This window comes from Prionailurus viverrinus, chromosome C2 (genome assembly GCF_022837055.1).
Source record: "Prionailurus viverrinus isolate Anna chromosome C2, UM_Priviv_1.0, whole genome shotgun sequence".
In the NCBI taxonomy this organism is placed as follows: domain Eukaryota; kingdom Metazoa; phylum Chordata; class Mammalia; order Carnivora; family Felidae; genus Prionailurus; species Prionailurus viverrinus.
The window spans coordinates 6,333,761-6,580,022 of record NC_062569.1 but is presented as its reverse complement, the minus strand read 5'-3'; the positions used below and the strand labels follow the sequence as shown (position 1 = coordinate 6,580,022).

At 48.4% G+C, this 246,262-nt stretch overlaps 6 protein-coding genes and 1 pseudogene across 20 annotated transcripts; 2 read left to right on the top strand and 5 right to left on the bottom strand.

The window, feature by feature from the left end:
* Positions 1-20,950: 20,950 nt before the first annotated feature.
* Positions 20,951-47,467, bottom strand: EXOG (exo/endonuclease G). The gene is made up of 6 exons (XM_047875161.1): positions 47,286-47,467; positions 44,893-45,042; positions 41,529-41,668; positions 39,701-39,777; positions 37,093-37,207; positions 20,951-21,772 (listed from the first exon to the last, which is right to left on the bottom strand). Exons 1-6 carry the CDS (start codon positions 47,446-47,448, stop codon positions 21,311-21,313), a joined length of 1,107 nt encoding a protein of 368 aa, XP_047731117.1. The 5' UTR covers positions 47,449-47,467; the 3' UTR covers positions 20,951-21,310.
* Positions 47,468-50,651: 3,184 nt separating this feature from the next.
* Positions 50,652-91,445, bottom strand: ACVR2B (activin A receptor type 2B). Of its 4 annotated transcripts, none has more exons than XM_047874635.1 (11): positions 91,163-91,445; positions 67,790-67,997; positions 67,265-67,374; positions 66,952-67,103; positions 66,725-66,868; positions 66,041-66,184; positions 65,545-65,693; positions 63,405-63,519; positions 62,552-62,690; positions 62,326-62,456; positions 50,652-60,725 (listed from the first exon to the last, which is right to left on the bottom strand). In XM_047874635.1, the coding sequence occupies exons 1-11, from the start codon at positions 91,212-91,214 to the stop codon at positions 60,531-60,533; spliced, it is 1,539 nt and encodes a 512-aa protein (XP_047730591.1). In that variant the 5' UTR covers positions 91,215-91,445; the 3' UTR covers positions 50,652-60,530. The 4 variants fall into 4 exon arrangements, with proteins under 4 accessions (XP_047730591.1, XP_047730592.1, XP_047730593.1 ...); XM_047874636.1 differs by having other exon boundaries at positions 66,041-66,175; XM_047874637.1 differs by having other exon boundaries at positions 66,952-67,079.
* A 3,068-nt stretch (positions 91,446-94,513) lies between these two features.
* XYLB (xylulokinase) lies at positions 94,514-164,680 on the bottom strand. 4 transcript variants are annotated; one of them, XR_007155571.1, is made up of 21 exons: positions 164,554-164,680; positions 163,761-163,843; positions 152,532-152,601; positions 150,690-150,770; positions 147,508-147,594; positions 146,760-146,888; positions 145,930-145,995; positions 144,286-144,358; positions 142,366-142,484; positions 138,557-138,638; positions 135,018-135,058; positions 134,366-134,481; positions 133,493-133,608; positions 132,764-132,837; positions 131,181-131,277; positions 116,910-116,968; positions 115,356-115,443; positions 112,422-112,516; positions 106,207-108,103; positions 98,848-99,110; positions 94,514-95,162 (listed from the first exon to the last, which is right to left on the bottom strand). XR_007155571.1 is itself a non-coding variant. In XM_047874632.1 (19 exons), exons 1-19 carry the CDS (start codon positions 164,608-164,610, stop codon positions 107,975-107,977), a joined length of 1,662 nt encoding a protein of 553 aa, XP_047730588.1. In that variant the 5' UTR covers positions 164,611-164,680; the 3' UTR covers positions 105,342-107,974. The 4 variants fall into 4 exon arrangements, 2 of the variants coding, with proteins under 2 accessions (XP_047730588.1, XP_047730589.1); XR_007155572.1 differs by lacking the exons at positions 94,514-95,162; positions 98,848-99,110 and adding an exon at positions 105,342-106,065; XM_047874632.1 differs by lacking the exons at positions 94,514-95,162; positions 98,848-99,110 and having other exon boundaries at positions 105,342-108,103.
* An 8,129-nt stretch (positions 164,681-172,809) lies between these two features.
* Positions 172,810-184,928, top strand: LOC125175110 (deleted in lung and esophageal cancer protein 1-like). Its single transcript, XM_047875414.1, has 4 exons — positions 172,810-172,980; positions 179,065-179,436; positions 180,200-180,328; positions 184,893-184,928. Exons 1-4 carry the CDS (start codon positions 172,810-172,812, stop codon positions 184,926-184,928), a joined length of 708 nt encoding a protein of 235 aa, XP_047731370.1.
* A 227-nt stretch (positions 184,929-185,155) lies between these two features.
* SLC22A14 (solute carrier family 22 member 14) lies at positions 185,156-215,387 on the bottom strand. Of its 9 annotated transcripts, none has more exons than XM_047876565.1 (14): positions 215,134-215,255; positions 211,624-211,769; positions 207,836-208,029; positions 198,400-198,523; positions 197,206-197,721; positions 196,358-196,461; positions 196,062-196,216; positions 194,892-195,060; positions 191,261-191,381; positions 190,882-190,979; positions 190,207-190,421; positions 187,912-188,020; positions 187,108-187,311; positions 185,156-185,529 (listed from the first exon to the last, which is right to left on the bottom strand). In XM_047876565.1, the coding sequence occupies exons 5-14, from the start codon at positions 197,719-197,721 to the stop codon at positions 185,361-185,363; spliced, it is 1,860 nt and encodes a 619-aa protein (XP_047732521.1). In that variant the 5' UTR covers positions 198,400-198,523; positions 207,836-208,029; positions 211,624-211,769; positions 215,134-215,255; the 3' UTR covers positions 185,156-185,360. The 9 variants fall into 9 exon arrangements, with proteins under 9 accessions (XP_047732521.1, XP_047732522.1, XP_047732523.1 ...); XM_047876566.1 differs by having other exon boundaries at positions 215,146-215,255; XM_047876567.1 differs by lacking the exon at positions 215,134-215,255 and adding an exon at positions 214,221-214,273.
* Positions 210,606-210,982, top strand: LOC125175109 (small integral membrane protein 19-like; annotated as a pseudogene).
* Positions 215,388-222,027: 6,640 nt separating the features above from the next.
* Positions 222,028-230,704, bottom strand: SLC22A13 (solute carrier family 22 member 13). The gene is made up of 10 exons (XM_047876139.1): positions 230,327-230,704; positions 225,167-225,270; positions 224,789-224,943; positions 224,363-224,531; positions 224,017-224,137; positions 223,831-223,925; positions 223,381-223,595; positions 223,080-223,188; positions 222,325-222,540; positions 222,028-222,121 (listed from the first exon to the last, which is right to left on the bottom strand). Exons 1-10 carry the CDS (start codon positions 230,702-230,704, stop codon positions 222,028-222,030), a joined length of 1,656 nt encoding a protein of 551 aa, XP_047732095.1.
* Between the last annotated feature and the right edge of the window lie 15,558 nt (positions 230,705-246,262).

Below are 246,262 nucleotides of genomic sequence, written 5' to 3'. Positions count from 1 at the left end.
CACCCCACCCACCCGAGGGACTTCTCTTCTCCCGTGTCCCCCTTGAGTCCAGTGTGGGACGTGCTTTGACCGTCCCAGGCATACTTCTCCGAGTGGAAACCTTATTTTCGTAGCTCCCTGTGCTTTGCTCCGGGCTCCGAGCGGCGTGTGCCCCTCCCCGGCACTCAGTGCCCACTGCAGGGCAGGAATGTGGGTTTGGAGGCAGGCCGGCTGGCCGCCCAGCTGGCCGGAAGGGGCTGTGGTTTCATGTGTCTGCGGACGGCCCGGGAGCCCTGAGACAGGTGCCCGGGCTGTGGCCGAGGCAGGGTGAGCTAGGCCCGACTCCTTAGCTTTTAGCGTGGCTCTCTCTCTCTCTTTTTTTTTTCTTTTTTTTTTCCAGAACTGCACGATGACCAGCAGGAGGGGAGAGGAGGGTAGGAAGAGGAGGGAGCGTCAAGTGCCAGCTGTTGTCTGAGCTAATCGAGCACTTCTCACCAAACTCCGTGTACAAATAAGATACATATTTTTAAAACAAACCAATAAATGGCTTACATGACCTGGCCTGGGCTCTGTTCTTGTGTTTTGATGAGGGTGGCAACCCGGGACAGCGGTGGCGGTACAGGGGGGACGGGATGAGATCCCGAGAATCACGCGGGACTTCCCGTTGCTTTCCCGGGAAAACAGCTGGCAGAGTGGCCGGTCCAGGAAAAGTGGGGTCACCCCGGTCCTGCCTTCCAGGACCCCCAGTCTGGGGCACTGCAGAGAAGCAGGGCCGGGATCTGGGGCTCCCACGATGGGAAGGGTCGGGAAGAGGGAGGTCATGGAGAACAGCCAGATGGTCTTCGTGTCAAGCCAGGCTTGGACCCAGGACACCGGACCCTGGCTTCCTCGCCCTCACCTCCCCCTGGCTCCTCACCACCGCCCCTGCACCCTACCAAGTGCGATCTGCGGCCAGCAGAGGCCTCCTTGTGGCTGGGTCTCTGTCCCATCTTGCGGGTCCCCTCCACAGCACCTAACTCAGACAGCAGCCCCTGCTCTTCCCGGGCCTTCTGTGGCGCCAGCCCCTCCCGGCTCCCCTCCGGTCTCTGGGTTCGCCTCCCTTGGGGGCACGGCCTCCAGCATCCGCCTGAATGACCGAGGGCGTTAGGCCCTGGGCCCACTTGCAGGAAGAGGGCAGGAAACCCCCTCTGCCCCAACCCCGGCCAAGCTTTGAGTCCTGTCTTTATCTGGAGCCCAGTTTTCTCCACTGAGCCCCAGGCCGGCATATCCGGCTGCCTCCTGGGACATCCGCAAAGCCTTCAAGCCCAACCGTCCAACCTGGACTCTTCTGTCTCATCCGGAGCCCCACAGGTGCCATCTTCGACTGCAGTCTCTTCCACGCCCCGTCGGCACTGCCTTCTCCGTGTCCTGCACTGGCCGCTGCCGGGGTTGAAACCAGGGCAGCTCCTCAGGGGCCTCCCCCCCCTCCGTCCTTGTCTATTCCCAACCGCTCAGCTACCAGAGTGTTTTAATCCAAGATCATTCCCTCCAGGATAAAACCCTTCGCTGGCTTCCTGTTGCCTCAGGGCCCAGGCAAGCCACGGCCGGCCCCCCGGCCCCCGCCAACTTCCGTGATGTCCTCTCTCCCCAACCCCCAGGGACCCAGGCTCTTCCCCCTCACGGCCTTGCCAGCTTCTGGTTCCCTCCACCCAGAACCCTGGCCTCCTCTCCACTCAGCCCTTAGGCCTCGTCCTAACGTCACCTCCTCTGGGAGCCTTCCCTGACCATCACTTGTCCCCACTCTGGTACTCCATACCCCTCGTTGCAAACACCTGCAGAGCCCATGTGGGAACAAACATGACGCCCGTGTCATCACACCCAGCCTTTATTTTTGTCTCTCCCTGTCCCTCTCGGTTTTATTCAGTGGAGACAATCGCCGGGGCCCCGGATGAAAACAGGGCCGATCCTGGGGCCGTTCGGCTCAGTCTGGGATAAAACAGCAGCCTCCGGCCGTGCTGTGAATGTGATAGCCTGGTCCTGAGACCACCCGATCCCACGAACAGTCGATATGGGGTGGCCGCGCTGCTCCTCTTCCGCACGCCACACAGGCAGCTGAAGGGCACTCTCCTGGGGGCTTCTGGGGGATTTTCGGAGACTCCTTGCTGGGCCATCTCCCTGCAGTTTCCTCAGCCCAGGAGGTGCACTCTCTTCCAGGGGCCCCTGTGACCCCGACCTTTGCCCGCGGGCACCTGTGAGTCCATCCATGGCCTCCTCCTGCCAAGCCCCTCCCTCGACCCCTCAGGCGGCCCTGCTGGGGTGGCGCCCCCAGGCCTCTCTGCCGCCCGTCACCTCTGGTTCTGGAAGAAGCACTCAGAGCACCTGCTTCCTGCCCCACACACACTCTGGGGTGCGGCCATGGCCAGCCGCAGCCTGCTCCACAGCTGTCACCGGAGCAGCCGGCCCGTGACCCCACCCCCCGCCCCACCCCCCGCCTCTGTCCCAGGCAGAGTCAGGCCCCGTCACCTGTCCACCTGTGCTTTCTCAGACCCCGAGCTTTGTCAGCGAGGCCCCGTCCTCCGTGTCTCCCACATGCTAAAACTCTCCAAGAGACCCGCTGCAGACCCAGGGAAGAAGTCGGCACACCCCACCGGGCCTTTTTATACCCGCGATGGGACTGTGGGGTCCCAGCGTCCGGCATCATTTCCCTCGACAACCACCTGCGTACGAGACGGGGCTTGGTGTCCCGACACCCTCGGTGTGCGTCCCCTGGTCACAAGCGGGGCAGAAGCAGGCCACCCTAACCTCCCGTGGCACTTGTTTAATCGTCTTTCCCCAACGGGACGGAGGCTTTCCAGGGGGCCGGCCACATCCCCGTGGCGTGGGCCACCACCAGCTGTTTTGAGAATAAAGGCAGATTTTGAAACAGCAGCGTCTCCTCTGCGGTGAGGATGAGTGTGGCCGTGTGCGACCGGCGGGTGGGCGCCCGCGGGGACAGCGGGCAGGGGTGGAGGGGCGGCGCCTCCCAGAAACCCCCGTGGGAACGGTGAGAACGGCCCGAGGACACGGCTCGTGGCCGGTCTGCTCCCCGTGCAGCCGGGACCTCGCGCAGCCGCCGGCCTGGCCGGAGTCCAGCCAGTGCCGGTGGAGGGAGAGAGGCTGGGACACCCACCCTGCACCGTGAAGCCTCGGCCTCGTCTCTGGCAGCCCCGGGGACACGGCCGCGTGGTCTGGGCCCGCGCAGCGGCTCTCCCCTCATTCTCAAAGCCCAGGCCTGGCATCTGGGCCTCCCGGGGGCCCCCCGTGTGGGGCCTCCCCCGGCTGCCCGAGGCGGCCCTTCGCCTGGCGTGGCAGGGGGCAGGCTCCCCCGGAGGGAGGTGCGAGCGGGGCCACGGCTGTCACGCGCCGTGCTGGGGTGAGGCCGGGGTCCAGGCGGCGGGCGGCTCTGAGGGACGGACGCCGGCTTCTGTGTCACGGCGAAGGCATGCGGCTCAGAGAGCTCGACCCTTGGCAGGCAGACAGATGCTCCTGGGCAGACGTCAGCTCTCACCCCGGGGCCACGGCTTCGGCAGACGCCCTGCCCCGTGCCAGCGGCGTCTCCGCCCGCGGCCCCGGCGGCCACGAGACCCGAGCCCTGGTGCCCGGAGGGAGGGAGGGCAGGAGGGACAGCGACAGAGCGGGGACAGAACGGGCGCAGCCGCTGCTGGCTCGGGGAGGCCACAACGGGGTCCGCTGGCACAAGGCGTCCACACCGCTGTGCAGGGCCCTGCGCGCACGCACACGCCTGCTGCGAGCAGGTCAGCGGGAGGGTCTGCCGCACCCACCGGGCCCCTCTTCTCCCCCCGAGTCCTTCCTGTCCTCGGCGCTCCCTGCCCCTTCCTCACAGGCAGTCCCACCCGCCACTCTGTGTTCCCCTGGAAGGTCAGTCACGGGGCCATCTGACTCCTCACCTACATGGGGACACATGCGGATCCACACACGTGCACACTCGAGGCACCGTAATCTGGGTCTCCACTCTGGGAGCAGCAGCGTGACACCAGGGAGATGCCTGAAATCCCACAGATGAGCCTCAGGCTTCCTGTCGCCACCCCTCCCCCTGCCCCCCCCCCCCCCCCCCCCCCCCCCCCCCGCCCAGGGGCCTCAGGACATTCCCAGGACAGAGGCAGGCAGACAGGCCAGAGGGGTTGGCCGAGGGCCTTTGTTCAGATATTACTCTCAAAGGTTGGTGCTGCCGAGTTCTGTCTGGGGAACCCCAGGGGGGACCATGGGGACACTGCCCGAGGCACCCCTCTCTTGCAGGTGTCCCAAGTCAGTCTGAACGGCAGGGGTGGGGGCTGGGCCAGTTCAAGCCTAGCACGGATGACGATCCCCCGGACAAGCACTTCCTCCCGTGCCAGCTCACGGGGCTGGCATCCCCGGGCGGCTGCCAGGCACCTGCTGCCGGAGAGAAAAGCCCCATCATCCCAGCCTTTGTGGAGAGACGGACTGGCTCAGATTCCAGAGAGGCGTGCGAGTGACACGGAGCCCCCCTCCCCGGATGTGGGCTGGCCGGGCAGGCGGTATGTCCTGTCCTCCTATCCTACCCTGCTCCGTGCCCAGCCTCTGTGGGCAGAGCCTCGGAGAGCGGGAGCTGGGATCTTAGGTGCAACCAGCCAGGGGGCCGAGCTTGCTGTTCCAGCACTGGCTCCTGGAGCTGCATCTCCTGGGGGACCATCTGTCGGCCACTCACCCTCCCAGGCTGCCCCCCCTCTTCCTGGAATGCCAGGCACCAGGCCGGCTCTGCGTGCCCGGCTGCGGGAAGAGCCGCAGAACCGCTGAGGGCCGGGAGGGCTTGAGCAAGAAGAGAGGCCGGCTTCACAGAGATAATTGGGCCTCCTGTATCCTGTATCAATCCATCACATTTATAGTCTTCTCTCCAGACAGGAGGCAATGAGGAAATGACAGAAGCCAATAAGGCTAATAAATAAAGAGTAATAGAATAACCAGCATGTGCAGCCCATCCCCTGAACCCCAGAGCCAGGAGCAGGGCCGAGCCACTCCCCTCTGTCTCTGTCTTGACTTCAGCCACAGGACCTAGGGGACAGTGAAACCGGTCCCCACGGCGTGGAGGATGGGGGTGGGGGACGGCCGGATTCCCAGCCGCTCAGGCCAAAACGCTTGGCGTCCTCCCTGCCTCCCCTCTCCCTCACACACACCCCACATCCAACCCAGTAGGAAATCTTGTTGGCCCTACCTTTGAACTATATCCCAATCCAAACACTTCTCAACACTGCCACCGCCACCATGCTGGTCTGAGCTCTGCCTGGACTGGTACAAGGGCCTCCCAGCTGGTCCTGGCCCCAGATCACTCCTGACACAACAGCCATTCGGATCGCAAATGCTCAGCACAGAGCCCCCAGGGACCCCTTGCGCTCAGACCACAAACAGCCTGAGCCCTAGGCAGCCCTCCATAACACACCCCTGCCCCCCAGTGCCTGTCTGAGCCATCCACAGCCGTGTCTCTTACTCCGAGTCAGCCACACGGCTCCTTCCTAGTTCCTCCAGCAAGGCTGAGTGCTCCTCGCCTGGGGACTTCAGCATGGACTGTCCCCTGCCTGTCACCCTCTTCTCCCAGAGAGCAGCGTGGCCCTCCCTTCCCTCACGTCTCTTCTGTCTCTTTTGCAATGAAGCAGCCAAGATCATCCTATTTTCTACCCTCTGCGGCCCACCATTTTTATACTTGAATCAGGTTCGGGGAGGTATGATTTACACACGATAAAATTCACCCACTGAAATGCACGGTCTGATGAGTTTGACAAATGCATAAGCAGGAGAGTCACCACCAAAATCACTCTATCCAACATTTCCCTCGTTCCAAGGAGGTCCCCCCACCCTTGTCTCTGGCAACCGCTGAGCTCTTTTCTGTTCCTACACATCTGCTTTTTCTGGAGAGTTCGTACAAAAAGAATAATACTGCACATACCCCGTCGTGTCCGGCTGCTGCCACCCAGCACAGGGCATGTGAGCCTCGGCCATGCTGTTCGCGTCGTCAGCTCCTTTCCAGCGAACGGTGTTCCGTTACATGGATGTGCCACGGCTTATTTTGCGTTCAGTAGCTGGTGTAAACGTTTGGGGTGTTTACAAGGTTTGTCGTCGTGACTGAAGTTGCTCTGAACCTTCGTATACGGGTGTTTGCGTGGACACATTTCTTTAACCTCTTGGGTAGATCCCTAGAAATTGAGTCCCAGGGTCCCACGATCAGCGTAGGTTTGACTCTGCATGTTAGCAAACGCTTTCCAAAGCGCATGCGCGGGTTTTCATCCCTCCCGGCAACTGAGAGCTCCTGGTGCCCCGACTCCATATCCACGCCACCGTTTGGTATTGTCAGTCTTCTTATTCTTTTCTTTAATTTTGGCCCTTGGAGTGGGTGTAGCTTGTAATTTTAATTTGCCTTTCCCTGATGACTGATGACGTGGAATATCCCTTCATGGCTGATTGGTCCTTGTCCCTTCTTTGGTGGAATGTCTGCCACCGTAGGTAAGGAGCTCTCAACAAACGCTCTACTTATCGACATCATTATCTGAAGGAGCAAAGCCCCCGGGCGCCGTGGCCACATCCTGTTGCTCTGCCTGGGCAGAAGCAGGAATGTGTGGTCCAGAGTCTGGTCTCCCGTTTCCTCATCCATGAGATGGGCAGAACAGGAACGTGAAGGGTGGGGTAAGTTAGGATGTGCAGAGGCTTACAGCGATCTCAGGTACAGAGTCAGCGCCTCATAAAAGTCTAGCGTGGTGATGACAGGTATTATCCCTAAGCCACCCCCAGACAACTTGCTCCTGTCAATGCCATCGCCCTCCCCAGAACCCTAGGTTTTCTCTGCGAGGGGTTGGGACCATCCCTAAGGCCCTTCTGCGATTCCGAGCTGTTCTCTACTGACACACCTCTCTCAGGTCCCTTCCTCCACTCAGGGGCACCCTCCAACGGCCACGCACCCCCGGGACCCTCATCACACACACAACACCGCAGAACGGCCTGGGGCCAGCTTCTTGGTCACCAGTGAGAGGGACTGCAAGAAACGGGAAGGAGTCTAAGGAAGAGCCAGACGACAGATGACGCCAGACAGGACAACAGGCCCTGGGAGGCCGAGGAAAGTGGTATGGCCTTGCAGGGATGCCACCCCTGCCCCACAGGGGCTCAGCATGCTCTCCCCCCTGCCCCCCTCTTGCCCCAGCCCTCTCCTTGGCTCAGTTCCAGAGCCGGGCCACCAGGCCTCCCCATGAGCCCGCCCTCACCCCAAGTGACCTCTGGAGGAGAGCTGGGCCCCCTTCCCCAGACAGGAGCAGGACAAGAGTGACCGGGAAAGCAGACCACCCAGGTCTGGGGCCCGAGCCAGGGCGCCATGGGGAGTGAGGAGGAGGGGCTGAGAGAAGGCCCAGCAGGCCAGGTCCTGCCTGCCAGGCCGGTGGCTGGCAAAGCTTCGAAGGCTTAGGGGCCGGCGGCCAGAGCAGGGAGGATACGAGGCAGTGAGGGGCAGGGGTGCAGGAGGGGAATCTCTGCCGTGCCCCCGCCCCGCCCAGTCACTTGCACCGGGCAAGCTCTTCAGGCTCATTGTCACCGCAATTGTGGGTAGCCCCGCCCAGCCACCAGCCCCCGCCAAGACCGCCCTGGTACCCTGCTCATGCCCTCCTCCCCCCAGGATGACTCATCACCTCAGAGCTGTGCCCTCACCACAAGCCTGCTGTCAGGCCCCAGCCACATGGCCCCCCGAGCCAATTTCTTGGCTCCCAGGCCCCAGCTGAAGACCACCCAGCCCCAAGGAAAGCCTCACCATGAAGCCTTGTGCCAACCCTACGGGGGTATGACCGAGCCATCCCCGCTTTCTCCTGTGGAGACCACCATGTGTGCAAGATAAACAAAAGCTGAGCAGTGGCCAAGGCCCAGCCAGCAGGGCGGACGCCAGGAGCGAGTGTCAGTAGGCCTCAGAGCCAAAGGCGGTCTCCCCTTCCTCACTCACTCCCACTGAATGATGTCGGCCGACACACAGGACCAGCTGGGGAAGCTGTGACATCTGTCCAGTCCTCCTTTCGCAAACACGCACTGAGCATCTTACAGATTCTGGAGTCCTAATAACAAGCAGAAGCAGACAAGGCCTCTGTCCTCATGTAACTCACAATTGAGCTGGGAAGACAGATGTTAACCTCAAAAGCCACAAACGAGGGCCATTCAATAGTGACAAAACTGGGTGTTGCTGGGAGGCAGCGGGGAGAGTACTAATTATGTCCGGGCGGTGGAGTCGGGGAAGACCCCTAGTGAAGGCATGGCATTTTTGTTTTCCCAAGATGGGTACTTGCAGGCAGAGGGAGGAGCGAATGTGAAGGTCTGGATGTAGAAGGAATGTGGCCCCTTCCAGAAGGGAAGATGGCCCCTGTGGCTGGACCCAGAGAGTGAGAGGCAGTCCCTCCCAGGAAAGGAGTCAGACGTGCCCCGGGGGCACTATGGAGCTGTCCGAGAGGTTTTCGGTCTGTTCTTTGTATTATTTGGGGAAGAGCCTGACTGCTAAATGGGTTGAACTTCGGTAAGGCTCACTTTAATAAGACTCCGCCTCCTGCCCTGAGGGAAAGTTTTGTGGGAGGCAAGAGCGAATGGCGAAAATAGGTCAGGGGGGCCTCTGTCAGGAGAGACCATGGTAGCTTGAACCGCGATGAGCACTGTGGAGAGTGAGAGATTCGGGAGCTGTTGAGGATGCAACATGGTGAGACAGAGCACCCAAGAGTGGGTGAGGAGGCTTCCTTGGGGAAGGTGCCACGGGAGCCTCCTCAGGTCCCCTCCTGAGCTGGCTCTCAGGCCTCCTCCATCTGCCCCAGGGAGCACTTGGCAAGTAGCATGGATAATTCATCGGGGGCTTATTCTATTTAGGAATCAGTTCTAGGCCCCATCTTCCCTAATTCTGTCCCATATCCACCATAAGCAGCATGAGCTCAAAAAGACAGCATGTTCCCGGCACCTGCTTGAGGCAGTCACACATCGCCAGTGACGGGAAAAATGTTGGCTTCCCAGGGACTGTGAAGGCACCTGTATGAACTGCCCCCCCCTGCCCCGCCAGCCCCCTGCCTGAACTGCCCCAAGAGCACAGTGCAAAGGTGGCCTCGGGCTGCTTTCAACTTTTTCTATTAACCAATCAAGGATTTACATGACATATCCCCCCTTGAGGGAACTTTGCCTTCAGCTTGAATTGTTTAAAAAACACAATAGGATTTGGGGTCTCCAGCACTGCCACATCACTATCAAGGACACTCAGGCACCTCACAGGGTCCAGCCCAGGATACCAGAAGATAGTACCATTCCTCAAAGTCAAGGGGAGCTGGGTGGGGGCCCCTACTTTAACTCCCCTCTAGGCGATGGTCCTGTGGATAAATAACCCCAGTCCCTAGTTGAGAGCACAGGCAGAATCTCAGCATGGCGGGGCCTCTAGAACTCCCGACAGAAGCTTCACTCCATGCCGAAGTCAGCCCTACCCCACGAAACACAGGCAGGGCCTTGCTGTAAACCTCAGCCACCACCCCAGACTCCCGCTGTCCTCGGGATAATTTCATTTCCGAAGGCTGTGGCCCCAGGTCTTTACGGTGGGCACCCCGCTTCTACCCCAGCAGATCGCCTTCGCTTCTCATCTCAAGAAGGAGCAGCTGGATATTTTCTTCCCTTCTGGAAGCTTGGACTTCTTCTGTAAATTGACGCATTTCCTCCAGGGGCCAGCGTTGCATACCAGCGCTCCCAGGGAGGGGAAGACTCGGATCTAGTCTCAAAACAGTTAACTAACTCAAGTGGGGGACCACGGCTACCCCGCTCACCCTACATTTGTGTCACGGAGAAAGCCAGTCAAGTGGCCTTCACTGGACTCCAGGCATTTTCCTTTAAATTCTACGGGTACCTGCTACCTATGGACACAGCAAGTGGGCTGTACTGGGCAGTTAATCTTCCCTGCTGGCCCCAGAACCCTGAGGAGGCTTATTAGAGAGCACACCTCCAACAGTACCCCCTCCCAGCCTCAACACAGGCTTTGGTCTAAGTGTTTTTCATGCAGGAAAAAGGAAAGTTTCCAGGTGGAAATCTTCCAAATGTGTCTTCCCCAATCACCTTGTCACTGGACTGTTCTAAGCAAAAACTTTCTCATAAATTATCTTTGCCTTTGGCTGTTCACACACAAAGGTCACATAGTTGTCTGTCTCTGATATCACACACGTAGCTGGGGAAATGGTTTCAGAGGTTCCCACAGCTGGAATCTCCAGAGGAATTCTGACCAAGAAAGGGGAGATGAGGTCACGATGAAGAGGGACAGAAGGAAAAAGAAGGCGGGCAAGACTCAGACAGTCAGAGAGGGAGAGGGGACTCCCTCCCTCTCTGGGTCGTCTCACTCCTTTCCCCCTTCCATCTCTGATTTGCAGCTTCCTCAGCGCTCCCCCCACCAGCCCATCCAAGTGAACAGATGATAAAAGCAGTTAACCAGAAGCAATAATACACCAGCGTCGCCGAGCACACGCAGCACCCAAATCTTGGTTTGCAAATACTATTCGCCATTAAAAAACAGGACTCCTTGGTGGAGCGGCTGATTCATTGTTAGACCAGAGAAAATAGAAGATGCTCCTGGAGCATCTAGTGTCAGAAGATACGTTGGGGCACCTGGGTGGCTCAGTTGGTTGAGCATCTGACTCTTGATTTTGGCTCGGGTCATGATCCCAGGGTTGTGGGATCGAGCCCCATGTCAGGCTCTGGGCTGATCGTGGAGACTGCTTGGGATTCTCTCTCTCTCTCTCTCTCTCTCTCTCTCTCACTCACACAAATTAAAAAAGAAAAAAAAAAGGTAAGAGAGTGCTCAAAGACTGGCCAAATGCCAAAAGACACAGGAACCAGTTTGAATGGGCTGATTAGTGAATTTGGAAGGAATGATGGAGATTGAAATCACCAATGGATGGAAACTAGTGGGTAAAAGTATTTCTCACGGTTACTGTTTAATTGTGAAGAGAAAACAGCAGTTGTACTCAGGGAGAATTTGGTGCATACCACATAAACCGAATGACCAAAGGCAACACCTCTAACAAATGGGCAATTGGACACTGGGAGCCTCCCCATGTGGTACTCTGAGAAAGACAGTGTCACCTTCATGGCGATCTTGCCAAAATGCATAACCTAAAACTAACAATGAGGAAAGAGCAAAACAGAATTTGAGCAACACCATTCCACAAAATAACCGGCATGAACTCTTCAAAAATTTCAAGTTTACGAAACACAGAGAGGCTGAAGAATTTACCCAGATTAAAGCAGGCTACAGAAACAGGACAACTAAATGCAGTGGGTGACCCTGGAACAGGAAAAAAAAACAGACATAAAGGAGATGTGATTGAGATAACGGATGAAATTTGAATATAGACTGTGGATTAGTAACAGAATTATAGCAGTATTAAATTTTCTGTTTTTGATAACTGTATTGTGGTTTTGTAAACAATACACACTGAGTTATTTCAGGCTAAAAAGACATGGTGTCTTCAACTTACTCTCAGGTGATTCAGAAAAAAAAAAGTGTGTGTGTGTATGTGTCGAATGTAGAGTGTATTATATGCACACAAATGCACAGAGAGAATAAAATAAATGGGCAAAATATGAATAATATACGAATGACATATGGGAATGGCCTGCAACTCTTCTGTAAATTTGAAATTATGTTAAAATGAAATTTACATAAATCATAACAATGGCCAACAATTACATGTCGCTTACTCTGCCCTGGGCACTGTTCAAACGCTTTATGTGGATCAACTCAATACTTAGAGTCCTACAAGGCGTGCTATGCAGTTTGCCCAAGCTCCCTACCTGGTAAGACAGCAGAGCAGGGATCCTACACCAGGCCAATCCGCCTGGCTCCAGAGTCTGTGCTCTCAGCCAGTGTTAGAGAACAAGCACCCTTTACACACTCACACACACACACACACACACACACACACACGGGCTGCCTGGCACAGAATGGTTACAACCTGAGAATCAAAATAACCTTCAGGTGTGAACTCAGAAGAGAGCCTTTGAGAAAGTAGAAGGCAGTTTAGCGCCTTGGGTTTGGGGCGTGCACAAAGACCCTCCTCGGGGGTCCAGGGAGTGCCCTGGACTTTCTGTGGCCCCTCCTCAGTCCTATTTGCCTTTCTGTCCCCTTTCCCAGAGCCCCAAGCCCTGCGTCTCTTCCCTTAGCCTTCCCTGCTCCCCCAGCCCCGATGCCCACCAATGCAGAAATTAGGGGTTTCTGGCCTTGGCCTTCTGAACATTGGCTGGGGCCAGACGGAGCAGTGACCCCAAAGCCAAGGTGGAGGGAGCACGACTGAAAGCTGATGGCCACAGGGACTGGAGGAGACGGGACGAGAAGACACGGGAGGAGTAGCCTTGAGGCGTGCCCCGCGATAAATGGGGGTTGCCAGGCCTCAGCACCACGGTCACTGCAGGAGCAGGCTTGGCTGGGGGTGGCCATCGTCCTCGGCACTTAGCCACAAGATAGAGGGAGGTCTGTCCCCTACCACCCTGAGGAGGCTGAGGCCTCACGGGCAGGGACAGAGTCACAAAGCCCAAAGGGGGCCGATCGTCAGGAGGACGCTCAGGAGTTGGGCCTGTCCGGTCCGGCAGGGAAATGGTGGCGGGGGCGGGGGGGGGGATGAGATGCTGACGTCTGAATTCAGAAGTGGAGTGGACCCCGCCATCCCCTCCCTGCTGAAGGGCCTGTCACAAGGCTGCCGTGGCTCACACCTGCTTATCAGGGCCGGGGTGTGGAGAGGGTGTCGGGGACGGGAGATAGGGCTGGGACAGGGCTGTCCTCACCGGCCTGCTCTGCCTCCCTCATTCACACCTCCTCAGAGGCCCCTCAGTGCACTTATCCGCCGCAGCCTCCAGCCTCCAGCCTCCGTCAGCATGCCTCCCACAAGCTGCCGCTGCAGGCTGCCTTTCTTGAAGGAGTACTCCACCCTGGACAGTTCAGACACCAAACAGGGAGGGACCCCGGAGACCATCTAGGGAGGAGATGCCGCTCACCTAAAACCCTACTGCAAGCACACATAGGAGCCAGAGTTAGGCTCTGACCCTAGACCAGAGCGCAGAAGGGTCTAAGCCTTAGCCTGGAGCCCTGTGAGGCAGGGATCCAGGGCCACGGTGAAGGGGGAGTGAGAGGGACAGTCATTCGGAGGAGCGCCATGCCTCATGTACATTGCCCCCGGCACACTGCCCTGGAGCCCGCCGCCTGGACGGACGGCAGTGGATGGCAAGGGATTAAAGTCTCCTTCTGAAGTGAGGGGCAGAGAGGGGCAGAGAGATGGGGGCACAAAGCACATGAAGCGGGAGGCCGGTGGGGGAAGTCAGGGGCCCGGTGTAGGTGGTAGGAAAGGAAAACATCCGTTCTGCCTGGTGGCCTTGGGCCCCAGCTGTGCCCTGGCCTCGGAGGAGGTGGGGAAGCTCAGCAAAGTCAAAGCCACTGCCTGCCCCTTCCCCTCGCTCCGCTCATAGCCTTAGAGATCATTTGGGTGGAAAGGCCCATGACCAGAGAGGCGGGACAGTTCAACTCATGCCTGCGGAGGAACCAGGACTGAGTGGGGAGGGAGGGAGGAAATGGAAATAATTCCAAGATCCTGGTTCGGGGGAGGGGACAGGGCGGGATTCCACACCTGCACACAGCTGGAAGACCTAATTTTAGCTCTGCTTCCCCAGGCCCAAACACACAAAAGCCCCTGCTCATACTCTGACTGCCACCCCCTTTCTCCCATCTTTGCAGCAGGGAGGGCTGCCTCAGACCAGACACCAGGCCCTGCAGAGCCTGAAGAAGGGTGCTGTGGGGAGTGCCCCGGACACCCAACCTCCTGGAAGCAGTGCTCGGCACCCGGGGTGTTATGTTATCAGAGACACAGGCCCCTGCTCTGCTCTGCTCACTCTGGCCGGGCAAGCACAGAACCAGGGCCTTGGCGGGAGACTGGTACATGTACCTTCCTGCCTCCTCTGAGCCACCTTCCCCACAGCCGTCCTCACTGTCCTCATCTGGTCTAACTGGTCCCCAATGGGACCAGCCGCACCCTAGTCCCTACCTTTCCTGGGTCCCCCCACAGAGACAACGAGCACATGGGACTCAAGCAGGATTGTCTCAACTTTGCAGTTTCGGTAACTGCAAAACCTCTTTCGAGCATGTGCTATTTGCAGAACCCTCTGGAGGCCCCAGAAAGGAGCCGACTGCATCATTTGTCTGCTTCTAGGAAGTTAGCAGGGCCTCATAGTGCTAAGATGAGTAAATGCATGAATGACTGACTTACAAAGCAAATTAAAAGAACTCCAACAGCTTTGTGGGGTGGAGGGCACACTATCAGATTGAGAGCCAGAAAACCTTCGTAAGTCATACGCTCCTGGAGCCTGTTTCCTCATTTGTGAAATGGGATGAAGAGTAGCTATTCGAATGGCGCCCTGAGTAAGTTCCGATGTGAAAGCACTTGGGAGACTGCAAAGCAGTGACATAGTCAAAGAGCTGCTAGCAACACATTACACAGTCTCAGGATTGGGGAGAGACAGAATTGCTTCCACCTGGTCCAGAGCTTAACGCCATATTAAGGTCAGGCTCTGCCCTTCACCTTCTCAGGACAGGATGACCTTCATCAGTTACGGTCTTGGTCGGTTCCGGCTGCGATAACAGCATCCTTAAGACTGGGTGGTTTACAAACGCATTTTTCTCACAGTTCTGGAGGCTAGGAAGTCCAAGATCAAGGTGCTGGCAGATTCAGTGTCTGGTGAGAGCCCACTTTCTGCTTTGGCATTCATCTGTGGTGTTCTCACATGACCGAGGGGCAAATGAGCTCTCTGGAGTCATTAATCCCATTCGTGAGGGCGGAGCTATCCACCCTCCAAAGGCTCCACCTCCTAATACCATTGCACTTGGGGATAAGATTTCAAGAATGAGTTTTGGGGGGGGGGACACAAACATGGTCTATGGTCACTGATAACAGGAACTCATAGTAACTGGCTACCATTTATTGAGGGCTTGCCAAGGTACATATTAGCTTATTCAGTCCTCAAACAATCCTGCCAGTCATCCTCCACCTGTTCTCGGATCAGGAACCTGGTTTAGAAGGATAAATGAGGGCAGTTGCAGAAGGCTGCCCAGTCGGTAGGTGGGAAGGTGGGATGAGGACCCAAGTGTGCCTCGCCTCCCTACACACAGCAGGTGTCCCGAGTGCTGGCCCAGCCGTGCCGTGTGCAGCATGAAGATTCAGTGGGCACTCTTACTGTCCTGCAGTGACAGCATTGTGCGACTTAGTGTTGCTTTCCCTTTTAAAGAATTAGAAGAGAACTGAACTTAGAAAACATCAGAACACATTATTATCATCCGAATCCTACTGGGGGAGTGTGTGACGGTTGCCATATAAAATGTTTACCAAAGGGATCTTCCCTGGCTCTGTCTCCTTCAATGTTTTCAACAGGCCCGTTGAAGGCTTGTTTATCCAATCTGCAATCTCAAAGCTGGGAGGCAGAGCTAACGTGTCAGATGGCCAAATCAGCATCATCAGGAATGTGAACTCACTCAAGATGGGTAGAAACTACACTAAAACGAAATCTTTTTTTAAATTTTTTTTTCAACGTTTATTTATTTTTGGGACAGAGAGAGACAGAGCATGAACGGGGGAGGGGCAGAGAGAGAGGGAGACACAGAATGGGAAACAGGCTCCAGGCTCCGAGCCATCAGCCCAGAGCCCGACGCGGGGCTCGAACTCACGAACCGCGAGATCGTGACCTGGCTGAAGTCGGACGCTTAACCGACTGCGCCACCCAGGCGCCCCAAACGAAATCTTAACAGTACGGCATGCACACAACCCCACATTTGTGTTCCAAAACTTGACTGAGTGCATGATGGGAAAGTGACGTGACAGTAGACCACGTGAAAAAGACCTGAAGCAGGTGGCTGGAGCGAGTTCCATACGGACCGATGGTACAGGAAGAGGAGTGTCCCTAACAAGGGAGCACTGAATTCAGCACTGCTATCACCGCATCCGATGCTTTGCCCAGACGTGGCTGCCACACCGTAAGGCCATGTAACATGATGGTGGCGGGTCTGAAATCCACAAATGCCTGAGCATTATGGGCTTGCTATCTCTAAAGGACCATCAGCTGAAAGCAGATGCCAGCCAGCTCTGTGTAGCCTGGGATGGCCACTGGGGCCTGTCACTGATCAGTGAGTTACAGGGACAGTTTCAGCTTAATGTTATGAAGCTCAATAATAAAGGAAATTGGGTACTTGAGGACCCAAAGCGATAGAAGAAAGTTCTCCCTTGATACTCATGAGCTCGTAGACCACCTTTCAGAGGATTCCTATCTAGGGAACATGTTTGTTGGGGGAGAGTGACAGCAAAATGGGGCATGGTCTGGTTCCAAATCTTGGGAGAATCATCAGAATTACCACTGTTGCTTCTTTAAAAAATATAGACTCCAGGGGCGCCTGGGTGGCTCAGTCGGTTAAGCATTTGACTCTTGATTCCAGCTCAGGTCATGATCCCAGGGTTGTGGGATCCATGCTGAGTGTGGAGCCTGCTTAAGATTCTCCTTCTCTCTCTCTCTCCCCACCCCAACCCCTCTCTCCCATTCACAGTCTTTTAAAAGAACTTAATCTTCAGGGTAGCTTGTGAAGCAGCCATCAAGTGCACCATTCTACATACTGGGAGTTTTGGGCCAAGCTCCTGGCTAAGTACAAAGGCTTGAAATGGGATAAAATACTGCAGCTAGAGGAGGTATAGGCCAAACTAAGGGTGAGTCTCGAAGAAATACTGAGGATCACAGAAGATGTTCTTCACCTGAACCCTATAGCCCTGAAGAGGTCTACAGGTGTCTGGGAATTAGCCTGCAGGAGCTTTGAACCCAAATTCTAAGCCCGAACACTCAAGACGTGCTCATCTTCAAACTCCACCAGCGGGCAAAGCACGTGTACAGCAAGGCTGCACGGGTGCTCCAGTTTAAGATTTGTGAAGAAGCACCTGACAACATGGTCCAGCTCCTGGCGGTTAATGAACTGGAGCCACGTGAGCTGCCGGGACATGTCCGAGTGCAGTTGCCCTGAGCTGGACCAGCTGGTGGACATCTGTTGGAAGTCTGGGGCTCAAGGGTCACGACTCACTGGAGCACTCTCTCTCGAAGCTCTCTCTTTGAAGCTCACTGGGAAGAATGTTCTAGATTAACAAAGACTACACATGACAACAAAATACAATAATCAAATCTTGACTGAGACATGGATATTCAAAACAGAAGTGTAAGACTTTTGGGGAAAACCCAAATGTCTTAACATAGGCGAATGTTAAGACACTGTTCATTAGATGATACTGAATTCTTGATAATTTTCTTACAGATATGATAACAGTATTCTGAAAATATGGGGGAAAGTCTTTATTCTTAGGTAATACCGTGCAAAGTATTAAAGAATAAAGTGTCATGTCTACAACTTTTTTTAACCAATTACTTTTATTTTTTTTTAATGTTTTTTTTATTTTTTTTTTATTTTTGAGAGAGCAAGAGACAGAGAGCAAGCAGGGGAGGGGGCAGAGAAAGGGGGAGACACAGAATCCGAAGCAGGCTCCAGGCTCAAAGCTGTCAGCACAGAGCCTGACCCGGGGCTCGAACTCACCAACTGCGAGATCATCACCTAAGCCGAAGTTGGGACACTTAACTGACTGAGCCACCCAGGTACTCCCCCCAGAGAACTACTTTTAAATGGTTCGAGAAAAAGAGAAAGCAAATGGGACAAAATATCAAGGGAGAGAGCATTCTTTACTCTCCCCTCAACTTGTAAGGACATTTTTCAAAATAAAGTTGGGGGAAAAACTCACATTCTGATGAGTCAAACATGAGGCCTACTGGACAAGACGGCCTGTTTCATCTGGCCTGAGAGCCTGGAGCCTGACGTCTGAAGCTGACTGCACCCTTCGTGGCTTACAGAGCTAGAGGTAAGTTCTTTGTCAGACACAGTCCCAACAGACTCTTGAGTCTTGCAGTGTGGCATGAGGCCACAGTGACCCCTAGAGGCACTCTGCACTCAGGGGCTGACCAGCCCCTAGGCCATGACGGCATGTTCGGGAACACTAAAGAGAAGTCCATTCACCACATCCCCACTGCACACCCCAAATCACACAGGCTCCGCACTGAGGTCCAGTTCCTGCACTTGGTCTTCTCCAGTGACCTGCGGGTTGGTCCCTGGACGTGAGGCTGGACTGAGAGGTGGGGCGTGGAGGCAGGCAGGAGCAGGAGTTCCGGGCCAGATGAGAGGCCCCCTTGACCACTTCCAGCAGAATGAACTGAAGGATCAAGGGGGAAGGCGGAGTGTGCCCAGGACACGTAAGGGCACACTGGGGGAGGCTGTGCAGGAGTGAGCAGGGACAGCTTCAGGGACGGGCTGCTGATGTAAGTGACACTTACATGCTCCCAGGGATGAGACAGAGAGCACAGGTGACGGCAGCACTCGGTCATTCCGAGAGTGGGGCTGCTCCGGGCTGAGCCCAGCCCTGCAGGCGTGCTCCCTCAAGATCACACTGTCTCTCCTCTGTGTGCTTCAGAGGCCTGACGGAGGGGCAGAGGTTTGCAGTTGTTTGAAGGTCAAGGTACAAGGCAGAAATGCTAGCCCGCAGTAAGGAGCTGGCACACCCATCCTACCTCTGCCGCATACAACACTGGTCAAATATTCTCAATCCGGAGACCAAAGAGCCTGGAGTCTCAAATAAAGATGTCCCCGGGGGTGGGGACATTAGGGAGTGCTCCTCACCTACAGATGGGGTTGCTGGCAGCAGAGCCCGTGCAGACGGCTGTTCTTCCACAGCAGCCTCCCCCTTGGCCAGGGTACTCCCCTAAGCATCAGCGGACAGAAGGCAGAGGCCCAGACCCAGCCTGAGAACTCAGCAGACCCCAAGGAGGGACCAAGAGGGTGGTTCCTTGCTAAGGTGGGTAATATGAGCTTATTTGGTCAGAGGGGACAGACCTGGTGCTGGGAGTGGCTTACGGATCTCCTGCAGCTGCGTCCAAATAATCAGCAGGCCTACCAGGGGCGTCCCACCTTCTCTGCCCCGCATGCCTCCTACCTCTGTGAGTTACTTCTTTGGAAAGGTGAAGCCTGGACAAAACACTTAAGCTCCCTAATAAGCTCCCTAAGCCTTAATTTCCTCGCGTGTAAAACGAAGACAGTGGGATTTACCTCGGAGAGTCGCTGAAAGATAACACGTGTAAAGCATCGATCTGATCCAGGGGAAAATTCTAAGCTCTATCTAGTACTCACATTTCAGTTTGTTTTGGAGGGACTCTTAATGGACGTGTTCAGACAATTCAAGCTTCACTCCTGTAGACCAACACAACTTCTCCACGTTAAAATGAAGACTGGGAGACTGCATTTTTCGTTATAAGCATTTCTACTTTTCACAACGACCAGGTAGCACTTTTCAGACTAAAAACCTAAGGCACCTAAATTTACTGATCTAAAAATCAAGATTCTCCACCATCTAGGCGGAGAGTTAGGAGGGAGAAGAGCATGGGAAGGAAGTCCAAGGCTGAAGGAAATTCAGGCTAGAACAAGAGCACAGTGCCAGACGTGGGGGAAGAAGATGGGAGCTCACCTCCAGAGATGCATGCTAAGCGCCCGGGACTTCTCCCACAGAGCCGCCCCCTCATGCCGAGAGAAGCACCGCACTGGGAGGCCCCACCATCACCTCTCCAGTGAGGAGAGAAAGCAACAGATTTTGTGGTCACAGTGACATTTTGGCTCTTCATCCCTGAGAAGAGAGGACTGGCATAAGCTAATGGCAAACAGTGTGATAAAACACACTGGATTCGTCAGGCTACTGTGTTCTGACCCTCCCAACTTCTTTGTTTTTTGCCCAAATAAAGGAGAACAAGGTCAATCACTACCATCTTACCTTTAGCTTAAAGCCTTGCGTTTCTGTTAGAGACAAACACACCAAACACCACAAAAACTGTTCTCGTAATACCGCACGGAACAGCACTGGTAGGACACATTTAGACGCTCCTGTGCCCTATTTTGAGGTATTTTGCGGCCTATACTTACGGTAGTCCCTGAAAGGATTCCATGTAAACCCGAATCTAGAGATCTGGCTCAGAAAAACAGCCGTCGTTTCCCCTAGAGATAATTAGAATGGTCTCTGAGCCTTTGGCCCAAAGCAGCCCCTGTCGTCTCCTGCCCAGGTAGACGAGCAGGCACAAGGGGAACAAATCATGAGCTGGCGACTCTGGGCACAGACCCTCGTTAGGTCGCTTAATCTTTGGAACAAATTGCTCACCTGGAAAGCAGAGAACGTATCAATTTGGTACCATTTGGTCACTAAAAGAACTGCATCCCTGGAGGCAAGTAGGGGCTCTGATAGACTCCAGAAAAGCAATGCCCCCTAACTTTCAAATATCTGTGATTATTTCTTCCCAAAGAGCTAAGGAGGGTTTAAGTCAGAGGATTCAAGATTTGGTTCGACGGCAGACAAGCAATCTCTTCGCAAGCAGGCCCAGGATCACCAATCCCCATGTGTATATATATATTTCTGAGTCAAAAGCCTCTGTGTGAGGATTATTTGAACCTACCTCACGCCGTCCTTTCTTCTCTGCCCCGCATGCCTCCTACCTCTGTGAGTTACTTCTTTGGAAAGGTGAAGCCTGGACAAAACACTTAAGCTCCCTAATAAGCTCCCTAATAAGCCTTAATTTCCTCGTGTGTAAAACGAAGACAGTGGGATTTACCTCGGAGAGTCGCTGAAAGATAACACGTGTAAAGCGCTGAGCTTAGTACACAGAACATACTAAGCGCACAGAAAACGTAGCCGAGTGCTTCTGGATGACACCCGTGGAGGACCAGCAGGTCCGTGAGAAGAAGAAACAAATCTATGCCACTATAACACGCGTCGACAGGACAGCGCACAGAGGATGTCTAAAAGCCACCTCAAAGAGCAAGTCGGGTCCTGGGGAAAGAAAACACACAACACTGGACTTGAAGAAAGCTGAGCAGATACATCACACACAGTGCGCGACCTGGAGGCACAAAAACAAAATGCGTTCACGCGCTAACATCCAGAGGGACACAAAAACAATGTCATCTTGTGGTCAGAGTCCTGTGAACCTGACACGAGATCAGCACACAACCTGCAGACCTCACAGTTTCCTTAATCAGTTCCCACATGAAATAAAATACTGATCTCTCATCTTTTGGATCTTTTATCTCTGGAGAGAAATTTAGTCTTAAGTTTAGGATTTCATAACTTCTTTAAAGCCAAGCCACGAACATACATTAGCCTGGAGAGGACACACCTGCTTCATTAGAGATGCTCTCGCACGTCTTCTGAGATGGCAACTAAGGTGGCTTTCTCTCCAGGATTCCTGACTGCTCCTTAGCTTTGAGTTCTTCTAGTTTCTTCTTATAGCGGTTCATGAAGTAATCATCTGGTTCAATCCCTGCGTTCTTCAAATTTCCCATGACCTTTTCCAGTCTGGATACTGATCGGGCTCCCTCAATCTTTCTCGTGCTCAGGTACAGGGTGAACTCCTGGAAATCCAGGAGTTTACAGGTGTCCACAGAGCAGATATTCCTGATACCGCTAGTTCTATCCAAATGAGGAAAAAACACCAGTCCTGATAACTTCTCCAGGTCCTGAAGACTCACTTGGAATTCACTTAACTGGCGTTGGAAGCCAATGGCTTCATTGGGCACCACGAAGGCCCCTAGTGCCAGTGGTTCAGCGGACACTGGGCTTCTGCGAGCCAGGATCACCTTATAAAGGTGCGAGGGGACCGCCACATTATCCTCACCGATCACCTAAAAACAAAGCAGTCATGTGAGCAATGCTACCTTGTGCTAGCAGTTCCCAAATTTTTCCTGAAAAGATTTTTAATGCGTTTCTGAAAAGGCATTTGTAAGCTACCTTACCAACGGATTTAAATTCAACTGCCAAAGGTAAGAATAAACCAAAATTGAGATTTGCAGAGAAGATGAGCATCTAACAGGTCGATTCTGATCACATTCTTTAAAATAATGTCATCCCAAAGAGTAGAGGTCACATCCTCTGCTCTGTTTGTAGGACAAAGGGCAAAGGAATGTCATGAGTGAGTCCTGGGTTTTTAACGGGCAAGAAAAGCTGTCATTTTTCTCTTCATCACATAATCAGAACTTCTGGTGCTCTCTAAACATCCAAAGGTCAAAACCCAGCTTGGCAACTCCCGGCTCTAGAAATAAAAATATGGCTTTAGTTTATCAAATTCACTAGGGAGCTCAACAAATAGCCCTCAGAAAAGCAGCCAGACGTACCACGTCGGTATTACTATCTCCAGTTACGCCTTGACTGTGGCTCATTTTTTAAATTCAATTAAGTAAATGTAAATGCCGTTAGCTCAGAGTTTTGCACACTCTTGGGCCTATTATCAAACACAGAACTTCAGAATGTCATCAAACCAAGCACTATAGAAAGGTATCCATACAACAGAAGAGCCAGAGCCAGGGTCAGGCCTGCAAACAACTTGGTTGCCTATGTAGGTTTGCTCTAATAATGAAATAACATTATTATGGAGCCTTTTCAAATTTCCTTCCAACTGGCTTAAAAGCCATATCCGTTTTCTGAAAAAGGAAAACTGAACATCCATTTCCTTAATGGCCTCCAATAAAATGATACGATCCAACTACAATATGCAAGTGTACTACTGGCCCCCCCAGCTCCTTCCTTTGTACAAGTAGGCATTTTGCTCCTGATCAAAGCTGCTTGCTACAGGAGCCCCTGCTGGGAGCCCAGCTAAGGCAGAGGGATGAGAGCTACAAGGATTCTTTTCTGGTTTCCTCTAGCTTCTACCTACATGGCACACAGCCTGAAAATGCCATGGCTATCTGCTGTCTGGCACGCACAGAGGTTCCACTGCCAAGACCAACGGCAGGGCTACAGGGAAGCCCCATCTACAGGATCGCTTTCTGCAACTACTGTCTCTGGAGTTAGTGACAGTGGCTGATCAGGGTTCACTTTAAAGTTTATGAAAGTACACAATCTATAGGCACAAAACCCTACACCCCTCCAACGTATCATTTATGAAGCTGAGGAAATGAACGTACTCTTCAAGGCAAAAACCATACTGAAGGTGAACTCTACAGAGATCCACAATGAGCCTACACATCACCAACAGATGTCAACTCAACAGAGCAACTCAGTGGCGCTATGGCTGCCGCTGCTGGAAACACAGAAAGGGGCAAGCTTTACAATGAATGCAGCTGGTGTCTGTTTTCAAGAAGCTTCCCATCTAGAGGAAGAGTCAACCTCACTGCTTTCACCAGAGGCAAAATGTGGTCAGATGCCAATACGGAGCACAAACAGCACTAAGGGAGTGGCGGCTAGGGAAGCCAGGGACCGGAACTGAGGGCACAGCTGCAGCTGAGCCATAGTTCACAAGGGCAGAAGTTTAAATGGGCTTCAAGTGTTAGCTGGGGAGCCAACAGTGAAGCAAACCCTTGATGCCACCTGGTGGACATTCTCCACCACTGCAGCACAGCCTCAGACCAGCTACGAGGCGCCTTCGAGCCCATTCGCTTGATGGTGTTCTCTCTCCATGGACTCTTGGTCTACAAACAAATAGCAAATTTCAAGAATGATTAAATGGTCATGCCCATCTAGTGCCAACCAGGGCTTCTAATCAGAGTGTTTAAATTCCAGCCAAAAGTAAAGAAGTTTGACGTTTTAAGATTTATAAAAATAAACCATTTCTATTAGGTTTTCAAAAACACACAATAGCCAGAGGACCTCCAATACTACTATTAAGAATCCTCATGGACACAAAAATTCCTACTAAGAACCACGTCACGTGATTATTTCACCCATGACCTTCTCACAATAGGTCAACAAGGAGGGGCAAAATACTACCCCTAGAAATAAAGAGAAAAATGAAAACTTAGTCACTATCTTCTCTGATTTAGTCTGCTTTGTTCTTAGGAAGTAAACATCTGTAACCTGTTTAAAATAGGAACCAGCAACATTTGGAAATTCTGAAAATCCACTCTTTCTTCCTTGAATTTAAGACTTTTTAAAAAATCGTAAAATATTTTAGAGCTATCATCTTTGTAGACAACTCAACCTACACAATAAAATTATCCCAATTCTGGGACAACTGGAAGTCTTTCACAAAATGTTTGTAGAAACTGCTAGGGACCGAAACCCCAGGGACTTGGTCAAGTCCTGGCTTCGCCACTAGGCTGCAAGTCATGTCCACTGGTACCTTCTTTCCCCCTTCATAAAATAAGTAGTAACTATCTTCATGCTGCCCATCCCACAGAACGGTTATGAAGATACAAAGATATGTTACTTAAAAAAAAAAAAAAAAGTTTCAAAATCTGCAAGACCTATGTAAAAAGTAATTTTTGTAGTGGAGGTCATTCAAAAGATGAGATGTAATTTCATTTGGTACAAAAAACAGTTCTGCTGAGGGACTGTGGGTAAATATGGGATCGAGCAAGATTAGATCAGTTAAAGGTGAACAATAGGGTTTCAGAAGGAAGCAGGATGGACACAAATGAGACCCTCGACAAAAGGCTCGGGGCTTAACAGGACCTAAGTCTTCAGTAACAGTAAATCAGCACAAATCCTTGTCGTAGAACATTTAGGTGTAAAAATACCCTACAAAGGAAACCCTCACTGCTGTTAAACCAAAGAGCATGGAACTCTTGTCAAGACTGTAGCAAAAACTGGAAATCAATTGGGTGTGACTAGGAAACAAAACATAGACAACAGCCATAAAGCTGGCACTCACTCGCGACCTAAAGTTAGTTTTTGTACCTGCTGGCCTGAGGTGTCCTTCCGTCCAAGAGACAGAAACGACAATTTGCTCTCGCTGCCCCAGCTCCACACACACACAACTGGAGTGCCAGAAGAGACAGGCAACACACAATACTCGGGCTAAGGCTGCCATTTGTCAGGTCACAAACATACACCTACTGGGCCTTAAATAAAATTCAGCAGCAGCATGAAGAAAACACAGGTACCTGGTAGAACCAGTAGATATACGATATCTGGTTACATTCCCCTGGTAAGACAAAAAAAAGAAAATCTAAAGGTAAATCTGTTAGACCCATCAAGAGACCAAGCCCTTAAAAAATCAAGACAATTGGGGTGCCTGGGTGGTCAGTCGCTTGAAGGTCTGACTCTTGATCTCGGCCCAAGTCATGATCCCAGGTTCGTGGGATGGAGCCCTGCGATGGGCTGCGCACTAAGTGTGAAGCCTGCTTGAGATTTTCCCTCTCTCTCTCTCTCTCCCCCCACCCCGCCCCCACTCTGCCCCTCTTCCCTGCTCACACTCTCTAAAATAAAATAAAATAAATTAAATACATAAAATAAAATAAAATAAAATAAAATAAAATAAAATAAAATAAAATAAAAATAAAATTAAAAAGTCAAGCCAATCAAGTGAAAGAAAGAAACCATGTCAGTGTGATCAATAGGGACTCCATACCTTTGAGGACAGAGGAAGAAGGAAAGGAGGGAGTCAGAACATGTGGCAAAATCAACAGGCAGACAGCCAACCCTTGTGTTAGTGTTAAGCCCGTGCAGGAGCTCGGGCAGCAGCACAAAGCCCGGGAGACAGTGCTGCGCAGGCTGGGCACCTGCTCCGGGTAAGGATGGGGAACCGCCAAGTCTCAGTCCAACCAGCACCACCTTCCCACTGTCCATTCTACTGGGGAGATTTAGGGTGGGAGGAAGGAGATACTTCACCAGTAAAATAATTTATTTTTGAATTAAAACAGATACGGACATGAATAAAAGCTCTGCCTAAAGATCAAACAGGAAATTCAAAAGAAAAAAAGAATTACTCCCTGATCACTTCAGGTGATGCCTCAAGATTCCTGAAAGCAGGTTTCCCCTTTCCTCCCCCTCTAGGAATCGGTTTGGAATGAGTCTGGAAAGTAATGCTGTAGAATGAAAACGCGGACTGTTGAGTACTTCCAACATTACCACCACCACCACCGAGGTGACAAATCTGAAGCTCACTTTCTTGTCAGGTCAACTATAATGTTCAGGCCAGAATCTTCAGGTATGTTTCACTTGTCTGGAATCAATCTCTTCTTGAAACAGGCACATCAGAGAAAGCACATGGATGACCTCAGCTATAATAAAGGGGGTGATTCTGATTAGAGCTGTCAGATGACTCACTTCTGATAAAATCACTGCGACTAATCCTCCCTTGGGCCCACATTCACTCAAGTCCTATGACGCTCTGATCCTTTCCTGCATATTCTACCAGACATTTCCGCCTGGCTAGCAGGGATCCTCCCCTTGGCCCATTTTCTGTTATTTTTGCATGCTAGCAGATATCACTTGCAACTGCTCTCCATTTTCACCATCCTTTACCTCCTGGCCTTAAGCTGCTGTGCAGGAAGAGCACAGCAGTCCCTTGACTGTAGACTTTTGAGAGCTTCAAAGAACAATGCTATGAACGACTGGCAGTTCTCATACACGTAGGCAGACCCATGTTTGGATCTCCCCTTTGACAACTACTAGCTATGTGACTTGGACTTGACCCCTTAAAACCTCAATTCCCTTGCCTATAAAAAAAGACAACCACTACTTCCTTGTAAGAACTGCTTATGAGGACTGAATGAGATAGAAGGTCTAAAACTGCTTATATACCGTGTGGTAGGTCCGGCCCTCAACTAATACTAGTTCATTTGCTTCACTTCCTGTACAGTATACACATACATGCCTCATTGCCTAGAAAGAAAACTAAATAAACACCATTTTTATTAGCTATATGCTCCTAAAATAAGGTTCAGAACATAGTTGTAAACAAGCAATATTAAATGGCTGGGTCTGAGAAAACAAAACACTTTCCAGGCATTCTGAACTGCCATACATAATTGCAAGATATTCTCTTGAAAACAGGAGTTCACAACTCAAATATTTACCCTGAGGAGAACAAACCAGTCCCTAGGGCTGGGCAGTGCTGCACGCCCTTTCTCAGCATCACCAAACGACGTGGTTTTATCCACAACTGTTTTCTCATGAATTGCTAGAGAACAGCCCGAATGTTTTTTAGCTGGGCATTTAAGGCTTCAAACACCTGGCTCCAACCTTTCCTGTTATTTTTGTCTCCTTCCCTGTCTGAGCGCTTTATCCCAACTGTCTGCAGAACTTACTGTTTTCCAGCACATATCCTACCTTCTCCTATCTCTTCCCCTTGCTGGCTTTGCCTTCCACGTCTCCTTTCTTTAACCAAATTCTCCCAAGTTTACATGTGTGTGTATATATGTGTATGCATACGTATAAAATTTTGGCCCAACTAAATTCTTGAAATGGCAAGCTGAAACATTTTTTCCTAAATAATTTACTAAAGGATCATATTTTGCTTTCATGATAATAGATACACTACGGGCTTCTAACTTTAAAATTCCACCTGAAGTCGTTTGATCTGAAAAAATAATGCCATGTGTAACAAAAGCTGTATTACTACAGAGAAAATGTTAGTGAAAATACAAATATAAAAAAGTAAATCACTTCGATATGATTCTTAAAAAAATGAAAACCTATATCCCTCCCCAGGGATATAGATTCCTATCAACATTCACCTGTACATACACATACATAATACACAGAGTTAAGTGCTTTATTTATAAGCAGGGTGTATAAATCTCCACACACACACACACACACAAAAAATACAAAGGAGCAATGAGGATGGAGAAAGAAGGTCTTCTGAACAGTGAGCCACTAAAGGCATTAGAATTTGTATACTATGTTCTTCGGGGCTCTCTCCACCCACTTTAAGCTAAAAATAAATGTGGTGAACACACATGACAAGCCAACAGCAGACGAGCACTCAAGAATCAACTTGCCACCCAGATCCTGGTTTCTAAATACCAATCCCCATTAAAAGGAACCGGGGCTCTGTGGAGAGATGGCTGATCCCAGAGTCTGGCCAAGATGAGCCTTGGAATATCACATTATTCCAGAAAGCAGAAGCACTAAAAATACAATGAGGATGTGTCAAAGCACACGGGAGACAGTCTAAAGGGGCTCCCACTGGCCAAATCAAAGACAATTTGAGCATCAAAATGAATACACAGCAGATCGATTAAAACTCACTGAATAAGATAAGAACCCATCAATTCGCACTGATAATAAATAAGAAGGAAGAGCTCTTCATTACAGCAGAACATCAACTAATAAAAGTAGAAGGAAGAAGAATAGAAAATCATTACTTGGCAACAATTATAGCATTAATTGATTTAGGCCAGAATCTTCAATGGATCTAAGACTAGCAGGTGACAGTTTGAAGAGGAAAAGAATACTTAACACGGCCTCAAAGGACTTCCACAGATAGCTGATTAGATTCAAAGGAGCAATGATAACTTAGCAGTGAAGAAATCTCGAGAGAACCACCTTATCAAGTGATCTAAGGTAATATCACCAATGACAGGACAACCCGACAGCACGTGCATCCTGCTATGATGCACCGAGGTGCACACAAGCTCACCTCTGAAGTGCTCTGCCAGAAACAGAACTGAATTTAATCAGAGGAAACAAGAGATAAACTCAATTTGAAGAACATACTACAAAACAACTGGCCTATATTCGTCAATGTCAACATCGTTAAAGACAAAAAGGCTGAGGAACTAACTGTTTAAGATTAAAGAAGGCTAAAGAGACATGACAGCTAAATGCAATGCATGATCCTAGACTTCATTCCCTATCAGGGAGAAGAGGCTGCGTGACGAACATTATTGAGGCAACCGGCAAGATGTGAACATGGACTGTACTGGGGATACTATTCTTAGATGCCGAATTTCATGAATTTGATCATTGTACTGTGGTTATGTGAAAGAATGGAGTACTTAGGGGGAAAGGGACAAGATATCTGCAATGACCTCTCCAATGGCTGAGAAAATCCTAAGAATAGGTGCATGCATACATAGAGAAGAGGGTGCAAACACTGCAGAGAGCGAACAAGTCCAGGTGAAACAGGTAGTGGAGTTCTCTGTTCTTGCAACTTTTCTACAAATTTGAAATTACTTCAAAATGAAATGTTACAAAATACCAACGTGCTCCGCCAAAGGCTGTGCAAGAAACTAATGAATAAGGATTAAAGGAGGTTTCCAGTTCAAAATGGCAACCTGGGCTGAAGCCTTTGCTCCTCTCTCCCCCAATTAAAAAAATATACATATATTGGGGCATATATATATGCCACCGGGGGCTCAGTCAGTTAAGCGTCCGACTCTTGATTTCAGCTCAGGTCATGATCTCACGGTTCATGGGATTGAGCCCCACGTCCAGCTCCATGCACACACTGCAGAGCCTGCTTGGGATTCTCTGTCCCTCTCTCTCTCTCTCTCTCTCTCTGCCCCTTCCCTGCACTCACTCACACTCTCTCAAAATTAAACATTAAAGAAAAAAAAAATCTAAACCAGCTTATGTCACTATCCTGATCAAATAGCATCGTCGCACCTCCCTGAATTCGATCCGGACCTCTCCCCATTGCCTCCCTCTAACTGCCCTCCTCTTCAGTGCTCACTCTGCTCTAGCCACGTTGGCATTCTTGCAGCCCCCCGAATACGCCAAGCTAATCTCACCCCCATGTCTCTGCACTTGCTGGAAAACTCCCCATGGGTTACTCTCTTACTTCACTTAGGTTTCTGCCCAGTCTCATTTCCCCTTAGCAGCCAATCCTTTCCTTTCCAACTCCGTGTTTTCTTTTGCCATATGGCACTTTGTTTATTGTGTATCTCCTCTCTACTATAAACTTGTTTACAGCTGTTATCAGAAATACCTAGAATAGTGCCAGGTACACAGTAGGAGCTTAATAAATATTTGCTGAATAAAGGGAAGGAAAGAGGGGCGGGTGGGAGAGAAGGGTTAGAAGGCAGGAAACAAGCAGTTCGTGTTACAACAGAAGTCAGAGGGCTCCAAGAATGATGTCTTCAAGAAGAAACTGATAAACCTTTTTAAAAAATAGCACGATGGTAAGGCTAAATGGTCTGAAATAGAAAGTAAAAGCACCGTATTCCATTATTTAAATGGAATACATTTATTTGTTTTTACATTTATTTATTTTTGCGAGACAGAGAGAGAGAGCGTGAGCAGGGGAGGGGCAGAGAGCGAGGGAGACACAGAATCTGAAGAAGGCTCCATCCAGGCTCCGAGCTGTCAGCACAGAGCCTGACACGGGGCTCGAACCCATGAACCCACGAAACGCGAGATCGTGACCTGAGCTGACGTCAGACGCTTAACCGACTGAGCCACCCAGGTGCTTCATTCAAGTGGAATAAATTTAAACGGTAGCAATTATAATACTCTGCCATCTTTATACCCCACTTCTCAGATTTTTGTTGTTTATGGAAAACCTCGCTCAAGTGGCACAACTTAATAATACAGGATTATATCTACTTCTCCACAGAGCCAAACATTCTACTTAAACATTCAGAGTACTATACATGCTGCTTTTATACTTTCAACGGAGTCAGGATTCTAAAACTCAGAGACCAACGAGGGCGAGACAGGAAATGTAAGTGGATGAAATGGACCAGGGGAGGACTACGGTGAATGGAAAAAGATGTGTTCCATTGAGAGAGAAAGCTGCTACTACATATGCCCTACGGGAATATGTGCCAAGTGTTTGAGTCATCTGATTTTTTTTAAGAGAAGCTAATACCTGGATTTTTAAAAAAAACTTTTTTAAAGTTTATTTATTTTTGAGAGAGAGAGAGGGAGTGAGAGAGTGCACACGAGCAGGGGAAGAGCAGAGAGAGAGGAGAGAGAATCCTACACAGGCTCTGAGCTGTCAAGCATGGAGCCCAACATGGGGCTCGGACTCACGAACCGTGAGATCATGACCTGAGCCGAAATCAAGAGTCAGATGTTTAACCAACTAAGCCACCCAGGTGCCCCTAATACCTGGATTTTTTTGTGAAACCTCCCAATTATGAAAAATTAGCAACTAATTCAAAAACAACACACTGTGTTAACCAAATCAAATAATCTACACGCTGGATGTGCCACAGAAGGCCTGTGTCTAGAATCTCTGCTATAGGCGAAGCTCAGACCAAATTATAGCCAGCAAACGCAAAAATAAATGCCATAAACCTTGACAATACACAAGTAATAGATTAAGAAGTAAAGATTTAAGTATATTACATAAAGTTTATGGTGCAAAGTTTAAACAGAAGAACTAAAAATAACATGAATGACATAATGGGACAGTGTGTGAAGTGAACCAAAGAAAATTCATGCATTTCATAGTGAAAGCATCAACAGAGACCATTTAAATTGGGCAAATCAAAATTAAGAAATACAGTTTAGCACCCATTATTCTCAGACAGGTAGATAAACAGCAGAAGAACTAGGAAACTGGACAGTGGGGCTGGGACGGGAAACTGTCCCTCTCATACCTCTTATACTATCTGATTTTCATTACTACGCACATAGAGTTCCATAACAATAAATTTTTAAAGTATGGATTTAAGGCTCATTAAAAGATGGTTTGGCAACTATGGCTTCAACATGAGGGGGGAGAAAAAGCATCAAGATTAAACTACGTTTAATATAAGCATCTAACTTCACAACTTCTAACATAATACATAATTTATGAAAAATAGATTCAAAAGTTGTTTGGTTTTTTAGGTTTTCTTTTTTTTTTTTTTTTTTTGAGGTAGAGTGAACGAGCATGCATGTGAGCGGGGAAGGGGCACAGTGGGAGAGAGTGCAGAGTCCAACACAGGGCTTGACCCCACAACCCTGGGATCATGACCTGAGGCCGAAATCAACAGTCAGATGCTCAACCAACCGAGCCACCCAGGCACCCCCGTCAAAAGCTTTAAAATTAACAGAAAGGCATCTGCTCTCTAAGGTTCTGTGGATGAGAAAAAGGAAAAAAGAAAAAAAAAAAAAAAAAAGAAATTCTGCCTTACTAAAAACTTCCTGACTAATTCCAGGACCGTGCCCCATGCTTTGATACACATCAAATTAACACACATGTCAAAATAATAACCTTGTATAATTCAGTCCAAGTGTACTGTATCTTTCAGATATTATTTGAAGTTCTTGATATGACTATGGGCATTTCCTGATTTCAGTACAAATGAAGTTTACTTTTCTGTTCTTTTGGTATTATTGATTTCTGATGGTTGTAGGGATGAGAAAAGTCATGACTTCTGGACTCCAGACGGACTGGCACCAACAGAACCGGAGGCAAAGAGCGTCACTGGAGGACTCTGCCACATTGCAGGTGTTCAGAGCTTCAGCAAAATCTGATTAAAAGTTATTAAGAAAGTTGTTGACTCAAAGAAATGGAGAGAGAGGACTCACAGGATGCGAAATCCAGGAAAGAAGGGAGAAAGCAATCAAAAGTGTAGTTTGAGGCATGTCATTTACAATTCTGTATACATCCTCCTCCCACATGACAGGTACTTGAAGGCTTGCTAGATTAAAGATTTGCCAGTGAGCATGCATAGATCCTATAAATTAATACGGATATGGAAAACTAACAGGACAGGTCCAGAAGCCCAGAACTTGAAAAAAAGACCTAAGACCAATAGGGCTTTAATACAAAAACAAGAAAACAAGACTATTGCTCAAAGTATACCCTTCAGGAAGCTGATCGTGGCTGCTCTCATACATTTCATCACCATGACACTAATTTGGGTGAAGACAGATGACAGGTCTCTTTTGAAACTCTCTTTAAGGACTGGATAGCAGTCACTATTTAGGAGAAGCAAGGTAAGTCTTTTTAGTGGTTAGTTTTATATATTCCAGTGTAATGAAGAATTCTGGTATAGAAAAGATATATTAAAATATACGTACATATACATGTTTCATCCTAATTTCAAATTTAGAATTTGCAAGATTAGCACAAAGAACACCTGTGTGTCCTTCACAGCTTCATCAACTGTTAACATTTTGCCCACTTTGCTTTATTACGTTTTTCCCCTCTGTATTTTTCTTTTCCCTAAACCCTTTGAAAATAAATCACAGAACCATCCTTCAGGATGCATTTCCTAAGAGCAAAGACATTCACTTACATAATCACAGTACAACTATCAAAATCAGAAAATTAAACACTGACAAAATACAATTATCTAATCTACAGGCCTCAAATGTTGCCAACTGTCTCAATAATGTCCTTTGTAGCATCATCTGTTTTCTGATCTAGGATCTGATCTGAAATCACACAATGCATTCTGTTTTCATGACCGATGAAGCTCCATTAATCTGTAATATTTAGTTGCTCAAGCTTTGTCTTTTACAACGCTAACATTTTTGAAGAGTACAAGACAGCTGTTCCACAGAATGACCCTCAAAGGAGTTTGCCTGATGTTTCTGCACAGTGAGACTCAATGCTGTGCTTTTTGGCCGAAATATCACAGAAGTAACATTGCATTCTTCTCAGTGCATCACACCAGGAAATACAGCTTATCAGTAATCCCATTATTGACAATATTAACCTTGATCACTCGGTTAAATTTCTCCACTGTACAGTTACCACTTCTTGCTTTGTTACTAATAAGTAATTTGTGGCGAAATTCTTTTAACTATATAAACTTCCTACTTCCCTTCCCATAAAACTTTCACTCACTAGTTTTAGCATCTACTGACGATTCTTGTCTGCATCACTTATTACCATGATGGTGGCAAAATGATTTTTCAAACTCATTCTTATAAATTTATTAATTGACATTCTACAGTCAGCAGAAGTTTTTCCTTACACTCATGTATTTACTTATTTATTAGAAGTAAAAACTCTCCTCCAATTCAATAGATGTGCAGGCCATTATATTTTGATATCAAAGAGCCCCAGACACAGTAAGGTGGAAGGCCTGCAAGCGGATTTCTATGTCCTTTTGACGTGTCCTTACAAGCACTTCTTGCTTTCTGGCACAAGATGTTCCATTTTGTACTTTCCCTGTACCAGGCCTGGAATCAGCCACCTTTCCACATGCCAAGTTCTCCCAGTAGAAGACGGTTTTTTATTTTTTATTTAAGGATTATTTTAGGCTAGCTTTTTTTTTTTTTTTTAAGTTTATTCATTTATTTAGAAGAGAGAGACCACACGCAAGCAGGGAAGGGGCAGAGAGAGAGAGAGAGAGAGAGAGAGAAGGAGAGAATCCCAAACGGGCTCTGAGCTGATAACTGATTACTGATAGCTGACATCATGGAGCCTGACACAGGGCTCAAACTCATGAACCATGAGATGGTGACCTGAACCAAAATCAAGAGATGCTTAACTGACTGAGCCACCCAAGTGCCCCATTAAGTTTTTATTTTGAGAGAGAGAGAGAGAAAGCAAGCACGGGTTGGGAAGAGGGGGAGAGAGAGGGAGAGAGAGAATTCCCAGCAGGCTCTGTGCTGTCAGTGTGGAGCTAGACATGGAGCTTGTTCTCATGAACCATGAGATCACGATCTGAGCCAAAATCAAGAGTTGGACACTTAACCCACAGAGCCCACCCAGGTGCCCTGAAGATGGTTCTTTAGAAACAAGATCTGGTCTCAAGGTATGCTCACTGCTGATATCACTGCTTTTAGGCCCGTTCAGCAAAAAGAGCTGGCAGATATTTTAATAAGCTATATTTTTAAAAATTATACCCAATTTAAGGACAAAAATATACTTTCAGCGAAAAATATACTACAGCATTTGGCAAACCCGTATTTAACAAATATCCAGCCAAAAAAAAAACTAAAAAAAAAAAAAAACCAAAAAACAAAAAACCCAACTGTTAGTAAATGCTATTACTGGGTTAATTTTCCTTTCATACTTTGCATAAATTCTTCTACTACATAGTAAGCTAGTCATATAAATCTTCCGATTTTATGAAAACAAAGCACACATAAAACTAACTTCATCACTTAAGGTTTGAAAGTCAAAGTTAGGAGAACCTCTTTTCCAACGGCAAGAGTAAAGAGGATTTAACAAAGCTCAAGAATAATTAATATTTTCGGGGCGCCTGGGTGGCTCAGTCGGTTAAGCGTCCAACTTCAGCCAGGTCACGATCTCACGGTCCGTGAGTTCGAGCCCCGTGTCGGGCTCTGGGCTGATGGCTCGGAGCCTGGAGCCTGTTTCTGATTCTGTGTCTCCCTCTCTCTCTGCCCCTCCCCTGTTCATGCTCTGTCTCTCTCTGTCCCAAAAATAAATAAACGTTGAAAAAAAAATTTTAAATAGGTAATTATTTAAAAAATGAAATGAAAAATAAAAAAGGGACGCTTGTGTGGCTCGGTTGAGCGTCTGACTTCAGCTCAGGTCATGATCTCACGGTCCATGAGTTTGAGCCCCATGTCGGGCTCTGGGCTGATGGCTCAGAGCCTGGAGCCTGCTTCCGATTCTGTGTCTCCCTCTCTCTCTGCCCCTCTCCCATTCATGCTCTGTCTCTCTCTGTCTCAAAAATAAATAAACATAAAAAAAAAATTAAAAAAAAAAAGAATAATTAATATTTAAAAAATAAGAGAATACAGGGAGCCCATTTTTTTCTTCTACCGAAAGAAAAAATACTAAAATCAAATTAGCAAACTGATCGGAGGAGAGAGATTAACCTGTTTAATATACGAACTCCTGTGCCAGTCCTTCCCTCCCATAAGAACTGCTGGAATACTGAGGGCGTGAGCACCTAGGTGAACACTCTGGATACTTATACATCACTACGCGGCTGATCCAGACAGGCAGATAATAAGCAAGTGCGACAGGACATGCCCTAAAGTTACTTTTGTTATCCTAAACCTGTTTCTCAGGTCATTCAACTCTATCACAGACTTTCTAACCAAACCAGCATTTACTAAATGTCTGCTTTCTTCCTAGAGCTGAGCTGGGTGTTCCCTCCAAATACATCTCTTGGACCTCCAGGGAAGTCCCTCAATCCCTCTTTGCTCACTCGATCACCTCTTCCTCTTCAGCCCACCCGGTTCCCTGCCCTGGACGCATCTCACAGTGTGTCACTGTAGGAATTCAGCCGCCCCCTGGCCGCAATCCCCACACCGCTCACTCTCATGCCACACGCAGGCCCTCACGCCACTTATTCTACTCTTACGGTTTAACCTCTCTTTCCGTCAGTCCGTACAGTTTTAAGTATCTTGCATGTAAAAAAACTTCACCTTTTTTAAAAACTCTAGCATCTACAAGAAAAGCCGTTCCTCCCACTTACTCTGCTCACTGCCCCCTAAATATCATTTGGACTTTTTCCTCTCCTCACCAAAAAATGAGTTCAGGGTTACTCTTTCCCATATTCCTCTATCGTCCTCCCTCCAGCTGCTTGTGTGGCGCCGTGTCTGTGTGTCTGTTCTCATATGGACGGACCACTGCAGTAATGCCCCATTTGCCTCGCCTCTGACTTCTCTTTCAAACAGCCCTTCCTCCCTACTTTCTACCTAGTGCTGCCAGAATACTCTTTAGAAAACCCAAAACAAACCAAATGTCTCCCACACTTAAAACAAACCTAGGACTTCTCACTATCTAAATATTAAAATCTAAGCCTTCATGGAGTACAAAGCCCTCTACTTACTATCTGGCCCCTGTCTCACCCGTACTTGTAGAAATCATCCCCTCTGAGCCACCCATACCTGTGTTGAGCCCTAAGCTGCAATCTTTATCAATGATACCAGAATTGCAGACCTCTGCTGTTAATCCCAAATGTCCCGTGCTTGCACTGCTCCATCTTTTGAACTCCCAGGCTCCCTTCCTGACTCAGTTTATTCTTTTTCTCTCCCATCTTAAAAAATGTTAATTCCAGTAGAGTTAAGATACAGCGTTATATTAGTTTCAGGTGTACGATACAGGGATTCACTGACTCAGTTTACTCTTACTCATCTGTCAAGATCTAGCTCACAAAGCACTTCCTCTGTTAAGTCTTCCCAACCCACACAGATAGAGTTGGTCAGTCCTCTTGTGATGGCCCTTCACCATGTATTTATCTCTGCTGCAGCATATCACACTCTAATGTGATTAACTTATAACACGTCTGTCTCCCTTTCTAAACTGTGGGCTCCCTGAAGTCAGTGGTTGCTTTTCAATCCATCATTATATCCCCGATGCCTATGATTCCAACAGGTGTTCAATAAAGGAAATTAGAAAGTAGAATACAGAATGAAATTATAATCTCATACAAATAACATAAGCCTGAATGTTAAAACATACCCCTACCTGGTAACTAACTGTTTTCTTTCCATCACTTCCAGTCTGAGGTAAAGTCAACGGTCCAGATACGATCCAAACATCTTCAAACCTCTCTGTCAGTTCTCGACAGTACATTTCCATTCTGAAAAACAAAGCAAAAAAAAAAAAGGTGTGATACTCTCACAGACAAAAATACAGAAGAGAAGCAAACCATTATCAAATCCCTAGGAAAGACATCAGGAAAACTCAATTTCACAGATGAATGTGAACAAGACAATATTGCACAAAACATCATACGCATATAAGCAATAATTGTCCCAGTTCTTCACTGCACAAAACTTAAAAATTAAACACATTCATACGACTATCTACATTTTCCTGTCTGTGCACTGAGTATATATTTCAGAACTGAAATTGTCTTCTCCCTTATCTTTCTGTGTTGTAATTCTCAATCATTTTTCAAGAGTTATATATCATTTCATCAAGTTGATACACCTTATTTATTTAACCATTCCTCCTGTGGGCCAAATGGGTTCATCCTAACATTTCTTACATAACACAACATTCCTTAGGATAAACTTCAAGGGCCAGAATTACTTTACTGAATACATATTTTAATAACACTTGATTATATGCAGCAGCAGTATTTTTAATGGTATTGTACCAATTTACTCTATATACTCCAAAATACGACCCTGCAGTTTCACAACAATCCTTACCACTGGGATTTATCATTTAAAAATGGCTGCTAATTTACTCGATAAAAATGGCGAGTTTAATATGCATTCTTACACTGCAGTTGGCAGACATTTATGAGAAATTACAATGTATGTCATCATCCCTCAGCTTCCATATCTAAAAAATAAAATCAACGGTATTGCACCTCACAGCATATATGCGTAATTATCAGGCAAATTTTCCCCCCAAAAATATATTCCTTGGGAAAGGAAAATGTTAAATGCTTCTACAGGTATGCAACCAGCCAAAACAAAAAGGAAACTATAAGACAAATATCCCAGGTCTTCAACAAATAATTGGTAAGGATTAAAAAAAAAAAAAAAGGATTAGAAAGCAAACCTACCCAAACCAATCAACCAGAAAAAAAAATTAAAGACGGAGAAACTTGAACACTAATTGTAAAATTGGTAATAAGGAATTACTGCTAAATTTTTAGGGGTAATAACTTTGCTTCCATTTTTTAAAAAATCCTTATCTTCTAGGGGCACCTGAGTGTCTCAGTTGGTTAAGCATCCGACTCTTGATTTCGGCTCAGATCATGATTCTCACAGTTCATGAGTTTGAGCCCCACATCAGGCTCCTAACAGCATGGAGCTCACTTGGGACTCTCTCGCTCTCCCTTTCTCTCTAAAAAAACTTATTTTAAAAACCCTTATCTCTGGGGCGCCTGGGTGGCGCAGTCGGTTAAATGTACGACTTTGGCTCAGGTCATCATCTCGCAGGCCATGGGTTCAAACCTCGCGTCAGGCTCTGTGCTGACAGCTCAGAGCCTGGAGCCTGCTTCAGATTCTGTGTCTTGCTCGCTCTCTGCCCCTCCCCCGCTCGTGCTCTAGGAATGAATGAATGAATGAATGAATGAATAAATAAATAAATAAACGTTACAAAAAAATTTTTTTAGTAAGAAACAAAAAATAAAAATCCTTATCTTCTAAAAATATATGGGAAAACAATTATAGATAAAATATAGCTGTCACCTGCTTAAAATCATGAGTGGGGGAAGGGAGGGTATGTAGAGAAAACAAGTGTGGAGCTATGACTGTAACTGCTGAAGTCTTTCAAGTGTGGGGTGCTCTCCCAATTATTTTAAACCACAAGTACTGTTTGAGAAAAATGCAATAGCCTGGAACAACCTCAGCCAGTGGTAGTTTTTGATGCTTAAAGAGATCCCCTGGTAGAACTGGTTAAGTGTCAAAAAACTGCAGAAGGCCCAGATTTTTTCTTTTTTTTTTTAAGTTTATTTATCTTGAGAGAGCATGCATGTGTGCACAATCACGGAAGGAGCAGAGAAAGAGGGAGAGAGAGAGAATCCCAAGCTGACAGCCTGTAGCCTGACATGGGGCTAGATCTCACCAACCGTGAGATCATGACCTGAGCTGAAATCAGGATGCTCAACCAACTGAGCCACACAGGTACTGCTCCAAATTCGATGATTTAATAGTTAGGTTCTATCTATCTATCTATCTATCTATCTATCTATCTATCTATCTATCAAAAACTGGTTAACAGTTATGTTTAACTGTACCAAAACTTTAAAAAAAAAAAAAGAAAAGAAAAGCAAAGCAAGCTCAGCAACTCTTGAAATACACGTAGAAAAAAGTACAGTGTCCTCTGGACATACTGAAAAATTTCTTAATGCTCCAGTAATATTCTGAGTAGTTTCTTCCAAAATTTGGCTTTTGACCAGTGACTTTTGCCACTTCAAAATGGCTGGCTGCTTTGAAGTCTGTACTCCCACAGATAACTGTACTCCCAAGACCACCACGAGTCCAAAGTACTTACCTTCAGTGGCGTTAGCCTTTGAGAAAGAAAGAGAAACAGTTGATGGGCGCACTAGTACATTTTCCTGGCACATCATTCATCTCCCACAGAATCACATTTTAAAACCCTCACCCCTCACCTGTTCCAATATCCAGCATTATTATCAAAATTCTGAGGCACAATATTAGAAAGGTAAAAGGTTTCAGCCATGGCTTGCTGTGAAAAGAAATAAAAATAGTAACCTGCACAGAAATGCCTTCCCCTTTGAGATTTTACAAAGAGACACAAAAAGCAGTTCCTTATACGTTAGCTCTAGGCAATTACAGTGACTACTTGTTTAAATAAATGAGAGCCACAGTTATTTCAGGTCAGAAAGCCCAACACAGATTATTCAAAATAAGGACTGTAACAAAATAAGTAGTTTGGTATGCTAGCTTTCTTTATAATTCTTACAATTCAAACCTGTTACATAGACTCTAAGAACTAAGTTTCCAATGTAAGCTAAAGGGTAAGTTTTCAGCCTCTGGCAAAGAATTTCTACATAAAGGTCAACTTTCAGAAGCTTTATTTAAGTAATACAATACAACATTTTAGTAAAAAGTGGCAGAGAAGGATTCTTTGCTCTTCTGAATTTCGGGCCACTAGGTGTGCATTCATTTCACATTTCTGACCCTAAACACAAGGCTGTCGTCGTATCTCCTTCCACTGATCTATATTACCATCAATTACCTTCTCTGCAAGTAGTGGTTCTCAACCTTGAATGCACACTGGAATAAGCCAGAGAGCTTTAAAAATATTGGTGCCGAGTTCCACCCCCTAGAGTTTCTGACTTAACTGCTCTGGGTCTGGGCATCAGGATTTTTTTTAAAACATCCCTAGGTGATTATGAGTATCTTAAGGTTAAAAACGACCACCTTAATGACAATAATCACCAAAGTTGATGCAATACATGTCCATGTCATAAAAGACATTTGTCTCCTTTTTTTTTTAATTTTTTTTTTCAACGTTTTATTTTATTTTGGGGACAGAGAGAGACAGAGCATGAATGGGGGAGGGGCAGAGAGAGAGGGAGACACAGAATCAGAAACAGGCTCCAGGCTCCGAGCCATCAGCCCAGAGCCTGACGCGGGGCTCGAACTCACGGACCGCGAGATCGTGACCTGGCTGAAGACGGACGCTTAACCGACTGCGCCACCCAGGCGCCCCAACATTTGTCTCCTTTTTTTCGCAGAGGACTTATTTTACTTAAAGGACACTAGGAAGACATGATAACTAAGTGTGATAGGCGATTCATGACTGAATACGGATCAAAGAAAGTCGTAAAGAATGCAACTGCAACAATTTGGCAAATCTGAGCATGAACTGTACATTAGAGAATATTATTGTACAAATACTCAAAAAATACATGTACATACACTTCTTGGTATGATGATACTCTTGTCATATATACATATATCCTCATTTCTTACATGATACAATCTCCTGAGCAATATCTATTTAGGGATAAAGTGTTATGCTGTCTGCAACTTACTGCTGATGGTGAAAAAAGAATTGTATATACATATATATGTATGCACACATAAAGAAAACATATCAAAATGTATTGGCTATACTATCTTTTTAATTTTTCTACAGGTAAAAATGTTTTTGCTGTATTCTCAACTTTTCTACAGGTCTGAAATCTTTCAAAATAAAAGTAAATAAATAATAAATAAATAGCTCCTAGTGGCTCTCCAGTTCTTTTACATAGTAATTAGTTTGACTTTTCAACCTATTTAAGAATGTTTTACCATCTAAGCAAAAAAAAAAAAAAAAAAAACGAATTAAAGTCAGGAAGAAAAATGCAAAATAAGAGTACAGAAATTCTCAAATACTAAGGTTTGACTCCTATGTTCTTAAAGTCCAAGTCCATTGGTATATAGACCACCAGCCCTGTATTCCCATCCCTCCCAAAAAAATATGCCTACAGATGAAAATTTGTTATTTCCTGCTGGAGCCATGTGTCCTCGTGACCACCCACTCCCAACATAGTCTTCATTGAAGGCACTGAAGGCTGGAGGGATGTTGGGATCAGGCTTAAATTTACAATGTTTTCTGTCGGCATCACCTACAGAAAAACACACAAAATGGGCAAGTTATCAGTGGATAAATATTCCTCAAGATTCTCTAACCAAGGCAAGCTGTTTGCTGCTGGCTAGTATCTCTCTCAGTAGCTAGTACTTAGTGATTGCGTGCATGTCTCAAGTTCCTGGGATAGTTCAGATACCTCATCTGAATTTAGCAAGGACTAGTCTAGGAAAGAATGCTTTTTGTACAGTGTAGCTATCTCATATTCTTTTGTTTCTAGCCTTTCAAATTAAAGGAGAAAAATCCTCTGGATAGTATTTAAGTAAAAACAACGACCAAATAGCTGAACTATATAAAAAGCTTACTACTAAATAAACTCTTGCTTTTCAAAAGACCCTCACGCATTGTATTTTGTGCAACTGTATTTGATAAGTTTACACGTACTGAAATAATGGATATATATAGACACAAAACAATTTGTCCTGGGCAGGCACAGTCTAGGGGAGGGTGAAAAGTGTCTCTGATATCTTGCTTGTCGCTGCTTAAGCCATGACAAAACAAACATTTAGGTTATGAGTTCAACCCAGAAATTTCTGAAACAAAGTATCTGAGTACCACATGAGAGAAAAAAATCTCAATTTATTTCTATTCTAACACTGCCAGGATAGTTTGCCACAACAGACAACAGCAAATCCTAACAGTACATTTTCCACTGTCATTAGGCCAGATCTTGTTAAACTACAAAAATAATGGGGATAAACGGAACATACTCAGGCTGCTATTCAAACAAGTTTAAAACGGAGACCAATGAAGTTACTGATTCTAATGTCATTTCATTCAGCCAGAAAAATTTTAAATGATCCCAAGACTCAGAATAAATTACCTACTACCTAGCTTTTTAGAGCCATGTCGTAAAGAAAAAAATAACTGAAGAACTGATAGTAAACTTCTAAGTGTCATTACCACTGGAATCACTTTGCATGCCTGGTTGTCTCGAAAATTCATTTGTGGGAATTTCCAAAGGCCTAGGATGAAGATGCCTTCCTTGAGATGGATATAAACCTGCTCCAATCAGGTATCTGGAGGCACTGCCAGAGGAAGACCAGCTGAACCAAGTTCAGGACTTAAGGACTTAATCCATCCAGGCTACGTGGCTTTGGGCTGTAAGTGTGCAAGATAGCCAGCGTGTGGCCTCAACTTCTCTGGAACAGGTTTTTTATTTTCCTTTTGACCCTTTCCTGCTCAGTGCCAAGACAATCTCCCATACAGTCCCTGAAGGTGAGCAGGCAGGTTTGTTCTGGTTCACCCTTCCTCCCCCACGGTGTAGCCCTCTGGGGTTCCAGGCTAATGTGGGAGGGTCTCCTATAAGACAATCTACCTTGGGTGAGCCCCAGGTCTTGCCTTTAGTCCCCTTCTCCCTACTACAAAGGTGTGGCATCAGAAGCAATGTGGCTTTGGTGTACCAGGATTGCCCTTACCTCTCTGGATTCTAGCTCTCCCCCAAATACTGGCTTGGCAATTCACTATCATGCTGACTCGTGTGTGTGTGTGTGTGTGTGTGTGTGTGTGTGTGTGCGTGCGTGTGCACGCGCGTGTGACTTTTTCCTACATACTTCTTACATACTACTACTAACATTTCCTGTCATTTTTTAGCAGAGAGTTAATGGGAATAATTTGGTGTGTCATTACTGAAAACAGAAGACTCTTTAGACTAAAATCAAATAAATCACAGGTATCCTGTTTCCTGTTCTCAAATATTATTTTGCTTCCTCAAATCACACAGCTCACAGGATTTACAACGTGAAATGCCTTGCTTTTCTTATATGCTTCTGAAAATGGTAACAGGAGGATAAAATTAGCACAAATGAAATTCCTTACATCTTGGGAAAAGTCTTGTATTTAAAGGAAATTCATTAGGCTTGAGACTAACTAAACCAAATGAGTTTCCCTCGATGTAAATTTCTAATCAACTCTCAACTGCTATCATAAAGTTTCCAACTACCTCATTTCCTTCTAACAGCAAGCAGTCCAAGACTGCTGCTAGTGTGCTGGCTGGTTGCACTCTAGACAGGCATGCACTCATATGAGTATCAGCATTTTAATACATGTAAACATAACACGCACTGTAAAGCAAAGGAGAAATAATGTGTGGGCCTTACAGCAAATTAACAGCCAAATGAAATATGAGTAAACAACTATGACAAAAGGTGATACCTTATTACATAAAAGAATTCCCACAAATCAATTCAAAACATCACATCTCAACTGAAAATGGTAACAGTAACTGACAAAGAATAATTCACAAAATACTGACTTTCACTGGTAACCCCTAAATGGAAATAAAATCAGCTATTAAATTGGTAAAGCTCAATAATGCTCATTATGGGTGAGAAAGATAGGACAAGTAGTTAACGGTAGATACTGTAAACTGGAATAATCTCCACAGAAACCAATTTAACATTCAATATCATCTTAATTACAGGAGTGCACCAAGACTTAAAAAACACACAAACATACTTATACACCTGCCTACCTCTCTAGTCTCATTTCACACACTCTCCCTTGTTCTGGCCACTCTGGCCTTCTTTTAGTTCCCTAAAGGAACAAAACTCTTCACATTGGGGCCTTCGAAGATGCAACTGTGCTTTTCTTTCTGTCTGGAATGCTCTTGTCCACACCCATGGCCCACCCAACTCCTCTGCCTAGGTAACAGCCATCCACCCTCCAGACCATTTTCTGGGGAGAACCCTTGCTAATCAAGATCAGGTTCTCCTATTATCATCTCTCATCACATTCTTTACTGTTCCTTACTTACACTAACCTAACTTTCAAGCACTTGTCCTTTGGAACAGTTATTACTAAAAGCAATTATACATACATGTTTGTGGTTTGATAGGTCAACCATGTGCCATGAACATAGAGACCATCTGCTCTGGTCCCAAGGCTCAGCATAATGCCAGACACATGGCAGGCACTTTAAAAATATTTGCGGAGACAATGAATGAATGGTGCTAGTTGTAGCAATATTTAAGACAGAGCTTCCAACTCCTATGTCAGGATATGGATCCTTCCTCTCAGCCTCCAAGAAAGCTGGGAGGAGTCTGGGGCTCCTCGGCTACCAGGTAGGTCCATTTATCTAAGTGAGTCTTACAAACATCATCATTTTCTAAGTGTGATATAATGTGGAAGAGGTTGAATCAATAATCTTCCTTGTTCTAAATTTAGAAACATCTTTCATCAATGCCATTACTTCTAACCACCTACCCATTATCTTGCTTTTGGATATATGTTCAAGTACCCATCTAGGCACCCGCTTCGACTGATCATAAGACAAGGCATGATTAGTGTAACGCCTAGTCTCTGTTCCAGTTAAAGGGACTCCAAATTGTTCCAAGAGAGCCTTTTCTGCACAACCTAAAGACGAAAAGGGGGGTGGGGGGACAAAAACAAACAGTTAGTGATTCTTACTAGGAACAAAAAATTATAAGTCGAGGGAGAGGGGTGAGACTTACCAAGGACTGGCTCAAAAGTCTAATCAACCAGATACCATTTTGTAATTCATTCTGGAAACATACTTATAGTCCAAAGCATTTGTGTACCAAAGTGAATTTCAAGAACCACTGGCTCAGTTGTGATCATGTGACATTCGGCGTCACCTACTCCTCGTATTGCGAGACATCGCTCGTTTCTCAAGTTAAAATTTACTACAAATGTTTGCTCATCTTGCAGAACATTCGCAGGACAAGTTACTCGCGACCCAAGGTTTTACTGTACTCCCGAGGCAGAGGAGACAGCAGACTTTGCCAGTAATCAGTTGTGTGGTTTTATCAAGGTAAACTGCAGCTATCTCATTAAAAGTTTTTCTTAATGTTTATTTATTTTTGAGAGAGACAGAGCACGAGCGGGGGAGGGGCAGAGAGAGAGGGAGACACAGAATCCGAAGCAGGTGCCAGGCTCTGAGCTGTCAGCACAGAGCCCGACGCGGGGCTCGAACTCACAGACCACGAGATCATGACCTGAGCCGAAGTCGGACGCCCAACCAACTGAGCCACCCAGGCGCCCCGTAAATAAAGACCTGATCTTACTGGTCTTTCACACCAAATGTCCAAATAGGTGCCCCATAAAGTACTGTGTATACAAAAGCAGCAAAGGAAAAACACGTCATTACTGGTCACTGATACGACTGAGTGGGAAAGAGCCTACCTCCTCATTACACTTTAAGAGTTAGCGTGGGGACAAAAGCACCGCCTTTTATAAGTATTTTAGAAGACCGCCATCCACTGACAGTCGTCTTCAACATTGTGGAACTGAAGCAGAGATGTGCGCTGCTGCAAAAACAGTGGTAAAACCGGTATCATTCCTCCCAGTGGGAGAAACCAAGTGCACATTTAACACGGACTCGCTGAAACTAATCCTCTCCTGATGCCTCCTCCAGGTCTTCAACCTACCAGAGCCAGCCATTCTCTTGCTAACTGCCAAATATCAGAAGGAACCAGTTAGTTAAATCGGCAGGTCAGGGAAAGCGTGAACAATGAGCATGAGCTCAGTTTCCCTGTTAAACATAAGGGAGCCCTGGCAGCTGCAGGATTTACATACTTTGGAGAACAGCGAGCAGGTGTGAAAATTAATAAACGGAAACCTCACTAAAGGGGGCTCTGGATGCTCGGAAGGGGAGGCTGGAAGGGGAAGCCACACCACTCCGTGTCAGTTACAGGAAAAACCGCCAAGCGGGGAGAATCCTCAACGCCAGGCCCCCGGGAGGGAAAAGACGTACAGGGCAACTCCTACAGGAAGAAGCTGACCACCCACGCGACTCGGCCAATGAGAAACTCCTCACCCTGCACTTTTCTCCAACGGACTTCTCAAAACAAACCCTCCCAACTTCCTCGGTCGCCTCCATGAAGTTCCTCCCCCACTTTGGGTGCTGGACTTGCCTATGGTTTTGCCATAGCTTGCTTGTCCTCAATCGTTAATTCTCTGCTCTTTCCGAATGAGCCCATTTTTTTCTGCTGACAAAATAACGTGACAGTTTGTTGGGTTAAGGCGGGTCCTCTTCGTTTGAACGATGACAAAATGAGGACAGTTAACTAACTCATCTGCTAACACTGTGTGCGGAGTGAACGACCTAATGGAGGCCACAGACATTAAAACAAGCATACATGTGATAAATACTTCGGTGGTAGATGATGAGAAAACGAACATGGAGAAGTATGCGAAGGAGGCAGGCGACAGTCCAGGTGGAGCGGGGAGGCCGGGCGGGAAGACTGGGAAGGCGGAGAACCCAGGACCCCCGGGCTCGGGGACGGCAAAGGGAGAAGAGCCGCGGGTCGAAAATTAACGATTCATTGGGGCGCCTGGGTGGCACAGTCGGTTAAGCGTACGACTTCAGCCAGGTCACGATCTCACGGTCCGTGAGTTCGAGCCCCGCATCGGGCTCTGGGCTGATGATGGCTCGGAGCCTGGAGCCTGTTTCCGATTCTGTGTCTCCCTCTCTCTCTGCCCCTCCCCCGTTCATGCTCTGTCTCTCTCTGTCCCAAAAATAAAAATAAAAATGTTTAAAAAAAAAAAAAAGAAAAGAAAATTAACGATCCACGCCCGAGGTGGGAATCCGGCCCGAAAGCCGGGCCAGGGAAGGAAGAGCAGGCCGACAGACTTACCGTCGGGCTCCCTCACCGCCAACGCTGCCTCAGCGCCCTGACTCCGGAGCACCTGCAGGGCCGTGAACCCGCCTCCCGCGGCGCCCACCACAGCTCCGGCCACGAAGACACTCAGAAAGCGCCGGGAGCCCCTGAGGCGGGAAGCAAAACTTCCCGCGGCCATCTTATTCTAAGGGCCTGCCTTCTACAGCAGCGCATGCGCACACCTGCACGGTCGCCTGAAAGCCAATCGCAACCGCAGGAGCGACACACGCATGCGCAACCCGGCGTCGCCCGGTACAAGCCCCTCTGGAGGCGCCAGAGGAGAGGGCGCAGGCGCACACCCTCCGCGCTGAGAGTCTCGGGAGCCCCCTGGTGACAAAACTGGTGGCCCGGGTGTATCCCCGCTCCGCCCCTGGTCCCTTTGATCGGGTGATAGGTGGGAGGCATGACATCTGGAGGGCGCAGTGGTGTGCACAGAGAGTCCTGAGAAGAAAATACCTTTAGTGCCACTTAATAGGTGACGAAACCACCTGCACATGGTTACAGTGAAGGCTTCAGAGCCACGATCCCAACTCCGGTCTCATTGCAAAACCTGTGCCACATTGGATGGCTGCGAGGTCACAGTATAGGAGTCCTAACTTCTCAAAACAGCTTTGTACATCCTAAGGAGCCTCTTGACGAGACAGTACTCCGTGGTGGCTTAGGGCCGTGAATCAGAGCGCAGGGGTTTGGATGCGCGACCATTTTCCACTTCGGGTGTGTTAACTTCACCTTTCAGGGCTTCTGGTTCCTCTTTCTCAGATGGGAATAATAGCAATAAATTCCATATATTAAATGATATTTAATAAATATATATTTATTAAATATATATAGAAATTCCATATATTAAATGAAATTTATTTGTATATATAAACAATAAAATAAGTATGATGAAGGTGATTAGACCATAGGCTTCTGGTGAGGATTAAAGATGACCATGCAGAGGGTCACCTGGGTGGCTCAGACAGTCAAGCATCCGACTTCGGCTCAGGTCACGATCCTGCTGTCAGGAGTTCGAGCCCCACCTCGGGCCCTGTGCTGACGGCTTGGAGCCTGGAGCCTGCTTCGGATTCTGTGTCTCCCTCTCTCTCTGCTCCTCCCCTGCTCACGCTCTGTCTCTGTCTCCCTCTCAAGAATAAATACAAATTAAAAAATAAAATAAAATAAAGATTGCCATGTGGAGTTTAGGGAAGAACCTGGGGTATGTCACTAAGTGCTCTGTAAACGTCAGCGATTTTTACATAGTCCTCTTTTGTCTTGATAGAACACAAAATCCAGACTGCTGAATGACGGCTAAGTAAGGAGATGTTCTATGCACTCCCAGTCAAAATACATTTCGCAGTGCAATCGACAGCACTCCACGTGGACTTAGGCAGGAGGCCTTCCGGACATCCAGCTAAGGAAGGAAGTACAGATGTTGTTTTGACAGCTTCCGGATTCCATGTCCCCTCCCCAGGAATACCTATTATAAAGCGGTTCCGTATCATCAGTCCCCTACCTCTGACCCTAATTGGCTGAGCTAGGTCAACCAGAATGTTTCCAGGGATTGTGGATCTGCAAGACTCTCCAGGTAGCAGAGCTGTGACATTTGAAACTCTGGCACCATCTGAGCCTTGTTTCCCGCTAAGTGGACAAAGCAGATGCATCTGGTTTTGCGCTAAGCAACCCAGGAGGAAACGGAGGGCTGCCGTGCTGTGATCCCAGCTTCCAAGACGCCTGAAGCCCGGTCGCATCTTGCCTTTACCAAAGCTTGCCTGGCCCTTTGCCCCAGGATCCTTCGTGTAACGACGCCCCCCCCCCGCCTTTTTTTGTTTAATGGCTTCCGTCATTTGCAATCAAGAGTCCCGACAAATACAACCAGACAGCACTGGTGTTGACCGTAGGTTTCAAAGCTACCTCAGCAACTTGTACCAGAATTTACGACGTACATTCAAGAGGTGTTTGTTGCTCAAGGCCTTCCTAAGTGCCGTGTGCTGTGATAGACACCGGAGATAAATGGGAGGGGACGGTTCCTCATCCAGACCCTGTATGTGGAAACAACAGTGAACCCCTCACTTGGCCCCCAGAGGTCAAGAGCTGGAAGTAAGGGCTGCCTGACTTAGGGTAGGGTATCTCCCTCTGGGCCAGTTTGCCCCCCTTTAAAATGAAGGAATTGGAGCTGTGGTTTTTGAACTGTAACTAGGGGACTGTAACTAGGAGACTTCAGGGAAGGAGAGGAAGGGCAGGCTTGGTGGCCCCTGCACCCTCTTGTACTTGCTCACTTGAGCAAGCCTGTTTTTAGAAATCAGCTTCTGCGTCCAGTTCCTTCTGGTGAGAGAACTCCTTTGCTGAAGGAGAAGTGTGACCGGATGACCTCTCGGGTCCAACCTTCCGGTAGTTCTAGCTTTAAGGTCCTCATTCTACAAGGTCAGCCTTTCTTTCCTTCTCTGCACTTATCATTGGAGACATTCACTAGTAAAAGGTGAACTATCTAAATCTGAAAGAGCTGAATGGACCAAGAGCTGGGCAGTTGGTCCCAAAATAAAGGGTCCCTTCATTGAAAATGGCTAAGAGTTCCAAACAGGTTGTTTAATCCTTTTAAAGCATGAATAGAAGGGCATTAACCCTACCGGGAGGAGGATCCAAAGCTGGCATTTCCCCACTTAGCAATTATTAGTCACGGGCCTAAAAAAACCTATGTTACTGAGGAAAGCAGTGATTTCTGGGGCTTTCCCGGTTTCTTTGTAAGACAATAGAGACTATCGTTGTTTTATTAACAGGGAACCATGTTTTCATCTAGTGAGGGAAGTCAAGAACTCCAAAACGTGAGACCTGGCTTACTGACTCAGATCTGGGGTGGTGCCCCATAACTATATTTTTTTATTTTACAGGGACCCTGATACTCAGCTGTGTTTAGAAATGGCAGAGCCAGTATTCCGCAGTAATCCGGAATAACACTTATATCCTAGGCTTCTCTGCTCCACTTACAAAAATATTGCCCAGAGTTGTCTGCAAAGTATAGAACTAGGGGGAGTGGGTAAAAGTTGGAAATTTGGTAAATATACCCCTACCCTGCAGGAACTTACCCCGAGTCCCAGGACAGTCCATTTAGAAGCCCACAGTGTCTCCAACTAGGTCCTGAGCTTCTGAAGGGCAGAAATGAAGACCCGTGCCGAGCTCCAGTACCACAGGACCATGGTAGACTACGTACTCAACCATTAACAACTGTACGTGTACCACACAGGAACTCACAGGGGTGTTTCTGAGTCAGCTCTGTAAGTGGAAAACACCATTATATTTATTTCTAACCCCCATGAAAAGAAACCTCAATCCCCTGCCACGTGATTAAGAGAGACAACAGGATAGTTTAATTGTTATTATTTTATTTTCATATACAAAAAGATAAAACTTGAAATAGCTCTAGATTTTTCCTCCTATTCTGTTGGGGTGTGGCTGCTTCTTCACACAGGGGGGAAGAACTACATTCACATCGGTTTATTTGAGGACCCAGTGCAGAGGTCAAGCAGCAAAACCCCAACTTAGCAGATCTAATTTCAAACTTGACACTCATTTCTAAAATTACCACAGTAAAAAGGAACAAAGATCCACTGCAAATGAATGAACTATGATACAATGTTCTTTCCAAAATGTCTTCATTTTGCAACTGTAATTACATGGATGTCTGCTTTAGGCCATTTTAGATGTGTGCATGTATAGAATATATATACGTGTGTATATGCGTGTGTGTTATATATATATGTGTGTGTATATATATAAGTCCGCACACTTTTCAAATCCAGACAGGGTAACAGCAACAAGCTTAACTCTGTGTGTGTGTGTGTGTGTGTGTGTGTGTGTGTGTGTATTTTAAACATGATACTTTAGTATAACTTTTTGTTAATTCAGTAGTACAAGCTATTTCTGTTCTACAAATTTTTTATTTTATAGCTACAAGGGTGAAAGTGACCTATTACATTTACATCTCACATATCCTGGTATACAAACAGTACTTACTGAATTTGAGCCAAAAACTAGAAATCTTTATTTTTAGCACTTGAAGAGCTTCCTCACTTCTACAGCCTTAAGTTGTATACTAGTCACATTTCCAGAGTTTGTAATTGTTCATTGTTTTAAACTGCAAGAAACAGGTGAATCCAAACTTTTAATTACAATTGTTATATACAAGTTAGATAACACAGCTCAGTAAGACTTTGCTATCCATCCTAAACCCAACACACACATTCTCCACTAAGTTAGACAAGTCCTTAGGATTTTCCTTCTTTTCCTTACAAATAATGTACAAATTTAGAAGTAGCTGGTAAAACTGATACATAAGATGGCAAATGAGAGGTGACATTTTCTGTCGGTTCCAAAACTGGTCCTGCAAATCTTGTATTCTGCTGTGTTCTTTAACTGTGTGTCTGTTACATGCAGAAGCTCTTTTCACAAGAATTGACATCAAACTCAATGTAGGTTAAATTTACAGTACTGTGAAGTTATCAGATTCAAGGACAAATGTGAAAAAATATTAACAGGTGAAAAATTCGGCCCTTTGATGCTACTGTTAAGATCATGTCAAATTCATAAGCAGATTCTTTTGTACAGTTGAAAAATGGCATTGTGTGGATTTGTGGCATGGAACTGAAATCTAGAAGTATGCTTCTATTCTGCGGTAACCCTCACCCTCAATTCTTAAGTACCACTCAATTTTCTTTGCATTTTTACAGACTTCTAGGGGAAAAAACGGGGGGAAAAAGCTGCTGGCGTTTTAACAATCCCTCCACTCACAGGAGGTCTGAACACTTCCAGGTGGGGTCTCCTAAGCATCTCTCTGTATGATCACTGGCTCTCAGCCAGCCTTCGACAGGGACTTGGACACTTTCCAAATCGAAACCCAGATGTTGTCTAATCTTTCCTACTCTCACTTCTGTCATCGCTGGTAACGTTTGAATGAGCGCATTTTTCCCTTATGGAGAAATTATTTGGCTAAACGTACACTTAGCTTGTGGCAGTGCTCTGAGAAAACCCCACTTGGGCTAAAGTAAAGCACTTGCAGGGACTGAAGTCAACAGTCCGCTGACCAGGGCAGAGACCAAACACTTCGAGGGCTGATCAGAACCCGCCGGGAACACACTGACCTTGGCATCCCACGGTCAGCAGGACAGCCCAGGCAGGCAGCCCACGCTCGTATGGCTGAATTACCACTTTTAATCTTGGTCTGCCATCTATGCCCCAGAGACAAAAATTCAGATGTGGTGACTGCTGGTTAATTAAACTTTTTGAACTGGTAAAAAAGGCTCTTTAAAAATATATATATATATATTTATTTAAAATACATCAAAATGACAAACAGCCATATCCCGCAAGGCCTAATTTCACAGCAACATATGCTACAGACATCTTCCCAAAATGCACAGTGGTGGATGGTGGGTTTTTTAATCCTGCCATTTAAAGGAATGTTCTACATTTGAGTTTTAATGACTGGAAATGTGTTACAAAGAGCTCATCTTTGGAACTAATTTGTGTGCAAGACCAGCCAATTGAATCACTTTGCCTATGCAGACACAAGAATACTGAAAATGGCAGAATTCAAAGAGGAACCCAGGAAGCACCGTTCAGATGACACTCTAGACCCATCCCACCACAGTGCAGTGAAGAGCTTGCCAGAAGCCCCTCTTTCAGTCCTTGGGAAGAGTTTAACTTCAAAACAAGTAAGTGCCCATACTTGGCAGGGTTCCTGCGTGCGTTGTTACAAGCCTGCAGTACCGAGAGGACCCAGATGGTGACACTGTTCAACATGAGGTCTGAGGTAACTGGTTCTTACAATACCTGGAGCACAGAACTGCATCCAGAAATTACAGCTGGGAAAAAGGAAAAAGGTGGGGTTTCGGGCTAGAAAAGACAAGTAGAAAAAAGCTTACAGCAGTTGCTTTTGGGGGGAGGCAGGTGACAAAAACAAAGGCACAACAGAATTACATTCCGAGACGCGTGGCTGGAGAACAGAGAAACGTTCTTTCATGGGGAACAGGGAAAGGAACGATGGGTTAGTTCCTGGAGCGCTACTGGACCTGCTGAAACTAAACTTATTCCGAGTAGAAAAGGGGTAGAGTGTAAAACTTCACTCTGAACCAGACTGAATAAAAACACAGCCGGTTTAAAATGACACGTTAGGGATGCTCCTGACAAAACTGTCCCAATCCATGTACTTCTGAGCACAGCGGCGTGGGTCTGGGGAGCAGGCCTTCAGCTGAGCCTCAGAAGTGGCAGTGACGATACAAAGATTAGCGTCATTGTTCACCTTCCCTGTATCCCCATCAAAAGCCTCACCCAAATAACCACCCGCATTCTACCCCAAAATAAAAAGGCTAACATGAAGACCACCATCCATAACCATGGCAGTCGTGCTGACCTTTGCAGGAAGAGCAGAAGGGCTAAGTGACAGCTAGAAGGTGCCCTCTGGTACGGGGCTCTGAGCTTCCTCGGAGGGCTCCTGGCTGTGACTCGCTTGATGAAAGCAGGGAGCTGCCCCAAGCACTCTCACGTCCAGGAGGCCCCGACCAGAGAGGACACAATGTGCCTGGCAACTCCCCATTTAACTTGATCGCTGCATCCACACAACACCCTCCTTTTCTGAGTAGTTACTAAACTGGAAATTCTGTCTTAAAAACTGGGTAATTTGGTCCTGCGTAATTCAGTGTTGTGGATTACTCAAATCCCCAAACTCTCATTTCAAATGTTTATAGCCTGAACCTTATTCGTCCCAACCCGCCCCAATCTGCACTCCCATATAATTTCTGTCCCTCAAAACACCCTCATACGACTACATCCGACGGCAGGAACGCACAAACTAATTTCTAATCCCAGAACCTTTTGTTCAGAAGGTATCTCAGGAGGAAGCACAAATGTAAAACATACCACAGGCTCTCGCCTCCCAATCTGCAGGGAGCTGAGCCAAAGCATCACCGTCCCACACAGCCCCAACCGGGGTTTTAGCCAAACAAGACCCAGCGAATGGCCTCCCATCTGCCAGTGTATCACGAGAGTCCATACAAGCACTAGGTAAAAGCCCCGCACCACCCACACTCCAGTGTATATTTATCCTGAAAGGTAAAGCTCATTACTCTGATTACAAAACCATTCGCATCACACTCACTAGACTTTATAAAAATAATCTGTGGTATAAAACAATCTCCACACTGTGCAGAAGAATCTGTCAGGTGATATAACTAAATATATATGTAGAGCTATAGATCTTTTAAAGTAAAATTTCAAGTGTCATATCTCTATCATATAACCTATTCTTTTATTTACAACGCTACCTAACAACATTCCGATGCAAATGTGATTGGGAGAAACAGAGAATGATCCCATGCCCAACCAACAGCAGAAGTTCCCAGAACTCGAGACAGAACTCATCCATCTGTAAAAACAAAAACAAAAACAAAAACACGCACACAAAAACCCAAAAACCAAACACAAACCCATCCTCACCTGCCTAAAAAGCATTAGCTAATAATGGGTCATGTTCCTCCTAACTGTGAGCTCAAAAATGTAAACTTTGCAAATAAATGTAACACTTTCCCACAGATGTGCAGAAGGGCCCACGTCTGGATAATCCGCTGCATACACACATATGCTTCTCTAGGGTCCTGTGGTTGGCATGCAGTGGTTCTCAGAATTGCGTAGGCCCCAGACAGTCCACAGACACTCCCGGAGAGGAAGGGCAGCACAGGGCCCTTCACCACACACTGGCATTTAGAGACTATGCACTTTAATTTGTGAGGAAAAACCACTTGTATTTATCTCTGCAAGCTGCCACAGGAGCAAATAAAGTATCACTGGTTTTGGCACTACAGGGATACGTGGAGGACCACAGTCAAAAGGTCCTGCTTCATTCACACCTGGAAGATACAGTCACAAAAATGTAAAAGCTTGGTAAAATTTAAACAGTGGTAAATCCTTTAAATTCAAAATCTTGTCCAAACCAAAGTTTACAATGGACCCAAAATGAGTATAAAATAGGAAGATTCAAAATATCCCTCTAGATAATTTGGAATTTTATTTGCTGAGTTTATGGGTCTCTTGGACCCACTGTTTTCAAAAGGAAGCTGAGTCAACTGAATTAATTTCCAGGTGGGGGCGGGGGGGGGGGGTGCATCTTAAACTTCAGTTTCTTTTTGCTACAAAACTAAATCGTTATCTTAAAAAACTATTCCAAGCCTTCTAAAGGTTTGGGATACATTCATAGGTGGATTGCTGGTTACAAATCAACTATCAGGAATCTTACTGAAACAACCATGCATATAACCCTGAATTTATTATATCTAGACTGAGAAGATAAATAGTTCATCAGCTGCGTTACTGGGCCCGTTTCTTGACCTAAAACATCACTGTTGATAAACACTTAAACTCGTCATTACTAGGCTGAACACGGATTAGCTACTATTTTATTAGTTCAGCTTTTACAAACAGCCATTAACCAAGGAATTCATGGCACCCAAATGAGAAGAAAAACCACTTTGCCCTCTTTCCTTTCTCAATGCTCACCCTGGATGGGGGGTGGGGTAGGGGTGTCGACGAGTAAATTGACTGTGCTTCTTGGAAAGATGTGGTCTAGGAGGCCCTTGAAATGTGAACTGGGTCTGGCCAGCTTTCCAAAGATGAGCCATTAAGAACCCAGCAGGCTACTGAAATAGTTGAGACGGAGGATCAAACGAAGTTAACTCCTGGGAAATGGTTTCCAATTCAGATACTCATCTAGTGAGCCAAGTTCTGAGGAATAACACTTGGCTGTTCGACTTCTAGTACCCATTCTAAAACCTTATATAACTTAACACATGCTTACTGTATTGCTAAAACCACCAAATCCTTATATTACCAATGTACTGAGAACTTTACACTGCATCCTAAGAAAGGCAGAATTCCATTTGCAAGAGGGCCACACGGTCCTCCTGTTCCAGATGGCACAGCCGCCTCCCTACCCTCATGGCTCAGAGCACAGGGACCACGTGACAGGCTTTCTGAGCTGTACACACAGCAAGTATGCACACACGCACACGCACACGCACACACACACACAGAGCTGGGCTTCCCACCAAAGAAACCCCCCACACACAGCCCAAGCGCTCAGTGCAGAGTGTAGGGATAGCAAGGAGCAAGAACATGGCAACTGGAGAGAAAGGTAACCTCGCAGAACTGCAGGAACACCTGCTTTGCTTTCTAAAACATGACATTTTCTAAAGCTTGACAAAAGAATGGCCTGGCCCCTAGGGGCAGTGGAGGGAACTAGCTCAGTGGCCTGGAGGGGACAGATCCTTCACTGGGCTGAGAATACATCAGCAGGAGGCTCAAGCCACCTGAAGATGTTCTGAGCTGAACAAGACCTCTATTGTCCTACACACATGCCCAAGTCTAGACAGGAGGAATTCTGGGTCAGACACAGCCAGCACACGCGGGGATCCCCTCCCCAGGCAGCATTGATCGCTCCAGGCACTACACCTACAGAACCAATTAGACAAGAAAGCAATGCTAAACAACGAAGGCCAGAGATGCTCACCACTTGCCTTGACAGCCCGCCTCCCTTCCTCCCGAGAAGGTTCCACCTACAGCCCTCACAGAGTAGCTCCCTCGAAGGACTCCTGTGAGGGACCAATGGTCCCAGGAGAAAACCTGGATGATGCTAGTCCCTAAGGACTGTGTCCAGGGCCTCTCCTGGCCCATCATTAAGAGTTCTTTGCAGGACACTGTGACACAGTGGCTTCTGTCCCCCCCCCCCCCAACCCCACCCCTTGCTTCCTCCTCCTCTTGCTCATTCCCGTATTTCTCTGGCTCAGGATGTCTTCCCAGTGATCATGTGTGCTTTCGAATAATACACTCTCCCCCAAAGAGCAGCCTACAGCCAGGAGCCTGTGTGGATGGAAGAACACCAGAAAGGAAGGAGCAAGGATCTTTGGCCACTTCTCTCCCCTGACTTGGCCACCCTCCCACCCTAGATGGGGCAGCCTCTCCCACAGACAGGGAAAATGATGCCAGACTCCATTCCCACCAGTCTCCACAAGAGCTCGGGGGGTGAGGGGGAGTGGTTCTCTGAGCTCCCCAGAAGTGGACATTGCGTGACATCTTTGTGGAAAAGAGCACAGGCAGAGGCCCTGCAACCCGATAAACACAAACCAGAGCTCTAAGTGGTTCGCGCCGCAAAGGATACATGACAGCAGACACTTTATCTGAGGCAAAAGACCCACCCAGGCTCCGAGGGGCGTGCCCCGGAAAAAGATCTTTTTTCTTCTTCTGCCATCGGCAGCAGTCAGGGATACTGCCTGATGGGTACGTTTTACGACGCAGCACGAGGGAAAGGCAGCCTGAAGCCCGAAGAACTGGTCCCCCGAGACCCCCCCCCCCCCACCACCACACAGGAACCATCTCGACACTTCGCTCTGGTGCCAGGACCCCAAAGCCACCACAGCAGCGGAGCCCAGGGTCAGCAAAGAGGGGGCCCACCCAGATAAAAGGCCTGTAGGCCAACAGGAAGGCCTGCCCTGTCTGTACTGCGTCCTGACCAGCAGGTCCCACGCCTGGCCACGGCCCAACCCTTCACGGCCAGGCCCAAACTGGTTCTTACAAGGATCAAGCCGGGACACGAAAGAAAACTCACCCAGACAAAATCTGAAAACAAATGGAGAGGCAGGGGTTTCGTGTCCCACACTGGCCAGAATGAGTGAATCAGCTACATACGTTAGCGGTTTGTTGGTTTCTGAGGGTGAAAAGCAGATGCCGGAAAAGTAGAGACGCACTGCCTGAGGTGAAAGCTAAAGAAATTAGATATGGCACTTTTCAATAAATATTTTAAAGCTTTTTAAAGAAATAAGTGGAAAAGAAAAGCAACTGCTGTAAGGCCGGTTTTGCTGTTAAAAATTATTCCGAGGGAAGAAAAATACCACAGCACAAAATAGTTTTTAAAGAAAAAAAAGAAAGAAAAAGAAAATAAGAAGAAAAAAAAAAAACACAGCTTACCAAAAAAAAAAAAAAAAACCCAACAGCAACAACGACGACAAAAGACCTGTCCCTGTAACCACCTTGGCCAGCTCACAGCCTGGCCCATGAAGCAAAAACAGAGCTCTGGGAGGGCCACAAAGTCACCTCCCACAGCACCCTGTGCCCAAACACGCAGAGCAAAGGACACGGCCAAGTGGCAGGCCCCAGAGGCACACGGCGTGCGGAGTGGGGAGCGTGTGCTCTCAGACCGCGACCCCAGGCCGCAGCGAGGACTCACCACTCTGGACACGCTGCTCCGTCACAGGCTGCCCCGAGTCGCCGCGGTGCTGCCCGCCCCCTCCGCTATCACTGCCGCCCAAGGAAAATGACCTCGAGCGGGTCTAAGGGCCACGGTCTGACCAAGTGAAAGTGGGGTTACCTGCCATTCTGAACACTGACCAATCGGGTCGAGGGAAAGACGTGAACCTCCAAGTCAGTCAAGAGGAGGCACCCCTCTCCCATTCTCACCCCAGTCAACCTCTCCCCAAAACCTCATCAACTCGCCTACCCTCAGGATGAAAAAGATCCAGTTTTTAAATAAAAGTCTCAAGAAAGCAGAGGGAAAAGCCTTCGCAAACAAGAGTGACGAATGCCCACACGGCCCAGACGGCCAACCGACAGTTGATGACAATTATTTACAAGAGGGCGTTATCAAACAAAAATGGTAGCACTCCCTAGAAGACTCAAACTTTTTTCTTTTTCTCTATTTCTTTCAAACTTCCTTGTCATAAAAGCCAACTTACATTAAAATATACTTACTACGAGACAACACAACTAATAAAATATATAATAAAACTTACACAAGTAGAAAATTCTGAGGTATTTCTGGTTTGAGGTGGTCTGTGGTCGTGAAGTTTTCATTCTTTTTACTTTTCAAAATTTAAACCTCGGAAGCCACATAACAAAGCATGTGTGTATATGCGGACGTGTGTTTCGTTTTTTAAAAAATTTGCATGTTTCATAAATTAAAAAAATTCAAACGTTGAAACAGCAGCATTAGGAACATTCACTGACTAGAGCAAGGTTATGGCATAATAGAGAAACGGTTCTTAGAATATGCACCTCTTCGAGGGGTCTGGAGAAAGCCGTGCGCACGAGCCACGTAAAGGGACAGCAGTGTCACCACACAGGGCAGAGCCAGCGCCGCAGGACTCTCAGGTGGCAGCCCCACCCAGGGAATCTTCTTGCCCTGGCTGTGCGGGGCGCCCCATGGGCATTTCCCTGAACTGTTCCGGGAGGAAGCCATGTGTTTTAACTTCTTCCTCCATTACACGTATTTACAGCATCGTCTTAAGAAGAACGTAGTCACTGAAGCATGAGGATTTCTACCCTCACCTAACCTTAAAATTAGGGCAGAGAAAATGTTTTGTCCAGAGCCCCAGCCCGAGGCAGGGGGAGAAAACGGGTCAGAGCCGCACCCGCTCTCAGGCTTTCTCCAGACCCCGCTCTGGCCGTGAGCGTGCGGCCTCCACACGGTCCTTCCCCTCGATTCCTGGTTACCTGAGAAGCAGCCTCCTAGCAAAGGATGTTGCTCCGGGTGTGCCCGAGTCCAGTGTCGCTCTGCTCCAAACCCCATCCCCAGCTCTGCCCTCCCCTTCCAACTCCGGTCCAAACCATCCGCATCCTCAGCCCAGCTCCGCCTCGGTCAGGGCAACACCCGTTAATCCGTGAAAGACACGTCTGCTGTTTCTTAAACTCACTGTCTAAAAAGGGAGAGAAACAATAAAAGGGAGCGGAGAAGGGGGTGAGGGCAGGGGGAGAGTCCTCCTCGGAGGAAGGTGTGTTCTTATGTAACAGTCTTCAAAGGTTCCTCCAGGTAGAGTTTGCAGCATTAAGTTTCCTAAGACAGGAGATGGGTTTCTTTGTGTCACAGATTCTGAGACAACAGACAAAGAGAAAGCGGGAAAAATGAACCCCAAGGGACAGGAGGTGGCTGAGGCTCTTCAGCATGGCGCTGGTTCTGCATTCACAGCTCAGCACCTCAACGCCTGCTGACGTGCCCGCTGTTTGCGATACAGTAGAGCAATGTGCTGGTAAAAACTGATCCAATCCCAAAAATAATATTAATAATAATAATTATAATAATTATAATAATAATAAAAAGTCAAGGTAAAATAGCAGCTGCATTTTATGTGTTTGTTGGTGTTACGGGATTTCCAAAACAAAACACAACTTTTTTTTCCTTTCCTCTTCAGATCCACTCGTGTCCTGGGCTTAGATGCTCGACTCCTTAGGGGGCAGGTCCACATTGGTGACGGAGGTCACCAGGGAGACAAGACAGTCCGAGGTAGTGCCGTTGACCGACCTCCGGATCAGGGACACACGCTCCTCCACGCAGCCTGCAGACAGGCGAGCCTCCGCGTCGTGGTCCCAGCACTCCTCGATGGTTACACAGAGCTGGGCCAGGCCCTGCACGTCGGCAGGGAGAGGGAGAGGACAGCCTTGTTACTGACGGTGCCCTTCAGTGAGGGCAAGCATGGGGGACAGGCAAACTTGAGATGTGACCGAGGGTCAGGCAGAGCCCCCTGGTCCCAGCCCCAGCAGCAGGTCGACTAGCAGAGGCCCGGGGGAGACCGCAGGAATCAGGATGCCTTCCCACCCAGCAGCCGCCATCCTGACCCTACTGGCCTCCCTCCACAGCCTCAACATAGGAAGGGATGGCGGGGGGGTGGGGGGGGGGTGCGGAACCCAGGCCCCTCTTGGGACAGACACAGCTGCTTGCCTTAAGGCAGTGATATTCAAACAAAATCCATGTGAATCCCAAATCATGTAAGGACCCACAGTGCAGCCTCAGTCACAGTGGGGACCACAGGATGGCTTCATCCCGCCCAACTTCCTACAACCCCTGGACCCCTCCTGAGAGTCCGGGGCATGTAGCGTGACACCCTATGCTGGCTCACACTGAGTGGTGCCAGGAAAGGCAAATGCCCACATCCAGGGACTCTGGCCCACCCAGCACCAGGCCACCCCGAAACCTCTCTGGGCCTCGGGCTCCTCATCAGGGAACTGGACCGGCCACCCCAGCATGTCTGCCCTGGGAGACTGAGGCAGAAGGCATGGGCTCTGGCCCAGCCTACATCTCCCCATGTCTCAGTTTTCTCCGTCTCTAGCCCCCGGTTCCAGGAGGCAGCACTGCAGCTGAACTTGGCCTCAACAGCCTGACCGCTGATGGTATGTAGGGTAGGGTGCTAGCCTCCAATGGCCTCGAGGCTATCCTGTTTCTAAATTAACCCTGAGGTGAGCAGAGGGAGGGGCTCAAAGGAGCTGAAGGCAAACATCCTTCCAAGAGGGAAATGGCTTACATTGCTGGGGTCTTTTGTACAGTATCCCCAGACTGGAGGAGCCAAGACTCACGGCTCAGCCCGTGCCCAGAAAATAATGAAGGCAGAGAACAGAGAATATTTAATTAGAGCTAGTCCATATTAAGCATTTACGCGACAAGTATCCTGCCAAGCCATTTACGGTAACCAGTTAAATCTACTACTACCCTAAGAAGGCAAAGGCTCAGAGAAATAAAGCAATAAATAAATAAATGATAAATAATAAGTAATAAGTAATAAATAAATACATACATAATAAACAAATAATAAATAATAATAAGTAATAAATAACAAAGAAAGAAAGAAAGCTGCCAGAAGTCACCCAGCTACTGATTGGCAGATCCAGGATTGAAACCCACACCGCGTCAGGGCGAGGGCCAGTCGGCTCCCCTGCACAAATGGTCCACGTGGGGGCGCCCTGACGGACCGGTCAGGCCCCCTTACTCTGGGCCCAAACCCAGAGCCACCTCCCCGGCCAGCACGAAACCTCCCCAGATACTTTCCCGTGGAAGGGAGGCAGGGCACTAAGTGGCCTCTGACCAGGCAGGGGAGGAGAGGACTGTCCGGCTGCCTGTGAGGCATCCCCTCTCTCTCTATCCCATGCTCCCTCGACCTCAGGTTCCTGTCACACATGGAGGGGCTCCCCTCTCTGTGCCCCTGCAGAGTCACCTGCCACCCAGGCCCCTCACCGGGTGCTTCAGCCAGTGATCCTTAATGGCGGGCCGCATCTTCTTGTGCACGACCACCTCCTGCAGCTCCTCCAGTGACGGGTGCTGGCCGATCTCTTCCTCAAAGGGCAGCATGTACTCGTCCACGGGTCCTGGGGGGGGCGAGAGAGAGCCCAGCAGGGTCACCCCAAGGACTCGCTGCTCCCCGTCCCACGCCCTGCATGCCCGGGGCTCCCGTCCCACTCACCGTCCGCGGCCCTGCAGCGGGACACAAGCTCCCACAGCACCAGCCCCATGGCATACATGTCGATGCGCAGGAAGGCATCTCTCTGGAAGTTGATGGCTCCCTCAAGCACCTCAGGGGCCATGTAACGCCGCGTGCCCACCTAGAGGAAGACAGGAGAGGGTGCCAGTGGCCACACACAAACGTACTCACAGCTGGACACGAGAGCTACCTCCTGAGTGCACCAGACGGGGCCAGGATGGCAGCATTCAGACCATACCACGAGGGAGGACAATCCGTGACTCGCCACATTCACGGGGAGGTCACAAGAAGTCATGGTGTCTATCATACCTCAGGAATCACTTAAAAATATCACACTCGAGACAACAGTAATCTAATTTGGAACTGCTGCCTCTTTACTCCGCCAGCACAAGGGGCTGCCTAGACGGCCTAAATCTCTGCTTTACTGAGATTAAGATCAAAAACCAAGACGGCAAAGATTACAGATATTTACAGCACTTGTTTTAGGATGATTTCCTCAGGCTTAACTGTTAGCTACTTTTTCCAGGTTTTTGGATTCTTAGTAGTGTTCCTTCTACTTTACACTGCTTAGTAATTCCGCTGACAGAGACAGAGACCGAGGCTACAAGGCTGAGAGCTGACCCCAATGGGGCAGCTATGTTTGGCAAAGCAGCCCCCGAGGCGAGGCCGCCCTCCAGGCCTTGCTTTCCCCGCTGGTAAAACGAGCGTTGTTCCTGGAGTTCTCGGGCAGCTCTGAGCTCAGTGCCCTTGCCCCGTGTCTCGCCAGCTGGGCACGAGAAGGGCAGGGTCCGCTCCTGTGCCAGCCCCCATCCTGCACCCCCCTGAGGCTTATTACCTGCCCGTGAGTGTCCCCCGGCGGTTTCCCTGGCTCAAACCGAACAGCCAGACCAAAGTCAGCCAGCACGGCTGTGAGGTCGCTCTTGAGCAATACATTCTTGCTTTTAAAGTCCCTGTGGAGACAAGTAGACCGAGATGAAGGTGAACACCGTGGTCCAAGCTACCTTGACCCTGGATCCCCACCGTGACCCCCGAGATACCGGAGGCTAAGCTCTAGAGCCCCCACACCAGGGCACCCCACCCTGTTTGGGGATCAGGGTGTGCACCAGGGTGGAGTTTTATGAAGCCGCACAGGCGGGCAGCTCTAGGACATCCTCCCACCCTTCACCCCCCTCAGCGTGAGCATCTCTAACCGCACTTCTGCCACACCTGTCAAAGCAACACCTCCCGCAACGGCGGGGCAGACCCCATTCCAGTCCCCACGGTATCAAAAGCTGGCCCTTACGTTCTCAGAGTGGCCGAGGTCAGGCATACCGGCCCGGGATTAAGTCTTCTGGGAAGAATGTACGTTATGCGGGATGTGAGTGACGAGGTTAATGAACTTGCCCGGGTTTCTGTGCAGGCCCCTGAAGGGCTCAGGCCCGCCACCAGGCCGTGAAGAGCAGGGTGCCGGCATGTGAGTTCAGCGCCACCTCTCACTAGCAGAGACACTTCCGGTCCTCAGTCTCCCCTGTACCTGTCTCAGTCTTGCTGTGACGATTAAACTCAGGGAGTGGGAGATACACACACTTAGGGCCACCCCGGCACACTTACTGGGTACTATCGTTAGGTTGAACCATACGGAAGAGTCAGCATTCAACCATTTTTGACCTACAAAAACTGCAGTTTCATACTGTCAACCTTAAATGTCACTGATGTTACTACCACCAGGGACCCTTGAGCTTGGATTCCCGGACTCCAAGGCTCGTTCCCGTCCCTTGTAGGTCTGATGACAAAATACCCAATTTCCCTGCCCTACTGTTGTTTCCTCTGTACAATGGGGCTGGGAAAACAACACCTATCTCACAGACGACAAGTGGCTCATGGACACTCTCCTCAGGTAACGAGACCGATGTGGCCTGGTATTTGGAACAGTGCCTACATTTAGCAAGGACTACGATGATGAGTCAACACGGTGGTGTCAAGGTGTAGCCCCAGGACCTCAAAGAGTCCCTGCCACTGTTTCCGGGGAACCGCAAGATCAAAATTTTTCGCATTCATAACCCATCGTTTGTCTTCTTGTGAGTTCATTCTCTCAGGAGAAGAGTTTTCCAGAGGCTGCATACCTGTGATGTCATCACCAACACTTAATGGAATGTGTGTGCTCCGCTACAGCAAATACCAATACCCATAACCCACATATACACACGTTCTTCTTTGGAACGTAAAGAGGGGCACCTGGGTGGCTCAGTCGGTTGGGCACCCAACTCTTACTTTCAGCTCAGGTCATAAGCTCACAGTTCGTGGGTTCAAGCCCCAGGGATTTCTCTCTCCCTCTCTCTCTGCCCCTCCCCAGCTTACTGTCTGTCTCTCTCTCTTTCTCTCCCTCAAAAAAATAAACACACACACACAGAGTTTTTTTTTTTTAAGAATATAAAGAGATCCTAGGGCTGCCTGTGTGGCTCAGTCGGTTAAGTATCCGACTTTTGATTTCAGCTCAGGTCATGATCTCACAGGTCATGAGATCGAGCCCCATGTCAGGCTCTGCACTAATAGTGAGAAGCCTGCTTGGGATTCCCTCCCTCTGTTTCTCTCTCTCTCTCTCTCTCTCTCTCTCTCTCTCTCTCTCTGCTACTCTCCCGCTTGCGCTCTCTCAAGAGAAATAAATCAACATTTAAAAAAGAAAAAAAAAGGACATAAAGATATCCGAACCAAAAAGTCTGAGAACTGCTGAACCAACCCTCCAACCAAAGTAACGGAGTCAGCATTCCCTCATGTGGCCACCAGAGGGCAAGAGAAAACCACCCTCAAGGCCACGCCAGGCCCAGGACACGGGTGGAAGGCAGGGGAAGGAAGGGGCAAGTGGGCCCATCACAGAGCAGCTAAGCACCTTTATGAAACTGAGACTCCCCACCCCAACCCCAGGCCCTGCTTTCACCCTCCAGCCCTCTCTGCAGCTCCAGACCAAGCACAGGAAAGGCAACTGCTGACCCAGGTACCTGTGGGCAATAGACGGCTTGTGGCCCTCGCCACGGCACCAGGGCACATCCTCATGAAGGTATGAGAGGCCTCTTGACATGGTCTCTGCCACGTGACACAGTTCGTTCCACGTGATGATGTTCCCCTTGAGGTAATCCGTGAGGGAGCCCTAGAGGAGACAGCACAGAACTGGGGCACAGGTTCTGGGTATAGAACAGGACCCGACCCGGCCCGGCCCAGGCCAGCCCAGCCCTGGGAGGAGGGTCTCAGTGGACCAGCAGCAGCAGGCTGCTCTCCTTGGGAGGCTGGGACTGACACGGAAGGTGTGTGAGGCCAAGAGGGGTTGGGGGGGGGGGGGCGGGAGGGGTGTCAGCGGCTGTTAACCATGAAGGCGCTATGCTTCTTCATAAGAATTCATCCCAGAGTTAGGAGTTCTTATGTCTGCACTTACGAAGGGTCACCTTACGGCGGAAGGCCACCTCATCTCGGGAGCCCCCGTCCGCAGGCATGACTCACCTTGTCATGGAAAGCTGTGATGAGCCACAGCTCCACCTCAAGGCTGGAGCCTCGCTTCTCAGCGGCGATGAACTGCAGCAGGTTCTCATGCTTCATGCCGGGTGTGCTAAAGATCTCCCGTTCGCTCTGCCATGACTGCTTGTCCTAAGGCAGGGATGCAGCTGAACTCCACTGCGGCCACACCACCCTGCGGCAGAACTGCCACCCCCACGCCATCCGCGTACCCACCCACCCTCCCTCCCTCCCTGCCTCGGCTCCGTAAAGGAGGTGGGCAGAAGACCAGGACCGGGCTGGGCCCCAGAGCACCGGCCAACAGTGATCCCTGAGATCGCTCGGGGCTAGCACCTCATTTACAAACACGGCCACCGAAGCCCAGGGAGGGGAGCGAGTGGCCCAGTGTCACCCACCACACGAGATGCAGAGCCAGGCCTCACTTTGCTAAGTGTCCTGGGCAACTGCTGGGGTAGCCTGGTGTCCAACGCCTCTAAGCAGAACCTGATGTCAAGAACAAACCCCTGCAAACCAGAACGGATCGAGGTTTTGCAAAGCTCTACCCTGACCCCGCGAGAACATTTCAGTGGGGCCCACCTGTCTCTCGTCCCACCTGCACGGGCCCGGACGGCCCTGGGGCGGGGTAGCTCAAGCCACAGCAGTGGATGATTTGGGAGTCCCTCAAACACTCACCTGGAGCGGGAAGATCTTGACAGCCACAAAGTCATTCATGAGTTGTGCCTTCCAGACACAACCAAAGCGCCCCCGGGCCTTGATCTCCAACAGCTGCAGTGGCTTCAGGCCCACCAGAGGGGACGGAGGTGGAGGCCCAGGGTCCTGGGGGAGATGGAGGATTTAACAGGGTCTGGCCTGCCACCCCACCTCTACCCCTGCCCTGCCCTGCGCCAGCCCCGTCTCACCTCGTGGATGTCCACGTGGCCGTAGGGGGGCTTGCGATGTCGGTACATCCAGAAGGCCAGCAAGACGATGAGGGAGAGGCCCCCAATGGGCAGCAGTGAGTAGGCCAGCACCGTGAGCAGGGTGGGGGCTGTCGGGGGTGGCTCGTACGTGACTGGGGGACACACGGAGCCCTGTGTCACACAGCCCGCCCACCCACACGCCTCGGGGGCCAGACCAGAGAGCCCCGCGGTCGCTCCCCCACCGAACTCGGGAGCTGAGACGAGAGCTCCAGGGCCAAGGAGAGGCCCCAGCCTGCCCTCCCGCGGCCCTCACCTTCTGGGCCCCCAGCCTCTGGCAAGTGGGTGAAGTGCTCGTTGCAGAAGTTGCCTTCACAGCAGCAGAAGTACACCTGGGGGTTCTCCTCGGTGGCCACACACTCCTGCCTGGAGGCACACAGTTTCCCAGAGACCCCTCAGAGGAGGGACACGCAGCTCACCGGGGCCCACGCAGCCGACCCCTCCCCACAGACAGAAAAGCTCACGGAGAACCATCAGGGGACAGCGTGAACCCACCTGCCCTAAAGTGGGGCCCAAAGTCGAGCAGGAATAGCCAAGGGGCCACAGCGAAGAGCCCTCCTTCAGACGGAGGCAGGCAAAACAGCCGCGGGAAAGCGAGGACCCAGGCGGCATCCCTACGTGCCCACGCTGTCTGGAGGGGCCCTCGTCTCCCCCTACCCTTAAATGCCAGGCTTGCCTTCACAGACGTCCCGAGGCCCAGTGAGCACTGCAGCAACAGGAGGGCTCCGGCGGGACTGGGGGGCGGGGGGCGGGGGGTAGGGGAGGCCGGGCTCCAGCGCACCTGTCATAGCAGTTGAAGTCGTCCAGCCAGCAGCCCTTCTTGACGAGCTCGATGGTGCCCGAGCTGTTGCGCCAGGAGGCGTAGCAGTGCAGCCGCTTGTCCTGCTCGCCCTCGCAGCGCTCCAGGCCGCTCTGGTTGGTGCGCTCCAGCTCCCAGTTGGCGTTGTAGTAAATGCACTCCCGGGTCTCGGCCTCCCCACGCCCGGAACCTGTGCCCCGAAGGCGAGAGGTGAGAGAACGGCCGCGCGGTCCACACGCCCCTGCACCGGTCCTGGGCCCCGGGCCACCCGGAGGGAGGCTGGGTGGTGAGCGGGTGTCAGCCGGATGCCCCCCCCCCCCCCACACACACACGCACACACACCAACCAGACTGAATGGAAAGTAAGGACCCTCCAGTCCGGTGTCCCTCCTGCACCCAGCAACAACAGCTGGTGCTCAACAGGGCAGGAGAAGATCCTAAGAATGAGGCCAGCGTGCTCAGGGTAAGGCTCCCAGAGTCACCACAAGCAGAAGAAGGGCTGGCTCCCAGCTGGGCTTGGCCCCTGAAGACCCCTGTGAGCACCCCCAGCATTCCATGCCCTCTTCCACCCCTGGCATGAGTGCCAGCCGGGTGGCCAGGCACTTCCACCCCCAACTGCCCCTTCAAATACTTCTTTCCTTCAAACATGGCCTCAAACATTCACCCAATCTACCTTTCTCACCATCCCTCCCCCAAGCAAGCCCATTCCAGTCCTCAAATCTGCCCCACTGCCCCCAGGCCCTGTAATGGGAAGGAGGAAGGAGGAAGGAGGAAAGGGATTATGGCCCCTAGACCTGACACCTGAGCTGAAGAGCTCTCCAGAACTCCGTTTGGGAGTGCCTTTACGGGGCACCCATGATCAACCTCACTGTCAAAAACCACACAGACGTCCGAGAGGAAACCAGCACCAAGCATCCACTAACCTCTCCACTCTTCTTGGGCTTACTGTGGGCCAGGGACCTGATGATGCCACCCCTAACTGGTATTCCCACCCCAGGAAGGAGGAAGGAACGGTCAGAGTCACCCCCATGGAAGGACAGTCAGCCAGCCCACCAGCAGCCAGGAGCCCTTTTCACCATCAGCCTGAAAGGCTGGCTGGAAGGGCCAAGGAGAGAAGACCCCACCCCAACCCCAACTTAGCTGAAGAGCTAAGTGCCCCGAGTCCAAAAGCCCGAAGCCTCCCTCACACCCCTATACTGGCCATCGTGAGCAAATAGTGCACCCAGGGAGGACAATGACTGGCTGTCAGACAGTAAGGGACACCCCCTCCCCACCGCAGGAGTGGTCATTCTCTAGTCACCCTGCCCCTTCTGCATCTCTCTGCAGGGACAAGAGTCTCCTTCTAGAGGCCAGGGGCAAGCGGCAAATCTCGAAGCTCCAGGTAGGAGGACCCAAGGGCTCGGAATGTCATCCTATCAGAAAGCCAATGTCTAGCCATGGCTCTGGGCACCCAAGGACACTTAGCCTTTTTATTTTTATTTTTAATTTATGTTTTTTGTTGTGTTTTATATGTATATTTATTGAGAGAGAGAGAGAGAGAGAGAGAGAGAGCGCGCGCGCGCAGGGGAGGGGCAGAAAGAGAGGGAGAGTCCCAACCAAGTAGGCTCCGTGCTCAGTGTGAGCTGCATGCACAGCTCATGAACGTGAGCTCATGACCTGAGCTGAAACCAAGAGTCGGAAGCTGAACCGACTGAGCCACCCACGCACCCCTGAGCATCCAAGGACACTTGTAAGAAGGAAAAGAGTGGTCTCCCAACTACCCAGGCAGCTGAGACCCAGCATGGTCCATAGGAAAGGCCTCGGGGTCTACAAAGGGGCTTCTGTGGGGGTGCACGCTGGTTTCCCCCAGCCAAGCCCTTCATCGAGCGTATAAGGTTTAAGGGGAGACGCTGAAAGGATGGAGTGAGCTGCAGATAGGGGTGCCAGCCACCCCTCAATCTTGCTTCCCCCACTGCCGGCACACCGCTCTGCCAGCCTCCTAAATACGCTCAGCTTCTAGGCTTAGCACGAGGGCTACCTCTGGCTGCAAGATCCTCCTCACCTTCTTTAAATTCTGGCTCTTCTCAGGGCGCCTGCGTGGCTCAGTCGCTTGATCATCCGACTCTTGATTTGGGCTCAGGTCATGATCCCAGGGTCGTGGGATGGAGCCCTGCATCTGGCTTCGTGCTGAGCATGCAGTCTGCTGAAGATTCTCTCTCTCACCCTCTGCCCCACCCCACCCCCCACTCATGTGCACGCACACACACTCTCATGTAAAATCAAATAAGACACTACAAATGTACTTGACAATTGCTTTTTAAACGTCAGCTTTCCCCCATGAGACTGCAAGGCTGATGAAAGCAGAAGGCTTGACCACCTTCAGCACAAGAACTAGTTCCGGACACATGATGGATGGATGGAAGGACCAACGAACAGACAGAAGGACACAGCTGTCACCTGGCCAGGGCAGGATTTCGAAGGGCAGGGACAACAGGAGGCATGGCCTCAGCCCGCAGCCCAAGCCCTAGAGTCCTCACGGGAGTTACCATCTCCACGCAGACAATCGCACCAAGCCCCTCTGCAAGCCTAGGAGCCAAAACACTGACAATGGCCTAAGGCTGGCCCAGCTCCTCTCTTCAAGGCCACTCACCAAGTAGGGACTCCTCCGGCCTTTACCATGGGCAGGACCCAAGTGGACAGGGCTGGGAACTCCAAATCTTAAGGCTCAGGGGTTCAGGATATAACTGGACCCTCATCTGACCAGCTCCTCCTACAGACAACTGAGAATAAGGCAGCCTCGAGCTGGCCGACTTTGTCCAAATCCTAGCTCGGATACTTCCGGGCTGTGTGACCCTGGGTAAGTTACCAATCTACCCCTATGCCTCTGTTTCCTCATGTGTGAAAAGGGGATGATAAGCCCACCTAATTCCCAGGGCTATTCCAGAGTCAAACGAGTTAATACATTTTAAAGGTAGTTAAGATCATGCCTGGCACATTGGCTGTTGTATTAGCAGCGACAGCCCTTCCTGCTGCCTGTGACAATCCTTCACAGCACAAGTCCCCCAGAGGGCTCACACGCCTACACCTCTAGGAGCTCTGCGTTCAGAGCCCAAGGAAGACCTGGGGAGGCTGGGAGACTCCGTGCCCCTCCCATACCACACCCAAGCTCGCTGCCAGCTGGAAACCCAGGGCCTCCCCCTTCCTCCCTGCTGCTCTGCTTCTGCACACACTCAGCTATTTATAGCCTCTGGCAACGCTCCAAACACAAGGCAGCCTCTGCCTTTTAACAGACACAGAGTTCCTGCCCGCGCTTGCTCACAGGGCCAGGGCACCCGTGCACAGGAGGCTCCCCTGACCCCCACCCACTCACCCATCCCAGCAGGAGAGGAAGCCGTGCTCCCAAGATGGGGCGTCTGCAGTACCCCCATACCCAGGGGCCCTGAGGGCAGCCTACCTCCGAGATACCAAGGCAAGTGGTTCGTCCCATCCCTGAGCCCCAGCCAAACCGACTTCTGGCCCCCAAAGGCACCACGTATGCAAGTAGCAGTGTCCCCCAACAAGCATTCCCTAGGTTCCCTCCCAGGGGCCTCCACCTTGTTGGAAAGATCACGGTCCTCCCCAAGTTCTCAGTCCAGGTGGGCAGAGAAACCCCACCCCTGGACACACGCCACCACTGAGAAAAACAAAAAAACAACAAAACACAGATTCCATTCCTACATTCCGGGAGCTTAACCTAAACAGACCAGTTTTGACACTCGAGGACAAGCACCGAAGGTGTTTCCCAGTCCAGCTGGCCTTGCACACAGCCCAGTATGTGCTGAGGGGAAGCAGGGGAAATCCTACCAGGATCCTGCCTATGAGGACTCGAAGCACTACAGAGAAGGAAGAATGACAGAAGGACAGACAAAAGAGGGCGATTTAGGCAGAGTCTCAGTGGGAGGCTGTGAAGCTAAAGTGGCCATGCCTCGCCTGGGGTTCCCTGAGCTCTGGGCTTGGGGTACATCCGGCCCAGCCAACATCTCCCAGGGAACTTCAAACCCCAGCAACCAACAACCTGCTGAGCTCCACCCTTGGCTCCTGCAGCCCTTCCGCAGCACCCCACCCTCCCCAGGGAGTAGGTGCCCAGCCCCGATCACGTGGGCATTACAGACCAGAGAGAAAGGGGTGTCACCCACCACGTCCACTTCGGACCCCAGCTGGCCGTCAACATGCCAAGGTGCACCCTCCTCCCAGAAGCCCGCGTGCCTGACAGGTGGCCAAGTGAGGCATGCCCGGTGCCCTCCCTCACGGCCCAGACTCCAGGTCCGTCCAGAGAGAAGAGGCAGCCTTCCCCTAGCCAGCGGCCAGGCTCCCTTCCCGGGAGGCTCCTGTCTTGGGCTCCCCTAGCCCTGCCCTCCTCAGAAGGCAACCCTGCAGTTAGCTGAGCACTTGCTGCCCCAACAGGTTCTTCCAGAGGAGCCACTTGCTGCCCCAACAGGTTCTTCCAGGGGAGCCAAGAAGGGCCCAGACACCTGAAGGTTAGGTGACCTTATCTGGTATCCAAGTTCATCACTCCACCTCCCCCACAACCAGAGTAAGAATGGCCAGGGTGTGGAGACTAAGAACCTAGAAGGGAGGACAGGGAGGTGCAAGGAGGGAGGCTGGAGCGTGAGAGACACACGGACACACACACACACACACACACACACACACACGCGCGCTGGAGGTGTGCACCCACCGTGGAGTGGCACATACGCAGAGTGGGACAGAAAAGAATCCAAAATGTGTGTACCTTTTATCTTTGAACTTTTACACGAGAAGAACTCTTGAGTGGGTTTCCAGCAGCCAAACAATTTCTGATTCATTTGCTTTTTTGCCCTGACCCATTTATTTGTGAGCCATCCACATCGATACACATTTATTTAACAAACACGCAGCAGGCACTACACCAAGCATTTTACAAACAGTAATTTAACGCTGAACTGAGGCACCAAGAGGTGAAGCACCTTACCCAAGTTATTACCGAGGGCCAAAACCAGGTTTTGAACCCAGGCAGCCTGGCTCAACGGTACATGCCCTGTGGCCTCCCCCGTAGCTCCGCAATGCATGTGTTCCCGGCGCATACAGTCCACCGTATGACGTCACCACAACTTACGTACCCATCCTCTTGATGAACTTCTAGGTTATTTATAAGAGGTGCTGATTTGATTACCGCCACCATGAAGCCTCTTGACTCCTCTTCTGTGTTTTCTTGTGCTCATGTGAGGGAGGCATTTAGGGTGTATGTCAGAGATGCTGGGTCACAGGGTATGATCATCTTCAACTCATTAGATACTGTCAAACTGTTCTCCAAAGTACCAATCTGGATGTGCCAATTTATGTTCCCAGGAGACTACAGCCCCACTGAGCTACACCCTCACCCCATGATATTTGCTCACACGGTCAGTATGAAATGGTGTATTACAGTTTTGATCCCCATTTCCTGATTATTTATGAAACCAATCATCTTTTTGTTTCTACTTCTGAGAAATGCCTGTTCACATCCTTTCCCATTTTTCTGTTGGGGTGCTTTTCCTAGGAGTTGTATAAGTTCTTTATACACTCTTGGTAATAAAACTTTTCGAACTATATAGTAACCCTCTTCATTTGTTCGTTTGCTCTTTACCAAAAATGCTATTTGATCTCATGCTAACTAACATAGCTATACGACATTTCCTGTGGTTACTATTTTCTGAATTTATCTTTTTCTTTTATTTTAAATCTTCCTGTATCTTTTTTTTTCCAGTTAAATTTAACACTGTCTTTGACCTAGATTTGAGTACCATTACAGTCATGATTACTGCTATGTCTACATGTTTTTTCTCTACTGCTACCCCCTTTGGATTATCTTTTTTAATTCCGTATCTCAGCCACTTCTGGTCTGAGAGTAATGCTCTATTCTATTACAAGCCAGGCTTTAAACTTTACTGTATACTGTTTATGCTAAAAACCTGAAGTTAATCAACATCTCTACCATCCCTCGTAAGAACTTAACTGTTCTAACCCCAACTACCTCCTTCCAATTACACTTAGTTTAACATAACATTTGTATTAAATATTTAATCTATCGTTGTTCTTCTTATCTGCTTCCCAAAGCAGATATTATCTGTGTTTTATACACTCAGTATTTTCTTATCTGTCCATACATTTGTCAGCTTGTCTGCTCAGCCAACCCTCCTCCTTCTCTGCTCTTCCTTCTGGGACCACTGTCCTTCCAAAAAAACATCCTTCTTCAGTAAAGATCTTTTGGTAGAGAAGCCTTTGTATGCTTTTCTGAAAATGTTATTTTGCCCCTTTTCCTAACTGACGGTTTAGAAGAACATAAACCTTTAGGTTGAGTTGAAAATATTATTCAACTGTCTTCTGATTTATACTATTGTTGCTGAAAAGTCTGCTATTAATTTAACTTTGTAGATACTCTGTCTTTTCCCTCTGGCTACTTTCTTAGATCTTCTCTTTGCGGTTTCGTTGAGATATGTGTCTGTGTTTATTACACTGCTTGGAAAAACATGCTTTTACTCTGATGATTCTCCTCTATTTTCAATTCTGAAAAATCCTTGACTTTTATCAATTTGAGTACTGAATCTCCCTACTCTATGACTCTGAAATTCCTATTAAAGTGTATCAGACTTTCCTTTTCTACCCATTATTTTAACCCTGCCTTCGTATTTTCCAATTGTGTCTAGACACCATTATAGAGAATTCCAATTTATTTTTTTTTTAATTTGTTTTTTCAACATTTATTTATTTTTGGGACAGAGAGAGACAGAGCATGAACGGGGGAGGGGCAGAGAGAGAGGGAGACACAGAATCGGAAACAAGCTCCAGGCTCTGAGCCATCAGCCCAGAGCCTGACGCGGGGCTCGAACTCACGGACCGCGAGATCGTGACCTGGCTGAAGTCGGATGCCCAACCGACTGCGCCACCCAGGCGCCCCAAGAATTCCAATTTATTAATTCTCTCATTAGTTGTGTCTAATTTGCTATTTAGCTCTTCTACTTAATTTATAAATTCAATTAACCCATTTTTTCACTTCTAGAATTTCTACTTTCAAGAAATCTCTTGGGTTGATTTTGACACTTCTGTTCTTTGTCATGCTTCCAAATCCCTGTTTTATAATTCTGTAATTGAATTTCTTGAACATTTATTTCTGCCACTTGTCATTCTGATGATTTTCACTCACGGCATCTTGTTTCCTTGCATGTCTGGAATCTGGGATTCTCGGAATTTTGGATTCCGTTTTCGGGCACAGAGCTTACTCTGTCCATCGGGCCTTTTCTGTGAGAATACCGTAAGGCCAAGTTAGAGGGGGCGACCTTCCCGAGATAATTTATGTTTTTGCTTATGCCAAACTTTCTAGGACATGATCAATCTGGAATCACTTTAATTTCGCGACTTCGCGCTTCCCAGAGAACGCTAGTTGCTATCAATTTCAACTCCAAGCTCACGTAAGCACAGGCCTACGGTTGTAAATTCTCAAGGGAAACTACCTGCCTCCCTATCCACCCAGGTCAAGACAATTTTCTTATATACTCCCTGTGTCAGCAAAAGGATCTTTCTTCTAGTCCGTACTTTCACTGAAGGTACAACCCTAAGGATGTTTTACCACCTGAGGGCCTCAGTCTCCATTTCGTACCTCGTCTCTCGTGCCTTACACACTGCTACCAAACCCACATCTCTAAATTAGGCAGAGATGCAAAGTCCCACCGGCTAAAGGCGGAGGTGCACAGCTCTAGTTTCCAGCCTCCTCTTGCTCCTCTCTTCCTTTCTCACAGATGCAGCTATGCGTATCCATTTCAAAAGGATATTTATTATACCCTGCCCGGCATTTCTGCGTCTCGTAAGAGGACATTCTCCGGCCGTTTTGCTATTTCGCTACCATTGCCAGAAATGTAAGTCCAGGAGCACCTTCTAAGGGTGACAAGAGAAGCTCTACATGCCTTCACGAGCCCGGCCTAGGAACAAGGAATCGAGCCAGGTCACCTGAATTCGCTTCCAGCTTTAACTCTGTAAACAGGTCCCTGGCACCACCCTCCCACAGAACAAACCGTGGGTCCCGGGCCATCCTCTGGAATACTTGCTTTTATCTAGGCCCCATCATTTCTGAGGAACACTGGAGAGAGAGCTTCCAGATAAAGGTGAGGGACTGGACACAAACACTACTTTTACTCGCTCCCGTAATGCCATGAAAACCACAGCACAGAGGTTTTTTTGAAGGCATAAACCCACGAGGACAAAGAGAACAGGAAAGGACCACAGAAATGAAATTTTGAATGGAAAACAGATACACAGTGGGTCAATAACCACAGAGACTCCTGGGCTGGCTGTGGAGAAAGCTGCAAAGGACCCTCCAACACTCAGGAATTTGTGGCCCCCGATGTCTCTTAAGTCTGGGGTAAAGATGAGTCCAAAGACAGTATAAGGGGCGGCCAGACCCTCAGAGCTCACCACCACTCGCCATGGCGGGGGGCTGCCTCCCCCAACCCAGCAGAAAGTAGGTTATTTTCCAAAGAAGATAAAATAAAGAACCTCTGGACAGGGAGGAGGAGGAAAATTTGAGGGCACAGGCACCATACTGAAACAAGAGGAATACAGGCTAACACAGCCAATGAAGAAATTCCAGCTCTCCTCTCCCTGTGGCTCCTAGGATGTTGGCGGCCGGGCCTCTACCTACTCTCCCCCACCAGTCCCCAAGCAGAAAGCAGAAGGTACTTCTCAGGAGAACGTGACCAGCTTCAAAAACAGCCCGGTCAGATCATCCTACAGTTGGCAGATTCTACTCAGGAGCTCACAGTTTTTAAATTTTTTTTTTTCAACGTTTATTTATTTTTGGGACAGAGAGAGACAGAGCATGAACGGGGGAGGGGCAGAGAGAGAGGGAGACACAGAATCGGAAACAGGCTCCAGGCTCCGAGCCATCAGCCCAGAGCCCGACGCGGGGCTCGAACTCACGAACCGCGAGATCGTGACCTGGCTGAAGTCGGACGCTTAACCAACTGAGCCACCCAGGCGCCCCAGGAGCTCACAGTTTTTAATCAGTACTGAGGTCCATCCTTAAATATGAACAGGTCTAGGAAAGCCAAAGCCACTTACCTGAGAGATAAACACAGGCGGGGTTTAACCAACTTACAGAAAACATATCATGTAGAGAGAAGATAACTTCAAAAATTCTATCAATACCCTCAGAGAGCTCAAAAATCAATACATCCATGAAAAATAAATAGGATGTCATTGTTAAAAAAAAAAAAACAGAATGAAAGAGCTCTCAGGAATTAAAAATGCATATATATGATGGCAGAAATGAAAATCAACGGAAGGATTAAAAGATAAAATTGAAGAAATCTCACAAAGTAAACACACAAAGATACAGAAAATAAGAGGAAAAGGAGAAAAGACCAGGAATCTAGAGGCCCAGTCCAGGAAGTTCAACACCTAAATTACAGGAGTTCTAGAAACAGAAAACAAAAGGGAAGAAATCAAAGACCAGCACAGTGGAGGAAAACAGGCCCCCCAACAAGGCCCAGAAAAGGTCCCACAACAAATGTCTACCAAGAAAGGTCACCTGGGGCACCTGGGTGGCTCAGTCGGTTGAGGGTACAACTTCAGCTCAGGTTGGGCGCCTGGGGTGGCTCAGTCGGTTAAGCCTCCGACTTCAGCTCAGGTCACGATCTCACAGTCTGTGAGTTCGAGCCCCGCGTCGGGCTCTGGCCTGATGGCTCAGAGCCTGGAGCCTGCTTCCAGTTCTGTGTCTCCCTCTCTCTCTGCCCCTCCCCCGTTCATGCTCTGTCTCTCTCTGTCTCAAAAATAAAAAATTAAAAAAAAATTAAAAAAAAAAAAAAAAACTTCAGCTCAGGTCATGATCTCACGGTTCGTGGGTTTGAGCCCCGCGTCAGGTTCTGTGCTGACAGCTCACAGCATGGAGCCTGCTTTGGATTCTGTGTCTCTCTCTCCCTCTCTGCCCTCCCTACTCTCTCTCTCAAAAATAAATGTTTAAAAAAAAAAATTTTTTTTTAAAGAACCAGATGAAAATTCTAAAACTGAATAATCTGAAACCAAAAATTCACCAATACAGGTTGAAAGTAAACAAATGGAAATAAATATACCATGTCAACATAGCTCGAGGGTTACAAGATGAAATTTTCTAACATTAAGACACCAAAAGGGATGACTTCTTCTCCTGTTGAAGCCCCATCAACTGGTACTAATAACCAATATTGAAACAATTTCTCACCTCTATGAAATAGCACTTCAAAAGAACTGAAATGCTTTGACTTTTACTGGAAAAGCTTCCATTTTCCAATTTCTGTGTTGTTCCTTCTTTGCTTAAAGAAGTCCAGATTTCTGGACTTTCTATTCTCTCCCACTGTCTATTTAACTATCTAGCACCAAAAGCTTCCCATTTTAATTACTTTACCTCTACCACGAATCCTGAAATCCAACAGGTGCACCTCGTTCTTTTTCTTCAAGATAGACTTGGCTCTTCTGGGTCCTTTGCATTTCCAAATTGGTTTACTCTGATTAACGATTATACCCTACAGGCCTTTTCTGCATCTACTGAGATAATCCTGTGGGCTCTTTTGCTCTGTTAACATGGATTTGCAACTGTTAAATCAATTATGCACTTCTAAGATTAAAACACTTGGTCATGATATAATTTCTTTACATACTGCTGGATTCTATTTGTGAATGTTTTAAAGATTTTTGCATCTTATATTCATCAGGGATTAGTTCTGTTTATCTCTTACTCTTTGTTCCCTTAATCTGCTTTCTTTTTGAGAATTCTCTATTCCGTTTGTCCCCTGTATTAGCTTGAAAGTTATCTTTCTTTCTTTTTTTTTTAAACATTTTTATTTATTTTTGAGAGACAGAAAGAGACAGAGTGTGAGCAGGGGAGGGGCAGAGAGAGAGAGGAAGACACAGAATCTGAAGCAGGCTCCAGGCTCTGAGCTGTCAGCATAGAGCCCAACATGGGCTTGAACCCACCAACTGTGAGATCATGACCTGAGCTGAAGTCGGATGCTCAACTGACTGAGCCACCCAGGCGCCCCGAGAATCATCTTTCTATCCTTTAGTGATTATCCTAGAGATTACAGCATCCCTCCTTGATTTATCAAAACCTAACATTCATAGATAGTTTCATCCTCTTGGTGGCCAATCAAAGAACTTTTAGAACATCCAAATATTATCATTTTCAGTGTTCTTCCTTCTCTTCTGTATCTCTTGACCTCCCCTCTAGATCATTTGCCTTCTGCCTGAAGAACACCCTCTTTACTTGAAACCTTCATTCTTTTTTTTTTTAATTTTTTTTTTAACGTTTATTTTATTTTTGAGACAGAGAAAGACAGAGCATGAACAGGGGAGGGTCAGAGAGAGGGAGACACAGAATCTGAAAAAGGCTCCAGGCTCTGAGCTGTCAGCACAGAGCCCGACACGGGGCTCGAACTCACGGACCGCAAGATCATGACGTGAGCTCAAGTCGGCCACTTAACCGACTGAGCCACCCAGGCGCCCCTGAAACCTTCGTTCTTGAAAGAGTTTCACTTGTCAAGTTTAGGTTGACAATTATTTCCTTTCACATTTAAAGTTATCATTCCACTGTCTTCTGGCATCCACTGTTTTTAAGAAGTTAGTTGTCAATATAACTATTACTCTTGTGATCGTAATGCCTTGTTTCCTCTGGCTGCTTTTTAAGGTTCTCTCCTAGGTGTTCAGAAATTTGGCTGGCAAAAGAACAGGTGCGGAATTTTTATTTATCTTATCTAGGTTCATAGGGCTTCCTGAATCTGTGGCTTAATGTCTTTCATTCATTTTGCAAAGTTCTTTTCTACTTCTACCTTTTATTTCTCTGCCCTTTATTACTGTGGCCCTGACTGTGGATCTTAGGCCATCTCACTCCGGCCCCTCTGCATCTTTCCCTCTCTTCCGTATTATTGTTGTGTCTTTCCAGGGGTTTAGTCTGTGTATTATCTTCTGATCTATCTTCCAGTTCACTACTTCTCTCTCCACTTTCACTTCATCTCTTGATAAAATCATCCATTGAGTTCTTAACTTCTGTTAGTGTGCAACACAGATCTGTAACAGACTTTTCATTCGGTTCTTATATATTTTTACAGCTCTCGACTGAAATTCCCACTTCCTTGATCATAGCAAGCACTATTATTCAATATGCATACGATAATGCATATGATATGCATATGATAACAATATGCCAATTTGGAGCTCACCCAAGTTTGCCTCAACTGTTGATGTTTCTGCTGGCTACTTATTTTCAATGATCAGCCAGTCATGATACATACAAAACTGTAAAACAATTTGAGGGAAGGGACGCCTGGGTGGCTTAGTCGGTTAAGTGTCCGACTTTGGCTCAGGTCATGATCTCGCGGCCTGTGGGTTCAAGCCCCGTGTTGGGCTCTGTGCTGACAGCTCAGAGCCTGGAGCCTGTTTCAGATTCTGTGTCTCCCTCTCTCTCTGCCCCTCCCCTGCTCATGCTCCGTCTCTGTCTCAAAATAAAAAACATTTAAAAAATTTTTTTTTAAAATAATAATTTGGGGCGCCTGGGTGGCGCAGTCGGTTAAGCGTCCGACTTCAGCCAGGTCACGATCTCGCGGTCCGTGAGTTCGAGCCCCGAGTCGGGCTCTGGGCTGATGGCTCAGAGCCTGGAGCCTGTTTCGGATTCTGTGTCTCCCTCTCTCTCTGCCCCTCCCCCGTTCATGCTCTGTCTCTCTCTGTCCCAAAAATAAAAAAAAAATAAATAAATAAAAATTAAAAAAAATAATAATAATTTGAGGGAAAGTAATTTGAGGTGCTATACTCCTGTAATGATGTTACATGTGCTTCCAGCAGGCAGCTGAGGGCACCATTAATTCTAGAACATCTTAATCCTACTTTAAAGTTTATCTTCTTTTGGGGCACCTGGGTGGCTCAGTCAGTTCAGCGACCGACTTCGGCTCAGGTCATGATCTCACGGTTTGTGGGTTCGAGCCCCGCGTCCAGCTCTGTGCTGACAGCTCAGAACCTGGGGCCTGCTTCAGATTCTGTGTCTCCCTCTCTCTCTCTGCCCCTCCCCCACTCATGCTCTGTCTCTGTCTCAGAAATAAATGAATATTTTTAAAAAGTTTTTTTTAAGTTTATCTTCTTTTGGTTCCCCCTTGCCCTCATGTCTTTGGGGTTCCAACTCAAAAGGAGGGGTTCACTACCCTCTGTTTAAAGCCCCACAAGGCTATCAAATGAAAATGCAACCCTATGGAAGAACTAAAAAGGACTCAAATGTCAAAGTCACTACCCTGGGCCTCTGTTCTTACACAGATCCTGACTTGGTAGGTCTTCCCTATATTCTTAGCTGTACGATGCTTTCAGCCAGAGATATTTCCCAAGTTTGTCCATCTTTTCCAGGTGCCTTCAGAAAGAGGGTTGGTCCTGGTCATCAACAGAGGAAGCCTCCATGTCTACCTTTTACCCAGGTTTTAGACTATTTTCAGGAACACATAATACCAAAAGGGGAGACTTCTCCTCTACACATACACAGAAACTACAATCACCTGTCTAGATCAGACTGTCCGTGGAAAGTGTTTAACCAAGACCCTAAGGGCAGAGGTCTGAAAAACAGTAATTTCTACTCCAAAGTGTAACCCAAGAGGGAAACAGAATTCTCTTTCAACCGATTTTATTGTTTCAGATTGTTAGGGACCAAACTATATCCCTCCTCCCCCCCAAAAAAAACCTCTTAAGTCCCAATGTGACTGGAGAGATAAAGCCTTTAAAGAGGTAACTAAGGTCAAATGAGGTTATAAGGGTGGGGCCCTAATCCAATAGAACTGGTGTCCTTATAGGAAAGGGAAGGGCACCTGCTGTATGTGCACCCACACGGAGAAAAGACGACGGGAGAACACAGGAAGCACGCAGCTATCTGCAAGCTCACCAGAAACCACTCCTGCTGGCCCCCTGAGGAAGACTTCCAGCTGCCAGAACTGTGAGAAAATAAGCCTCCGTTATGGAAGCCACAGTGTCTGTGGTATTTCAAAGCCATCCGTTCTATGGCAGCCCTAACAGTCTAATACACCGTGCACATCACCTGTACGATGTGGGACAGGCGACGGAGACCATCACTCATTCTAGAAACAGTACCATAAATCCACTGGCCCCTAAATCCATAGGCAGAGACTGACAAGTGGGCTTACACAAGGAACCCCAGTGGAACAGCAGCGGAACAGCAGGCAGCATGCTGAGGGAGAACAGGAACGCAGACGCTCCGGAGAACAAGTCATTTCAAACTGATCGCGGCCGAAAGTTAAACAAGGGCACACCGCACACACTCAGCCAGGAAGCGAAGCTCATCTGAGCCCCCTTCCGTCATGAGAAGCTTTGGACCAGATTCTAAAAGAATTCTGCAAATGTCTCCTACACCACCACCTCCCCCCCTCCACCGTCATCACCGCATGTGAAATCAGGATCCTGCCATGCCATGATCTTGGCAAATGCACCGGGTTCACAAGGGGTGCCCTATTACCCACAGCCCCTCACAACCTTCAGCAAGTGCTTCCCTCGCTCTGGAGGACGGAGGCAGCATAAAACGCGGCCAGTGAGCTCACGAAGACGCACACATCCACATCCATCCCAAAGCCAGACCAGCATATACTGGCTAGTCCACTGTACCTCTCCTCTATCAACACAGTAAGCAGGAGACTCAGACACAGGAAGCCGCCTCTCTGGCTCTCCTCAGACACTAGATCTTGCCCGGGCACCCTTCACGAAGTGGGCTATTTCCCACTCCCCCCGAAAGCTCTGCAATCGAGCATTTCTAGAGGGGGAGGAGAGGCTCACATACTCTGCAGAGGGTCACCTGCCATCTCACCCAGCTTCTGCTCCCACTGCCGTCACCTGGGTGGCCGGGGGGCGGGGTGGAGAACAGTATAGCCACCACTCAATATCAATTAAAACTTAAAATACATATGTCCTGGGGTACCTGGCTGGCTCAGTCGGCACAGTATGCAACTCCTGATCTCAGGGTTGTGAGTTCAAGACCCAGGTTCAGAGTAAAGATGACTTAAATAAATAAATCTTAAAAAAAAAACAAACCCAAAATATACATGTTCTATGAAGCAGAGATTCCTCTTATCATCTATCCTCGAGAACCAATCTGCATAAACTATATACAATCAGAAAGTCCATCAATAGGAAACTCGATAAAATGTGGTCTACATACAAACTTTGAAATATTAAACAGCTATTAAAAAGATCCGGGTTGATCCATATGTATGAGAAAGGCTGTCAAAACATATCTCTGACTTTAAAAGCCATGAACATGCAACAATACAGATGTAAGTCGCAAACATGGTGAACAAAAAATGGACACAAACTAGTTCACTCTGTTAGATTCCACTCATATAAAGCACAAAAACAGGCAAAACTGACGTGTCCTGGGAGAAGTCAACCTAGTCGTTACCCTTAAGGATATAGGGGTAGAGACTACAATGGAGCAAAAAAGGGCTGGTGGGGAGAGGAGCTGGTAAATTTCTGATTCTCAATCTAGATGCTGATTACCTGGGCATATTCAGTTTGTAAAAATTCATCAAGCTGTCACTTCTGATAATTACATTATTCTACCTGTATTTTATACTCCAGTTAAATGTTTGAAAAGGTACAATACCATTTTAGGTTAAAAACTCTATTTCTTTAAGTACTCTCACAGATGCACAGATAAAATGTGTAGGACTCTTGGGGCGCCTGGGTGGCGCAGTCGGTGAAGCGTCCGACTTCAGCCAGGTCACGATCTCGCGGTCCGTGAGTTCGAGCCCCGCGTCGGGCTCTGGGCTGATGGCTCGGAGCCTGGAGCCTGTTTACGATTCTGTGTCTCCCTCTCTCTCTGCCCCTCCCCCGTTCATGCTCTGTCTCTCTCTGTCCCAAAAATAAGTAAACGTTGAAAAAAAAAATTAAAAAAAAAAAAATGTGTAGGACTCAGATGGGGGCCAGGGGTGGTAAAGGTCCCTGGTTTACCTGTAATGTTTAATTTTCTGCAATTGAATGTATGTGCATTATCTGTAAGACTAAAAATTAATAAAACTTAAAATGGGAAAAGAAGTTTGGCCACAGTGACCTCTACTCCTCCAACTACACCCAGGGTGGCTAACCAGGAGAGTCCTGGGTAAGAGGAGGTTTGGAAATGGTTTTTCAGGTCAGGAAAGGCAGGATTGCATTGCCCTGGCTCTCCTTCCCCTGAGTGGCCCTGCAGGACCCACTCTCAGGTGGAGGGTTCACAGGAGGGGACAGCCAGGTGGAAAGGAAAATCAGAAGTCACCTCTGTAACTTTTCCACCCCTCCATTTCTGACCCCCAGGTCCTCAGGGCACAGAGAAGCTAGACCTCCTTACGAGGCCTGAGCCACAGGGCTCCTCTCTAACCCAGTCCCCGCCCAAACCAGCGGTCTAAGGTAGGCCCTGGTCTGCCTGGCTTATGAGCACCTGAAGGGAAGGTCAAAACTTGGGTGACAAGGAAATTCCCCAAAAAACCACAATCAAATAAATAAATAATCTTAACCAATGGCTGTCAGCCCAGGGTTCTGAGAACTCATGCATGCTTTCTGAATTGATGGGGGGGGGGGGGGGGGGTTAAGAAGGAGGGTTGTCAGCGACATTAGACATTACATTAAAGGCACTGTCCTCATACCTGAAAACACTGTGCACCACTACACAAGCCAGAAGGAAAAAACATCCTGACATTAACATTCAAGAGAGTCAGCTTCCAAGTCAGCCTCCTGTTACCATTGGCTCAGGTCTAGGTGGCAAGCAGAGGCCCCGCCCTCTCCTCGGATGGACAGACAACAGCTGGTCTGGTCACATCTTCCGAAACGCTTGACCACAAACTCCGGGAAGCAGCCTTCTCCAACCTCCAGCCAAGGGCTTGGGTTTCCAACCAGCCTTCCTTTTCCTTCTCCGGAACTAATTTTAGCCTCCTTGGTTGTCAGAGTGGAACTGAAATAGTCCGCAGAGGAACATTTGCAAACGAGAACACAAGCTCACCTCACAAAACACCTCTGCTCCAGCCCAAAAGCTGACCAGAGAAGTCCCTTTGTGTGGCAGGCCAGGCCCCTAGAGAAGGTCCCCTGGGGGGGAGGGCCACACATCTGCCCAGAGAGGCAGGCTTCCTTTCCAACACCTGCTCCCAATAACCACATGTCCATGAATGAGAACACCCAGCTAGGGCTGCCAATCCCCCAGAGAGTCTGAATAAAAGCACACGTATGTGTACAGCAAGACTGGAAAAACCAGGGCGAAGCACGGCGCTGTCCAGAGGCAGGAGGCTGTGATTGATCTTGGGCCAGGAGGAGGCACGGCTGACCCCCAGCCCAATCATCACCTGGTTTCCAGTACCTCGGACAAAGACATCACTGGGCAATTTAAAACACAGAGACTCAGAAAAGGCAGCAGCGTCTCCTCTCCCCCATTTCGGCCCCCACTCCCAACTTGGGCATCCAGGAGTGGCACCACCAGGTCCTCAAGAAACAAGCACCTCCGGGCTATGCTGGGCCCGAGTCTGGCGAAGAAAGACCAAAGAGGAAGCCCCAAGGGGGTGGGTATCTATTCTAGAGCAAAGAATTGGTGACTGAATGGGAGAAAAGAAAAAGAGTTCTGAGAAGGCAACAGGATGGAATGTAGTCTCAAACCCAGTACGAAGCCCTTTAAAATAAACCCTGGACACACCAGTGAGTGGAGAAGTTGGAAACCCAAGCATTTGGGGCTGCATCTTCTAAGAGCCCAGTGTGCAATCTGATGCCCGGGCAAGCTGTGTCTTGTAGAGCCTGAGATCAGAGAAGAGCCCCCAGAAAGCCCTCCCTCGCAGAGCTCCGAACAGGTCAGGAGAGGCGTGGAGAACAGACACGGGGGCCTACCTGCCAAGCCCAACACACAGGCGCCCGGAGAGACCAAGCCCTTGGGTCGGGCCGTCAGGGCTGGCCACGGTGCTGCCCACCCCACCTCCCAGGGCCTGCCCGCCCACTCCCCGAGGCCAGGGTGGAGGCCCGCGCCCGTACCTCGGAGGAGAGGCTGCCCCCCTGCGCTGGAGTCCCCAGGCTCGGCGGGGCGCCAGGTGGCCAGCCTGCTCGAGGGCAGGGGCATGCCCGCGTCCTGCTGCAGCCCCAGAGTTGCTGCGGCCCGCCGCCAGCCTCAGCTCCCAGCCGCTGCGCGGGCGGCTCCCTGGCCCGCGGCCCCCGGGTTCCAGGCGGCACCGCGGCCCGGGCAACACGCACTGCCTGACATTCTGCGCGAGTGGGAGGGCGAGGCCCCAGTGCAAAGCTCAAGGCGGCAGGCAGAGGCGGGTGGGCGGGTGCGGGCAGGCGGGCAGGCAGGCTGCCTGGCCACCCACGGCCGCCGCCTCCCTGAAACCCGAACCGCTTTTGGGAAAACTCAAGGACGCCAGGATTCTCCTTGCTGGCTGGCTGAAGTACTCCCGAACCGCTCATTTCCAACAAACTCTCAAAGCCGAGCAGGCTGAACAAACAGGGATCTCCCTGGCTTTGAGAAGAAGCCAACCTCCCATCCCGAATGCAGGAAGGGGGAGAGGAGGGGTGCCGTAGGCATTAGCCATAACCCCACCTCCCACAACTGTCTCTTTAAAAGCATGGGAACATTCCAGATCAGACGTTTTCAACCTCAGGTGATTGGCAACCCCTCCGTTTAGGACATTTTTGTTGTCACAATTAGAAGGGCTATTAGCATTGGGGTGCCTGGGTAGCTCAGTCCCTTAAGCGTCCAACTCTTGATTTCGGCTCAGGTCATGATCTCAGGGTTCTGGAGAGTGCGCTCCTCCTGGGGCACTGCGCTGACAGTGCGGAGCCTGCTTGGGATTCTCTCCCTCCCTCTCCTTCTGCTCCTCTTCCACTCTCTTTCTCAAAATAAATAAAAATGAACATTCAAAAATAAACAAAAAGAAGGGGTCCAGATCAACAATAGTGTTGAGAATTCAGAAACTCTGTTCTAGTCTACCCAGCCAGGACCATGCCTGAGAGCTGTCTATACAGTCTCATTCTCAAAAGTATTCCCCAGACCAACTCCCCCTGAGCCCCCAGATCTCAGTCCACAGTAACAAGCCAGTATCTACAAGTGAATCTAAGCTCTAACTTGACGTCCCTTGGTCCCTTCTTGCACCACCCTAAGCTCCTAGGAAGGGGGTGAATGCACTGGCACTCAAGGGGGGGTGGTGTGCCTGGGGAAGGAAGAGAAGGCAGAGACCAGGGGCTAGCATGGAAACACTATACAGGGATCACAAAAGGCAGAAGCAAAGAAGTCATGTCCAGTGGTTAGAACAAGGAAAGTGGAGGAAGCGATGTGGGAACAAGCCCAGTGCACCCCCGAAGACAATGAATTGTCCCTAAGGACCGGTAGAGTGGCTATGTGCAGGACAGCCAGGACTTCACGGAGCCCAACCCAGGGGGCTCCAGGTTCCTGGTATCCATGCAAAACAGCAAGTGCGTATGCACAATGCATGTACCGACCGTCACATGCACATGCTTTTTCTCTTATTTGTATTTTCCCGGGGGGAGAGTCCACAGCTTTCATCAGAGTCTCAGAGGGGACTCATGATACAAAGGTCCGTGCTATAAGATGGGCACTCTTCACTGGGCTCCCTGAAAAGGTAATTTCGTGGGGTGCCTGGGTGGCTCAGTCCAATTCTTGATTTCGGCTCAGGTCATGATCCCACAGTTTGTGAGATCGAGCCCTGCATCGGGCTCATCACTGACAGCGTGGAGCCTGATTAGGATTCCCTCTCTCCTCTCTCTCTGCCCCTCCTCACCCCCATGCGCATGCACTCTCTCTCAAAAGTAATAAATAAACATTAAAAAAAAAAAGAAAGAAAAGGCAATTCCTTAGACGAAGTGCCAGGGGAAGTCCGGGTGCTATTTGGTGATTCTCGATGCCCAGAAAGCCCTGCAGGGTAGTACACCCAAGCTGTGGGAGACTCGGGGTTCCAGGACTTGTGTGTGCACACAGCTACAGAGCCTGGGAGGCTGGGTGAGTTTCTCTTATCATCTACCTCGGAAGAGCCTCTAAGAGATTAAGGGTGCCCACTCCTCCCAAAGGGCAGCCCATCCAGCCAGCGACTGGCCTAGAGTACCCAGCAGGTGCGAGGATGGGGAGCAAAGGACACTTTTCCCTGAGGAATGGCACCAGCACCCAGTGGCTCTGTAGTCTGTGTCCTTAACAGTCACCACTAGACCAAGCCTGAGGGTCCCTACACTCACCACACACACACACACACACACACACACACACACACACAACACACACTTCTCCCCTGTGGAAACACACATCTTTGGGTCAGAGAGTAGCCAGCCTATGAGGACAAAGCGGGCAGTCAAAGCGGGCAGTTCCTGATAGGACAGACAAGGGTCAGGTCCTCCTCCCCTAGTGGCTCCTGACATTTCACTCAGAACATTCTCCACCCTACCCTCATTTGAACCGGAAATACAGAGATAGATGTCAAGAGTTCTTAAAAGATATACAGACATGTGTCCAGAATCTCCATTGCAAGACAAGAACCAAATAACTTACTTTGTTGCAAGGACACTAGGCCAGGCCCAGAACCCAAAAAACTTGCAGAACTAACTGAACAGTGATCTTGTAACAAGCACCATGAGCCATTATGATAGCATAACAGAAGTTCTGCCTTTTCTTCCAGGCCTGCGCCATCCAATATGGTAAACCACTGGCTAAATGGGACTACTGAGCATTTGGGGAATTGGGGGAAGTTTAAGTTGAGATGTTCTAAAACACACGCTGGATTTTGATGATAGTACCAAAAAAAAAAAAAAAGAATGTAAAATATCTCATTAGGTGATTTAATACTTATTACATGGTGAAACGATTGCTTTGTATATATTAGGTTAAATAAATATACCATTAAAGTTAACTTCATCTTGTTATAGACTGTTTGTGTCCCCTCGAAATTCGTATGTTGAAACCCTAACCCCCAATATGACGGTATTTGGAGCTGGAGCCTTTGGGAGGTAACCAGGGTTAGACTGGTTCATGAGGGTGGGGCCCTCAATTTGGGATTAGCGGAAGAGGAAGAATGATCCCTCTCTACCTGGCCCTCCAAACACGAGGAGAGGCCACATGAGGACGTGAGGACACAGTGAGAAGGCAGCAATCTGTAAGCCAGGAGAAGGGCCCTCGCCACACCCCTACCATGCTGGCACACTGATCTCGGACTTCCAGACACTAGAACTATGAGAAATAAATTGTTTTTTTAGGTCACCCGCCTATAGTATTTAATACAGCAAGTGGTCCAAGCAGACTAAGCCACCTGTTTCTTTTCCCATTTATTGACACAACTACTAGAACATTTTAAGGTATGTATGTTGTTGATGCTACGTTTCTGTGGGACAGTGCTGTTCTTGACCCTCCTACTGCGTGCTGCAGAGGACGGGGGTAATTCTAAACAGCAAGCCAGGAGCTGGAAGGAAGGGCATCCATGAACTCAAAGAACAGGAGAGCCAGCTCTCCCCTACCTGCGCCTGAGGCAGCTCTTCCCATAGCTGTTCACAGATCAGGGCAGTGGCCACCAGAAACGTCTAGCGACCCCACCTTCCTCCTAGGGCAGGACCACAGGTCCTTGGATTCCAGTCTAAGTCTAGCTGTCCCTCTCTGCAAGGAACACTGCTCAGCACTACCCAGGCTGGGTGGGGGGAGCAGAGGGAAGGAGGGAAACGCAGTCCTTCCAGGGGCCCCATTCCACCCTGCCGAGTCTCATCAAGGAGGGAAGTGAGACTGGCGAGACCAGAGTGAGACAAATTAGGATGACGGTTCCAGGTCTGAGGCTGTCCTGTTCTAGGAGGAGGCCCTCTGGGCAGGCAGGGAGAGGAATGAAAGAGCCCGGGACCTTCGAGAGGGATCTAGAGACAGCCAGGCAGGCTGCCTGCCGCGTGCCTATTAAGTCAGAAGCCGGGTCCTCTGGAAGGCAATGCCTTTCTTTCTCTTCAGAAGCATCTCAAAGCAGCACTTAAAAGGCAGAGTTCAACACCATCACTTTGCTTCTACCACACAAGAAATGGCTCCAAAAGAGCCGCGACGCCCCATCCCACACTGGACCCAGGGACCAATAAGGGGGTCCCCGTCCTCTTGCTCCTGCACTCAGGCTACGCAGCTCCAAACTCCACAAAAACTCACCTGCTTCGAGTGCAGACCACTAAGCTGTGATACATTCAAAGGAGGCGGGAGAGTGGGGGTGGGATGGGACGGAGATTCCCCCATCCCCACCCCCGCAGCAGCGCGGGGATCCCTGCCCCGCCCCTGCAGGCCAGGCCCCGCCCTTCACGGGTTTCCCAGACTCCGCGCTGCTGCCACCGCGGGCGGCAGGGGACCCGCGCTGCATGTGTAATGGGGGCTGGGAACAAAGACTCGCAGGACCCGACGCCCCGGCTGCCGCGCACCAGCCGCCCCGACCTCTCGGGGCTTCTCCCTGGAGCTTCAACGCGCGGCTCTCCACGCTGCTCAAGGCTGCCTGGAGCCACCCGAACTGGAGCGCGCAGCCCGAGTTGGGCGCGCCCGGGCACCGCTCGAAGAGGAAAATCACGGTTTCGGCCTTGGGGAAAAGCGCTTTTCCCGGCGGAATTCCCACTGTATGCACCCGCACCCACACACCCTCCTCCACAGGCACGCGAGCCGAACGCTAGCCCCGCCGGTCACCCGCCCCCGCCACGTGCTTCCCAGAGGCACAAACAGGGACCTGTTAGTGTTTCATCGCACCCCACCTCTCTTCCCAGGAGCCTCAAACAAAGCGGTCCGTGGGGCGACCGCACCTCGCGTCCTGGGGCCGCCGCAGGGAAAGCGGGCGTAGGTGGGAGCTGGCGCCAACTGCCCGCCTCTCGGGGAACCACGACGCAGACGCCGGTGGGATGGGGTGCAGGGGACTCCTCCAGGATGTGTGAAGCAGCCCCCTTCGTTTGGCTACACCTAGTGGCTCTGAGGGTCGCGCAGTCCTGCCCCCAGCCCCTTCTGCGCCTACGATCCCGCCACCTCCGGGTTAGATCTGCCTACCCCGCCTGGCCACTTTCCCCACGCTCCGGTTTCCCTCTCGCTCTCCCCGGGTTCCACGCGCCCGAGTAGCCTGAACCCCGACCCTGAGGCACTGGACCCCGGCCCCGATCATGGGGTCGCCAGGCCGCCGCACCAACAAGACCGTCCCCCCAAGGTTGGCGAGCGCGGCGCCCAGCGCGCCCCCAGTCCCCGCCCCGGGAGGTGCAAGCTGGGTGCAGGTGGCGCGGCGAGGAGGCCACGGGCCCGCCCTTTGTTGGTAAACACCGCGCGGCGCCCGAGACCAGCCCCGCGCGCCCTCCCCGCGCCCCCCACGCCGCGCTCAGTCCTTACCCGCGCACAGCGATCCCCAGAGGAGGGCGAGGGCGGCCCAGGGCGCCGTCATGTTCCGCGGCGCCGCCCCGCGGACACCCGGAGCCCGCGGGCAGGGCCGCGCGGCGCTCCCGGGGCGCGCAGGGCCCAGCGGCGGCTGCGCTCTTCTTCCCGCTTCTTCCTTCGGTCTCGTTCCCCGCGCGTTTCCTGCGCCTTCGTCCCCGGGCAGCGTGCAGGCTCCAAGGGCCGGGCGGCGGGGCCGGGCTCAGGGCCGCTGCGGGCGGCGCAGGTTGCGGCCCGGGCTCCGGGGCGACGCGGGGGCCGGGGGGCGGCGGCGGGGCGCGGGTCGGGGCGCGCCCGACTCAGGCATAGCGCGGCGGGGCTGGGCCCGGGCCCCGGGCGCAGGGGCCGAGTCCGGAGGGGCCATGAACGGGGGGAGGGGTGGGGGGAGGGGAGCTGAACCGAGTCCAAAATGGCTCCTGAGCCGCGGCCGCGGAGCCGAGCCAGCGGGGAAACCCGGATGTTGGATACAAAGAGGCGGGCGAGCTGGGCGGGGAGGGGGAGGGGAGGCGGGCCCTCCGGCCGCGTGGTCCGCGCCCCCCTCAGGGGCGGTGCCCTGGAGAAACAACAACAAGGAGGCTCCGCCCCCAACCCGCGCCCTCCGCCCCCCGGGAGGTCGCGAACCACCTCCGGACTGGAGGGCGAGGCCGGGCGAGCAGGCAGAGGTGGCGGCGATGGGCCAGGGACCCCGTGGCCGCCGCACCTGGGATCTTGCTCCGCGCTAGAGCCCACGCTCCCGAGCGCACGCTGCCCTGCGATGCGGGAGTGGGTGGACAGCACCTGGACTCGCCTGGATTCCCCTCCGCGCCTCCGTTTCCCCACCTTTGAAGTGTGGGTCAGTGTGAACCCTGGGAGAGTCGTGTCGGCAGAAAAGGCTATCTTCTCTGAAATGACAGGAGTCCCCACGTCTGCAACCCCACCACACACACACACACACACACACGCACACAGGCACACAGGCACACAGGCACACACAGGCACAGTTGGGCATCCTGGAGTTGGATCCATCAGTGTGAGAGAAAGCGCCGAGCCCCTCCCCGCAGAGCCGCAGCAGGTGGAAAAGGACCAATGGCAACTGCCTTCCCCAGCCTTACCCTTGTCCTTGGCGCCCCCACCCCTCCCCAACCCCGCTTCAGTCTGCACCTTCAAAACTGTTCTCAGTTGCCTCCAGTCCCCCAGTTAAAGATACTGTCTAGCGAATGATTCTGCTGTCCTCTTCACCTGCCACGTTCCTCCTCGGGACCCCTTGTTTTTCACCTCACATCCTACTCTCCTGTCACACACCAGAGCTTGGGAGGGTCATGATAGGACTCCCAGCTGAAGAGGGAAAGAAAGCCCATCACAACTCAGAGATGAGGTGCAGGATCCTTGGATACAGAAATTGTCCTCTGGCTTCTCCCGGCTTGCCACAGCCTTTCTAGGAGCAGGGCGAGAGCAGCCAAGAAGGAGGTAGTGCCTGGGGGTCTTGAGTTATTTCTCTTCTCTAAGCCTCGGTTTTCTTACTCAGAAAGTGAAGAGGTTAGATTTCTGTGCTTTGCATTTTTCGAAAAGCAGAAACCCTATTCAGACAAAATAGGAGCAAGTCGGGGACCACACTTTGAAGTCAGTGCCCAGAAAGATTGGAGTCTCCAAGTCCCTTCCAGTTCTGGAAAATCCTGTGGAAAATGACAGCACCTCCTTGCCGCGATCTCTATATGGGCCTTTTAGCACCGAATTGAACGCTGCTATGAGCTGAGCAAGAAGCAGTGTAGTGTGGGATACCCTCTGGGTATAAGGTATTCGGTAATCCTACAGGTGCTACATCTAGAGACACATGATGGCAGGGGAAGGAACTCCATATTCAGAATAAGTGTCTTTTCTAGGAACGATAAACCACTGCCTCCTCCCTACTGGAAGGTATCAACTATAACCCATTGTGCCAGCAATTGAATTTGGCTGGTTCTTCTCTTCTACTCCATGCCACGTTAGATATCACAATAAGGGCTCCGGGTGGCCCACGTTGCCAAGACATCTGTGTCTTCCACCTTGATGTCTCTGGAAACTCCAAATTTGTGTATCTAACTGCCTACTTGACATCTCCATTTGGCAGCCTATCAGGCGTCTCCAACCTGACCTAGCCAGATCAGAATTACCCGTTTTCACCACAAATCTACTTCTCCAGTTGTCCCTGTCTGAATCGATGGCATAACCAACCAACCAATCGCTCAGATCAAAACCTTATGAGCCACTCTTGATTTCTCCGGTGTGCAGTCCCTCAGCAAGTTGGCTTCAAAAACACATCAACCGTCAAGCCACTTTTTCCATTTATACCATTGCCTCCCAACCTCTCACATCTGGACCACTGCAATAGCAGTGAGCTGGAAGGGGTTGTAACTAGTCACCTGCTTCCCTTCTTGCCTGTAACAATACATCTTCTATATAGCACCTGAAATGATCTTTTAAACATGGACCTAGTATCACGTCACTCCCTTCCTTAATATCCTCCCATGGCTTCCTGTTACAATGACTAACAAAGCTTTCCATAATCAGCCCTTCTTCCTCTCCAGCTCATCATGATAAGCCAGACACACTGGCTTGCGTTCTGTTCCTCGAACACATTAAGGATGTTTCTACCTTAAAGCCCCCACGATCTCCACTGCCACTGCTGGATACTCTTGCCCTGACTCTCTTGGAGAGCTGAAATCCATGTTGTTGAGCTCATGAGATTAGCCTCTATCTCTCCTACCATTTTGTTCGTGAACCCATACTAGGCTGGGAGGGAAAGGTGATGTAGGTATCTGAAAATCAAGTCTGGTTTGGGTTTTCTGTTCTTTTGAAACTACAAGAGCGCTAAATACCCCCTTTGGTATTAGACATGAGGTAACTGGCAGCTGAAAGGCAAAGCAAACAAACAAACAAACAAACAAACAAAGTAGCAAATGTCTATGATAGAACTTATGGCTGGGAGTTCTGCCATTCAGGAATTCTGTGTTTAGGACCACTATCCCCCTGCTCTCCCCTCGCCCCTTCTCAATGATCATAGTCAGAAACCAAGGAATTAGGAAGAAACAATTGAGCATGGCATCCTTCAGTATCAGGCTAATAATGTAGGATGGAAAATTATAGCATTATAATATGACATGGTATCCGGATAGTTCTAAGGCATTTTATTGTGAGGGTTACATGCATTCATTTGTCAAGATAAACTCTTAAAATAACCACAATTTTTGTAATTGGATTTGAAGAACTCTTCACTTTAAAGAAAAGTCAAGTGGCCCCAGCCTCTTTCAACTTCTGAGAGTCACTGGTTAGAGAGATGCTATAGTGGGTAATTATGAGAGATATAGGGTAATATATACTAGAACATATTAGTGGGTAATTTAGTTACAGCAGTACCACATTAAAAGATTTCAGAGGGTACTATTCACTCTATATAATGGGGGTGAACCCCACTCTATATAATGGGGGTGAACCAAACCTTAGTAAGCCATCTGTTTATTTCCAATCTATCCTATGTGCCATCAACATTAAAAGTGACTTCGACAACTCTCCAACTGTTTTTATTTCTTTTCCCCCTTCTCTTCATACTTCTCCCCATTCTCTCTTTCTTAACTTATGGTGGCCATCTTGAAAGCAACTAAATTCATTGGGTTGGGTAGAAAGGTCTCTCAAAATAGATTTGATTATGCAGCGGTAACGGAAAATGTCCAAATCTCGATGGCTTAAAACAACCAAATTTATTTTTCGCTCGTGCTACCTGTCCATGGTGAGTCACCAAGCAAATTCTACTCATTGTAATAACTCAGGGACACGAGCTAATGTAGGCTACATTTTGACACATGCTTCTATTATTGCAGAGACAGAAGGCAAGAGCATGGTAAATTATATTCAGGCTCTTAAAACTTCTACCAGATTCCAGGAAAGTGGTGGCTAGGCTGGTGGTGGTATAGTTTTCGAATCTTCCAAAATCCTCACAGAGCAACTACATGGGAACAAAAACAGAATATCCATATACATTTGCAACAAAACTAGGTGACAAAGTTTCCCCCAAAACACCAAAAATACAAGCAAACAGAGGCAACCTACAAACTACCAACAGCAATGAAAGCTTCACGGACCAGCATGTGCGCAAGGGGGACCTGAGGAAAACAACAGGGTGGATGAGATTCCCAAGAACAATAGAATCCGAAATAGCTAGGAGGTATTCCTCGGAAAGCGTGGTTCAATAACTTAAGAACAGTAGGTGAAACTGGGAGGGGTTTCCCCAATCTGACAGCAAGTGAATGCAAGGAGATTGTGGTAAAAATAGGAAGAGCTGGAAGAGTTTGTCTCTGTGAACTCTTAAGACTGATTAGCCAGGGCTCTGTTTTATCTATCTATCTATCTATCTATCTATCTATCTATCTATCTATTGAGGGAGAGAGAGAAAGGGAGTGTGTGCACTTGCAAGTGGGAGAGGGGCAGGCGGAGAGGGTGAGATGGAGAGAGAGAATCCCAAGCAAATTCCATGCCCAGCACAGAGCCCTTTGTGGGGCTCGATCCCATGACCCCGAGATCATGACCTGAGCCAAAGTCAACAGCTGGATACTTAACTGACAGAGCCCCTCAGGCATCCCCAGTGCTCCGATTTGGGTCAGATTCCTACATTGAGAAACTGCTGGAAGTGGAATCAAAATTGAGCTGGGTAACAATTTTCCTCAGGCCATCGCAGAGTAACTGGAATGGCATTTGTCATATGTTATATCTACCATAACCAGAAAAATGGACAAGATATAGGAGGCAATTATTTTTGGACATTATACAAGCTGTAATCCCTGAAAAAAGAAAAAAAAAATGAAGGGAGCCTTATGATTGCCCCTACTTTCTGCCTGGAGACAAATTCCAGTCCACAGTGCAGGAAGTGTATCCCAAGCAGAGCCTGGCAACCTTGCAGAGTTGACAACAGAATGAGACTAAAAATCAAGAAGACTATAGCAAACTTAACTTAAAAATCAAGAAGACTATAGCCTGGGGGGCTCAGTCAGTTAAGCATCCGACTTTGGCTCCGGTCATGATCTCATGGCTCATGAGTTCGAGCCCTGCATTGGGCTCTGTGCTGACAGCTCAAAGCCCGAAGCCTGCTTCGGATTCTCTCTCTCTCTCTCTCTCTCTCTCTCTCTCTCTCTGCCCTTCTCTGCTCATGCTCTGTCTCTCTCTCTCTCTCTCTCTCCCTCTCAAAAAGAAATAAACATTAAAAAAAAAAAAGTTTTGCCTAAAAAAAAAAAAAAAAGGCTATAGCAAATTTAAGAGCAAACTTTACTCTGGTAGAGTACCAGAGAGAGGGGAACTACATAAAGAAAGCTGGACATCTGCAAAGGAGTCTCCTTGGGTCTTTTCCTGAATCCTGAGTTGCACATACACATAATGAAACTCCATGGGGTGAGAGAAAAAAACAACAACAGAAGAGCTATAAGCTATGAGCTCCAAGAACTCACACAGGAAAGGGAAGTTTTTAGCTCTTACCATCCAGAGTGGAAAGTCCTCATTAAATACCCAGCACACTCAGAGTGGAGATACAAAGGGTCACTCTGCCATAGCGGAAGTAAACTAGCCAAGAATAAAGGCTACCGTAAGCCCACCATGCCAAGCCTTGAAATGATGAAGCTGATACATAAGTGACTTAAGTACTTACCAGACAAAAGTTCAACACTTTTTTAAAGGAATTCAACAAATTCTGACTCTCTACAATAAAAAATGTACAATGCCCAACATTTAAAAAACTTTACCAGACATGTGAAAAGGCAAGAAAATGTGACCCACAAGAAGGAGAAAGAATGGTCAATGGAAACAGAAAAGAGATGATGAAATGACAAGTCAAGGATTTTTGTTCAATTGTTATTTTTAATTTTTTTTTTTAGTATTTGGTTTTGACAGAGACAGAGCACGAGCTGGGGAAAAGACGGGGGGAGGGGACAGGGACACAGAATCCAAAGCAGGCTCCAGGCTCTTAGCTGTCAGCACAGAGCCTGCCTCGGGGCTCGACCTCAGGAACCGTGAGATCCTGACCTGAGCCAAAGTCAGACTTTTGACTGAGCCACCCAGGGACTCTATTTTTATTTTTTTTTAATGTTTATTTTTGAGAGAGAGAGAGAGGGACAGAGAATCTGAAGTGTGCTCTGTGCTGACAGCAGACAGCCCGATGTGGGGCTTGAACCCACCAACCACAAGATCGTGACCTGAGCCCCAACTTTCTTTTTTTAAATCAGGAATGAGTGTTAAGTTTTGTCAGAGGACTTTTCAGCAACCATAATCAAATTGCTTTTTAGATCTATTAAAATGGGGAATTGTATTCACTGATTTTCTAATACTCAGCCACTAAGCTGCACTTGAGTCATGATCGATCATCTTCAATGCCCTGTTGCTTTCTGTTTGCTGATATTTTCTCTTGGGGATTTTCTTATTGATATTAATCCAATGATATTTGACAAATGTATCATTTATAAATATGATCTTTTTAAAATGTTTAATGTTTTTTTTTTGAGAGGGGTGGGAGTGGGGGAGGGGCAGAGAGAGAGAGGGGGACACAGAATCCGAAGCAGGCTCCAGGCTCTGAGCTGTCAGCACAGAGCCCCAAGCAGGGCTTGAACCCACGAACCTGAGCCGAAGTCGGACACTTAACTGACTGAGCCACCCAGACGTCCCTATACCTATGATTTACACTAAATCATTACAAATTGGCAAAATTGGCAATAACTTCATTGCTATGAATAATAGATTGATATGTAGTTTCTTATTTTGTTTTATCTTTATGAGGTTGGGTATTGTAGCTGTTAACTACTGTTGAAATCACGCTGCCTAACAAGCAACCAGAAAGCCTGAGGCTTACAGCACTAAAAGGTTTATTGCTCATGTGACTGAGGTGCTTCCAACATCGGCTGGGCTAACTTACACATCTGCAGTTCAACCAGTTGTTGGCTGGGAGCACGTGGAAGAACCAGGCTCTGGTCCCATGTGCTCGTCACCTTCTTATCACAGTAACGCTGCTCTTACAAGAAAGAGAAGGCTCACTCAGGCAAGTCATTTCGAGCCTCAGCTTGCATCCCATTTACTGATGAGGCCAAGGCCAAGTTACACAACCAATCCTACTCAGAATGGTAGAGCGTGGCAAAGCCGTGCAACAAAGTATGCGGACACGCATGAGGCACGTGGGGCCATTTCGGCAGCTGTCTCAGTTTGTCCTCCTGGCCGCAGTTAAACACATCATTTCCACATGCAAAGTACGCACACTCCCATCCCAAAGCCCTCGAAAATCTCCGTCGGGTTTAGGATTTCACCATCTAAGTAAGGTCTGCTTGCGCCTACGCTTGAGCCAAGGACATATGAACCAGATATAGGAGAGGCTAAGCTTTTCACATAGCCAACATAAGTGGGTGAAAACAGAGACAAGATAAGAGCAAAAGAGCTATCATTTGGGAAGTGTCAGGATGGAAGCAGATAGCAGTCACTGGCCCATAGCAATTGCCAAATCCCACTGGGAGTGTATGAGCAGGTCCCTCTGCTCTATAGATGGGGAATGCTTTGAATTTCTATTGCTGCATAACAGTAAATAACTACTGTTATCACCACAAACTAAAACAACGCCCATTTATTATGAGTTTTTGTGGGTTCAGAAACTGGGCACGGTTTACCTGAGTCCTCTGGTCCTCTGCGTCAGAACCTCTCACAAGGCTATAATCAAGATGTTGGCCAGAGTTGGGGGTCTCATTTGAGGCTTGACTAGGGAAGTCATGTGGTTGTTAGCAGGATCCAGCTCCTTGTTAATTGCTGGACTGAGGGCCTCAACTATTGAATGGTTATTGGCCAGAAACTGCCCTCACTTCCCTGCCATGTGGGTCTCTCCATAGGACAGCTTACTTCATCCAAGTCAGCAAGGGAGAGTCATTAGAGTCCGCTAGAAAGATAGAAATTAGAATCATATGTTAACATAATTACAGAAGTGACATACCATCACTTTAGCCAGATTCTATTAGAAGCACCTTACAATAGCTTCTCGGCCTTTTGGCTAAGATCTAGTGTAGAAGCACCTTACAGGTTCTGCTCACACCCAGGAGGAGGGAGTTACACAAGGGTGTGACTACTAGGAGGCAGGGATCATTGCAGGCCATATTGGAGTTTATCTGCCACACTGGAAGTGACATCCCTGTCCATTGTTTCCCAAGGCTCTTGGCTTCACCGTCTACATCTTTCACTTTGCATTGCCCTCCTTGAGCACTTCTGAAGAGAGCACTGGAAAACACGCCTCTGAACAACATCCTCAGCCTGTGTCCTGGCCAAAGAAAGCTGGGGGCCCAGAGTCTTTTTTACATTTAGTCCCTTTTAATCTAGGCTGATGCCACTTTTTATTAGTATAGCTCCCTAAAAAGTTCTTTGGATCTTCTGTGCCTGATTTAAATCCACTCTCTACACCAAAAGCCATACCCCATCATTTTTGAAATCTTGCTTGCTCTCTGGGTTTAATCACTGATACTTTAAGGTATCAATCAAGCTGCTGAGGGACAGGAGTCTCATGTTTCCTCAAAGTCATCTTAATCAACTGGAAAAGTCTATTAGATAATGCCTTGATTCTTTCTCAATGCCTTGATGATGCCTTGATTCTTTCAGAGGTCTTGGCAAGGGGTCTTTCAGTCCTTGACTTTGTTTTTACTTAAAGCTATATCTTAAGTCAGATCTTTTAATGGCTTAAAGGGATGAAGATGAGAGTTATTATTCTAGCACCTTTACATTCCCTCTAAATTCTACTTTAAACCTGGCTAATTCTCTTCCGAGTGATAGTTGACATTTTCAACATCCTGCCTAGGAATGTCTTTTCTCAAGCCCAAATGTTCAGTAGATAAATCTTCCACCTTCCAAGTTACTACAAGGTGCTAGGTTTCCTTGCATCTTTCAGCCTCCCAAAATAATTTTCTCATCATTTTTCCAAGTTCCACCCACAGCCCAGCTTCAATGTCACATATATTAGTTTTTTGATTCGGCACCAATTTCTGTATCAGTTGTCCATTAAAAAAAATTTTTTTTAAATGTTTATTTATTTTTGAGAGATAGAGACAGAGTGTGAACAGGCAAGGAGCGGAAAGAGGGAGACATGGAATCTGAAGCAAGCTCCAGGCTCCGAGCTGTCAGCACAAAGCCCAATGCGGGGCTCGAACTCATGAACCACGAGAGCTCAACCGACTGAGCCACCCAGGCGCCCCTGTATCAGTTGTCTGTTACTGTGAATAAATCATTTTAAATATCAATGCCTTAAGATAATAAGTATGTGTTTAGCTCACAAATCCATAGGCTGGTGATTTAGGTTGGACTTGGCTGGGCAGCATTTCTGGTCTCACGTGGACCCACTCACCTGTCTGGGACAGTCAGATACCTTGATTGATCCAGGATGGCTTGGTCAGGCTAGGTTAGACACAAAATTTTCATAATAAAGGCAGAGAGCAAAATGAGAGAAATCCTCAATTGCATAAGGTATTTTCTTTTTTTTTTAAATATTCTTTTTTTTTTTTTTTCAACGTTTATTTATTTTTGGGACAGAGAGAGACAGAGCATGAACAGGGGAGGGGCAGAGAGAGAGGGAGACACAGAATCGGAAACAGGCTCCAGGCTCTGAGCCATCAGCCCAGAGCCTGACGCGGGGCTCGAACTCACGGACCGCGAGATCGTGACCTGGCTGAAGTCGGACACTTAACCGACTGCGCCACCCAGGCGCCCTGCATAAGGTATTTTCAAAGCCACGCTTGCATCTTGTTTGTGAAAACCCCACTGGCCAAACTTACATGGCCGAGCTGAGTCAGGGAGGGGGGGGCACAACAAAACTCCATTGCGAAGTGTGTGGATGTAGGGATAAATGAAGAATTGGGGTTTATTTTGCAATCTAGTATAGGGATCAATGTTGGATTTGCTTCACACAAATAATCTGGAAGTGTTTCTTCTTTTCCAGTGCCCTGGAATACATTATGTAGCAAAGGGATTAACTATGAAAGTTTGGCAGAATTATCCTGTGAAACCATCTGACCTAGAGTCCTGTTCATAGTATAGCTCTTCGACAATCTTTTCCATTTCCTTTATGAAAATTAGTCTGCTTAAACTTATCTCTACTGGAGTCACTTTAAATATTATGTTTTCCTAGGCCATTACCATTTCATCTAGGTTTCTAAACTTCTTTGTAGGATTGTACAAAATAGTCCTTAAAGTTAAAAGTTATTTTTATTTTTTCACCATTTTACTTTTTTATATTTTTACTTCCTTGCCCTTTTACTTAAGTTTGCTAGTGACTATTTTTTTTTCCCAACTAATCAAAATACTCCTAATTATATTTTCCTGTTTTCCAACGTGTGATTTTATCGTTACTTCTAACACCCCCCTCTTTTGTTCACTGTTCTTTTTTTTGGAGTTGTATTTTTTTCCATTTTATTTATTTTTTAAATTTACATCCAGGTTAGTTAGCATATAGTGCAACAATGATTTCAGGAGTAGATTCCTTAATGCCCCTGACCCATGTAGCCCATCCCTCCTCCCACAACCCCTCCAGTAACCCTGTTTTTTCTCCATATTGAAGAGTCTCTTCTGTTTTGTCCCCCTCCCTGTTTTTATATTATTTTTGCTCCCTTCCCTTATGTTCATCTGTTTTGTATCTTAAAGTCCTCATTTGAGTGAAGTCATATTTGTCTTTCTCTAATTTCGCTTAGCGAAATTCCATCTGCATAGTTGCAAATGGTAAGATTTCATTCTTTTTGATTGTGGAGTAATACTCCATTGTATATATACACCACATCTTCTTTATCCATTCATCCATTGATGGGACATTTGGGCTCTTTCCATACTTCGGCTATTGTTGATAGTGCTGCTATAAACATTGGGTGCATGTGCCTTCGAAACAGCATACCTGTATCCCTTGGATGAACACCTAGTAGTGCAATTGCTAGGTTGTAGGGTAGTTTGATTTTTAATTTTTTGAGGAACCTCCATTTTGTTTCCCAGAGTGGCTGCACCAGTCTGCATTCCCACCAGCAGTGCAAAAGAGATCCTCTTTCTCCGCATCCTTGCCAACATGTTATTGCCTGACTGAGTTGTATTTTTAATTCATTTATGTTTTAGTCTCTCATCATTGTTACAGTACTTAAAATTTTTTGAGTATAGTTGACACATTGTGTTGCAGTATTAAGTTATATTTCACCTATCACTGCTTTAAATAGATCTCACAGATTTCATTATCATTTTTTAAAAGCTCTAAATTTTTGGTTTATGTGTCCCCTTTGCTCCAAGAACTATTCATAGAAGTCTTTTTCCAGGTGGGACTAAGGAATATATTTCATTGAGGTGCCTGGGTGGCTCAGTTAAGCATCCGACTTAGCTCAGGTCATGATCTCATGGTCCATGGGTTCGAGCCCCGCATGGGGCTCTGTGCTTCGGGTTCTGTCTCCCTCCCTCTCTCTGCCCCTCCCCAGCTCATGCTCTGTCTCTCTCAAAAGTAATTATTAAAAATACATATATTTTATCCTCATTTTATTGCGTTGTGATTAAAGAAGATTGTATTCTCCCTATTTTGCGGCAATTATAGATGTCTTTGTGATATAATAAATTACCAGTTTTTGTGAGAATATATTCTCTATTATTTATTATTATTCCTTATTAGGTGCAAAGTTCAATATATATTCAGAAGACATATAGATTGTTGGAATCTATAGGTGAAATCAAAGAAAATCATTTAACATTGACAAAAGAAATAGCTGAGGCTGTAACATTCATAACATACCTTCATTGTGAACTGTGGCCTTTAGCATTATAGTGCCCTTCTTTGTCTAATTTTCTCCTGGCTTCTACCTTTGTCAAATAGCAATATTGCAATCTTGCTTTTTATGATTTGTATCTGCCTGGTATATTTTTGCCCAGCTCTCTAATTTTTAGCCTTTGTGGATCAATTGTTTTAAGTGTGTCTCTTGTAAATAAGATATGATGTTGGTTTGTGAGCTAATCTGAAACTTTTTGAAAAAAGCGAGGCCTCAAGTTTAAATAAACTTTTGAGCAAGAGAGAGGGGCAGAGAGAGAGGAAGAGAAAATCCCAAGCAGGCTCCACACTGTCAGCACAGAGCCCTACTCGGGGCCTGAACCCACAAACCATGAGGTCATGACCTGAGCCAAACTCGAGTTGGATGCTTAACTGACCGAGCCACGCAGGTGCCCCCCAACCTGAACTTTTCTCAAAGTTTTTGTTTAAATGTGTTAACATACAGTGTAATATTAATTTCGGATGTACAATATAGTGTTCGACACTTCCATGCATCACCCAGTGCTCATCACAAGGGCCCTCCTTAATCCCCATCACCTACTTCACCCATCTCCCCATCCAACTCCCCTCTGGTCACCTCATTTATTCTCTATAGTATTTCTTGGTTTACCTCTTTTTTTTTCCCCTTTGCCCATTTTTGAACTTTTAATACATGACTTGAGTCCTTTACTAATTTGACTCTGTGCTTGTTATAGTACTGGGTGTATATACTGTATTCACTGTATGTTTTTCACTATGTGATTTATTGTTTTTACTATTGTTTCTTCGGACATTGAGGGAGATTTCCATTTTTATTCTGGTGATTATCTTCATAATACACTATTACCTTTATATAATTTTTCGTCTTTTTCTTACTTAAGCCCCAACTATCTGCTTTGTCAACTTTAAATGATACTTTGCCCTGTACGTTGCCTTTGCAACACAGACGTCTTTGTATTGTCCTTTCTCCCTTCTTTTTATTTCATTGTTTTTTGTTTTAACCTTTATTTATTTTTGAGACAGAGAGAGACAGAGCATGAACAGGGGGAGGAGCAGAGAGAGAGGGAGACACAGAATCGGAAACAGGCTCCAGGATCTGAGGTGTCAGCACAGAGCCCGACGCGGGGCTCGAACTCACGGACCACGAGATCATGACCTGAGCCGAAGTCGGACGCTTAACCGACCAAGCCACCCAGGCGCCCCTATTTCATTGTTATTTCTACCTTGTCAAAGCATATACCACTTGATACTATTCTTCTACTCTTATCTCCACTTTTATTTTGGTCTTAGATCTGAAACTAAAGACACTCAAGGCTCACCATCAGTCATTTTGCTGAAGTCCCCCAATCATCTCGTAGTTGGTTGAAGCATGTCTTTTAGTAAGGTCCTTCAGGGTTACAAGTACACTATTTCTTGAGCTCTCACATGATTCTAACTTCGATATATCCTTGATACTTAAAGGACAGCTTAGCTTGATACAAAACACTTATTCTTAGTTCAGTTTTTTTTCTTTAAACTTCTTGAAAATGTTGCTCCCCTGTACTTTCTTTTTTTGAGAAATCTGATGCCAACCTGACCTTTCCTTTGTAAGAAACTAGCTCTTTTGGACTAGATGGGTTTTTTCTTCACCTTCAAAGTGTAAGAGTTTGCTAGGACTATGTCTCAGTTGATCATTCTGGGTCAATTTTCCATGTAACAAAAAGGGGCCCTTTCAAGATAAAGATTCACATCTTTTGCTTTTCAGAAACTTCCAGGGGCAGTTTAAGTATTAGCCAATTCCACTATCTTGAGAAACTTAACAGAAGACCATGGGGAAAGGAAGGGGAAAAAATAGTTACAGAGGGAGGGAGGCAAACCATAAGAGACTCCTAAATATAGAGAACAAACTGAGGGTTGATGGGGGGTCAGGGAGAGGGGAAAATGGGGGATGGGCATTGAGGAGGGCACTTGTTGGGATGAGCACTGGGTGTTGTATGGAAGTGATGAACCATGGGAATCTACCCCAAAACCAAGAGCGCCTTGTACACACTGTATGTTAGCCAATTTGACAATTATACTAAAAAATAATCAAAAAATTAAAAAAAAATAACCAATGCCACTGTCTTCCCTTTTGGTAGCTTCCAGAAGCTCCCATTTTACCTGTTACCTTACGGATCCTTTTCCTTCTGGACTTTGTCAGCTCTTCCTCTCTATCGTTTGCTGTCTTAGCTTTCATCATTCCCATCTTCTATTTGTTCTACTATACTTGAAGACATCTCGATTTTTATTTGAATATGTTGTAATTTAGTCTTCATTCCTATGACGCTTTTAATTTTTTGTTCAAATCCTTTCCCAAGCTTCATCAGTTCTCTCTTCACACACATGCCTGTTGAACCTTCATTTTTATTCTGAGTTTTACATGCTCTGACCTGTGATATTCTTTCACATCTGCAATTGCACTGAAACTTTTATTTTAAAGCTCACGCCGGAGGGTTGTTACCATTTACCCTATTTGTCCTTTACTCTCTTTCTTTCTATTTTGGAGTATTTCATCGGCTTGAAAAATCGATTCTCACTTTGTTTTCTTCCTACATGTGTCTATGTGGTAAGTTCCCTTTTCTATTTATGTTGACATGCTTGCAATGACAGACAACTCTATGGGGGCAGAGGTAAAACGGGAAATAGATTGACGGCCTTTCTCTGTTTCTTGGTCTAAGAGAGCCTTTCTCTTGGTCAATGTTGTAAAATTTCTTTAATAAGTCTAGGTAGCAGGGGTGGGGAAGTTGCCCGTTTTCCTCTGAATTGACTTGCTGTTGACAGGCTGTCAACCCTCAGCTTTCTTCTTCCTCTCATCCACCAAGCTTGCTAAGGACACCACTTCCTTTCGAGATGACTTCAGAGAGAGATGATCTCTCTCAGAAATGCTGCTGGCCCCATTCATTTTGCAAACCTCTTCCTTTTGACTCCCCCCCATCCACTGCTCTAACCCACCGGGTCTCAGACCTGCTCTGCAGCATTTTTCCACTCTGGGTGAGACCACAAGGAGCCTGGTTGCACTGAAGGCCCAATTTAGGTGAGGGCCTGCAGCAGAGGCAATCTCTGGGGGATTCTGTAGAAGCAGATCACAGAGGATTTTCTATGTAGGCTTTTGTCATAATTTGAGCAAGGTATAAAGGGGTCCAAGGTAAAACAGGGGGGATGGAGAGAAAGGAACTGCTTTAGGAGTTACCAGAGGAATAACCAAACTCACCTGGTGACTCATCTGACGTGGGAAAGAGAGAGGATATCTGCATTTGGGGGTTGGGTTCCTGAATGCATGGGTGCATGGTGATTCCAGTTCACTGAAACAGCAACATGAGAGGAGGAGGTTGGGGGAAGGGCAAGGGAAGACAAGTGGAGTCTGAAGTACCCCTGTGAGAATGCTGGTAGACTCCAAGCAGAGTTCTGGATGGAAACAGATCTGGATGTTCCTGGTATGGAAACGGTGGTTGAAACCCAAGAATAGATGAAATCATCTAACCAGAGGACAGAATGGGTGAGAAAGAAGGATGAGGACAGAGATTTGGGGCCCGGCAGGAATGAAGGGGTAAACAGAGCAGAAGTATCAGTAAGGAAAGAAGGAATGAAACGTCAGGAAAGCAGAAGAGCTGGAGAGAATGGCTAACAACAGAAGGCAAGGACAGAAATAATTACCCCAATGGATTAAGACACATAAAATATGCTAAATGCATCAGATTGACACTGAAAAAAATACCTAGCTGCTGTTAGAGGATGCCTGGGGATTAACCCATTATTTTGAACACTAGTGAACACCGGGAAGAATCTATTCATTCGGCCTCTCCTATATAAACACCACCACGGGGCACCTGGATGGGAAATGTCTCACATAGAAGAATGCCAGGTCATAAATGAAGAGGACTACCAAAACTAGTGAGCTGATCCCTAGTGAGCTGATGGAGGTGGGGATGAACATCACGACAGTGAGAGAAAACCAGACATTACGTGCCTCCTGATGGAAGAACACCGTCTTGGTTGTCTGACACAAAAAGGAAAATTGCATCGTGTCTGATCGAGTCTCTTAAGTCAGTGGTTACGAACGAGGGGCAATTTGGCCTCCCCATCCCCACCGGGAGGTATCTGGCCACGTCTGGAGACATTCTGGATTGTCACGGCTCGGGGAGAGGGTGACACTGGCATCTGGCGGGCAGACGCCAGGGATACTGCTGCCCCCCACACCCAAAACTTATCCAGTCCCAAATGTCAATAGTACTGAGGGTGAGGAACTCTGTATCGGATCCAACCACCAATCTTTAGGAAATATAGAAGATAGAGAACATGTCAAACGACACTACAGAAATAGAATAAAAAAATCCAGAATCTGAGAAATTCTCCCCGAAGGAAGGGACGGAGGGAGGGAGGTGCTACCCTGTACTACCTGGAAGAGGGGCCCTCCAAGTGGTCTGGTGTGCCAGGGAGTCAGGCAACCAGTGGGGAGAGCTGATGGGAGGGGACAGGAAGCACGGTCATCAGGTCCGTCAAACTCTTTGGGTGGGAGGTAGTGAGTTTCAGCAGGTAGGCATGGGGAGGAAGAAGAGATCACGTAGGATGAGGGGCAGATGCTGGAAGGACAGAAGGGAGAAACCTTGAAGGAGGAGTGAGCAAGGGGAAGACAAGAAAGCAAGAAACTAGGAGGCCATTCAGACACTGAAAGAAGGGAGTCAGGGTTGGGGGGGTGGTGAAATGGGATAGCGGGGTCACGATACGGGGTGGGGGTGGCTGTGGGTTGCAGTTTGGGGAGGAGTGGCCAAAGAGTCCGAGTTGGAGAAGGGGGTGCTGGGGTCAAGGGATGAGGGATGGCTTTGTTTTCCCCCGTTCTGCTGATTTAAGTCCCTGTACATAAAAGTCCCCTGGGTTTAGGTGGTCCGGGGCAGGACTGGAGCAGTGCAAGGTGGGCAGGCACAGTCACTTAGAACAAGGAGGAGGATCCCTGCTGTCCAGGAGCACGTCTCGAGGCGGGATCAGTGAGTCTGAGCAGGCAGGGTTAACAGGGGTGCCTGGGCCTGAGGAATTCTCTCAGGAGGCCCCTGGGTCTGCGACAGGATTCTCTGCTCAAGCTTGGCGTATCGAGGAAGGAGGGCCTCGTAGACCTGGAGGGGCGGAAAGAGCGGGTTAGACTGGGGAGGGGGAGGTGCCTCTTACATCTCTCTGCAACTTACAGTTTTAAAACTTAATACCCCATTTACTTGTAATTGAGGCTCTTGTGCAGGGCAAAAGAAAGGAAGCATCAATTCGCAAAAGAGGAAAAAGCTAGTAGTACTCAAACCTACAGCCCAAGGTTTTTTAAAAAGGCAAATTAGGACGAACCAAGAATTTCCGTTACCAGGTTTACAACATTTTTAAAAATTCTAGGTCCCTGGTAATGCTGTCTCGCGGTCTCTTCCCAGAGCTGGTGAAGTCGGTCGTGCAGCCCTTCCGGAAACCAACTTGACCGCACGCTGGTATCAAAGGGCATAAAAATGCCCACAGCCTTTGACCCAGTTACTCTACTTCTGCAAAGTTCTCCTAAGGAAATCCTACGTGTGGGGGGCCAGGCCTACTGAGGGTCTTCTTAGACACCACTAAACAGCCAGTCCCCTAAGAATACCACAGGCCACACCCTGGCCCTCAAAAGGATACACTGGAGAAACGTACCTGTCGGCACAGTGACTGCAGGTGGATCTCTTCAACGAAAGACCATGCAGCGGTCCTTACAGCAGTCTGCACAAGTGTCCAGGAAGGGGTCTCCCTGCCGTCTCTCCTCCCTGACCCCCATGTTACAGCTCAGGCGCAAGGAGATGGAATCCACACCATACAGGTGCACGAACCACCCTGGCTCTGGAACCTCCTACCACAGGAGTCTCTCTTTTAACAACTCCATAGGCAAGAGACATGCCCCTGAGAGGTCACTGTACTGAGGGAAGTCCTACGAACGACTTCCTGTCAGGTGTATATGGTTTTCCCACCCCAGGTGCAGTGCCTTAATTGAAGGTCACTTTTAACATAAGCAATGTGTGGCCTAGTAATGCTGTTGACATTCCATTTTTATTGTCTCAAAGGAAACAGAGGTAGAAAGTTAACCGAAGTTCAAACTTTCATGCAGAATAGAAGGTTTTGTTAACCTTTTACTCGCATAATTTCAATTATAATAATTGAAAACCTAGGAGCAACTGTTCTAAGACATATTAAATGCTCAAGTAGATTACTGGGGGGCACCGGGGTGGCTCAGGAGGTTCAGTGTCCGACTCTTGATTTCAGCTCAGGTCAGGCTCTCACAGTTGGAGCCACTTGTGGGTTCTGTGCTGATAGCACGGAGCCTACTTGGGATTCTCTATCTCCCTCTCACTCTCTGCCCCTCCCCTCTGTGTGTTTTCTCTCTCAAAATAAATAACCTTAAAAGAAACTATTGGTTCAATCGCCACATAGAATATCATGCAGTCGTTAACAATAATGTGTATGCTCAGGTTTTTTTTGTTTTTGTTTTTTTTTACATTATTTTTGTGTGAGAGAGAGAGAGACAGAGACAGAGCATGAGTGGGGGAGGGCAGAGAGAGAGGGAGACAGAATCCAAAGCAGGCTCCAGGCTCCAAGTTGTCAGCACAGAGCCTGATGTGGGGCTTGAACCCACAAACAGCGAGATCACGACCTGAGCTGAAGTCGGACACTTAACGGACTGAGCCACCCAGGTGCCCTGTGTATGCTCAGTTTTAAGAATACAAATACTCATGTTGTGCTGTAGTGTTTTTTTTTTTTTAAGTGGGCTACAAAATTACATATACAGTATGCTGTGTAATAAACCAAAACGAAAAGCCAACACGGGAAAAAGAACCAGAAACACAAACCCACATTCTTAACCTTCATTCCTTTTTTTCTTCAAGGTGTTTTCACCCATGGCTCTTTAAACCTCACCTGAGAAGGGCAGGTGCATTTCAGGTGAGCACATGTTGTCTTCCAGACAAGCAACACTTACAATCAAGGGACCCAGAGTTGCTTGAGACTCACAAACACCACCACTAGCTTATGCCAACCACACCTCTTCACTTGGCTTAATTAGCTCCAAAGTCCGGTATTTTAGTAATTGATTATGCAACCACGGCCCACTCTCGGTGCATCGGGAGCAGCTCTGTGAAGTTGACAGAGAACTCAAGGGGAGCTTCAACCTCCTCTTGGAAGAGGAAACTGCAATATCCAGCTGAGCTGAGAAAACAGTTACAGTTTTGCGTTTCCACTGGAGAACAACCAAGTAGGTGCCATAGAGCACCTCCCGCTCCCAGCGAGTTTACTAACCGGTCCTCCAATAGGTCATGACACCAACAATCACGGACTGTTGCTGCTTGCGACACCTGGTGTTATGAAGGATTCTGAGGTTACACTTGGGTGTAAGAGTAAAGGGTTCCTTGGGCCCCCAGGTAGCTCAGTCAGTTAAGCACCTGACTTCGGCTCAGGTCATGATCTCAAGGTTCATGAGTTCGAGCTCCACGTCGGGCTCTGTGCTGGTAGCTCTGGGCCTGGAGCCTGCCTCGGGTTCTGTGTCTCCCTCTCTCTCTGCCCCTCCCCTGGTTGCATACTCTGTCTGACATTGCTGAACCACTAAATCAACCCTGGCAACTACCTTCAGACTTCTTGTTATATAATCAAGCCATTATAGTCAAGGACTCTTTTTAAGCCTCACAATTAGTAGATTAAAAGTAGGCAACCCAGGGGTGCCTGGGTGGCTCAGTTGGTTGAGCCTCCAGATGTTGATTTCGGATCAGGTCACGATCCCTGGGTCCTGGGATTGAGCCCCTCATCAGCCTCCACACTCAGCTTAAGATTCTCTCTCTTTCGGGGCGCCTGGGTGGCGCAGTCGGTTGAGCGTCCGACTTCAGCCAGGTCACGATCTTGCGGTCCGTGAGTTCGAGCCCCGCGTCGGGCTCTGGGCTGATGGCTCAGAGCCTGGAGCCTGTTTCCGATTCTGTGTCTCCCTCTCTCTCTGCCCTTCCCCCGTTCATGCTCTGTCTCTCTCTGTCCCAAAAATAAATAAACGTTGAAAAAAAAAAAAATTAAAAAAAAAAAAAAAAGATTCTCTCTCTTTCTCTAAAATAATAATAATAAAAAAAAGTAGGGAGGACAGATATTGTCCCCACTCCACAGACCAAGAAACAGGTTCAGAGATGAGAAGTGCTGTTCAAGGTTACACAGTGAGGGGAATTCAGGATAAGACTCAGAACCCAAAGGCCCTTTATATCAGTTTAGGGTCTTTTTATTGCACTGAGCTGGCTCTTAAGGGCACACAACCTAAGGACAAAGTAATAGAAGCATGGGCACATCTATATGTGTGGGTTCTCTGTCACCTGTAAACTGTGAGCTTCTGCTCCCAGATATGCTGGGAGACAATTCTCCATGGCGTTTCTATATGTCTGGAGACAGCTTTTCTCTTTCTTTTTTTAAATTTTTAAAAAATGTTTATTTATTTTTGACAGGGAGAAAGAGACAGAGCATGAGTGGGGGAGGAGCAGAGAGAGGGAGACACAGAATCTGAAGGGGGCTCCAGGCTCCAAGCTGCCAGCACAGAGCCCGACGTGGGGCCCGAGCTCACGGACTGCGAGATCATGACCTGAGCCGAAGTCAGACGCTCAACTGACTGAGCCACCCCGGCGCCCCAAGGAGACAGCTTTTTTTGCAGACTATCTTTTTGGTATTTACACAGCAAACAGCCTTGGAAGACAGAGACAGAGTCACCCTCTAGAGAAGAGGAAAAACTTACTTGCTGACCAGGATAGTACAGATAATGTCTCCCTTGGGGTCAAAGGTTGGGCAGATATGCTTTCAGCTCCTTTGTAACTTACGAGTTTCCTAACCTTGGGGTCACTCAGTTGTGACACAGACACAGCATGTGCTCTGGATGCTCCTGGGCCCACCCCACATCATCCCGTGGCACTTCAGGGCCAAGGAAATCTGATGCAAGCAAGAAGCTCACGCTGCCTGCTAGATGAGAAATAACGCCCCGTCTGCTCGGCCCTGCTCCTAGGCTGCAGGAACCTTCTGCAAGCAGGAACACAGGTGTCACAGATGGCCTGGCATACCACACAGACTGCCCTTCAGGAATGAAGAACTTATTCTCCCAGCCCTCAGCTGACAGTCCCCACTGGGGTTTGCTTTGGCTACAGAGAGCTGCCTTACCCCATCCTGGGGTGGCCTGCATGCAGAGATCGATCAACGTGAGGTATTAAAGGCCCGGCCCCCTCACCCCAACTGGGTTAAACTCCAAAGAGTAATCTCAGCCTCACAGATTAGTGGTTAAATTTTGGGGGAGTCAAAAGTTATATGTGCATTTTCATCTCTGCCAGAGGACTGGCGCCCCTCAACCTGTGTTGTTCAGGACTAACTGGATTAACCAGTCGGTTTTCACGACGCAAAGGCTCTGACCAAATTCTGATGGTGTCTCACCTGAGAAGCTCCTGGGGTTGGGGTAGCAGCTAATCTGGGAGGTGGGGCTAACTTCACAACCTCTGAAAAGGGCACGTCTGTTCCAGCTGCAAGGCCTGGAAGAAAAGCTCATTTCACATCAGTGCATGTTGCAAATGAAGACATTAACTGAAAATAGCATTGTATCTCTGGGGTGATACAATATTTTAAAACTGCATTATGGTGACGGTAGCACAACTCAATCAACTGACTAAAAAATCACTGAGCTGTGCACTTAAAGTTGGGTGACTTTCATGTCATATAAATTGTGCTTCAACAAAACTGTTTTAAAAAAAGGGAGAAGAGATGTGCTTAGGTGGCTCAGTTGGTTAAGCGTCCAACTTCGGGCTCAGGTCAGGATCTCACGGTTTGTGAGTTCAAGCCCCGTGTCAGGCTCTGTGCTGACAGCTTGGAGCCTGGAGCCTGCTTCAGATTCTGTGTCTCTGTCTCTCTCTGCCCCTCCCCTGCTCGTGCTCTGTCTCTGTCTCTCTCAAAAATAATTAAACATTAAAAAAAATAAATAAATAAAAATAAAATAAAATAAAATAAAATAAAATAAAATAAAATAAAATAAAATAAAAAGAGATAAGGGAAGGGGTGCCTGGGTGGCTCAGTCGGTTAAGCCTCCAAATTCAGCTCAGGTCATGATTGCGTGCTTTGTGAGTTTGAGCCCTGTGTCAGGCTCTGTGCTGACAACTCAGAGCTTGGAGCCTGCTTTGGATTCTGTGTCTCCCTCTCTCTGTGTCCCTCCCCTGCTTGACTCTGTCTCTCTCTCTCTCTCTCTCAAAAATAAATAAACATTTAAAAAAGAGAGAGAGAGAGAAAGGAGAAATTTCACATGCAGACCTCTCCCCAACAGGGCCTGGTTTGTCTTGCTCACTGTGACAGCACGTGTCACCGCAGGGCAGCTAACACCTGGCACCTGACAGAAGAGGAGGGCTTGCCTGCCCCTCCTCCCTCACGAGCCTCCACTCTCATGACTGACCGCATTGAAGCCATCCCCGGCTCAAGCTGCAGCTAAAAATGTCACCTGTTTGGAGGCTCCCTAACCCTCCACCCCTAAGTACCATCTGCTGTCCACGGAGCACTTCTTACCATTTCTGGCTACAGATTCAAGGTCCCTCCTTTGCTGAGCCCGAGCTCTGCGAGGCCAGGGACTGGGTCTCCACAAGAGCCCTGGTGCCTAGCACACACCTGCATACCCGAAGCACTCAATAAATGCTCACCAAGTAAATGAGTGCAGGCCTGGAGAAGAGGAAAGGCTGCCATAGGTGGACAAGAAAAGTGAGGACTTTCCAGGCAATTTAAGAAGTAGAATCAGATTGACAGGGAAACTCAGGACCACCATGAGTGAGGGAGGGTCCAGTGAAGACATGTGGCCCAGTTTCCAACCAGATGCTGGGATATCCCAGCTCAGAGCTGCAGGGGAACAGGGAATGGGATGAGTGGTGGGGAGGCCAGCACGGAGACCAATCAAAAGACACTGGTCCCCTCTCCACTCACCCAGAGACTGACTATGTGTGAGGTTCATCCCGGATGCAGCTGGGGAAAATAGACATGAAGTGGCTGATATACCTCAGGGTGAGGACTGGTGTGCTAGGACTTAGCTCAGGCTCTGATTTTGGAGGGCAGAGTGAGGCAGTACCCCAGGTGACCTCTGGCAACAAAATAGGCAAAGAAAAGGAAAAATAAGAAAGAAACGAAGTAGGCAGCTCCTTTCCTGCTTCAGCAGCAGGAGGAGCAGGAAGTAGGCCCCAGGCTCCTCATGGGCAACGCTAAATGCCGAAAGATTATGGAACAGTATTTTCAAGATGCTAAGGAGAAGTATTTTGAAGTTGGGGTCCTTTGCCTAGCCAAGGTAGCATTCTTTTGGAGAGGGAAATAAAGTCCATGCTGGACATGTAAGGCTTCCAAAATGATCACCTACTGAATTTCTTCTTAAACTTATCTAGGTGGTATATTCCAACAAAACTATCAAAGAAGAGAAGAAGAAGAAGAAATTACAAGGAATTAAAAGAGAGAGAAAGAGAAGTTCATAGGGAGGTGCAAATAAAAGCCAACATGAAAAGAGGTTTAATTAAAAAAATAACCTGGAAGTAAACTGCCCAGTGATCTTGACACAGGAGGTGGTATGATGTGGGCTGAGGTGGGCAGGGCGGAGAGGGAAGGGACAAAGGAGGAAGCGGTTAATTATTAAGAGAAGGATCTAGTCCCTGATTAATTCTCGATGTTGACAGAAAAACGTAAGTTTAAACAGGCGTGTTAAAAAGTTCAGAGTAAATGCCCGAAGAATGGAACCGCTAGAGGGAAGAGAGCCCTTGAGGTAAATGGGCAGCTGGAAGAGCAGTCCGAGCAGGCAGAGGACCGGACAAACTGACTAAATGGGGCCACTGTGGGCATGGGCTGCTCCCACAAGAACCCGCCTAGATGAGGGAGATTCTTTCATTATCTCGAGTTTCAGAGAGGCCGCCATCGCATAGATGGCCCCCTGTGGAGCTGTCCAGGGTACTGGACTGCTTGGCTCTGAATTTCATCTTTGTCTCCACTTCCTGCATTTGCTGAAAATAATGGCTCTGGACTTCATCCACCTCTCCTGCCCACCAGCCGTCTAGACCCCTGCCCATGCACTCTCAAGCACGTCCTGTGTCCCTTCCCAATGTCCCTGTGCTGAACCTGACTGTGACCAAGCCTCGTTCAGTTAGAAACCTACTTTTCTTTCCCTACTTTTTAAGAACAGAATAAAGGAACAAAAGGTTTGGGTTAGTTCTCACCTGCTAGGAGGGAGAAAAATGAAACTAAAGCCCAAGACTCTAATGTCCTTAAGACTGGGATTGCCCATCACCCCTTTCTATCTTCCTCAGCCCAGCCAGTGCCCCAACTCTTCCAGAAGCCTCTGTTCCCCATCCATCGACTTACCATGGAAAGCTCGGTACGCAGAGCCCACACAGGCAGAGTTGGCAGTGTCTATGACATACACTGGGGCGCCAAACACATCCGCAAGTACCTGGAAATGACAGAGGTTCTTACTGTCGTAAGTTGTTCCTCAGAGGGAATACGAACACTTTGGTATGCATTTTTCCTTTTTTCCTTCCTTCCTTCCTTCCTTTTTAATTTTTGACAGAGAGAAAGAGAGAGAGAGAGAGAGAGAGAGAGAGAGAGAGAGATGGAACATGAACAGGAGAGGGGCAGAAGACACAGAATCACAAGTAGGTTCCAGGTTCTGAGCTGTCAGCACAGGGCCCAAGGCGGGGCTCAAACTCACAAACCACAAGATCATGACCTTGGCCAAACTCAGATGTTTAACCAAAGGAATCACGCAGGCGCCACCCCCCTTTTAAAGTTTATTTACTTGAGAGCGAGCACAAGCGAGGGAGGGGCAGAGAGAGGGAGATCCAAAATCCAAAGCCACCCAGGCACCCCAATGACATGCATTTTCTAGGCTCTCTTTCCTCATGTGTCTTCTGATGCCTTCCAGTCCACCTCTACTGCCTTAAAGAAGTATAGTTGGCCATACCACCCTGGTAATAATAGAGTCAGGATGACCTGGGGGGGGCATCTCTAGTGGAGAGCCACAGCTCTCCAGGTTGTCCCTGCACTATTTAACCATTTTATCAAAGACAAGAAGGAAGATTTAGGAAGTATGCTTAGCCAATGGCCAAGGTGGAGATGGCTGGGTATCAGACTAATATCAACAAGACCAAACAAACCCAAACTAACAAAGGCATGTTTTATAGGGAAAAGGGTAAAATTTCCCATTTAGGTCCCCAAAATAAATTTTATAAATTTAAAACGGAGGACCTATACTAAGAGAAGTTCACATGGAAAAGACTTGGGAGTCTTAGTTGACCAGAGATGATATAGTGAATGCCACTGATGCCCCATCTGAATCCCGTTACTGGACTGGTGTGCATCCTTCCCCCAGATGCTGTATCAGCTGCTAATGACTCACAGCTGCCCCTCCTCAAAGGAATTGTTCTCAGCTGAACAGAGGCTGCCCCTCATAGGAGGGTTGTTCTCACCTCTCTCCAGGGTAGCCACTTGGCCCCTTACCCAAGGTGGAACCATGTCTGCCATACAGATCATGTTTCAGATCTTTCCTATGGGATAGAGCTAAAGCCAAAACCAGATTCTTGCTTATCTTTTCCGCCTGCCCTACCTGCACCCCTCACTCTCTTTCTTCTGGGAGCACCTTCTCAACAACCCACTTAGAGAGAATTCCCATTTCAGGCTCTTCTTCAAGAGAACCTTACCTAAGACAGGTATATTACAAGTCAATAGTTGATACAGCTTCAGGCTATATCAAAAAATGCTCAATGTCCCAGTAAGATACTGGCAGCCTTAAGATGTGATAGCCTGATGGTCAGACATCTGCAAGAGTGGGAAGAGGCAGTCCTTACTAGACAGTGTCTGGGTCTTAGAAATAACTGACATGGAAGAGGCCCTTCTGTTTAGCCTGCTACCAGCACATACCTGTAAGATGTCTCTGTTGTGAGATGCCCCTCCAGTGGCCAAAATCTTTGTCTTGGGCACTGCAAGGAAAAAGAAACACCTGAATGGATGCAACAATCTCCCCAAGGCAAAAAATACTGTTTTCCAGAGTTCTTTAGCCAAGAAAGGCTTGTGTTCGACCAATGCCTCTTGTTCATCACACAGGACTCAAGGAGAGATCCAAAGCTGGCTCTGTCCATGCAGGCTTGTCACAACTAAACTTTTTTTCCCTTAATTTTTAGAGAGAGAGCGAGAGTGAGAGTGAGAGAGAGAGAGAGAGAGAGCGCGCGCGGGGGAGAGGGGCAGAGGGAGAGAGAAAGAGAATCTTAAGTAGGCTCCATGCTCAGCATGGAGCCCAACTTGGGGCTCAATCCCATGACCCAGGGATCACGACAGGAGCCAAAATCAAGAGTCAGACGATCAACTGACTGAGCCACCGAGGTGCCCCACAGGTTTGTCAGAAGTAATTTGCTTGTCAGGCTGCTGTCCCACTGACCTCTGTCTTCATTTTTTATCATTAAAGAACAGAATCTCTCAACAAACCAGGAAGAGAAGGGAACATACTTAATAAAAGCCATATATCCAAAATTTACAACAATCATCACTCTTAACAAACCAGAAGTATTTTCTTTAAGACTGCTTTGCCTCTCAGACCCCCGAAAATGGATTCCAAATGACCCCTGCCTCCAGATATTTTTACTGTCATGTCATTCCCTCTCACATTCAATAAGGCTGACTCATGTGGCCAGTGGGATATTGTGTAAAATGTGGAGTATGAGTTCCAAGTCTAGGTCATAAAGGACACTGAGGCTTCTATTATAGATTAGTCTCTTGGATCCCTCACTTTGGGTGCTAATTGCCATGTCATGAAGACACTCAAGAAGTCCCCTGGAGATGTCTACAGGGTGAGGAACTGCAGCTTCCTGTCAATAACAATGTGAGCTGGTCACCTGGGAAGGAGATCCTACCCAGTCAAGCCTTCAGATGACTGCAGCCCCAGATGACATACTGACTTCAACCTTATAAGAGACCTCAGCCAGAACTACTAAGTTATGCGAATCCCAAATTCTTGATCCACAGAAACCATGCAAGATAATAAATGCTCATTGTTTTTTGAAGCTGCTAAGTCTTTTAAAAAATATTTTCTTTAATGTTTATTTATTTTTGACAGAGAGAGAGCGAGTGAGCAGGGGAGGGGTAGAGAGGGAAACAGAGGATCCGAAGCAGGCTCTGAGCTGACAGCAGAGAGCCTGATGTGGGGCTTGAACTCACAAACTATGAGATCATGACCTGAGCCAAAGTCAGACGCTCAACTGACTGAGCCACCCAAGCACCCCTAAGTTTCTAAGTCTTGAGGTAATTTGTTACACAGCAATAGATAACTAATAGTAGGAACAAAACAGAGACTCATACTATCCAGTACACTGTTACATAGTACTAGTGATGTTGTCATACCTATAAAACAAATAAATACATCAATAAATAAATATTTAAGGATTGAAAAAACAGAAAAAAACTACCATTATTTACAGACAATATACTATATAATTGGAAGAATTTTAAATAAGCAAACTAATTAAAGTTTAATAAGGCTGCCATATACAATAATCAACTTATAATAATCAATGGCATTTTTAGCAATAATCAATTAGTAAATGTGATAGAAAATAAATTACCATTCACATTGGCAACCAGATGTAATCTAGTGAGGATATACTTTAGCAAAAAATTCAAAAGTCTCTATGAGGAAAGAAATTGAAACTGTTATTAAAGTACAAAAAGGAGGGGTGCCTGGGGGGGCTCAGTGGGTTAAGCCTCCAACTTCAGCTCAGGTCATGATCTCACAGTTTGTGAGTTCGAGCCTGATGTCGGGCTGTGCTGACACCTGGGAGCCTGGAGCATGCTTCGGATTCTGCATCTCCCTTTCTCTGCCCCACCCCTGCTCATGCTCTTTCTCTCTCTCTCAAAAATAAATAAACATTAAAAAAATAATAAAGTACAAAAACGAATATCTAAGTAAATTAAAAGATATTCCATGGTCTTGGATGGGTTTGAATTAATATCATAGAAGTGTTATTTTTTTTTGCAAATTAATCTATAAATTCATTGCAACCTAAATAAAAATTCCAATTGGACTTTTCTTAATTTTTGTTATTTATTTTTGAGAGAGACAGACAAAACACGAGCAAGGGAGGGGCAGAGAGAAAGGGAGACACAGAACTTGAAGCAGGCTCTAGGTTCTGAGCTGTCAGCACAGAGCCTGACGTGAGGCCCAAACCTACGAACTGTGAGATCATGACCTGAGCTGAAGTCGGTTGCTTAACCAACTGAGCCACCCAGGCACCCCTTATTTTCTGTTTTTATAAAAAAGATTTTTCTCTACTACATTTTTTACTTCTTTGTAAATTTTTTAATTCTATTTTTACCTTCATCATTTCATTTTATTCTATTTTATTGTATTTTTTTAAATTTTCAAAAGCTTTGTCCCCCCCCCCCTTTTTTTCCTTTTCTTATCTTTCCCTTTTTTCTCTAATCTATCAAGCTTTCAACAACCAGACCAAAACACACCTAGGATCTAGCATCATTTATTAGTTTTTTATGTGTTTTTAAAATTTTTTTTTTTACTTCATTAATTCCTTTTCTTCCTTCAAAATGATGAAACAGAGGAATTAACCCCAAAAGAAAAAACAGGAAAAAATGACAGCCAGGGACTTAATCAACAGATACAAGCAAGAGGCTTGAACCAGAATTTAGAATCACAATAATAAGAATAGTAGCTGGGGTTGAAAAAAGCACAGAGTCCCTTTCTGGGGAGACAAAAGGAGTAAACTCTAGTCAGGATGAAATTAAAAATGCTATAACTAAGATGAAATCTCAAATCGATGCCATGGTGGCAAGGATGGATGAAGCAGAGCAATGAATCAGCAATATAAAAGACAAACTTATGAAGAATAATGAAGCAGAAAAAAAGAGGGAAACTGAGGCAAAAGAGCACGATATAAGAATTAGTGAACTCAGTGACTCATTAAAAAGGAGTAACATCTGACTCATAGGGGTCCCAGAAGATGAAGAAAGAGAAAAAAGGGTAGAAGGTTTATGTGAGCAAACCATAGCAGAAAACTTTCCAATCTGGGGAAACACACAGACATCAAAATCCAGGAAGCACAGAGAACTCCCATTAGATTCAACAAAATCCAACTATCAACAAGGCATATCATAGTCAAACTCACAAAATACTTAGGCAAGGAAAGAATCATGAAAGCAGAAAGAGAAAAAAGTCCTTAATCTACAAGGGAAGACAGACCAGGTTCACAGCAGACCTATCCACAGCAACTTGGCAGACCAGAAAGGAGTGGCAGGATATATTGCCACTGTGCAATGTGCTGAATCAGAAAAATATGGAATCAAGAATTCTTTTTAAAATAATTTTTTTAACGTTTATTCATTTTTGAGAGATGGAGTGAGACAGAGCATGAGGAGGGATGGGAGGGATGAAACCCAGAGATGGGAGGTCGGAGAGAAAGGGAGACACAGAATCCAAATCAGGCTCCAGGCTCTGCGCTGTCAGCACAGAGCCCAATGCGAGGCTCGAACCCACAGACAATGAGATCACGACCTGAGCCAAAGTTGGACACTCAACCAACTGAGCCACCCAGGTGCCCCTGCAACCAAGAATTCTTTATACAGCAAGGCTGTCATTCAAAATAGAAGGAGAGATAAAAAGTCTCCCAGACAAACAAGAACTAAAGGAGTTTGTGACCATTAAAACAGCCCTGCAAGAAATTTTAAGGGGGACTCTCTGAGGGGAGAAAAGATGAAAAAAAGAAAAAAAAAAGGAAAAAAAAAGACCAAAAGCAACAAAGGCTAGAAAGGACCAGAGAACACCACCAGAAACACCAACTCCACAGGCAACATAATGGTAATAAATTCATATCTTTCAGTACTCACTCTAAATTTCAATGGACTAAGCACTCCAATCAGAAGACATAGGGTAACAGAATGGGTAAGAAAACAAGATCCATCTATATGTAATTTACAAGAGACCCATTTTAGACCTAAAGACACCTTCAGATTGAAAGTAAGGGAATGGAGAACCATATATCATGCTAATGGTCACCAAAAGAAAGCCAGAGTAGCCATACTTATATCACACAACCTAGATTTTAAAGTAAAGCCTGTAACAAAAGATGAAGAAGGGCATTATATCATAATTAAGGGGTCTATCCACCAAGAAGATCTAACAATTGTAAACAAAGATGTTCCAAATATGGGAATACCCAAATATATAAATCAATCACAAACCTACAGAAACTCATTGATAATAATACCATAATAGTAGGGGACTTTGACACTCCACTTACAACAATGAACAGATCACCTAAACAGAAAATCAACAAGGAAACAATGGCTTTGAATGACACACTGGACCAGATGGACTTAACAGATATATTCAGAACATTTCATCCTATAGCAGCAGAATACACATTCTTCTTGAGTGCACAAGGAACATTCTCCAGAATAGATCACATACTGGGACACAAATCAACCCTCAAATCAACCCTCAAAAAGATCAAGATCATATCGTGCCTATTTTCAGACCACAATACTATGAAACTCAAAATCAACCACAAGAGAAAACTTAAGGCAACAAATACTTGGAGACTAAAGAACATCCTACTAAACACTGAATGGGTTAACCAGGAAGTTAAAGAAATTAAAAAGTAATAGAAGCCAATGAAAATGATAACACCACAACCCAAAACATCTGGGATGCAGCAAAGGCAGTCATAAGAGGAAAGTATATAGCAATCCAAACCTTACTAAAGAAGGAAGAAAGGTCTCGGATACACAACCTAACTATACACCTGAAAGAGCTGGAAAAAGAACAGCAAATAAAACCCAAAACTAGGAGAAGACAGGAAATAATAAGGATTAGAGCAGAAATCAATGCTATCGAAACCCAAAAAACAGTAGAACAGAACAATGAAACCAGTTTCCAAGAACCATGTTTAAAAGAATTAACAAGATTGATAAATCCCTAGCCAGTTTGATCAAAAAGAAAAAAAAAAAAGGACCCAAATAAATAAAATCATGAAGGAAAGAGGAGAGATCACAACCAACACTGCAGAGATACAAACAATAATAAGAGAATATTATGAGCATTATACGCCAATAAAATGGGCAATCTGGAAGAAATGGACAAATTATTAGAAACATATAAACTACCAAAACTGAAACAAGAAGAAATAGAAAATTTGAAGACCCATAACCAGTAAAGAAGTTGAATTAGTAATCAAAAACCTCCCAAAAAAAGAAGAGTCCAGGGATGGATGGCTTTCCAGGGGAATGCTACCAAACATTTATTTTATTTATTTATTTTTATTTTTATTTTTTTAACGTTTATTTATTTTTGAGACAGAGAGAGACAGAGCATGAATGGGGGAGGGGCAGAGAGAGAGGGAGACACAGAATCGGAAGCAGGCTCTGGCTCTGAGCCATCAGCACAGAGCCCGATGCGGAGCTCGAACTCACAGACCGCGAGATCGTGACCTGAGCTGAAGTCGGACGCTTAACCAACTGAGCCACCCAGGCGTCCCTCTACCAAACATTTAAAGATGAGTTAATACCTATTCTTTTGAAGCTCTTCCAAAAAATAGAAACGGAAGGAAAACTCCCAAACTCATTCTATGAAGCCAGCATTACCTGTTTTCCAAAACCAAAAACCCCACTAAAAAGGAGAACTACAGACCAACTTCCCTGATGAACATGGATGCAAAAATCCTCAACAAGATACTAGCCAACCAGATCTAAAAATACATTAAAAGAATTATTCACCACGATCAAGTGGGATTTATTCCTGGGCTGCAAGGGTGGTTCAATACCTGCAAATCAATCAACATGATACATCACATTAACAAAAGAAAGGATAAGAACCACATGATCCTCTTGATAGATGCAGAAAAAGCATTTGGCAAAATGCAGCATCCTTTCTTGATAAAAACCCTCAAGACAGTAAGGATAGAAGGATCATACTTCAAGATCTTAAAAGCCATATGAAAGACCTACCAGGAATATCATCCTCAATGGGGACAAACTGAGAGCTTTCCATCTAAGGTCAGGAACATGACAGGGATGTCCACTCTTGCCACTGTTATTCAACATAGTACTTAAGTCCTAGCCTCAGTGATCAGACAACACAAAGTAATAAAAGGCATCCAAATCGGCAAGAAGGAAGTCAAACTTTCACTCTTTGCAGATGACATGATACTCTATATGGAAAACCCAAAAGATTCCACCAAAAAACTGCTAGAACTGGTCCATGAATTCAGCAAAGTTGCAGGATATACAGTGAATGCACAGAAATTGGTTGCATTTGTATATGCCAATAACGAAGCAACAGAAAGAGAAATCAAGGAATCGACCCCATTTACAATTGCACCAAAAACCATAAAATACCTAGGAATAAACCTAACCAAGGAGGTGAAAAATCTATACACTGAAAACTATAGAAAGCTTATGAAAGAAATTGAAGAAGACACACACAAAAAATAGAAAAATGCTCCATGCTTATGGATTGGAAGAACAAATATTGTTAAAATGTTGATACTACCCAAAGCAATCTACATATTCAATGCAATCCCTATCAAAATAACACCAGCATTCTTCACAGGGCTAGAACAAACAATCCTAAAATTTGTATGGAACCAGAAAAGACCCTGAATAGCCAAAGCAATCCTGAAAAAGAAAATTAAAGCTGGAGGCATCACAATCCCAGAGTTCAAGCTGTATTACAAAGCTGTACTCATCAAGACAGTACGGTACTGGCACCAAAACAGACACTCAGATCAACGGAACAGAGAACCTAGAAATGGACCCACAAACATATGGCCAACTAATCTTTGACAAAGCAGGAAAGAACATCCAATGGAATAAAGACAGTCTCTTCAGCAAATGGTGCTGGGAAAACTGGGCAGAGGCGTGCAGAAGAATGAACCTGGACCACTTTCTTACACCATATCCAAAAATAAATTCAAAATGGATGAAAGACCTAAATGTAAGACAGGAAGCCATCAAAATCCTCAAGGAGAAAGAAGGAAAAACCTCTTTGACCTTGGCCGCAGCAACTTCTTACTCAACACATCTCCGGAGGCAAGGGAAACAAAAGCAAAAATGAACTATTGGGACCTCATCAAAATAAAAAGCTTCTGCACAACAAAGGAAACAATCAGCAAAACTGAAAGGCAACCGATGGTATGGGAGAAAATATTTGCAAACAACATAGCAGATAAAGGGTTAGTATCCAAAATCTATAAAGAACTTATCAAACTCAACACCCAAAAAACAAATAATCCAGTGAAGAAATGGGCAAAAGACATGAATAGACACTTCTCCAAGGAAGACATCCAGATGGCCAACCGACACATGAAAAAATGCTCAACATCACTCATCATCAGGGAAATACAAATCAGAACCACAATGATACCACCTCACACCAGTCAGAATGGCTAAAATTAACAACTCAGGCAACAACAGACATGGGCAAGAATGCAGAGAAAGAAGATCTCTTTTGCATGGCTGGCAGTAATGCAAACTGGTGCAGCCACTCTGGAAAATAGTGTGGAGGTTCCTCAAAAAATTAAAAATAGACCTACCTTATGACCCAGCAACTGCACAACTAGATATTTATCCAAGGGATACAGGTGTGCTGTTTCAAAGGGGTACATGCACCTTAGTGCTTATAGCAGTGCTATTGACAATAGCCAAAATATGGAAAGAGCCCAAACATCCATAGATGGATGAATGGATAGAGAAGATGTGGTATATATACAATGGAGTATTACTTAGCAATCTAAAAGAATGAAATCTTATCATTTACAACTATGTGGATGGAACTAGAGAGTATTATGCTAAGAGAAATTCATCAGAGAAAGACAGATATTACATGATTTCACTGATATGAGGAATTTAAGACACAGATGAACATAAGGGAAGGGAGCAAAAATAATATAAAACAAGGAGGGGGACAAAACATAAGAGACTCTTAAATACAGAGAACAAACAGGGTTGCTGGAAGAGTTGTGGGAGGGGGATGGGCTAAATGGGTGATGGGCATTAAGGAGGTCACTTACTAAGGGATGAGCACTGGGTGTTATAGGGTATGAATCACTGGAATCTACTCCTGAAATCATTATTGCACTATACGTTAACTTGGATGTAAATTTAAAAAAACAAATAAATAAAATGAGGCCACTAGGTTGGGCTTTAATCCAACATGGCTACTGTCCTTATGTGAAGGACACACAGAGGAAACCATGTGAAGTCACGGGCATCTATAAGCCGAGGAGAGAGACCTCAGGAAAACCAACCCTGCTGACACCTTGACCTCAGATTTTTAGCCTCCAGGATTCTGAGAAAATAAATATTTTTTCCAGTCTGTGTTATGCAGCTCTGGACAACTAATACAACTACAAAACCGCAATACATAATAGTTTGTCCCAAGAACAGACCAATAAGCCAATGGAGTGGAAAAGGGGGTGTGGAGAGAGACCCATGTAGAAAGGTTTCTTTCTTTCTTTCTTTTTTTTTTTTTGCTGTTTATTTATTTATTTTGAGCAAGTTAGAGAGTACTAGGGGAGAGAGGGGCAGAGAAAGAGGGAGAGAGAATCTTAAGAAGGCTCCATGCTCAGTGCCAAGCTCGATGTGGGGCTTAATCCCACAACTGTGAGATCATGACCTGAGTCGGTATAAGAGTCAGACATGTAACTGACTGAGCCACGCAGCTGCCCTGAGAGACTCATGTATATATAAAAACCTGATAAATGATAAAGAGGGCACTACAGATAATACAGGAAAAGAGAACTGAGTCACCATATGAAAAAAAATTAAGCCAGGACCCAATTTACACCATTCATAAAGGTGAGCTCCAGATGGATCAGAGTCCTAAATGTGGAAGTTACACTAACAGTACAAAATGTAAAAAAAACATTTCTGTGGCAATGGTAAAACGTCTTAAACAATATCTCAAAAGCATAAAATTTAAGATGAAAAATTGGTGGGTTTCATTTAATCGAAATTTTGTTCAGTTGCCGACACTATAAATAAGGTTAACAGACAAATGACAGGAGATGTTTGCAACACAGAAAGCAGACAAGGATCTAAGTGTTTGAAGCATCCGACTTCGGCTCAGGTCATGATCTCACAGTTCATGGGTTCGAGCCCTGTGTTGGGCTCTGAGCTGACAGCTCAGAGCCTGGAGCCTGCTTTGGATTTCGTGTCTTCCTCTCTCTGCCTTCCCCTGCTCACGCTCTGTCTCTGTCTCGCAAAATAAATAAATCGTTAAAAAAACTAATTAAAAAAAAAAGAATAAGAAGGGAAATACAATACGGGGAAAATGATGAAGGATATAACCAGCCAATTCACAGAGAGAAAAACCAAAGTTACAAAAGCTGTTCAAACTCGTTATTAATGAAGAAAAACACAAATTAAACCAACACTGGGATACTAGTTTCCATCCATCAGATTACGAAAGATTCAAAGGTGCTTAATGCTAAGTGTTGGTGGGGATGCACTGAGAGTAGACCAATGATTTCAGAAATGTGAGACTCAGCCTCTCTGTCTACCCACTTCCAATGAGCAGCAGCAGCACCTGACCTCAAGCTAAAGACCTGCCCTCCAGAGGTGGTACCTGCAGAGGGTGCCTGGAGGGCCTGAGGAAAAGCTGAACTTGAGTAACACTGAGCTGCCAGGGCAGACGTGAAAAGGGACAGACATGCACCCATCAGAGAAAGACCCTACATTCACCTTCTAAGCAGAATAAAAAATCCTGCTGATTGTGGCATGTGGAGAGCCTTTGTAGAGAGGACTCCAGCTTCTAAGCTTGTACAATGCTTAGAAGATTCAACTTAAATCTGCCTGTGGTCAGGGAGCCTGTGGTCAGGTTCAGTCGGTTAAGTGTCGGACTCTTGGTTTCTGCTCAGGTCGTGATCCCGTGGTTTTGTGAGTTCGAGCCCTGCATCGAGCTCTGCACTGACTGTGGAGTCTGCTTGGGATTCTCTCTCTCCCTCTCTCTCTGCCCCTCCCCGATTCGCACTGTCTCTGTCTCTCTCAAAATAAATAAATAAAAACTTAAAAAAAAAAAATCTGGTGTCCGTTGTCACCCCATCTACTGTCACAGCCTCTCTAGGCTGCCCTCCTGCTGGGGTAGGTGGGGTGTGGGTGGGGGGGGCACGGGGCTAAGAAGGGATCTTGCACTTGAACAGGAACCCAGGCTTGCTGTCGAGACTGAGACCCAATTATTCATTCAGTACTGTGAACCCACAGCCAAGACAGTTGAGAAAAGTATCCTTTTAGTTATTAATTCTACAAATATTTAGGGAGAGCCCAGTTACCACCGGGGAGTGGTTTAAGAGGTGGGAACAGGTGGTCTAACAAGACAGAGGAGACCCTTCCTCTCAGGGGGCTCACATTCTAGTTGAGGAAGGACAGACCATAAACAGGTAGATAAATTAGAAAATAGAGCATGATAGTGACAAGTTCTGTGATGAAACAAAGCAAAGCGAAATTAGGGCCAGAGGGCCAACAGCTGGTCCAGTACAGGGTGTCTCAACCTCGGCACAGGTGGCATTTGGACTGGATAATTCTTTGCTGTGGAGGGCTGGCATGTGCACTGTGGAATGGGCAGTGGCACCCCGGCCTCTGCCCACGAGAGCAGCACTCCCCATCTGCGACACCAAAAAGGTCTCCAGATATTGTCAAATATCCTCTGGGGGGCAAAACTGCCTCTGCTGAAAACCACCAGTCAATATGAATTCTAGTAAAAAGAACAGAGAAAATGAAGGGAAAGAAATCATCAGAGAAATAATGTGATAAATTTCCTCAAGCTAGAAAATGTCAGATATATTCTAATGAAATGAGCACTCACCACAATGAAGGAAGAAGGCTGAGACCTAAACTTTAACTGAGAGATTTCAAAACCCTAAGATTCTAGAAGATTCTGCAGAGACAAAAATACCATTCAGATGGGCCTCTCACTGGCAACACTAAAAGTCAGAAGAGGACAAAACATTGTTTTGTTTTAAAGTTTATTTATTTTGAGACAGGGGCACTTGGGTGGCTCAGTCAGTTAAGTATTATTTAAGTGTGAAAGCAAAATTGAAGTATTTTATTACAGTCTGAGAGCATCCCCCACACTCCCACATCTACATGAACGAAGGGTCAAGGATGTCCTGAAGCAAAGAGGAAATACAAATACAAAACCACTTAGATGTGTGATCTAATAGTGGCAATCAAAGAAAGCAACCAAGTGTATAATTTAAGTAATTATTGATGCATAATGCACACTGAACAGTAACATTTCTGGAACTGGAAAATGGGAGGTAAAGACAGGAGAGTAGAGAGGGAACATAATGTCTTTCGGTGGAGACCATCATCACCGAGTAGAATATAAATTCTAAACACTGATCAAAAGCAATAAATGTATCTGTTTCGAGAAATTTTTTAAACGTTTGTTAATTTTTGAGAGAGAAAGAGAGCACATGTGCAAGCGCACATGATGGGGAGAGAGAGACGGAGACAGAGGACCTGAAGTGGGCCCTGCGCTGACAGCAGCATGCCCCGTGCGGGGCTGGAACTCACAAACTGTGTCATCATGGTCTGAGCTTAGCTGACTGAGCCACCCAGGCGCCCCCTATGTTGGAATTTTAAACATTAATTACTAGAAAAAGAGGTAGAGCCTATAGGCTCAGGGGCCAACGGTGGAAATGCCTGCAGGGCCAGAAGGGGCGCATGAGGCCAGAGTAAGGCAGCACCGGCACCCGCTCGGGCAGAGGTATTTGACTGAATAACTAAACGCTGTGCTAGCCAAACACAACAGGCTCTAGAAACAAAATCCGTACTCAGGTTGTCACTTTACTACCAACACCTGTTACACAGAAGAGACGAAATAAGGAACAATCAGTCATGGACATTTACAAGACTGAGAGCAGCCCACGGTTCCTAATACTGAACCGGCAAGAGCAAACCTACACCACAGAAGACCAGAGAAGTCGATCGCAGCACAAGCACGTGATGGAATACTCCAGTGCAGTGAGAACGAACGAACGGCTAATAGCCACGCTAATTCACACGGATGAATTCATGAAGGTCACAGAGTTACAGAAGCAAGTCCCCTAAGAACACGAGTCACTCCACACCACAGCTGGGGGAGAATGATGCCTCGTGTTTGTACAGCCCTTTCTGGTTGCAAGCATGTTCGTTTACGTAATCTTATTTGGAAGGAGCCCAGCAGAGCTGGCAAGACAGGTTTGATAGCTGCTCTTAAGCTTTTGCTAAGAGGGTAAGTAACTCTATGTGGTTTTGCACCAAAAATTCTTTAAAGGCTGGGAATGATGACATTATCCCATCAGCCCTCCGGTGCCCGGAAGGACTTCTCTGCTCTCACGGCTGCTTCCTGCACACTGTTGGGGACAGCCCCCCACAACGTGTCCCCTCCTGATGGCTGGAGGACCCTCCGTGCCAGGCACTGGGTGCCAACCTCAGCACCATCCCCGCCCTGTTCACCGATCTCTCTTTTCTGGGGATTCTGGAAGCTTTGGAGACCTTCAGGGAATTTCTTTTTACGCTTTGAGGGATGCAATGGAAAGAAATGGGAATGTGTATAATGCTTATTTTATTTATTTGAAAATCTGTGATGAGGGCGCCTGGGTGGTTCAGTCAGTTAAGTGTCCAACTCTTGGTTTCAGCTCAGGTCATGATCTCACAGTTTGGGGGTTCGAGCCCCACGTTGGGCACCATGCTGACCACACGGAGCCTACTTTGGATTCTCTCTCTCTCTCTCTCTCTCTCTCTCTCTCTCTCTCTCTCTGTCCCTCCCTGGCTCACACACGCTCTCTAAATAAATAAATAAATAAATAAATAAATAAATAAATAAATAAATAAAATTTGTGGTGAACACACATACATCCTGAAAAATGTACGTAACCCCTCATAAGCCGACAGCCTGACATATTCTCACACACTCAACACACCTCGTGTAACTCAGGAAAGACAGCACCATCAGCACCCCAGAGGCCCTCTCCTGCCTTCTCCTGAAAGGTAGCTGCTAACTGTCCTGGCTTCCAGTGACTGCAAATCGTGTTGTCTGGTTTTGAACTTGATGTACATGGACTCCCGCCGCATGCACTTTTGTGTCTGGCTTCTTTTGTTCCACCGAGTTACATTGATGAGATTCGCCCCTTTTGCTGCAGCTAGTGGGGGCTGCTTGATTTTCGTTTCTGTGTAGTATCACACTGCATGAATACCCCCCACACACTTATCCTGCCTGCTATCGATGGGCGTTGGGTTCCAGTGCAGGGCTATTAAGCACCGTGCCACGATGAATGTTCTCTTGGACGTCTTCAGAGAACACGTGTACACATTTCTGTTATGCATTCGCCAAGAGGCGAGGCTGCTGGAAGGTGTGTGTGCGGCTTTAGTAGATGCTGCACGACAGCTTCTCAAAAAAGCTTCCCTAATGCTTACTGCTATAGTATCCTCGGACTTGGTTGGTTCAAAGACATAAAACATACGACACAGAACTCAGATTGTCCATAAAAGTATCATGAGTTGGAGCTCAAGCCAAGAGGCTTCAGGTGCCCAGAGGGACAAATACACCCTCCCGGCAGAAGCCCCGCCCTAGGCCACTCCAGTGCCAGCAGTTAAGGGGAAGTTCAAGGACCTAAAGCTGCCAATTCCGGAGCTCAGGTTCTTAGAAATCCCTTTCTCCCCACAGGTGCCCCTCTCCCCAACCCACCCCGCTCTGCCTTTCCATTCCAGACCTCTGGTTTCAATAGTGGTTCTGTATCCCCATTCGTCCCCGATGGAGCCGCGGTGCTGGACAGGGCCCCCCCAGGGCAGATGGACCCCACGTAGGCCTTTCCCACCTGCACTGCCCATGTCCTCAGGGTCCAGAGCTTGGGGCATCTTGGAGGTTCAGGTTACAAAAGGTCTCCAAGTGCTACAGCTACTCACCAGGAGGCCAGGCTCATGGGGACAGAGCAGAGAAGCAGAATAGCCTGCCTCCTAGTCCCTGTCTGCCCACAGGCGCTCCTGACTCACCTCCCCACGCCACGGGGGCCAGGCTCCATGTCCCTCCTGCCCTTATGATGAAGCCACAACAAATCTGTGAGGCCTGGCCTGGACATTGGGAAGGGTCTCAGGCACCTCAGGGTATGAGGGTCCGTGCCCCAGAACACAGCCCACGAGCAGCTCACTTACTGACTCGGTAGCCCAAGCCCTCGGCATGAATCCTCTTGGCCATGAACTGCCCTTCAATCAGTGCTCGGATCTCCACATCCCTGGGGAATGCTGGGACCTGTCCCCAAGAGAAAGCAGGCACAGAGTGAAGATTCCTTGTTTTCCCTTCATTGTGTGTGTGTGTGTGTGTGTGTGTGTGTGTGTGTGTGTGTGGTCTTTTTAAATGACAGCCCAGATTCAGAAACCGTGATTCAGACCTCCGGTGCGGCTCAACCAACTAAGCACCTGTCACACAAACACATCACTCACACACACACACTCCCAGCCTCATGCATGTTCGCTCTGGAGAAACAGAGCATCAGAGGGCTAGTCTCAGGCCGCCAAGGGTCCAGCTCTGTGACCTCAAGTAAGTTACGCAGACCTTGCTGGGGTCTTAACAACACTGAGGTAATATCGGTACCTGTGTCTCAGGGTGGTTACAATGACCCAATTAGACGGCAGAGTCTGGTCTGGGTGTTTGATACTAAGTGACAGCCTGCAGCTGACGCTGACGACCCACAGCTGCTGATGGGTGTCAACCCAAGCTCTGCCCATGCCTGAGCCCCTGTGACCAGCATAGACCCTGCCTTCTCCCTGTTAGCCCTCGATGGGTTTATGGAAAAGGGAACAGGCATACCTTCTCTGTATCTTCTCTGATCCTTCCTCAGAAAACCGAGATGAACTCCTTCCTTCTACAGTTTATATAAAGCTTCCCACTTATAACCCAATACAGAATGGCTTCATAAGCTACAAATCCAATGCCTACTCTAACTGTAACAGTTGCCAGACAGAGTGACTTACTGACCCCACCTAGGGAAGGCTGCAGGGTGGAGAAACAAAACAGCAGCTTCAGGGCCAGGGAGGACTGGGGTTGGAGGCCCCCCTCCACCACCCAGGCCCTGGTGACTTGGGCACATGATTTAGCCTCTCTGGACCTCAAGAGGCTATGAGCAGTAAATGAGGGACATAGGAAACCATCAGCACAGTGCTTGGAGCTAAACAGCCCTCAATAAATGTTAGTGCCCCCCGTCCCAGAAGCCTTCCATCAGGAAGGAATTCCTGATCTGGAGACAGTGTCAGTCCTCGGGGGTGCAGGGTTAAGTCGGCCAAGTCAACAGTCTCTATGACTCTCAGTGATAGTCAGCGTGGACACAGGTGATTTGCACTCTGTTTTCTAGGCATGTCTGCCTTAGATCCTGCTGATTCCCCAGCACTAAAATGCACTCTGGCACATCAAAAACATTTGCTCTAGGGGCACCTGGGTGGCTCAGTCGGTTAAGCGTCCGACTTTGGCTCAGGTCATGATCTCACAGTTCGTGGGTTTGAACCCTGTGTCGGGTTCCATGCTGCCGGTGCAAAACCTGCTTGGGAATCCCCCTCTCTCTACCCCTCCCCTGCCTGCTTTCTCTCTCTCTCTCAAAATAAATAAACTTAAAAAGAAACTGCTCTAATAATAGATGAGCAAATGCATGACGTCCCTAAAGCAGCAGAATCTGATAGGCGATTGTTAAATTTAGTACTCAAAAATGGAGCCAATTTCTCTCCAATACCAATACCACACGTACCTTGCGGTTTTCTGCACTAAACCTATGGCGCCCAATAATTTCAGGGGTGATCTCCATTACGTCAAAATAAAAACCTGAAACAAGACCGGGAAGAGATTCACTGTCGGGAATCAAAAGATAAGCTTCTCAAAGACTTATTAAAGAACAGGGTGAAATGACCCTACATCTGGGTCTGCCAGAAGAGTCAGGGGAATACCCTTGGTTCCCGCTCTCCAGCAGGACAGGAAGAAAGGCCCTGAGCTACACTTTCTTAGAGACGGTTTTTCCTACTCTCACCTGCAGCCCGGGCCAGAGGCGGCTGCCCAACCAGCCCTGAAATACCAGCGCAGGTTTGATCAAGGGAGACACGTCTCCTCCCCGCTCAGAAGGCCGGCCACCATTCCTAACAGAACGCTGCATCTGGGACAGAAAGCTACATGTGGAGGACACAATGGGATAGAGCAGGAGCCGTGGCTGCCATCCCTGATGTTGTCACCAGGGCCTCTGAGAGGGACAGAGATGAAGTTATGGCCTGACTTCCACTCAAAGCATGGAGAACGGCCCAACCTTACTCAGATCATGGGGTCTCACACTAGTCTGGAAGGCCCATGGGGCAGAAGGATAGACAGGTAGGGCTCCCCTTGGCTGCTCCATGGCCCTCACCTCCCCATACCCCTGAGGCCCTAGGCCCTGTCCCTTCTGCCAGCAACCGCTGCCCTTGACAGGCCCAGGCATCACCAAATAGCCTACCCAGGTTCCCGCCGTTCCCCATCTCCGTGGACCGCAGTGCCTCAGAGAACTCACTCCAGGAACAGGCAGCTGACTCATCACGGATCTTCTCTCTCATGAGGGAGCCATTTTTAAAGCTGCAGAAGCACACACACCTCTGAGGGAGGGACCCAGTGCTTGCTGACTGCACCCACATATTTTGGTGAAGAATCCGAGGGAGAAGGGCTGCAGGTCAGGCTGGACCGCAAGGTATCGGGCCCAGCAAAGGCCCCTCGGAATTGCGGGGAAATGCACTGGTCTTGGGCTCTTGTGCGGTTGCCACAACCAGCCCTGAAATACCAGCGAGAGACAGGGAGAAATACCAGGGAGAGACAGGGAGCTGTGGCTTCTATACATCATACCACCCGGATGATGGAACAGAGCTGGTAAACTTAATAGACCTATATATTCTCCAATGGTTCCTGGGGCCTAGAGGCTCAGAAACTTCCCTGAGTAGCTTCCAGTGGGTTTCCAAAGGCCTGTGATCAGGGTACAGAGCACACCTCCTCCATGACGACTGTCAGGAGGCAGGATGTGCTTCTTACCATTTGTTGAAGGCCTACCATGTGCTAGGCACGTCATAACAACGCTACAAAGTAAACCTTTTATTCTTCCCATTTCATGAGCAAAGTGTGACTCACATGTGCTGTGGCATCTGCACACAAGATATAGGTGTTGAGGATGGGACTGCAATCTGGGTCTGGGGAGGACTCCAGATGCCGGGTTCTTCCCCACCCAGCTCTGCTGTCAGAAGGACCCAACGAGTCCCGGGGTCTCAGCTGCTGAGCACAATGACTTGAGGGCTCCAGATGGTACCAGACCTGCCCACACCACCCTCCTCCCCATCAAGCCTACCAGAGGAGTGCCATGTAGTGCTGGGAGCCAACGGGGTTGCAGAAGATGTGCCCTTCCAGGGCGGGCATGGGCTCCTGGAGCCAGAGAAATAGGGTGTCGCTGGTGCCCAGGCTGACCTGGGAAGAAACGGGCAGAGGTGAGGCGCCTCTCTGCTCAGCTGTACCAGCCCTGACCCCCATCATGTCACTCCTGATGCCGTTGACCGCTGATTAAATGTCCCTTCCTCGGAGAAACCTCCTTCTGACCCTCCCACATCGGGTTAAGTCCAAAGTTAGCAACCAGATTTAGGATCTCATGGAAACTGTAGGCCAATTTCTTAGAATTTAACCACAATTGCATCTAACTAATGGTTTGGGTAACAACTGATTCCCCAATGACTTTCCCACTAGACCCAGAAGGGTCAGACCCTTCTGTCACTGCACCAAGCAAGACTGGCCACTGTTAAGGGGACCTGCCAGCAAAGGCCATGACCTTCTACCAGAGGAGATACGAATAGATCCTGGGGCCTAGGTCTTCCTATCCCCTCCTTCAGCTGCCTTTTGGGGCCAGCAGACCCTCTAATAGACAACAAAGATGCTACTGGGGCCCAGAACCCCTGTCCCCTAGGGCAGGAAGAGTTAGCTCCGCCTGTAGGTGTGAGAAGTCACCTTACCGCAATGTCACCTTCCTCCAGCCTCATGCCTGCCAGCGACGCTGAGAATAGGAGGGGAGCCTCTGGTTAGCTGGAGGTCACATGGAGCCACAAAGCAAACCACACTCACCCCCAGGTGGGAGCCAGCCCCTACCTCCCGCCCCAATCCACATGCTAGGGTAGAGGAAGGAACAGGGTGAGTTGAGGGCTCAGGATGGCCCAAGGGAAGGTCCCAGGGGTCAGGGGGTAGAGTCCCTGTGGTCATGCTTCCCAGCTTCTTCTAAAGGGGCCCAAACTCCCCACCATCAGGTGCTCACAAGAGTGCCAAGAACCAAGGGGCCCAAGTCAAGACATCAGGATACACACGGCAGAGTGTGTCACAAGGTGAGGCAGGAGTTGGGGCTTCCTTCCACCCAAGCAGAAGGTAAAGGGGACTGTCCGTCCCCCTTAGACATGAGGCCCCTAAGAGCAATTCTTGTCTGCCTTGCTGACTGATGTACTCTGGAGCTGAAAGGTCTGGCATGCAGTAGGTACTCACTAAATGTCGAGAGACTGAATGAATGAGTGAAAGGAAATGTGGGAAGGACAGATGTACTCAATCACTTCTGCTGAGTACAACCAGCCATGGGTACTGCTGAGTACAAACACATCCAGTGTTTGGATGTGTCCCCAAACACTGGAAGCCCCATCAGCCTCCACTGTCAGGGACTGGGGAAATAAAGCGGGACGACTGGACCGCAGGCAACCATTAAAATGATACTGCACAAAAAGATTGCCCAGGTTAGTTGAAATAAGATATGTTTACTTATGAGCATAGGAAGAAAGTTGGAAGGATAGCCATCAAAACTGTAGCTGTAGCTAGCTATCTCAGGGTTAAGAGCTTATGGATGATTTTTGCATCCTTCCTTTGGTTCGTCAGTATTAAACAAATTTTTTTCCCTGCAGTGAAGAGGTATCCCTTGTAAGAAAAAGAGCACAAGCGTCTGTTAGTCTGTTTGCTTGTTACCCCTGCTGTTTTAATGAGGGAGCAGCTAATACATTATTTAAAACACCAGCAGAGCAGGGCGCCTGGGTGGCTCAGTCAGTTGAGCCACTGACTTCGGTTCAGGTCACGATCTCACGGCTCGTGAGTTCGAGCCCCACGTCGGGCTCTGTGCTGACAGCTCGGAGCCTGCTTCAGATTCTGTGTCTCCCTCTCTCTCTCTGCCCCTCCCCAACTCATGTTCTGTCTCTCTCTGTCTCAGAAATAAATAAACATTAAATAAATAAATAAATAAATAAATAAATAAATAAATAAAACACCAGCAGACTAAAGGCCAGACTTGGGGAGGAACCGACTAAAGGGCTACCTGCCTGGGATCTCTAACATTCAGCCTGAAACCGAGGTCCAAGAGAAGGATCGGAAAGCTGCTTTTTTGTCATTCCTGCTCAAACATGCCCAGAAGCTCACTGCAGTGGTTAAAAAGGCCCCTTCTTCCTCCTGACATGCTTCTAGTTGATAGAGGAGATACGAGTATATACACTGTCTAACGAGACTCAGTGAGGTTATTTTCATTCCGAAAGGAAAATAGACGTGGCCCACAAAAGTGTAGAATTTTCCTAAATTGGTGCTCATAAACCAACTGTTCTCTGCTCTTCTCTGACCTCCCAACTTTTAGGGCTGATGGGAACTGGCCCTGAGTGGGCCCTGGGAGCCTGGGGCACCAGAACATGCACACTGCAGGCTGGAGATGCCTCTCGACCCAGGGACAGAGCATGGGGCTTCATGCCTCGCCACCGTGGAAATCAGGCCACTGTCTACCAGCGTCTACCTCCCTCCCCTTCACCTTTGGACCAGGAACACTGGGATCCTTCCTCCAAAACCTGGTCTGTTTGGTTCTGTGCTCTGACAACAGGGTTCCGCACGATCGTCTACAGAAATTGCTCAGGGACAGGAAGGGCCCTTGTCTGGCTCCTGGGGATCCCCCCAGATACCAGAGCCACAGCTGTCCCGGGAGAGACAGGTCACAGATGCAGCCACAAGCGTGGCGGGGACGTGCTAGCTGTCCCCTCAGCTCCAGAGCAGACAGGCCGGAAGCAGACTGAGGAACACCATGAGTGGTATTTGTAGTAGTGGCTGAACAGCAGTGACTTAAATGTTTTTCCCTCATCACGAAAATATACATAGACACTGCAGAAAATATGGAATCGAATACTACTGCTAATAATATAGCCACTGTTATTAAGAATGAATTTTAACCAGGGCCATCAGCTCTATTTCGAGGCATACAACTACACTCCTAGGCACACATGCCTCTATTTATTTTTGATGCTCATATCCTGCTCGTCTACACAGCCAACAGAAGGAAAGTACAGGGAGGCTAGTGGGTGTTGAAACCGGGAGAAGGGCTGAAGTCTGAAAATAGAAAGAAATGTATTTCAAAGGAGAGTGAAATAGAACAGACAGCCACGGGGTGCCGGGGTGGCTCAGTCGGTTAAGTGTTCGACTTTGGCTCAGGTCATGATCTCAGAGTCGGTGGGTTTGAGTCCCGCCCTCAGGCTCTGTGCTGACGGCTGGGACCCTGGAGCCTGCTTTGGATTCTGTGTCTCCCTCTCTCTGCCCCTCCCCTGCTCACTCTCTCTTGTCTCCCTCTCTCAAAAATAAACATTAAAAAAGTTAAAAAAAGAAAGAAAGCACAGAGAGCCACGCATGTTCCCTGACCATGGAGGAAAGCAGGAGAGGCTCTACGAAGGGAAGTCAGCCTCCCTCGGACAGCAGACCCTGGTCCTCGGCCACGTTACTTGACCCTCACTTCCTTAGAGCAGGAGCCTAGGAGGGTGATTTAGGGTCGAGTTGCCAGACAAAGTGGAGGACACTCAGTTAAACTGAATTTCAGAGAAACATGCTTTGGGACATACTTACACTAAAAAATCATTTGTGGTTATGTGAAATACAGATATCGCAAGGGATGCGCTTATATTACATTATTATTTGTTGTTCCTCTGAAATGGGAGTTACGCTGGGTGTCCTGTACCTGTATTTGTATTTACCTGGCAATCCTAATTTGGTGGCTCGTTAGGGAAAGGGCTGCCGGGGGTGGGGCTGAGGGGCAGCGGTCTGGTGGTACAGTGTGGCCATCTGGCCTTTCTTCAGAGACCTGATGACCCCTCCTGGAGTGGCAGGGGGAGGGAAAGGTGTTCGGATGAGGAATAATTCATATCCATAGTGCAAATGATGGGGAGGAGACCCAAGACCATGTCCCAGAGGAAGGGCTGGAGGAACTGAGATGTTTAGCTTGGAACAGAAAAGGCAGTTGCAAGGGGGGTGGTGGGCAGGACTACCCTCCTTAACCACTGATCAGTTCTCACCTGGGGCGGAGGGGGCAGCCCTCAGCGGCTCCAGAAGGCAGAGGCAGAAGCAGAGGCAGAACCAAGGTGGGGCAGGTACAAGGAGGCAGATTACAGGCCAGCAGTGTGGCAGGTGGCCAGGGAGGAAGGGTTTCAAGAGGCTGGACTGGCTGACATTCTCAAATGGACCCAGTCAGGCTACTTGGGAGAGTGAAATCCTGCGAGGTACTCACCAGGGTTGTCCCCAGTAAAGGCCACCACTTGGCATCCTGGAGGAAATCCATAGCGCTGGACGTAGTAGGAAGAAATGACTCCCTGAGGAGGAGAAGCAAGTACGCCCTACTGAGGCAAATCCCACCTGTTCACAGCCGTCCAAACCGCAGGTTGCAAGAATGCTACAAGCCCCAGGTCACTGGGCCTGCACTCACATCACTCCCAAGGGATGTCGCAACAGGATGTCCCCTCCTGTTCACAAAAAGCCAGAGGAACCCAGCACAGGGTTGAAACTATACATTTAAGGTCATCCCACTGCCTTGAACACCACTGGATTTTGAGAGGCAGCTAGAACAAACCAATCCCCATCTTGTACTTTTTTCGTAAGCTCCACATTCTGGTATAGCATTAACGGTAAGTACATAACCAGTGGCCACACAGTAAGCAAATTCACGGAAAGACATAATGCCTTACATACTCATTCTATCAGCCCAGCAATCTGATTAAGAATGACCAAACATGCGGGGCGCCTGGGTGGCTCAGTCAGGTAAGCCGCCGACTTCAGCTCAGTTCATGATCTCACGGTTCTGAGCTCAAGCCCCACATAGAGTTCTGTGCTGGCCTGCTTCTGATCCTCTGTCTCCCTCTCTCTCTGCCCCTCTCCTGCTTGTGCGCTCTCTCTCTCTCTCTCTCCAAATAAACATTAAAAAAAAAAGAAGAATCAACATGCAAATGCAGAGGTCAACTTTCTAGAGAAAATAAACCAAAAAAATGGCAGTGTGGGGGAGGGAACTCCCCTGAGAAGCATGGCCCCCAAGGCTCCTCCAAGGGCAGCTGTGGGACCAGAGATCAGGGACACCCGCTGGACAGACCCATAGAAAACACAGCTATAAAAGAGACACTCCCCCCCCCCCCCTTTCCCTGACTTTACCTTAGTTCCAAAAGTTTGAAATAAATGATGGGCTTTCCTGGGGCCTAGAAAGAAATTTTGGTCCTTATAGCAAAATTTCAGTCTTACATTAGAATAAGCCATCTCCTGGGAGAGAAATGTCTCAGACCCCGTTGCCTCCAAAAACAGAGCCAGAGTCAGAGTTCGTGTGCAGGTGGCTTATTTGGGAAAGTGACCCCAGAAAACAAAAGGGGACCTGGGGAGGAGGGAGAGGCCACCCAAGGGTACATTGTCAAGCTGGTCGCCACTGTGGGCAGCGTCCGAGCAGCCGTGTAAAGGATCTGGGGGTTGTCCACCTGGGAACGGGGCGAGGGGCGCATCTCCACAGGCCCCCGCTACTGAAGGGTGTCCCCTGGGATGTTAACTCCCTGGACCTCCAGGTTTGCAGAGCACAAACACGGAGTCACAGAAGCCCTGGGCGGAGAGGGAGGGAAATGAGATCCCACCACGGCAGGCTGCGGCCAGGTGACACTGAAAAGCCCCAGCAGCTGGTCAAACAGATGGGTTAGGAGGCTGCAAGGCAGGGCTGGAGAAGCGTCCAATACCATCCATCTCCAGCTATCTTCCTGCAAAAAACGTGAAAGCTGCCTGGGCACCACCTTCCGAAGAAGGGATGATGGGAAACACCGGTTCCGCTTGTCCCCGTCCCCCGACCCCCCCATCACGTGGGTGCATCTGTTACAAATGAAAACATGCTTTTAGAGTCGGTTCTTTTTGGTTCCTCAAGCTGCTAGTCTGTGCACGAGCTCCCTCCTGGAGGCATGTGTTCCCGGCATAAGGAAAACAAAGCCTGTTGCCGTGGACAAAACATTGCTTCCCATCTCACACAAAACCAGAAGCCGTGCATGGAATACCAATCCCAGAGGCTGGGCTGTTTCCTGTTGGCCCTTCCTTATTCCTTCTGCTGTGCTTCAGCAAGGCTGGGTCCTGAACTGTCCCCCTTCCGAGGCGGGGGACACCCCTCCCTAAGCTCTGTGCATCGGTGCTGATCTCAGAAAAGTGCTTTTGTGGCTGGGACTCTGAACGGGCAGCACAGTGGCAGCCTGATCCTTCTCATCACCCTCCTCAGGCCTCAGGGACCGTTCTCCTTCCTTCCTACTGACATCCTCAACCACCCAGCCGTTCTGTGTGTGGCACATGTTCCTGCCAAAGGGCCCCTGAGGGCAGGGCCTAGCTGTCTACTCCATTCTCCCCACAGAGCAGCCTAGAACTAAAGTCAGTTAACTGGGGGAAACCAAGGCAAATACACCCAGCCAGTGTGCATTCTGAATGGGGTGTCGTGCTAATGGTTAAATGTTCTTCATCTTTTCGCTACAGAGTTGTGTGAGTTCTTTAGATATTTTGGATGCTAACTCCTTATCAGATACATGATTTTGAAAAAATTTTTTTAATGTTTATTTTTTGAGAGAGAGAGAGAGAGCAAGAGAGAGTGAGCATGAGTGGGGGGGGGGGGGCAGAGAGAGAGGGAGACACAGAATCTGAAGCAGGTTCCAGGCTCTGAGCTGTCAGCACAGAGCCCGCCGTGAGGCTCCAACTCATGAACCATGAGATCATGACCTAAACCAAAGTCGGATGCCCAACCGAGTGAATCACCCAGGTGCCCCCAGATACATGATTTTTATGTATATTCTCCCATCCCATAGGTTGCATTTTTGGTTTTCTGAAGTTTATTTGAGAGAGAGAGAAAGAGAGAGAAAGCACAGGGGAGGCGCAAAAAGAGAATCCCAAGCAGGCTGTGTATCTCCAACACAGAGCCCCACGAGGGGCTCAAAATCACGAATGGAACCGTGAGATCATGACCTCAGCCGAAATCAAGAGTCAGAGGCTCAACCGAGCGACCCAGGCCCCCGGCCTCTCAGTCTTGTCGATGGTTTCCCTTTGCTGTGCGGAAGCTTCTAAGTTTGATATAGTCCCACTTGCTCTTCTTGCCTTTGCTCTTGGTATCAAATCCCCAAAATCATCACCAACACCTGTTTTTCTCTAGGAGTTCCATGCTTTCAGGTCTAACATTCAAGTCTTTCATCCATTTTGAGCTCATTTTTGTGTGTGGTGTAAGAGTGGTCCCGCTTCATCCTTTCCCGTGTGGCTGCCCTGAATGTTTTTCATATTGCCCTTGGGACTGAGAACTATCCTGAGCACTTTAAATGCATCAGCTCACTTACAGCGCACCTGGGTGGCTCAGTTGGCTGAGCGCACAGCTCTTGATTTCGGCTCAGGCCATGATCTCGCGGTTCGTGGGTTCAAGCCCTGCATCCATGCTAACGACGTGGAGCTTGCTTGGAATTCTCTCTCCCTCTCTCGCCACTCCTCCCCTATTTGTGCTCTCTCTCTCTCTCTCTCTTTCGAAATAAATAAATAAACTTTAAATGCATCGACCTGTTTATTCTGCACATCAGTCTGACAACATAGAAAGTATCATTATTCCTTCAGGAACAATAGAAATGAGGAAACAGAGGCACAGACTAAAGTCACAAAGCTGGCAAATGGCAGAGACGACATTCCAGCCTGGGCAATACGGTGCCAGGGACTGCGTTCTCTGTAGCTTCCTGGCACCTCTTTGTATTTACTCCTACTCTCTGCCTCCTTCAAGCTTCAGAGGTGGTTCCTACCCCAAGAATTTCAGCATTCTGTGTATTTTTTCCTAACGTATGCAATCACCCACAACTTATCCCTTCAACTTTTCTTCCTATCCTAATAAATTTCTAGCAGAATTTTCCTAAGTCCCCCTACCCCACACCTCACCACCACGAGGCAGTCATATATACCTGCACCTGAGTACCTGCTAAATGCAAGGCACTGATCAAGACGTTCAGCTTTGACATGCTTTCCCCAGTAGCTGCCAGCTCTTAAAGGAGCCACGCCGCCAGAAAGAGGACCTACCACAACTGAGCAGGACGGTACCGGTGAACCAAGCTTCTCCTCTAAATGAGGAGCACAGGCAGCAAGGCAGACCCGCGACCAGACTTTGTCCTTGATCTGCAACAAATTCATTCCAGAACCTAAGGGAATGAAGGAAACAAGAAACAGAAACATCTTTAGAAAGGACCTTTTGGGAAAATGTACCAGTGGGGCAGAAAGCCAATCATCCTCTTGCAGCAAACTTACACTTGGACCTCTTCCCACCGGAACGTATACGGTGCGCCTGGGTCATTACGGAGCTGGCAAACATGAGGTCCACAGGGGCCCTTGGAAACACACGGCCCCGCCTCCTCCGCATATCCCTCACGGGCTCGAGCTCCACCATTAGCCTGCAAATCTGCAGCCCTAAGACCCGACAATACGTAGACCAGGCACTGTTCTTTGTGGCCCCTGGGTTCAAGGTGTCTGCTTGGAGGCAGCCCTGTGCTGATGTGGGTCAGCCCTCAGGATTTCCCAATCACATCTAACTTATCGAGGGAAGCTAAGCCTGTCTGAAAACAATCTACTGCTCCCGAGGCTTTCCTGAGGACGGCGAGGGGGAGACGAGCCAGAGCACAGGGGGAGGCCTCCCATCTTCCTCCTCCCCTGGGTCCAGGTGGAGTCACATAGACGTTGGCCAGGATGCTAATGGAGTCATGCACCCAGGTGAGGAGGTCAGACCACAGGTAAATCAGGGGGTGACCTCTCAGGGGGGTGAGGACAGCGGCGTGGAGGGTCCGGCTGAGGCTGAAAAACGTGAACCTCTGGACCGCCCCGGGAGTGGGGCTGTGACTTTCCCCCCATCAGCACAAACAGCCCCAGGGGAGGTGTGGCGAACACAAGTGGACACATGCTGTTCCAGGCTCAGTGTTCTGCTGGTCTCACTTCTCCAGAGCTACCTGTGGGAACCTTCTCTTCTCCAGATTGTAAGTGAAGCTGGGGGACCGGCTTCCTCTCCCCGAACACTAGAATAACAGCTGGCACACGACAGCACTCAAACACTCCAGATGGAGTCCCAGGAGGCTCTGAGCATTCCAAGACTCCTCTGAAGCCACGTTCATAGGCCTGGGCTCTTGCTCTGCGTTCTGGTCCCCTCTTCTGTTGGCAGGCCTTGCAGCCCGGCCTCATGCAAAAGTGCCTTCGGCAGCCTTGTCCCAGCTTTTCTTCCTCACTGGTATCACCCGCAGTTATTTCGGGCAAGGTTTTGGACTCCAGAAGCTCACCACTCTCTTGCGTTCCCCAAGAAACAACTCCTTGGGGGAGCCAGGCTCCAAGATGGCTCATGCTCATCCCTGAGCCCTGGTGTTCACACCTTGTGAGGTCCCTGTCTTCCTATACCTGGGGAGGTCTGTTGTGACCAACAGGGTGGGGCAGCAGGGACGGTACGACACTTCCAAGACTAAGGTGTAAAAGATTCTGCAGCTTCTGCTTGACTGCACTCTCCTCTCATCCCTCACCCGGGGGGGAGGAGGGGGATCCAGCTCCAGTGTCGTGAGTGGTCCTATGGGAGGGCCACATGGAGAGGAACACAGGCCTCAAACCAGTTCTGTCTGGAGCCCTGGAAGTGGATCCTCCAGCCCCAGTCAAGCCTTTACATGACTGGTCCTGGTTGCCAGCTTGAAGGCCACCCCATGAGAGCTCCTGAGCCACACAAGCCAGCCAAGCTGCTCCAAGATTACAGACCTGCGGAAATTCTGCGAGATCATCAACACTTGTGGTCTTCGGCTGCTAAGCACCGGGGACATTCATTACACAGCAGAAGACAATATGCTCCCTTCTCGGCAACAGACGACAGGGCTAAAAGACTAGCACCCAGCCGGGTGGGCAGGGCTCACGCTGCCCACAGCCCCACATGTGCACGTGCATACGGAACAGACCAGCGCCAGGACTCTGAAGGCTTACCATCACTGCAGTCGATAGGAGAGTAAGACCCAAGGAACAGGGAGGCAGCAAAGCTACTGACCAAAGAAATTCTCTGTAAAAGGAAGAAACAGTCAGCTAGGACTCATTTCCATAAGCCACCGAATCCTCTGATGCGCACAACATGAGAAGAGCTTTCAATTGAGGAGGGAAGTGGAAACTTGGAGCAAGGTGCCCAGTAATGGCAGTGACTGAATATCTTGGGTACTAGAACATCCGAGTATCTGGATCACCAAGACTCCTTGGGAGAGCACCTCACGCTGCCGTTTCTGTTGGGCCATAGAACTCAAGTCCGACAAAGCAAAAAAGCAACAAGCCCTATGAAAAAGCCGTGCTTAGGGAAGTGGCTTTTCTTTTTTTTTTTTTTTTAATTTTTTTTTCAACGTTTATTTATTTTTGGGACAGAGAGAGACAGAGCATGAACGGGGGAGGGGCAGAGAGAGAGGGAGACACAGAATCGGAAACAGGCTCCAGGCTCTGAGCCATCAGCCCAGAGCCTGACACGGGGCTCGAACTCCCGGACCGCGAGATCGTGACCTGGCTGAAGTCGGACGCTTAACTGACTGCGCCACCCAGGCGCCCCGGGGAAGTGGCTTTTCTACCCAGAATCCAGGAGGTGGGATGCCTGATCTCCTTCCTCCATCCCTGTGGTCTTTATATCTAAATCACAAGGGAAGAGGGTGTGTGTGGCCACAGGACTCAGAACCAACAAAGACACCCTCGGGGGTCCAGAGCAACTCAAGCGAAAACCAGTCCCTCAGGAGCTGGAGGACTGATAATGGATTTCAAATGTTGGCCTGGGGGTCTGTGCTTCCACGTGGGAATCACCGGCCCTTGGACCACTGCAGAGAATGCCAGCACCTCCTGTCCCCTGTCCCCCCTCAGGCCACCTTGGTTCCACACGGAATTTGGAGAGGGTTTTACATCTCTGCCCTTCCCCTCCTCCCCAAAACCTACACAGCACATGCTGCAGAGTAATCTGGAACCCTGAGTCATTAAATAACAAACCGGATGCTGTTAACTCCCAAGATTAAAAAGGCACTTTGGTTGAACATGAGCTGATCGTTTTCTAATTATTCAGAGACGAAAATCACTAGCCAAGGTGTCAGGCTGCTTCTCAGGCGGCATTAAGTGCCAGCTCTCGGCGACCGTGGTCCAAGGAATGAATCTGAGTTCCTGGGACACAGGCTCCGGTTGAAGGGCCACAGCTAGGGACACAGGGGTTCAGCTTTCCACATTTCTGGAGAAAACACTGAGCCCACACCAATCAAGTGCCTGGTAGCCATTTCCATGCAGGAAACTGAGAAGACGGAGACTAAAGGGCACCTGGAACTCCTACTACTCTGGTGGCCGGAGAAGACACCAGTCCCCACTGCTCCCACCCTGCCCCTGCCCTCTGGGGTCAAGACAGACCCTGACTTCTCTTTCCCACGATTCCATTCTTTCCTTCCTCTTTGGAAACAGCTCGACAATGAGGGGAAAAAAAAGCCAAACTGAATATATCATTTTCAATGTCTGCTAATCCATGCTTTTGGCCAATGCGCGCGAGATGTATTTATACTAAAGGTTAAGTATTACAAAAGGAATTCAACTGTGACTGAAATCAAAGAGGAACGTTGAACCGACCTCCGTGTGTGAGTAGGCCTCGGGGTTCTGCTGGTAAATCTTCGCGATCTGGTTTCCCGTAAATCGCTGCAGAGAAGAGCTCAAATTCTTAAAAATCCATATCCTATGTGCAATGATCGGCTCTCACAAAGTGAGGTTAGCGTAGCATGCTCTGGATATTAGTACAATGGAAGCTTTCTCAAGGCCTCGACTCTAGAAATGTTTGCTCAACACCCTCCAGGAATAAGCCTCGCTCCTCACCCGCAAGGCAATGGCGAAGCTGACCAAGAGCGCCTGCGCAGGGTATTTTCCCCGCCCCCCCATTGTTCTCAAGGCAGGAGGGGTCACATGACCCCAGCTGCGCCAATCGCAGCCGGCCCTGGAAGGGTGGCTGAAGGCAGCGGGAACCGAAGCTGGCTTTTTTTTTTCTTTTTTGGAACTTTTCCAGGCGCTGCCTTACATGCACTGACTCCTCTCGGGTTCAAAACTGCTCGAAGTGTGGGTGCTATTTTTGGCCCCCGCTTAGAGGCTGAAGCGGAGGTGCCATCGTCGCCCCCGTACAGGGCCGCTCGACACGAGGAGCACAGCCACGTCCACGCCTCAGCTCCCTTCTGCGAAAAGGGCAACAGGAGGTCCGTCCTGGCTCGCCAGCAGCAGAGGGAGGCAGGACAACAGGGAGCAGACCCAGGGGCCAGACACCCACGTGTCTCCTGTGATTCCCCTGGGGGTGGGTCAGCAGCTGTGTCCTCCCAGACACCCAGGGAGAAGGGACCAGAAAGGACCAGAGCCAGCAACCGGACCTTCCTCCCGGGACCAACCCTAATCCCCAGCCCGTGGCAGGTGCGGCGCACCTCGTAGGCCCGGGAGCCTGTGAGGCAGCTGAGAGCCTGGGCGCCGCCCACCGCGGCCTCCAGCTGGCGACACTGGTCTGTGGTGCTGGAGTCCATCCACACCGGGCTGTCGCTGATGGAGAAACAAGCCTGGAGGGGAGGAACAAAGGCGCAGGCTGGAACGATGCCTGCTGACTCTGGGAGCCACCCTGGCCTTGGCGGTTACACTGCCAATCACGGCTGTGATTGCATGTGACCTCCCTGCATGTGCCCTAGGAAGACCCACGGGCAAGCCCTTCGTGCCCAAATCTTGGCCTGGCTCTGCGCGGTCTCTCCCCAGAAAGCTCGAGGTTGAAGGTTCTAACAAGGACACCTGAGCACTGCAGGCAACACTAGAGATGAGCAGCCAAGTGCAGTGTCACGGAGGCATCTGAAGCTGGGAGGCGTGGAGAAGACACAGCCTGCCTTCCCAGCATCACCAGGAGGCAGCACGCCCCATGGGGAGATCCCCAAATGGGGAACTAGCCGGAGCCATGCCAGACTGGAAGGGACCCTCGATGAGGACTGTTGGTACCCCACCCTCTGTTCAGACACCAGGGATACCCGTTGGGGGGCAGGGCAGACCATGTTCACAGCACTATTGCCCGAGCCAAGTTCCTATACCCTTGACAATGCACAAAAGCCCCAGACTTCAGGACCCACAGGGGCTTGGGCCCTTCACCCCACCCCACGGAATTTTCTCAGACTCCCACAACATGGCCACGGTTACCTGCAGCTGCTTATGTAACGGGAGGTCTGGTGACAGGCTTCTCAGCACCTGGCTGGCCCCAGCCTTCCAGTATACACTTCCATGTTGCTGTGGAGGGAAAACGCACGCACACGTTCACACGGCTACACACCGTTACCACTTTGGAGACACAGAAAGACTGCAGACCACACCCCGAAAGAAACGGGCTCCAAGCCTGCCCCTGCCACTTCTTAGTCACAGAACTCATCACCTTTGTGAGACTTGGTTTTCATTTCTAGAAAATGAGAGCTCTGCTCTGTTCACCTCAAAACTTACAGGAAGGATCCGAGAAAGAATTATTGGTCTGGATTTTGGTAATTCTGTAAAGTTGTACTTAAATATGTTGCTCATAATATTATCTGAAATTCACGCCTTCATTCACTCACCCATTCATTCAACAAACATTTAAAAAAAAATTTTTTTTTTTCAACGTTTATTTATTTTTGGGACAGAGAGAGACAGAGCATGAACGGGGGAGGGGCAGAGAGAGAGGGAGACACAGAATAGGAAACAGGCTCCAGGCTCTGAGCCATCAGCCCAGAGCCCGACGCGGGGCTCGAACTCCCGGACCGCGAGATTGTGACCTGGCTGAAGTCGGACGCTTAACCGACTGCGCCACCCAGGCGCCCCCATTCAACAAACATTTATTGAGCACCTAGATCATGCCAGGCAATGAGACAGATGAATAGGATAGTACTGTCCCTATTCTCTTGAACTGGGGTTGACGCAGGGAAGAAGACACAAACATACAATTATAAAACCCCATGGATGTGCAGTGGCAGGGCAGCGGGAACACAGAGGAGGGGCATCTAACCAACTGGGGCACTCATGGGTAGAGGTGGACATGATTAGTAGGAAAGGAGCTGAGAGTTGAGTGTGTGGGTGTTCCATGCAGAGAGCAACCACAGGTGAGAGGTTGGCAGGCGTGGGGAATGGTGGCATTCTTTTTATTTATTTATTTTTTAAGTTTATTTATTTTGAGAGAGAGAGAAAGCATGAGTAGGGGAGAGGCAGAGAGAGAGAGGGAAAGAGAGAGAATCCCAAGCAGGCTCTGCACCAGCAGCACAGAGCCCGACACGGGGCTCGAACCCACAAACCACCAGATCATGACCTGAGCTGAAGTCGGACGCTTAATCACTGAGCCACCCAGGCTCCCCGGAATGGTGGCATTCTAAACAGTGGGCTGGGTCTCAGATGGGAGGTGGTGGGGACAGCTTGAGCACCAGGGCCTTGACGTCCGTACTCAGGAAGCTGGGGTTTATCGGGGAGGTGTGGGAACTCTGGATTAGCAGGGGAGTGACGTGGCCAGGGCTAAATGTATAAAAGGGTTTGGGAGAGTCACAAAGAAGGTATAGGGGAGGCAGGGAGGCTGAAGCAGAGACCCAGAGAAAAATCATAGACGTTCGGCCTGGGGCAACAGAGGCAAAATTGGAGAGAAGGTGTGGTAGATTCAAGAATCATGTAACAAATCAATGGGACATGGGGACCTCCTTGGACATGGGGTCAAGGATGATGGGTGGGTCGTGGCCCTGGGGAAAGACAGAGCACTCAGTCTAGCACAGAGGTTGGGATACCTGGCCATGGGGCCGGGGGATGCCCAGGAGGGAGAGGGTGTCCCAGCCTGAGGTTTAGGTAAGAGAAGTGGGTGAGATCACTCAGAATCCATGTAGTTTAACAAGGACAGGAGCAATAAATTCCTGTTGGGTTAGGGAGAGAGAGGGGGAGAGAGAGAAGGTGGCTTTAGAAAACTCAGTAAGCACTCTCTGATGAGCATGTGAAAATAGGCTAATTAGGCATGGAGCAAAATGATTCAGAGGATACGGCTCAACTTGGGTCCTGACTCCCCCTCCCAGCAGCTGTGTGACCTGGGGTAGGTGACGTCGCCCCTCTGTGCCTCTGGGTTCCTACATAAATGGCAATGATGATAAAAGCAGTAGCTAGGGGTGCCTGGGTGGCTCAGTCAGTCGAGTGTCCAACTCTGGATTTCAGCTCAGGTCACGGTCTCATGGTCTGTGGGATCCAGCCCTAAGTCAGACTTCGTGCTGACAGCACAGAGCCTGCTTGGGATTCTCTCCCTCCCTCTCTCTCTACCCCTACCCCACTCGCGTGCATGATCTTTCTCAAAGATTAATAAACTTTAGTTTTTAAATGTATTTGTGTTATTTATTATTTTGTATGTTTATTTATTTTTGAAAGAGAGAGCACGAGCCGGGGAAGGGCAGAGACAGAAGGGGACACAGGATCCAAAGCGGGCTCTGTGCGGACAGCAGGGAGCCCGACGTGGGGCTCGAATTAACAAACTGTGAGATCAAATCATGATCTGAGCTGAGGTGGGGCATTTAACCCAGGTGCCCCTTAAATTTATTTTTAAATTTTTTTTTTTTAACGTTTATTTATTTTTTTGAGACAGAGAGAGACAGAGCATGAACAGGGGAGGGTCAGAGAGAGGGAGACACAGAATCCGAAACAGGCTCCAGGCTCTGAGCTGTCAGCACAGAGCCTGACGCGGGGCTCGAACTCACGGACCGCGAGATCATGACCTGAGCTGAAGTCGGCCGCTCAACCGACTGAGCCACTCAGGCGCCCCTTAAATTTATTTTTAAATGTTTATCTCCTTTTGAGAGAGAGAAAGACAGAGCTCGAGCAGGGGAGGCACAAAGAGAGAGGGAGACACAGAATCTGAAGCAGCCTCTAGGCTCTGAGCGCTCAGCACAGAGCCCGATGTGGGGCTCAAACCCACGACCCATGAGATCATGACCTGAGCCGAAGTTGGATGCTTAACCGACTGAGCCTCCCAAGCGCCCCTAGAAGTATAATTTCTAACTTTGCTTCTGCTTCCAGGAAACACAAAAGCAATTCTAGTGCTCCAAAGCAGGCATCCTAAATGCATGGCAAACGCCTCCCCCCACCCCACCGGAAGACCTCTATCCGGTTCTGCCTGACCCAGTGTCCTGTTCCATATAATGCTTCACAGTACGAACTGCCTCAGATCCTTCAGCAAGGAGGCAAGCTATACATCCTCCGAGGTAGGAGGGCGGTAGGGGTCTCTACCAGCAACAGCAGGGGTGCAGTGGCTCTCAAGGACAAGCATTCCCTCCAGGGGAGCCCCACACCACTGCCCCACAGCCGCCCCGCACGCCGCACGGAGGCTGCTACACACAAACCTGGCCGGCCCCAGACAGGGCGAGGACTTGAGAGAAGTCAAAGCCCGAGGCCTTCATCCTCTCCAAGATGATATCCAAAGCCTGAGAAGACAAACAGAGCCCACCGTGACTGTCCTGAACCACTGAGTCAGGCAAGCCCACGAGCCTCCACACTGAAACCTAAGTGTTCGCCATCACCCCGGAGATGAAGAAGAGCTGATGGCCTGCGATACGTAGGCACTAGAAAAATTAACCAAAGTAGAGATCAACCAAACGAAAAGGTGAAGTAGGGTAAACGTAGTTTAAATAGACGGAACCAGAAACCACTGGTCCTCAAATTCTGCTTCTCTGATTTGTGACTTCCAAGCACTTGGCAAGAACAAGGTGGATCATACCGTGGTTTCTTTTCTCTGCATTTTCAACCCACCGGACTAGTGGTCTGACTTCACTGCAGCTGAGAAGTGAAGAGTGATGCAGACGGCCCCGTCAGAGTGGGGACCAGGCCTAGACTCCCCACGTCCAGGAGCACCAGGCTGGAAGGAGTAGGTGGAGACTGTCGCCACTTGTCCCCACCCCCGTTCCACCCTCTACCATCTGGGTGCAATCTTCTTTTTTTGCAAGACCCAAGCGTGGGATAAATGGTGCTGCCCAGAAGAACCTGACACTTGCCCTAAGGTTTCAGGGCAGGATTAGAGATTCCCCCTAGGCTGCAATTCCCTTGAGGACAGAGCAGCCCCTGGAGCTCTGACCCAACTCCTCCATCCCCTCCCTATGCCGGGAGGGCTCCTTTCACAGCCCTGGCTGTGGCTGCCAACTTGGCCCCCCTGGCCAAACCTCAGGCAGGGAGTGGGGCACCCCTGGAGCGGGGATTGGCGAAGCCAGAACAGGTCCAATCCTGACGGGCCTGCTCACGACTAGGAATCACGTGGCCCCACCCCCAAGCCTGGCTCTCTATCCAGTGCTCACTACCCCAAGTTAAAGCCTTGGCCTATCAGAAGCCCCCGGCATTATCAGTAGAACCTCTAGATCGACTGTTGCCTGTCACACCCACCGTCCCTTGGTCTGGGGCTCAGCCCTAAGAAGTACATTCTGGCTGGCCTGTCTGGTGGAAATCTGTCCTTTACCCCAATCCTCCAGTACGAGTCAGGGTCAAGTTGATAAAATGTTTAAAAATCACACCAATCGTCCTAACAGAAAGAATTTAGTATAGGGAATTAATTGCTTAGACCAGTGTTGGAGGCCTGAACAGGCTTTGGTGGACACATTAAGGACAGCCTTTAGCTGGCTCCCAGTTGTAGGGTCTCAGGACCCCTGAGGCAGACTCCAGCCCTATTATGCTGGTCTGTACTGGCCATACCCCTGGTCCTGTGGCTTCACGGGTCGCCCATATTTGGCTACAGGTATCTTCCTTTCTTGTTGGTCCTGAGCAGGCAGGCCTGTCTTGGGGTCCAGCGGAACCTGGCTGGTCAGGTCATAAGCTACCGTTGAGAAGTTCCCCTGCTTCAAGAGCTGAGGATTCTGGGGGCTGAGCACGAAGACACCAGTGCTGTGTCCGGATCTCGGGGTAAAAGGGAGGCCACAGGGCCTGCCTGCAGAGTGTCTGGCAACAGTTTGGGAAGGCGGCATTCTGAAGATGCTTACTCACTGGCAGGACTTGCCAAGTTCTCAGCACCAGACCTACAAGCCCTGTGCGTGTCCTCTTGGCTCAAGAGGACCAGTTGAGGCTGAGTCTAGCCTTAGGAACCATGCAGACTCCATTTCCCAGTGAAGACTTGGTCTTAACAGTGGGCTTCGCAGTAAATCAGCAAGTCTGCCAGTGAGACAGGCTGGGGACAGGAGAAGGTCAGGGATCCCTATGCTTACCCGGACCCACATCAGGACTGGAGATGTCACTGTCAGCCCATCCTCGTGAACGTGAACTCCACCCTGAGTCCTACAAGGAGAATAAGACAGAGTGTCGGCAGAGCCTTGGGCAGGGGCGCAGTGGGGGGCAGACCCCGGATCCCTCCAATGGAAGAAGAAATGCCCTTTCCGCAACCTCGACGGGAACTCTAAACTGAACAAGACTGAACAGTGCTGGCAAGATGGAAAGAGAAGTCCCAGCAATTGCTCAGTGGTGACGATTCTCAGAAGACACCAGCAAAAATATGCCTTCTAAAGAGGAAGGACTCACCCTGGAAGGCAGGCATGGTGTCACTTGGCACTGTGGCCACGAGGGAACTGGCAGGCGCAGGGCGGGATTAAAACCCTCCCAAGCCCGCTGGGGTAGGCATGTGCTACAGAAGTGCTGTGTCTGCGGGAGAACTTCTTGGTTCTCAGACCAGGGAGTCCTTGGATTGCAAGCCTGGAGAGTTAGCTGCCTGGGCCCCTCTCCAAAATCCAACCCTTTCAACTATGAGTTTAAAAAAAAACAAAAACAAAACAAAACTCAAAACGAAAACAGGCTCCAAATCCATACCAAGATACTATTAGATAACCATGTGATCCAGACATTCTATGCCTAATTACCAGCCAAGAGAAATGAAAGTATACGTTCACAGACAGGCCTGTATACAAGTTTTCATAGCAGCCTTATTTGTAACAGTAGAAAACTGGAGTCAGCTTAGGTATCCCTAAGCAAGTGAATGGATAAATTGTGGTGCGTGTGTTACACACACCAGCAGGGAGATGAATCTCCAATGATCGTGCTGAGCGAAGGAAGCCAGACACAAAAGAGTACATATTACGTGATGCCATTTATATAACTTGCTAGAAAATGCAAATCCACCTGTTTTGTGGTTTCCCAAGTCCAGTGGGGGAGGAAAGGACAGAATGCAAAGGGGCACAAAGAATCTTAGGAGTGATGCAGATGGTCTGTATCTTGACTTTGGTGGTACTTTCACAGCTATAGGTCTGCCTCTATCAAAAGGCACTGAGATTGTACATTTTAATGGATGCCCTTTTTTTGTACACAAGTTATACTCAATAATACTGATATTTTTAAAAAGATACTGTTAGGGAAAAAAGTGAAAAAGAGCAGCAAACTTTCCCATAGACAAAAGGGGCGCTCAGGTGGCTCAGTCAGTGAAGCGATGACGGCTCAGGCCATGATGTCATGCTTCATGAGATCGAGCCACACGTCGGGCTCTGAGCTGACAGTGTAGAGCCTGCTTGGGTTTCTCTCTCCCCCTCACTCGCTGATGCTCTCTGACCCTTTCTCAGAATAAATAAACTTAAAAAAAAAAAAAAAAAAAAAGAAACTTGTTGGGGCGCCTGGGTGGCTCCGTCGGTTGAGCATCTGACCTCGGCTCGGGTCATGATCTCTCGGTCTGTGAGTTCGAGCCCCACATCAGGCTCTGTGCTGACAGCTCAGAGCCTGGAGCCTGCTTCGGATTCTGTGTCTCCTTCTCTCTCTGCCCCTCCCCCACTCATGCTCTGTCTCTCTCTCTCTCTCTCTCTGTCAAAAATAAATAAACTTAAAAAAAAAAAACAAACTTGTTGGGGCACCTGGGTGGCTCAGTCAGTTAAGCATCTGACTCTGATCTAAGCTCAGGTCATGATCTCACAGTTGGTGAGTTCTAGTCCCTCATTGGGCTCAGCGCTGATGGTGCAGAGCTTGTTTGGGATTCTCTTTCTCTGCCGTCTCTCTCCGTGTCTCTCTCTCTCTCTCAAAATAAATAAAGTTTAAAAAAAAAAAAACTTGTTAAAAAAAATCACACATTACATAAATTCCTTTATAAGGAATGTTCAGAATAGGCAAACCCATAGAGACAGAGTAGACTGGTTGCCAGGACTGTAGGAGGAGAGATAGGGAGTGACAGCTAATGGATACAGGGCTTCTTTCTTAGGTGATGAAAACGTTCTAAAATTAAAGAGTGGAGACTGTTACATAGTTCTGTGAATATATTGAAAACCACTGCACTGGACATTTCATTTCTTTCTTTCTTTCTTTCTTTCTTAAGTAGGCTCCACGCTTAGCATGGAGCCCAAGGCGGAGCTTGAAGTCACAACCCTGAGATCAAGAGTTGGACACTTAACTGACTGAGCCACCCAGCTGCCCCCTGAATTGTACATTTTATTTATTTACTTTTAATTTTTTTTAATGTCTATTTATTATTAAGAGACAGAGAGACACAGAGCATGAGCATGGGAGGGGTAGAGAGAGGAGACACAGAACCCAAAGCAGGATCCAAGCTCCGAGCTGCCAGCACAGACCCCCGACGCGGAGCTCGAACTCGCAAACTGAGAGATCAGGACCTGAGCCGACATGGGTCGCCCAACCAACTGAGCCACCCAGGCGCCCTTTGTACATTTGAAAAGAGTGAATTCTTTGGCATGTGAATTCTGTCACAAGAGCTTTTCTTCTTTCTTTCTCTTTCTTTCTTTCTTTCTTTCTTTCCTTCTTTCCTTCTTTTCTTTCTTTCTTTCTTTAAGGCTATGATGAGGGATTCTCTGTATTAGTTCCGGAAAAAACAAAATTTCCATGGCTTGATACAGAGGAAGTTTGCTTCTCACTCCTGTAAAGCATAATCAGTGGCATGATAGGGACGAGGAGGGGGCTCTGTCCCCTGCAGTTATTCAGGGACCCAGGAGGACGACAGCAACTCTCATCTTCCAACTGGTTTTCAAGGCTGCCCTGGCCACTCGCATCTAGCCGTAGAGCCGAGGAAGGAACAGGGCAGAGGATCGCGGTGGGGGCTGTACGGATGGGTCGCAGTGGGGGCTGTATGGATTAGGTCTTACAGACAGGCCTGTTGATCTTCTCCCAGTTAGGACTCAAGTCACACAGCTGAACATAACTGCCAGGAAGACAGGAGTATACCCAGGAGGAGAAGGAAATAAGTCTAGTAGATCACTGGTCAGTTTCTGCTACAAAATTCCTCATGTGCATTAGTAAAAAGATACGACAGTTAGAAATAAGTTTACCATTATATGTACCAGGTGGTTTTGCCTTGTCACAAACCACTTCACAACTAAGTGGTCTGAAACTACCGAGCTCATTTGGCTCACATTTCTGTCGGTCACCAGGCTGGGCTTGGCCGGGCTCACCCATGCATCTGGGGTCGGGTGTGAGTAGCTACAGGGCTCTGTTTCTGAAGACTGGCTGCCCCTTCTCTTGGCTGGGATCTGGGGGCGATTTGGCCACGTGTCTCCCATTCTCCAGCAGGCTGGCCTGAGCTTGGTCACGTGGGGGCTAGACAGGGTCCCAAGAATGAGAGCAGAAGTCAGCAAGGCCTTCTTGAGACTTAGGTTTAGAACTGGCACAATGGTACTTCCTTCACATTCTCTATTGGTTAAAATCAACAGGTCAGGAAAGGACTCCATCTCTTGACTGAAGGAGGTACCAAGTCACATCGCAAAGGGCCTGGGGAATAATGGTCTTTTCTGCAATATATCCCAACATGCACAATCCACATGTCAAATATATTAAAACACACGTGAAGTACAGGCACCTTGGTGGGTCAGTTGGTTGGGCATCCGATTTCGGCTCGGGTTCATGATCTTGTAGTTTGTGGGTTTGAGTCCCGCATTGGGCTCTGCACTGACAGGGCAGAGTCTGCTTGGGATTCTCTCTCTGCCCCTCCCCCACCTCTTCTCTCTCTCACTCTCTCTCTCTCTCTCTCCGTTTCAAAATAAATAAATCAACAAAAGAAAATACATGTGAAGTATTCAAAAGAAGCCCCGGACAAATGGAACGACAAAACGTGCGCTTAGCTAGGAAGACTCAATCTCACAAAGCTGTCAATTCTCTGCAAGTTAACTTATAAATGTAATAATGATCTCAAAAAAATATTAACAATTTTGCTTTCTGGAACCTTAAAAGCTGATTCTAGAGTACATTATCAAAAAAGAACAGGAGGGGTACCTGAGTGGCTCAGTCAGTGGAGCATCTAGCTCTTGATTTCAGCTCATGTCATGATCCCAGGGTCATGGGAGTGAGCCCCATGTTGGGCTCTGTGCTGAGCATGGAACCTGCTTAAGATTCTCTCTCTATCTAAAATTAAGGGGTGGGGGGGGGAGAACAAGAAAGAATGGCCGTGGAAACTGAGAATGAAGAACAATCAAAGGGACCAACAATTCCAGATATTAAATCATATTGTAAAGCAAGAATAACTAAAACAACATGTTACTAGCTCATGAACAGACCCACCAATCAATGGGCCAAAAGAAAACACTCAGGAAAAGACCTAAACACACACAGAAATTAGCATATAAAGCTGGCATCTCAAACACAGACTTCTAAAAAAAGGTGTCAAAACTGGAGAGTCATCGGGAAAAGACTGAAGCTGGAAATAAATGGCATGCCATGTACTTAGATAAACTCCAAATATTTTTATATAAAACTGACTCTTACAAGAACCAGAAGAGAACAGCGGTGAATTCCTTCACAATCTTGGAATGAGGAAGGCCTTTGAAACTCTGACTCAACATCTAGAAGCAACAGGAAAAGACTGAGAAGTTCGGTGGCACAGGAAACAAAAGCCCAGGTGTGGCCACGACCCAGTCGCAAATCAAAACAAACAAAAATCTGGGGAACCTATTTGCAATTCATTTAACGAGGAGATCATTCCTCTAACATTTGAAGAGCTCCTAGAAATAATCAGAAAAATGGGCAAAGGTCATGAAAAACTTCACAGAAAAAAAAAAATTCAACTAGCCCTTCAACGTATGAAAAGATGTCACCTTCATGCATAATAAGAGAAATGCAAAGTAAATCCACATAGAGGGACTACTTTCACCTCTCTGATTGGCACAGAACTAAAACTCTTTAACAACCACACCGCATTTCGGTGCTGTGGGAAACGCACTCTCATGCATTGTTGGTGGGGTACAAATCCATACAATCCCTATGGGAGGCAAGCTGGCCACATCTTCCAAAATCATACATCTATTTGCTCTTTGATCCAGCAATCGATTTCCAAACTTTTATCCTGCAGATACACGGGCACATGTCTGTAAGGTAACTCACTTTTCACTGCAAAAACCTAAGGTCCTTCAGTTCTATCTACACAATGGAATACTATGCATCCTATAAAAAAGAACACAGAAGCTCTATGTACTGATGTGGAAACACAGGCAAATTATGTGAAACGAAGAAACCAAAGTACAGAATGGCGTGTACCGTACTTTTTTATCTGGAAACAAGGGAGACAATGACAAGACTGACATCTGCTTATATTTTGATATAAAACACTGGACAGATACACAAAAACCAATGAAAGTTCTCTGTCGAGGAGGGCAGGAGGGACAGATGAGATTCGGAAAAATTAAGACTTGTCACTGCACGCCTTTTGTTTCTTTCAAATTATGTACCAAGTACCTGCAATGCCTATTAACAAAATAACTGTATTAAAACAACCGCTTTGGAAAAGAATTTGACAGTTTTAAAACCTACCCTACAACGTAACCATTCCTGAGTATTTCATTTCTAAGACAAATGAAAGCTTATGCTGACACCAAGACTTGTGTGTGAGTTTCACAGCCTCTTTATTGATAATAATAAAAAACTGGAAACAATCCAAATATCCCTCATCAAATGAATGGATAAGCCAACTGTGGTCCACCAAGCAATAAAAAGAACAAACTATTGGGGTGCCTGGGTGGTTCAGTCGGTGAAGTGTCCGACTCTTGATTTCGGCAGGTCACGATCTCATAGTTCCTAAGCTAGAGCCCCGTGTGAGGCTCTGTGCTGACAGCGCTGGGTCTGCTTGGGATTCTATCTTTCCCTCTCTGTTTGTGCCTCCTGCATGCATGCTCTCTCCTCTCAAAATAAATAAATGATCTTTAAAAAAAAAGAAAGAAAAGAAAAAGAAAAGAAAAAGAAAGAGAAAAAGAAAGAGAAAAAGAAAAGGAAAAAGAAAAAGAAAAAGGAAGGGGCACCTGGGTGGCTCAGTCAGTTGAGTGTCTGACTTCAGCTCAGGTCATGATCCCACGGTTCCCAGGTTCAAGCCCCATATCGGGCTCTGTGCTGACAGCTCAGAGCCCGGAGCCTGCTTCGGATTCTGTGTCTCCCTCTCTCTCTCTCTATTCTTCCCCTGCTCAAGCTCTGACTCTCTCTGTCTCTCACAAGTAAATAAATGTTAAAAAAAAATGTTTTTGTGGTTTTTTTTGTTGTCTTTTGTTCGTTTGTTTGTTTTTTAAAGGAAGAGCAGGGCACCTGGGTGGCTCAGTCGGTTGAATGTCCAACTCTTGATTTGAATTCAGGTCATGATCTCAACGGTTCATGAGATTAAGCCCCAGGTTGGGCTCTGGGCTGCGGCTTGGGATTCTCTCTCTCCCTCTCTCTCTGTCTCTCCTCTGCTCTCTCTCAAAATAAATAACCTTAAAAAAAAAAAAAAAAAGAACAAACTATTGATACACGTAACAACCTGGATGAATCTCAAAATGAATATACGGAGTTTTAAAAGTCAGACCAAAAAGACGGGGCACCTGAGTGGCTCGGGGTTAAGTGTCTGACTCTTAATCTCAGCTCAGACCTTGATCTCAGGGTCGTGAGTTCAAGCCCCACATTTGGCTCCATGCTGGGCATGAAGCCTACTTAAAAAAATAAAATAAAAGTCAGATAAAAAAAGAGTCTATTATTATGATTCCCTTTATCTAAAATTCCAGAAAGTGGAAACTAATCCATAGTGATAGAAAACTTATCAGTGGTTGCCAGGGGTTGGGGTTGGGGAAGAGGAATAAACTCAAAGGGGCACGAGAAAACTTTTGGGGGATGGAAATGTTCATTATCTTGATTCTGGTGATAGTTTTATAAAGGAACATCTATGTCAAAACTTATAAAGCTGTATATATTATACATATGCAATTTATCATAAGTTATATCTCAATAAAATTATAAAAATTAAAAAAAAAACAGTGGAGGAGGAATGAAGCAGATCTGTATATACCTGCTTTGAAAGATCTTAAAAATGTAACTGGATAAAAAAAGCAATACTGTATTTTGGGTATGGATAGCTTTTTTTTTTTTTTCTAATGGAGGGGACTGATTGACTCATTGAGTTGAAGACAGAGTGAGGTAGAATTTAAAAACTTGAAAGAATGGAAATCAAATGACTTATGTTTTCATACCGTCATATGGAATTGAAGTAAAAATCCAGACCATAAAGACAGCTGGTGGGGCGCCTGGGTGGCTCAGTCAGTTGAGCGTCCGACTTCGGCTCAGGTCATGATCTCACAGTTTGTGGGTTCGAGCCCCGCGTCGGGCTCTGTGCTGACTGCTTGCTCAGAGCCTGGAGCCTGCTTCAGATTCTGTCTCCTTCTCTCTCTGCCCCTCCCCCGCTCATGCTTTGTCTCACTCTGTTTCTCAAAAATAAATAAAATGTAAAAAAAAAAAAAAAATTAAAAAAAAAAAAAGACAGCTGGAAGATCTGGAGGTGAAACAACATCCTTCTAAATAACACACGAATCAAAAAAGTCTCAAGCGAAACGAAAAAAATATTTTGAGGGGCGCCTGGGTGGCTCAGTCGGTTGAGCATCTGACTTCAGCTCACGTCATGATCTCGTGGTTTGTGAGTTCGAGCCCCGCGTCGGGCTCTGTGCTGACAGCTCAGAGCCCGGAGCCTGCTTCAGATTCTGTGTCTCCCTCTCTCTCTGCCCCTTCCCTGCTCACGCTCTGTCTCTCTCTCTCTCTCAAAAATAAACGTTAAAAAATATCTATTTTGAACCAGATAAAAATGAAAATATAACATCAAGGTCTGTGGAATACAGCAAAAGCAATTCTTAGAGGGAAATTTATAGCATTAAAGGCAAACATTTAGAAAAGAAAAGCTAAGATTAAAAATCTAAGCTTCCACTTCAGGAAACTAGAGAAAGAAAAGCAACGTAAGCTGACAGCCAGCAGAAGAAAAGAAACCCTAAAAAATGACAGCACAGATCAGTGAAAAATGGAAAGAGGAAAACAGTAGAGAAAAATCAACAAAACCAAAAGCTGCCTTTTCAAAAAGATCATTAATGTGATGAACCTCCAGCCAGGCACACCAAGACAAAAAGAGAGAAGACACAAATCATCAATATCAGAATGACAGAAGGGTCATCACTACTGATCCCATAGACATCCGAGGAAAAGAAAGGAATAGTATGAAGATCTCTATGGCCACACATTTTATAGCTTAGATGAAATGGACCAATGCCCTGAAAGACACAAGCTACCAAAACTCAAACACATGTAGCCTGTAGTGATAGAAAATAATACAAACGCAAGATGGTTTCCAACCGCAGCTCAAAGGAGGCACATCAGCTAAGGGGGAAGGAAAGATGGTTAACACAACGTGATCAGCAGTGGGTGCTGCACAAAGAGCCAGCAGGGAAGTGATATCTTTTACTCTAATGTCTATTTATTTTGAGAGCGAGAGCACACATGAACAGGGGAGGGGAAAGGGAGAGCACCCCAAGCATGAGGCACACCGCCAGGGCAGAGTCCAGCAGCACGAACTCAGAGTCTGACACTTAACGGACTGAGCCCACCAGGTGCCCCTAAAGATTTTATTTCTAAGTAATCTCTACACCCAATGCCAAGCTCAAACTCACAACCCCGAGTTCAAGAGTTGCACGCTCCACCGACTGAGCCAGCCAGGCGCCCTGGAAATGATATCCAAACAGTTGTTTAGGGGCGCCTGGGTGGCTCAGTTGGTTAAGCATTCCACTCTGATTTCGGCTCAGGTCATGATCGCCCGGGGTTCGCCCCCGACCCTGCGCTGACAGGGTGGAGCCTGCTTGGGGTTCTCCCTTCCCCTCTCTCTTTGCCCCTCCCCAGCAGGCATGCGTGCACTCTCTCTCTCTCCCCAAATAAACAATCCTTAAAAAAATAATAAAAAATAAAATAGTCGTGGAGGAACACGTCCACCAGGACCTCTCAGAGCCACCTCAGAATCAAAATCAACAAGTCCACAGCTGTTATGGACTGAATTACCGCCCCCCCCCCCCCAATTCCTGTGTTGAAGTCCTAACCCCCAGTACCTCGGAACATGACTGCATTTGGACAAAGAGCCTTGAAAAAGGCAATTAACTTGCAATGACATTATTAGGGTGGACCCTAATCCTGCATGACTGGTGTCCTTATAAAAGAAGACTGGGACACAAACACAGTGGAGACACCAGGGATGCACAGGCAGAGGATGACCATGTGACAGGCAGCAAGAAGGTAGCCATCATCTGCAAACCCAGGAGAGAGGCCTCGGAGGAAACTAACCCTGCCGGCACCTCGACCTCACACGTCCAGGCTCCAGAACCGAAGGAAAATTAACTTCTGTTGCTTAAGACGCACAGTCTGGGGCATTTTGTTCTGGTAGCCCTACCACACTTTCACAACAGCCAAACTCATCATCTTCCTCCCCCAGATCAGTTCTCTTCTACAGTCTACCAACCATCCAGAAGGCCAGCCAGAAACCTCACCTTCACATCTCATGTTCAACCCTGCACCAAGCCCTGTCAATTTTACCACCCAGCCCTCTCCTCCAAGACACTATCATTTCCCATCCAGAAGATCTGGAGAAACCTCAATGGCCTCTCAGCATGCACTCTGACCAATACCCAACTGCTCTCCCATTGCACCCAGATCTTTTCAAAGCACAAATACAACCACGTCACGCCTTACCCCCATCCCTATGGCCCTTCAGTGGCCGTCCACGTCTTTTAGGATAAACACAAACTGTGTACCAAGGTTTATGTAGCTGGGCACAGCCTCTACCTCCCTCTCTATTCCCAGCCACACTGGCCTTCTTCAATTCCCTGCATAAGCAGTGCTTTCTTGCTACAGGGCCTTTGCACGCACCGTTCCTTCTGCCTGGAATGCTGCCTCCCTTCCATCACCTGGCTAACCCTACTCACCCAGACCTTGGCTCAAGCACTACGTCCTTAGGGACCCTCCCTGACCCCCCCCCCAAGTCTGGGTCACATTCCTTTATAATAAACATTTGGAGAAGTAAGTCCCTTTCCTTTAATAGCGTTCTCTGAGTTTATAACTAAATACTCTTCTGTGAGATTCTTTGATTGATATCAGTCTCCCCTACTCAACGGGAAGCTCTGGGAGAGTAAGCACCACGTCTCTGTTTGGTTCACCATCAAATCCCAGTACCCAGCACGGTGCCTGACATGAAATAAGTCTCAACTGATACCTACTGCATGCATGGTTAATGAGTGCACGGAATTGGGAAGGAATGGGGGAAAACTCATTCTAGGAACACACACACAAGACGCTGGCTGAGAGGCCTACCAAGACTCCTGCAGTTTGATGAAGCCAGATCTACAGATACCAACTCTTAGGTTCTTGGACTCAATTCTAACGTGGCGGGGGTTGGGAGGGGATGGGGGTCCCCTACACACAACACCAAACAATTCTCAGACACCAGCAGATGGTCTGAGATGATCAACTTCCGCAGGTTAAGGGTTCAGTCCTACAGGACTGCCCTCCCCACCCACTTCAGATGCCAGGCCCAGGACCCAGGCTATTACCTTCTGACCAAACAGCTACAGATGGGGGGGGGTTCCAATGACCTTAGGTTCTTTTAATGTGCTTGAGCAGCTCACAGAAGTCAGGGAAATTAAAGGACGTGATAAAGGACACAGTCAGATGAAGAGATAACATAGGGCGAGGTATGGGGAAAGGGCACCGAGCTTCCATAACCCTTCCAGGCACTCCACTCTGCCCAATCTCCACTTGTCAACCAATCCAGAAGCTCTCTGAACCCAGTCCTTTTGGGTTCTTATTAAGACTTCATTACAAAGTCATTACAAGGTCAATGACTAAGTCATTGGCCATTGGCCATTGAACCTCTGGCTGAAAATTCCAACCCTCTAAAGACAATCTTTAATCTTCTTGGCAACCAGCCCCAGCCCCTGGGTGGGGTCCAAAAGTTATCTTCATTAATGTAACAAAAGACACCTTTATGCCTCTCAACCCTTAGGAATTTCCAAGAGGTTTAGGAGCTGTGAGCCAGGAACTGTGGATGCAGACCAAAGGCACAGGAGAAATATATTTTGACCATCTAAATGACCAAACACGTATTTTTTACAAATCACAATCTCACACCAGAACAGTGTGGCTCATGAATATAAAAGGTGGAGGGAGGACCCCAAAACCAACCCTCCCCCACATATCCCCTGGGTACATACCCGAATTCTAGAAGGTCTCTGTCAAAATGCACACTGTCCTCATAGAACACATTCAGCTCTGCGTCAACAGCAACAACTTTCACCTGGAAGGGATTTTTTTAAATGGTGTATAGAATTTGCCACAGCAAAGGAGCCCCCTGGCACCCCACGCCCAGACTGAAGGCACATTTTGAATCTGCAGAGCCCTGGGAGCGGCGCAACCCGTCCTCGGGCCAGCAGCGCTGGGTACGCCGACCCGGACACGCCGGGGTCAACCACGGGAGGAACAAAGTTCACGTGTACAGCGTGCCCACTCCACTGAAACAAGTTTCAGGCGGTGATCCGGTTCCAGGTCACCGGTTATGCCTGTGTGCCTGTCTACCCGTTTGGGTGTTCTCGAGTCTTAGGTGGCCGAGTTCCCTCGGGTCCCTGTCCCTCGGGCGCCCGCACCGACGCGCGAGCCCCCTCCGGGACCCCGGCCGCGCTGCGCTCTTCCCGCTACGCGCCCGCGGGATCCCGCCGGGGTTGGGAGGCGGGGGCGCCCGCCGTTTCCGGGAGGGCCGGGGTCCAGGCCGGGTCGCGGTCGCATCTTGAGGGCGGGCGGCACGGGTAAGGCGTCTCGGTGGAGGGGACGCCGATCCCCCGGGGGAACCCGAGAGGGAAGCGCGCCCGCGGCTCGGCCCCACGGTTCCCCGCGCCCGGGTCCCGCCAGCCCGGCCCGGCGTCGCGGAGGAGGCGGCCCGCCCCGTCCCGCCCCGTCCCGCCCCGCCCGGCCCGGCCCGGCCCGGCCCGGCCCTGGGGCCCGCGACGGTACCTGCTGCGTGCTGAAGTCCCAGCCGAGGCAGCAGCGGCGGGCGGCGTGCTCGGCCATGGCTGCGGAGGGGGCGGCGGCGCGTCCGTCCGTCCGTCCTTCCCGCGGCGTGAGTGTCGCCGCGCTCCAGCGCCCCGAGACGCCGGGCCCGCCCCTCGCCCCGCCCGGCCGGACTCCAGGACCCGAGTCACCAGCGGGCTAGCGCTCTGGCGCCGCCTGCGGGGAGACGGTGCAGGGACGCGCGTCCTGCCGGGTCCTCGCGCTTCGCACCTGGGCGACATACCGGTACCCCCTGCGCCACCTTCTCCCTTCCAACCCTCCTCCGGCCTCCTCCGCATCCACGTGTGCTCTCCGCAGAGGCCTTGCCCTAACGCCGCCTGGCTTCCCGCGGAGGACGTCTGGACCAGAGGTTCCACCTTTAAGCTGGATTGTCCCTGCCTGTCTCTCTAGTGGCCCTGGAGACTTCTGTGGCTGTCTCTTGGGTACTAAGGCGACTGTCCACTCATGGTGGTGACACAGAGGTCACAGAGAAACGTCTCCTGGGAGTGCAGGCACTGGGATCCACAGGCCCTGTCATGTCCCAGCAAATCTGAATGGTTACCCGGCTCTGACATGTGCCACATCCCACCTCTGTATTTAACTGCTCTTTTAAAATTTTTTTTACTTATTTTTGAGAGAGTGAGAGACAGAACACCAGCAGGGGAGGGGCAGAGAGAGAGGGAGACACAGAATCGGAAGCAGGCTCCAGGCTCGAGCTGTCAGCACAGAGCCCGATGCAGGGCTGGAACCCACGAACCACAAGATCAGACACTCAACCCGACCGAGTCACCCAGGCGCCCCCCAACGTCTATTTAAAATCAGAGCTCTGGATGCTCCCTACAGAAAGGCTCATTCACACCTGTGGTCAGCTGATACTGATATTCTAATGTGTGCCGGAAGTGGTGAAGGAGGCTTGAGAAATAAAATCAGGCCCACTCCCTTCCCCCCTAGAGCTGAGGACACCTCTTCCCCGTGTTCCACCTGGCTGCGTCATTCTTGTTCCTAGCACTGACTTCTTCCCACTCCCAGGGGCTTCCCAGCCCATCAGAGCCCCTCTCATACTTTTTGTGATGGCCTGATTGATTACCTGCCTATCTCTCTCGCTGAACTTGAGCTGCTTGGAGCCCAGATGCTCCTCTTGGCCCAAGGTCCCAACATCAGTGGCAGAGCTGGGCCCAACGCCAGCAAGTCCGATTCCAGAATCTGCATGTTTAACCACTAAACAAGCCAATTCTCTGAGCAGCCTTGTGAGAAGGCCCGTGGCAAAACACAAATATCTCATGAAGGCCAAGGCCACTGGCTCCTTTTCAAGCTCTCTTACAGGGTGGCCTTGTCTTGTTCAGGGGTGCCTCTCTCTATGGGCTGTGGCGCCTCTCCCATTCTGGTGACTCATCCTTTCTTTTGATGCAACAGCCTTTTCACCCTGGCCAGAGAAGTCTGGAGGTCCGAGAGGCCGTTTGCCTACATCTGGAAGCTGCACACCCACGACTTACTCCATTAGCAAGGAATGAAGACAGAAATCGTAATTCCAAGCTGTCGATGCCTCTCAGGTTGTCCTCTGTGTTGATGCCCTGAAAAAGCACACTGAGTAGTAGAGGTGGTTACAGGGGACCCTGGGGAAGTGCTGCCGTGGCCTGAGCACAGCTAGTCTTTTGCCTATTTTGCTTCAAACTTGAACCTGGCTCCCGGCACAGAACCGATTAAAGAGCCCCTGCACTGTGCACTGACTTCGGAACAAAGCAGAAACTGCCCCGGAGAGGTCTCTCTGCAGTGACCAGGATAACCACAGTCCCCAGCAAGGCTCCTTCCTTCATCCAGGCCCTAACTGCTACCCCAGCCTTAGGGCATAGCAAACCCCCAGAAAGGAAGTCACGTGATCAGAGTTGCATATTAGGAGGATGGTGTGTGGAGAATAGGGGCAAAAGGCAGGAAGGGAAAATCCATTAAAATGTGGTTGCAGGAAGCCTGAGGCAGGGCAGAGGTGCTGATGATGGAGACGAGTAAATGGAGTCATGAGATATTGGGGAAGCTCCAGGGACTGAGAGGGGGAGGGGTCAAAGGCAATGCCCAGGTTTCTGGTTTAGGAACTGTTGATGCACAACAAAGCACCCTCAAACTTGGTGCTCAAACTTAGAACGATAATCTCGTAGTCTCCCTCACTTATCGGCAGGTCTGCTGGGGGCAGCTGATCTAGACTGGGCTGGGGTGGAGTGGTTCCACATGTCCCTCATTCTTCTCTTCATGGGGCCAGCAGGGTACCCCAGGCCTGCTCTTCTCGTGGAAGCAGAGGGGCAGAGGAGGGCAAGGGCAAATCCGTGAGGCCTCTGAAGGCCTAGGTTCAGAATTGTCATGCCGCACTTCCTCCTCTGTGCCAGCCGCCAAAGTCTCGTGGACGGCCCGAAGTCAAGTGGTGGGGATGGGACAAGGGCATGACTGTGGATGCAGGGAGGGGTGAAGAACTGGGCCGCTGATGCCATCCGCCGCAGGCCCCCACCAGATGGAGCGTGGTTCCATTTCCTGAGTTAGGAAACATGGAAGGAAAACCAGCGGGGGGGGGGGGGGGGGGGGAGGGGGGCAGGGAAGATGGTGAGATTAGCCAGGACCTGGTAAGTTTCAGGTGCTTGTGGGGACATTGAACACGATGTTGGTAAGCGGCCTCCAGCCCAGGAAAGAGCTCTGGACCAAAGACAATGATTTGTGAGTTAGGAGGTCCCCATAGGAGCGGGCTAGCTTGTCAGAAAGGGCTCAGGGTGGGACAGACGGAAACCCCCAAAGGGAACTGGGAAGGACAAGTCAAAGAGAGATGAGGAAGAGATCCTGAGAGAGGGGTGTGGTGGAAGCCAACGTAAGAACGTTTCTGGAAGGGGAGGGGCTCACCAGGGCTAAATGCTGCATGGGAACCTGTCCCCCGGTTTAGCAGTAAGATGGCAGGTCATTGAAACTTTAACAAGAACAGACTCAGGGGAGCCCCTTAGGTCTTACTTTTTTGGTGCTTTTTAAAAGTTGGTACTGTTTTTATGGTTTATTCATATTGTTATATGTATGCCTAATTTCGTGGTTCCAAAACGGTGCCACGTGAACTGCTAATTTGAGGTAGTTCATAGCTCCAACATTAGATTGTGCTACATTCCTTTCTGTAGCAGACCTGTGCCTTCAACACGCGCAGTGAGAGGCAAGTACCACAGGGAAACCAAGGTAGAACGGACAATAACAACAACGGGGCACCCGGTGGCTCAGCTGGCTAAGTGTCTGACTTTTGATTTCCACTCAGGTCATGAGCTAACAGTTCATGGGGTAGAGCCCCATGTCGGGCTCTGCGCTGACAACACGGAGCCTGCTTGGAATTCTCTCCCTCTCTCTCTGCCTCTCCCCTGGTCATTCTCTCTCTCTCTCTTTCAAAATACATAAACTTTAAAAAAAGAAAAGGAGGACAGCAGTGTTCAATCCAAAGCCAACACTTGAGAAGTTGGGCAGCGTCCAACAGGCACGACCATTGTCTTAGTAAGTTATTCCGGTTATTTAAGAATGAAATGAAATAGTATTTTCTCCTCAATTTACGTGCAGTATTTTCTTCAGATAGCTACTAAGTTATTAGGACATAAATATATATTAAGCTCTTTGGACCTAACTACTTAATACACAGAATCGTTAGCCATTGCTTCTGGCCTAGGAGTTCCATGGAAAAATTGTTGAAATTCTAAGTGTGCCGTGGAGTAAGAACATTTGGGAACCCGTGATCTAGTTATTTCCATCTAACTGCTCCATCATAGTCAATAGCATGCCAACCCCACATTTTACTGTCCAGGCTCCCAGTGACACCCGAGTGGATTCCAGTTCCCCATTAATACAAACAACACTGCACAGAACGTCCTCATCCATGGCCCTATGGACCTGTGCGAGGAAATTTTTCTGGGTTATATATACAAGAGTAGGATTTATACTATGTGTGCATAACTAATTTGATTGGAGTGCTGGATTACTCCCAATGTACTTCTATCCCCACATCCTTTTGTTTTTTTTAGTGTTTTATTTATTTTTGAGAGAGAAAGAGAGGACAAGTGGGGGAGGGGCAGGGAGAGAGGGGGATAGAGGATGAGAAGCTGTTCCACGCTGACAGCAGCCAGCCAGCCCAATGCGGGGCTCAAACCCCTGAGATCATGACCTGAGCCAAAGTCAGACGTTCAACTGACTGAGCCACCCAGGTGCCCCTTCTTACCCCACATCTTATATAAAGCCCTTGTGAAAATTGATAAAAGGAAACTTCATTTAGAATAAAGTGCAGAGGCCAGCAGGGGGAGCTCTAACACCCTGCCACTGGTCAATTGCAGACTTACTAGGAAGAGAAGGACCTTGCTCTTGGCTACTACTTAGTCACCACTTTACTGTTCCCGCAAGAGGAAGAAAGCCCTCTTCATCCACCTCCGAGAGCCAAGCCAATGAGAGACAGTCAACTCAGCCAATCAAAAGCCACTATATTTCATACTCCCAGTTTCCTCCAATGGACCTTTTGTTTATACCAGCCTCCCCAATTTCCCCATTTCCTCTATAAATGAGTGGTCCTCTCCTTTGTTCTGCCTGTGGTTTTGTAGTAGAGTGGCTGTCCTTGATTACAGTGCTCTGCTATTCCCAAATAAACCCATTTTTGCCGATAAAATAACTAGCAGTTTTATTTATTTATTTTTAAGGTTAACACCATCCTTCTAATGTTTGCCAATCTAATAGGCGAGGGACGATTTCTCGTTACTGTTTTAATTTGCATTTCCGTCATTACTGATGAATTTAAGCATCTCTTCGTATATACTCATTAGACATTTGGGGTTTCCCATTCAGTGGCTTCCTGCTTATGTCCTTTGTCCATTTTCCAGTTGGGAATTTTTGTCCTTTAGTTGTGGATTTGCAGGAGTTTCTTACTTTTCAAGGTATAAATCCCCTGTTTTAGATGTCACAAATCTTTTCTCCCAGTATGTCATTTATCTTCTGACTTTGTCCATCTTGCCCTGTGTTGACTGGAAATCTCTAAGTTAAATAAAATAAAATCCATCATTTTTTTTTTTGCCTTTGTGATGAGGCTATTTGATCTTCTTTAAGTGCTATTACCCTACTCTCAGACCACAGAGCTATTATCTGACATTTTCTACAAAGATATCAGCCTTCATTTTCTTTTATTAATAAGGTCTTTTCTTTTTTTTAAGTTCACTTATTTATTTTGAGAGAGAGAGAGCACAAGTGGGGAGAGGCAGAGAGAGAGAGAGAAGGAGAGGAGAGAATCCAAGCAGATTCTGCACAGCGTGGAGCCCGATGCAGGGCTCAAACTTATGAACCATAAGATCATGACCTGAGCCTAAGTGAATGCTTAACGTGGAGCTACCCAGGCGCCCCTAGGGCTTTGATTTTTAAACCATTGAGTTTGCTTGGAATCTAGGTGTTTGTCAGCTGAATAAATTACATCATAACATGGAAATCAGTGAAAACGAATGTCTGAGGTAAGCACTAGATACAAGTGTTTTAGAGGAAGAAAAAACTTTCCATTTAGTACATATAAGCATGAGATTCATTGTAACATAGGAAAATGGAGAGAAGCCTAAATTCGAGTTGGGTCTCTAATGAAACAACACCAGAACATCTCCTCATTCTCTAAAGATGGCAACCACAACAAGGATTTTTCTCAAAATAAATCTTGTTCTTTGCAAAAATCATGAAGTAAATATGCTTTCTTTATAAAGATGCATTGTGTATAAATTCCAAGAGGTTTTATTTTTTTCATATAAAAATAGCAAACTAGTTGTTTTTTATCCCACCCAGCCTACGGCAGTATTCATTAATACTGACCTATTGAAATCATCCAGGCTTATATATATTTTTCTTTAAAAAATTTTTTTTTTCAATGTTTATTTATTTTTTGGGGACAGAGAGAGACAGAGCATGAACGGGGGAGGGGCAGAGAGAGAGGGAGACACAGAGTCGGAAACAGCCTCCAGGCTCTGAGCCATCAGCCAAGAGCCCGAAACAGCCTCCAGGCTCTGAGCCATCAGCCAAGAGCCCGACGCGGGGCTCGAACTCCCGGACCGCGAGATCGTGACCTGGCCGAAGTCGGACGCTTAACCGACTGCGCCACCCAGGCGCCCCTAGGCTTATATATATTTTTCTTGATGAGTTGTTTCAAGAGTGAAAAGTTAGGAGTAATTCATAGCTTTAATTCCTATCCCTTTCACTTTTAAGACCAAGAGGAAAATCACTGAATCAAAAATAATCAGACATTAGGGAATGAAATAGACAATTATAATTCAGGTTCACTAATTTATTATATATCTGAAATTTTATAGATTTCATCTTGGGATGTGTTTCGAGTTAAATCATTCTTCTGTCCATTCTATCGCAAAGGTAGCACAAATTCTTTGTGAGATCAGCGGAAAGCTGTTATGAGAGAAAAGAAATATTTAGAATTTAGCTCCTAGCTGGGCAGACATCAGAGAGATTTATTTGTCTAAGTTTGAGGGTAAAAGTCGGTCCTGCCTCCAGTTAAATAAGTAACTCATTTAGCTTGAGGTTAAGATTTTTCTAAGCTGATTTTTGTGTTTATATCTGGAGAAAACTTTGATGGACTTTGATATTTAAGCAGACTGTCAACAGCCCTGAGGAGAAAAGTGCTTATTTTCACCGGAGTGCAGCTACCCCTGCTGTTTATGTGTTTGTACTCACTTCAGAAGCAAATTTGATTTAGGAAAATTAAATGTTGGTGTGGATACCTTCCATTTTTCTGGCTTCGTTGCATTTGTACCTTAATACCTGCCTTTCCCCACCTCCGTGAACATTTGAGGAAGATAATTACACCTGTATACACAAAAGAAAGGCCTGGAAAGATTAGCTCCAAGTAATTAGCAATTATCTGTGAGAATGAGATCTAGAAGCTCTTGGTTAGGAGGTGACATTTTAATTAACTCTATATTGTTGGGCTTTTTGTTGTTGTTGTTGTTGTTGTTGTTGTTTTTTGGCTATGGTTGATGAATTATTGAACTTTCAACTTTTGGACTAAAAGAATTTAAAAAAGAAATCAAGAAAACAAAACAACAATAATGGGGAGTTATCAAGGCGCTTAGGACTTTTAACTTATTCTCTTAAATAATTACGGGTCAAAAAGGAAATCAAAATCTAACACACTACTTAGAAAGCAAGAAAGTGAAAGCATCCTTAGCAGAATCTTTGGAATTGACTCAGAGGTGAATGCATATGCTTGAATATTTTCTTTAAAGAATGAAAAGAAATTAATTCTATGTAATGAGTACAATTGTGTGCCCCCCAAAATAGAGTACAAGTTCTAACTCGTAATACCTGTGAGTATGACCTAAGTAGGAATTAGGGTCTTTGCAGATGTAATCAAGTTAAGATGAAATCATCTAGATTAGGGTGGGCCCAAATCCAATGACTGGTGTTTTTATGAGGAGGGAAATTTAGACACAGACATACACAGAAGAGGAGACCATGTGAAGACAGAGGCAGAGATTGACGCAAGGTGTCTACAAGCCAAGAAGCCCCGCGGATTGCCAGAATCTAGAAGAGGCAAGGAAGGATTCCTCCCTAGATCCTCTGGAGGGAGTGGGGCCCTGCCCAAGTTTCAGTCTCAGACTTCTAGCCTGCGAAACTATGAAAGATAAGTTTTTGGGGCACCTGGGCGCCTCAGTCGGTTGAGCGTCTGACTTTGCCTTAGGTCATGATGTCACGGTTCCTGGGTTCGAGCCCCGCGTTGGAATCTGTGCTGACAGCTCAGAGCCTGGAACCTGCTCTGGATCCTGTGTCTCCCTGTCTCTCTGCCCCTCCCCCGCTTGCACGCTGCCTCTCTCTCAAAAATAAATAAACATTAACAAAAATTAAAAGAAAAAGATAAGTTTGCATTTCAGCCACCCATTTTGTGGTACTTTTTTTTTCTTTTTTTTTTTTTAGCAGCTCTAGGAAACTAATAGAGCCCATAATTCAGGAGGTTAGAAAAGAAAAGAAAGAAAAGAAAAGAAAAGAAAAAAGAAAAGAAAGAAAACGTGAGCCGGTAGGAAAGCAGACAGCAGACAAAAAAGGCGAAAACAATAAGAAAACGGTACAAACACAAAACTGGTAAATAATTCAAGAGCTAGTCTTTGACTCCAGAGAAAAAGATGAACCTCTTCAGAAACATAAAACGAAAACAAAAGCAAATCTTCGTAAAGAGCTAAACCCACAACGTGGAGCCACATGCCCGTTGTCAACACTCAGGCCTCGTCACCAGGTCGGTCAGGCATCCAGGACCCAGATCTCCGGGCGCTGCCAAAGCCCGGGGCAGGGACACTCCCTGAGGATGCCCCACAAGGGGCCCTGGATCCAGTGCCCTGTGAAGATTTGTCCTTCACCTTCTCATCTAAATGGGTGAGGAAGGTGACAGCAGAGCCACTGTCCCTTCCTTGGAGGAGAGCCAGTGGCATAGGACAGCAGGAGACCACTGAAAGACCGGAACGGGGGAACAGTGTGGCCGGGGTGCACTTCTTTTGGAACTGGGGATTGACTTTGAAACACGAAGCTGAAATTGTAAAAATATATTGATTTTACTATGCTGACAATATACAACCATATGTATGTGCTCATTCATTCATTCATTCATTTTTTAAATGTTTTACTTATTTTCGAGAGAGAGAGAGAGAGACAAAGCGTGAGTGGTGGAGGGGCAGAGAGAGAGAAGGAGACGCAGAATCCGAAGCAGGCTCCAGGCTCCGAGCTGTCAGCGCAGAGCCCCGTGCCGGGTTTGAACTCGCGAACCGCGAGACCGTGACCTGAGCTGAAGTCAGACGCTGAACTGACTGAGCCACCCAGGCACCCCTAATGTGCTAATTCTTATAATAGAGTGTGAATCAAATGTCAGTTTGCTGGCATAACCTTTCCGACAAACTGTAGACTGGAAAACACTTTACATTTGTTTTAAGTCTATTTTTTTATTTTGAGAGCGACTGAGGGTGGGGGAGGGGCAGGGAGAGGGAGAGACAGAATCCCAAGCAGGCTCCGCCGTGTCAGCACAGAGCCTGATGCAGGGCTTGATCTCACAACCAGGAGATCATGACCTGAGCCGAAATCAAGAGTCTGATGCTTAAGTGACAGAGCCACCCAGGTGCCCCAGCACTTTACATTTGAAGGGTCTCACACACTTAAAAAGAGGGTTTGCTTGGCAAAAAATATTCGTGTTTTCCCAAGGAATGCTTAGTTTATATCACTACAATTTTAAAACGTTTTCCATGGTGACCTTTGAAAATCCATGAAACTAGATAGAATGATATAACGAACCCCCATGGATCCATCACGCAGCCCCCAAATCATTCACCTATGGCCCGTCCTGCCCAACCACACCCTCACCCATCGTTTCCCCCACTTTATTATTATTTTGAAGCAATCCCAGATGTGATAGCATTCCATCAGTATGTAGTTATTTAACAATTGGGGGGGTGAGGTTGGCGCCTGGGTGGCTCAGTCGGTTAAGTGTCCAACTTCAGCTCAGGTCATGATCTCACAGGTCATGAGTTCAAGCCCCACGTCGGGCTCTGTGTTTACAGCTCAGAGCCTGGGTCCTGCTTGGGATTCTGGTCTCCCTCTCTCTCTGTTCCTCCCCTGCTCACACTCTGTCTCTCTCTCTCTCAAAAATAAACAAAGAATTTAAATTGTTTTTTAATTTTTTCAGTTTACTTATTTAGTTTGAGAGAGACAGAGAGAGCACCAGCAGGAAGAGAGGCAGAGAGAGAGAATCCCAAGCAGGCTCTACAAGGTCAGCGCAGAACCCAACACGGGGCTCAAACCCACACAACTGTGAGATCATGATCTGAGCTGCAATCAAGAGTCAGATGCTTAACCGACTGAGCCACCCAGGTGCCCCTCTGGTTGTTTTTTTAAAAGTTTTTTTTAGGGGCGGAGCCTGCTTGGGATTGTCTCTTTCCCTCTCTCTCTCTTTGCCCCTCCCCCCCAAATAAATTTAAAAACTTAAAAAAAACCCACAATCCCATTTTCAAACCTAAAAGAAAATTTAAAATAATTTCTTAGTATTATCAGTGTTGAAATTTCCAACTGTCTTGTGAATGCCATATTTGTTTGCATCCGGACCCCAAAATACCCGCACTTTGTGATCACCCGCTTTGCCTTTTAAGTCTCCCTCCATCTGTAGATTCTCCTTCCATCTTTTTTTTCTTGTAAATGGCTTATTGCAGGAGACACGTTGTTTATTCCACAGGGTTTCTTACAATGTGGATTTTGCTGAATGTGCCCTTGGGGTGTCATTTAACATGTTCCCCTGTTCGCTGTCTTTCCTGTAAGTTGATAATTTTACACCTAGAGGCTTGATCACAAGGAGGCGGCAACAAGAATGGAAGAACAGTACCCAGTGATATTTTGGGGAGACGAGACCACGGGTCTTGGAGACTGAAGTGGAAACACGAAGGCAAAGAAGATGCTAAAGTGAGCTCCATTCACCCCCTCTCTCAGTGTCAGAACTAAGGGTGTTCTGTGCTTTGGAGATGCTCCATCAAAGATCTTTCCTTTCCTTTCAAAAACTTTATGTGATTTTGAGCCTTTTAACATTTCTTAGTGAATTTTTGTAACCCTTCCCGAAGGTCATCATCTTTGTGAAATTTGAAGTGTGAAGCCCTCTTCTCATACTCCATCCTGTTCCAGAAGTTCCCTAATAAGGGCACTGTGTGGTGTGGTCCTCTGGTGACCGGCCAGCTCCTCCGTCTGGGTATCCCTCTGCGCCTGGACTTGGAAAGGAGGCTGGCTCCTTGGCTAACATGCTCCCGAGAACTTCACAGGCAGCACATGGGTGTGGACTGAAAACCTGCGTGGAGACCAGCTAGTTGTATCTTTCATTTCATTCATTCCTAGAGTTTTAAACTTTTCCTGCGTGGACTCTTCTACTGTGTGCAAGTGTAATGATAATATTTTAACATCCTTGTTCCCTTACTTGTCTCCCTGCACTGCCTTGGACAGCTAGTACTTGCAGAATAGAAGTAGCGAGGGGCACCTGGGTGGCACAGTCGGTTAAGCGTCCGACTTCAGCCAGGTCACGATCTCGCGGTCCGTGAGTTCGAGCCCCGCGTCAGGCTCTGGGCTGATGGCTCAGAGCCTGGAGCCTGTTTACGATTCTGTGTCTCCCTCTCTCTCTGACCCTCCCCAGTTCATGCTCTGTCTCTCTCTGTCCCAAAAATAAATAAACGTTGAAAAAAGAAAATTAAAAAAAAAAAAAAAAAAAAGAATAGAAGTAGCGAGAGGGCAGACGTGCCTGCACCTGACCTCCGAGAAAATACAACATTTTAACACCAAGGAGACTTTCTGCTGCCTAGTTTTATACAGAGACTGTACTATTTAGGGTCCTCCAGAGAAAGAGAACCAATAGGGTGTATAGAGATATAGACAAGAGGAGGTTTCCTATAGTATTTGGCTTCTGTAGTTGTAGAACCCAGGAAGCCCCACCATCAGCCACCTACAACCTGGAGAACCAGGAAAGCCGATGGTGTAACCCAGTCAAGTGTGAAGGCTGGCGGGTTGAGGAGCTATAATGTGAATCCTGATGTGGGTCTGAAGGCCAGAGAACCCAGACTGCCAATGTCACAGGGCTGGAGAAGGTGGATGGATGTCTCAGGTCAAGTGGAGAGAGTGAATTTGCCTTCCCTCTGCCTTTTCGTTCTATTCCAGCTCTCACGGGATTGGATGGTGCCCCCCCTCCCCTCTGCTTTGCTAGTTCACTGGCTGATCTCGTCCGGAAACACCTTCACAGACACACCCAGAAATGATGTTTTCACCAGCTCTCTGGGCGTCCCTTGGCACAGTCACGTTGACACACAAAATGAACCCTCGTGGATGCCCTTTATTACGGAAATTCTCTCACATTCTTGAGTTTATGCTAACAGGTTTTTTTTTTTATTTAATGTATGTTAAATTTGTAAATGATGGTTTCAAATTCTGTGAATGTGGTCAAATATATTAATCTATTTTATAAGGTTAAGCCAATCTCGAATTTCAGGAATACATTCAACCTGGTCAAAGTGTATTGTCATTTTATTGCGTTTTGCTGGACTTGCTTTGTAATTGCTTAAAGTTTTTACATCTATGTTCGTGAATGAGATTGAGTCCTAAACTGTGTCTATGTTTTAATCAAGACTTTGCAACGCTCATAAGTTGGCTCAGAACTATTTTCTTTTTCACTATCTTCTGGAAAATTTTGTGTAAGTTTGGATTATAAAATTCCTTGAATAGTGGAACTTACCCTTTTGTCCTCTTTCTTTAAAAAAAATTTTTTTTAATGTTTCTCCTCTTTGGGAATAGCCTTACTCTCTTATAAGCATCATGCATACATATTTAAAATTTTTCTAACATTACAGAAAGATACAGAGGCACCTGCCTGGCTCAGTCAATAGAGCATGCAATTCTTGATATCTGGATCATGAATTCAAGCCCCACGTTGGGTGTGGAGCCTATTAAAAAAAAAAAAAAAATATATATATATATATATATCAAAAAAAGTGCCAAAAATTTTTCTCAAATTAAAAAAATTTTTTAAATATTTTCATAAAACCTTCTATCCAGTGGAAATCACTCAACATTTTGAGCGTATTATCTCCGTATTAATCATCTCTGTATAAATAAATGTCTAAATTTTATATAACTGGATGTGGTTCTACAGTAAACTGCTTACTTCCCACAACATTATTCCACTGACATATTTTATGTCAGGAAATAAAGAGCTTTATCATAAGTTATATTGATTACTTAGTCTGAACAGTAGTGTCTCTAATGATGACTAAAGTCTATTTTTAAAAATTGTGTTTTTGAGGGGTACCTGGGTGGCTCAGTAGGTTAAGTGTCCAACTTCAGCTCAGGTCACGATGTCACAATTCACGGGTTCGAGGCCCACATCGGGCTCTGTGCTGACAGCTCGGAGCCTGGAGCCTGTTTCGGATTCTGTGTCTCCCTCTCTCTCTGTGCCTTCCCCGCTCATGCTCTGTCTCTGTCTCTCTCAAAAATAAACATTAAAAAAAATTAAAATAGAATCATACAACATATGGCTTTTTAGGACGGATTTATTTCACTTAGGACATTGTTTTCAAAATGCGTCCATGTTGTAGCAGGGATAAGTTTCTTTCTTTCTTTTTCTTTCTTTCTTTTTTTTTTTTTTAGCCAAAAATATTCTCTCACATGTACATACCACATTTTATTTATCCACTCATCTGCTGATGGACATTTGAGTTGTTTCCACTTTCAGGCTCTTAATAATGCTGCTGTGGACATTCCCATACAGGTTTTGTGTGGGTAGATGCCTTCATTTCTTTTGAGCATCCACCCAGGAGGGGATTGCCAAACCATCCAATATATCCCAACATTGGTCCTTGTTTGCCTTTTTCAGGGGGCTCTTTCCCTTTAATTCTCAATATTTTTGTTTGTACCTTTTCTCTTTTTAAGAATTCTTTTTTTTTTTTTTTAATTTTTTTTTTTTTCAACGTTTATTTATTTTGGGGACAGAGAGAGACAGAGCATGAACGGGGGAGGGGCAGAGAGAGAGGGAGACACAGAATCGGAAACAGGCTCCAGGCTCCGAGCCGTCAGCCCAGAGCCCGACGCGGGGCTCGAACTCCCGGACCGCGAGATCGTGACCTGGCTGAAGTCGGACGCTTCACCGACTGCGCCACCCAGGCGCCCCTCTTTTTAAGAATTCTTATTGACAGAGGTTTGTCCATTTGTGTCTGTAATGAATCTTCTCAAATAACAAACTTTCAGCCTTCTTTATTTTCTGTATTACATCTTTGTTTTCTACTTCGTTGACCTCTGCCCTTATCTTTATCATTTCGTTCTTTATATATTTGATGGGCATATTGAACTAGCCTATTTCTAACTTCTTATGTTGAAAGACCTAGCTCATTAATTTTCAGCCTTTCCTGTTTCTTCAAAAGTGTTAAGGCTCTTAGCCACGAGCGGCTAATGGCTACTGTATTGGGTGGCACAGCTACATAACGCTGCCCAGAAGCTTCTACCAAACCGGCCTAGTTGAAAGGGTCTAGGAGGCACAGCCTTCAATCTCTCAAAGTCTTCATAAAGGGCCTTACAGTGGTTGCATTTTTTATTTGCTCTAGACCCTGTGGCCAAGGATTCTGTATTTTAACAGGTGCATTAGGTAAATTTGTGGAGCTAGGCCCACTGACCTGTGTGGAAGCCACGCATCCAAGCCCCATCCCGTTGAGCTAAGTTATACGTCGGCCTCCTGACTCATGTCAGCCCACACTCAGCCCACCTCCCCACAGCAGCCAGAGTGACCTCTGAAGAAGGCAAAGCTGATTCCGACATCCCCTGCTTACAAGCCGTCAGAGGCTCCTCTGTGTCCTCGGGATAAGGACACAGGCAGTGCTGGGCCAACAGGCCCGCCCACAGCCCTGCTCACGCCAAGGGGTAAAGGGAGGTTTGCTGGCCGTGTCCCCTCGGGGGCCTCAGCTCCTCGTACTAACGGGTGCGGGGCGCAGGGCAGGGTGCAGCGTCCGTGGGCCAAACACCCCAGACACGGGCGCCGGGTGGAGGGAGGCACCCTGCCGGCCCCATCCGGGCCACGGGGGCCGTGGGAGGAAGGAGGACCGATCGCCAGGTGGGGAAGCTGCCGCCCGCCTTCGGCAGCGCGAGGCGACGGCCTTGCTCACGTCTGCTCAGGTGAACGTGTCCTTCTCGCTGTCCCTGGAGCTGCTCTCCTATCAGAAGCTCCCGGCGGACCAGATGCTGCCCGGGGTGGACGTTCGGCGGCATGCCAACGGAGAGAAGGAGATGGTGTTCGCTCAGAACCTGCTCCTGGAGTACGCCGACCAGCCCGCTCAGGTGAGTCCCGGGCCTGCCCCGCGCGCGCCGAGGGGGGCAGCGGGCCAGACTGTCCTGGTGGGTCGGAGGAGGTGGGACCCCCACGCGGCCCTCAGAAACGGGAGCGGCCCCGGCCCTTGCCCTGAGGGCCCGGCGTGCCCTGGAGGACGCCTTTCCCCGAGGACACACCCCGAGAAATACAGGTCTTCCTTCCTTCCCCATCTCAGCTCAGAACCAGGGGCCGTGCCGTGGGGTGGGACACGGGGCTCCCGGCTGCAAGACGCAGGTGAGGACCGAGAAGGGATAGCCTGAGGGGCGGGTTCGAGAAAGGCCAGGAGGAAGAATCAGTCTAGCCAGGCGGGCCCTCCAGCCAGAGCCCAGGGGTGGGGAAGGTGAGCGCGGCAGCGCCTCGCCTGAGGGTGACGTGGGGGGACTGGCCAGGAAGAGGGGAGATGGCCCAGAGCCCAGGAGGGGCAAAGGGCTGGGCCTCGGGGCCCCCAGGGGATGGAGGAAGACGGGGAGGGCGGCCTGACCGGGGAGCAGGACGCACCGAGCTTGATGGGGGCAGGGGGAGTGGGGTAGTGGGGAGAGCAGATGGCGCCTTCCGGGCCCTTGACCTGCACACACGCCCGCCGGCCTGGGTTTTCGATGCCAGGCCCGCCCCCTGCACAGCTGCGGTGCTGCCTGAGAGCTCCTAGAAGCTTCCGCACCTGTACCCCTGGCTCTGAGCCCGGCAGGAGTGGACGAGGGCCCCCGCGTTACAGGCTCTGCTCTGTCCCCCTAGGTGGTGCCCCTGAAGGCCACCGTGGCCGTGCCCGAGCTGCAGCTCTCCACCAGCTGGGTGGACTTCGGGACCTGCTTTGTGAACCAGGCACGGGTCCGGGAGGTCTACCTCATGAACCTGAGTGGCTGGGTTGTGCCTATGGGTCATGGAACTGAGACCCGAGTTGGTCTCCACACTGAGCGTGGAGCCTGCTTAAGATTCTCTCTTTCCCTCTGTCCTTCTCCCCTGCTTGCACGCTCTCTCTCTAAAGTAAAAACAAATAAAATAAAATAAAGTTTCTAAAATTGGAGTAAACATAATTTAAGGCAAAATAGAACTGATGGCAAACAGTATCAGTAGTTATGAGGGATGCTATTTAAAGATAAGGAAAACAACTCACAGAGAATATGGGACAATCTATTCTAGTTTCACTTCTCTATTGTGTTTTTAAACTTCAGTCGCTATATTGTTCATTTCTAGGATTTATAGTGTCTTCGGAGTTATGTTGCTTCCTCTCTTTGACCGTTTAAACAAATGCATAACCCTTTTCCGAGAGCCCTACCACCGCTGGATGGCACATTGATGGTAAATCCTTCGCTCTATTGTTCCTGCCTCACACCGGCATCTTTCCTCCTGTACTCAAGAATTACTACTTAAAAATTTATCTTGGGTGAGATTCATCTTCCCTGGAAAGCCCTAGGAGTCTTGGGCTGTCGGTGGCAACATCTGTGTGAAATGATTTTGTGTCTGCTTCTGCCGGGACCTCACAAGGTCCACATCTTTTTGCGTTCATTCCTGGGCTGGGGGCTGGTATCCGTGGGGCCAGGTGTTCCCCCGAGGCCAGCACCCGAGCCCCCTTCTGAGCTGCTTCCATCTCGCCATCAGCTTGTGCGCACTCTGTATGCAGAGAGCAGCAGCCCTGTGGGGTTGGGGTTGGAGGCGAGCAGTGTAAGCAGCTGGGTCCCACGTGTAGGTCAATGCCTGGGCAGTGGTAGAAATGCCCGAGCACCTGGGGGAGCCTAGGTGGCTCAGTCGGTTAAGCATCTGACTTTGATCTTAGCTCAGGTCTAGATTTTAGGGTTGTGAGTTCAAGCCCCGCACTGGGCTCCGCTTGAAGAAAAAAGAGGGGCACCTGGGTGGCTCAGTCAGTTAGGTTTCCAACTTCGGCTCAGGTCATGATCTCATGGTTTGTGAGTTCGAGCCCTGCATTGAGCTCTCGGCCGTTAGCGCAGAGCCTGCTTTGGATCCTCTGTCTCCTTCTCTCTCTGCCCCTCCCCCACTGTCACGCATACTCTCTCTTTCTCTCGAGAATAAATAAACATTTTTGTAAAAAAAGAAAAAAGTGGGACACCTGGGTGGCTCAGTTGGTTAAGCAACGGGCTTCAGCTCGGGTCATGATCTTGCAGTTCGTGAGTTCGAGCCCCACATCGGGCCCTGTGCTGACAGCACAGAGCCTGGAGCCTGTTTCAGATTCTGTGTCCCCCACTCTCTCTGCTTCTCCCCTGCTCGTACCCTTTCTCTCTCTCTCTCAAAAATAAATAAACATTAAAAAAATTTTTTTAAGGTAAATAAAAAAGACTTTCTCTCTCTCTCAAAAAGAAAGGAAGAAAGGAAGAAAGAAAGAAAGAAGAAAGAAAGGCCCAAGTGGCTGAAAGACACTGGTGACAGAGTTCCACATAAGCTAGTGACCATGACCCAGGCAGCAAGAACCCCACGATTTACAGGCATCCCAAGCTTACAGGTCATTCCTACAGGGAGACCCTGGCTGATGTGTCTGCTGTTGATTATATCATAAAGACACCAGACTTGTAGGGTCATACGATGGGCAGCTTCATGCAATGTTGGCATTTAATTTTCTTTATTTCATGAAGCAACCTGTGTGATAAGAATGATGTGGGAGACCAAAAAGAAGAAGGTTCTAGTCTAGTGCTGTCTAGTAGAGATGTAACGTGAGCCACAAATGCAAGTCATGTGTGTAGTTTTAAGTTTTGTGCTATATTAAATAAATATAAATTTTCTGTTATGTTAAAAATAGTTTTTTAAAAAGGTGCAATGACTTTAATATTTCATTAACTCAATATCCAATATCTTATCATCTTTACACACAACCAATATAAAAAATACTGATGAGATATTTTATGTTTTCTTTTGTATAAATGTTTGAAATTGGTGGTTTTTTACACAGCACATCTTTTTGCTGTTGTTGTTATTTATTTTTATTTTTGTAAATTTTATTATTTTATTTTTTTAAATTTACATCCAAATTAGTTAGCATATGGTGAAACAATGATTTCAGGAGTAGATTCTTTAATGTCCCTTCCCCATGTAGCCCATCCCTCTTCCTGTAACCCTCAGTTTGTTCTTCATATTTATGAGTCTCTTTTTGTCCCCCTCCCTGTTTTTATATTATTTTTGCTTCCCTTCCCTTATGTTCATCTGTTTTGTCTCTTAAAGTCTTCATATGAGTGAAGTCATAGGATTTTTGTCTTTCTCTGACTGACTCATTTCACTTAGCATAATACCCTCCAGTTCCATCCACATTGTTGGCAAGATTTCATTCTTTTCGATTGCCGAGTAATACTCCATTGTGTATATATACCACATCTTTATCCATTCATCCATCGATGGACATTTGGGGCCTTTCCATACTTTGGCTGTTGTGGATAGTGCTGCTATAAACACGGGGGTGCACGTGTCCCTTCGAAACAGCACCCCTGGATCCCGTGGACAAATGCCTAGTAGTGCAATTGCTGGGTCCTAGGGGAGTTCTATTTTTAGCTTTTTGAGGACCCTCCATCCTGTTTTCCAGAGCAGCTGCACCAGCTTGCATTCCCACACACAGCACACCTTAATTCCGACTATCGCCACATCTGGCTAGGGCCTATTGTGTGAGACAGCATGGATGTAGTCTGTTAAGATATATAATGTCAAACTCTGAGTAATATTAGCCATTGATTAGATAAGCAAACTAGATAGGTTTATCTAGGACTGACTGACAAAGTCTTGTCCACCTAAAGAAAATCTAAGTCATGTAAGGGTGCACGAGGCCTTGCCCATAGCCACGTCTGAGGTTACCAGCTCCATCGCGCCAGCGCTGCCTGTCTGTTTTCTGTCCTGACCCATTTCCTCTTCCGGTTTTCTGAGGCACTGGCTGAATCCTTCCAGCAAAGTAATTTGAGGTGAGGTGTTTAAAGGTGGCTAACGTGTTGGTCATCACAACCCACAGACAGGCCTCCCCCAGAAAGAGCAGGGGAGGCCTTTAAAAATCCTGTCGGGGCACCTGGGTGGCTCAGTTGGTTGCCTGTCTCTTGGTCTCCGCTCAGGTCATAGGCTTACGGTTCGTGAGTTTGCGCCCCATGTCGGGCTCCGAGGCGGGGAGCCTGCTCGGGATTCTGTGTCTTCCTCCCTCTACCCCTCCCCATATCACGCACATCATCTCTCTCTCTCTCTCTCAAAATAAATAAACATTAAAAAAAAATAAAAATAGGGGCGCCTGGGTGGCTCAGTTGGTTAAGCGTCTGACTTCGGCTCAGGTCATGATCTCACGGTTCATGAGTTCGAGCCCTGCATTGGGCTCTGGGCTGCCAGCTCAGACCCTGGAGCCTGCTTCGGATTCTGTGTCTCCCTCTCTCCCTCCCCCCTCGTGCTCTGTCTCTCTGTCTCTCAAAAACAAAGAAACATTGGAAATATATAAATAAATAAAATAAATAGTAAAAAATATAAAAAATAAAACATCCTGTCATCCTGTAAGCAGATAACTTGTGAGACCCCTTTCTCTGGGACCTGCAAACGCTACTCGGGAGGCAATCTTGGGAAATTTGGCAAAGAACAGGGGGACCAGAAAATGACACTGAAAAGAGGTGTGGGCACCAGCTTCTTGCTGTGCCCAAGCTTGGGAACACACACCTGGAGCAGGGTGTTTGGACCAGGCTCTGTGCACTGCGCTCCAACCCTCTCTGGGAGACCTGGCCTCCCTGCCTTTGCTCCGCGAGGTTGGACATTCTTTTCTGTCCTTCTCTCCGAAGCTCCAGGGAATTAGCTCCTCCCCGCAAGCTGGTGATCTTCCTTTTTTTCTTTTTTTAAAACTTTTTTTAACATTTGTTTATTTTGAGAGAAAGAGAGTGCGTGTGCATGCAGGAGAGACGCAGAGAGAGGGAGACCTAGAACCCCAAGCAGGCTCTGTGCTGACAGCTGTCAGCACAGAGCCCGATGCGGGATTCGAACCTATGAACCGTGAGATCGTGACCTGAGCCGAAACGGAGTCCGACGTCTCGTAGACTGAGTCACCCAGCCGTCCCTAGCTGATGATCTTCCAATTAAGGGGGCAGAGAAAGAGAAGAGCCAGGCCCTGCCCTCCCAGGGAGAAAGCATGTGCGGCCCATGGCCTGACCCAAAGGTTTCTGAGTCTGGCTAACGGATGAGGAGCTCTGGGCCTTCTCCAGTCTAGAGAAGCTCTCACACTGGCTGGGAAGGGCAGACTCCCCCTCAGGGTAGTTGGGACTGTAAGCTGGATGTGGGGGCTTATCCTCAGGGAGGCGGAGGTCAGAGGTCAGCCAGGCTGGAGTCATCAGGGAAGGAATACCCCAGGATGTGGTTTGGGTAGTCCCCGGGACCGTGCTTATCTGTGAGTGTCAGGGGGAAAACTGAGCGAGAAAGCGCCATGCAAATGGGAAAAGAAGTCATTATTCCCTGACACGTGCACACCTCCTTTCAGGCAGAGCTGAAATCTATCTCAGCCTGCCCCAGCTAGCAGACGCCTGGGCTAGAGGACGCGGGTGGCATGGGTGCACGGTCCTGGCCTTACCCACTCCCAGCCCTCTTAGACACAGCCCCTCGAGCCCCCCATCCAGAGAGCTCCTCACTCTCCCCAAGGGCTAGCTAAGGACATGAAGGACACTGAGAAGCCTGTCTGACCCAGCTTCCTCTGGGCCTGGGGCTCTGGGCTCTCCAGACACAGCCAACTGTGACCAAGCCACCTCAAGTCCAACCACGGCACATTTATTGCCATGAATCACACCCTAGCTCACCCAGGAGGGACCATTTTCGGGGCTCGAGGGCTGGCCTTGGAGCAGGACTGCCCTGCCCCCCGAGCTGGACTGGGCCCCTGGAGTTCGTGGCCGGGAGTCCACGGCCCCATACCCAGCCACTCGGCTCCGGTCGAGATCGTCCGGGGGCCTGGACCTCAGTCATTCCGTGGGTCTGTGTCCCGTGCTCTGCCCGGCACAGGTGTGTGGGAGAGAACGTTGGAGTCCAGTTTCAGCATCGTGGAATCGAGAACCGTGTTCCTCACCACGTCTCCAGTCCCACCTTCGGGTGCCACTTCCTTGGCGAGCAGTTCCTCAGCCATGTTCCTGAAGAAGCCATTGAAGAACAAGTCACGAGTTGCATCTTTAGGGGCTAAGAAAAGCAGTAGTAACTAGAGGCAGCAGTGGCCACGCCTGGCTCTGCGATCCCGAGAGGTGGGGCCTTCCCACACCTGCAAGTCCCCGGCCAACCTTTGTCATGCGCCCTCAGGGACCCTCACCTCCAGGACCAGGCCTGTTCCATCTCCCAACCCTGCCCAGACCCTTCACACTCCTGCATCTTTGGGGCTCATCTCTAGCATTTACTGTGCACCTGCCACGGGCCAGACTCTGCACCAAGTGCCTTATGTGGACTCTGTCTTACCAAGAGCCCTATGAGAGAGAAAGGCTGGGCCTCATGTCTTTCTTCACCTCTCTGTGCCTCAGTTTCCTCCTCTGTAAAATGGGGCACAGCGAGAGGACCTATCTTGCATGCGGCTGTTGTTAGGGACCAAGTATGAAAAGGCACGTGTGGAACAGGACTTGACGCATGGTAAACGTTCAATAAAGGTTAGCTGTTTTTATTACTCTGGTATCATTCCATTTTGCAAATGAAAAAGCTGAGTCTCAGAGGTATTAGGTAACTCCCCTGGGCACATGCTAGGAAGCGGGAGCAGAGACAGAAATCCAGGCCCTCTGGCTCCAGAGGCTGTTTCTTAGTTCCTCTTGCTGCTTCGCATTTCCCCCTCTCTACAAGGGGACAAACTCCTATTCATCCTTCAAAGCCCTACTCAAATGTCACTTCTTCTGTGACGCCTGCCTCAACCCCCCAAGCTGAAGGTCCTCCCTCCTGGGCCGTCTATAGGTCCCGTGCATCCCTCCCTCAGAGCCCATTAAGTGAAGACTTTCTCCCCATAAAATATTGCTTGAGGCTGGGGACCTCTTACCTCTGACAACGCCTAGCACAGATGGTGCCAATAAAAGTTTGAGGAGGGAGGGAGACGGGGAAGAGGGCAGAGGATGGCCAGAGACAGCCACCCTGTGATATGAGCACAGGGCACTGGAGGACATCAGCCAGCCTCTGTCCCTCACTGGTGCTCAGGTCCCCTCAGGTCCAGGGAGAGAGCGATGGGTGTATCGGCCCAAACCCCAGGAGACATGGTCCTGCTAGTCATGAGACCAGACGAGACCAGAGGCCAGAAGTGCCCCTGGAGCAATCAGGAAGGAGCCCAATTCCCAAACGGGGCCCTGGGCTGCTGCAGCCTTGAAGTCAGAGTCACGAATCAAGACTGGGTCCTCCTTGAGAACCTGAGAGTTCAGACCGGAAATCAGAGGTACTCAGAGAGCTGGTGGCCAGCCAGTCCCTCTGCCATGGGAGGGAGGGGGCCCAGGGCATCTCCACGGACAGCACCCAGTCCGGACAGGCAGCCAGAGGGGAAGGGAAGACCTGGCCCGGGGTTGGTCAGGAGAGCCAAGAGGGTGGGAGCTGGCAGAGGCCAGGCTGCACGGAGGGCGTCGCGGCAGCATCCGGGAGAGCTGGGCAGACTTCTGTAGACACAGAGTGGCCCTTGTGTCACAGGCCCATCTGGCAAACAGGCGGGGATAGACGGTGCCAAGGGCCAGAGCCCAGGGGCCACACACACCTACCTTGTCTGTAGGGGGTAGTGCTCCAGGACATCAGGGAGAGGCTGGTCTTGCGTTTCTGGCAACATGGAGCAGAAGAACAAGGCCAGGATGGCTGAGACGCAGCAGAGGAGGATGGGGAGGAGGGTGAGTCTCTGGCTGATGATCATCAGGGACGAGATGGCTCCAGCTGCCCAGGCCAGGGACACCAGCCCCAGACCTGTCGCCCTGGAAGGGGAGGTGAGAGCCCGTCTGGGAGGCCTCCTGGGCCCAGAGGCTGGCTGGAGGTGGGGCGGAAACAGCAGCTCCCCAAAACCTCACACTCTCCAGTCTCCAGCCCGTCCCGACTCCCCGGACACCCTTGCACAGCATTGGGCTCCCCGCTGATTCAGGGCAAGCGGTAATTTCTTCTGGGCCTACTTCTTGGAGCAGGAGACCCACCCGGCAGCGTGCGGGCCCGCGGGGAGAAGCCAGGGTGGTGGCGTTGGGTGGGGGCGCAGGACGCTGCCACCCTCACCATGGCTCCACGCGGCGGGGTGGAGCCTCAGGGCAGGGCTGTCACATCTCGGGCCAGCTGTGCAGGGCGGAGGCTGCAGTCAGACTGCCCGCTGCTGCCATTCGCTGTCTGGCCTCCGCCTGATGCTGTGGTCTGAGATCGGGCTAATGATGGAGTCTGGGGGATTTTCTGGAGGGTCAACGGGGTGACCCAGGGAAACCACTCATCACGTGCCTGTCACCGGGTGCACGGCCGTTCTCACGGAGGTCTCAGTCTCCATCCCGCGTGCCCTTACCATGCCTCCCAGGGGCCCTGCCCGCCAGGCCACCTACCTGAGGACCGTGGGCAGGAGCTCAGCGGTGTAGACGAAGAACACGGTGACCGAGGCCGCCAGGCTGAACTCTCCAAGCGCGACCATCAAGACCATTATGGATTTCAGCTCTATGGCCAGACAATGGGGCCACCTGAGTCTGGGGCCGTCTGCCCCTGGGGACGAGGGCTGGGGGCCGCCCATCTGCTCTCCCTCCATCCCTCTTCAAGGCATCTGAACAGTCCTCCCCCACCACCTGGTGGTCGGCTGGTCAGCAGACTCAGGCCAGGCCAGGCCAGGCCAGTATATCTGCGGTGAGATTGCTCCTCCCCTCTGCCTCTCGGTCCCCACACCTCTGCCTCCCGGCTCACTCCCTGCTTCCGCATCCTCACCTGAGGCCGCTTCCCCCACTACTCCACCTGCTCAGGGCCCTCCCGCCTCCCCGGCCATCCTCTGCAAGGTAGACCAAGCAGGGAGGGGTGCACAGGGGCCGGGAAGGGTTCGGGCCCTGGAGCCCCAACTCTTAAGACATTCCAGGATTCCCGACTCTGGGCAGCCAGATGTGCGCGTTGAGGAACGAAGAGAAGATCCCAGAAAGGCCCTTCCTCAGCCTTGGGGAGGTCCGGGGGCAGGAGGGAGCTGGAAGCTTCCAGCTCTCCCTCTACCAGCTTCTGCTGGGCCCTGCCCGCACCCCGCTCCCCACTCTGGCCCCAGCTTTGCCTGGCTTTGGGATGAAACCAGAGATACGGTTCATCGATTGGGGATTCCTAGTTTCCCTCACACATGTGAGCGTCTTAAACGTTTCTGTTTGACTCAGTGTAGGCCCACTTTTTACAAAAACCACCAAGCCACAGGAATTTAAGAATGCCTTGGTTTCCCCATTTTGTTTTAGCCAGTCAACGCTGCCAGCATCCGAAAGAGGAAGGGTCTCAGGCAAGATGTGCACAACGCTGACCCCCAGAGAGCAGGAGGGCTCCCCCTGGAGGCGGGTCTGGGACAAGCTCCCCCACCCTGACCCCTGCAGCTGAGGGGGCTCTTGCGGTTAGCAATTCTGATGGAGTGAACCCTGACATCTTAACACCCACATCCCCAGCCCTGCCACTCTCCAGCCCTGTGACCTGGGGCATATTCATCGTCTAAGGGCTCTCTGAATTTTTTTTTTAAATAATTTATTGTCAAACTGGCTTCCATACAACACCCAACACTCATCCCAACAGGTGCCCTCCTCAATACCCATCATCCACCCTCCCCTCCCTCCCACCCCCCGTCAACCCTCAGTTTGTCCTCAGTATTTAAGAGTCTCTTGTGGTTTCCCTCCTTCCCTCTCTGTAACTTTTTACCCCCTTCCCCTCCCCCACAATCTTCTTCTAAGTTTCCCAGGATCCACAGATGAGTGAAAACATATGGTATCTGTCTTTCTCTGCCTGACTTATTTCACTTAGCATAACACTCTCCAGTTCCATCCACGTTGCTACAAATGGCTGGATTTCATTCTTTCTCATTGCCAAGTAGTATTCCATTGTGTATATAAACCACAACTTCTTTACCCATTCATCAGTTGGTGGACATTTAGGCTCTTTCCATCATTTGGCTATTGTTGAAAGTGCTGCTATAAACATTGGGGTACAAGTGCCCCCATGCCTCGGCACTCCTGTATCCCTTGGGTAAATTCCTAGCGGTGCTGTTGCTGGGTCATAGGGTAGATCTATTTTTAATTTTTTGAGGAGCCTCCGCACTGTTTTCCAGAGGCTCTTTGAAATTTTGAAAATACTGCCACCCCTGCCCCCCGCCTCCATTTCCTTGTCTGGTTCTGAGCTGAAGGGTACTGCGCCTTCCTGGGAAGGAGAGGCCTCCATGCAAGAATGTTCCAGAGAGTTTAGCCCACTGTTACATGCAGTTTTCAGTGGGCAGGTCGTTTTTTTCCTGGTGGAGTCACAGATAAAAGGCGTTTCCCAATCAGAAGCTGCAGATGAGAGGCAGGGCCGGGGGTACCAGGTGAAGGCCTGTTTGTGTGCCTCCGTTCATATGCAACCATCAGATCTGACCGGAAGAAGGCCACCTACTCTCCCACACAAGGATGGGTCCTGGGACAGCACTCCCTCCTCTCCCAGGTTTCTGAGAGCTTCCAGCACCCGGTCTCAGAGTTCTCCTTCGGGGGAGGCAGTGCTCCAGTGACTGGCACCAGCTCAGGAGGGTAGGTGAGCTGTGGGAGCAGGAGGCTGGCTCCCCGGGGTGTCTTGTTGGCCGGGCAGGGCAGGAGGAAGGGGTCTGAGGAAGCAGGAAGGCTGGGGGCTGCCGAGGGGAGGGTGAGCCGTACCTGGGGGGAGGATAAGGATAAGCAGGCACATCAGGGTGCCTTGGAAGAGGCTCACAACCAGGCTCCACTTCCTCCCGATCTGCTCGAGGAGAAAGATGCAGCACAGCCGGGCGGGCACCTCCATGATGCCAGGAATCACTTGTCTGAAGTGGATGTTCATGGCAAAATCCTTCAACTTGAAGCACAGCGTAAAATAGCTGTAACTGACAGTAAACCTGAAATGAAGCCAGGAGAGAGACATTCAGAGAGAGGGGGGGGGATACAGACAGGCCAGGAATAAAGACAGAGGCAGAGGAGCGCCCGCGTGGCTCGGTCGGTTAAGTGTCTGGCGTGTTTGCGGCTCGGGTCACGACCTCACAGTTCGTGAGACCAAGCCCCGAGTAGGGCTCTGCGCTGACAGCGTGGAGCCTGCTTGGGATTCTCTACCCCCACCCCCTCCCTGCCCCTCCCCTGCTTGAGAGCTCTCTGTCTCACAAATAGGTCAGTGAACTTAACAACAACAAAGACAGAGGCAGGGTCGAGCCGGGTGGGACGGGCTGGGAGACAGAAACAGAGCACAGAGCTCTGGACCTGTAGGCCAGCTTCCCGCCTGCAGCCCGCTTATGCCCCCTTCCCTCTCCAGAGCCCCCGACATGCCCTGCTTGCAGTCCCTGCCAGCCGGTCCCAACTACTCACCACACACAGCCCATCACCAGGGTCACCTTTCGGAGGTGCCTATTGTTATAGAAGTCCAGGACAGACGCCTTAGTCACCTTCTTTCTGGGCAGCTGGAGCTACAGGACAAGCAGGGCCACCAGGGGCAAGGCCGAGACCCCGGCTTGCTCCCCACCCCCACAGGACTTCAAGGCCCTCCTGCCCCCCACTCCCGTCCCCCACAGTCCCAGCTTGGCCTCCGGCCTTCCACTGGCAGGGTTCGATTTCGCTGTCTCCATTCTCCTCAAACAGTGGACCGGGGACACCCTGTGGGCAGAGGTCCCACCTGAAAGGATGAGGAAGGAAAAGGCCCTTCCTGCAGCCCCTGTCCTGGCCCCACTCCGGGCCCGAGGCCTCTTACCTTGTCCAGCAGACTTAGGGGAATGGTCTTCTTGTTCACGCCAGCCGCGTAGCACAGCATCTGCTTCGCTTCCTCCAACTTCCCGTTCATCAACAGCCACCGTGGGGACTCCGGCAGGATCCTGCACGTACCACCCGCTCTTACCCATCCTTGCGAGATGCCCCGAGACCTCCAACATGAGGCGACGTGGGTGTCGGAGGACTTGAAAGAGACCATCAACCTCGGGCGCCCCTGCCCCTTTCTGGAAGTCAGCCCTTCCCCTGCCCCGGCCACACACGGCCCCCCTACTGCCCAGTGTCACCCCAGACACAGGCTGCCTCTGCCCTCCAGCGTCTTCCCCCTCGCCTACCTCTACAAACTCCCTACCTTCCGATCTCAGGCGTCAGCCCCGCCTGCCCAGGCACACTGAGGGCACTGTCCCCCACGCCCACAGCCTCTATTAGAGCCCCGCTCTCCTGGGTGGCATTTCCCTGCTCCCTCTCTGTCTCCTAACAGCTTGCAGAATATGGAGGGCAGGACCCCAGGGCCCAGCCCCTGCTTGAGTGAGTAGAGGTCCTCCCTGTCCCACCTCCTCCCTCGCCACATTGCCCACTGCCTTTGACCTCTGCATAACTCTGGTCCCTCAGTTCTTCCCGATCCTCCCGGGCTGTCAGAATCTCCACGGACGAACATTTATTAGGTGCCCTGGATTGTGCCTGATGCCCTTACATATATATATGTCATCTGGTTTAATCCCTGCCCAGCCCTGGACCTAGTTTGATTATCCCGTTTTTATTCCCAGCCTCGAGGGGTAAGGACTCGCCCAAGGTCACAGAGGCAGAGTTAGTATGGATGTCAGTGCCCTGATTGGGCATTCTTTACAAACTGTGCCATCACTCCCTGCAGATTCTCGCGTCACCCTCCTCTCGAGGCCCTAGCCTGAATTCCACGGCCAGCAGTGTATACATGTGCCCATGACACTGGAGGCAGCTGCATTCTTATTAAATTTTTTTAATGTCTATTCATTTCTGAGAGAGAGAGAGAGAGCACAAGCGGGAGAGGAGCAGAGACAGAGAGAGGGAGAGGGAGACACAGAACCCGAAGCGGGCTCCAGGCTCTGAGCTGTCAGCCCAGAACCCGACGCGGGGCTCGAACTCACAAACTGTGAGATGGTGACCTGAGCCGAAGCCGAAAGCTTAACCGACGGAGCCACCCAGGAGCCCCAAGGCAGCTGCATTCTCTCTGCCTGCCCCTGCTCCTGCCCTCCCCTGGGGCCAGCCAGCAGTGCCCCTGACATCCTTCTCCACTATAAGGCTGAGGAACTCTCCTAAAGAAAGTCACCCAACTGGGACTTCTTCAGAAAGATGGGAGATTGACCACATGCCCACTCTAAACAACAGGAATGAAAAAGGATAGCAATAGAGAGAGTGGGAGAGAAGACCGGTGGAAGAAAGACGTAAGAAATACACATAGCTCAGAAGCTGAGGGGCTGGAAACGTCCGGTTCCTGGTGGTAAGACTCTCTTCCCGTCCCCAGGCTGCTGTCATCCCTTCAAACCTGGCGAAGGAGCCTGCTTTTGCGAAAGGGAGTCAGTCTGCCCTCCCACTCCTTGCCTGGAGCTTACTGATTCAGAAAAGCGGGAGCTGTCCTGTCCTCCGGACAGTCATTTCCAGGAGAGCTAATTCGTGTCCCCTCAAGTCGGAGGGCCTACACGAAACCAGAGATGGGGGAGCTCCCCCTCAGGAAGGAAGTCGGTGGGAGCCATCCACGATGGCAGGGCGGGGGCTGGGGGTGGTGAGAGTCTTTTTGACGAAGTGGACCCTGCTGTCTTGAAGTCACCCCACGTGCTAGGGTGAGGGGACCCCTGCAGAGAGAGCCCGGGGAGTGACCTGCCAGGGACAGGGTGCGGAGAGATCACGAAGACAGTGCCTAGAGCATGAGAAGACGCGCGTGAGCCCCTGAGGCACCTGCATTTGAACATCTGCCCTACAGAGGACAATGACCATGAATACAGCCCCTGTTGTGCACTTATCTCTTTCCTCGCATGGCCCCTCTCCTGCCTAGGATCTAGAAGATCACCGAGCTGCCTAGGATCTAGAAGATCACCGAGCGGGTAGACGGAGGAGAAAGGGCAAAGGTCAGAATACTAGCCTGAGCCGGCTAGCCACCGGGGAGAAGCTGCGAACTAGACGTGAGATCAGGTTTTAAACTGGCCTGGACTGGATTTTTTTCATGCCCGAAAGTGCGTCTGAATGATCAAAATGAGACTTTTTTTCTTAGAACTAAGACTGACCGTAAAGAGACGGAACCTGCCCAAGATAATGTCACGAGTCAGCGAAGGAACAGCTGACAGGGCGGGTCTGAAGAAAAATGGACCCCATTCAATGAGCCATCTGTTCACATGTAGAACTAGGGAGGCAGCTACCAGAAGAAAGAGCTGAGAGTCCAGCGTCATGGCATCTGGGGAAGGAACTGGGGGGCTGAGGGGAGCTGAAATTGCCGACTTCCTCTTCCCCACAGGCTTTTTGGTTGTTACGTAGTCGTTAACCACACGCATCCATCGCAGTAGTGACATTTCGAAGAAATGTTTCAAGGTCAAGCCGTGAAGCACCATTTCCTAGTTACATGACAGAGTCACGCCATCTGGCATCAGCTGGGTCCCCACGGACACTTGGGCATCCCGGTGACTGCCAAAGACGGTCTCCAGCACCTGCCGAATTTGGAAGGTCTCCAAGCCACCTACCCGGCCTCACTCTTAACTGGTAACTGCTCTCACCATCCATGTTGGGTATGGCGCAGTGGGTAAAACGCAGAGGCTCCGGGGCCACACAGGCGGAGTCAAATCCCAAACCGCCACTTGGTAGCTATGTGGCCTAGGGCAAGTTACTTCCATTCTCTGAAGCCTCGGTTCTCCCCTCCCCGCCCCCCACCCCCCACGTCTTCAGCGCCCAAGAGACTCACACCCATCTTTCAGGGTCGTAAAGATTAAATGTGATGATTCCAAGGTGAGACCTGATCCTTCCTTCACAGTGAACTGCCTGGCCCTTAACCAGGTGATTTCAGTCTCTTCCTCTTCTATCTGCCTTCTCTTCCCTCCCTCCCCAATCACTTGTCCCTTCCTAGCTTCAGGCCCTCGGGTTCCTGTCTGTGACGCCCCACAAGTCAGCACATCACATACCCTCCCTGACTCTGTCTTTGCTGTCCAACCACGTTATCACTTTGCCCCTGCCCACCGCAGCCCAGCGCTGTGGAAGAGTCACCTCGTGGAAGGCTCCATTTTTCAGCCTCTCTTCAGTCCCTCAACCCCCTGCCACTTCACTGAGGCTACTCCAGGCCACCAAGGCCAGTAGACTCTTCCCCAGCATCACCTTTCTTGCCTTCAGCCTTGACCATGCTCTTGTCCTGAGCTCCTGCCTCTCAACACTTTGCCTTCTGATTTCTCTGCTTCTCTGACATCTCTTTGAGGGTCTCCTCTGATGGGGGTTAAGGCTAGGGTTCCAGGCGCTCAGCCCTGGGCTCTTTCTCATTATATCCACATCCCATCCACTTTCTTCAAGGGAAAATCCCACCCACTCCACCCCTTCAAGGACCCCCCGAAACCCTCAACTTCCAGCCCGTCAGACCCGTCACTGCGCATGCCCTGTTTGCTCACCAGATATAGAAGATGAGGGGGAACACAGGTGCGCCACCCACCAGAAACAGCAGCCGCCAGTGGGGAAGGCTGTTGGCAAGCCCTGTCAGGAACATGACTCCCACAGAGAAAAAGCAGTGTTCCAGGATGATGGCATGGGACCGGTGCTCAGCCACTAGCCACTCAGTGGCTGTGCGGAGGCCAAGAGGACAAAATCGTGGTCAGCTCAGTGTCCCCAGGGCTACCCCTGTACCCAGACTTCTGAGATGCCCCAGCCCTGCTCTGGACAGTTCAGCCTGGGTGAACGTTCTTCTGCCCTAGGTGGACGTACCAAATAGCCTCCGGTCCTTTCTCAGCCTGACTGCTCCCTCTGAACACATCCTGCCCGACCCCATGTGTCTCTCTCAGAGATGGCCCATTTCTGGGTACAAGTCCTCACACGTGGTCTGACACACAGTGAGGCGAGGAATCTGTGTCCTTGTGTTTGTTTTTAGTGCCTCGGGGCTTTGGCCACCCCGGCCTCGGGCCCTGGGGAGAATCTAGCTCCTTCTGATCCGCTCCAGTGAGAGGAGGTCTCTGGCCGGGAACCCCTGAGCTCACTGGGCCACAGCAGCTGTAAGCTCGATGAGCATATGGGCACTTAGGGCTTTTGCATTCCACAGGCCAGGGATGAAATCCCAGCTCCTTCCTGTAACTGTTGTGTGGCCCTGAGCAAGTTGGTTACCTTCCTGAGGCTCAAGTGTCCTTCTCAGTTAAAGGGATAATAGATGAGCGCCTACTGAACAGGGTGCTGTCATGACACGCTGAGACAGTATGTAACGGGGTTAGCAGCTCGCCTGGTCCTTCCGAAGGGCTCAATAAATGTAAGCCATGTAGGGGGGATGCGACAGAGGTAATGCGTGCGGTACGAGGGGCCTAGGGTGGAGGACGAGTCTGGAAGGGCAGTCTGCGGACATTGGCCCGCATCGCCACAGGCAGCTGGGAAGAACCTCTCCCCTCCACGGCCGGCCTGGATTGGGCCTCAACTCTACTCGTCCTGCAGGGTCCCTAAGTACCCGCCAGCCCCGCCCCACCCCGCGATCGCCCCGCCCCACGATCGCCCCGCCCTTCGGCCGGCCCCGCCCCTCCAGGCCCCGCCCTCTGCTCCCCACCCGCCCCGCCCCTCACAACACCCGCAGGGCCGGGGCTCACCTAAAGACACGCTGCTGATGGTGTAGCCCACCAAGGCCTGGGACACGCCGAAGCGGAAGAACAGGTACTGGTGAAAGGTGTTGACGAAGGCTGTCCCGAAGCCGAAGATGATCAGCCCCAGCAGCGACATCAGGATGGTGGGGTAGCGGCCCAGCCTGCGGGCGGTCGAAGGGAGGCTGCGCCTAGCCTAGCGAGAGGGCCTCCCTGGCTCGCCCAGCACGACACCCAGGGCCAGGCTTTGAGTGCCCCTACCCTCTCCTTGCCCAGCTTGAGACTCTAGCTCTGAATGCACTCACTTGTCACTCATGAGTCCGAAGATGAGGGACCCGGTCAGGACGCCCGCGGTGAACATGGTCTGCATGCTCTCCGAGTTCTGCTCCTTGCCACACACCAAGTCAAACTGGGGGGGGGGTTATACAGGATTGGCTACAGGTCTCCACCCAGGGCCAGCCTTCTGGGTCTAGAGACTACACCCCTCCACCCCGCCCCCAACCCCCAGGTGGGCCTTTAGGCAGAAGAGGCCTGGGTCAGGGACAGGCAACCGGGCCTGCAGCAGCGTGCCTCAGGTGTCACCTCTGCATTCTACCCGGCACCTGGCAGACTCTGGGAGTGAGGCCTGGAGAGAGGGGACCAGAGGCCCAGACCAAAATGGGGAAGAGGCCGAGAGGGAACTGAGCAAAGACGGGAATCACTGAAGACCCTTTCCCAAGTACAGATATCAGGCCTCAGTCTAGCGATTCCGGTTGGGCAGGTCTGTGCGGTGAAGGGCCCAGCTTGCAGCTCGGGCTGAGAAACCCTGTAGGAGGCGCCCGATGAAAGCTGCTTCTTCCCCGGGGTTCTCTATCTTGTGTGAGTTCAGAGGGCAGGATCTCGACTACAGAAGCAGCTCCCTGGACAGATGGCAAGGCCTGCCGACTGACATTTGCCTCTGCATCCAAATCCGCTCCAGCTTCCCGGAGAAGACAGCTGAAGCCAGGGCTGGACAACAGAACCCTAAGGTTCTGCCCTCGCTCTTCCTCTGCAGGGTGACCTCGGGCCAATCACTTCCCCTCCCTGGGCCTCAGTTTCCCCACCTGCTCAATGAGGGTGAGGGCACATCTCTGGGCCTGTGGGGTAGCTATAGACAACTCAGGAGAAGGCACACCTCATTGACCAGCGATCGCTTCTTGGTGTCAGGGTAGATCCACCCATCTTGGCATGACTCTGTGTGGTTGAGGCCAAACTGGATGATAGAATCCAGGTCCCAGGCTACGGGCAAGTACATGAGGCAGGTCTGGAAACTTCCATTGGGTTCTCGGGGCAGGGTCAGGTTCATCTGCTCAGCCTCTGTGAGGTTGGGGCCCACTGCTAGGATCCAGCTGGTATTACAATAGGGCTTCTGGGCTGTGAACACGAAGACATCGGCAGAGATAAAGAAGGCCAACAGGATGTTGGGGATGAAGGTAAGGACCACCAGTCTCCGCTGGAATGTGCCGAACTCCCCCACCGCATCAAGGACGTGGGCAAACTTGTCATCCTGGTTGGCTTCTGTGGCCCTCAGTCTGCGTAACAGCATCTCCAGAGACCAGGAATTGGAGTGTTCTTGTGCCTCGTGCTGGTTCAAGTTCTTGGAAGGGTGGTGGGATCTGTGTTTTACCTTGCAGTTGCTTTCTCCTGACATCTGTTCCAAGAAAGGATGCCACTCAGGGACTGCTGCTACCACTTCCCAGACTGGAATGGGAGAGACTGGAATGGGAGCCACTGGTCAGAAATGGGCCTCTCTGTCTTGGAATAGTTTGGATTCAGCCTTGATGTTCTCTGTAGCTCCCTCCTTGGCTTATGAAGTTTCTCAGTCAACATCATTTGTCCCCATGAGCCCCACCCACCCCTGATTTTCAGGGGTTTTTCACTGAGGGTTTTTTAAACATTTTTAAACATTCACTGATTTCACTGAGGGTTTTTTAAACATTTGAGAAAGTGTCACTTCTGTTGTCATGAGTAAGTTGTGAGAAGCCTTGGTCTCCCACAGCTTTCCCAGAACTGAAACTTTGTTGACACACACAGGGAGGCACTGACAGTCTTGCAAAAGTAGGAGAGGTCTCCAGGGACAATTCCTTCAAAAACAAACAAACAACACCCCCTCCCCGCAACCCCCCCCCCCCCCCCCCCATATCTGGACCAAGAGTTGCCAGGAAACTGAGGCCAAGGTAGGTGGCTGGAAGCCCTGACCACAGAGACAGGGAGCCAAGCCTGGGCACCAGCAACATAGAGCCAAACTGGAAAGGCAGGTAAGGGGAAGGCAGTGCGGGGCAGGGGCGGGGGGGTGGGTAGCAATTCTGACTGTAAGGAGATTTATTACCTTGGAACAGCAGCGAGGTGGGAAACGATGCTTAAAACTGTGTTGAGCTGAAATCCTCAGTGGAGCTGAAAGAGCTCCTGGGTTGGGCACCAGCAGAAGCAGAAAGAAGCCTTCTCTGTTAAGCCTGCACAGATAACAATCAAGCAAAGAGTTCAAAAAGAAAGATTACGAAAGTCGTGAGAAGGCAATCCATTCTGAAACAACAGCTCCTGGCTGCAGGTGTCGGAACGGTCAGTTACACAGTATAGAGCCACTGTCGTACAGTTTTCAAAGCAATGAAAGTCGTAATTACAGGGTGAACCCACGACAAGAGTCGACAAAAAGCAGACATTTTCGGAGGGCAGACGCTGAGCTTCTAAATGAAACAGAAACACTAAACGGAAGACTGCTGAGTCAGATTTGATGCAAAGAATTAGGGAACTGGAACATATAGCCAAAATGTGAAACAGAGGCCCAAAGACTCCAGAGATACAAGGTTTCCCATGCATGGAGACATAGAGAAGCAAAATCTCAAGAGAGAAAAGCAATGCATTTTCTAAAACTTGGAAAACATGAATCCATAGTCTCAGGAAATAGCACGTCCCAAGCAGGATCAATAAAAAAGAAACCCACGGCTATGCACATTGCAACGAAGCTATAGAAGGCATCAGTGACAAAGGTCTTCGAAAACGTCTAGAGAGAAGACATATTACTGACGAACGACCGACGGTGGTCGCCTTCTGTTAAACAAAAGTGGATAATCAAGAAGGAAACCAGAAGAGAGTGAAAGTCTTTAGGAAAAAAGAAAATAATAGCCAAGCGTAAAATCAAGACAGGTATAGCTGGTCAATAATTGAGGGAGCTTTTGGGGCGCCTGGGTGGCGTAGTCGGTTAAGCGTCCGACTTCAGCCAGGTCACGATCTCGCGGTCCGTGAGTTCGAGCCCCGCGTCGGGCTCTGGGCTGATGGCTCAGAGCCTGGAGCCTGTTTCCGATTCTGTGTCTCCCTCTCTCTCTGCCCCTCCCCCGTTCATGCTCTGTCTCTCTCTGTCCCAAAAATAAATAAACGTTGGAAAAAAAAAAAATTGAGGGAGCTTTCATGTAAAAGGCCTGATGTAATGGAGTTTCTAAAAAGTAAGGAGGAGGAAAACTATTTCAGGAGAATAGCCTCAGAAACAATGAGCAATCAAAAAAGGTAAACATGTAAGCCAATCCAAATATTGATTGTATTAAATAATAAAGATCCTGTCCGTTTGTGGAATTAAAAAAAAAAACATGACAACATGATGGGCAACAATAAAATATGTCAGGAAGGGGACAATCAGAGCCAAAATATCCCTTTCTATTGTTTGGGAGATAGGACAGAGAAACCAAAAATTCAAATTTACATATGCATGATAAACTTTAAAGGACAACCACTCCAATGATATACCCAGAGAACAGTAGTGGGAAAAGGTGGATGAAAGGGGAAAACAAATACGAACCGTCAATCCAAAAGAAGTTAAGAGGAAAAAACCCCGAAAGGGTGGCAATCATTGAGACTGGAAAAATGAGACACAGTACATTGATTATCACTAGTTTAAAAAGAGATGGTTGGATTGAGCCTTTTAAAAGTCAAATTCATACGCTGTTTTTCCAGAGGGTGACGAGTATTTTCCAATTCTCCCAGAACACACCCAGTTCACGTCTGTTGTGCTGGTATAATGACTCATAGTGTCCCCTTAACCCCTCATAAAAGTTTTGATTTGTATGACAATTTGGTCACCCCGAGAGAAGGCACGCGTAAAGCATAAGCATGAAAGGTTGAGGGTAAGAGGATGGGAAAAGTTACATTAGGCAAACATTCATTTAAAAAAAGCTGATTTAGGGGCGCCTGGGTGGTTCAGTTTATTGAGTGACTGACTCTTGGTTTTGGCTCAGGTCACGATCTCATGATTTGTGAGTTTCAGCCGCGCATCAGGCTCTGTGCTGAGTGTGAAGGCTGCTTAGGATTCTTTCTCTCTCTCTCTCTCTCTCTCTCTCTCTCCCTCCCTCTGCCTCCGTCTCCCACGTGCACTCTCTCTCTCTCAAATAAAATGAAAGAAAGAAACAAAGAAAGCTGACTTAGCTGCATTACTATCGGACAACATAAAAAGATAACGCATCATTTGGAATAGAGGGATTCCTTATCTAAAGATAAAAGTTCAGTATACCACAAGCGTGAATTTTAAATATATATGAACCTAACAAATGTCTTCAAATATGGAAAGCAATAATCGGTATAACAGGAGAAATTGACAGCTCATCAATATCATGATGAGAAATTCCAATGCACCTTTTGTTTTATAAGTTTAGTTATTTATTTATTTGCTTATTTTGAGAGAGAGAGAGAGAGAGAGAGAGCACACGTGAGTGGGGGAGGGGGGCAGAAGGAGGAAGAAGACAGAATCCTAAGCTGTCAGTACAGAGCCCAACCCAGGGCTCGATCCCACAAAAGGTGAGATCATGACCCGAGCTGAAATCGAAAGTCGGATGCTAAGCCACTCAGGCACCCCTTCAAGGGGTCAAATATACAAAAACTTAGTAAAGATATAGATTGTTTGAATCACACAATTAATGAGATTTTTCTAATGGCCATTTGTAAAAGTCTGCATCTAGCCACTAGAGAATAGCCGTTTTTCTCATGCCTCCTGGGAGCATTTGCAAAACTTTATCATGTACTAGGCAATAAAGCACGCCTCAACAAATGTCAAAGAATAGTCAAAAATTGTCTTCTGACTACCACAGAATTAAATTAGAAGTCACTAACAAACAGCTTAATGGCTTAATTTAGAATTCTTGTATATTTTGGGGGGTGCCCGGGTGGCTCAGTCATTTGAGCATCTGACTCTTTTATTTTTAAAAAAATTTTTAAATGTTTATTCATTTTTGAGAGAGAGACAGAGACAGAGTGTGAGCGGGGAAGGGCCAGAGAGAGAGGGAAACACAGAATCAGAAGCAGGCTCCAGGCTCTGAGCTGTCAGCACAGAGCCCGACTCGGGGCTCAAACTCACAAACCTTGAGACCATGACCTGAGCCGAAGTCGGACACTTAACTGACTAACCACCCACGCGCCCCAAGCATCTGACTGTTGATTTCAGCTCAGCTCATGATCCCAGGGTTGTGGGATTGAGCCCCACACCAGGCTCTGAACTGGGGTCATGAAGCCTGTTTAAGATTTTCTCTCACTCTCCCTCGGCTTCTCCCTCGCTCATGCATGTGCTGGGGCGTGCTCACTCTCTCTCTCTCTCTCTCCCTCTCTCAAAAAATAAAAATAAAAAAATAAAAGAATTCTTGTATATTTTCCATACATTTGTAATACAGTTGTAGTTACTTGTCAGAATCTGCCTTCTATCCTGGGACTTCTTGGTCTCCTAAATGATTTTTTTTTTTTAATTTATGTATGTTAAGCTTCACTCTTTGCTCTTTAAAGTCCTATGGGTTTTGACAAATGCACAGGGTCATGTACCCACTATGACACCATAGAGTATCATGCCAAAATTTCACTGCCCTAAAAAAAATTCCCTCCTCTCACACCCCTGGCAACTACTGACCTTTTTACTGTATATCTTACCTTTCCAGAATGCCAGATAGCTGGAATCATAGAGTATGTAGCTTTTCCAACTGGCTTCTGTCACTTAGCAATATGCACTTTAAGGGTAATCCATAAATTTTCATAGCTTGATAGCTCTTTTTTTTTTTTTAATTTTTTAATGTTTATTTTTGAGAGAGAGAGACAGAGCATGCGCGGGAGAAGGGCAGAGAAAGAGGGAGACACAGAGTCTGGAGCAGGCTCCCGGCTCCCAGCTGTCAGCCCAGAGCCTGACGCAGGGCTGGGGCTCGAACTCACAAGCCGGGAGATCATGACCTGAAGCGAAGTCGGATGCTTAACCGACTGAGCCACCCAGGTGCCCCATAGCTCTTTTTTTTTTTTTTTTTTTTTTTAAATCACTGAGTTATATTCTGCTATATCTACTTACCACGGTTTGTTTCACCATTCACTTATTGAAGGACATCTTGGCGGTTCCAGTGTTTGGCAATTGTGAATAAAGCTGCTATAAATATTCACATGCAGGTTTTTGTGTGAATACAGTTTTCAGATCGGTTGGGTAAATACTTAAGAACACGGGTCAGTGGCTGCACCAGTTTGCACTCCCACCAGCGAGGAACGAAAATGCTTGTTTGTCTCCATCCTTGCCAGAAATTGGTGTTGTCAGTGTTTTGGATTTTAGCCACTCTAATAGATGTGTAATGTTATCCCATTCTTTTCAACTGTGAGGGGCGCCTGGGTGGCTCAGTCGGTCTGACTTCAGCTCAGGTCACGATCTCATGGCTCCTGAATTCTAGCCCCACGTCCGGCTCTGTGCTGACAGCTCGGAGCCTGGATCCTGCTTCGGATTCTGTCTCCCCCTCTCTCTGCCCCTCTGCCTCTCAAAAGTAAATAAACATTAATTCTTTTAAACGGTGGTTCCCTAATGACAAATAATGTTGTGTATCTTTTCATGTTTATTTGCCCTCTGTATACCTTCTTTAGGGGATTAACACTTCAGATTTTTTGCTCATTTTTAAACTGGGGTATTTGTTTTCTTATTCTTGAGTTATGAATTTTTTGTATATTTTGGATACAAGCCTTTTTATTAGATATGTGTTTTTGCAAATATCTTTTCCAGTCCATGGCTTGCCTCTTAATTCTCTTAACAGCATCCTTTGTAGAGCCGAAGTTTTTAATTTTAATAAAGTCCAACTTACCAATTTTTTTCTTTCATAGATTCTGTTTTCAGTATTGTACCTAAAAATCAATTGCCTGGGGCGCCTGGGTGGTGCAGTTGGTTAAGTGTCCAACTCTTGATTTCAGCTCAGGTTATGATCTCAGGGTTTGTGAGTTCGAGCCCCATGTTGGGCTCTGTGCTGACAGTGTGGGGCCTGCTTGGGATTCTCTCTCTCTCCTCTCTCCTCTCTCTCTGCCCCTACCCTACTTGCTGTCTCTCTCTCAAAATAAATAAACTTAAAAACCTTTTTTAAAAATCATTGCCAAACCTAAGATCACCTAGATTTTCTTCTTCGTTTTCTTCTAGAAGATTTATAGTTTTGTGTTTTACATTTAGGCCTATGATCCACTGAGTTCATTTTTGTAAAGGGTGTAAAATCTATATTTAAAGGTTTTTGTTCTGTTTTCGTTTTTTTCTTTCTTTCTTTCTTTCTTTTTTTTTTTTTTTTTTTGAGAGAGACAGAGACAGTGCGAGTGAGGGAGGGGCAGAGAAGGGGAGAGAGATTCCCAAGCAGGCTCTGCACTGTCAGCACAGAGCCTGATGTGGGGCTCAAACCTATGAAACTGTGAGATCGTGACCTGAGCCAAAATGGAGTTGTGGGGTGCCTGGGTGGCTCAGTTGGTTAAGCATCTAAATTTGGCTCAGGTCATGATCTCACGGATTGTGGGTTTGAGCCCCGCATCGGGCTCTGCACTGACAGCTCAGAGCCTGGAGCCTGCTTCGGATTCTGTGTCTCCCTCTCTCTCTGCCCTAATCCATTAGCATCCTGTCTCTGTCTCTCTCAAAAATAAATAAACATTAAAAAGATAATAATAATAAAAATAAATAAAAATTTTAAAAGATTTTATTTTTAAGTAATCTCTACACCCAATGCGGAGCTCGAACTTACAACCCCAAAGTCAAGAGTCACATGCTCCACTGATCATGCCTGCCAAGCACCCTTAACCTGCTGCCTTTTTTGTTGTGATTTGTATTGAACCCTTAGGTCAAGTTGGGAAGAATCGACACCTTTTTTTTTAATGTAATTTTTTTTTAAATGTTTATTTGTTTTTGAGACAGAGGGAGACAGAGCATGAGTAGGAGAGGGGCAGAGAGCAAAGGAGACACAGAATCTGAAACAGGTTCCAGGCTCTGAGCTGTCAGCACAGAGCTGGACCCGGGGCTCGAACCCACAAACCGTGAGATCGTGACCTGGGCCCAAGTCAGACGCTCAACCGACTGAGCCACCCAGGCACCCCAGAAACTGACATCTTAATAACAATATTGGGTCTTCTAATCCATGAACATGGAATATCTAAATCTATATCTATATCTATATTTTTAAATGTTTATTTATTTTTGAGAGAGTGCAAGTCGGGGAGGGGTAGAGAGAAGGTGGACAGAGGATCTAAAGCAAGCTCGGTGCTGACAGGATGACAGCAGCGAGGCTGATGTGGGGCTCGAACTTACGAACCACGAGCTCATGACCTGAGATGAAGCTGGACGCTCAACCAACTGCGTCACCCAGGTGTGCTTATCTACATATTTTTTTAAGTCCTATAAATATATATATGATATATATGATTTAAAAAACATATATATATGATTTTAAAAACTTGTGAATACTTCAGAAGTCAAAGAAGATGTCATAATGGAAATTTTAAAATATTTACAAATGAGTCATAATGAGTGATAACTTATTAAAACTTGGGGGTGGTATAAAAGACGGTCCTCTGTGGGATTTTCTTTTGAAAATCAGAAGACTGAAAATAAACAAAATGCCCATCATAAAGAGAACAATAGAATAAATCCAAATAAGTAAAGGAAGGAGATAATACAGTTAAGACAGAGATAAATAGAAATAAAGAATATAATAAGAAATGGGGCACGTGGGTGGCTCAGTCGGTTAAGTGTCTGACTCTTGGTTTTGGCCCAGGTCATGATCTCACGGTTTTGTGGGTTCGAGCCCTCCATCGGGCTCCATGTTGGCCGCATGGAGCTTGCTTGGGATTCTCTCTCTCTCTCTCTCTTTCTCTCTCTCTCTCTCTGTTTCTATCTCTGTCCCTCCCCCACTCACACTGTCTCTGTCTCTCTCAAAGTAAATAAATAAACTTAAAAAATACACATATATATAATAAGAGAATCAATAAAGTCCAAAATTGGTTCTTTAAGTAGATGAGTAAGTTAGACAATTAAATAAAAATTAAAAAACAGAAAGTACAATAGAGCTTTTACATATGAAAGAAAAAGGAATATAAAGGTACAGCAAGATTAAAAATATTAGCCAAATGCTAATATCAACTTTATGTCAATGAATTTGAAACTTCGATGAATTAAATTCCTAAGACAAAAGGAATCCAATGGACTCCAGAATACATAGAAAGGCTTACAAGTTCTACAATGATGGAAGAAATGAAAGCAGAAGTTAAGAATCTTTTCACAAAGAAAACACTAGACCTAAAATGTTTTTCAGGAGGTCTACCAAACATTTATGAAACAGATCATTCCAGTTTTTGTTTTTTTTTCTTTCAGGAGCTAAGTAGAGAGATCATTCTAACTTCAGTAACAAAACTAGAAAACTACAGTACAACAGTGGAAATTTTAGATCCATTTCATTCCGAAAAATAAATGTAAAAACTCTAAGTACAATGTGAGTAAATCAAATTCGATAGTGTATAAATAGGGAAAATATACCATGATCAAGTGACTTTCAAACTAGGAATGCAAAGGGGCGCCTGGGTGGCTCAGTCAGTGAAGCGTCTGACTTTGGCTCAGGTCACGATCTTACGGTTTGTGGGTTTGAGCCCCACGTTGAGTTCTGGGCTGACAGTTCAGAGCCTGGAGCCTGCTTTGCATTCTGTGTCTCCTCTCTCTATCCCTCCCCTGCTTGTGTCTGTCTCTGTCTCTCAAAAATAAATAAATGTTAAAAAAAAAAAAAAACTTAAACTGGGAATGCAAAGATGGTTTTATTATTAGAAAATACATAAATACTTATACTTTTTTTTTTTTTTTTCAACGTTTATTTATTTTTGGGACAGAGAGAGACAGAGCATGAACGGGGGAGGGGCAGAGAGAGAGGGAGACACAGAATCGGAAACAGGCTCCAGGCTCTGAGCCATCAGCCCAGAGCCCGACGCGGGGCTCGAACTCACGGGCCGCGAGATCGTGACCTGGCTGAAGTCGGACGCTTAACCGACTGCGCCACCCAGGCGCCCCATAAATACTTATACTTAATAGATTAAAAGAGAAAAGCCATATGATCGTGTTTAGAGACACAGAAAATGCATTTGATAAAATTCAATGCTAATTCATGATTTTTTAAAAATCCTAGACAAAAATTGGATTTTTTAAAATCCAATAAAGAGAATCTACCCTCCTTCCCAAAAATATCCCAAAGGGGAAGCTTTAGAATTATTCCCTTTAAAAATTAAAGGGAAGACAAAAGTGTCCACAATCACCCGTTCAATATGGTGCTGACAGCCCTAGCCAGGGCAATCAGATAAAGAGAAATTGAAAGCATAAAGATTAGAAAGAAGAAAATAAAACCCCAAAGAATCTATAAATAATTTAAACAAAAGGAGAAATTAGCAAGCTAGCTGAGTATAATGTGAATATGCAAAAGTCAGTTACTGGCGGGCACCTGGTGTCTCAGTCAGTTAAGAGTCCAACTCTTGGTTTGGGCACAGGTCGTGATCTCACGGTTCGTGAGATGGAGTCCTGGGTTGGGCTCTGTGCCGATGGCATGGAGCCTGCCTGGGATTCTCTCTCTCGCTCTCTGCCTCTTTCCCTCTCTCAAAATAAATAACCATTTTTTTAAAAAAAGTCAATTAATTACATGTCTGTAAACCCCAAACCATTAAATTTGTAAAAATCTACCATTTTAATGGGAAAATGTTCAAATTCACTTGACATTAGAGAAATGCAAATTACAATAATACTAAGATAACATTTTTTACCTATCAGATTGGCAAAAATTAAACATTATGACGACGCATTTTGTCAGTGAGGCCGTGAGGAAACAAATTCCCGTTGCTGATGGGAATGCAAACTGGGACAAGCCTTCTGCAGGATAATTTGGCAACTCCTACTATTGACCCAGCAACCCAGCCACGCTGAGTTGCTTAAATCTCGCACGTTCTTCTAGGACCTGCGTGTGTGACTGGTCCTCAGCTGGCTTCTGGGAGCTGAGTCCTGGGCTACAAACTGATAAGAGTATTTTACATGCTTGGAACTTTGAACCACCCTGTACCAGCCCGTCTACGTGTCTTGTGCCTTATGGGGAACATACCCTTCCTTCCTAAGGGCTGAAATTGAGTAATGAAGTTTCAGTAACTACAATCAATCATGAAGGTGCTGTGTGCCTGTGTGACCAACCCCCAGTAAAAACCTCAGTTCTCAAGCTCAAGGAAGTTTTTCTGGCAGAAAAGACTTATGTTGCCACTGTTCATTGCTGGGGGAGTAAGGGCATCGTGTGTAATTCTGCTGGAAGAGTACTGTGGGAAGCCGGTGCCTGGTTGTCCCAGCCTGCACCCAATGCATCTTTCCCCTTTACCGACCTTGCTTTGTATCTCTTTGCCGTAATCATTTTAGCTGTGAATATAACAATTTCTGAGGCCTATGAGTGCAGGAAATCACAGAACTGGGGGTGGTCTTAGAGACCACTGACACTTGACGGAACTATAGATGCACTTACTTTTTGACTCGGCAATCCCACTTCTAGGAATTTACTCTGCAGATACACTTCTGACGGTAAGAAAATACATGGGTGCGAGATTACTCCCTGCAGCTTTGATGGTATTATGAAATATTGGGAACAACATCAATGTCCATACGTAGGAGAGTGGTTGAATAAATGACAGTGTATCTGCCCAGTGGAATATTACGCAGCTGTAAAAAAGAATGAGGAAACTTTCTATGAACTCATGGAATGATTTCCAGGCCATACTGGTCAGCAAAAAAAGCAATGTGCTCAAGAATATGTATTGTATGCTACCCTTTTATAATACACGGAGATATAAGGTGATATAAGGTGTATGCTCATTTGTGGGGGAAAAAAAATACAGGGCAGGTAAGTCACAAGCTAATGAGATTGTGTATCTATGAGAGTGAACAGATGGAAACAGGTGAAGGGGCTGAAGGGAAGAGGGGGAGGGACACTTCTCTAAGTATAGCTTTTTTTTTTTTTAACAAAAGGAAAGTAGATACATTATTGTCGTTATTAATAACAGCTTATAATTGTAGTTTTTATAGTTTACAAACATTCTCATGTTCATTACATCATTTCCCCCCATCTTCCTTTGCCCACTTATTTTTCTCCAGAGAGCTTGTTGCCGTCTGGTTTCCAGTTTGTCTATTTATATAGCTCCGTATGTATTTATTTATTTTAAAGTTTTAAATGTTATTGAAATCCAAGTTAGCTAACATATAGCGTACTGATGATTGCAGGAGTAGGATTTAGCGATTTATCACTTACATAGAACACCCCGTGCTCATCCCAACAAGTGCCCTCCTTAATGCCCATCCCCCAATTAGCCCATCCCCCCACCCAACACCTCCCCAGCAACCCTCAGTTTGTTCTCTGTGTTTAAGAGTCTCTTATAGTTTGCCTTCTTCTCTGTTCTTATTTTTCCCTCCCTTCCCCTACGTTCATGTGTTTTGTTTCTTAAATTCCACATACGAGTGAAAATATATGGTATCTGTCTTTTTCTGACTGACTCATTTCACTTGGCATAATACCCTCCAGTTCCATCCGTGTTGTTGCAAATGGCAAGATTTCATTCTTTTTCATTGCCGTGTAGTATTCCATCATATATATATACCACATCTTCTTTATCCATTCATCAGTCGATGGACATTTGGGCTCTTTATATAACTTGGCTATTGTTGACAGTGCTGCTATAAACATTGGGGTGCATGTGCCCCTTCGAATCAGCATTTTTGTACCCTTTGGATAAATACATAGGAGTGCAATTGCTGGGTTGTAGGGTAGTTCTGTTTTTAACTTTTTGAGAAACCTCCATACTGTTTTCCAGAGTGGCTGCACCAGTTTGCATTCCCACCAGCAGTGCAAAAGCGTTCTCCTTTCTCTGTATCCTCACCAATCTAAGTATAGCTTTTAATATAATTCTGACCCTTAGAACCATAGCATGTTTCACATACAACCCCTCCTTAAATAAATAATTAATCAAAATCAATCAGGACATGGCAAAAATCCAAATGGCAAACCTAACTATTGTAAACATCATAACCACATTGAAGGGGTTGGGGAAGAAAAGAATTAATCTACATAACTTTATGTCGACGACATTATAAAGCTAAAGATAAGAATTGTACAAAAATGTATTCTAGTTAGGGCATTTGTTTGTCACAGGGATGTGAATTTGCAGTTCTGAAACTACTTTATGTATATACTGGAATTCAGCAAATAAGCAACTGTATTATAGATAAGAAGAGCTAGCTTTCTCTTAGAGAAAAGAGTTACAACCGAGGACAAAGGAAGACTAGAATGAAGACCGATGGTGTTGGACTAGACTCAGAGGCACCAGTATGAACCCATGACTTCAGATACATATTGATACATAAGAGATACACTGGATATATGTTTTGTAGCCTTGTCCCTTGAGATGGCCTAGAGCAGTAACACCCTAGTAGCAATGATCACACTTAGTTCTTAGATCTTGGTTTCCAAGTAAAAGAATGAAGGTTCTTTGGAGAAGTGGTTGGTTCCAGGGCTGGAGCAGGGAAAGTGCAAGATGAGGGGGTATGCACTGTGCTACCAGAAAGTAAGGAAGTACCCCCGAAATGACAGGAGCATATCAAAAGGACACAGAAGCCAACCAGAAGAAGTCCCCAGTAGCCAAACCTCGGACAATGTTAGCAAAAAATAAATGACTGTAATAGATTATAACCCATAGACTAAATATACCTGAGTCCATGGTGATACAATAGTTGAATTAACAGGAGAAAAGGGACAGTTCTTTCTTACTGTAGGATTTTACATTAATAATATCGAAGGAATGATGGAAATAGAAAATCGCCACCGTTGTAATTGTTGCAAGCAAGAAGCATTGAGGGCTGTATAAAACTATAGGATGAAAATAGGAGAAATAGGTATGTGCAGAGTTTCAAAGTATCTCCCCACCTGACACTTACCAACTACAAAGGGAAAATAATGACTTTATAATGAAGAAACTTGGTGGACACCACTTCAAACAAGTGATCGAAGTTAAAATCCCAGTAACGGGGCACGTTGACATCAGGTACCCCCTGATATCATGCACTAAGGAGGATACATCAACACTTCTTGCCCAAAATGCATAGCGCTAATACAGTCATGAGGAAACACCAAACAAATTTAGGGACATTCTACAAAATAGCTAGTTACAACTTTCCAAAAGTGTCAAAGCATGAAAGATGAAGCCCTAATTTGTTTCCAGGTCGGAGGAGACTAGGAAGACAAATCAATGCAGTGTGGGATCAGCCCAACTCTAAGGGAAGGAGCCAGGAGCAGTCCAGTCACTCGCTGCCTTCCAGCCTGGAGGTTAGGGGGTGATGCTCTCCATTATGGCCTTCGCAAGGCCTAGAATGAAGCCACCAACTTTTACTGGGTCAGGGTCCTTATCGGCTTTGGGCTCTTAATGCGGGTCAAGAGGAATAAAAGGAAATTACGAGAATATTCAGTGTGCCGCCTACAGCAGAAACTTGGTCAGAGCCCAACTTTTACAACACGATAAGCCAAATTTGTTTAAGATAGCAACTGGAAATGTATTCCATTTCCAGGCAGTCTGACTATGAGCAGCTACAAAACCAAGCTAACACTATGCGGCTCTCATTGGAATGATATCTCAGAAAAGGAGCAACATAAGCGATTATCATTAAACAACATCGTAGCAAACTCCGGATTCTACTAAACCATGAATAGCATTTTTTAAAAACTTCTGTCTTGATAAAATCATTTACTTGTGACTTCTCAATTTTTTTGTGTTTTGTTTTGTTTTCTAAAATTGCATCTTTGGGGGTGCCTGGGTGGCTCTGTCGGTCACGTGTCCGACTTCGGCTCAGGTCATGATCTCACAGTTCATGAGGTCAAGCCCCGTGTCAGGCTCTGTGCTGACAGCTCAGAGCCTGGAGCCTGCTTCAGATTCTGTCTCCCTCTCTCTCTGCCCCTCCCCCACTCACACTCTGTCCCTCTCTCAAAAATAAATAAACGTTAAAAAAAATAAATAAATAAATAAAATTGCATCTTTGGGGTGCCTGGCTGGCCGAGTAGGTAGAGCATGTAACTCTTGATCTTGAGGTCATGAGTTCAAGCCCCACCTTGGGCATAGAGCTTATTTTTAAAAAGTAATAAAAATAAATAAATAAAATTGTATCTCCAACTAATTTTTTGCACAAATTTTAAAAATGGTTTCAAAAAGCCTCAACACAAAGAGTCTGCACATACCTAGGAACATAGAATATAACCAGGGATGGGGATTTTACCTTTGACTTCTTCAGGATACAATCAATCAGGAATAAAAACACAGCTCTGGAGGAGAGTATCTGTAGTGCATGCCACTTTCACTTGAACATTTTTGCAGAATTAAAAAAACAAGCACCATCAGCATAACTTCCTCTTTGATTATATTCTGTGATAAAGGTACCATGGATAATGGATTAATCTGTGTTCTTACCTGTTATTACCACTCTTTAGAACTTACACAGTAGACTATCTTTTCTTTCCTTTTTTTTTAATGTTTTTAAAATTTTATTTTTGAGAGAGGGAGAGAGAGAGATAGTGCGTGTGAGCTATGGAGGGGCAGAGGTGGGGGAGGGGGCAGGGGATCCAAAGTGGGCTCATGACCATGAGCTCAGGCCATGATCATGACCTGAGCTGAAGTCGGACACTTAATAGACTGAGCCGTCCAGGTGCCCCTAGACTATCTTTTCTACATCGTGAAGTATCCATCTGCTAATTGTGGAAGCTTTCTGTGGCTGGACTTTTCCTCCCTTAATTGTGTTCCCAAGAGTTTGTTCTCTTTCTTTCTTTCTTTTTTTAATCCCTCTTCCATGGGAAGGGTCTTCCTTAAGCCATACTGGGGGGCCATGCTGCTGAATCAGTGGGCACTTCTGAATTGATGTTGGCAACGTTTTTTTGTCATAGGACTATCAATGTTTACTGTAACTATCTGATTACTTATGCTTTTTTTAGTATAATAAGCTTCCCTGAAGATTCTCATATCCTGTACCATTTTGTACTGTATATTAAAATCTTTTAACCTCATTTTAAAAAGTATTTATTTAAATAAAAGCTGGTTGTAGACAGTGGCAAGGAAGTTTGTCCAGGTGACTGTTCAAGAATAAGTTTTTAAACCAAAGTTATTCTTTATTTAAAGAGTTAAGAGTTAATGTTTCAAGCATTATTGCCTTTTCCTTTTATAATTGTAAGGTAAAGAATATAAATTTTAAATGAAAAGTTTGGGCCAAATAAAATAATTCAGGGAGATTGTATTTACTTTTTTCTTTTTTATAAGAGAGTGCAAGTCAGGGAGGGGCAGAGAGCGAAAGTCTTAAGCAGGCTACGCGCTTGGTGTGGAGCCCAAGGTGGGCCTTGGTCCCATGATGCTGGGATGGTGACCTGAGCCGAAATCAAGAGTTGATGTTCAACTGACTGAGCCACCCAGGTGCCACTGCATTTACTTTCAAAACTTAAGTATATCACTCAAAAATATGTCTGTGGTACAAGGTGGAATGTTGACCAAATGAAATAATTCTTTATTAACTCACAAATGAGTTTGATGTATCACCTATGCATAAAATGAGAAACTAACCAAAGGACTGAAACAGTTATAGTTATAGGCTGGGGGGAAGCAGAGCATCCAGGAGACAATCTTAAACTTTGCTCTGTTCTTAGGGGAACTACTGTGTACTTCCAGGAGCAGAGAATATAATCAGAAACAGGAATGGTTTACTTATTGTCACTGATGTGTGGCACACAAGCTACACTATGCTGAATGATAAACCTGACCACTTAAAAATGAAAATCTTAAGACTCTTAAATACAGAGAACAAATTGAGGGTCAATGGAGTGTGGGGTGGGGAGGAGGGGGAAAATGGATGATGGGCATTGAGGAGGGCACTCGCTGGGATGAGCACTGGGTATTGTATGGAAGCGATGAACCATGGGAATCTACCCCCAAAACCAACAGTACACTTCACACACTGTATGTTAGCCAATTTGACAGTAAATTATATTTTAAAAATAAAAATAAAAAGCATTCTTTTCACCCAGAAACTGTATCAAAAGCTCCTGATATGTGTTCAAACCAGGGACTAGTACAATCCTTCATCCCTCGCAACCTTTTCTATCAGAACTGTCTTACTGTAAGTAACTCAAATGTGTCCAGTTAAACTTTAATGTATGACAAAGTTTTATGTATAGTCATTGCTTATTAATAATAGTCTAACTAAGGGGCGCCTGGGTGGCGCAGTCGGTTAAGCGTCCGACTTCAGCCAGGTCACGATCTCGCGGTCCGTGAGTTCGAGCCCCGCGTCGGGCTCTGGGCTGATGGCTCAGAGCCTGGAGCCTGTTTCCGATTCTGTGTCTCCCTCTCTCTCTGCCCCTCCCCCGTTCATGCTCTGTCTCTCTCTGTCCCAAAAATAAATAAACGTTGAAAAAAAAAATAATTAAAAAAAAAAATAATAGTCTAACTAAGAAATGTCTAATCCAAAAGCACTAACTCAATACATAGAAGGTACTCCGAAAAAAAAAGAAAGGAAAGAAAATCTTAAAAAAGAAAAACAAAACAAAACAAAAAAACAAGGCACAACTGAAAGAATGTACTTGAAAACACATATTGCTGGGGAAATAATTAGAATCAAAATCTATAAAGTACCTTACAAATCAATAATAAAAAGTCAAGAGAAAAATGGGCAAAAGACATGAATAGGCATTTCAAGAACAGATTAGTTCCGGTGGCCCACAAATGTATGAAGAAATGTTTAATCTCTTTAATAATGAGGGAAATGCAATTCAGGGCCATAATGAGATATTTACACTAGTTTGAGACTAGTGTAAGACTTAGGAAATCTGACAATACCAAGTGTTGGAGAGGGTCATCATTTCTGGCAGGATTATTCATTGTTCCGCTTTGAAAAACAATCTGGGATTGTCTTATACAGTTGAGTCTTTGCATACTTGACGACCCAGCAATTCTGCTTCCAGGTGTATACTCTGGGGAAACATTTTTATGTATGATCCAGGAAATAAATACCGAAATGTTCATGACAACATCAAATAGAAAAAATAAAAGAGCATAAATGCCCATCAACAGAAGAATGGGTAAATGGAAGCATATTTATACAATGGAATACAATACAGCAGTGAAAATGAATAAACTTTAGCTATATCCATTAAGACTTGACCATTTCTGGCTTCAAAGATGGAAGGGGATTGGGAGCCAAGCAATGCGGACAGCCTGGAAAAGCTGGAAAAGTTAGGAAAACGAATCCTCCCCTAGAGCCTCCAGAAAGGAATGGGGCCCTACTGACGGCTTGATTTTAGCCCAGTACGACCCATTTTGGACTTCTGACCTCCAGAACTATAAGGTAACAAGTTTGTGTTAAGCCACTAAGTCTGTGATAGCTTGTTATAGCAGCTATCCGGAACTAATACAGTGTGTTTGTGTGTCAGGTTGGAGGGAGTGGAGGTGGAGAGAGGCTTCCCAGAGAGAATTTTGCTCTCCTCACAGAGACTGGGCTTTCAGGCATGGAGCCAGCTGTACTGGCCTTCCCCCATGGGGTCCCCTTCAGTGTCCCCCTCACGGGGCTCTGCCAGTCTGCGGGGCTCTGGAGCACCTGCTCCCTCAACTGGTCCCACAGTTCCCTTGCCAGATGGACAGGCCCCAGGCAATTGGTTCTCAATATACAAAAGAGGAAACCGAGACCCGGAAAAAGGAGGTAAAGCCAGGAGCAGCACTGCATCTGAGGGCAGGAAATGACCAGTTGCCACACCTGGGAACTCACACTTCCTGTGAGGGCAGCCTGTTCCTTCCACAGACTCGTCACAGCTGAACAGGCCCCTGCAGGCTCCTGTCCGCATCTGTGCTGAGAACGCAACCCCACAATTGCCAGGTGTCATCATAATTGCCACCTTCCACCCCCCCCCACCCCACCCCCCCCCCCCCCCCATCCCTCCTCCCTGGAGACAGGACCACAGTCAAAGCCAGGACCCACCTGACCACAATCCAGGCCTGGCCAGACCCTTGGAAGCAGAATCCTTGGGTTCCATTGGCGGCCGGGGACGAGTGTCACAATGGGCCAGGCGGTCCGGGGGAGGGGGGGAGGAATGGTGGGGAGCAGTATTCGACCCCAGGGCACAGCTACCGCAGACCCCAGAGACAGAACGGGGCAAGGTGGGTGGAAAACCTCCACGTGCAGCAGCCCTAGGCCTCAGCGTCGACTGTTCTGGCCCCCGGAGCACCTGCCGTCTCCAGAAACCCTACCGAGGGCAATTCTCCCACCCTTTCAGACACCACTTGCCCCTCCCCTGTCCCCATGCCTAAGGCGGGGGGGTGGGAAGGAGAGTCCAAGGAGCTGCTCCCAGACCTGAGAACAGAGGTGTAAACAGAGCGCAGGCCTGGTCCTCAGTGTCTTCATTTGAGATTGGGGGTGGGGGAGGGGTGGAGAGAAGTTTAGGGAGCTGCCATAGGATGGTTTCTGCTCTCTCTGAAAGGAGGGAAGCCGTATGTTAGAAAGGAGGTAGGAGGGACGGGAGCAATACGGAGCGGAGCGTGGAAACGGCCACTGGTGAAGACTGGAAACTAAGCTGATGAGAAAAAGCTGGCAGGGAAAATCTGGGCACTGTTAAACCTAAGGCTGGTGGCCAGGAATTCACAGAAGAGGCCTGCTGGGCGTGTGACTTCGGCAGTGACGGCAGCCCGGGGTTCAGGGAGAGAGAAGGCCAACAGTCGGGCTCGTTCGCTGCTATGGTGTTGCTAGCTAGCTGGTCGCAACCAGAGCGGAAGGGGGAAAGAGGAGGCTTATTGGCAACAGGGAGGAGTGGTGTCTCTCCATAGACGTGAAAGTGGTGGCTTCCTTCCTCTAGTCCTAGAAGAGAGGACAGAGGCGGAGAGAAAGTACCAAAGTCAGCAGACCAGGGGGCCCAATGAGGCTAAGGAGGGTGTTATGGGATTGGATGTTTGTGTCCCCCAAATGTATATGTTGAAGCTAGCCCTCGGTGTGATGGTATTTGGAGAAGGGGCTTCTGGAGGTGATTTAGTTTAGATTAGCTCATGAGAGTGGGGCTAATGAGCTAATGAGACTAGTGGCATTAAAGAAGGAGGAGAGGGGCACCTGGGTGGCTCAGGTCATGGCCCCAGGGTTCGTGAGTTCCAGCCCTGTATCTGGCTGGCTAGCCATCTTGTGCCCCTGGCCCTTCCCCTCCTCTCTCTCCTCCTCCCCTCTCCCTTTCCCCTCCCCACCCTGCTCTTGTGTGCTTGTGCTCTCTCAAAAATAAATACTAAAAAAAATGTTTTTTACATTTATTTACTTTGGGAGACAGAGAGAGAGAAAGAGTGAGCAGGGGAGGGCCAGAGACAGAGGGAGACACAGAATCTGAAGCAGGCTCCAGGCTTCGAGCTGTCAGCATAGAGCCTGATGTGGGGCTCGAACTCATAAACCATGAGATCATGTCCTGAGCTGAAGTCAGACACTCAACTGACTGAGCCACCCAGGCACCCCTCAAAAATAGATATTAAAACAAAACAAGTAGGAGGAGAGAGAGAGAGACTGTTCCTTCCCACTCCACGTTCTTGCCCCGAGGAAAGGCCATGTGAAATCACAGCAAGGAGGTGGCCGGCTGTCTGCAGGCCAGGAAGAGCCCTCACCAGAACCCGACTCTGCTCACGCCCAGCCTCAGAAAGTGTGAGAAAACAAGTTTGTGTTTTTAAGCCACCAGCCTGTGGCACCTCGTTGCAGCCTGGGCAGTCCAAGGCAGACAGGAAGGAAGAATGGAGCAAACCAGCCGGAAGGATGGGGCTGCGGTCAGAGAAGGGGGTGTCTGAATTAGAGGCGCCTTCATTTACTGACTTCTACGCTAGGAATTGTGGAGATTTTGGTGGTGGGCGTGTAGTTTTGCAGGATGACAGCAGGAGCCTGGGTGGAAGGGACGGTGGTGAAGCAGGTGGTTTTCGGTGAGTGAGGTCGTGTTAGCTGGAAGTCAGGAAAAGGTTTCTGCAAGAGCAGAGCAGCAGCAGTGAGGAGAGAGGAGGAGGAGGAGGAGGAGGAGGAGGAGCGAGGGGGAGGGGCTTACCTTGGTCCCCCAGCTGTGAGAGCCCAGGTGCCCAGAGGCAGAGGTGGGACACAGGTGTCCTTCTAAGAAGGGCTGGGGACACGGGCAGTAGTTCTGGAGAGTGAGGTTGAGAGCACAGGGAGGGACCCAGGTCAGGTGGAACAGTGTGGGAGTAGAGGAGTTGGCTGGAGAAGAGTGGGGTGTCCTAGGCTTTGGACATTGATGTGGCGACACAAGAACAAAGTACAGAGGTCTCAGTCTCAGAAGTCTCTCTGAGGAGGGCGGGCCCGAGAGAAGCTGAGCTGTGCACCCACGGCGCGGGCCAATGGGGCGCCGATCAGCTGTTCGCCTCTTCCTCCCTCCAGTTCCACCATTATCACCCCATTTGATCATCAGGTCGGGTGAGGCAGTAATGTTTGCAATGGATTTCATTGTCGTAACGACGCCCTGCCTTGTTTCTCTGCTCCTGCTTTTGCCCTGTTCCAACCCATGCTTCAGATACAGCGTGAGTTTTATCATACCGATCTTGTGGGGCCACCCCCCTTGCTTGGAGAGAAAAGGACAACCAGTAGCTTTCATTGTTCTCAGAACAAAGTTCAAAATTAAACACGTGGCCCGATCTCTGCTGTCAGCACGGAGCCCACTTTGGATCCTCTGTCTCCCTCTCTCTGCCCCTTCCTGGCTCATTCTCTGTCTCTCAAAAACAAATAAAATATTTAAAAAAAAATGTGGCCCGAGTGCGGCTTCTCAAACTTCCAGAACTTGTTCCGTCTTCACCCCAAAGTGCTTCTGCACTCCCCTGGCTGCCTGTGCCTCCTCTGGCCTGCACTTGCTTCTCTCCATGGATGACCATCCTTAGGGGGCCTTCCACGTCCTGCATGCTGGGTCAGCTACCCTGTTTAACCCCACAGGGACCTCCAGGTTCATCCAGATTCATCCAGAGCATTCCCCTGAGGCGCTGGGGAGCGGTTTCATGGCTGCAGATGAATTGTGCACCTGTGGGTCCAGCATGCTCCCGAAGGCAGAGCAGTAGGTGAGCGGGTCAGTGAGTGAGGCGAGCCCGGGGTGCGTGAGTCAGGCCCAGGCTCCAGGACTCAGCCCTGAGACCTAGGGGTGTGGAGGAGGGGGGGAGGCTAAGGGGGGTGGGGAAGGGGTTGGCACTCCTTTTCTATCTCCTTGGACTTGGGGGTCGACTGCCAGAGACCTTTGTCTTTCACACCCAAGATTAGAATCCTTGAGGATTCGAGTAAAGGGACATATGAAACCATCCACTTGAAAATGGGGAGCCTAAGTACCAGGCTCCCGTCACCAAGGCCTGAGACCTGAGCCCTGTGCCCCAGCTGACCGTCAAGGCTGCACTGCTAGGGTGTCTCCCCAGTCTGGGCTTTTCTCTGATCAACACAGTCTATGGAGAACCACCACGGTCCAGCCTGTGCTGGAAACTTCCCGGTATCATCAAGCCCCCTTTCTGTCAAGCTTCTCAGGGTAGAGTCAAGACTAGGTCCTCTGAGGTCCTAGGGGCTCAGCAGCTGAGCTCCTGTCAGCAACTGCTAAAAGACATTTCCCTTTTTTTTCTTAATTTTTATTTAATTTATTTTTTAAATTTACATCCAGGTTAGTTAGCATATAGTGCAACAATGATTTCAGGGATAGATTCCTTAATGCCCCTGACCCATGTAGCCCATCCCCACAACCCCCCCACAACCCCTCTAGTAACCCTCTGTTTGTTCTCCATATTTAAGAGTCTCTTATGTTTTGTCCCCCTCCTTGTTTTTATATTATTTTTGCTTCCCTTCGCTTGTGTTCATCTGTTTTGTATCTTAAAGTCCTCATATGAGTGAAGTCATACGATATTAGGGGCGCCTGGGTGGCGCAGTCGGTTAAGCGTCCGACTTCAGCCAGGTCACGATCTCGCGGTCTGTGAGTTCGAGCCCCGCGTCAGGCTCTGGGCTGATGGCTCAGAGCCTGGAGCCTGTTTCCAATTCTGTGTCTCCCTCTCTCTCTGCCCCTCCCCCGTTCATGCTCTGTCTCTCTCTGTCCCCAAAATAAATAAACGTTGAAAAAAAAAATTAAAAAAAAAAAAAAAAGGATGCAGTGTCCACATTGTAGAGGAGGTTGCTGTGAGAAGTAAATGAGATGAATCCTTTTCAGAGTTACCAAATAAAATCTGTGCTGTCTAGTTGACAACAGGTTTACAACCTATGGGAAATACGTACGAACCAACCCTCCCTCCCCCAAACCTTAGACACTTCACTTCCTGGTTCTTCTGCCCCTCTCCATTCCCAGGGCTTATTTGTTGTGGGCTTTGCAATGAGCATGAGCCAAAGAACTGAAGTCTGTGTGTCACCTCAAGTCCAATCAGACTACTTTTTGGGCTTACATGGGCATAGGCGACTTCCTGGTAAGACTGTAACCTCTGTAGTACTCAGCCGAGGAATCGGGGTGGGGGGGTGACTTCACACTAGGAGATAAATTGCCTGCTGTAACCCCCCTCCCCCACCCCAGGGTGCCTGTCCATCAGACATCTGCTCTCACATGAACTTTAATTAAAGCTTCGCTTCACAGCGCTCCGAGTCTCCGAGTCCCTCCTCTGGTGGAGGAGTTGCCTCCGGCTTTGAACTGGCCTCTGCCCAGATCCCATGCAGGTTGTTTTCACGACCAGGCAGGTTTGGTCTGGGGGCCACACTGCGCCACAAAAGACTTTCAGGTGTACCCAACGGGTGACTTTAGCTTGGGATTCCATGACTGGGTGCATAGCGGGAAGCTAAATAGAACTTTTCCCCACCATCCCAAAGCTGACTCTGTAAGTAATAAATGATGTCATCTGGAGGTTGGGTCCGAGAGCAAACAGCCAAGAAAGAATTCTTGAGATGTTTTTGGTGCAAAAAAAGAGTGATTTTATTAAGGTCCGAGGACAGAACTCGTGGGCAGAAAAATCTGCATTCTAAGTGTGAGGAGTGACTGATTGTGTAGGGCTTTTTATCCTATGAAGGGAGGAGGTGATGTTAGGGCTCCAAGAAATTGAGTCTATAGGTTTCTGGAGGTCTGACTGTTCCTAGGATTGTGCTTTTCTTGTAAATCACGAAGACAGTTACAAACTGATGGAGTCTTGTGTCCTTTATGACTGTGATCTTTATCAGGTGACCATTGGCTTTTTCCTTCCTTTGGTCATGAGTCTGAGAAATGTCCCATGTGTCCCACTCCCACCTTGGGGGAGGGGAACTTGGAGTGCCAACTTGCCTTTTGTTATGTCCTCAATAAAGATTCGCGTATTCAAAAGAGGTGCTGGAGACCTTCGAGCCAGATTTACAAAGATGGGGAGCACTCCCTCCAGCCTCCATTAGGGAAGGTGAGTGGGAGAAAGGGAGGGAGGTCCAGAAGGAACCCCTCTTCAGGCCTGGGCCTCTGGGGAGAGGCGGAACCTCACTGTCTGCAGGGCAGTTAGCTGGGGAGGCCTTGGAGGAAGGGCACAGGAGGGGAAGAGGCCGGGCAAGCTCTTTTCCACTCTTTGCTGGTGCAAGGATGTATGGTGCTCTTGTGGGCCAGGTGGCTACCGGGGAAGGCACTCTAGCTGGAGGTCCCTTGATGGGACGCAGCCAGGAGGGCTGTCTCGTAAGATGAGGAATGCTGGCAGTAAGAGACATGATGGGGGCAGCAGTGCTGGGGCAAGAGGGCCCTGAAGAGAGGGCCCTGGAGGTCAGCTGTGAGTACGCTCCTCGCATGAAGGAACAAGGCAGGGGTCCTGGGAGCACCGCTGAGGAATCCACCGATGTGTCCCCATGGAGGAGCTGTTAGAAGCCTGCCAGAGAGCACTCGCTGATGACCAGCCAGTACACGCAGGGAAAGAACCACGGCCAGCAGCAGCAGAGCAGAAAGCCCTTTCCCCTGGCCCTGCAGGAGCCAGAAGCAGCAGAGGTGAAAGGGAAGAGGGAAGTGAGGACGGGAACAACCAGCCTCCTGCCTTTCCCCACTGCCGGTCCCTGGGCCACGAGGTCAGGTATGAGCTGGACGGAACGCGGGGCAGGGGTGGAGGCTCTTTGAAGAGAGGACAGCACTGAAGCTTTGGTTTCGAGCAGACAGAGTCCTCTCTCAGCAGGATGGCGGGTCCTGTGGGGCCTCCCCCTGAGCCAGCGGGGCCCGGCCCAGCCACCGGAAGGAACTACAACCTTCCCATCCCAGCCTTTTCTCCCACCGGCCTGGGTACCGGCCGCGGCTTCCAACTTCCTCTCCCCCTGCTGCTGCATTCTTGGAAAGGCCCTACCCATCTGCTCTGCTCTGGGCTTAAACGTTTTGAGGGCAGGGGGACCCCAGACTGAGGGAACTAGAGGAGCCGTAAGCCCACAAGTCTATTAGAGAACCAGGGAAGCCCAAGAAACGCTCAAGGCCCGACCCCAGAACAGGGGTGGGGGTGGGCTGGGTTGAGGAAGGTGGCGAGGGGCGACGAGAAGAGGGAGGCCCTCACAGACATTTCAGGACCCGGCAGCCAGCGGCCGGGACGGGGACCAGGTCAGGGGTGTGCTGCCTCCAACTGCGAGGGGGGCCCTGCCGGCAGCCCCCAGCCATTTCCAGGGGGTGTCCAGGCAGCTCCCTGCTGTGCTCCAGCTCCAGGGACACAATCAGAAGTACGTGCTGCTCGCGAAGGTCACCCCTGGGCTGGAAGTTCGTCCTGAAGCCTCTGTTTCCTTTTCTGAAGGTGCTGACTCCAGAGACCTGGTGGGAGCCGGAGGCCGTCACCGGCCGGCCACGAATGGGTCCCGTGGCAGCGTCCTTCACCGCCCCTCCCCCAGGGGAGGGGACCTGGCCCAGAGCCAGTCGGATGTGTGTGGCTCCCGAGGCCCCCGTATTGGCCTCTAAGCAACAGAGTACACATAGTGAGGTGGGGGCCTAGGCTTCAGAGAAAACGAGCAGCTCACCGTGGGCGGGGCTCCTCCTCCAGCTCCTTGATGGTGTCCTTCAGGGACTTGCCCCGTGTCTCCGGCAACAGGGCACAGAGGAAGCCTGCCCCGATGGGGAGGCTGCCGTAGATGAGCATAGGGAGGGCTGCCTGGTACTCGCCCAGCAGGCTCACGAGAGGGGTGAGGATCCCCCCGATCCTCGAGGAGATGCCCATCAGCCCCATGCCTGTCTGCCTGTGGGAAGGCCCGTCCTACTGAGCACACCCAGCCGCGACCCCCGGGCCACAGCCCCACCCCCACTGCGCCTTGGGGGGGGCCCAGCCCCTCATTATGGCCCCGCAGGCCTGCCGCCTCCCCAGCCTCACCGGCCTTCTGGTCTCTGCTCCTGCATAGTAACTTCATGTGGTCCGGCCGCGTGCCACGCCTCTCTCACCTCCAGGCCTGTCTATCTGCTGCCCCCCTGCTCGCCTACCAAGTCTCAGGTCAGAGGCTGCACCTCACATCTCCCCAGCAACCCCTGAGTGTTCCTCCTTCTGAGCCATTCATTCTTAGACTTGCTCCATATCCCAGTCTCCACAAGGCCAGGGCGTGCCCTCCTTCTGTATCTGTCCTCCACTGCCTGGGATAAGACGGGGACTCGGGCTAGATTCCTAGCTGCCCGGACCCCATCCGCGCTGCTGCCCCGCGAGCCGGCCTCATAAGCCAGCTGCCTGCGGGACAGGGGTGAGGGCAGAGGAGCGGGAGGGGTGAGGGCAGAGGGCAGCAGCCCTTACCGGATGACGGTGGGGAAGAGCTCGGCACAGTACACGTAGGAGATGGTAAAGCTGGCGGTCATGGCGAACTTGCCCGCCACGGCCAGCACAGTGACCACCACCGGCAGATCTGGGGGAGGATGCCGGTCAGCCACAGGCAGGTGTACGGCCCCATGCCCCGGGCCCCACCCCTGCCCTGTCCTCCCGAACTCCTGGCCCCCTCTGCTCTCGGGCCCCAGGGTTGCCCTCACTCCTGGAGGCGGGGGGGGGGTGGGGTGGGGTGGGGGAGAGGACAGGAATGTGGCAGAGCCAGCCCCGGCACCTGCTGGGACAAAGACGATGCCGATGCACACGAGGCCACCCAGAACCAGAGTCAGCATCTGGCTCCACTTGCGGCCCAACCACTGCATCATGAAGATGCTGAGGCAGCGGGCGGGAACCTCCACGGTTCCGAAGACGAGCTGCGTCAGGTAGATGTCCAGGCCAAAGTCGCCGACTTGGAAGCTCAGGCCAAAGTACCCCAGACTGTCCACAAACCTGCAAAGTGTCCAGGAATCCCTATCACTGCTGGGGGATGAGACACCAGCCCTCTCAGAGGGAGCCTGTCTCTGAGCAGGAGGCAGCAGCACAGCCAGGGGGAAACCCAGTGAGGCCACACAGCCCGTCCCTGACTGCCAGCCACCGTGTCCCAGCCACTGACGCGCACGCACCAGAGACGGGAGAGCCCTTTGGCGTGGGCTTCAGGGCGGGGTGCGGGCCCTGGCGCGCTCACCAGACATAGAAGAAGATCAGGGTCACTTTCCGGAGCCAGGGGTGTCTGAACAGATCCAGGGGATTCCCTGAGGGGGCTGTCTTCTCTGGGACCAGCTGGGGGCACGATGCACAGTGAGGGGCCAGGCAGAAAGGTCTGGGCCCGCCAGAGTCAGGGGCAGGGCCGGGCTTGGCCTGTGAGAAGTACCTGGCTCAGGAGCTCTGGGGAGAGTTTCCGCCTGTTGACGGAGGCCGCCTTCCGGATCACTTGCTTGGCCTCCTCCGCCCTCCCTCTTGTCAGAAGCCACCGTGCTGACTCTGGCAGAGCCCTGCAGGTCAGGAATGGCTCTGACCTTGGAGCCCACCCCACCCCCACCCCCCACTCCCCCAGGGGCCTTCCCAGCTGTTCCAGGGCACACCGAACCTCACACCCATCGCACTGTGGAGCGTTCCCCGAGGTGAATGTGAGTGTTGCGCTCCAACCGCACCCCCGCACAGCTAGCAGAGGCGGGTGGGGAGGGGGAAACGGCTTGCTCCTGGGAAGTACTCCTCACCAGATGTAGAAGACGAGTAGCAAGACAGGTGCAGTGCCGGCCATTTGGAAATACCTCCAGTTTCGGACGCCATAGGCGAGTCCTGCTAATGCCATCTGACCCAGGGAGAAGGCGCACTGGACCAGGACCACGGCCTGAGTCCTCCTGGAGGGCCCCACCCACTCTGTAACTGTGCGAACAGAGAGATGAGACCCGGCCAGCCCCCCACCCCCACCCGCGGGCCCCCGGCTCCTTCCCTGTCATTCCCTAGACGGTCTTCTGTCAGGGTGGGCCTCAGTCCCACTTGCGGTGTGGGTGCCTCACAAGGCTCCCCCGGAGGCACTCCGGGAAAGTGGCCGGCCCAGACCCCAAGGCCTCACCCCATGCTTGAAGGCTTAGGGACCCAGATACTCACCTAGGGGGACGTTTAGGGACCCAGATACTCACGTAGGGAGACGTTGCTGAAGGCGAACCCAGAGACAGCAGTAGCCACAGCAAAGCGCAGGACCATGTAGAGCTCAAAGCTGGGCACAAAAGCCGTGGTCGGGCCGAGGAGGGCGAAGAGTAGCAGCTGCACCAGGATACTGACCTTGCGGCCAATCCTGGAGTAACAGAGGGGCAGGAAGTATGGGAGACCCAGCCCTGCCCTGGGCTCTCTGTCTGACAGAGGACACGTGACCCTGCCTTGCGAGCTCTATTTGAGGGAGAGGGGAACAGGGCCTTATCCCAGACACCAGTGAAGGGCACAGGGGCGGGGCGAGAGGGGGAACTGTACCGGGAACATAGGAGCATGCGAGGTCAGGGGCGAGCCGGTCAAGTTCCTACCGGTCACAGAGGGGCCCGAAGATGAGAGCCCCAGTGAGGAGCCCGGCCATGAACACCGACTGCGAGGTCTCCTTCAGGTGCTTCTGACCACAAACGAGGTTGAACTGAGGCAGACACAGGCGGATGTGAACCAGGGGCAGCCAACGGCAAGTCCTTTGTCGTCCAGCCCACCCGCTGCAAACCTCTCAGGGCAGATGCCCGTGGTTCCCAAAGTGTGTGCGAAGGCACCCCAGGGCACCAGAACAAATTCACGGGGCACAGAACGACATTCGGAATTGTAAAGGAAAATGCAGCAATCCTCAACATCTGTCTGGCATTACAAGAACTACCAACTAAGGACAGTTCTGGTTCAACATGAGATCACGCTACATTCCTTCCAGTGACATCATATCTATGTGAAGCTGTATTTTGGGGAGGTGTTTTGGAAAAAAAAAAAAAAAGCAAGCACCATGGGGAATGGAAAATGAGGGTGTCAGTGTTTAAGGACTGAGAAGTTGCACAGTTCCCAATGGGCACATACATCCTATTAGTAGGGGGTTGTATTTATTTAAAGATGAAAAATATGGGGGCGCCTGGGTGGCTCAGTCGGTTGAGCATCTGACTTCAGCTCTGGTCATGATCTCATGGTTTCTGAGTTCGAGCCCCGCGTCGGGCTCTGTGCCGACAGCTCGGAGCCCAGAGCCTGCTTCGGATTCTGGGTCTCCCTCTCTCTCTGCCCTCTCCCACTTGCGCTGTCTCTCAAAACTAAATAAACATTTAAAAAAATTAAAAAAAAATTAAAATGAAAGATATTTCCTTTCAGTTTCTGTGTATTATTTTTTAAAACAGTTCCTAAGTCATTTGAACATAATTACCTGTTAGGTTGTTTGGCCCTAATTACTCAATACATGAAACTTAGGTTTTTATTTTGGCTTGGAGATGCCAGGTAGAATTGCTGAGACATTAAGGATACAAAGTTTGGAACCCTTGACACGCCACTAGTTACTGCTTCCTGACAAATGGGGCCTCTAGCCCACAGCCAGGGCACCCTTGTGACTTCTTGGGCCTCATCAAATGTCCCCATCGGGCTGCAAAATCTCCGTGAAACTCTCACCATTCACTGCCGGTGAGAATCCCAAGGAACCCTCACGCCCCACTTGCAGAAGGAGATCAAGACGGAGGAACACGCACACGCGTGGGCGTGCGTGTGGGCGCTCATGTGCCTGCACACACAGGGGTGGGGCGACCCACTTGGAGACTCAGAGAGACTGAGAAACTGAGTGGAAAAAATATGCACGTTCGCCTAACTCTGTAGGTATCTACTGCATGTGCACATACTGTAGGCACATGTGACTGACCTCGCCCCCCCTCGACTGGTCTGTGGGCCCTTCCGGGAGTTCTGTGCCCCATGCACACAGCTCAGCTCCGGACGTGAACGTTGGTGGGGGGAAACACGACAGGTGAGTCGTCCTCTGCGGCTCAAGGTGATAGCTTCACAATCACTGATGCCGTTTGAGGGCTCACTCTGTGCTGGGCAGTCTGCTGCATGCTTCACATGTATTACTAATTCTGACACCAATCCTTGATTTATTATTCCATTCCCCTGAGGAAGGGGAGGTTAAGCGGCTTCTCCGAGGTCCCGCTGCTGGATGGCAATGGAGTTCAGGCATCCCTTTTGCCCCAGACAGGGACTGAAACTGCGTGAAAGCTCAGAGAACGTTTGCTGAATGAATCAACACATGAATACCTAGAGCTAGCCAACTAGCCACTCATCATCGGCCAAAATCACTAAAATCATTTTAGCAAGAAATGAATCAGTCCAGGAGATACCATTGTGCTCATACTTCTGTTCTCAAGAACAACTGTTAATTTTCAGTATATGTCCAATGATTGCCTAACGGCCCCTGGGAGTGAAAGGGGGCAAGATAAGGGATCTGAACGTGTTCCACCCAGTTCTATTCTTTTTTTTTTTTTTTTTAACATTTATTTATTTTTGAGACAGAGAGAGACAGAGCATGAACGGGGGAGGGTCATAGAGAGAGGGAGACACAGAATCTGAGACAGGCTCCGGGCTCTGAGCTATCAGCCCAGAGCCTGACGCGGGGCTTGAACTCACGGAGTGTGAGATCGTGACCTAAGCTGAAGTCGGACGCTCAACCGACTGAGCCACCCAGGCGCCCCCACCCAGTTCTATTCTGTTTGGTTTTTGTTTAGCAACCACAGAGTGCCTTTGTAGTTAGACGCTATTTAAAATAACTCATAAAGGCCTGCTGCTATCAGCCTCTGGAATCTGAACAGAGAGGCTTTGTGGGACTTTGTTAACCTATCTGTTGGTGTCTTGGTTTCTCATGTACAAAATGGGGATAAAATATACTGCATGGTGTCCCCCAGCAGGATTAAAGGAATTAATGCATGGAACATGCTTAGCACGGTGGCTGTCACACAGGAAGTCCTCAGTAAATGTCAGCTCAGCGGAGGGGGCACTGGCCCCCCCGTGCTCATGGAACTCACAGCTGGTGACCGACACCTCGGACACATGGGGCTATAGTGCTCTGAAGGCACGGATGCCGACCCCAGGGAGACTTCCGAGGCTGGTGCCCCTACTCGGTGGCCACCACTCGCTAACCCCTTATAGCTTGTGTACCCCTTATTTCATTCAGTCCTCATTCTAACCTCGTAAAGGATTATCATTCCCACTGTGCAACCACAGAGGCCAAAGCTTGGAGAGGTGCCAAGACGTGGTGTGCAGATGGAACAGAGGCGAAAGGGCTCCCCACCTTGGGACGCCAGCCATTACCCTCTCCGACCCTAATGCCCAGAGTGGAGGGTTCTGTCTGGGGCTTGCCACATGGGCACACAGAATCCCACCCCCATTCTTGGAGCACACACATCACATCTTCCTCCCCTGTTCCAAAAGCTTCCATGGCTCCCTTTGGTCTCTAGGAGAGAGCCCAAATCTCTCAGCTCTGTATCTAAGACCGTGGAAGAGTCATCTCTTCCTGATTTCCCAACATCTTTGTTGGTCAGCATTCCTCAGTCATGGCAAGCATTTTCATGCCTCCGGATCTAGAAACGGCTATTCTCTCTGCTTCCCCTTCCCTCCCATTCTTTCCCCTTTTCTGGGCCCAAGACAGATCACACTGTTGTTAGTCATTCAGAGTCTATTTCCCTCCCGATTCCAAGGTTCATGTGGACAAGGCTGGGAATTATTTTTTTCTTTTACCAAGGACGGGCACCCAGGAAATGTTGGGAGGTAGATTGAGAAGGAGAAATGCAGTCTGCTCTTCAAGAATACATAGCCTATAAGGCAATGTGCCCTTTTCTTCTCAAATTAGGACTATCCGTATTTCAGTTTGAATATGAAGCTGCTGGTTATCAGAAGGAACGTTGGAAAGTCAGCTCAGAGAGACTCCCCTGAATCAGTGTGGTGGAGCCCCTCCTCACAGATGGGAAGCAGAGGGAAACGATCTCACGCAACAGAGCTCTGGAAGCAAAGTTGGACTCAGCACGCGGGTACAGGGTACAAAGTACCCAAAGTGTGCACTCTTTTGGGAATCCAAGTCCTTGAGAGTGTTGGAGCAGAAGCATGGTAGGGGAAAGACAAGAGGTCCAAGGCCCAATGCCGGTGGTGGCACAGTCCAGGTTGGTGATTAAAGACCAAGAGGGCAGCCTCAAATCCTTAGAGAACTCGAACAAGGTGCCTCCCTCCTCTGACTGTTCCCTGCACAGTTAATACTCAGCAAGCCTTAGCTGAATAAAATTGCATGAACAGTCCAGCACAGGGTGTAAACGGGGCTAAAGTTTGCCTGGATTTTGAGGATGGTGTTTGGCCAGGTAGGCACCCACAGCATATGGGGACCAGTGGAGGCTGATCCTACCAAGAGGGTGATGCTGGGAACCTGGAAAGGCCACTGGGGACCAGACCAGGCTCTGCTGGGAGAGCTCCTAGGCCGCATGCGACTCTATGGGGCAGAATGGGGTGGGGGGTCAGGAGGAAGACAGGCAGGACAGATCTTTAGGCTGCAAGGGTTCTGGGGGCAGGTTTATGGTCACATATTAAAAGTGAATGCCTGGGGGTGCCTGGCTAGTTCAGTCAGTAGAGTGTGCAACTCTTGAGCTTGGGGGTTGTGAGTTCAAGCCCCAAGTTGAGGATAGAGATTACTTAAAAATTGAAAATCTTAAAGAAGGTGACTTTGGTCAAAACATCATTCTCTGAAAGCCTCTAAAAAGTAAATACTTTTTTTTACCTGCAGAGAAAAAAATAAATGCAGGCTTCTGGACTCCAGATTCCCCTCTCCACAAAGGCTCAGGATTCACCACCCTCAAGATGAGTCATCCAGACCTCCCAACAACACTCGCCCCTTGGATGCTGGACCATCTGTGCTCTTTCCCACTCCTGCAGGGACCTGAATGGGAGTCCCACGTCCACGATCAGCTCATTATGTTGCCCTGGACAAGTCGTCTCCCTACTCTGTGCCTCAGACCCAGCTTCTGGGAAGCAGCAGAGTGGGCCTGGATGCTTCCAGAGAGCCGTCCTTGCTCAGGTGGCTGGAGTGGGAATCTGTTTATCTGCCCAGATCCTCCCTAAGAAAATGAGTTAAGCAGAGCAAGTGCTGTTATCTGCCGGACAAATCCTAGAGTCACAGTGCGTCCGGTCCCCTGGAGGCAGGTGGGGAGAGCTTTAGAGAGGGCAGCTGAAGGGCAGGAAGCCCATCAGGCAAGCAGGAGGTCAGACAAGTGGATGGGGATCCAGGAAGATAGGTAAGCAGGCAGATATGCGGGGGCAGACTGAAAGACAAGGGCAAGTGGACCGACAGATGGGAGCACTGGGGAGAAAGACATAAAGACAGGAAAGCAGGAAGGGATAGGAAAAAGGTCAGGCAACTGGGCACACAGGCGGATAGATGGACAAAAGGGTAGACAAAAATGGACAGAGGGGCAGACAAATCAGAGACAGAATATGGATTGGAAGGTAGATGGACCAGTAGTCAGAGGACAAAGAGAAAAGCAGGATGAATGGCAAAAAAAAAAAAAAAAAAAGCCATACCAAGTGGTCAGTCATTCGTGGATGGGTGCTCCAGGGCAGATACAGAAGCAGCAACACCGGCAGCTGAGGGCAGACGGTCAGGCAAAGGAGCTGACCGACCCCAAACGGGCAGACAGGCAAAAGGGCAGCCCTACCTCGTTCTTTAGGGACAGGGGCCTGTCTTCAGGATACTCCCAGCCTGCCTCACAAGGCTGCGTCTCGTTGAAGTGGTGGCTGAGGATGTCCTCCAGGCTGGCGTCGTCAGGGGGTGGCCGGAACATAAGGCAGGACTCAGGCTTGCCTGCAGCATCCAGGGGCACGCTCAGTGTCAGCTGTTCAGCCGCACTCAGGTTCAAAGTGTGGTTCTTGACCCAGGCTACTGAGCAGTGGTGGGCCTCGTGCTGGATCAAGAAGACCTGGGCAAACATGTAGTAAGCGGACAGGAAGCTGGGAATACTCAGCAGCATCACCAGCTGTATCTGGAAGCGACCAAAGTCGTCTATTTCAGCCAGGACCTGGCCAAATTGAGCCATGTCGACTGGTCAGCCTGGGGCCATAGACAGCTCTGCAGCTCCGCTTTGGGGCGCTTACTCCTCTGAGCGGAGGTGACAGCTGTGTTAATGTTTAATCCAGCCTTTGACCTGTCACACTTCAACTCCCTGGCTGTAGCCTGGGCAGGATAGAATATGATAAAAAAAAAAAGTAGTCTACTCTGGTTTGCAAAATGCAAGGATGCTTTATTGATCGTGCGATGGACACAAGCCCCACAGAAGGACTTTCTCAGGCCCCGCACAGGAACGAGCTTCAGCCAAATGTTCGACGGTGCACAAGAAGCATTCCTTCCCATGTCATCCCAAACAAATCACAGCCAGCTCAAACCCCTCCCATTATGATAGACCCCAAATTCTGAGGGTAGTTCTGACACTTAGAGGGACACAGAAGTCCCTTCTAGGGACCAGCTCAGAATAGACAATGGGGGTAAGTCAGGAGAGGAGCAAGGACCCAGCCTGCCTACTCACTTGGTCAGCTGCCCAGTCTGGCCTCTTGATCTGCTGATCTTATCTTTCTCTTATTTTTTTTTTATTTAAAAAAATTTTTAATGTTTTCTTATTTTATATTTGAGAGAGAGAGAGACAGAGCATGAGCAGGGGAGGGGCAGAGAGAGGAGGAGACAGAATCTGAAGCAGGCTCCAGGCTCTGAGCTGTCAGCACAGAGCCAGACTTGAGGCTCAAACTCACAAGCAGTGAGATCGTAACCCGAGCCGAAGTCAGACGCTTAACCAACTGAGCCACCCAGATGCCCCTTGTCTTTCTCTTAGCGGTGATTGGCATGTGGTAGGACACCATGAAGTCCAGGAGACCCACCAAGGGCATAAGCTTGCCAAAGGCAATCTGAGAGCACACAGCAATTACAGAAGAACCAAGAGTTGCATTTTGAGCTCTACTCTGATCCAGGAACCATTAACACATTCCCAAAATACACAGGCAAGCTGCTCCAGGGTAGCTCCAGTCCCAACACAGTGGTAACAGAGGAACACAGGACAAAGCCTTCCCACACCACAGCAGCAGCTGTGGATGCCCTTGCTGGCCTCAAGGCTGGACTGGGGCTCATGGTGGCTGATAGGTCAGGATTCTTACAGGACTGGAGGCTGACAGGATCTCTGACAGGAGGAATCTCCCAAAGATTAAACAGTCTCCATCCTTTCTACCCTGGAAGAGGTCTAGTGCAGGTAGACCCAGGGCTTGGAGAGCACCTCGTTCAGTCATAGGAGGTGGGGAATGATAGGACTAAAGACAGCATTTGGGAAAAGTACACACGCATGCGCACACACATACACACATTCACGTAGTTGTCTGTGTATGCATAGGAAAGACTTCTTATGTTTTGGATTTTGAACCATTTTAAGAGAGGCTGAGCAGCACAGGTGAAGGGAGTGCACGGAAGGAAGGCTGCACGGGGCGGTTCTGGACACGGCATGCCTGCATCTGCCTGGCCACCTGGCTGGCACAAATGTTGGCTCCTTGTTAATCCGCCAGCATGCAGGGCAGGGCAGGGCAGGGCAGACTGTGAAGGGTAGAGGCATGGGCCCGAGACCCCGCGTAAGGAGAGGACCTCTCTCTCTGCCCCATCCCAAAGTCCCCACCAGGCTCACTGCTGTCCCCAGCTCCATCTTTTCTTCCTCACTTAGCTTTCTCGGATGTGCTTGTGTTCAGCGTCACCTTGATTGAATTGTCAAGAAAACAGACGTTGCAGGTTGTCACTGCCCCATGTGGTGTCCCCCTGGTCGGGGAGAACTGAGATGGAGACGTGAGCCTGTCCTCAGCCTTCGTCATCTTCTTACTCGAGTCGGGGAGATTTTTGCTTCTTTGGTTCCAAGCAGTGGGGGCCGTTGCAAGGAGGCAGGAAGCTCGGGCACTGTTATTGATTCCCTGTGATCCTGAGTTTGTCCCTGTTAAGAAAACAAAATTCCGCCGGGCAGATTGAAAGATCTAATTGGCTCTCCTCAATGATTCATGAATTGGGCAGCATCCCATCTGGCAAGTAGAAAGGAGTTCGTTCCAAGGAGCCGTACAAAACGGAAGAATTGAAAGGCAGAAAAGGAGAGAAAAAAGAAAATTTCCAGCAAAGAATGGATTGTTTCTGGCAGCGACCCTCCTTTGGGGCAATGAAGGGATCTATCAGGCGGATTACCTCACTGGTGCTGATCAGGTAGTTCCAGATTGACTTATTTAAGGTCACATTCCTGGGAGAGACTAAAATTGCAATGAGGTCAGGGGTTACACTTTGGTTTGCTGATGTGGGCTTAGCACAAGGGACTCTATTTGAGGCCAGTGGTTTCTTTTTTAACAAGTCCTCCTTTCGATCAGACTCGAAGCTTAACTAGGCGGTGGGATCAAAATGCAAGGCGTTAATGCCACCCTCAGCCACCACGCTGTAGTTCTCACAATTTTTGTTTGTTCTGTATGGTGCTCACAGATCAGGATGTATTTTGCTGAATCTCTGTGGTGTTCACAGACCGTGACTTTAGGCTCATAATTTTTTAGTTGGCTTTTCTCTTTGTTCCTTTTTTGACAGTCCAGTCTTAGGGAGATCATTTGCTCGGTGTTTCGTGGCAACAAACGTGCATTTAAAGCTTTTGAGAGAACACAGCGTGGCAAGGAGACTGCTACGATTACCATAAGCAACGTCTCACTTCAGAGCCATGGTCCCCAAGACCCCAACCAATCAAAATCAAATAAGTCAAAAAAGGATCCCATAAAAGAGTCATCTTTTTAAGCCAAGTGGTTTGCCCAGTGGTCTTATGTAATTGAGTTTTAACTTCCCCAGAAACACTAATCCAGGTACAGCCGGTGGTGTTGGCTGTAGCACAGATACTGAAAGGGTGGGCCTACACCGGCCGACTCCATCTTGTTCTGTGTCCTTCACCTTGAACACGCCTCCTCCCCTTGAGTAACCTCCCGCTCACCTGCCTAACAGGACTCCGACCCTTCCCCAGCCAATCGGCTGAGGCCACAGCCATTACCTCACCAACTGCCCCTAGGCCCCAATAAAACCTTTGTCCTTTTGAAACTAGCTCTCTCTCCCTGGTTATCTCACCGCTGCGTTGGTGCAGGTAGGGGACTGAGCTCGAGCTAGCTCGAATAAAGGCTCTTTTGCTTTTACATTGGACTCGGCTCCCTGGAGGTATTTGGGGATCACGAATTCTGGGCATAACAATACCTTCTTGCTTGGCTAAAAGATAATCAAAGGCCATCCTATTGGCAAGAACAACTTTGGCCGGTGAGTTTAAGGATCTTTGTTGGTAGCTCTTGCTATGGCAGCAGATTCCACAATACTTTCCAGAGTTAAGGAGAGTTTCCTGATGATAGCCTCATTTGTATTCAGTCCTAAGTAGAGAAACAAGGACCTCCAAAAGAAGCAAATCTTGAATGATGACAGCACCTCCTGGTAGGTGCTTTCTAACTTAACAATATAAATTCAGGGGAGTCAACCAATGAGGTGTCTGTGAACAGCTAGGGGCACTGCTCAGCTGTGTGCCAGCTATCTGCGCATCCAAAGGTCCAAGGAGGTGATAACCACCACAGACATAGAAGACCACGCACCTCTGGGGATTGATGACTCTGCTGTCTGGGCTCAAGCTGCCGTGCCTGAAGAACGGCCAATGTCGGATTTCACCACAGAAGAAGGACAAGCCCATATCCGACGATACCAGGAAGCCCTCCTTCGGGGAATCTGAGCTGGAGCCAAAAGGCCTATGAACATGACTAAAATATCATCAGTCACGCAGCACCCTGCGGAGTCTCCCAGAGACTACTATGAAAGATTATGTGAAGTATACTGTGTATATACCCCGTTTGGCCCCGAGGCACCAGAAAGTCAACAGATGGTAAATGCCTCTTTTGTGGCACAGGCTGCCCCAGATATCAGAAGAAAACTCCAGAAGTTGGAAGGCTTTGCTGGGATGACTATCACTCAGCTGATAGAGGTCGCCAACGAGGTTTTCATGAACAGAGAAGTCGCAGCTGAAAGAGAAGTGGAGAGAAGACTGAAAAAGAAGGCCACCCTTCTCGCAAGAGCACTAAAAGAAACAGACGCTGCGAAGACGGGAAGACCCCAACCACCTTAGCAAGGGACCAATGTGCATGCTGCAAAGAGAAGGGACACTGGAAGAATGAATGTCTGAATTGGGAGGGGCCCTGAAAACCCAGCCGATATTGGGAGGAACCTCGAGGCAAGAACCTCGTTGGTCTGGCCGGGGTAGAATCAGACTGAGGGGGACTGGGCTCCTTCTCTCTTGGCCCCCATGAGTCCATGGCCGAAATGAAGGTAGAGGGCTGAACAAGAACTTTCATGGTTGACACTGGGGCTGAATACTCTATTGTTACTTCCCAGGTGGCGCCCTTCAGCCAAAAGACAGCAACCATACTTGGGGCTACTGGGACAAGGGCGATGCAGCAGCCCTTCTGTCAAGCTCGACAATGTGAACTTGGGGGTCATGAGGTCCAGCATGAGTCCCTCTACTTACCTGACTGCCCAGTTCCTCTCCTGGGCCGGGATCTGCTCTCCAAACTTGGGACCCAGATAACTTTTGAACCCACTGGACACACTAGTCTCCAATTAAACCCAGGGCACGAGGAAACCCGGGTCTTGGTGATTACCCTGCCAAGGGAAGAAGAATGGAGACTATTCTGCACACAGGCCCTACCCTGTAGCCCCTCAGAATTCAGGCTTACATTCCCCTCTGTATGGGCTGAAGACAACCCACCTGGACTAGCTTGAAGTTGGGCCCCCATCATTGTTGGCCTAGCTTGGAGTTGGGCCCCCATCATTGTTGACCTGATCCCTGGAGCCCAACCTCAGAGACAAAGGCAGTACCCTTTTCCACTCGAGGCTAGAATGGATATACAAGAGCTCAGTGACCAAGCTCAGGGAAGCAGGTACTCTAATTGAGTGCCAGTTGGCTTGGAATACTCTGCTCTTGTCAGTCAAGAAGCCAGGAGAAGGATACCAACCAGTACAGGATTTGAGGGCCATTAACAAAGTGACTGTTTCCTTACACCCAGTGGTTCCAAACCCGTATACTCTCCTCAGCCAAATTCCGGGGTCAGCCAGATGGTTTCCGTGCCTCGACCTAAAGGATGCTTTCTTCTGCCTCCGGCTGGCTCCTCAAAGTCAACCCTTGTTTGCCGTTGAATGGACTGAGCCCGTTACAGGGCGCCAGATGCAGCTGACCTGGACACGACTTCCCCATGGTTTCAAGAACTCGCTCACTCTTTTTGGGGAAGCACTAGCTGCAGACCTCGCCGACTTTCTGAGGGAAACCACAGGATGTGACCTCCTCCAATACGTAGGTGACCTCCTCCTTGCCAGCGACACCCAAGAAGACTGTATGAAAGGTACCAAGGCCCTCCTGCAGCTCCTGTCCTACTCGGGGTACCAGGCCTCTTGGAAAAAAGGCACAGGTTTGTCAGCAGCAGGTCTGATACTTAGGCTTCCTCCTCACAAAAGGAAAAAGAGAACTAGGACTGGGAAGGAAAAAAGTTACCACCACACTGCCACAGCCCCAAACAAAATGAGGCTTGCGTGAATTTTTAGGGGCCGCGGGGTTCTGTCGCATTTGGATTCCTGGATTCTCAGCCATAGCGAGGCCCTTCTATGACCTGTTGGGAAGGCCAGATGGGGGGCCCCTGAGGAGGCAAGGGCTGCTTTCACAGAAATAAAGTGGCTCTGGGACGAGCCCCAGCCCTGGGTTTGCCTGACATAGAAAGGCCCTTTTAACCTCTTTGTACATGAAAAGGACAAAATAGCCCTTGGAGTGCTCACTCGGAGCATGGGGCCTTGGCAATGGCCAGTGGCCTACCTGTCAAAAAAAAAACTTGATCCTGTGGCAGCAGGATGGCCACCGTGCCTCAGAGCACTGGCAGCCACACTGCTGCTCATCAAGGATGAAAACAAAGTCACGCTGGGACAAACACGTGGGACCCACATGCGGTCATGTTCCTCATGAGCACCCAAGGCTATCATCTCCTCTCCAATTCTCGGCTGACACAATACCAAGGCCTTCTCTACAAAAACCCAAGGGTCACTCTCGAATCAGTAAAAACACTAAACCTGGCCACCTTCCTTCCCATGGGGGAGGGAGAACCCGACCATGACTGTTCCGAAGTAGTGGATGAAGTCTACGCCAGCCGCCCGGACCTCCAAGACCAGGCTATAACAAGCCCGGAGATCACCCTGTTCAGCGATGGGAGCAGCTATTTACAAGAGGGCAGCTGAAGAGCAGGATATGTAGTAACCACAACCACCGAAGTTCTAGAAACCAAGGCCTTGCTGGAAGGATGGTCGGCACAATGGGCTGAACTGTACGCCTTAACCCGAGCCCTCATCCTTAGCAAAGGTAAATGAGTTAACATCTACACTGATTCCCAGTATATCTTTGCTACTGTGCGTGTACACAGGGCCATCTATAAAGAAAGAGGTCTCCTTACTGCTGCAGGGAAAACTATCAAAAGGAAGAAATACTAAAGCTTCTTGAGGCTGTATGGCTGCCAGACAAGGTAGCTATCCTACACGGTAAGGGACATCAGACAGGAGACGACCCTGTAACTCAACAAAATCGCCTGGCCGACAAAACAGCCAGAGCAGCCGCCTGTAGTGACCCAGGCGAAGCTCCTACCTAGACTATGACTCTTGCGCCCCAGAGAAAAGCCTCCTCGCCCTGTACACAAATGAAGAAAGAAGTTGGGCCTCGACAGAAGGGGGCACGCTAAGCAAAGAGGGATGGTGGGTCATGCCAAACGGACACATCTTTGTCCCGTCATCTATGGGAAAACACCTAGTGAAGGAATATCACCAACCCACGCACCTAGGGAAAACTGCACTGGAGGCCCTCCTCAAAAAGAACTATATCAGCCAGCTGCCGGCATTATGCCGAGCAGTCAGTGAACAATGTGTGACGTGTGCCAAAAACAATGCTTGGTCTGCCCCACGGCCCCCGCCTGGCACGCAAAGGATGGGGGCCGCCCCTTTTGAAGACTTAGAGGTGGACTTTACCGACATACAACCAAATAAAGGATTCAGGTGCCTTCTTGTAATAATCTGCACATATTCGGGATGGGTTGAAACATTCCCGACCAGAACGGAATGAAGTCACGAGGTGGCCAAAGCCCTTCTACGGGAGATTGTGCCTCAGTTTGGTCTAGCCTTAACCGTACACAGTGATAATTGACCTGCATTTGTGGCAGACATTATACAAACCCTGACAAAGTCCCTCAACATTACCTGGAAACTGGACACTGCTTACCGACCCCAGATCTCAGGGAAAAGTAGAGCGGATGAATCGCACCCTCAAGGAAACCCTGCCCAAGTTCCACCAAGAGACTAATCTCCCACGGCCAGATTTACTCTAGTAAATCTGCCCTGATGCATGCCTGGGCCACTGGGATTCTCCCCTTTTGAGTTATTATGTGGGCAACCCCCACCCCCCCATGTTTAGGAAAACTCCCAGGAGACCTACACCAGATTGGAGACAAGAGAATAAGAGAACAGCTCCGGACCTTGGGGGTAGTCCTAAATAAGTTACAGAGATATACCATAGAGAGGGCCCCAATTTCCTTAGGGACCCCCGTTCACCCCTTTCAGCCAGGAGACCCGGTGTGGGTCAAAGATTGGAAGAGGGAACCTCTTAGACAACAGTGGACTGGGCCTCATACTGTTATTCTAACAACTCTTACAGCCCTTAAAGTTTCAGGTATCACCCCATGGGTCCATCACTCCAGAGTTAAGAAGGCCAACTCAGAAGAACCCACAACCTGGCGAAGTGATCCAGATCCAGTCAACCCACTTGAACTGACCCTCAAATGGGAAACTGCCCCTGAGACCTCCAGCCCTGCTCCAGCCACACCCCGGAAGCTGGCTGGCCTGCGCACGGCAGAAGCTTGAGGAATCAACTCATGAACCTAGCCCAGGGGTCTGGATGCAACTCTGCCAGCCCTTGCCCCTTATTGGTGTCATAGCCCTGATCTTACTTCTTACTGTTGGGCTGATAGAGACTGCACCAACAAGCTGGACATGGGACAAAAGATGCATGCTGGGTCTCACACACCTCCTCTGGATGGGAGGGCCATTAAGTATTGCCTGTATATTATGATAACCTCTCTCACCCTCACAACTGCCGCTTACCCACTTTGCCTCCAGGATTGCTATATGACAATAAGGGGGTCAAGGGTGCTCAGTGCCTTCACCTCCCTCCACGAAGATTGCTACAAGGGAAAAACACCCACTCTCTGTCAGTCACCTGGTGCCCCCAAGGACTAAGTATTGGACCGTAGAGATAACCCAAAATGTCAGGAACCCATGTCACAACAAGGGCCTCCAGAGAGGGAAACCAGCTTGCTACACTTACCTTCCTCAATGGGGGATCTCAGATGGGGGAGGGGTGCAAGACAGGGCCCTTCAAAAAGTTATAAAGGATACCCAGGATAGGGTAATACAAGCCATAAAGGCGACCACTCCCCCGGCAGCCTACCAAGGTTTGGACCTTTCAGCCCTCAATCAGATGCTTACCAATTCCCCACTCCAACGCTACTCTCCAAGTCCTCCATAAAATAGATAATCACACCCAAACCTCTTGGATGTGCTTGCCCCTAGGCCAGAGGGCTTACCTAGCCACTCCCATCCCTTTGACCTGGGAAGCTCCTGAAAATCTCAAAACCAACACCTCTGTCTTAATTGGACCCCTGGCCACTGGGGTCCATCTCACAAATGCCGACAATCTAATCTGTACAGTCCCTGAAGGTATGAACAGTACCTCTCTATGCGGAAGAAATATAACCTTAGAGAGGAATGCAACCCTGTGTTCAACCCCTGGGGTGTTCTGTGTTCTAGTTCGGCCTACTGATGCTTAGAGGCCAACTGGACTCAGATATGTTATTCCGTCTTCCTAACCCCAGAGATATCCGTGTACACGGAAGATCAGCTCCTAACAGCCTTTAGCCCCAAGTCCCGGGCTAAATGGGCAATCCTGCTACCCGTTCTGATAGGAGCAGGAATCGCGACAAGAACAGGAACCAGAATAGAGGACGTAGGTTCATCCGAAGGACTGTACCATAGACTATCTCAAGAGATAAAATGAGGACATGGAACGGATGGCAGATTCTCTGGTAAACTTACAAAGCCAAATAAACTCTCTGGCGGCAGTGACCCTCCAAAATAGGCAAGCCCTCAACCTCCTCACTTCAGAAAAAGGAGGGACATGCATCTTTCTGGGGGAGGAATGTTGCTATTTCGTAAGCCGGTCAGGAATAGTTACAGCTAAGGTTAAGGAACTCAAAGAAAGAATTCAAGGTAGACAACAGGAAAGTATCAATCAATGGAAAGGATGGGATCTCACGGATTGGGCATCCTGGCTTCCCGCCCTGGCAGGGACCCTCCTCTCCATAATTTTACTTGTATCCATTGGCCCCTGTATACTGAATGCCATGGTACATTTTATTGAAAACACTGTTTCTCGCCAAACTACTGCACGTGGCTTAGGCTTCCAAGAGTACCAACCTATAAAACTGAAAGTTTTATACTACTAAAAGTTTTTTAAAAGGCATCCAAGGGGGGGAATGTTGGAGAAGTGAATAAAGTATTGCACCAAAGATGACCGATGGGGCTAAAACAGACTCTGGTCTCTAGCTTAGAGACCCCTCTTCCGGGTTCTTCTTCCTTTGTTTGCTGTGCACAGGAAAACCCCCACAGATATGGAAGCTGATGACTATACATTATCCTCCCCACTTATATTTGGCGCCTAGACCTTTGGAGAAAGTCTCCTCTGAGCCGGCCGGTGTTGAATAAATCTCCGATCCACCAAGGTCTCTGAGTGCTGCTTGGTTTTTCCACCAGTGTTCCAGCCTGGCTCCATAACAAGACCATGACCAGAGCTGAAATCAAGTTGGATGCCCAACCCAGCCACCCAGGCATCCCAGAACTTTGTCCTATTAACAGCCAATTCTAATTTTATACCAGTGTACTTTTGATATTAAAATTTATTAATCCCTTTTATGTGGAATTTGAAAAGTTTAACAGATTAACATAGGGGAAGGGAAGAAAAAATAAGATAAAAACAGAGAGGGAGGAAAACCATAAGAGGCTCTAAAAAACCGAGAACAAGCTGAGGGTCGTTTGGGGGGTGAGTGGGAGGGGAGATGGGTTAAATGGGTGATGGGCATTAAGGAGGGTGAAAAGAACAGCTTTAAATCCAAATGACAGCCCTTCCTTAGTTTAAAGCTAAAGTTCTCTTTTCTGCTTATTATGGATCTTTGATAAGAAATACAATTGCTGAGAAGTCTGTTTTGCTTGCTGTTTGCTACAAGCATTGTGAGGCCTTTCCTGAATGTAACCCGTTGTGTCGTAGAATGGGTTGTAAACCTTCCTAAATGTAGTCTGATATGTAATGGAATGAGTGATTGTACATAAACTAACCGGCATTTCTCGCTTGGCTTTGACTTACGACTCTGGTGGACTTTTGTGGGAGGTTTCGGAACTTCGGGCATTACAAGGGCACTTTTGGGGATGAGCACTGGGTTGTCATATGTAAGAGATGAATCACTGGGTTCTTCTCCTGAACCCCAAACCACATTATATGTTAAGTAACTTGAGAAAAAAAGAAAAATTCATTAATCCCTTTTAAAAACTTAATTAGATCTTGGGAATGCAAGCTGGTGCAGCCACTCTGGAAAACAGTATGGAGGTTCCTCAAAAAACTAAAAATAGAACTACCCTACGACTCAACAATTGCACTAGTAGGCATTTATCCACGGGATCCAGGTGTGCTGTTTCGAAGGGACACATGCACCCCCATGTTTATAGCAGCACTATCAACAATAGCCAAAGTGTGGAAAGAGCCCAAATGGTCCATCAATGGATGAATGGATAAAGAAGATGTGGTCTGTATATACAATGGAGTATTACTTAGCGATCAGAATGAAATCTTGCCATTTGCAACTACGTGGGTGGAACTAGAGGGTATTATGCTAAGCGAAATTAGAGAAAGACCAATATCATATGACTTCACTCATATGAGGATTTTAAGAGACAAAACAGATGAACATAAGGGAAGGGAAGCAAAAATAACATAAAAACAGGGAGGGGGACAAAACAGAAGAGACTCATAAATATGGAGAACAAACTGAGGGTTGCTGGAGGGGTTGTGGGAAGGGGAATGGGCTCAATGGGTAAGAGGCACTAAGGAATCTACTCCTGAAATCATTGTTTCACTATATGCTAACTAATTTGGATGTAAAATTTTAAATGTTAAAAATAAGATTAAAAAAAATTGTAGTCAAATATTTAACTCTGTCTAATGACATTGATGAAGACGTGTGCTCAGAAGTGTGATGTACTAATGTGTGCAATTTGCTTTGAAAACGACAACAACAAAAAGATGCTCAGAAATGAGATACACGGATGTTTGCAATTTGCTTAGAAACCAAAACAAAGATGGATTTATTGTTGGACAGGATACATGGATGGATAGATATATGATAAAACAAATGAAGCAAAATACATGCTGCAGAATCGAAGTAATGGGTATGTGTGTGTTTACTATACAATTACTTCAACTTTCTTATATATTTTCATAATAGAAAAATAAAGTAATAAAGGGATTTCCAAAATACCAAAAACAAAAAACCAACAACAACAAAAACCCTTAATTAGATCTATTCCAATCTCACCCAGCTTGACCACACATAAAATTCTTTTCCAAGATTGCTTTTCCACAAAGCCTCTACAATCTTTTTATTCTTCTCAAAAATTGTTCACATTCTGTCCTGTGCTGTTTCTCTTTCCCGTTCCTGGGGTGGGAGTGGGGCCTAAATTTAAGGACAAAATTATTTTCTTTTCCTTCAACAAAAATTCATTTCCATTCCTCATAATTTCTCTTAGCAAAAACCTACATCCTATTTTCTTTGCATGCAGAGATTGTAAAGGCTGCTTTGAGGCAGCCGGCTTGAGCAATGGAACCTGATTAAGGGAGCAGGGCCCACAGTGCCCCCCAACCCCTTGGCTGAATACAAACAGGCTCATTACGTGACCCACCTCAAAATACCCATAATCCCTAGCTGACCAATGGGCTACTCATAACCGGGCACAGGTACGAAAAAAGGAAAAATCCATATGTCCCCGTTCCTCTTCACCTACCCCCCTTAACTACAGCCCCCCAACACTGCCTCCTGGCAGACAGTCTCTCCTTTGCTGTCCTGCCTGACACTCCCTTTGCAGAGTGTTCAGTAAACTTGTATCTCCTTTGTTCTGCTTCTGGTGAATTCTTTCACCACCTGGCTGGCTCCACCCGATCAGGCTGCCCCACGGAGACGTTTCCCTTATTATTTCTAGTAGCTTTAAACAGTTGTGAATCGTCTGTTACTGGCAGATTTTTAAATATTTTTTATAATTTCTGGAAACATTTGCCTTCTCACAGTAAATTTTTCAGTATGACAAAAAAACATGTTTACTAATAGATGCAAATCTTTAGTTCCTCTGCAAAAAGGAACCAAGAGTGGATAAACCTATTTTTAGTAATGTTTCAGTGTTTTTATTTGGAGATAATCTAAATATTCCACGAGATAATCTAAATATTGACTTAACTCATCATTTAACTTAGCAAAATTTAAAGATCTGAGAAAGCAAAATATTTTGGAAACTATTTGCTGCAAAGTTCTCCTAGAAACTCATTTCTTTTATCCGCTTATTACATTGATTTAAATCATTTGTTCTTAACAATTACATTTAGATTACCTACCAGACCTTCATTAGACAGTAGACAAAATCAGTCATCATCATAAGTGATTTTTCTGGCTGACGAATTTTGTTAAGAAATAACACGAACTTAAATTTCTGATTAGTAAACCCAGGTAGAACAAAAGTATTGTATTTAATACTGATAACTGCAGAGATATGCCTGTTGTAATTAAACCAACAATCTTAAACTAGCTTTTATTTACTAATGGTTCATCATAGATCACAATGATGAGGTTCTGAGGTGATGGTGGGGAGTCTGGAGCCAACGGCCAAGAAAGAATTCTTGAAGACCTCTTTGGTGCAAAAAGGTGATTTTATTAAAGCACAGGAACAGGACCCGTGGGCAGGGGGTCCTGCCTTGGGCTTGTGAAGAGTGGCTGGTTATAAACTACGGAGTTGGGAAAAGGTAAGGGCAAAAGAGAGGCCTCCAGAAGGACTCTGATACGTTAAAGAGGACTCATAAAATGCCAGGGGCTTTGCTATTGTCAAACTAAGATGGTTTTCCCTCTAATAAGACATTAACATTAGGACAGTAGGGGGTTCCTGGAGAAATGTTCTACTCTGCATTTGCCTCAAGTATTTGTCAACAGGTTGCAGGTTACAGAGAAATTTAATTTTACCTGCCATTTCCTTCTTGCCTTTGTTCTCCACATCGCTATGGAGGGGAAGTTGATATCAGGGTCTCCAGGAAACTAAGTCTAAAGGTTTCTGGAGATTAGGCTGTTGATAAGATTGCCTTTTTCTTGTAATTTACTAAGACATTTGTAAACTGATGGAGACTCCTGTCCTGCAGGACTGTGATCTCTATCAGTTAACCATTTGTTTTCTTTCCTTTTCTTTGTTTTTGGGCAGCCAGGACTGCCTGAGAAATAGCACACACGTCCCAGGGTGGGGGTGGGGGGTAGGGAGATGGGGGGTGGGGGGGGTGTGCAGCTTGTACTTGTCCCTCAGCTCCCTCATCAACCGAACTTGAAAAACCTTTGGGTTATGTTTTTAAGTTTCAAATTTTAGAAATCCTTAATTTATATAAGAGCTTAGTTTTCTTCAAGTCAATTAAGTAGTTTTTTGTTTTTTTTTGTTTTTTTTGTTTTTTTTTTTACAAATTAATTGTGGCAATATGATCCAGAGGTAGAAAATACCACACATCTACATAAACATATAGACAGACACAAACAGATGTCTTAAGACTTGCATTTTTAAAATTTAGCCATGACTGTACGTTAACTAACTAGAATTAAAATAAAAATTTTTTTAGCCATGAGATGGGTATAATAATGCAAAACCCACTAGCTTTTAAAAAGAAGAGCTGGAATGCTGGCCTGCTCAGCTTGTCAAAGCTCTTAAAGTTAGTATTTGTGGAAGAGACACTTAAGATTTGCATTTGTTCTTGACAAGTAATCCTACGAAGCTGTGGACTTTTTGGGCAAGGGATCAGTTTGCATTTAAAAAAAGCCTCTTCCCTATTTAAACTTTTTTCTTCTGTTAAGAATTACCTTAGTGAAGTGTGCATTTCAAGAAGATGGCCTAGATAAGAAGATAATAAGAGTTCCTGGGGAAGACAGGGTAGAAATCTTACATCTCAAAATGGAAAGAATGCAAAAGCCTCCAAGGACTTTTGCTCCCGAAGGTCAGAATTTTACAATACAAACAAGCCTTAGGAGATGAATAGGTGAGGTTAATTGTTAAAAACGGTGAGTGAACCTTGAATTTTTCTAGAGCTGCTTTTCTGGTCTTGTAAAGATCTGTAGGTAAGCACAGTTGCTTCTTTTTATTTTTATTAAAAAAAATTTTTTTTAGTGTTTATTTTTGAGAGACAGATGGAGCACGAGCGGGGGAGGGGCAGAGAGAGAGGGAGATAGAATCAGAAGCGGCTGAGCTGTCAGCACAGAGCCTGACCTGGAGCTCAAACCCCTGAACCATGAGATCATGACCCGAGCAGAAGTCCCGAAGCTTAACCAGAAGTCCCGAAGCTTAACTGACTGAGCCACCCAGGTGCCTGTTTTGTTGTTGTTGTTTTACAAATGGAAGGTTTGTGGCAAACCCGCATTGAGCGTCTATCAGCACCATTTTTCCAACAGCATTTGTTCATGTCTCTGTGTCTGTATTTTTTAATTAAGGTTATGTAGGTATTTTTAAAAAAAGACATAATGCGGGGCGCCTGGGTGGCTTGGTCGGTTAAGCGTCCGACTTCGGCTCAGGTCATGATCTCGCGGTCGGTGAGTTCGAGCCCCGCGTCGGGCTCTGTGCTGACAGCTCAGAGCCTGGAGCCTGTTTCAGATTCTGTGTCTCCCTCTCTCTCTGCCCCTCCTGTTCATGCTCTGTCTCTCTCTGTCTCAAAAATAAATAAATAAACGTTAAAAAAAAATTAAAAAAAAAAAGACATAATGCTATTGCACAGTTAATAGACTGCAATGTAGTGTAAACACGACTTTTTTTGAGAGATAGTGTGCATGAGCGGGGAGTTGGGGAAGAGGGGCAGAGGAAGAGAGAGAGAATATCTTAAGCAGGCTCCACGCTCAGCATGGAGCCTGATGTGGGGCTCAATCCCATGACCCTGGGGTCATGACCTGAGCTGAAATCAAGAGTTGGACACTCAACCAATTGAGCCACCCAGGCACCCCTAAATATAACTTTTATTTCCACTGGGAAACGAAAAAATTCATTTGACTAGCAAAACTAAAAGGCAACCAATGGAATGGGAGAAGATATTTGCAAATGACATATCAGATAAAGGGTTAGTATCCAAAATCTAGAAAGAATTTATCAAATCCAACACCCCAAAAACAAATAATCCAGTGAAGAA

What these genes read in the sequence shown, in the direction of transcription:
- EXOG (XM_047875161.1), bottom strand. Translation starts at nt 47,448, where the DNA reads ATGGCCGCGGGAAGTTTTGCTTCCCGCCTCAGGGGCTCCCGGCGCTTT. An exon ending in GGCGGTGAGGGAGCCCGACG is followed by an intron (nt 45,043 to 47,285) that starts GTAAGTCTGTCG and finishes TTTCGTCTTTAG; the next exon opens with GTTGTGCAGAAAAGGCTCTC. An exon ending in AATGCTGGATATTGGAACAG is followed by an intron (nt 37,208 to 39,700) that starts GTGAGGGGTGAG and finishes TTTGTTTTTCAG; the next exon opens with AATGGAAATGTACTGTCGAG.
- ACVR2B (XM_047874638.1), bottom strand. Translation starts at nt 85,912, where the DNA reads ATGCCCCTGCCCTCGAGCAGGCTGGCCACCTGGCGCCCCGCCGAGCCT. An exon ending in AGAGGCTGGGGGCCCAGAAG is followed by an intron (nt 67,104 to 67,264) that starts GTGAGGGCCGCG and finishes TGTGTCCCCCAG; the next exon opens with TCACGTACGAGCCACCCCCG. An exon ending in AAGCCGTCTATTGCCCACAG is followed by an intron (nt 63,520 to 65,544) that starts GTACCTGGGTCA and finishes TTGTCTCCACAG; the next exon opens with GGACTTTAAAAGCAAGAATG.
- XYLB (XM_047874632.1), bottom strand. Translation starts at nt 164,610, where the DNA reads ATGGCCGAGCACGCCGCCCGCCGCTGCTGCCTCGGCTGGGACTTCAGC. An exon ending in GGGACTTCAGCACGCAGCAG is followed by an intron (nt 163,844 to 164,553) that starts GTACCGTCGCGG and finishes AATCCCTTCCAG; the next exon opens with GTGAAAGTTGTTGCTGTTGA. An exon ending in GGGCTTGGGCTACCGAGTCA is followed by an intron (nt 116,969 to 131,180) that starts GTAAGTGAGCTG and finishes TTTTCCTTGCAG; the next exon opens with TGCCCAAGACAAAGATTTTG.
- LOC125175110 (XM_047875414.1), top strand. Translation starts at nt 172,810, where the DNA reads ATGCCCGTTGTCAACACTCAGGCCTCGTCACCAGGTCGGTCAGGCATC. An exon ending in TCACCTTCTCATCTAAATGG is followed by an intron (nt 172,981 to 179,064) that starts GTGAGGAAGGTG and finishes CGGGGGCCTCAG; the next exon opens with CTCCTCGTACTAACGGGTGC. An exon ending in ACGCCGACCAGCCCGCTCAG is followed by an intron (nt 179,437 to 180,199) that starts GTGAGTCCCGGG and finishes CTGTCCCCCTAG; the next exon opens with GTGGTGCCCCTGAAGGCCAC.
- SLC22A14 (XM_047876569.1), bottom strand. Translation starts at nt 197,721, where the DNA reads ATGTCAGGAGAAAGCAACTGCAAGGTAAAACACAGATCCCACCACCCT. An exon ending in CATCAGCAGCGTGTCTTTAG is followed by an intron (nt 195,061 to 196,061) that starts GTGAGCCCCGGC and finishes GCCTCCGCACAG; the next exon opens with CCACTGAGTGGCTAGTGGCT. An exon ending in TATCCTTATCCTCCCCCCAG is followed by an intron (nt 188,021 to 190,206) that starts GTACGGCTCACC and finishes GTCTGGCCATAG; the next exon opens with AGCTGAAATCCATAATGGTC.
- SLC22A13 (XM_047876139.1), bottom strand. Translation starts at nt 230,704, where the DNA reads ATGGCTCAATTTGGCCAGGTCCTGGCTGAAATAGACGACTTTGGTCGC. An exon ending in CCCTGTCCCTAAAGAACGAG is followed by an intron (nt 225,271 to 230,326) that starts GTAGGGCTGCCC and finishes TGTCTGCCTCAG; the next exon opens with TTCAACCTCGTTTGTGGTCA. An exon ending in CCCCAGAGCTCCTGAGCCAG is followed by an intron (nt 223,926 to 224,016) that starts GTACTTCTCACA and finishes TCGTGCCCCCAG; the next exon opens with CTGGTCCCAGAGAAGACAGC.